The 260448-nt window shown below is 54.9% G+C and overlaps 77 protein-coding genes across 77 annotated transcripts in view; 43 read left to right on the forward strand and 34 right to left on the reverse strand.

The window, feature by feature from the left end:
- Nucleotides 1–866: 866 nt before the first annotated feature.
- On the forward strand, nt 867–3847 carry B0T26DRAFT_660237 (uncharacterized protein; the record flags this gene model as incomplete). The annotated part of the gene is made up of 3 exons (XM_060439014.1): nt 867–963; nt 1028–2077; nt 2145–3847. The coding sequence occupies 3 exons, from the start codon at nt 867–869 to the stop codon at nt 3845–3847; spliced, it is 2850 nt and encodes a 949-aa protein (XP_060289312.1).
- A 1952-nt stretch (nt 3848–5799) lies between these two features.
- Nucleotides 5800–9007, forward strand: B0T26DRAFT_659424 (trypsin-like cysteine/serine peptidase domain-containing protein; the record flags this gene model as incomplete). The annotated part of the gene is made up of 3 exons (XM_060438949.1): nt 5800–6140; nt 6191–8688; nt 8772–9007. The coding sequence occupies 3 exons, from the start codon at nt 5800–5802 to the stop codon at nt 9005–9007; spliced, it is 3075 nt and encodes a 1024-aa protein (XP_060289313.1).
- Nucleotides 9008–10297: 1290 nt separating this feature from the next.
- B0T26DRAFT_525181 (uncharacterized protein) lies at nt 10298–11290 on the reverse strand. Its single transcript, XM_060435502.1, has one exon. The coding sequence runs from the start codon at nt 11073–11075 to the stop codon at nt 10488–10490; it is 588 nt and encodes a 195-aa protein (XP_060289314.1). The 5' UTR covers nt 11076–11290; the 3' UTR covers nt 10298–10487.
- A 1010-nt stretch (nt 11291–12300) lies between these two features.
- On the reverse strand, nt 12301–13005 carry B0T26DRAFT_757650 (uncharacterized protein; the record flags this gene model as incomplete). The annotated part of the gene is made up of 1 exon (XM_060446274.1): nt 12301–13005. The coding sequence occupies one exon, from the start codon at nt 13003–13005 to the stop codon at nt 12301–12303; it is 705 nt and encodes a 234-aa protein (XP_060289315.1).
- An 844-nt stretch (nt 13006–13849) lies between these two features.
- On the reverse strand, nt 13850–17024 carry B0T26DRAFT_734146 (uncharacterized protein). Its single transcript, XM_060443182.1, has 3 exons — nt 16406–17024; nt 14442–16260; nt 13850–14367 (listed from the first exon to the last, which is right to left on the reverse strand). The coding sequence occupies exons 1-3, from the start codon at nt 16746–16748 to the stop codon at nt 14322–14324; spliced, it is 2208 nt and encodes a 735-aa protein (XP_060289316.1). The 5' UTR covers nt 16749–17024; the 3' UTR covers nt 13850–14321.
- A 448-nt stretch (nt 17025–17472) lies between these two features.
- Nucleotides 17473–19479, reverse strand: B0T26DRAFT_757652 (uncharacterized protein; the record flags this gene model as incomplete). Its single annotated transcript, XM_060446275.1, has 1 exon — nt 17473–19479. The coding sequence occupies one exon, from the start codon at nt 19477–19479 to the stop codon at nt 17473–17475; it is 2007 nt and encodes a 668-aa protein (XP_060289317.1).
- A 3524-nt stretch (nt 19480–23003) lies between these two features.
- B0T26DRAFT_681780 (uncharacterized protein) lies at nt 23004–24299 on the forward strand (the record flags this gene model as incomplete). The annotated part of the gene is made up of 1 exon (XM_060440683.1): nt 23004–24299. One exon carries the CDS (start codon nt 23004–23006, stop codon nt 24297–24299), a length of 1296 nt encoding a protein of 431 aa, XP_060289318.1.
- Nucleotides 24300–30045: 5746 nt separating this feature from the next.
- Nucleotides 30046–32324, forward strand: B0T26DRAFT_744710 (uncharacterized protein; the record flags this gene model as incomplete). The annotated part of the gene is made up of 3 exons (XM_060444449.1): nt 30046–30286; nt 30364–31979; nt 32037–32324. The coding sequence occupies 3 exons, from the start codon at nt 30046–30048 to the stop codon at nt 32322–32324; spliced, it is 2145 nt and encodes a 714-aa protein (XP_060289319.1).
- A 464-nt stretch (nt 32325–32788) lies between these two features.
- On the reverse strand, nt 32789–36671 carry B0T26DRAFT_734163 (uncharacterized protein). Its single transcript, XM_060443183.1, has 7 exons — nt 36268–36671; nt 34962–36185; nt 34472–34894; nt 34206–34354; nt 33692–34147; nt 33505–33609; nt 32789–33295 (listed from the first exon to the last, which is right to left on the reverse strand). The coding sequence occupies exons 1-7, from the start codon at nt 36424–36426 to the stop codon at nt 33109–33111; spliced, it is 2703 nt and encodes a 900-aa protein (XP_060289320.1). The 5' UTR covers nt 36427–36671; the 3' UTR covers nt 32789–33108.
- Nucleotides 36672–38250: 1579 nt separating this feature from the next.
- On the forward strand, nt 38251–39411 carry B0T26DRAFT_757656 (P-loop containing nucleoside triphosphate hydrolase protein; the record flags this gene model as incomplete). Its single annotated transcript, XM_060446276.1, has 2 exons — nt 38251–38578; nt 38813–39411. The coding sequence occupies 2 exons, from the start codon at nt 38251–38253 to the stop codon at nt 39409–39411; spliced, it is 927 nt and encodes a 308-aa protein (XP_060289321.1).
- Nucleotides 39412–40306: 895 nt separating this feature from the next.
- Nucleotides 40307–42172, reverse strand: B0T26DRAFT_757657 (extracellular mutant protein 11-domain-containing protein; the record flags this gene model as incomplete). Its single annotated transcript, XM_060446277.1, has 1 exon — nt 40307–42172. The coding sequence occupies one exon, from the start codon at nt 42170–42172 to the stop codon at nt 40307–40309; it is 1866 nt and encodes a 621-aa protein (XP_060289322.1).
- A 2346-nt stretch (nt 42173–44518) lies between these two features.
- B0T26DRAFT_659898 (P-loop containing nucleoside triphosphate hydrolase protein) lies at nt 44519–45553 on the forward strand (the record flags this gene model as incomplete). Its single annotated transcript, XM_060438987.1, has 1 exon — nt 44519–45553. The coding sequence occupies one exon, from the start codon at nt 44519–44521 to the stop codon at nt 45551–45553; it is 1035 nt and encodes a 344-aa protein (XP_060289323.1).
- Nucleotides 45554–45772: 219 nt separating this feature from the next.
- On the reverse strand, nt 45773–46561 carry B0T26DRAFT_744715 (uncharacterized protein; the record flags this gene model as incomplete). The annotated part of the gene is made up of 4 exons (XM_060444450.1): nt 45773–45958; nt 46066–46199; nt 46316–46418; nt 46559–46561. 4 exons carry the CDS (start codon nt 46559–46561, stop codon nt 45773–45775), a joined length of 426 nt encoding a protein of 141 aa, XP_060289324.1.
- A 570-nt stretch (nt 46562–47131) lies between these two features.
- B0T26DRAFT_660381 (MoaB/Mog domain-containing protein) lies at nt 47132–48528 on the forward strand (the record flags this gene model as incomplete). The annotated part of the gene is made up of 7 exons (XM_060439032.1): nt 47132–47228; nt 47354–47439; nt 47526–47620; nt 47697–47714; nt 47784–48076; nt 48135–48354; nt 48426–48528. The coding sequence occupies 7 exons, from the start codon at nt 47132–47134 to the stop codon at nt 48526–48528; spliced, it is 912 nt and encodes a 303-aa protein (XP_060289325.1).
- A 5310-nt stretch (nt 48529–53838) lies between these two features.
- B0T26DRAFT_681788 (ras small monomeric GTPase) lies at nt 53839–54779 on the forward strand (the record flags this gene model as incomplete). The annotated part of the gene is made up of 4 exons (XM_060440684.1): nt 53839–53853; nt 53973–54087; nt 54181–54456; nt 54535–54779. The coding sequence occupies 4 exons, from the start codon at nt 53839–53841 to the stop codon at nt 54777–54779; spliced, it is 651 nt and encodes a 216-aa protein (XP_060289326.1).
- A 4889-nt stretch (nt 54780–59668) lies between these two features.
- On the forward strand, nt 59669–61194 carry B0T26DRAFT_734209 (uncharacterized protein). The gene has a single exon (XM_060443184.1). It carries the CDS (start codon nt 60077–60079, stop codon nt 60713–60715), a length of 639 nt encoding a protein of 212 aa, XP_060289327.1. The 5' UTR covers nt 59669–60076; the 3' UTR covers nt 60716–61194.
- A 305-nt stretch (nt 61195–61499) lies between these two features.
- Nucleotides 61500–63599, forward strand: B0T26DRAFT_757663 (uncharacterized protein; the record flags this gene model as incomplete). The annotated part of the gene is made up of 4 exons (XM_060446278.1): nt 61500–61653; nt 61763–62979; nt 63073–63487; nt 63550–63599. The coding sequence occupies 4 exons, from the start codon at nt 61500–61502 to the stop codon at nt 63597–63599; spliced, it is 1836 nt and encodes a 611-aa protein (XP_060289328.1).
- A 950-nt stretch (nt 63600–64549) lies between these two features.
- On the reverse strand, nt 64550–67339 carry B0T26DRAFT_681791 (transport protein Avl9-domain-containing protein; the record flags this gene model as incomplete). Its single annotated transcript, XM_060440685.1, has 5 exons — nt 64550–66136; nt 66195–66407; nt 66461–66463; nt 66503–66929; nt 67092–67339. 5 exons carry the CDS (start codon nt 67337–67339, stop codon nt 64550–64552), a joined length of 2478 nt encoding a protein of 825 aa, XP_060289329.1.
- A 3009-nt stretch (nt 67340–70348) lies between these two features.
- Nucleotides 70349–72416, reverse strand: B0T26DRAFT_526325 (mitogen-activated protein kinase HOG1). The gene is made up of 9 exons (XM_060435503.1): nt 71965–72416; nt 71861–71908; nt 71658–71787; nt 71553–71596; nt 71396–71495; nt 70977–71333; nt 70841–70919; nt 70603–70786; nt 70349–70533 (listed from the first exon to the last, which is right to left on the reverse strand). Exons 1-9 carry the CDS (start codon nt 72018–72020, stop codon nt 70458–70460), a joined length of 1074 nt encoding a protein of 357 aa, XP_060289330.1. The 5' UTR covers nt 72021–72416; the 3' UTR covers nt 70349–70457.
- Nucleotides 72417–75512: 3096 nt separating this feature from the next.
- On the reverse strand, nt 75513–78800 carry B0T26DRAFT_526595 (glycosyl transferase). The gene is made up of 5 exons (XM_060435504.1): nt 78088–78800; nt 77745–78010; nt 76262–77688; nt 76128–76200; nt 75513–76073 (listed from the first exon to the last, which is right to left on the reverse strand). Exons 1-5 carry the CDS (start codon nt 78518–78520, stop codon nt 75636–75638), a joined length of 2637 nt encoding a protein of 878 aa, XP_060289331.1. The 5' UTR covers nt 78521–78800; the 3' UTR covers nt 75513–75635.
- Nucleotides 78801–80645: 1845 nt separating this feature from the next.
- B0T26DRAFT_876989 (uncharacterized protein) lies at nt 80646–82268 on the forward strand (the record flags this gene model as incomplete). The annotated part of the gene is made up of 3 exons (XM_060448120.1): nt 80646–80839; nt 80909–81437; nt 81628–82268. Exons 1-3 carry the CDS (start codon nt 80669–80671, stop codon nt 82266–82268), a joined length of 1341 nt encoding a protein of 446 aa, XP_060289332.1. The 5' UTR covers nt 80646–80668.
- Nucleotides 82269–84492: 2224 nt separating this feature from the next.
- B0T26DRAFT_526713 (guanine nucleotide-binding protein alpha-3 subunit) lies at nt 84493–86519 on the reverse strand. Its single transcript, XM_060435505.1, has 6 exons — nt 85969–86519; nt 85535–85880; nt 85344–85472; nt 85154–85283; nt 84856–85094; nt 84493–84793 (listed from the first exon to the last, which is right to left on the reverse strand). The coding sequence occupies exons 1-6, from the start codon at nt 86099–86101 to the stop codon at nt 84694–84696; spliced, it is 1077 nt and encodes a 358-aa protein (XP_060289333.1). The 5' UTR covers nt 86102–86519; the 3' UTR covers nt 84493–84693.
- A 5056-nt stretch (nt 86520–91575) lies between these two features.
- B0T26DRAFT_757669 (Cullin) lies at nt 91576–94234 on the reverse strand (the record flags this gene model as incomplete). The annotated part of the gene is made up of 6 exons (XM_060446279.1): nt 91576–91764; nt 91841–93723; nt 93794–93876; nt 93940–93956; nt 94031–94100; nt 94167–94234. The coding sequence occupies 6 exons, from the start codon at nt 94232–94234 to the stop codon at nt 91576–91578; spliced, it is 2310 nt and encodes a 769-aa protein (XP_060289334.1).
- Nucleotides 94235–95478: 1244 nt separating this feature from the next.
- On the reverse strand, nt 95479–96621 carry B0T26DRAFT_607185 (uncharacterized protein; the record flags this gene model as incomplete). The annotated part of the gene is made up of 2 exons (XM_060435835.1): nt 95479–96449; nt 96528–96621. Coding segments are annotated over 2 exons (1065 nt in total), but the record flags the coding sequence as incomplete, so codon positions are not given.
- Nucleotides 96622–98135: 1514 nt separating this feature from the next.
- Nucleotides 98136–99111, forward strand: B0T26DRAFT_757671 (mitochondrial K+-H+ exchange-related-domain-containing protein; the record flags this gene model as incomplete). The annotated part of the gene is made up of 2 exons (XM_060446280.1): nt 98136–98572; nt 98637–99111. The coding sequence occupies 2 exons, from the start codon at nt 98136–98138 to the stop codon at nt 99109–99111; spliced, it is 912 nt and encodes a 303-aa protein (XP_060289336.1).
- A 240-nt stretch (nt 99112–99351) lies between these two features.
- On the reverse strand, nt 99352–99903 carry B0T26DRAFT_757672 (uncharacterized protein; the record flags this gene model as incomplete). Its single annotated transcript, XM_060446281.1, has 2 exons — nt 99352–99551; nt 99615–99903. 2 exons carry the CDS (start codon nt 99901–99903, stop codon nt 99352–99354), a joined length of 489 nt encoding a protein of 162 aa, XP_060289337.1.
- A 1450-nt stretch (nt 99904–101353) lies between these two features.
- Nucleotides 101354–104579, forward strand: B0T26DRAFT_795155 (uncharacterized protein; the record flags this gene model as incomplete). Its single annotated transcript, XM_060446902.1, has 7 exons — nt 101354–101412; nt 101498–101882; nt 101959–102264; nt 102378–103003; nt 103084–103230; nt 103300–104275; nt 104358–104579. The coding sequence occupies 7 exons, from the start codon at nt 101354–101356 to the stop codon at nt 104577–104579; spliced, it is 2721 nt and encodes a 906-aa protein (XP_060289338.1).
- Nucleotides 104580–105664: 1085 nt separating this feature from the next.
- On the reverse strand, nt 105665–106650 carry B0T26DRAFT_660329 (uncharacterized protein; the record flags this gene model as incomplete). Its single annotated transcript, XM_060439027.1, has 2 exons — nt 105665–106342; nt 106417–106650. 2 exons carry the CDS (start codon nt 106648–106650, stop codon nt 105665–105667), a joined length of 912 nt encoding a protein of 303 aa, XP_060289339.1.
- Nucleotides 106651–109263: 2613 nt separating this feature from the next.
- On the forward strand, nt 109264–110474 carry B0T26DRAFT_660257 (uncharacterized protein; the record flags this gene model as incomplete). The annotated part of the gene is made up of 5 exons (XM_060439018.1): nt 109264–109518; nt 109591–109783; nt 109843–109999; nt 110057–110085; nt 110146–110474. The coding sequence occupies 5 exons, from the start codon at nt 109264–109266 to the stop codon at nt 110472–110474; spliced, it is 963 nt and encodes a 320-aa protein (XP_060289340.1).
- A 521-nt stretch (nt 110475–110995) lies between these two features.
- B0T26DRAFT_660195 (uncharacterized protein) lies at nt 110996–112225 on the forward strand (the record flags this gene model as incomplete). Its single annotated transcript, XM_060439012.1, has 2 exons — nt 110996–111054; nt 111154–112225. The coding sequence occupies 2 exons, from the start codon at nt 110996–110998 to the stop codon at nt 112223–112225; spliced, it is 1131 nt and encodes a 376-aa protein (XP_060289341.1).
- Nucleotides 112226–113024: 799 nt separating this feature from the next.
- B0T26DRAFT_734264 (Endoribonuclease L-PSP/chorismate mutase-like protein) lies at nt 113025–113758 on the forward strand. The gene is made up of 2 exons (XM_060443185.1): nt 113025–113285; nt 113359–113758. The coding sequence occupies exons 1-2, from the start codon at nt 113179–113181 to the stop codon at nt 113672–113674; spliced, it is 423 nt and encodes a 140-aa protein (XP_060289342.1). The 5' UTR covers nt 113025–113178; the 3' UTR covers nt 113675–113758.
- Nucleotides 113759–113804: 46 nt separating this feature from the next.
- Nucleotides 113805–116087, forward strand: B0T26DRAFT_734267 (uncharacterized protein). Its single transcript, XM_060443186.1, has 3 exons — nt 113805–113869; nt 113948–114591; nt 114660–116087. The coding sequence occupies exons 2-3, from the start codon at nt 114300–114302 to the stop codon at nt 115649–115651; spliced, it is 1284 nt and encodes a 427-aa protein (XP_060289343.1). The 5' UTR covers nt 113805–113869; nt 113948–114299; the 3' UTR covers nt 115652–116087.
- A 991-nt stretch (nt 116088–117078) lies between these two features.
- B0T26DRAFT_659767 (chaperonin 10-like protein) lies at nt 117079–118634 on the reverse strand (the record flags this gene model as incomplete). The annotated part of the gene is made up of 3 exons (XM_060438976.1): nt 117079–117910; nt 117974–118344; nt 118527–118634. 3 exons carry the CDS (start codon nt 118632–118634, stop codon nt 117079–117081), a joined length of 1311 nt encoding a protein of 436 aa, XP_060289344.1.
- Nucleotides 118635–120851: 2217 nt separating this feature from the next.
- B0T26DRAFT_527399 (uncharacterized protein) lies at nt 120852–121837 on the reverse strand. Its single transcript, XM_060435506.1, has 2 exons — nt 121547–121837; nt 120852–121405 (listed from the first exon to the last, which is right to left on the reverse strand). Exons 1-2 carry the CDS (start codon nt 121704–121706, stop codon nt 120945–120947), a joined length of 621 nt encoding a protein of 206 aa, XP_060289345.1. The 5' UTR covers nt 121707–121837; the 3' UTR covers nt 120852–120944.
- Nucleotides 121838–126208: 4371 nt separating this feature from the next.
- B0T26DRAFT_757680 (uncharacterized protein) lies at nt 126209–128260 on the reverse strand (the record flags this gene model as incomplete). Its single annotated transcript, XM_060446282.1, has 3 exons — nt 126209–127089; nt 127157–127610; nt 127682–128260. 3 exons carry the CDS (start codon nt 128258–128260, stop codon nt 126209–126211), a joined length of 1914 nt encoding a protein of 637 aa, XP_060289346.1.
- Nucleotides 128261–128798: 538 nt separating this feature from the next.
- Nucleotides 128799–132441, forward strand: B0T26DRAFT_734285 (P-loop containing nucleoside triphosphate hydrolase protein). The gene is made up of 3 exons (XM_060443187.1): nt 128799–129480; nt 129591–129651; nt 129723–132441. Exons 1-3 carry the CDS (start codon nt 129250–129252, stop codon nt 131993–131995), a joined length of 2565 nt encoding a protein of 854 aa, XP_060289347.1. The 5' UTR covers nt 128799–129249; the 3' UTR covers nt 131996–132441.
- Nucleotides 132442–132979: 538 nt separating this feature from the next.
- Nucleotides 132980–133778, reverse strand: B0T26DRAFT_660180 (uncharacterized protein; the record flags this gene model as incomplete). The annotated part of the gene is made up of 2 exons (XM_060439011.1): nt 132980–133623; nt 133688–133778. The coding sequence occupies 2 exons, from the start codon at nt 133776–133778 to the stop codon at nt 132980–132982; spliced, it is 735 nt and encodes a 244-aa protein (XP_060289348.1).
- A 516-nt stretch (nt 133779–134294) lies between these two features.
- Nucleotides 134295–135385, reverse strand: B0T26DRAFT_744736 (uncharacterized protein; the record flags this gene model as incomplete). The annotated part of the gene is made up of 3 exons (XM_060444451.1): nt 134295–134639; nt 134677–135021; nt 135359–135385. The coding sequence occupies 3 exons, from the start codon at nt 135383–135385 to the stop codon at nt 134295–134297; spliced, it is 717 nt and encodes a 238-aa protein (XP_060289349.1).
- Nucleotides 135386–137586: 2201 nt separating this feature from the next.
- B0T26DRAFT_527458 (uncharacterized protein) lies at nt 137587–138134 on the reverse strand. The gene has a single exon (XM_060435507.1). It carries the CDS (start codon nt 138040–138042, stop codon nt 137683–137685), a length of 360 nt encoding a protein of 119 aa, XP_060289350.1. The 5' UTR covers nt 138043–138134; the 3' UTR covers nt 137587–137682.
- A 93-nt stretch (nt 138135–138227) lies between these two features.
- Nucleotides 138228–141860, reverse strand: B0T26DRAFT_659309 (uncharacterized protein; the record flags this gene model as incomplete). The annotated part of the gene is made up of 2 exons (XM_060438939.1): nt 138228–138677; nt 138738–141860. The coding sequence occupies 2 exons, from the start codon at nt 141858–141860 to the stop codon at nt 138228–138230; spliced, it is 3573 nt and encodes a 1190-aa protein (XP_060289351.1).
- Nucleotides 141861–143093: 1233 nt separating this feature from the next.
- On the forward strand, nt 143094–144707 carry B0T26DRAFT_527600 (uncharacterized protein). Its single transcript, XM_060435508.1, has 3 exons — nt 143094–143668; nt 143752–143968; nt 144064–144707. The coding sequence occupies exons 1-3, from the start codon at nt 143266–143268 to the stop codon at nt 144215–144217; spliced, it is 774 nt and encodes a 257-aa protein (XP_060289352.1). The 5' UTR covers nt 143094–143265; the 3' UTR covers nt 144218–144707.
- A 443-nt stretch (nt 144708–145150) lies between these two features.
- Nucleotides 145151–146829, reverse strand: B0T26DRAFT_681813 (uncharacterized protein; the record flags this gene model as incomplete). Its single annotated transcript, XM_060440686.1, has 6 exons — nt 145151–145647; nt 145798–146014; nt 146183–146464; nt 146583–146586; nt 146651–146655; nt 146773–146829. The coding sequence occupies 6 exons, from the start codon at nt 146827–146829 to the stop codon at nt 145151–145153; spliced, it is 1062 nt and encodes a 353-aa protein (XP_060289353.1).
- Nucleotides 146830–147243: 414 nt separating this feature from the next.
- B0T26DRAFT_795177 (uncharacterized protein) lies at nt 147244–148335 on the forward strand (the record flags this gene model as incomplete). The annotated part of the gene is made up of 6 exons (XM_060446903.1): nt 147244–147319; nt 147383–147413; nt 147464–147509; nt 147580–147679; nt 147756–147808; nt 147867–148335. 6 exons carry the CDS (start codon nt 147244–147246, stop codon nt 148005–148007), a joined length of 447 nt encoding a protein of 148 aa, XP_060289354.1. The 3' UTR covers nt 148008–148335.
- A 131-nt stretch (nt 148336–148466) lies between these two features.
- On the reverse strand, nt 148467–149300 carry B0T26DRAFT_659923 (uncharacterized protein; the record flags this gene model as incomplete). Its single annotated transcript, XM_060438989.1, has 1 exon — nt 148467–149300. One exon carries the CDS (start codon nt 149298–149300, stop codon nt 148467–148469), a length of 834 nt encoding a protein of 277 aa, XP_060289355.1.
- Nucleotides 149301–150609: 1309 nt separating this feature from the next.
- B0T26DRAFT_757688 (tRNA-guanine(15) transglycosylase-like protein) lies at nt 150610–151979 on the forward strand (the record flags this gene model as incomplete). The annotated part of the gene is made up of 3 exons (XM_060446283.1): nt 150610–150660; nt 150749–150999; nt 151061–151979. The coding sequence occupies 3 exons, from the start codon at nt 150610–150612 to the stop codon at nt 151977–151979; spliced, it is 1221 nt and encodes a 406-aa protein (XP_060289356.1).
- Nucleotides 151980–152336: 357 nt separating this feature from the next.
- B0T26DRAFT_757689 (mitochondrial ribosomal protein MRP51) lies at nt 152337–153743 on the forward strand (the record flags this gene model as incomplete). Its single annotated transcript, XM_060446284.1, has 1 exon — nt 152337–153743. The coding sequence occupies one exon, from the start codon at nt 152337–152339 to the stop codon at nt 153741–153743; it is 1407 nt and encodes a 468-aa protein (XP_060289357.1).
- Nucleotides 153744–154308: 565 nt separating this feature from the next.
- B0T26DRAFT_659896 (40S ribosomal protein S17) lies at nt 154309–154926 on the forward strand (the record flags this gene model as incomplete). Its single annotated transcript, XM_060438986.1, has 3 exons — nt 154309–154455; nt 154520–154720; nt 154828–154926. The coding sequence occupies 3 exons, from the start codon at nt 154309–154311 to the stop codon at nt 154924–154926; spliced, it is 447 nt and encodes a 148-aa protein (XP_060289358.1).
- A 547-nt stretch (nt 154927–155473) lies between these two features.
- B0T26DRAFT_757691 (uncharacterized protein) lies at nt 155474–156427 on the reverse strand (the record flags this gene model as incomplete). The annotated part of the gene is made up of 1 exon (XM_060446285.1): nt 155474–156427. The coding sequence occupies one exon, from the start codon at nt 156425–156427 to the stop codon at nt 155474–155476; it is 954 nt and encodes a 317-aa protein (XP_060289359.1).
- Nucleotides 156428–157729: 1302 nt separating this feature from the next.
- B0T26DRAFT_527682 (uncharacterized protein) lies at nt 157730–161848 on the forward strand. Its single transcript, XM_060435509.1, has 2 exons — nt 157730–159750; nt 159807–161848. Exons 1-2 carry the CDS (start codon nt 157884–157886, stop codon nt 161591–161593), a joined length of 3654 nt encoding a protein of 1217 aa, XP_060289360.1. The 5' UTR covers nt 157730–157883; the 3' UTR covers nt 161594–161848.
- Nucleotides 161849–165844: 3996 nt separating this feature from the next.
- On the forward strand, nt 165845–167050 carry B0T26DRAFT_527780 (uncharacterized protein). Its single transcript, XM_060435511.1, has one exon. The coding sequence runs from the start codon at nt 166204–166206 to the stop codon at nt 166996–166998; it is 795 nt and encodes a 264-aa protein (XP_060289361.1). The 5' UTR covers nt 165845–166203; the 3' UTR covers nt 166999–167050.
- On the reverse strand, nt 167050–167617 carry B0T26DRAFT_527759 (uncharacterized protein). Its single transcript, XM_060435510.1, has one exon. It carries the CDS (start codon nt 167486–167488, stop codon nt 167102–167104), a length of 387 nt encoding a protein of 128 aa, XP_060289362.1. The 5' UTR covers nt 167489–167617; the 3' UTR covers nt 167050–167101.
- Nucleotides 167618–168816: 1199 nt separating this feature from the next.
- On the forward strand, nt 168817–169903 carry B0T26DRAFT_527794 (uncharacterized protein). Its single transcript, XM_060435512.1, has 2 exons — nt 168817–169429; nt 169559–169903. Exons 1-2 carry the CDS (start codon nt 168919–168921, stop codon nt 169867–169869), a joined length of 822 nt encoding a protein of 273 aa, XP_060289363.1. The 5' UTR covers nt 168817–168918; the 3' UTR covers nt 169870–169903.
- A 694-nt stretch (nt 169904–170597) lies between these two features.
- On the forward strand, nt 170598–172129 carry B0T26DRAFT_660312 (uncharacterized protein; the record flags this gene model as incomplete). Its single annotated transcript, XM_060439025.1, has 2 exons — nt 170598–171829; nt 171898–172129. 2 exons carry the CDS (start codon nt 170598–170600, stop codon nt 172127–172129), a joined length of 1464 nt encoding a protein of 487 aa, XP_060289364.1.
- Nucleotides 172130–174718: 2589 nt separating this feature from the next.
- B0T26DRAFT_659538 (acyl transferase domain-containing protein) lies at nt 174719–181107 on the reverse strand (the record flags this gene model as incomplete). The annotated part of the gene is made up of 2 exons (XM_060438957.1): nt 174719–175854; nt 175908–181107. 2 exons carry the CDS (start codon nt 181105–181107, stop codon nt 174719–174721), a joined length of 6336 nt encoding a protein of 2111 aa, XP_060289365.1.
- A 2456-nt stretch (nt 181108–183563) lies between these two features.
- B0T26DRAFT_757695 (uncharacterized protein) lies at nt 183564–189268 on the forward strand (the record flags this gene model as incomplete). Its single annotated transcript, XM_060446286.1, has 3 exons — nt 183564–184077; nt 184138–189095; nt 189158–189268. 3 exons carry the CDS (start codon nt 183564–183566, stop codon nt 189266–189268), a joined length of 5583 nt encoding a protein of 1860 aa, XP_060289366.1.
- A 512-nt stretch (nt 189269–189780) lies between these two features.
- On the forward strand, nt 189781–191990 carry B0T26DRAFT_877014 (uncharacterized protein). The gene is made up of 2 exons (XM_060448121.1): nt 189781–190489; nt 190622–191990. Exons 1-2 carry the CDS (start codon nt 190201–190203, stop codon nt 191788–191790), a joined length of 1458 nt encoding a protein of 485 aa, XP_060289367.1. The 5' UTR covers nt 189781–190200; the 3' UTR covers nt 191791–191990.
- A 111-nt stretch (nt 191991–192101) lies between these two features.
- B0T26DRAFT_757697 (Cupredoxin) lies at nt 192102–192541 on the forward strand (the record flags this gene model as incomplete). Its single annotated transcript, XM_060446287.1, has 2 exons — nt 192102–192182; nt 192242–192541. The coding sequence occupies 2 exons, from the start codon at nt 192102–192104 to the stop codon at nt 192539–192541; spliced, it is 381 nt and encodes a 126-aa protein (XP_060289368.1).
- An 841-nt stretch (nt 192542–193382) lies between these two features.
- On the forward strand, nt 193383–196602 carry B0T26DRAFT_659744 (uncharacterized protein; the record flags this gene model as incomplete). The annotated part of the gene is made up of 2 exons (XM_060438975.1): nt 193383–195985; nt 196062–196602. The coding sequence occupies 2 exons, from the start codon at nt 193383–193385 to the stop codon at nt 196600–196602; spliced, it is 3144 nt and encodes a 1047-aa protein (XP_060289369.1).
- Nucleotides 196603–197328: 726 nt separating this feature from the next.
- On the forward strand, nt 197329–198192 carry B0T26DRAFT_734335 (uncharacterized protein). Its single transcript, XM_060443188.1, has one exon. It carries the CDS (start codon nt 197484–197486, stop codon nt 197766–197768), a length of 285 nt encoding a protein of 94 aa, XP_060289370.1. The 5' UTR covers nt 197329–197483; the 3' UTR covers nt 197769–198192.
- A 2822-nt stretch (nt 198193–201014) lies between these two features.
- B0T26DRAFT_528008 (uncharacterized protein) lies at nt 201015–201986 on the forward strand. Its single transcript, XM_060435513.1, has 2 exons — nt 201015–201355; nt 201511–201986. Exons 1-2 carry the CDS (start codon nt 201164–201166, stop codon nt 201763–201765), a joined length of 447 nt encoding a protein of 148 aa, XP_060289371.1. The 5' UTR covers nt 201015–201163; the 3' UTR covers nt 201766–201986.
- Nucleotides 201987–202978: 992 nt separating this feature from the next.
- Nucleotides 202979–204415, reverse strand: B0T26DRAFT_757700 (uncharacterized protein; the record flags this gene model as incomplete). Its single annotated transcript, XM_060446288.1, has 4 exons — nt 202979–203476; nt 203540–203881; nt 203934–204090; nt 204171–204415. 4 exons carry the CDS (start codon nt 204413–204415, stop codon nt 202979–202981), a joined length of 1242 nt encoding a protein of 413 aa, XP_060289372.1.
- Nucleotides 204416–205339: 924 nt separating this feature from the next.
- B0T26DRAFT_681828 (uncharacterized protein) lies at nt 205340–206169 on the forward strand (the record flags this gene model as incomplete). The annotated part of the gene is made up of 3 exons (XM_060440687.1): nt 205340–205677; nt 205895–206021; nt 206068–206169. The coding sequence occupies 3 exons, from the start codon at nt 205340–205342 to the stop codon at nt 206167–206169; spliced, it is 567 nt and encodes a 188-aa protein (XP_060289373.1).
- Nucleotides 206170–209589: 3420 nt separating this feature from the next.
- B0T26DRAFT_528101 (DnaJ domain-containing protein) lies at nt 209590–210360 on the reverse strand. The gene has a single exon (XM_060435514.1). The coding sequence runs from the start codon at nt 210272–210274 to the stop codon at nt 209783–209785; it is 492 nt and encodes a 163-aa protein (XP_060289374.1). The 5' UTR covers nt 210275–210360; the 3' UTR covers nt 209590–209782.
- Nucleotides 210361–211489: 1129 nt separating this feature from the next.
- B0T26DRAFT_877020 (uncharacterized protein) lies at nt 211490–213254 on the reverse strand (the record flags this gene model as incomplete). The annotated part of the gene is made up of 3 exons (XM_060448122.1): nt 211490–212060; nt 212130–212807; nt 212849–213254. 3 exons carry the CDS (start codon nt 213252–213254, stop codon nt 211600–211602), a joined length of 1545 nt encoding a protein of 514 aa, XP_060289375.1. The 3' UTR covers nt 211490–211599.
- A 1710-nt stretch (nt 213255–214964) lies between these two features.
- On the reverse strand, nt 214965–217553 carry B0T26DRAFT_757705 (sulfate transporter family-domain-containing protein; the record flags this gene model as incomplete). The annotated part of the gene is made up of 5 exons (XM_060446289.1): nt 214965–215495; nt 215572–216428; nt 216496–217048; nt 217103–217248; nt 217307–217553. The coding sequence occupies 5 exons, from the start codon at nt 217551–217553 to the stop codon at nt 214965–214967; spliced, it is 2334 nt and encodes a 777-aa protein (XP_060289376.1).
- Nucleotides 217554–219651: 2098 nt separating this feature from the next.
- Nucleotides 219652–220855, forward strand: B0T26DRAFT_734352 (uncharacterized protein). The gene has a single exon (XM_060443189.1). It carries the CDS (start codon nt 220367–220369, stop codon nt 220619–220621), a length of 255 nt encoding a protein of 84 aa, XP_060289377.1. The 5' UTR covers nt 219652–220366; the 3' UTR covers nt 220622–220855.
- A 103-nt stretch (nt 220856–220958) lies between these two features.
- On the forward strand, nt 220959–222705 carry B0T26DRAFT_734353 (uncharacterized protein). The gene is made up of 2 exons (XM_060443190.1): nt 220959–221640; nt 221695–222705. The coding sequence occupies exons 1-2, from the start codon at nt 221374–221376 to the stop codon at nt 222625–222627; spliced, it is 1200 nt and encodes a 399-aa protein (XP_060289378.1). The 5' UTR covers nt 220959–221373; the 3' UTR covers nt 222628–222705.
- An 806-nt stretch (nt 222706–223511) lies between these two features.
- On the forward strand, nt 223512–225694 carry B0T26DRAFT_734354 (heterokaryon incompatibility protein-domain-containing protein). The gene has a single exon (XM_060443191.1). The coding sequence runs from the start codon at nt 223631–223633 to the stop codon at nt 225539–225541; it is 1911 nt and encodes a 636-aa protein (XP_060289379.1). The 5' UTR covers nt 223512–223630; the 3' UTR covers nt 225542–225694.
- Nucleotides 225695–228880: 3186 nt separating this feature from the next.
- On the forward strand, nt 228881–229147 carry B0T26DRAFT_606532 (ankyrin repeat-containing domain protein; the record flags this gene model as incomplete). Its single annotated transcript, XM_060435827.1, has 1 exon — nt 228881–229147. A coding segment is annotated over one exon (267 nt), but the record flags the coding sequence as incomplete, so codon positions are not given.
- Nucleotides 229148–230535: 1388 nt separating this feature from the next.
- On the reverse strand, nt 230536–231717 carry B0T26DRAFT_734361 (uncharacterized protein). Its single transcript, XM_060443192.1, has 2 exons — nt 231172–231717; nt 230536–231074 (listed from the first exon to the last, which is right to left on the reverse strand). The coding sequence occupies exons 1-2, from the start codon at nt 231305–231307 to the stop codon at nt 230632–230634; spliced, it is 579 nt and encodes a 192-aa protein (XP_060289381.1). The 5' UTR covers nt 231308–231717; the 3' UTR covers nt 230536–230631.
- Nucleotides 231718–233314: 1597 nt separating this feature from the next.
- Nucleotides 233315–233951, forward strand: B0T26DRAFT_757710 (uncharacterized protein; the record flags this gene model as incomplete). Its single annotated transcript, XM_060446290.1, has 2 exons — nt 233315–233582; nt 233689–233951. The coding sequence occupies 2 exons, from the start codon at nt 233315–233317 to the stop codon at nt 233949–233951; spliced, it is 531 nt and encodes a 176-aa protein (XP_060289382.1).
- A 2510-nt stretch (nt 233952–236461) lies between these two features.
- B0T26DRAFT_757712 (uncharacterized protein) lies at nt 236462–238748 on the reverse strand (the record flags this gene model as incomplete). Its single annotated transcript, XM_060446291.1, has 3 exons — nt 236462–236584; nt 236807–237109; nt 238596–238748. 3 exons carry the CDS (start codon nt 238746–238748, stop codon nt 236462–236464), a joined length of 579 nt encoding a protein of 192 aa, XP_060289383.1.
- Nucleotides 238749–240462: 1714 nt separating this feature from the next.
- Nucleotides 240463–242398, forward strand: B0T26DRAFT_734368 (kinase-like domain-containing protein). Its single transcript, XM_060443193.1, has 2 exons — nt 240463–241144; nt 241222–242398. Exons 1-2 carry the CDS (start codon nt 240634–240636, stop codon nt 242121–242123), a joined length of 1413 nt encoding a protein of 470 aa, XP_060289384.1. The 5' UTR covers nt 240463–240633; the 3' UTR covers nt 242124–242398.
- Nucleotides 242399–248956: 6558 nt separating this feature from the next.
- Nucleotides 248957–249465, forward strand: B0T26DRAFT_528263 (uncharacterized protein). Its single transcript, XM_060435515.1, has one exon. It carries the CDS (start codon nt 249233–249235, stop codon nt 249434–249436), a length of 204 nt encoding a protein of 67 aa, XP_060289385.1. The 5' UTR covers nt 248957–249232; the 3' UTR covers nt 249437–249465.
- A 2659-nt stretch (nt 249466–252124) lies between these two features.
- On the forward strand, nt 252125–253907 carry B0T26DRAFT_681840 (uncharacterized protein; the record flags this gene model as incomplete). Its single annotated transcript, XM_060440688.1, has 7 exons — nt 252125–252643; nt 252717–253154; nt 253300–253329; nt 253463–253502; nt 253572–253655; nt 253701–253777; nt 253836–253907. 7 exons carry the CDS (start codon nt 252125–252127, stop codon nt 253905–253907), a joined length of 1260 nt encoding a protein of 419 aa, XP_060289386.1.
- Nucleotides 253908–255378: 1471 nt separating this feature from the next.
- B0T26DRAFT_528303 (uncharacterized protein) lies at nt 255379–257785 on the reverse strand. The gene is made up of 2 exons (XM_060435516.1): nt 257121–257785; nt 255379–257027 (listed from the first exon to the last, which is right to left on the reverse strand). Exons 1-2 carry the CDS (start codon nt 257490–257492, stop codon nt 255729–255731), a joined length of 1671 nt encoding a protein of 556 aa, XP_060289387.1. The 5' UTR covers nt 257493–257785; the 3' UTR covers nt 255379–255728.
- A 574-nt stretch (nt 257786–258359) lies between these two features.
- The window catches only part of B0T26DRAFT_660161 (uncharacterized protein), a gene marked incomplete at both ends in the record, with an annotated part of 4736 nt that continues 2647 nt past the window's right edge, over nt 258360–260448 (forward strand). Inside the window, 3 exons of the mRNA XM_060439008.1 lie at nt 258360–258524; nt 258708–258889; nt 259077–260334. Of these exons, the coding sequence (XP_060289388.1) occupies nt 258360–258524; nt 258708–258889; nt 259077–260334 (1605 nt within the window). The remainder of the gene's footprint in view (nt 258525–258707; nt 258890–259076; nt 260335–260448) is intronic.

Here is a 260448-nt window from a genome sequence, read left to right on the forward strand (position 1 = left end):
AGGAGAGAACGGGAGACGGTGAAGCACTAATCGACTCAGACCGCCCCAGATCCTGCCTGACTGGCGGCGTTGAGTTCGTTAAGGGTGAATCCTGCCATTTTTTTCCTAATTTTTTTTTAACATTCTCCTCGTAGCACAGCGTCCGGAACCCTTCGAGCTGCCTCCGTACTCCGTAAGCTTGACCCTGCGACCCTGACCCTGCCCACATCCAGACGGGAGTTGTCCCTGCCTTTCATCCTTGCCCATGCCTGGTCACAGGCTCTGCGCGACTGTTCTCTAAACACGCGCCCGCGCCGCCCTACGCTGCGGCTAAATAATAAAATCCCGTCTCCACAATACCTACAATCAGTTCGCGAATTTTCCTTGACTTGACAAGCGAGCACTGCACTCTGCACTTCTCATAATCGTCTCACCGTGTCGTCGCTTCTTAGCTGCTACCGGTATGTGCCCCGCACTACAACCGAGACACGGTCCCTGCCTGCAGCATCCCACATGCTAACAAAAGCTTCCTCTCCAGACCGCCGAACCACAGCGCAGACCGGCGCGACTGTGGGCGATCGCTTCGATTACTTCTCGCTTACCTAGTCCTGCAACGATACACACTTGCGGTCCCGTCCTCGGTTCTACATATCGTCGTTTGCTCGTGGCTCTCGGGGCTTCCGTTCCCACCGCCCGTCGCATCTTGCGCTGCGACACCACAGCACACTCTTCAATACTAGCAGCCATTTCTAGCCACACCACTCCTTGGGCAGCAATCACGAAGGTCGTCTCGCCGTAGAGCGAGGGATGCCGGCGCTCGGCTTGCGCGCAACACCCACTTTCGTTCCCCCCGTCTCCTCTCGGAACCCTTGACTATCGAGCCCACCATGTCGAAGCTCGACTACAGTCGAGATTATTACGCCGATCTCGAGTTGCCCCCCACGGCAGATGTCAATGAGGTGAAGAGGCAGTTCAAGAAGCTTGGTATGTTTTTTCATGTAGCCTATGTTCCAATACCCGATTCCCCCCGCTAACCGTGTCCCAAAAGCATTGAAATACCACCCCGACCGAAATCTGGGCCATGAAGATGAATTCACAGATAAATTTCAGGCCATCCAATCGGCCCACGAAATTCTTTCTGATCCTGCTGCAAAGGCAAAGTTCGACGAATACCGCAGGCATAGAACTGGCAGATACCCAACCTCTTCTGTTCCCAGAAGCGCCGGCAACCCCTATCAAAATGTCTCCAAGAATATGGCTGAACAGTTTGGCTCGCCACCCAAGCGACGGCCGCCAACGCGCCCTACTCCAAGTACGAGCTCCTCGTCTCGCTACTCGACCTGGGGCCAACCACCGACTGCCAAGAAGACGGAGAATGCGACTGAGAATCTACGAGCATGGGACCGCATGAGGACTGGACCCACGAACCGAGCAAGCCAGGCCAGCGCTGCCGCCGCAGCTCCTCCTAATAGCCCCCGGCCGAATGCCAAGAACATGGATCCGCCGCCGCCTCCTCCCCGGTCTGCCGCCCAGGCCAGGCGGGAAGAAGCAAAGTTTGGCACGGGCACGAGAAAAAAGGGGTTCGTCCCAGCGTCACCTCTTGGAGATGAGCCGCCGGTCAGAAACAGCCACTACAGCACCGGCCTCCACTCGAGCGTCTTTGAAGAGGTCTCGGCGAACCTAAAGAAAGACCGGGAGGCACATTATGTTGTTGATCCCCTGATGGAACAGTTTAACGAACCTCGCCACAGTACGCCATATACGTCTCACCTCAGGGAGAAAACGAACCCTTTTGAAGGTGTCAGTATGAGTCGAGCCAAGAGCGTGAGGGACGGCTGTCACAGTGGCCACAATACAGATGGGGAAACGCCGCCTCCGCCCCCTCAGCGGCAGCGAAGCGTAAGTGTGGGAGAGTCGGACAGCTTCAAGAAGCCGTCGGCCGAAAAGAGCGCCTTTGGCACGGCCGCCGCCAGTCATCGATTTGGCTTCCCGTCTCAAGCCGGCGACAAGTACGGCCCTCGCTCCCTAGAAGCAAACTCGGCACCTCCGACCGCCACGTTTGCAAACCCAGGCAGCTCAAGCTCCGCCATCAACAGCAGTGCCAATGGCAAGTCACATCGCGCTCATCACTTTCATTTGCTAGAGACTTGGCTAACTGACTCTAGCGACAGTAGACGGAGGTGCTTCATCAAACGCGAAAATGGGCCCTAATGTGTATGCCACCCTTTTTAAAACCGGAAAATTTATTTTCAATCCCTCTCGGACCTCTTCCCTGTCGTCTAGTGCGCAGAAGACACCTCACCCAAGCGGGCGTGTGGGTGTAGATAGCAATGGGGGCAAGTGGCAAGAGATGCCTAACGGGAAGGCAAAGCTCGACGGCAAAGCCGCCCCCAGTGGAAACAGTTCGCCGTCGACTCGAGAACTCAACAGTTTCGAGAAGTCCCTTCAGGACCAGTTGGAGGGTCTCCTAAGCGTTAGGGGAACACGGCCCTCCAAGCAGCAGTCTGCACCTGGGTATGGTTGTGGAGTGAAGCCCAAGAGGAGTTGCCTTCGTGTTGGCACGCGCAGAACTAACGCCACTCATCGTGTCAGATTCTCGGTTCCCGACGACGACGACGACGAGACGTTCGGCCCGAATCTGTCCGCCCAGCAGGCTCGATTCATGCGAAATAGTACTGATAACATCAATACCCAATTCGTTCCAGATGAGACAGGAGGTGGGAGATACAAGTTTAACGCAGGTTCAGATTCATCGGGAGACGATGCATTCCTCCGTGCGAAGCAGCGCTCTAGGACAACCACTCGCGGGCGTCAGTCGCCACTCAAAAACGGAATGGCGTCATCGGCTGAATCAGTTAACAACGCTTCTCAGCAAGAGGCTGGAAAGAAGCCTGGGGGTTTTGACCCCAGTCAATGGGAGGAGAAGCTTGGCCCTCACTTATTTGCCCATCCAACGGGGGCAACAGGGGGCAAAGCGGCCTCGCCCACGCGACCTGTTCGGCCCGCCAAGAAACAACGGCCTATCCGGGCGGGGGGCGCATTTGGGACCGCGACGGTGGTGGACGATGACGAGACGAGTGGCAATTACCAAGCGCGGCCAACTGCACCGGCCATGTCGGCTGCCGACATAAGCGGGGCCCGAAGTCCCAACGCCATGGACATCGATACACCCCCTCCAGAGCCCGCAGCTTCGCAACCGACGAGTGCCCGGACAATCAACGTCGAGCCTTCCAAGCCCGAGTGGCGTGCCGGCGATGTTAATGGTGTGCGAGCCGATGCTAATCTGGGGGGCGGGCTTAACATCATGCACAAGGTGAACCCCAACGCAGCTGGATCGGAGGACAGCGAGGAGTTCAGGCGGCCGATTTTCGCAGAGTTCAGAAACGTCGAGCCATTCATGTCTAAGCCATCGGGGCTCAACTCGTTGAGCGATATGACCTCGAATCTCCCTTTTGAAAGCAAGCCGTCGGCAAAGATACCCCTGGAGAAGGCGAAGCCCAAGCCCGTGTCCTTTCCCCACCCCCCGGTGGCGCCTCGGCCGCCCCCAAGCTTCGCTATCGCAACTCCCAAGCCCAAATCGGCCATGTGGGCAAGCTATGCACGCGACTTTGAGAAGTATCTAAGGGACTGGCCTGTCTTCAACAAGAACATCGTCGATCACTTTTTCAGACGCCAACAGATGTTCGAGCAACTCAATGCCGAGGGTTACAACTGGATTGTCTCGAAGAATGACGCCAAGATGGAGGAGTATATACATTGGCTGGAGCAGGACAAGCATGTGCGGCAAAAGTGGATGGCGGCTTGCGACGCCCACGAGCTGCATGTCCGTGAGTTTCAGAAAATCCGAGAGCAGATGAAGCAGCAGTAAATCCGAGACTGCCCGACTGATTTCGCTGTTTCCGTTGCATCGCTTGTTTCCTCGCATTGATATTTCATAACCGGCGACAGAATCGGACCCAGAGAATCATTTTCATTTTTGCATCCGACATACCTGGGCATGGACATGATACCCTTGAGAAGGAGTGGAGATATACGGGCACAATGGTTTTTGGGTTTTTTCTTTTTTTTGGTCTGGAGCACATGTCAAACTTGGATTGGCTGTGGTTGGATTGTGGATAGGGTCGCGGTGTTGTCGTTTTTCGACGAACACCACGCCGAGTCCATAGAGGGAACCGGGTCGCTATTGCGACCTGGTTACTATCATGGATATGGCTGTCCATGATCATCACAGGGGGGCATCTATGTTTGTTTGTGTGGCGGGTCATGTACATACAAGGATGGGAGCATCATCATCGGCGTTTTACTTTCTCCTTCTGTTGTATTTATGTTGTCACCCCGGTTATGGGTCGTCTCAGTATCTCTACGGAGTACATACTCTAACCTTCAAGTTATCAAGAGCTTTCCCCCAGAGAGCTCGTTTCTTGAGGAAAGGGGGTAATCAAGTCACTTTGTCAACTGAATGGTAAGGAGTAACACAATGTCAATCGAGATTTCCGCGCAAAGATGGCGGGTGGGTGGGTGGGTGGGTGGGTAGGTAGCTAGCCATGCGCATGCGTGCGAAGTTACAGAATCTGCACTCAAGATGAAGAGGTCGAGACTTATATTTCCTCTTTCCTATCTCTTTTGTGAGCGGATTAATTTCATAGGCCTGCTATTACTCTCGCTACCCAAGGAACTTGCTAGCTAGTCAGTAGTGTGGTTCGCTCGCCTGTAAAAATACCCACCTCGCGACGGTTACTCGGCACTCATGTGGTTGAGGTAGCGGGCTTCGATGACGACGGCTCCGAGGCACCTGCTGCATTCGCCTGCTTTGTCGTCTTCTTTGCATTGTCGTCTTCTATCTTTTGGATCGCCTACATAAATAATATTTCCCCTCAATGCTTTATCTTTACGATACACTTGAGCTACATGGGTATATAGCCCATCGAAATGGAGGTCGTCTTTGATGATTTTCTGCCTCGTCTCGGCTGATAACCCTATCACTATGTGGTCGGGATGTGGTTTTGCATCTTTGAGCGGGCGTCCAAAGGTTGTCGAGTTAATCAGGGAAATAATTTCATACTCGGCCTTGAATTCCTCGTGAAAGAACTTCGGAAGTCCGGATATGCACATGTATTTGTATATACATACAAATGTGTCAATCGGGGCCTAAATGCTCTTATGCGGTCCCGGCCGCTAATTGCACCCCGCCAATCGGCTCCCCTTCCTTGCCTCGAACCCCAGACACCAAGAATTCCCACTCTTTTGCTGGCTTCCAACAGTTCCAAGATCCAGACCTACCTTGGGAAGGAGCCTGCATTCGACCCTGAAAGCTGAGGCTAGGTGACTCTGAACTCTGGACTGAGAAGTTCGGAACCAAGCCCACCATCCATCTGTTTCCGTCTCAAAGCGACTGACCGACTGACTGGCCGAACCTAGCAGTTCGCAGCCTCCTGTCCACTTTTGATGCGGCCAGCGCTCCTCCAGACCTGTCGGAGACTGCGCACGACGCTTCCTAGCCCGAGCTTTCTCACCACATCCTTTTGCGCCGCTTTCGCCAAACTGTCATTGGCAGGGCCGACATTTTCACGGCCAACCCGCCTCACCCGCACCACCGCCCAACGGCCCTCACATCACCTCGCAGCCTTTTCCTCATCCGCATCCGCCTTCTCGTCCTCCCCGACCACACGGCCAACTACATCCTCTGTATTAGCTCCGGATTCGACTGCAACTTCGACCACTACTTCGACTTCGACTCCCAACTCGAGCGCGAATTCGATCCCCCTCTCGACCCCCTATTCCAATTTGAGATCCAGCGATAGCGACGGTCTAGCCGCAGCCATGAACGGCCCCAGCTCAGCTACTCTTCGCTCCAAGCGGAAGGAGCCGCCACATGCCCTTGACTCGCGGCATCCCAAGCATCACCGTACCAACGGAGGAGACGTGGCGTCGAGCGGCGATAGCTCGCCCGCTCGCCAGGACGGCTTCGAAGACGACTTTGAAGACTCGAGGCTGCCGAGCGCCCTCCTCCCCACCGGCCCCGACACAGCCGAGTGGCAGGCCACCATAGAGTCTGTCGTGCGCAACGTCGTCTCGATCCGCTTTTGCCAGACGTGCTCCTTCGACACCGACCCGGCCCTGACCAGCGAGGCCACAGGCTTTGTCGTCGATGCCGAAAGAGGGTAAGCTCAGGTCCTCTTCTCAATAACCAACCCGTGTTGACGTTTTGCAGGTACATCTTGACTAACCGGCACGTTGTTGGCTCTGGCCCCTTCTGGGGATATTGCATCTTCGATAACCATGAAGAGGTCGACGCCTACCCCGTCTACCGCGACCCCGTCCACGACTTTGGCATCCTCAAGTTTGACCCCAAGGCCATCAAGTATATGCCAGTGGATGCGCTGGTGCTGCGGCCTGACCTGGCAAAGGTTGGTGTCGAGATCAGAGTCGTTGGTAACGATGCCGGAGAAAAGCTCAGCATTCTGTCCGGCGTCATAAGTAGGCTGGATCGCAATGCCCCCGAGTACGGCGAAGGATACAGCGACTTCAATACGTGCTACTATCAGGCTAGCGCAGCCGCTAGCGGAGGTAGCTCGGGCAGTCCCGTGGTGAATATCGACGGGTATGCCGTCGCGCTCCAGGCCGGCGGCAGAGCAGACGGCGCCTCGACCGACTATTTCCTTCCCTTGGACAGACCGCTACGCGCTCTCAAATGTCTGCAGGAGGGGAAGCCCATCACACGAGGTGACATCCAGTGCCAGTTCCTGCTCAAGCCGTTTGACGAGTGCCGGAGATTAGGCCTAGGCCCGGAATGGGAGGCCCAGATGAGAAAAGCCTTCCCCAAAGAAACCAATATGCTGGTTGCCGAGATCGTGCTTCCCGACGGCCCGTCGTATAAGAAGGTCGAGGAGGGCGATGTCTTGGTCAAGGTGAACGGCGAGATGCTTACCGAGTTTATCCGTCTCGACGACATCCTGGACTCCAACGTCGGCAGCACTGTTAAGCTTCTGCTGCTCCGGGGTGGCGAGGAGGTCGAGGTCGAGATTGACATTGGCGACCTGCACAAGATCACGCCTGACCGCTTCGTCTCGGTCTCGGGCGGCAGCTTCCACGACCTTTCCTATCAGCAGGCCCGCCTCTATGGCGTGGCTTGCAAGGGTGTCTATGTCTGTGAAGCCGGCGGGTCTTGGCGGTTCGACAACACAGAAAACGGCTGGTTGGTCCAGTCGATCGACCACAAGAAGACGCCCGATCTTAACACATTCATCGATGTGGTCAAGGACATACCCGACAAGGCTCGGGTGGTGGTAACGTACAAGCATCTGCGCGATCTGCACACCCTAAACACGACTATTATCTATGTCGACAGGCACTGGTCCAAGAAGATGAAGTTGGCTGTGCGAAACGATGAGACGGGTCTCTGGGATTTCTCGAATCTCTCAGATGCCCTGCCTGCGGTCCCCCCCGTTCCCAGGACCGCCTCGTTCATCCAGCTCGAGCACACATCTCACCCGGCTGTTGCCGATCTTGTACGGAGTTTCGTCCACGTCAGCTGCACCATGCCGATGAAGCTTGACGGCTTCCCCAAGAACCGCAAGTGGGGGATGGGACTTGTCATCGACGCCGACAAGGGCCTCGTGGTAATATCGAGAGCTATTGTGCCCTATGACTTCTGCGACATCTCCATCACCATCGCGGATTCCATCGTTGTCGAGGGCAAGGTAGTGTTTCTTCATCCCCTGCAAAACTATGCCATAATCCAGTACGATCCGAAACTTGTCGATGCTCCAGTGCTCAGCGCCAAGCTCAGCTCTGAGGAGATTACCCAAGGTGCCTCGACGTACTTCATCGGCTACAATAGAATCGGCCGCATCGTACATGCCGCGACCACCGTCACCGAGATCTTTGCCGTGACCATCCCCGCCAACTCTGGGGCGCCCCGGTATCGCGCCGTCAATGTCGATGCCATCACCGTCGATACAAGCCTGAGCGGGCAGTGCGGCAGCGGCGTGCTCGTTTCTCAAGATGGCACTGTCCAGGCCCTTTGGCTGACGTACCTCGGCGAGCGTTCTAATACAACGCACCGCGACGAAGAGTACCACCTTGGCCTTACCACCCCGACGCTGTTGCCCGTAGTGTCACAGATACAGCAGGGCATCGTGCCGAAGCTGAGAATGCTGTCGGTTGAGTTTCGCGCCATCCAGATGTCGCAGGCTCGGGTTATGGGCGTGTCGGAAGAGTGGATTCGCAAGGTGTCGTTGGCGAACACGGCCCATCACCAGCTCTTTATGGTAACTAAGCGCACCTTTGAGCGAGAAGAGCAAGAAGGTGGCGCCCTCCTGGAAGGGGACATTTTGCTCACCCTGAACGGCAAGATCGTCACCAAGATCTCAGATCTAGATGTCATGTACTCGAACGATGTGCTTGACGCCGTCATCGTCCGCGACTGCAACGAGTTGAACCACAAGATCCCCACTGTTGCTGCTGACGACGTTGAGACTGACCGTGCCATCTCGTTCTGCGGCGCCATCATCCACCGGCCACACCACGCCGTCCGGCAGCAGATCAGCAAGCTGTTTAGCGAGGTCTACGTCTCGGCAAGAACCCGCGGCTCGCCCTCATATCAGTACGGCCTTGCCCCTACCAACTTCATCACCCACGTGAACGGAAAGCCCACGCCAGATCTCGAGTCGTTCCTTGCCGCCGTGATCAAGATTCCTGACAATACCTGTACGCTGTTCCCCCCCCCCCCCCCCCTCCCCCTTGTCCAACCTTTGTTTCCTACTTTGCTGACCGAGGTCCTCTCAAACCAGATTTCCGACTCCGGGCTATGACGTTTGATAGCGTGCCGTGGGTGGTGACCATGAAGAAGAATGAGCATTACTTCCCGACAATGGAGTGGACCAAGGACCCGGCCGAGGAGTGTGGCTGGCGGCGCGTGACCTATGATGGCGGCAAGGTGATTGAAGGCGAGGGCACGGACGGCATCTTGCCCATTGCGGAAGAGAGCAGCGAGATGGATGTCGATGTCGGCGTCTCTAATGACTGAGTTTAGGCGTGGGAATTTCATGTGTCGTGTGTGACATAGATGATCCTTGTGTTTTGCTAGTTGTAATAATAGAATCCTGCCCCATGTGGGGAGCAAATATCCTATTGTTGGGTCTCGATAGAGTGTAGATGATTTTACAAGCAGATGAATATCTTGTTGTAGTTCAGTTTCTTGGCACGTTCCTACTTGAGACTACCCGGCACCGAAGCTACGTCAAAGCACCAGATAATTTAGGTATATTATCACGGAATCGTATCCACACCCCACGAACTGATACAATTCTGTATTAAGATAGTTCGCGGCTCGTTTTTTCTGCTATGTTTGTTGAAGCTATCAATAAAATAGGGCTGTATTAAAGGGTCTTGTGTAAGCAACCAGCATCTCCGTAGGATGCGTTCCTGGATACAATTCTGGGACACTTTCACATTGCTACCTAGTCGCCGTTTCCTTTTCGTAAACTAGCTAGGTGAGAAAGGACGCTACGAAATGCCTACTTCTGTCAAGATAGAGATCATGTACCCTAGCATGCTCCATCACGCAGGTAGCTATCCCCCATAGGAGCAAAGAACAACACACGATTTTGACTATACTCTCTATCAGAAGCTCTAAATAGACTTGCCTTTTGCTGCGCCCTGCAGGCCGACACAGACCTGTCTGCTGTCCCGAATCTCGCCCTCAGTAACCAGGGATAAATATAACCCTCAACCATTCCACGAGTTAGCTCTTCGTGCTTGCTGTTCTATCAAGGCTTTATGATAGTACTCAGGCTCTCCAAAAATAACGGCCTCGGCATCCAACACCTGGCGTTTTGGAGAAGTGCCAGAAGAGCTACTCGTCCCCCCCAAGATTTGTATGCTCAAGCAAGACGTCTTGTCGCAGGCATCGTTGCAGTACCGTTTTGCCGTTGCCGACGTCCATTCCAGTGAACCGACAAGTCTCTTTCCCTTTTCGGCAGCCCCCTTCAGGTTGTTCTCGAGGCAGGTTCGACTTGCAACCAATAGCCGCGATCTAGGAGGGATGGCAGAAAGTCTGGAGGGATGCCTCGAGGATTGCATAGGCTTGATGAGCTCGCCGAGTCCACGGCCGAAGAAGGCCAACATGCCGTCCACTCTCTCCAGCTCCCACCCGGCGCTTCATGACCCTTGAAAGGCACTTCCTTTTGGAACATGTCACTCTCCCGGGACACAAACTCAGAATACTCCCAGCCCCTAATTCCTGGGCGCATGAACCCGGGGCGCCAGCCACTTTGTCTATTCTGCACCATCGTTGCAGTTTTTATTGCCCGAAAATCCCGTAGAACATCCTCTATGACTTTGCAAAACGTTTTCGTTTTCCCATTTTCTGACCATAGTTTGATCTGGCAGTTGGTCGATTCGATACCGATCCTGCGTGCTTCTAAGCCACCATCAGCACAGGGCTCAGCAAACGGCAGTTGTGGCCAATCTCCCTCGAGTAGTTCAGGGCCACTACGTCGTCTTTCTTAAACTCGAGGATTAGAGAGATAAGATAGGGCAATGTGTAATGCGAGGCTCATCTCCGAGATGACCCATCCGGACCTGGTCTGCTCGTCGTAGACAATCGTTGATTGGACTGCTGCCTTGTCAACAAGATCAAGGTATGTCCTGCCTTGATCTAGTGATACTTGCAATGTTTTCGAGAAAACCGCCTTGATACCGATGCTCGCCTGTGCATTGAGAGAGAAGCCCGCACTGAATGTCCCTTCTCGTGTAAGCTCGATCCCTCCAGGTGCTTTCTCAAATCTCAACTCCAGGTCTTTTCTAGCCCGCAGAGTTTCGACAAGATCCTGCGTTCCCAAGAGTACCTGAGACTTGGTCCAAAACCCCAGAAATGCCCTTCGATTCGAGAGGTCCTGGAGGGACTGGTTTGGAAGGGCTCCGGTGGGGACCTGACCGTCCTCCCCGGAACGGTTACCGTCGATCTCGGTGCAGTGCCATTGTACACCGCACTCCAGTATTTGAGTTGGGTACAGAAGGATTTCGGGCCCCCCAAGTAGTGTTACACCCTCGGCAACATCTATCTTGGTGCGAATATCTGCGAGGCTGGCCATGAAATCAAAAAGTATCTCCAACCCTATGCCTTCTTCCCGTTCGGATATTGAAAAACTATACGCTAAAACAGCGCCAGGGAGGAGCTAGTGCCAGCAGGTTGCATTTGCCTTTGAGTTAGATGAGCCTCGCAGCAAGGCTTGGGAGTCAAGCTGTCTTGGTCGAATGTTAATCATCCCAGGCACAATGTCCAGAACGGCGGTCGATACTGTCAGAATGTTCTTCTTGGGAGGTTCGAATGCGGCCGTGATCCAGGCAAGCTGCTGAATGAGTCGAGCTACTTCAGCGAGAGGGCCAGAGACCGAGAAGCGCACATATCCTGGATGTCTGGTCTCTTTCTCATCATCATCGATTGAAAGAGTAGTACCTCCATAGAGCTTAACGGAACCTTCGATTCGTTAGTCTTGGTCCATAATAATCTACGGCTTAATAGCCGCCTGCGAGGAATAAATGAGGCTTCACTGAAGTAGGCTTACCTTTGAATTTCAACGGGTTTTGGATGTATTGATTGAGGAATTCGATGAGAGCCGACGACATCCATACCTTTTTCGTAAACTCTCCACACGAATTCATTTCAGCGTTGATGTGTGTCCCCGTTAAGGTGACAATGCTCTGGAGTGTCGCCCCCGGGTCCAGCTCTTCTTCACAAAACTTCATCATGCTCCAAACCACTCTGCATTTGCTCACAAACACAGCCCCGTCCTTACCAGAACCAGCGGCCTCGATTTCGGATTGGATCGTATCGATTGGCGGTGAGCCTTCAAAGTCTAGTCGCCTGTTTGTTCCAGCACGTGTGGAACGTAGGTTCCCAAACTTTGTTGACAAGTCATCTCGATCGGGTTGATCAGGAGACACGTGAGCGGAAGCTGAGCCAGTCTGGACAGCATCAAGGCCATTGTCCACTGAACTCGACAAATCTTTTTGCCACTTGCGTAGTTGTTGAAGGTTTGACACGGTGGGACTGTCGGGATCTAGAAAATGGTGGTTCTGCAATCCTTCGTGTGTGAACTTGATGGCTTGGTCGAGATCGTCGTTGTCACGGCTAAACCGTTCAAATCGCCTACTAAAGTGGGCTCCAAGATTGGTCAACAGTCCGGTTCGCTCGGGGTGGTCTCGAGGTATGTTGGCTAATATGTTCGGTATAGATCCGATAGAGGTATCAAGATCGGTTGCCAATTCTTCCTCCCGCTCAGGATGGTGTGTCAAGTCCTGGTTGTTCAAGTCAATTTAAATAGCAAGCAAGCCTGCAAACTGTATGAAAACAGCATCTCTATCGGAGTGGTCTGCGACTACAGGTGTAGCATCTCGTGCTACTATTTCTGCGCCACCTTTTGCGCCCCAGGAATATTCGATAGCTAGATCAAGATTATCTTTCAAGTGGGTGCATTCATTAAACCGCAGCCCGAGCCAGGCTCCGATGTTGTTCAGTATCATGAATCGACCGGGATGGTCCGACTGCGTCGAGTCCAGAGCTGTTGTTGCCAGGCTGACGGCGGAGTCGAGATCTTCCCTCAACGTAGGCCCTTCGAAAAAGACACCCGCAGCAGCATCTCCCCCGGTACGTGACGTGAATTCATGCTGCGCCAGGTCCGCTAACGTCTGAACAAGAATGCGAAGTTGCAGAGCGTGAGCCGCATCATCTTTTGCCGTTGCTTCGACCAAGAGTTTTAACGATCTGGCGGCTTGTTTAAGCCTTTCCGGCGAGTTGCTTCTCATGTATAGGCGGTACGTGGCGTAAATATGGATTATGGCATCATGTTCACTCTCCTCCGTTAAATCGGCAAAGGCTTCTAGCTCTTTGTTGTCTAATTCATCCACGAGACCGGCCAGGGCGCTTTCGATATGAGACTCGAGAAGATAGGTGGCCATTTCCGAGTCGGTGGCGTCTGGCTCTCTGGGTGGTAGAATCATATGTTTGGGAACGGCAGCCATCTTTGCCGTGGTTGAATAGGTAGGTAGGTAGCCAAATATAATACACGTTATAATAATTGTCGATGGGTCTCTGTTAACGTTCTGAGGATGGAATTATTTAAGACATCCTCTGAGCGGGCGCTGCGAGGCAGGCACGTCTGAAGTCGAGGAAGGCGGGGTATACAATCAAGGTACGCATTGGGCATGGATGCCTACTACTCCTAGTGGTATGTATGGGAGACTGACCCCGTGATTCTATACCGGCTTGTGGGTTTGTCCGAGAGCCTTATGGAATTCCAACCTGTTAATGACATTTCAGTACCTTACCTTCGTCAACGCCGCCATGCACGCCATGACTCTGCTGCAACTCCTGCGACGTACCGAGGCGGTCAGCTTTGTGAGTCTGTAGCGGGAGCGTATTTAGCCTGAAGACTTGAGATCCATCGTGAAGAGCAGAAGAATGTTATGTTGGCTTGCATTTGATGGCTGCCCAGTCAAAGGCTCAGCTGACCCTTGTGTATACTACGGCCGCGAGAACGGTCATTTTAACAGATATCAACAGGAGGCGAGAGAGGGATCGCTCACAAAAAGGGCAGCATCTTCATTAGCATGTTGCTACAGACTAATAGTGTTTAAAGTATACTTTTCTTCTTTTCTCATGGAAGCCGTGCCTCTGCACGGAATTTCTGTCAAGTTCATTGTTCATGATGCTGTCGACTTTGAACGCCCCTGGAGTCGAGATTCCATCGCATTATATGCCCTTACATCCGGTCAGGCCGAGAGTTTGGATAGAATCGTGTACAAAACTGGCATCCTCATTCTCTGGTGGTACGATCTTGACGAGGCTGTCAGCGAGCCAAGCCCAGTAAACATCAAGAGGTCAAGCTCATGTTTTGGCACCGGGGCATCTCCGGCGCGCGGAACGCACTGGGAGTCATGGAATTCACGCGACGAAATGCTGCCACGATACACACCAACTACAAGCAGAGCCTCGTACTTCTAGTGAAAGGGTGCCTCAGATCAAATAGCAAATTCTCGCTGTTCGTTTCCACGCGGGGATGGTGTAACAACCACACGTCACCACGAAGAAACATTCTAGGTCTATAACCTCTGCAGGACGACCTGCAAGGCTCTTTTTTTTTTTTTGGCACTTCGTGTTAATATTTGATATTTCCAACTTAATCATAAAGAGGGAGAGGGGTGACAGAAAACACCCCTCGGCCAGCCAACCTAGATACCCTACCTACCTCCCTAACTGCCCAAGCCAACAACTCTTTGGAGCCTACCTTCGCACTCCCTAGCACTCGCGATAAACACCAGCCGTCTCCATAATGCCGTCACCCCAGCATCGAATGCGACCGAATCGCTTTGGGCCCGTGCTCACTGCGAAGAAAAGTTAGCTAAGCCACAACGATGCAAGTGATATATGTGGGTCAAATCAAGAAAGAAAAACCCACTTATAGTCTATCCGGGTCAAGCTCATCAGCCGCTGGCTTTCGAGGCCCTGGACGTCCAAGTTGTGGATGCAAAAGGCAAGACGGGCGGCGACCTGGGCGCCAAGGAACATGGCCTCCTCGAAGCCGTTCTTAGTCCACTCGCTAAGGTAGGTGGGCAGCTGCGCAAGCTTGATGGTGGTGGGCGTTTGGCTGTGGAAGTGGTGGCTGGGGGCCGAACTAGCGTCGCCAGCGTTGGAGCCGGGCGCATTAGCATTAGCAGCGGCCGCGGCCGCGGCGGCGACAGCGGCAGGGCCGCCCGGGATGCCGAGGCTCGCCGTGGTTGCCGCTTGGAGCAGCGGGTTGACGCTGCTGGTAGTGGGCAGCTGATGTGGGGCGCCCGTGAAGGAGCCGGTAGGGGTCTGGGATCCGGTGCCCGACGGCGTGCCCAAGTTGGACGGCAGCTCCGAGGTAAACATGGTGGCCGAGCTGGGCGACACCAGGTGCCGCGCCTGCAATGTCTGCATGATGTTGTCCTTGAGGCCGCGGATGCGTGTGCCGTTGCCAACAAAGACAATGTTCTCCCAGCAGTACGGCCGCATGTACATGTTCTCGATCCCTTGTACGGCACGGTAGATGGCAGTGACTATGCGGTCAATCTCGGCACGTTCCGCAAAGAGAAACCGCTCGATGCCAATCTCAATGTCCCGCCGCACGCGCTTGGTCTGCTTCTCTGTGAGCTGAGCGGTTTCAGGAGCGGCCGGAGCTGGCGGTGCTTCTGCTTTTGCCTCCTCGGGCTTTACTGCCTCGCTGCCGACGCTGGCCTGCTGTTGATCTGCACTTGGCTCTGGTTTTGCGACATCGATCGCGGAGCCTTCGATGGGGGCTGTTGTTGCTGTTGCTGCTTCTGGGGCTGTCCCTGTTGTCGCCCCGGATGCGTCTCCCATGGTGACGTCCGTGGTACTATTTTCTATTCCCGCCGGAGTAGGCGCTATAGCAGGGATCGAGGCGGGCGCAGGCGCTGGTGCCGGTGCCGGTACGGGTGCCGCGACGGGAACCTCCTCTGTGACCAGCTCCTCATAATGGAACACATTCCAGGGCCGTTTGGAGTTTGGAAGCCTTGCAGTCCTTGCTGCAGCCGCCTCATTGCCTTCCCTCTCCTTTGCTTTGCGGCCGGCTTTGGCCCTTTCGGCCTTCTCTTTCTCCTTCTTGGCTAGGAATTCCCTGGTTTGACCGCTTACAACAATGTTGGCGACGTCAAGCACGCCCTCATCCTCAACATCCTTACCATCAATGTTCAAGCCGTCGTCAATGTCGGCAATGGGCGCAACGATTTTGGACCCATCGCCCGTATCAGCAGGCAGCTCCATCAACTCCGGGGTGTCAGGCGCGTATGGCAAGACTTCGCAGATGGGATTCTTCTTCAGCTGCTCGGCCATTTCGTAGTCAAACCCCTTGGCCTTGAGCAGCGACGCCAGCTTGCGCGTGAAGACCTCGCCGCCGCTAACGTCGCGCTCGGGTCCCGGGTAGCTACCGACGTCCAAGTGCGAGACCACCTGGCTTTCGTAGATGCACGTCACGTCGACCTTTTCAAATCCAACATCGACGACCGTCATGTTGGGCCACTTGAGGCCGTACTGTGTTGCAATGCCGCTGTTGATGAGGCAGAGGGCCGGGGTCCGCGTCTTCTCAAAGATGTAGCGCGCAATGGCCTCGCAGTCGGGCCGCGTCCACTGGGGGGAAGCCATCAACATGATTGGCGTGTTGTGATATGTGGTGGTGAGGATGCCGTGCACGTGGTCTAGAAATGCTAGGAAGGCATCCATGTTTGCGATGCGGCCGGCTGTTTGGACAAAAGGAGCATGGTTTTAACGGTCAGCGCCGTCTAGCGCACATGGCAACGCGAACCAAGACGCGCGCAAATGGGAGAGATTGGTATTGAAAATGAAGTATGTGGCAATTGGACAAAGCGCGCATGGCAGACTCACCTCGGATCGGATACACGGCGCCCTCGACCGAGTCTGTATCCTCAACATACTCCCACTCATCCTCGTCCTTGGCCGCCGCACCGTTGGCAGTGGCACCGGCAGTCGCAGTCGTAGTGGCATTGGAAGCGCCATTGGACACGCTGGGTGTCGACACAGCCTTCTTCCGCTTGTATGTGCGGTAGGGGCGCCAGTCGTCCGATTCGTCGTCTTTGAACATGCGCGTTGGGAAGCGATGGACGGGAGGAGTGAGCTCGCCGCAGCCGAGCTGGGCCATTGTCGTCTGACTGCCCGGGCAGATGACGAGGATCTGCTCCTCGCGCCATTTGCTTGTCTGGCCCGACATGGTGGGCTGTCTCTGGAGGGGGGGGCGGGCGCCGCTGGGTTTCCCGGTGGTGGTGCTGCGATGCGCTGCGTCGCAATCGGTTTTGGTGCGAATAACCTCCAGCTCCAATGCAAGGTGGACTGCTGCTGCTGCTGCTGCTACTAGGTGTCGCAGTTTCTCCAAGCTGCGCTGGGCGGGCTGTCATTTGTTACGCGTTTTGGCCGCTGGGGACACAAAATTTCGGGGCCTGCTTCTTGCTTACCTAAGTCAACCCCTAGCCCCCACCTGCACCTCCACACCTCCACACCTCCACCTCCACACCTCCACCTCTCCACCTCCCCACCTCTCCCCTGGTTTTGATAGACAACAACCCAGCCCAGCCGTTGATTAAAGAACGAAATAAGGGAGAAGTGGTGGAGGGACAGATGGGAGGCGGAACCCCCTCTCAATAACTCTAATAGGTGAGGTAACCATCGCAAAACACGGCGTCTAATAGGCAGAAAATATCTCCAAACAAGTATCCGTATTCTCTTTTCTACGCCAAGGTAGGTAGATCAGAAACCCATGAAAGCACCATGCACCGTTTTAATGCCCGCCAGCCCCAGATCCTGCACTTTTTTTCGGTCTTGGGTATGAGGAATCCCTCCGCAACGCCAAAAGTGATGCACCAGGCAAGCCACCCACCTAGTGAATGATTTCCATGCCAGCCAGCCTTCGAGTCTCTCCGTGCTCGTGCTGATCCGTATCATACAAACATCTTTTCCACAATAAAGTCTGCGATTTCGGCAGTGGTCGGCCACCTGGCTTCCGACAGGGCTTTACTCACCCCCAACGCCCTCGAGTTGGCTGCCACGCCCGTTTCGAGATATGCCCTGTCGGCAACTGAGAGGTCTCGCTTCTCCGTCTCTCGCCACTTGCGAACGGCTTCCTCTTCGGCCTTCCGCAACACCTCTTCAGTGTCCTCCGTCTCCCATAGGTAGCACTTGTCGCACTCGGAGCATGGCGAGTCTTTTACCGAACGTAGATGCTGGCAAAAGTGCCTATATCCCACATCTGGTCCGGGGTCATGGCCGGTAGTGTCCGAAATGTCCTTACGACACACGTAACACATGTAGTAGCCGCACGTACACGTAAGTCTGTTGCAGCCTTCCGCCTTGACTATCGACGTGTGGCACCGTGGACACACGCGCTTGATGGCCATGCTCTGGGCCTGCTCTACTTGCGTGCGCAACGACACCAATGAAGACTCGTGGCAGACGTGCACGTCCACCCACCCCTTCTCGCAGCTGAGGCACGACGCTCGCCTGCATTCTTGGTTTTTGCACACGAATCTGAGACCCCGGTGGTTGCGGCGGTGACGCCTCATAGCCTCGTGGAAGTGGGCTGCGACGTGATCTTTGAATGACCATTTGGGGCTGTGTGTGAGGATGGCGCCAAGGGCCAACGGGAGAAGAAGGGGAAGAAGACAGAAAGCCGCGCATATACAGAGGGCGGTGAAGACGAGGTTAGAGATGCTGTCTGTCCGAAAACGCACATGTGCTTCGCTTTCTGGCAGGGAGACATCATCGACCTCGGCATATGAGCAGAACGGACAACGGACAAGGGGGATGTTGCTCGACACGAGGTTGTGGTCCGCAAGGCGCTGGTCCAGCTTGTGGAGGACATCGATGCCTCCTTTCACTTCCATCATAGCCCGGCGCGTGTCGTACTGCGAGATGCACCCCTGGCACTCATCAGTGTCCACAGCCGGACACCGCAGAGTGCCCGTCTCCTTGTTGATGCTCCTCTGCCAGCCTTGACCGAATATGGCTTCTGAGATGGAGTGCTGCACACAGTTGAAGCATACCATGTGACCTTTGGCGGTGCACGAAGTGAAGCTCTCAAACGGCCCATCGGCGAAGCAGCAGGCGCACTCGTAAATGGCTTGCGCCTGGTGTGCTTCCTCGCTGTTCAACTCAAGCGCCAGGCAATGATCCTTTGCTTCTTGGTCCGCGCGGGACCGTTCTTTCAGCGGCAGGATAAGCTCGGCGAAGAGCTCTCGGTCTAGCTCGGCATTTCCCGTTGACTTGATGCACGGTAGTAGGGGGCCGTGGCCTGTCGATTTCCACAAGACAAGCGGGTGGGCTTCGGCCTTGGTGAGTGACTCTGGCTTCCGGCGGCGGAACAGAGAGGATATGGAGAAGCTCCACGACTTGGATGATACGGCGACCAGCGTCTCGTGAGCCTCGAGATACGAATGGTTCGACTCAGCAAGAACGCCGTTTATGGCCGACCGCGACAGCCCCTTGAATTCGTGGCAGGCCAGCGCCCTCGCCGCCTTTATGTACTCGGGACTTCTGAACACCTCGGTCCGCGGCAGCAGGTCCATGTCAGGTCGCGTGCTCGGTCGAGACGCTGCACCCGGTGCGCCATTTTTATCCGGAACCCTCCAGCGCCCGTTGACAAACGAAGCCCGGTTCTTCAGCAGATTGTCGGCCACCAAGGCAAGCCTAGATTCGCCGTCGAACTTGCAGAGCATTTCACGGAACACCTCGATCTGAACATCGGGAAACACGACGGCGAGAGCTTCGAGGCACGCGTTCAGCTCGCGCAGATCGGGGGCCTCTTCGCCAAGCGGCTTGAGTTGGGACTCGTCGAAAATAAACGCCGGCGAGACGACATCCGAAGTCGTTGGCGGCGTCTGAGAAGGTTGGGAGTTAGAGGCGACGTTGCCCTTGGCCTTGGACGAGCCTAGTAGGCCATAAAGGGGCATTTTCTGCTGCAGCTTGCCCAGAGGCCAGAGCCACCAAGCCGAGATGGTGGTGCTTGACTTTGCAGTATCCTACTAGTAGTCCTAGGGCCTCTGTTGGCTGGGGTTCATGGCTGCTACTAGCTAGCATTTCGTCGCGCGCGTCTCGGTTTCTCAGTAGGCTCCCTGGGTATCCATCGCCAGGAGTATGGATGCCGACGAGATTGACGTTGCGAAGTCGCCTGCCAAATGGTGCTTGCTCTGGAAGCCAGCCCAGTTTGGGTTCCAGTGTCTAGACGTCTGTCACTGGCTGGTCTCCTCCCCGCGCCAACACGCGGAAGCGGGGCCTCTAAGCCCCACTACCAAACGAAACTCTCCACCTCGCTCTGTTAGTGCAAGGGCCAAGATGACGCCTAGGCAGGAGGCCCGTTTACTTCAGTGTGCCACTGCAACGGCTTCGATGTCTCTATCGTTTCTGGCTTTCTTCTCTCTAAGATGAAAAAGAAAACGCAGTACGTACCTGGGTGAGGTGGTGGGCGCGAATTCTTCAAGAAAACGGCAGGAAGTAATAAACCGGTAACACAGGGAAATATCCTGATTGGGAATCGTGGTCCGCTTACGGAATAGGCTACTTCGTACACTACAACCAGATCGGGTCGTCGGCTGCAGGCGAGTAGGCAGCCTCGGGACATTTCGACATCGATGGTAATCCGAATGCCAGTCAAGAACTCAGTTTTCACGAGAGAGAGCCTTATTGGCGGCGATTGGGAGCGATCAGAAGCAGGCAGCTGCACGCTCATATTGAGATCTTGGGGAACGCAGCCTTTCTCTTCCGAAGTTCCGGCATTCGCCTCGAGAGAGTTTTAGCTACGTTCCACAGACAAGCACGCAGCTGTACAGAGTTCACGGACCTTTACACTAGACATAGGTATTGCAGCGTTAGATGGCTACACTAGATGTGTACCTAGGTAGTAATCTCCTTAGAAGCGAGAGTATTTGCAAAGTATAAGCGTGAAAATATGAAGATAATCTGTCGAACTCGTAAATGACAACCTGATGAAAGTATAGTACTGTATGTACTGTACCTACTGAATGTCTCAGGTTCTGTAAGCTACATACTAAGTATGAAGGATTTTGCCTACAGTGCTAAAAACCTCTCTGAGAGCTTTCTTGAATACCGTTCAACTTGGGATGGTGTGATGAAAGTGAACAAGACGAGGCCAACCGTGTGACGGGAATCCTGCTGGCGTTGGCGGCCGCTCTTGGAACTTGGAAATGCGTGGCAGGCTTCGAGAAGCACGCATGGGGGTTTCTTTTTCAGTCACACTTCTCCCGACGGGATGGTAGCCACCTAGTCGCTCTGGCCTCTTTCCTAACAGCGGTGACGACGGCTCGTGTGACAAATGGGGCGGCCGACGAATCGCGGGAATGAAAAGACTCAAAAGAGAAAGACATCGGATCGCGTTCGGCGCTGGTTGGCCGTGCTGGCCAGGGTGCGTATGCGGGACACGAAGGCTGTCACTTGTGCGACGTCCGGTCCCGCAAAGCTCTCTTGTCCATCTGCCTGGGCCTGTTGCTTGACCAAACTTTCTATCTTTATTTTTACACTGTCGGCGCTTTGACGGTGAGTCTGGCCGCAAGTCGCGGTGAGAGGGGCCCTGGTCTGGTCCTGTCTGGTTATGTAAGGTACATACATACATACAGTACAGCACAGTACTTAACGGTCCTCGGGTGTCGGGGAGAAAAGTTGTTGGGCAGTCTCCTATCAAGGTTGAGAGTGACGGACCAAGAGCCTCGCAACGGAAGACAAAGTCCGTCTTGCTTCGACGCTGATCCGCAACTCCCGTTCATCAGCACCTCATCAGGTATTCTGGTTTAGCCTGTTTGGCTGGTTGCAGAGACAACATGGGAGTTACAACATATAGCGTGTCTTTCTCTCGTCAGCATCTCCAAAGTTTGCAGCCAGATGTTTACCGCCTTTCCCCACCTGGGCTCTTATTGCCCCTCTAACATCGCTAGGTCGCACATACGGCGTCCAAACACGGTATCAACGGTCTCGAGGAGGGGTAACTACCTAACGACCTAGGTAGGAGCCTTACCACTGTAAAAACACACTCGAAAGAGCTCGATTTTGAACGTGTGACGATTAAAATAAGGTATTCTGTAGCTGTAGCTGCAGCTGCAGCTTGGACTTTGAGAAGTAGAAGGTACCTTACAGATAGTTATTACCTACGGATTGTCCGCACCTTCCGCTTCTGATGCTGGTTCCCCGTTTCCAACACACATGGAAGGCACTTCACGTGCTGGAAGCGCCATCGGGCACTAAAAGACGGCGGGGGAGGGACAACTTCCATGAGCTAGGGTCTGGATCGATCGCTCCTCCTCTTCTAGGTCCCCCGCAGCTTGCAAGACACGGACCGCCCAGGGCCTCACCGCCTACTGTGGAACATCACGCTAGGCCTTCTTTGAGCTTGCTAGCTGTACCGCTCTTCTGCCGTCCCTGTAATGCTCATCTTCGTGGCCGCTGGGAATCCACACTTCAGGGATATGGATCGTTTTCATTTTCGATATGTCCCAGACTCCAGACTCGCGTGGAGTGACCTCTTCCTTTGCGCAGTGCAGTATAGTACGTACCTATTCCCGACGCGTACCTTGCTTGTCGTGGCTTGCAGTTGGTGTTCGAGCGGCGGAGTGTTGCAGGCCTGCGTGCCGCTAGCGTGGCGGCCCCCCTGCCCGGCTGTCCCTCGGAAGGGGAAGGGGCAGTAGGGCTTGGTGACTCCTTGTTGCCGTATCACATTTCGAGATCGATATGAGGCAGGCATGAATGGATCTTAGGCTCACCGACTTCTCGTACCAAACATCCGGTGTCAAAAGCCTCTTGTCGGTTTCGATTTGCAGCAGGGCGACACGCAGCTGGGCCCCGCTCCAACCTCCTCCACTACTGTACTGTACAGCGCAGTACCTACATCCATACCTTACCTACATTCGATTCGGCATGTATGTATGAACGTACTGTGCATTCTTTGTACATACATACTCAGTAGGGGGTGTGTATTGCATCCCGGGCAGGTAGGCAGCCTAGCCATGTAGCCTAAGAGCTGAGAGGAGCCAACAGATCCCAGCTCCCATGTCCCCATGGCACACACGTCTCGCCAGTCACAAGTTGATCGGGCCTCCATTTGCTTGCACTGGCCCCAGGTGCCTGTCCATTTTTTTTATGTTGGATAACAGTACGAATATATACAATACACGCCTACATACCTTTCCTACATATCTTACCTACCTTGCTTCGTACCTTACCGACCTCCCATTACCATCGTGCATATCAAGTACATACAGTAGGCACTGTACATGTACACAAGGCAGGTAAGGTAGGTAAGGTAGCTCTCTGCTAGCCTAGCCTAGCCTGGCGGGACGGACGAACAACCATGCCATGTCCGCCTTTTCGGCCATAAGTATCTATACTCGACCGTGGCCCTCTCCCTCCTCACCCTGCTGTCTGTCCTGTCTCTCGCTCTCAAGGGGCCGGCCCCTCGTTGATGGACGTTATGGATTTCCTTCCCGTTGAGCTTCTCCGCCTCATCTTCGAATGCTGCGATGCTGCCTCCACCCGGGCCCTCCGCCTCGCATCGGCTAGGCTCGCCGACGTAGGCTACGACTACCTGCTCGGGCCTCGCTTCACCGCAGTCGAGTGGAAGGACGACATCAAGCGCCTGCACAACATCGCCGGCCACGACCGTCTCCGCGCTAGCATCAAGACCATCACCTTCAACTTCTCAAAGGTCGACGAGTACAACGCCCGCCATGCCTCCTTCTTCCAGCACTGGCTCCAGGAGCCCGAGGAGAGGAGCATCGCCCTCCAGGATGCCTGGATCAAGTACTACGAGCTCGAAAAGCAAAGCCGTAGCCTCCCCCCCTTCCACGCCCGCGCCACTGTTGTCGAGGAGTCGATCAAGCGCCTGTCCGGCCTGAGGGGGCTCGAGATCACATACACGCAGTGCCCCTACGACATCGAGATGCTCAAGGATGTCTTCCTGGTCCGCAACTGCCGGAAGAGGGACAGAGGCCAGGCCTGCAAGAATATGAACGCCATCGTGTCAGCCATCCGACATGCCCGCCTCTCGTCGCTTTCCATCGACCAGCTACCGCTCGAGATCTTCCGCCTGGCCGATGACCGCCGCCACTGGTTCGACTGCGCACGCTCCTTCGCGAGCCTCTCGAGTCTGGACCTGGTGTTGGACCCCCCAACCAACCTCCTCCCGACTGCTCGGTTCCGCGCCGTCAACGGCCTGGGCCATGTTCTCCAGTTCTCTCACAACCTCACCCACCTGTCGCTGGGGTTCCACACCTACCACGCCCCCGCCGAGAAGTTCATGATTTCGTTCCGCGAGCTCTTTGGGGAATTCACCTATGAGAAGCTCACAGATCTGAGGCTGGAAGGCATCAGATGCTCCGAGGACGATCTACGAGCCTTCTTGGTCAGGCACAGCGCCACTCTCGAGCGTCTTCGTCTCGGCGGGAGAGGCCTTGCCAAGCCATATGAGCTGAGCATCGGTGGAGTCCATCTCCACGAGGGCTCCTTCCGGTCTTTGCTGACGTCGCTACGGGGAAAGTTGCCCAAGCTGCAACGCTTCCACATGGAGGGCGACATGGAGGCGGGCGAGATCGGGACCAGCTCGCGCGAGCTGTTAAAGTTCCACCCCGTCACCGACGACAATTGGGTCGACATCGTTTCGCAACGGCGCCGCCCTCTGCGCAAGACTATAGACTGCCTTGCTCTGGAACGCTTCCTCCTGCAGGGCGGCAAATATCCACGGCTCGATGCAACCGAGCCAGACGAGTGAACTGGCCGTATGAATGCTTTGTTGCGGCTGAATTTTTGAGGGCCACCGACGCAGTCTCAACGTCGATATATCTCAACTATCCATCTATGGCGGCGACCTGCACTCACCTCCCGACTCTATCATCACACAGACCACATCATGGTCGAACGAGGGCTACTAGGTAACTTGGGGAGTTTTTTTTGCTTTTGTTTTTTTCCCTTTCTTTTTCTTTTTGCCTATTCATTTCTTTCTAGATTCTTAAAATCTTCCCGCCCGGCGCCAATCCCACATTTCCGCGAGAGCCCCTGCCAAGTGCCCACGCGCATGGAGGTGGCATTTGTAAATAGCCACAGCTCGGCACCGTCGTTTTCTGTTGGGGCCCAAAATATAGATCCGGAGTGGCTTTGATAAACAGGGACACATTAGACAGACTGCAAGCAATTGTCGGTAGACAAATATGAATTAATGTCTTTTTCTTTCCTCATTTTCCCCTCTATTGCTCGGTGCCCCTTTCGAAGTATCCTCTCATCTCTGCAGTTTGACCACCTTTCTTGCCCCTTCCCCCCCCCCAGATACCCAAAGGATTTATTTCCTCCCGAGTTCGCACACCGCAAAAGCCCTCTCAGCTGCTGGTAGTGGGCGGCCGTGGCATTCTTGTCGTAGTCGGTGCGGATATATATTACCTACCTGGGCGGACATGCAGAGGGCCGCGTAGGCAACACGTCTAGTCCGAGAAAGTCCGCGGAAACAAACATATACAGATATGGACATGTACGCACATTCCCGGGGTTTAGAGATGGAAGACAACTAAACCTCGGAAAAGGCTGGCGAGGCGCTTCATCTGATATACATGCACGCGGTATCTACATATATGAAACGCCCCGACGGTTGTTGTATCTCAGCCCAGTTGCTAAACAGACACACGGACTTACAACCAACATCCGCTTTGTCCGCGTGGTTCGTTAAGTACTTACAAATGACACATAGTCCAACATATCGCATTGTCACCTTTCTGGCCGTGTCTTGACGTCTACCCGCTTACCAACCAATGCGGCTTTTCGCAGCCAAGGACGTTTCCCGCCCGCCCGCGTGGCCCCCCACCCCCTCCTTCATCCTCCATCCTCTCCGGCGCCGTCGGGAACAACTTAAGGTGTGTCTCCTGGGCCGCTGGGCTGCCTCGTGTGTGTATGTATGACAGCGGCCGAGTCTTTTTTTTTTTTTTTTGGGAGGGGTGTGTTGGGGGCATGGCCCCGGGCCGAGCAGAACATAGCTGCTGCTGCCATCCGATCAGCACGGCACACGCACACGCACACGCACTCTAATTAAGGTGTATTTATATATATAAAGAAGCCCGGCGCCATTAGGTTCGTGTGTGTGTGTGTGTGTGTGTGTGTGTGTGACTTTGGACGGCGGTCCTTGTGAGGCGCAGGAGCCGGTTTAGTTGGTTCACCGTGAAAACGAAGCGGCTGGTGCATACAGCACTTCGCTCGTGTCTCCCTGTGAGGCTGTAGGCATGGGGGGCCAGGCGGCGACACCGCAACTGTACCAAATGCCGTGATCTGACATGCTTTGCCAACAGAAAGATTAGTGTACGTCTATGTCGGGTGAGGCCTTGGACCTTGTGGCTAGGTAGCCATGGACCCAAAACTCCCGTCCCTTGCGCCGCGTGAATATTCTTGGTTAATCTATTTTCCATATTTCTTTGCTGGCTTGCTAAGGAGTAGGCTGTTACTAGCTTGTCGGTGAAGAGATTTTGTTGTTTGCACAAAAAAAAACAAGATAGTCACATTAAAGCGAGAAGCGCTATTGTAGTCGGCTGATCCGGCTGCTGTAGGCCGCCATGTGTTCTAATCCATGAAGCCATTACTGGTATGAAATTGCCCGAAGCAGAGGCCTCAGAGCTTCCTTTCTTCACACCCATATTCTTACTATTTGCTAGTGACTATATCTCTCTCCTTCTGGGCCATGTTCTGTGTTGTTTTGTGTATATCGGCGTAAATTATATTATGCATTTTGATGTCATTGTTAAGAAGAGTGGCTTCAGTCTGTAGCGCGATAAGGGTACTACCAACGATGGAGACTCCTATGACACAATTCTCGTTAGAAAGAAAATTATAAAATATTAGAAGATAAGCTTCCAGCGAAAAGAACTCGAACGTAAAACTAAGTGAACGTCTTTTGTTGCTCGGATCTGAACTGTGCTGACGTTTACTGTTGCTGGGATGCGAACTCAGCCATCTCCATTTCAAGGCGAGATGCCGATTTTTGAGATGCCATAGGAATCTTTGCAGTATATAAAAACGGCCAGGACAAGCCTTTCATGGGTATTTTTGGAAAAGAGATAGGCCTCTGGGGTTTTAAGATCGGGATGCCGACAGCTTTTGCCTCGGCAAAAAGCTTTTGGGGCGGGCGGTAAGGGTTTGAGGCCTTTCAAATCTTGAAAAGCCCCCAGATAAGGCAACAAACATTCAGGGATTGGGTTGTAGGTGCCTAGTTTGTACGAAGTGCCTTACTTGCTACCTACACATCATCGCATCCAACTTAGACTTATATGGGCCTCCGAAATCAGCTACAAAATGCCTAAGAAAAGAGTCCAAATATTTTTGCTCCCATCGAACGATTTAGCCAGGCCACAAGTCATAGCCCAATCCAAGCTGATTTGATATATAGTGCCGACATAGTTGCAGTGATACTAAACCACTTGTATTGCAAGGGGGTAAGAGTCCCCTATTCATTTGTTTCCCCCTTTTTGGGACCTCGTTGGTGTTCAACTTGTGCGGTTCGAGACTTGCAATTACAAGTAGACCTTTTCACCGATGTCTCAACGTTGATAGGTGGGCGATCACAAAGACCCTGAAAATCACAGGATGCGTACAGAGAAGTGCAAAACTTTCGGCAAATGCGTAGATGGAAGTGTCTCAGCGTGGCCCTTTTTGCGCCGACAAAAGCAATTTGGGGTGACCCATTTGAGCGGTGGGCATGTAGGAGAAGGTGTCTAACTGAAGGCTGAGACAAAATCGGGATCACCAGCGGCAACCCAATGTGCTCACAGACTTCCGCCCCGAGTCAGTGTACCGCGAAAAAGGAGGCTAGCGATTTTGGAGCGGGCGAACGAGACAAGCAGTTTTGGAGATGCCCTGGCTGAGACGACTTGGCTGACTGATGCTGGCAATAGCGCGGAGAGAAGTATCTAGGAACTTGAAGTTAAAGCCGAGAGAATCTCGAATTACCTAGTAGCGCCCAGTATTCGTACCTGGTGTGCAGTACGCAATTGGTGAGAAGAGAGTTGCAACCTGCAGCAAATAGTCGTCGAGTCAAGACTACAGATCACCTTAGCTAGGACATTAGCTATTGCGAATTTGCGTGATGGTGGTGAGCTAGGCTGCAGGTGGTGAAGATTTTGTTTGTCGTGCATTTCCAACCGGGCAGGAACGTCTTGTTCCCCTTGGTGGTGCTTTCCTGTGTAGAATGTCTCGGTCTGATATATTGTCTTACAGCTGTATTCTCCGAACGCTGCAGCTCAAGACATCATGACAGCTTTCACCACAGAAACACAGCGGATGTATGTAGGTAGGTAAGCTGCCGCCAACGGCGACCTTGGGGACTAAACTCTGTGGCGGGAAATCAGGCCATCCAAGGTCATGTCGTCGGCAAGCTGCAAGAGGCATCACAAAGCCATTCATTCACACACAACCTGACCTAGGAGGGGAGGGGTAAGCGGGGTGTTGAGGTGAGCGAATCTGACAGATCCGGACTGGGCAACCGAAAGCGGAAGATAAGGTCGGGTGGTGGTTCCCAACCGTGCCACCAAGCTACAGCCACCACCTATCCAAGGCGAGATCTCTCGACACCCTTTTGACTAGGCGCTTGACTAGACTGCGACGTTGGAATCAACATGGTTAGCGTAATGCAATTGAATTTGGCCACCAGCGAAACCAGGCCCTGATGGTCCTGGCCTTGGGGGGTGCGACGCTCCATGCGTATATTTGGGAGCCCGGTGAGTTTACGGTCCAGTGTTCGAACCACAGCCATGTTCAGGTTTCCCCCGTGCCAAAGTTCGACATGACGACATGATCTTGGACCTCGGGAGATCGAGTTTTTTTTGGAGCGGTGGCTCTGCCGTCCAGTCGTCCAGGCCAAGCCCTGTCAGACGAAAGCCCCGCAACGCTGCTGTGGACTTGTTACCAGGATCGCCCAGCTCAAATGGTGGCCGGTGCATGAACCGAAAGGCGAGAAATCAGCGGGGCCGATTTGCGCTTTGCCGACACCCGAGCCCTTGTCCGTGAATTCTTGGGAGGGAGGCCCTTCCGAGGTCACTCTGTGATGGTTGGTCCTTGGAGGCAACAGGCCCAGCTCTGAACCCATATCAATGTTACCATATAGGGCGGGCACGGGACGCAACTTCAACGGCGATGCATGTCAGGCTTCCAGAGGCTTGGACAGATGGGCCGCTGTATTGGATGTTACTACCTTGAGAATAATCCGTCGGGGGTACGAAGTACAGGACAGGGCAGCGGGGCGTCGAGGACCGCTTCAAGTTGAAGCCCTGCCGTCGTCCTTTGTGCCTTCTGAAAGAAGGTAAGAAAGAAGCTCAAGACCAAAAGAAAGCTTAAAATTGCGCCGTACACTACGCGTCAATTCGCACATTCGGAGTGCGGCACTCTTCTATTTTGCCTCGGGTAGTTATTTTAAGGCACGACGACTGAGGCCTCTACTGCATGGCTACCTAGATACGTTTGGACCACTGGCAAGAACCCTTGGTCATCCAAACTGTCCGATGCTATTGTCACAGGTCACATGGCTGGCCTTTGCTCCGATATGTTCTGTCTGCACCATTCAGACGGGAATACGGAATAGAACTGGACACCACTCTATCACCCTCACTCCCGGCCATCTCGGCGTTTGTCGCCTCTGGGAGGAAAGAACTTTGCAGGGCTTCACGGACTGCTAGCTTCCACCTGAAAGCTCCTGCTATGTTTAGGTAGCTGCTTTGTTTTGGCCCCCTTATTGTCCGGGATTGATTGCGGCGTTCAGCTACGGCGTCTGCTGGCTTTCTTTTCTTCTTGCGCCTCTCTCTAGTCCCGCCCACGGAACACGGATTATTACCTAAATAAACGCATCGAGCGCTTTGCTGCACTCGGTCGCCACTCGCGACTGGCCATCCTCCCGCCCCTCGCCGGTGCCCTGCTTCTGGGCGCCCGGACAGGAACCCACTAGGTACGGAATAATAACTCTCGCGGGCTCCTGATCGACACCAGGCCGAGGACCAGGTTCGAACCGGTGACTGGCAACTGGTGCTCGTCTCGAAACATCCTTGCTGGCGCTGTCGTCCCAGCCGCGACGCATATTAAATGCCAATCATTCTCAATCAACTTTGCTCAGGCACCGAAAGGAGATTCCTGCACAAGGCGACCCTGAGCACACCACCCACTGCGACGCGGAAGCTGCGGGGATCCACCGCGGCCAAAGCGCCTAGCGAGCCCCCTGCACGCAGTACGCACCCTCTCCCCACTGCGCTCGGATGTTTGGCGCCCCACGTCGCTTGGCAGGTTCTTTTGTCCCCACTGAGGCTGCTGGCCGAGCCTGAGCCTAGCCAGGCCCTGGCCGCGGATCGCCGTATCTTGATTCTCATTTGATTGTTTGAAAACGCCCGCCACCGCCGCCCGCCTCCGCCTTTGCTCCCTGCCAACACACCACCGCGATCCCCCCTCCTCCCAGATCCTGGCGAGGCAGCGCCGACGACGACGTCGACGCCGACCAGACCGCCATGCAGCGCGTCTCGGCTCTGCTCCCTTCGTGGGACCGCCGCTCCCGATCGAACAGCACGTCGTCGGCCAAGGTACCTGCAGCCCTCGACAAGGTTTTTGGATGGGCCGAAAAGATTGCCCCTGTCAATCGCATCAACACGGCTGCCGCTGCACCCGCGCGGTTCGGCCGTGAGACGTACTGGCCGACGGCGCTCGACCGTGAATGCGACAAGGCAGCTAGAATTCTCAAGTCGTTCTGCTGTATGTGGTCCCAGCTTCAGGCGCGATGCACTGTGCGCCCGACTTCCTGGTCGACGGCTGGCTAACATTGGTACCAGGTGATGGATTCCTTGCCCAACAGTCGACTTCAACAGGCGCGGTAGACTCCCGCTCGAGCGCGGCCTACGTTACACAAAAGATTCCGCCACGGATAATACAAAATGCAGTCGGCCTGGCCGTCTTCTCGTGTATGCGATCGGGTCTCTGGATGTCCGGATCTGGCGGAGCCGGTCTGATCACGGCCCGCAAGGCTGACGGGACGTGGTCGCCGCCTTCGGGAATAATACTCCACACTGCTGCATTGGGCTTTGTGATTGGAGTCGATATTTACGACTGCGTCCTCGTCATCAACAGTGTCCAGACCCTGGAGTTGTTCACACGCCCAAGACTAACGCTGGGCATCAACGTCAGCCTCACAGTGGGGCCCCTCGCCCCAGTCGGGTCGCTGGATCAAGATGCCCGATGGAACGGGCTCGACGATACCGTCTTAACATATGTGAAGGCTAGGGGCAAGCATCAAGCTGTGGAACTAGGGGGTTCCTTAGTCACCGAGCGCGGCAACGAGAATGAGAGGTTCTACTGTGGCAATGTCGGTGTGCTGGATATTCTCGCTGGCAACATCCAGAAGAGCATTCCTGAAATGCGTCCACTATTTGAGGTCATCAAGGCTGCCGAGGGCCGCTCCGATTACGACACCGCCTTGATGGCCATGCTTGCACGGCAGCCGGCACCTGGCGATGCTGTGATTGAGAGCCCCAAAACGTCACCATCTTCAATCCCAAAGTCGCCGTTTGGCATTCCCGAACCCGAGGATCCGGACCCGTTTGGCGTCATCGGCCTTGAGATGGCGGGTATAGAAATCAGAGAAGCAGGAACGCACCAGCGGCCGACAAGCTCGCAATTTGAGTTTAATCCGAGCCCAACGAGTCCCGTATTTGCTAGGTTCAGCCGCCAGAGCATTGACACGTACCTTTCACGAAGCAACCGAGGCAGCTGCATGTCAGCCAAAACCGTGGCCACCGCAATGACGGACGCCGGGACCCAGACAGACGTTGGGAGCAGTCCCGAGACGAGTGTCAGCCGTGCCAATAGTGACGACGGACGGGACAACACACCAGAGAAGCTGCCGACTGTTGTGGAGCCTGAAGAGGTTGACTATACTAAAATAGACACAAGCGCGATTGAACAGTTCCGTCGTCGATCGTTTGAAGAGCCAACGATGACCGCCGTGGTTTCGGCTCCGAGGGCTAAGCCCGAGGTCGTTGACCAAGGCGTCAACACGGACAAGTCAGAAGTCGATTCCAACGCGCCGGCTGCGGATGAGCGGGACGAAGACGCTGATGATGAAGAGGAAGAAGAAGAAGACGAAGAAGAGCCCATCATCTGTGAGGTAGCCACCACGGCACAGCCCACCCGCGTTGCTATTCGGTCGCCCCAGATCACCCAGGTTATCCAGGCCAAGGGTGCCATAGTTACCATTCCCAAGAGGATACCCCCTCCCCTCCCACCGAGGAGTCCTGCGCGGACGTCAAGAGCAAGCAAGAGCGATTTTGGCGGCGACGTGGCTGCCTTGAAAAGCCCGCTCCGAGGCTCGTTCCTTTCGACCGATCTTCCGACAGAAACAGACTACACGCAACATCCTAGCGATGGAGCCGCAGATAACTCATCCGCCGAGGTATTTGCAACACCCCCATCTGTTATTGAACCGGAATCTGCCAAAGAATTGTTTGAGACGGTAGAGCCTGAGGTCCACGGTCACAGAAACAACTCTTCATTGCCTGCGGCAGAAGATATAACCGTGGAACAACGCCGGAGCACAGACAACTCGTCCCAGGAGCCGCGAACACCTTCAGCACGGGAGCTTGCTTCGTCTGCGGAAGATTCAGAGCGGGAGCCGCGGACACCCCAAATCGAGAAAGATTTTGTTGGCCTCGAGAGCGAGAAGTCCGACATGGGTAGAGTAAACGGTGTGAGCATTGTCTCGCATAATTCTGAGTCGAACTCGGTTCTAGTTGCATGAGTATGATGCCGGCATGAAAATGAACAAAAATCGGGCGGGCGATTCAGGGCCTAGAGCTTTGTGCCAGCGCCTGTGGTGTATGATTTTGGATATGGGATGGGTGTTTTTCGCTGTATTCCTAAGGATGTTTGTAATGGGATGATAACGGGAATCAGCAGCATGGTAGGCCATTTGGGATGTTCCATTTTTAGGCGTTCTTTGCACGGCTATACCCCGTGCGTTGAACGGGGTCGGAGGGACGTCTGGCGTTTTGAAAGATTAGCCGGCTCCGACGTCGAGACGCTTTCACATTTTGTTTTATTCTATCGATGTCGAACCGGCTTGGGAGGTCTGCCGTCATGACGTTCGCTGAAAATATAAGATACGACCCCCTACAAAGCCTACTACCTTAGTAATGTTGCCGGGCAGGTTAGGTAGTGATGAAAATACTTTAGCGGGCACGAGGGAGCCTGAAGCGTATAATGAATCAAAAGTTGGCAGCTGCTTTCAGAAACCTAGAAAGTACCTGCCTGTAACACGCACATGCTGTGAGTGTGCAGCTCTATCATGGAGTTCGCAACAACTAGCCTCTTAGTGTTGCATTCTCTCCGTGAAGAACGGGACGTGCAAAGCTAGGTTACTTTTGTCTTGTGTAGTAAAACCAGGTGTATGCTATATACAGTTCAGTTACAATGCAGATAAAAAAAGAAAAGATTCCCATCATTCCAAAGAGGTCAACGCTTTCCGCTTCTAGATATATATTCAAAATACGAGGGACAGGAGACAGTGAAAAAAGAAAAGATTTTTACAGCTTGCCACTGCTGCCCTGGGCCAGCTCAGCCGCAGCGCCACCAATTGCCAGCTTGCCCGTCTCCTTGACCTTGGTCTGGAAGATTACCTTGTTTTCCTCCTTCCACATCTCGGTGACGAGAGTCTGGCCGGGGTTGACGGTGCCAGCGAAGCGCACCTTGATGTTCTTGACCGGGCCGAATCTATTTATCAGAGTGTTAGTCTTGCTCTTGATTGCGATGCTCTACTTCTCTAGCTTTTGCTACTATTGCGTATTGTCACACTGGCTTCTAGTCTCGTCTAAGAGCCTGGATAAGGCGGGTGTGGACAGTGGATGAACGCGTGGTAAAAGCTGACCAACGGGTCGAGGCGGGGAAAGATGAGGCAGCGAGAAGATTGATTTGTCACGTACTTTTCATAAACGACCTTGCCGGCAATGCCGAAGAAGCACAACCCGTGCAGAATGGGCTGCTTGAAACCGCCCATCTTGGCGAAGTTAGGGTCGACGTGGAGGGGGCTGGATTTTGGTTCATGTGTCAGCGAGGGTCTTCGTATTTCTCCACTGCCACATCTGAAAGAGGAGAAAGGGGGTTGCTCACTTGTAGTCGCCGCTCAGACGGTACAGGGCCGCCTGCTCCTCGGTGGTCTTCTCCTCGACCACAACGTCAGGCATCCGGTTTGGTGGCTTGTTGGCAGCGGTGCTGGCGCCGCGGTCGGCAGGCTTCTTCTGGCCGCCAAAGCCGCCACAGCCGCGGAGGAACACTGTCATCTCGTTGTAGAAGATCTCCTCGCCCGTCTCGGCGTTGGTAGTGGTGATGCCGCTCTTGACCACGGCCGCGTTGCCCTTGTCCACCACCTCAAGCAGCTTACCCTTGGAGATAAGGCGACCGGACGTGGGGATTGGGTACTTTTTCACCTCAAGATATTGCTCCCCGTGCAACAGCATCATGGGATTGAAGTTTGGTACGAGCTCCTCTAGGCTGTAGGGAAGCTCGGCGTCGAAGGGGGGGATCACTCCAAAGGTCGGGAGGACTTGAAAGTCATCGCTGCCCTCGCTTTAAAAAAAAGTTAGCCAGTGGACACGGAAGCTCGTGAATAATATGTTAAACTTACAAAACGTATCTCAAGTCATTGCGCTTCGCCCCAATGCCGAGGTTGTAGAGCATAACGTCGCGTTCGGTGTACTTGAACTCAGTGCCTACGGCTTCCGCTTTGAGAGCCTTTTGGATGGCCTCGAGATATTGATTGCTAGATGATTCACTCTGCATCAAACGGCCAAAGCGTTAATATATCACGACATTCTAAGTCTATATGGCTATGATACATGTATAGGAGACGAGATCGTTGGTTTTAGTACACAGGACAAGGGGGGATCATACCTTTCCATCACTCCGGTTCTCCATGTTGGCCATGATCTTCTGCAGGCTGTCTTGGGTCTTCTCGGGGTGGTCGGCGCGGCTGTCAAAGGTAACAATGTCCTTCCAGTGCTTGACGACCGCCTCGGGCGTGAGCGGCACGTCGACGGGGAAGCCGTGACCACCCGTCCGCTGCCATCTTGTCTGACCAACCCAGCCGCTGCCAACCTCGTACAAGGCGCCGGTGGGGTTCTTGGGAACCTTGTCGCTGGAGAGAGCCAGGATCAAGGGCGCAATGTACTCAGGCTTGAAGGCCTGGACGAGCTCCTCGGGCAGGATTGTCTTGGTCATGGCTGTGCCGGCGTTGGGGGCAATGGTGTTAACGAAAATGTTGTACTTGAAACCCTCGAGGGCAAGAGCTCGGCTAAAGCCCAGAATGGCGCATTTCTAGGAGGTGGCATGTCAGTAATTACAATTCGTCCAATTTCGAGATTGAGTGGCCACTTCAGCTTACCGCCGCAGAGTAGTTGGCTTGACCAAAGTTGCCGTAGATGCCGCTGGTCGAGGTAGTGTTGATAACACGGCCGTACTTCTGCTTCAGGAAGTATGGCCACGCAGCCTTGGTGACCTTGTAGGTTCCGCGAGCGTGGACATTCATGACGGGGTCCCAGAGGCTGTCGTCCATGTTGTTGAAAGCCTTGTCCCTGAGGATTCCGGCGTTGTTCACGACGATATCGACACGGCCAAAGGCGTCAATGGCAGCCTTGACGACCGCGTCGCCGTCCTCGGCCGAGAACTTGGCACCGACGGCCTTGCGGCCCATCTTCTTGATCTCATTGACCACGTCGTCGGGGTTCACGAGGTCATTGACAACCACGTCGGCGCCATGCCTGGCAAAGGCCAAGCAATATGCGCGGCCAATGCCAGCACCGCCTCCGGTGACGAGGGCAACGCGGCCGGTGAAGTCGAGCTTCTCGCCCTTGTCGTTGGGGCCCATCTTCATCGAGTCCTCGAGGAGCGACAGGAAATCGTTGGGCCCGCTGGGGTACTGGGGGTTGGAGAAGTCGATGACTTGGTCCCACTTCTTGATGATGGCGCCCGGGGTGTAGCTGTCGTCGCACTTGAGGAGCTGGCCGCTGGACCGCTCCCAGCGCAACTTGGCGATGTGGCCGCCGCCGACCTCGAAGATGGAGCCGCTCTCGCTCGTGTTGTTCTTGTGGACCAATACAGCCACAAGAGGCACAACCCACTCGGGCCTCATGAGGGCGAGGAGGTCAGGGGGCATGACGGTCTCGGTCATGCGGCTGGCAGCGATGGGGGCGATGACGTTGGAGATGATGTTGTACTTGGCGCCCTCCTTGGCCAGGGTCTCGGTGAAGCCAACCATAGCGAGCTTTGCAGCCGAGTAGTTGGCTTGGCCGAAGTTGCCGAAGAGGCCGGCGGCCGAAGCCGTGTTGATGACACGGCCGTACTTTTGCTTGCGGAAGTGCGGCCAGGCGGCGCGGGCGCACTTGTAGCTACCCTGGACGTGGACCTTAAAGATGAGGTCCCAGTCTGCGTCCTTCATGTTCTTGAAGCTGACATCGCGCAGGATGCCGGCGTTGTTGATGAGGATGTCAATGCGGCCAAAGCTCTTGATGGCCGTCTCGATGATCTTGTCGCCATCCTCGACGCTGTTGTAGTTAGCAACTGCCTTGCCGCCTGCGGTCTTGATCTCGTCAACGACAACATCGGCAGCCTATTAATCCAGGGCTGTTAGTTAGCACGTTTCTTTCCCATTTTTCCATTTTTTTTTTCTGCCTGCACTATTATTTACTGACCTTGCTAGAGGCGCCCTCGCCCTTGAACGATCCGCCGAGGTCGTTGACGACGACACTGGCTCCGCGCGAGGCAAAAAAGGTGGCATAGGCCTTGCCGAGGCCACCGCCCGCGCCTGTGACGACGACGACCTGGCCGTCGTATCTCAATTGGTCTGCCATCACGATGTGCCAAATTTGAGTTTGTTGGTGCTGGGGCAGCTGTGCTGGTGTTGCGCGAAATAATGGCTTCCGCGCGGGTTACAGGCGGCGATGGGCTAAATAGGTAGCAGTTCACAGATTTGCACGCTGCACGCAGATACCTCAAAATATGGCCGGTTGATTGAGGGGGGTTCCGGGTTGGAATGCACGGCAACTGTTAATGGCGATTGAGCCGGAAAAGCGCTTCCACTTGTTCTAAATACCTGAGTCTCGGGAGGTCATCAGGGCCTTGCTGCGCCCACTGTTGCCGGGCTCTTAAGCCGAGGCACCACGCCCGGCCAATCGCCCCGTCACTTCTTGCCCCACAAGCTCTTCTGCCGAGGCGGGGCACTAAGGGGCCTAGCCTAGCCACTGTCCGTCACATGCAAACTAAATCTGGGGTCGAGGGCGGGTGTGCTTTTCCCAGCTAGATGACGAAACCGGGGTATTAAGGTAAGGTCAGCGTTGTTGGTGGCTTCTGCACTGTAAAGCCGTACCGACAGTTTATGTTGCTACATCTGCCATGAGACTGAATTTAAGGTACGGAGGGCGCCTTTAAGATTTTCTTTAATTCCTTTAGTCCCATTTTCTATTTTTGCGTGTTTGTTTACTTTGGACACTGTCGTATCGCCCGTCCTCCGGACTTGCTGTTTGGCCTAGCGTAAATACGTGCATACCGTATGTATGTATGTATACTTGTATGTACACGAACTGGGCCCCATCGGTGAGACCATGGATCAGGTTAAATATCCGGGGTACGTATTTGGCGGCCGAGCTTAAGTAGAACATGTGCTTGACCAATGTCGGCGGTCACATGAGTCGCCGGAAACCGCTCTCTCACGAAACACCGAGACTGGCCTGATCGGAGATATTCGTACACGCACGTATCCGCACCTTGAGTAACACTGAAAGCACAAGGGGGAAGGAAGCTGGGAATGGAATAACTTGAAGTCTGGAATGGGTGTCGGGAGAGTTTCCGGAAGTCTTTTGGCTGTGCGCCCCGAGCTCTGTTCTTTTCATGTAAGGTTAGGTGCGGCCTGAGGTATCCCGTATTATATCTTACCTTATTCCTTGACGGGGGAACCGTAACACAACCTTTGACAGGCGAAAAGGGGCAGCGTCAAGGCGTGAAAAATATTCCCAGCTCCCCCAACCAACGGTAATTGAGGCGACAGAGATTGCTGTCTGTCCAACAGTCTAGGCTGCTGCTGAGCTCCCGGCAGCTCCCTCGTCCCGTCGGCCGCCTGGGGCGAGAGAAATTCGCCTATTTGCTAGTTCCGTACGTCAAACGTGAAATGAATAGTGGAAAGCGGAGAGCTCCCCCACATTCCCCAACGCCAATTGCAATTGCTGCCCTTGCGGCCTAGCGCAGATAGAGGAGACCCCTCAGGTCGGCTCTGTCGTCATCGGAGGATCCTCCATTCATTCCCCCACGAAACAAAAACAAGGCTCCCACGAGGCTGCCGCAGGCGGCGGACGGTCGGCTCGACTGGCTGGAACCACGAGCCCCCACCCACCTCATATGCTTGCGTGCCCAACTGCGACTCGGACACGACTGCACGAACGACACAAGCAAACGCCCGTTTTGATTTGCCCAGAGGCTGCTTGCCACGCGAGTCCACCTGCGAAACCTAAACTCAGCTGGCGACTAGGATTCCCGCAAGCATTCCGCGGGGAAAAGGGGGAAAACCGAAAGAGTATTCAGTACTTACTTTGGTACTGCACCGATACAAGTGCCACGGAGCCGGGAAGCGAAAAAGGACGGAGAACCTACAGCCCCAGGTACAGTACCTACCTTAGTTGGGCATGGCCGCCACACCAGACGAGCCGCTGCTGTCGCGCGTTGTCGACGACAAGTCACCCATCTGCATCCCCTTCATCCTGTCGCGGCTCGAGACGTACAAGCGGCACCACCACTACCAGCCACGCCGACCCTTCATCATCGGGCTAAACGGTGTGCAGGGCGTCGGCAAGACAACCTTGGTTCGCGCGCTGGCCGAGACCCTCCAGGACCGCGAGGGTCTGTCGACGCTGGTCGTCAGTATCGATGACTTCTACCTGAGCCATGCCGACCAGCTGGCTCTGGCCGCCACGCATCCAGACAATGCGCTAGTGCAGTACAGGGGCGAGCCCGGTAGGTCGTGTTTTTATCTTACTTTCTTTCTCTTCCCCCTCCCCTATGTAGAGAGAGAGAGAAGGAGAGAGAGAGAGAAAGAGAGAGAGAAAAGAAGAGAGGAGAGAAAAGAATAATTGGCCAGCCATGAAACACGTTACCGAAATACCCAAAAAAGGTTGACTCGTTAAGGGAACCCACACTGACAAGTAGGGGGTGCCGCTTAACTCGCCACCCCACCCCCTTTCTATGCAGGCACGCACGACATGGTATTAGCAAAGTCGTTCTTTTCCGCCCTGTGCCGCGGCGAGCCCGCTAAGGTGCCCCGGTACGATAAGGCCGCCTTCTCGGGCCTGGGCGACCGGCTGCCCGAGACCGAGTGGACGGTTGTCAACACCGAGGACAGCGCGCAGCCGCCCGTGCAGGTCATCATCTTCGAGGGGTGGTGCGTTGGGTTCCGCGCGCTCGACGACGCCGCCGTCGAGGCCAAGTGGAAGAGCGGCGACACCCGCACGCTGCACTCGCACACGCTCGAGCACCTGCTGCTCGTCAACTCGGCCCTGCGCGACTACGACGCCATCACGGACCTGTTCGACGTCTTCATCCATGTCGATGCTGAGGACACACAGTACGTCTACGACTGGCGGCTCGAGCAAGAGGCACAGCTCCGCCGTGAGCGCGGTATCGGCATGCCTGACGAGCAGGTTGTCAAGTTCGTCGACGCTTACTACCCGGCGTACGAGCTCTTCTCCGACGGCGTGCGCCGCGGTATCTTCTACCCCGACCGGCCGGGTTGCCAGCTGCGCCTAGTCGTGGGCCGTGACAGGAGCGTGAAAAAGTCCATCATCATATAGACAATAACGCCGTTATGATCTGTCCAGTCATGGTGATAACAGGAGTGGGGAGAGCGGAATATTTACTTGCATTTGCAAAACTGCATGCCTACCTCACCACCTTAGCTAGCTAGCTACCCACAAGCTATCTATGGATTTGCAGGACTGTTGAACCTGCTCCGCCAAGATACGGCCGCCTCTGCCAATGCCACCAGAGAGGAGACGATGAGAGAAGAAGAAAAAGAAAAGAAAAGAAAAAGAAAGAAAGAAAACGTATCTGTATTCCATATAAATGCAAGCCGTGAGTTACCCGTTTCCGTGCCGCCTCGCATGGTCGTCATAAATAATAGGTTCGTGATTCATCAGTGTCGTTGTCATGTATACACCCCTTGTATCCCCTTTGTAATGAACCAACCCCCTTGGAAGGGTAATTTTGTTTGTTTTTTCGTCGGTTTTGTGTGTTTCGTCATCAAGTCGTGAGTAAGTTCTTGGAAGAGAGTGCCGGCCGCCGTCATTCCATCCGCCCAGCTGTCATCATATATATATGTCCGTGACGGCAATAGGGACGGAGCGAAGATAAAAAGAGAGGAAGAGAAGAAGAGAGAAAAGAAAACGCCCAATATGAAGCAGAACGAATTACTGAGCGAGAAAATAAAAGAGGCGAAAGGAAATGAGAAAATCATCTCGGATAGTCTCACACCTACACACAACGTTAATGCCATTCACACGAGGAAAAAATGCACCCACCCTCTCTAGATCAAGCACCAACACAACAAAACGCACGTGAGCAAGGCGAAAGAGGTCAACTCCCCGCGCGGTTTTACAACTGACTGGGAACAGCAATAAGACGGAAGCAGAGAGGAAGGGTCACGGAGAAGAGAAACAAAGGGGAAAAAAAAAGTTCTGGGCAACCGCCTCAAAACTCCAAATCCATGTCCTTTCCCTGCATCATGGTCTGGCCCTCCTGCTTCAGATCTTCTAGAGTGCGCCCTATGCCCTCAATCTTAACGCGGACGGCTTCCTCGCGGGCCGCAACTTCGCCCTCAAACGACTGGATCAGCTTGCGCTTGTTGCGGCGGGCCTTCTTCATATTTTGAACGACCGATGTGAACTGCTCGAGAAACCAGTCGCCGGCCTCGTCCCACTCGTCAACCGTGATGCGGGTGAAGAACTCGTGCTGGTCGAGGCTGCCCTTGCGCTTGTAGTGCTCCAACCGCTCCTCTATGGGCCCGCCCGCCGGCAGTGCCGCCTGCTGCTGCAGAGCAGCCGCCTGCGGGTCAAAGTCAAATTCCTGGCCCCTCAAGTCTGAGTAGCTCATGGCGTGTAGCTCTGCGTCGTTATAGTCTAAGCTGTGGCGCCGCTTCCTGACTGACGTCTCTTTAGCGGCGGGTTCCTTGAGCCGACGGCTCTCTGTGCGTCGCAACGATGTCTCGACGTTGAAAAGATTTGCTTGCAGCTGCTGCAGTTGCAGCTGCTGCTGATGCTGCTGCTGATGCTGCTGCTGCTGCTGGGGGACAGGTTGCTGGCGAACCGCGCGTGGCGTACGCTGCAAGGCGGCGTCTTTGATATCCTCGGGGCTGATTTCACTGCTGGTCTGAATCACGGCGGCCTGTGTATTGTTGAATGCAGGCTCGTCTAACTCGACGGCAGAAAGGTTCTCGAAGACAGTAGAACGCTTGTGGAGGAGTTCGCGGTCGCGCTCCCTCTCGAGTTGCCGGTCTCTCTCTCGCTCCTCCTCACGCTCACGCTCACGTTCGCGGTCACGGCGCACTCGCTCTTCTAGTCGGAGCTTGTCTATATGGCTCCCAGCTTCGGAATTTCTGTCCGGGGACATTCCCAGGCCCTGGCCCTCTGATCTGTCCGAGAAGGAGTCTCTCTTCAGGTCACGGGCATCCCTGTGTGGAAGCTTGGTACGTCTGAGGTTAAGTTTGCTAGGGGGGGAATCGTACAGCTGGCGCTCGTCTTGATATACGTCGTCTAAACGGACGGCCTGGTGGTTGTGGGGGATGCCGCTCGAGATGCCGGTCACCAGGGGCACAGTAGTGTGGCTGATCGGACCATTGGGTGGCGTTATGACCTTGAGCAATCCGTTCTCGCCAATGACAAACGGCAAGTTCTCATCGTGCCGACTACGTTGATTTTGATTGTGCTGCTGCTGCTGCTGCTGTTGTTGAGTCTTGGGAGGACTCGGAGGGGCGTGGGATTGGTGCGGGCGCTGGTAGGGAGCGTCACTGTAGTGGCGGCCGTGGGCGGGCTGGTGACCACGATATCTGCTGTCGGATGCAGCCCTGCTCTCGTTGTCGCCAAACATTGAGGCAACGGTCGAGTCTTCCCACGCGTTTTGGCCACGCGCAGTACCAGCAGCACCACCACTGCCGGCGCCAGCGTTGTCCGAGGCCGACGTCCTGGTCCGCTGCATCGGGTGAAAATGTTGCGCAGGGAGGCTCGAAGAAGCGGCAGGCGTACTGGTGGCGGCAAAACGGCTGCCCTTGGGCACGGGTATGGAGCGCGTGGTTACTGTTGGCGCGTCTTGAGCTTGTTGCCGGGCGGTGACAATTTCTGGTGGGGGTTGCAGCTGCTGGAGATGGGCCTGTGCCTGTGCCTGTGCCTGGGCCAGTGCCTGTGCGTGGCCTACCACTGGCGCGGGACTTGCAGGTAGGCCCACCACGCCTGCCCTGGGATTGCTGCTGCTGCTGCTGTTTCCAGGACCACTCACACTGCCATCGGACTGGCGCATGAACAAACCCCCCATCCCGCCCAGCTTCTTCTTTGCGGTCGGCATCATACTAAGTCGCATAAATTCCTGGAACGCAGAACCCGGCGCGGGCGACTTGGACAGTGGCGGGTGGCGGGCTGCCGTCGTTGGCACGTCAGGAGGCCGTTGTTTACTTGTTTACGTGTGAGCACGAGCTGCGAGGACCGCGTCTGCGTCTGCGTCTGCGTTTGGCTGTGTGGATGTTGTGGTGGCATATGGGTGTGGGTGTGGCAAGAACTCAACCGTTGTTGGTTGCGGGATGGTGACGGCGAAACTTAGGTTGACCAAACGAGCTGCGACTCGGGTTATTATCTGCTCGAGAAACCGTTGGGCTCGCGCCCTCGATTCGACGACAGTTGGGTATGGAGGTGGGAGCAAGCGATGCGGAAATGCAGAGGTGCAGCGCAGTGCAGTGGTGCAGTGCGGGCAGCCCAGCCGACCTCGAGGTATGTGGGACTAGGTGTTGACTACGGACCGTCGTCGATTGTGGAGAGCCAAAAACAGAAGGAACAAGAGGGGGGGTGTCCCCTTTGGTTTCTCGATGCTCGACGTTCTGGCCTCATCCGGGGGTGGAGGGCGGCATCGTGGTTCCAATGGCAACGGCTGCCCCCCCCCGTGCAGGGCTTCTGAGAGGACAAATGTTCTAGCTGGCCGCGCTAAATTCCGGCTCCCACACGTTGTCAGGTGAGAGCCCCAGACGGCTTTATGCAGGGTCTACAAACACTCTCGGGCAGGAGTGAACGGCGCCGGTTGAGGAGATGTCGAGTCTGGCGGGCGGGGATCGGCTCAAGCTCAACAACCTCCCGTCCCCCCGTCGTCGGCCCTTGTCGACTTGCTGCAGCTGGCATCCAGTTGACCAGTTGACCCCCCCTGTCCGCCTCAAGGTTCCTCCTTTGCTCTCTGTCGAGGGCGCCACACTTCTACACGTCGCGTTGGCCAGTTTTGTCTGGTGCATGGCCGTCGCACCTCCTGACAGGCCGCCCCGTTTTCTTCCCCAGCCTGCATCGCGAAGGGAAAATGGATTGGACGTGCATGTTTCTCTCTGGCCATTGGCCACTAAGAGCTGCTGCTGCCATCGCTTCGACGAGCCGTTGCGTCTATTCCTGCATACGACCCATGCCTACCCAACGTCCCCCGCGGCCGAATGCGCCATCCGCAGCGTAGACGCCCGATGATGAGGACACCCTCCGAGTCCGCCGTCGCAACCACGACGACGAATCATCCTGATAACATGGTTGGCCTGCCCGTCTGCGACGAGCCAATCACGGCTCGAGCGCAAAGGCCGTGGTGTCTGTCGCGACTCGTTGAGGCCGGGCAAGCTAGCTTCCAAGGGGGGTTGGGACGGGATGCCTATGTCTCCCTACCCTACGACCGCACTCGACGATCATGTATGAGAGAGACAGAGTTTCCGTCCGATCTTGGGAAGCCGCTAGGTGCATCATCTCATTGGCGCGCACCGATGCGAACGTGGTCTGCTATACCCTCCCACATCTCGCCACCCCCCTCCCCCCTGATTTGTTCTTCTTATCGGACAGCATGCCATGAGTCAGGACGATCGCCACCTTCTGACCGAGGGTCAAGAAGCAGATATCTCCAGGTCGGTCGGTGACCGGAGTGCCGCTTTGGGAATACCTTGATCATGGGAGCTCAAAGTCTGCTTAAGAACAGTTGAAAGGGGGTGCTAAGGACAAAGAGAAGCTAAGGACAGCCCTCTCGACCTACTTCTGCCACTTCTCATTGTAACACTTCCTCTCTCCAAGAGATATGGGCATGCAAGTGGTGTCCATAAATGGTGGAGGGGCAAGCTTCTACACCGAGCTAACGCCGCGACTTGCCGTGATATCGTCCGCCGGCCTGGAAACTACCGTTCAAAGTTCCATTTACCTCCTTGCAGGAGAACCATTGCAGACGATATCGGCAAGCAGAGATAATTCGGGAGATGATTTCAAGTTTGGCAGTGTTATCGGGTAATGCACCTTGGCAGCCTTCCCCCGCCGTTTGCCGTTTTCTGTTTTCCTGTTCGTTTCCTTCCACGTTCACGGTTCTAGTATTCTCTTCAAGTGTCCAAGTTCGGAGATACCGCACCAGTGACCACACCACCTTAACCGGGTTCACTTTTGGCATGGTCCAATGAGAGTAGTCTTGGCGATCTGTGGAGTTAAGTGTGGAACCATTCTAAGCGCAAACGCGCGAACCCCGCGCACCAATGCCCACCCCCCTGCGATAAGATAAACCCCTCCATCAGAAATTAACAAAGCTAAGGGAGGTGAGAAGTCGATTTCTAATCTCGCCACACCTAGGAAAAGTAACCACACACCCTTTTCGCAATCGAGTTGCAAGACCCGCGTTGGAACTTATCGCAACGTCGCAGTCATGGCCCCATCACTCGAAGCACCTGAGACCGTCGAGGATGTGCTAGCGAACCCGCTCAAGCAGAAGCCGCAGCTCGTCGCGCCCGAACCCGAGCATTGCCCCGGCCCCGACTCGGAACAAGCTGGTGTCGCCGACTCGTGCGCCGGCTGCCCCAACCAGAAGATATGTGCCTCTGCGCCCAAGGGGCCCGACCCGGATGTCCCCCTCATCACGGCACGGCTCGCTAGTGTCAAGCATAAAATCCTTGTTCTCAGCGGCAAAGGCGGCGTAGGCAAGAGCACGGTGACCTGCCAGCTTGCGCGCGCATTCGCTACCAACCCAGACATCACCGTTGGTGTCATGGACACGGATATATGCGGACCCAGCATACCCAAGATGCTCGGCGTCGAATCCGAGACCATACACATTAGCAGCGCCGGCTGGTCGCCCGCCTGGGCAATGGACAACCTGGCCGTCATGTCAATTCAATTTATGCTCCCCAACCGCGACGATGCCATCATCTGGCGTGGGCCCAAGAAGAACGGCTTGATCAAGCAGTTTCTCAAAGACGTTGAGTGGGGTGACCTAGACTTCCTCCTCGTCGACACACCGCCAGGCACGAGCGACGAGCACCTGAGCGTTAACACATTCCTAAAGGAGAGCGGGATCGAAGGCGCCGTCATTGTCACGACGCCGCAAGAGGTGTCGCTGCTAGACGTGAGGAAAGAGATAGACTTTTGCCGCAAGGCCGACATCAGGGTCCTCGGGCTCATCGAGAACATGTCCCTATTTGTTTGTCCCAAGTGCACACACGCCAGCGAAATATTCCGCGCCACCACAGGGGGAGGAAGGGCATTGGCACAGGAAATGGGCATTCCGTTCCTCGGCTCCGTGCCGCTAGACCCGAGGATAGGCATGTCGTGCGACTACGGCGAAAGCTTCTTCGACTCGTTCCCAGACAGCCCAGCCTGCAAGGCTCTCAAGAGTGTTGTCAGAACCCTTGCTGACCAAATAGGGCTCGACCCAAATGAGATTATGCCCGCCGACGAATCATGATAATAACGCCAGAATATCCCCCAAATCACCAGCACCCAAAGTTTTTGTATATAATAATAAGACATCTTAAAAGCGAAATAGAAGCATCATAGCACGTATTTGGTATCTGATCTGTCTTTCAGCTGCGCCCGAGATCTAACTCTGCCCTGATTTGCACCGTCTCGCTCACGTCTCTCGGCCACTCTGACTTTATCGCACTCGCGAAGTAAGTCGGCCCCGTCAGTCGGCTAGTAACGTGGGGACCTCTTCCAGATCCTCGGCCGATTCCAGGTCGACGATCTTGGTTACCTCGCTCGTGTTGCGCATCAGCTCCTTGGCACCCGCGTACAACATGCGCTGTGCAGCGTTGCAGTTTTGGGGCATATAGAAGAACATGACGTACGGCACCTTCTGCCGCCCATCTGACTGCGCCCCGCCATTTCTGTCAGCGCCGAACGCTGTGCAATAGTGCTGCTCTCCCTCAATACACCCCGAGGATGTTCGACCGGAGTATGTTGGCGGTTTTGGCTTACCGTGATCATCGGATAGCTGAGGAGGACGAATCGTGGTGAGTTTTCGGGCAGGTCATCGGCGATGTCTTCGAGCGTCTTGTACAGGACCTCATCTTCGTCCTGGCGGATCTCCTTCGTTTGCTTATCGATCAAATCTGCAGTTGTCAACGTAGATATTGTGTCAGCAAGATGGCATGGAGATGGCATAGCATAGCAGGCACAGAGGACCTGGTGGGAAGGCCCGAGGCAGGTCGAGAAAAAACGTACATACAAATGACGGCTTGCGGCTCGTTGATTCGTGAAGTCCCCAGCCGGAACTTGCGCAGCTTCTCTTTGGTATCGTCCGTGATCGTGTACAGCCTTGCTTCGGACGCCTTTGGGGATGAGAGGGAACCATCTAAGCGTTAGTATAGAGGTGGAGACGGGCCGGCCCGGCTCGAAAACGGGGGAAGGTAGGGAGGGATTGCTCGGGCTGCAATGTCGAGGCCAGCGGGGAAAGGAGGGGAGGGCGCACCATTGTGTCTGAAAGGCCTCTTTTCTCGTGGAAGAGAATTTATCAAGAATTCCGGGAAGAGAGAGCTAGAAGTATTTGAATTGATGGCCAGCTTTGAAGCTTCAGTTGTTGCAGAGACAAGATGCAAGCAGACGAGTTGAAGTTGTCGAGGTTCAAGGTTGTCGTTAAGCCGCCTAAGTTGCCCCGCATTCCGCCTAGCTTTGTGTGCCCCGCTTCGGCAGCCCTGTCTCGGAGCTAGGATCTGTGTACGTCAAGGGGGGCTTTCGTCTTACCTCCCACCCCTCCTCCCCTGGAGCGCAATCTGGAACACCTTATTGGTATAGAATTCCTGCAACGCCGAATTACTTGATCTCAGCCGTCTTAATTATTTTAGCCGACGACTGGCTGGTACGGGATCAGAGAAGGCCTCGTTCTAACAAACCCAGGTATCCAGACCGGAATTGAACGAGGCAGTCTTCAATGTTCTCGCGTCTCTCACAGGTATCGCGTCATCTCTCACGACCTCGGTCGAACTTAGCCCACTTGTCAGCGACCACACTGCAGCGCAAGAATCTCACAGCTCTAACATCGCCCATGGCCTCGGCAGTCACGGCAGACGAGCGCGGCTCAAGGAAGATTCATACGGCAGCATGTTTGATCATCGGGGATGAAGTCCTCGGCGGGAAGGCAGGTTCAAACGAGACAAACACCACATCCCGTTTGCATGACGGCCACGCTGACCGACTGACTGGCTATGCCTGCAAGTAGACAAAAGACGTGAGAAACAGTCCCGGCCTGGGATTGGACAGTGGGGAGCAATCTGCCCCGAGTGCCAAACTGACGACAGGCTCAAACAGACCAACTCGAATTTCATGGCAACGTGGTGCTTCTCTCTAGGTATTGTAAGTGGCACCATGACCCCCTAATCTGCGCGCACCATGAGCCCCCGGATTTTCTTACTGAGCATGGCCGGGCGTGGGCGGGACAGAATCTGAAGAGAATCGACGTCATCGAGGACGATGAAAGCGAAATCATAGAGGCCGTTCGCCGCATGAGCGACCGTTATGACTTTGTGGTTACGAGGTAATCCATGGGCCTCCCACGAGCAGAAACACTCTCATAGATGCATCTACTTACTGACTTGCAACTTGCCTCAAAGCGGCGGGATCGGGCCAACGTGAGCAAAGTTCCTCCAAGGCAGCAAGAATGTGCAAAACTAAAAGAAGTCCTCGCTCACGGCGGGCAGTCATGACGACATCACGTATCAATCCATCGCCAAGGCGTTTGGGCTACCTCTGGTCCTCCACCAGGAGGCGTTTGCGCTCATGAAGAAGTTGTCGACGACAGCTCGTGGCCAGCCCCCTTTCAACTTCGACGAAGAGTCTCCAGCCTTGCGGGCCAAGCTGAGAATGGTTGAGCTGCCAACCGACACCGGCCGGGACTTGGCGGAGCAGGCCCTCTTCCCGTGCAAGGAGCTATGGGTCCCGGTGTCAGTGGTGAATGGCAATGTCCACATTCTCCCTGGCGTTCCTCGGCTATGTATGGCCCTCAAAGACTACCAGAGGAAAACGAAGGGGGCTAACGCGACCCATCGCAGTCGAAAAGCTACTAGAAGGCCTCAAGCCATTTCTTCTCCCCCGGCTTGACAATCCAGAAGGAAACAGCACGGTCCGTGTCACCATCTCGACGCCTTTGTCCGAGAGCGCCGTCGCCGAATACTTGACCGAGCTTGCCGCGAGGGTCGGCCCCAAGGGGGTCAAGGTGGGCAGCTACCCGAGGTGGGGGAACAAGAGAAATACGGTGACCCTGGTTGGAAAGTTAGTTTCTCGTTCCTTCCTACTCTATATGTTACCTGGCACTGGCTGACTGGCTGTGGCCTTTTCCTTAGGGATAAGCAATTCCTTGAATCCATCACGCCCGAGGTGGTTCACTATGTTAAAGGCCGTCTTGTAACTGCAGAGGGTGAGAATGATGATGTACCAGGGGAATGAATCTTGTACCCAATAGTGACCGAGTTTCTGTATTTTTGTACGATGTAACAAGGTTGGCTAAATTGAGGAGAGCTTGCAGGACAGGGTTCGGGAAACTCGGTGCTTTTCCCTGCTCCAGACAGACGGCCCGAGCTGCGCGTGCTGCCTGGCCGTTTCTGTGCGTGTAAGATGGAAATATCTCTGACTGCAGCATGCAAAGCAGTTGGTTGGTGATGGGGACGCGGTCCGAAGTCCCTGACATGGAAAGCGACGAGACGAATCCGAAGCTGGCCAACAATGTACTGCAAATACGTAAGGTACTCACTCACCCCGCTCCCCAAACTTCAACGTTGATAGAAATAGGATCAAGAAATCCAGGAACTATTGATTTCTGGTTGGCGGAAGTGTAAGAGACTGCTGCTGCTGCTGCTGCTGCACAGCTGACTCGCTCTCCTTTTCCATGCCCACCGCCCCCCTCTCACCAATTGGCAGATATGGTTCAAAAAATACCTAGAAGAACACGAGCGATAATTCTTTTGATTGCTGCGCAGGAAGTTTTGTAGTGTACATCGGCTTGCTTTTGAGAGCTAACTCAGTCGGTCTAGGTGTCTGTCGGTCAAGTCCGCCGTCTACTATTAGGTTCCCATGCCCCCGGCATGAGGGAATTGGCTTGCGCATGGAAAGAAAGAAGACAAAAAAAAAGGACATGGATGCTGTCTTCTTTCACGTGTAGGCGGTGGTGGCAACCCACATGGATGGCATGGGGGGGAAGATGCGGTTCGCCTTCGACGGGCATTCCAGAGCTGTTCTAGAAGTTGGGTGATTGCCTTAGCGTCATGATAGCGCGATGCAACCGTCCCCCCCTAACGAACGTGGGAGAGCGCCTTGCAGCAGCCAACATCCATGGAATACGGAATATGGAATGTACATGTAGATACAGTACGGGTACATTGCTTTCGGGACAGTGTAGACAACACATCTAAAAGAAAGAGACCCCAAAGAGACTATCTCATCCACGGTTGGTCGTCGCAATACAGCATTTCATTTTTGGGGGTTTTTATTTTGGACTGCAGTGTCTTTTCCATACTGTGTTCTGTATGTAAATTAGGCGCACCCACGCACAGACAGACCAGGGCGATGTGAGAAGGGGAAGGGAACCCGGAAATGGCGAGAGCAAGAGCGAGCTGGGGCCCTGGTGTTCCTTGAAACACGACGCTTGGCAGCGAACATGCACTAGGTAGAGAAATAGCCGTGGGATTTATTTGATGACTAGGAAACAAGTTTCGTGTGAGTGTATTCCGGAAGTTGCGCACCCGTGGTAATACCTTGTGAAGCTGTCGTCATCGCTTCATTCAAGACACTCACAGACTCACTTTACACGTAACTCTCAGTCACTCAATCCTACGAGGTAGGGGCCGGGTCTGTGACCTCGCTGACAGCTGGCAAGGTTGCGTGTTATCAGTCTTTATCCTGGGGATTCACTATTGCTATGCAATTGCTCTAATTACAATCCTACCGTCGCAATTGAGCGCATCCGCTCCCGGAGAGATTCTGGAATTCTCTGTAACGTCCGTGTCCGACTGTCTAGCATACCACTGAGAGTGAGAGTTGAAGGTTGCACCCATCACGAAGATTCAATTTGAGAGTTGTCCCTGGTTGTCTTAGCTTGATCAACCCATGCAGCGGGCGGGAAAACGGCAACTACACCCCACCGGTCCTTATCTTCAAGGCATGTCAATCAGATGAAAGCACCGACATAACTGCGAAAGAGCGCGACAACGACAACACCTTTTATGTCAATCAACTGCAATTTCTCTCAAGCTCAGCGACCGCAACGTATTAGAAGGCCAAGGCATGTAGCATAAGGTACTAATAAGAGATTAACAGCTTTGCTGCCGTAGCCTGAGGCGTGCACACACGTGTTTTGTATGGAAGGTATTCTCAGACCCGCTTAACTCTGTACAGCACCTTGACGCCCGACTCCACGTTTCCCGTCCAGGGTCTTCTGGCGGGGACCCTCCACCCCGGGGTGACGGGGGGGTTCAAAAACGAAACGGCCTGAATCCTTAACTGGACGTCCTTTCCTTTTCCATCCGATAACGTACGCATTGTACAAAATCTTGGTCTCGAGCACGTCGGGGAGGGCTTCGGCTGTCCTTCCTGGCACGGGCTGCAATAATTGCAAATGCTAATACTGTCGGCACCCGCTCTGGCATTCCCATCTGCAAAGCCGGGGACTCGACCTGCTGTTTGAGCGGAAGAGCACGTATACCACTATAATATGGTTGATGAGCTGCAGGCCGACTACTCGGCAGAAGTACAGCGGCGGCACAGCAACACACGGGAGAGGATGAGGGGCTTGTGCGGGCTTTGGTGGTGAAAACGACTGAAAAGACACGTGCTACCAAGTCGGTGTGATGTGAAAGGGGTATGTACCTATGGTGGGCAGATCCTCCGGCCAAAGATGCGACGAACAAGGAACGAAAGGGGGCGGCGGCTTTTGGGTGGTTAGGGTCGATGCGTTGATCTACACTGCCTTTCCATTTTCTTCCCCCGTGCCTTTCCTGCCTGTTCAGGCGGCCGGTGATGACCGCGCGACTCTCTCCAATTCGCAGCTAGTGCGGTGCGGTGCCTTGTGTTGCATCGTGTTGCACGATCGAATCTAAGATGGCGGCGAATCACGGACGGGGCTTATGATGGAGCTTGGGGGTTAGGCGCCGAGAGAAGCAACGGTCCGAGACGACATGTCGACACGACCATCGTAAACGCTCTCGTGGCCGGCGCTTGATGCGGTTCATCCTTCGATCGGCGAGCAAGAGAGCTAAGGTCCGGCTGATGACGGGCTATTGAATATTCCGTACTGTGCGTGCTTGTCTACTTTTTTGTATTTTGGCAAAAAGGCCAGCAGCCGGTTTGCCCGAAACACGAATAACCTAACCCGTCCATCTCAGTCTCAGTGCGTGCGTAGCGCCGCCGCCGCTTCTCAGGTTGTCTGTGCGCCAGATTCAAGACCCGCGGAGCTGGGAAGAGACTGGTCATTCCATGAACACTACACATAAGCAAAACACGACAAAATCGGAGAATAAGAGGGTGACGAACCTGATGTGTGCCTAGTGTAATCGGTTCAAATAGCGAACTTCCCTGTAGTCTCGTGTTCACGCTGTCTCCGGCTGCTCCGCATTTCACTAGGCGGTTTGACGAGACTGTGCGGATACTGTCCAGTTACTGCCAGCCCGGAGCCTGCGGGACTTCTCACGGTTCCCTGCGGCGCAGAAAGACATCATCACACAGTGCGCCATGTTTCCGCCTCAGGCCCTCACAGTCCTCCGTTGTCCATTGACACACCAAGGACAAAGCACGGATACCAAGGCATGTATTCAGCCGTGCCGAATATAAAACCCGTGGACGAGACGTGGTCTTCCCCCGGGCAAAAACATTCTTTGGTTCGACACGTCTTTTCCAATATATGCAGTATGGGCAAGCCTACGATTGGAGATAATTGCCTACGTAGTATTCTCCACGACAGGAGGATCGTTGCTGACTGGAGAGGGTGGAGGGGGCTTTGCATCTTACCTATTGTGGATTCCGCATAAGGACATGCTCTTCTCAGCCCTATCCATCCTGCCAGGTTGGTTGTCAACCACTCAGCTCAGTTGCCTAGGCACTTCCTCCTCTGCTTGCTGATCAATATTCCAAGTATTCCATAAGCAAGACGACCAAGGACTCGATGGCTTGATGAAGTAATCTGCAAAACACCACACCCACACATCGCGTACCCTACCTGTGGGGTGCTACTACAGCTAGGCTCGGGACTCGACCACTACGGCATCCTACCGTATCCGGGCGCCCATCGGCGCGCGCAACGAGTGGGTGCACTGGGTCTTGCAGCTTGGTCCCGGAATGCACACACCCTGACGGCCGTCTAGGCTCGACCAAGCGAGGAAGCGGATGCCCACATAGTGTAACGCGTCACTAGTTCTGTTCTCTTCCTTTGTCTAGAGATTCTGGACCTGAGTCCCTGGACCCGTTTGGAGCCAGTACTACTCCGTACTGGCCAAGGCAATCAAAGACATGCGCTCGGGATCAATATGTCTGAGTATGTACATACCTAGGTATCTACCGAGTAGGCAAGGCAAGGTACGTAACTTTGAACTTGAGCAGTAGTCTGAGGAGACGCCGCACGCTAGTTTACCGGACTCCTGGCGGCCAGCGACGGGATTACGACATGTTTCCCAGGGCTTGCGCGGAAAGGATTGACGCCGTAAGGAGGCAAAGTCGGTAGCCGACAGCAAAAAAAAAAAATCAGGCCGAGATCGCCATTAGAAATACTGTGAAGTGTTGGTGGAAAACATGATGGAGTTGCCATCTCAAGGCCGAAAGAGGATTCCATCCATAGGTTCCATGACTTCAAGGCGTCACAGTGTGATCTAGCACGGTATTACCTCCAGTGAACTACGACACCCATTTCGGGCGGGCGCCTTCCCTTAACAAGCGTTCTAGACTGGACGAGGCGGCCTGAATGGGGTGGGGGGGTATCCAAGAAAGAGACAGGGGGTTGGTATCTTCGTACCGCACTAACGTTAACTCTTTCGCACTGCCATTTGCCAATCAGAAAAGGGGTGGTGGCCACCGTGGTTCCCCCCCCCCCCCTCTCTAGGGAGGAACACGGACCCCCTTTGCTCTGTGCCTTCCACCACTGCATGCACGTCTGCGGTGTTTCCTCTGCACCTCCAGACTACTCTACCTTACCTTCTGGCACGGCCTGTGTCTCTAAAGTAAAAACCACCCGCCGCAAAAGAACCCACACCAGCTCAATCTGCCCTGTTCGCGGCTTTTCTCTGTCAACGCCCCTCTCTCCCCAGGCAGCCGATTGATTGTCGGGCCCTCAGGTCGTCTGATACGCCGTCTTTTTTTCCCTCGTCGGCGCACCTTCTCCTAGTCGGCACTACTGCTCATTCAACCCGCACAGCCCCGGCGACCCAGCTACCTTACCTTGCTTGCTATTGCTACTAAGTTAGTTTTCTACGTGCTTTCTGTCCCGAGCCAGAGAAAATCGATTGCCGATCCCTAAGCAAAGCGACTTGCGACCGTCGTCTCCCGTCGTTCAGCCCGCGCCGTCCGTTTTCTTGTTTGGACCCCCCTGACGACCGTCGTCGACCCGCGCACCAGGTCACTTCTGCGGCCACTCGCTCCTTACCTACCTCTCCTGGTTCACCTTTCCCTCACCTCTTTAGCAAGCGACTTTATAACACTCGCTAGCTTGAGGTCTTCTCATCTGAAGATTGCAGTTCGAGCTTGACTGCCTTTGTTGTCGCTCCTAATTTCACAACCATGTCCTCCAACAAGGTTTGTGCAGCTCTCGATTGTCATTGTCCAGAAGGCGACACAGACGGAGCGCCTCTCCCTCCCAATGATGGTGTTTTATCTGTCGCGTGGTTCTTGCTTGCTAATCTGATCTCTTACAGTTTACGAGAGAGTACAAGCTGGTCGTGGTCGGCGGCGGTGGAGTCGGTAAATCGTGCCTTACGATCCGATTGATCCAATCCCACTTCATCGACGAGTACGATCCGACAATTGAGGGTATATAACGCCTTTACAAATTCAATACCTCTTTGTAGCCTTGGCCATGACGAGCCGCGCAACCATTAGCTAATCGTAGGGATTCTCTCACAGACTCGTACCGAAAGCAATGCATCATCGATGACGAGGTAGCACTCCTTGACGTGCTCGACACGGCAGGGCAGGAAGAGTACTCGGCGATGCGAGAGCAGTACATGCGGACAGGCGAGGGCTTTCTGCTCGTTTACTCCATCACGTCGCGGGAGAGCTTCGAGGAGATTACTACTTTCCAGCAACAAATTCTCCGCGTGAAGGACAAGGACTCGTTCCCTATGGTGGTTGTAGGGAACAAGTGCGACTTGAACGAAGAGCGGGAGGTGTCTTATAACGGTAGGCCTACTCCGGTCCTGAGCAGGAAGGCTCGCGTCGTGTGATTAGCTTGTTGCTTACATGAATTGCCTTGTTCAGAGGGATTGGCCCTCGCCAAGTCGTTCGGGTGCAAGTTCCTAGAGACGTCAGCCAAGGACGCGCTCTACGTGGAGGATGCCTTCTACAATACGGTGCGGGCGATCAGATCTTACAACCGCCAAGTACAGGGATACTCGAACACAGGAAGCGGTCTCTCTAACCGGGATGGGCCCTCCGGCAAGCTGGAGCTCGACGATAACGAAGACGAGCGAGCCGGCTGCTGCAGCAAGTGCGTCCTGATGTGAACGAAACTTTGAAGGTGGCGAGAGCCGGCTAGCTCCCGAAAAGGAGGCCGCCCGACGGTGCGGATGATCGCACTACAACCGACAACTAAAGTAGCACGGAAGGAGAGACAAGCAAAAAGGCAAACAACGAAGAGCGTGCGGGTTGTGGGGCGTGACGAATATTGACGATGAACGTGGGGAAGTTGCGCATATAAGTCGACGCGAGCGAGGCGAAGAGACATATATCCATCTTCTTTGGAGTTGAAGCCGATTTTACTTGGACACTTTGGATGGACCTGGCTACGGTGGTTGGCACCTGGCAGGGCAGCAGCAGGGGACCGAGCACGCAACGATGACGCTGCCGAGGTCGTCTTTCCTTCTGCCGCTGCTGCTTACCTGGTATGGCCACGGTACCGTGCCATTCCGGGGAAGCTTTTATTCTTCTGCCCTATCGGCAGAAGAAGACCAGGGGGCAAGGCGTTGAGTCGGTCTCGCATCCTGTCCACCGCGACACGCGCTTTTTTTTTTCTGTCTCGATACACATACCCACTCATTGCGGTTCTTTTGTCTCGTTTGGGGTTGACACTTTTTTTCTCTATATTCATTGGTTCGCTGTCAGAATTGTAATTCCCTTTTTCCCCCAATCAGTCATCAAGTTTTTTTGTCAAGGTAGTCTCGTTTGTCTCTGAATCATGTCAAACTCATCTCATGTCCTCACGGCACAGCTAAAGTAAGGTAGTCGGATCGCTTGGTACGGTGGTAGAGCTAGCGAGGTAGTGATGGAGAGTTGATGGGCATAGCAATGGTCTTCACTCTATTTCGTTTCCAAGTCATTTTGTGAATCTCTCTATGTGAGCCGAGGCGGAAAGAGAGGTCCCTTTGTTGGAAAATGAAAAGTGTGTGCGATGCTTCTTTACCCGGTTCGTTAGTCTCTTTTTACTCCTAGAATTTAGAGCCTGGCGGGTGGAAGTTAACAGGGATTGAAAGGGATGAAGTGAGTACTACGAAGTGTCCCATGAATTAAGCTAGACCAGATGAAATGCGCTCGCTGCGTGTCCGTCCGTTGGGTGGTTGCCGTCTGGGATCGACTTGGGTTTAAACTTCTGTACCTAGGCTTGGCAAAAAGAAAGGGGGTGGCTTTGATATGTGACGAAGAGGTTCCCTTTCCGCTGAGCAGCCTCATTCCTACTATTGACAGATCCGGAGCTCTTGAACGCCCCCTAAGGTACGCTCTGTCATAAACAAACAAGCTATGCACGGCCTCTGCAGCGAGGTGAGGAGGGCTTTGATTTGGATATTCGTGTGTGCGGCCAAGAGCAGCAAACACATGTGGACTGAACTGAACCGTACCTGTACCACAGTCCCAAAAAAGAAGAACCACAAACTCTGCCAGTCGCACTGCAGTCTCAGCCTCAAAAGGGGAAATCAGTCGATCAATCAATCACGTCACAACGGTGCAACACGGGACCACACACTCTCCCTCACACACAGCCGGGAGGGCCGTTGGTTTGTTGTGTGGTTGCACGGTTTGTGAATTTTCCTCTTCCTTTCGGTCGTTTATTTATCTGTCTCTCTCCCTCTCTCCCTCTCTCCCTCTCTCCCTCTCTCCCTCTCTCCCTCTCTCCCTCTCTCCCAGCATGCATGCTGCAGACACATGTAATGCACCCTCGTGTACCTCTTTTTGTGTAGCCAACTGGCTCTTCGTTGCAAGCATACAGACGGCCAGGTGGTTGGCATTGGTGTTGGTGATGGAGTCAGTCATGTGCGACGCTTCGCCCGGCTCCCAGAAGAACGGGCGAAGGAAGGAAGGAAGGCCTCAGTTCCAGTTATTGTACTTCTTGTGTTCCTTATTCGTTTTCTATCTTTTGCGGCGGCGGCGGCGGCGGTAGAGGCCGTGTGTCAGCCAAGAGCGGCGCATGTGTCAATGTTTGGGACAGATAGATAAATAGATACGTAGGCGGAGAGGGAGCGGATCATCAGCCCGGCGAGGTTGGTTGGGATGGATGGGCAGGATAGATGGAATTTGCGGCCGGCCCCCAAACTTTTTCCAAAACAGACGAAAATGGTTTGTGCAGCAGCATGCAGCCCTGGAAACCGATAATCATCTGTCTCGTGTAGAGTTGCTCTACCGTATATTTCTGATGCCAACACCTTCTTGGTTGCGCACCCCGGTGGCGAGGTCGTGTGTGTGGCTTGTCGTTATAAATCCGCGCGAGGTTCGACTCAAGATACCTAGTATATCAGACAGATGACGAGGCCCGACACGGGACCGACAACGACGACTGTCTCGTGCCGTAGCCGCAGCCTCTGAATAAGCGGCAAGGCAGTTATTTGGTCCCCATCTTGGCTTTGCCAACACCCGCTGTTCCACACAGTTAGTTGTCTTGAGACAAGGTTCTCGCCTACTTAGGCAGACGTCTTTCTTTTCAGACTGCTGCTACGAGTCTCATACATTGGGTTTCTGGCGAGGAAGCGAGGATCCGTCTCGCTCTCACTCTCTATGCGAGTGAAGTTTGCTGATAGTAGCTGGACCTCGTCTAGCAGTACGGAGTGGACATGTGCGACACATCCCGGAAGCCGGGAAAGCCTTGCCCTAACAATCAATCAATAGGAAGGCGGATTTTCCGGTAAAAGGCATGCACCCAAGTCCTGGCTGCAGTTTAAAAACAAAACAAAAAAAAACACTGGCCACATTCACCCCTGCACAGGTATTCGCTGGCCCATTTGCAGACAATAAAGGAAGACGCGGGACGGTTCCTATTTGCTGTGCCCCGATGTTAAAGGCAGGCCAAGGCTAGAGAGAGCCCGACGAGTGTGTTGTCGAACCTTGGCTTGGCGGCTCTGGCCAGCCCCGCGGTCTTTCCTGTGGGATACCTACCGAAGGTACTGTACATGATAAGACAGCCTGGAACTCGGGGTACATAGTCAAAACCGTCCCCGCTCTCTCGCTCGATCCCCTTCCCGAAAATCTGGCGTGTTCTCTTCAAAGTACGAGGTACACCGCTGGGTTGTTTGTAGCTTGCCTGTGTCAGCGTGCGCTGCTTGCATGTATATGCCGATCTTTAATTCAAGGTAAACCCGGCTGCTTCAACCCCTGAACCGTCGCCCAGCAACCGACCTCACTGGCGTCAACACCCAACATGTGCAAAACCATAAATGAACGAGCCATAGCCTTGACCGGGCTTCAGGTGGAAGAGTCCAAGGTCTCGCTGCATTCGTAATGGCATATTTTAGTTCGTATCGCCACGAGACGGCCCCAGCTGGGTCATAGCCGTGTGTGCCGCTCGCTCGACGCTCGACGGTGACCCCCCATTATCCGTAGAGCACCCCACACTCGGAACTGGGCATTGGGTCGTATGGCCTCGTAGGTTTGCGAATCGCGTTTTGGGATTGCGAGATTCGAACGAGGCAGATGTATTTTTTTTTTGTGGAGGGGGGGGGATATTGGCGTGGGGAAAGACTTGACTGGACACCAAAGTCTGTCTACCTGTTATCTCAACCTTGTCCAATGTCAGTTGCCTAGCGCCACATACGCCGGGCTTCTCTACCTATATTGTGAGCGACTTTCCGAAAGTAGCTGGATATCGCGGCATGTATACCGCATAGGAGAAACACGGTACCAGCAACTAGACGCGATAGGCCCGTTTGCCCCAGCTATTTGTTCATCAAGTTGTCATTTCGTATCGAACAAAGATGGGACTAAAAGCGCCGTGACCGCAACCAATTTTTGCAGAGATTTGCCCCGACAAAGGTTCCATGGGTAGCGCCAGGCAGTTTAGTCGGGGTTATCCCTCACAATGCCGTTGCAGCCTCGCGAGGCTCTCGATGCACCTGATCACGTTGTGCATGTTACTTGGCCATTCGCCTTCAGTTTGCACGACAAGCGGTTAGTCAAGAATACTGAGGGTAGATAAGGAGCGTTCGGAGTCTCAAGCGAGGCTCTGGGCTGCGCCGGCTGAGAAGCATGAAAGTTCGCCTGAGCCCAGAACCACGCTGGTGTTTTGTTGAAGTTTGGAGGTAAAGCTTCACCACATGCCTCTTTTCTTCCCCTCTGGTTCACTCAGCGACACAATGTCTCGTTACTACGGCTACTTCAATGAGGAGGACTCAGGCTCGGACACTCTTGATAGATCCGGCGCCTTCGTCTTACGTGAACCTCACGCTGCCGCGATCGGATGTGGCTGACCTCGGCAGTATTGCGCAAACCGTAGGCTGTATCTCAGCCGCAGTGGTCACAGAGGTCGAGTGAACGTTCGAGAACGGGAAGAAGATCATTGACTTTGATGAGAAGGCCCCAATTCTCGACATTGCCATATACTAGTTAGTTCTAGAAACCCTAAGCCTTGTACTATTCTTACCTTTTCCTCTCGAAGAGGACAGCCTGCCTAATGTTCTTGTCTGAACCTTCCATGCATTCGAGAAGACAGTTGGTGGTGCTTGATGAGAAATGATTACCTGTACCTAGGTTGCCAGGACAAAAAGAGAGATGGTCCGGTGGATTCCAAATAGTTCACTTCCACGTTCTCAGGAAACTCGTTCAAAGCGCAACTTCCCTTTCCCTTGCCCTTCCTTTCACAGAGTATCGGTAATTTTCTTCGCGTATCTCTCACCTCACTTTCTCTCTCATTGGCAGTCGAAGTAGTCATTACAGTTCACGGATCAGTTCACGGATGCCTACTCGTAGGTACCGAAGGTGGTGGCTGCAGATGGCTGTCGCTCCGTAACGGTTCCTATTTCCATAACGTTTTAGGGATGATTATCCGTATTACGGAGTACTGTTAAGCAAAATACAACAGGATGATGTGCAATACTATATTGACGTTCTGTTTATCCCATTGGAGCAAAGTGAAACAATACATAACACGTAATACCACAATTACGTTCCTTGGCACTCAACACATCACCTAACCGTTCTCCAATCAACTCAATTCAACTCAATATCAATACAACTCAAGTCGGTGAAAAGAAGCCGAAAAACACCAGCGGAGTGGATGCGTCGGTTCGACGGGCCTCGTCAGCACCGGCCCCAAGGTCACCATTGCGGTCGCACCTAAAACATGGAACAGGCCATTGCGGGTTTGCGCTGTTGGGAGAATAATAGCTTATTCAAGAGCCAGCGCCTCCCCCGTTCGCACCCTTTCCCCGTCCAAACACAGCAAGCAGCAATTTCGCGATTATATTCAATTACATCACAATAGAGTCCAAACCCACCCAAAACGCCGCATCCAAAACATCAACGCAAGCACATAGACTTGATAGCCAGCCCTGCCGCTTCCCATAAGCCACACCGGGGTTGAACACCTGTGAAACAAGACACCATGGATGAAGCTCAGTGGAGCCAAGGTTCTCCCGCCGCCGACGACGCCGCCTACGAGAAGAAGCCAGAGGCGATCGAGCAGGCCGCCGACATCCTCCTCGACGCGGCGCGCGCGCAGCTCCCACGCAGCCGGGCCTACGTGCACGCGCGTCAGCGCTTCTGGGACGCCTTCCCTGGCGGGCGGTTTGTGCGGCTCGCTACGCCTGGGGACGACCTCGAGTGCGCGCTGCACGCCGCCATTATCAGCATGGAGCACCAGGCGGCGCCGCGCAGCGGTAGTAGTCTACCGCTGCCGACGGTCGAGGAGCTGCGCGATATCTTCTTCTCGGGGCCCGTGACCGAGTACAACGAGGTGGTCGGCCTGTCCAACGTCAACGACCTGACGGCGGACCAGCTGTCGGCCGTGTTCGAGGAGTGGGGACGGGCCAACCTGCCAGCCGGCACGAGGTGCCAGCTCGGTTACGTGACCGACGACGGCGTGCCCGTCATGATGAACACCCCCGACGTCGAGACGGCCGATCCGGACCCCACCGTGTTGAGGATATGGGTGTTCAACGACGGGGCTTCGCTGCGCGGCGGCGTGGGCCACTACGAGGGCATCCGGCGACCGGCTGTTGAGGGTGCTGAGGCTCCTAGGTAGGGAGTTGATAGAGTCTTCTTTGTCCCTCAGGATAACATCAAGGTTGTGGCTGGAGATGCGCAGCTGGGCGTGCTTTTCTTGGAAGAAGGCGGACCTGAAAATATTGGGTAGGTCTTGGGGGTATGGGCTTGGATGAGGGACAGCAGAGGTGCTGTTTGGATTAGACACTCGTCTATGGCTTGTGCTACAAGAACTCATACTACAAAGTTGCTCCGGGGTCTTGGCGGATCACGGGTCGCCGCTTCCTAGGTGAGGTGGTTGGCAACTATACAAAGAATAAGAGCCACAAGCTCCTTCCACATCAAGACGGTGAAGATCCGGCCGGTTACCTTAGGTATCCTGGCCCTGCAGGTGCAAGCTGTGTAATAGAACTCGAAATGGAAGGTACTAGTAAGTACTAAGGTGGTACAGCTGTTGTCATTACTGACTTGAAAGGTTTTGAGTACCTTGGTGACCTTTCGAGTTCTCGTTCTTTCCCGTTTAGACACCGGTCATCCTAACTTTGGGTTCAAGGTTCGGCTCCCGCTCTCTCCACCCGAGTTCCTTCACCGGGCTACCTTAGGTACCTTCGGTTACCCTGGGTTTGGAGCACTTCATCTGCGCCTCTCCCGACTTCAATTCTCTGACCAACATACCTACGCATATCTTGTTTTGGGATATCCCATCTGCTTATTCTCAGCTCACCCTCGGGCACATCCTGGGGCCACCTCCGTCCCTTGAGCAGTTTTGAGATTGTCGGCAACCTCCGTTTCTCCCAAGCAAGCAGCCCCGGGGTTGATGGAACATGGCGCCCGCTGAACCGCCCCCCTGGAAGTACTCCGGGATGCGCTACTACCCATTGAGTGCCTTTGTGAAGAGGCGCCATAGCCCGCCGAAGCGGGGGCACATTGAAGAAGTCGACGAGTTCACGACGTTTGGCGACGGTACAACTGGCTACTGTGCGTCGGTTCCACCCATGAATATTAATTACCATTCAACAGTCTTCGGCTCTCGCCTAGGCCGTGTCGAGTATATGACGGCTGACTTTAGCATCTCGTTTCTTTTTAGCACACCCGCCTCACATCCAGCCCAGCAAGTTTTTTGGCCACCAAGGCAACGAATTCGACATGGCTGAGCCCGAAAGGAGCGAGCAGCAGTTGCTGGAGGGAATGGAACCGGACTCGTTTCACCGCCTGATATCCCAGAAGTTTGTAGCAGACGAAATAGCCGAGGCGGATTTTGTGACGGACTCGGACACCATGGTTCAGCTCTTCAACGTCGCCATGGACTGCCACCTTATAGACTTCAAAGCGCCCCGTCCGCTCTTCGTTCTCGCCGAGGTGATTCAGGGCAAGATATTCCTGAAGGAGGTGGTCAGATTCGGCGCCGAACCCGTGGCTGGCCAAAAAGCTATGGCTGCTTTCGCAGCTCGCGCCTTTGACCTGTGCCCCAGCCTGATCCAAACAGGCGCTTGCGTCTGGGACCACAGAAGGGTATCCAGCTTCTTGTTTGGCGGTTTGAGACGGCGATTTCCGAAATCTGGTTCCGACAAACAGCTGAAAAAACTCAGGTTCAAAATCCTCGTCCAGAACCATACCACCTACGTCACAGAGAGTTTCTGCTCCCCCTCGAGCTGCGATAGTGCCACTGGGACCAGTAATGTGGCTTATGTCATACCTGTTAGTAACCAGGAAGAAGAAGACCACGCTGATATGGCTACATGGCTGGGCCTGGAAAACAAAAGGGAGGCATTGGAATTCATGAAATCCGCGCCCAAGATGTATTTCTCAGGCGCCCATCAATTTGCCTTCCTGCGTTATGGCACCGTATCCCCTGACAACCCTGACAGAGGATGGTTCAACACGAATCCCAGGCCCGCAGCCGATAAGCATAATACCCGTTCTATGCTTACGAGGTGGAAGAACCACTGCGTTGGCCTTGGGACGGTTCCTGTCATTCTAGACGCCATCCAGCGCGAAGCTCGGCGGCGCTTCCTCGACCAATCCAGCCCCGAGTTTGGAAAGACCACAATGATGGCAATTCGGTTCCCCGAATTCATTCACGACTATGACGAGCCTTGTATCTCATTTGGAAACGTGTACCCGCTCGACTTCTTGGCCGAAGAGAAGTACGACCGGTCAACCCTGATTCAAGCGCCTAAGATTGTCTCGGAGGAGGACGTGGATAAACATCGGATCTATTTCCCCCGAAAATTTCCTCTCTACTATACTGACGAGGAAGGAAAGCTGTGCACCATGGACCCAGACGCATCTTGTGAGGGTGATGTAAGTTCAGTGAAAGACGAAGACGAACTAAGTGATTCGGTGTCAAGTATATGTTTAGAAGACTGCCTAGAAAATGGCGACACATCGGACGAGGAATTCCCCATCAGGGATGGCCCCATCAAGCCTGACCCCATCAAGCCTGGCGCATGGTTTTCAAAACGTCTACCCGCTCATCCGCCCGAGGGCTTCCAACCAGGCTTTTCCGAGGGCTACGAGACAGGCTTAGCCGAGGGCTACGAGACAGGCATCAAAGACGAGACAGCCCAAGTAGAAAAGGCAGCCCTTGGAGAGACAACCCCTGACACCGAGACTACCCCCAACACTGAGACTGCCCTCAACACCGAGAGGGCCCCTGAAGACAAGATGACCCCTAAAGCTTATACAGCCCTTGAAGACGGGAAAATCGCCGAATCCGACTCCGGCGACCATAATGTTGTCTCGGCTCAGGACCGGGACAATATCTCAAGAGGGAAAAAGAGGAAATTATTGATTGACGAGGACGTGACATGTATAGTGGCCGCCAAGGTAGCCCGATATGATGCAAGGGACAGGACACTGACGAAGAGCCAGGTCGCAAGCATTGGCAGAGAGGCATATCTCGTGGCAGAGACGGCCCTTAAGCGAAGACTTTTGAAGCCTATCGACTGTGTCTGCCGTCGCCTATGGCTAAGACGCGCGAAGGCGCATGTTCGGGATTCATATCGTGCTTGTGGTGAAGAGGCTCCCGCAGCGGTTGAGGCAATGGGGGGAGATGATGGCAGCGAGCTTGGCTAGTATGGTGTACCTGCTGCTTCAGCAGAATATCTGTATAGGTATATCTGCCAAGATTAGTCATAGCATGGTTTAATTTTGGACAGCGGCCTTATTGTTGCGATTTGGTATGCTGATGTGCAGTTGGTTTTTTGTCGGTTGTTGATTGTTTACCTGGCCCAAGCTAGCTTCTATGTTGCCCCTTTCCTTTATATGAAGCATGCGGTAGGAAGGTGGTGCAGGTTTTTTGTCGGTTGTTGATTGTTTACCTGGCCCAAGCTAGCTTCTATGTTGCCCCTTTCCTTTATATGAAGCATGCGGTAGGAAGGTGGTGCAGATAAAGCTGGCGTGTTGGTTTACAGAGATTGACTGAACCGTACTTGCTTGATTCTGCACACTACCTTTCCTATATATACATGTTGTCAACTGTACCCTGCTGTTTATTTCTTTTATTGTGCAGAAGTACCTCAGTTCCAGAGAGAACCGAGATAAGACCCCATACGTTTTCCGGACGCGACTTGTACTCAAAGTTAAACCTCCCTCTGTACTTAGGGCGCATCATACGTACACCGAGCCTCGAGTTTGAGTTTAGTCTTTGGTGGTGCGCCTCCGCCTTCCCCTCTGTCTTACTACTGCCAAAGGTAAGGTAGGTAGCTACTTTATACTCATGTATTGTGGCCATGCTTGACCTAGCCTGCATTGCTTGCGACAGCCTGATTACACGGCGCAGACGAGCATACCCCGTACTTTACTTTTACCTGTACTTGTACATATGGATAGCCTCTCTCTCTCTCTCTTCCCTTTGGCCTCAAGTGCTCTTTCACATGGTCTGCACCTCGGCCGCCTCGGCCGCAGCCGCTGCTGCAGGTGATGGAGTCGGTGGTAACGGCTCCATCTCCGTCTCGTCCGCCTCCGCCTCCGCCTCCGCGCCTTTCGCGCCCCTCTCGTGTGGGGCCCGGCTCGATGCTACGGCATTATCGCTGTTACTGCTGCTCTTCGCTCCTGGTGGGGAGGAAAATACGGTGACCGGAGGTGCTGTTCCGTTTTGCGACCCCCTCTTGTCCCCTCTCGCAGATAATATGCTGTCAATGGCAGGAGCGCTGGCGCCTCCCGAGGGCGGTCGCCTTGTTTGCGGCGACGCAGGGTACGATGACAAGCCGCTCTCGGATACGTCGTCGAGGATGGATTCGCCGCTGATGGAGCCTCGGTTCAGCGCCCGCTCTTCGGACCTACCCGTGTCGTCCGATCGCCTCGTTACGGTGGAGGATGTTGATATGTGCGGGAGACGATTGCTACCCGCCGCCACGTCCTTTTCCAAGAGCGCGTCAGATCCGCTCGCCTGGGATGCCTGTGATGCACGGTTCTTGCTTCCCTTGACCCATCCAGACGCCCAGCTCCCCCCGCTTCCGCCTCCCCCACTTCCGGCGGCGGCTGCGGCCCCGGCCCCGGATGCAACGTGGTTGTCACTGTTGCCCGAAGACCGGCCCCAGCCGGCCGCCTTGCGCTTCTCCCCGGCCCAGGCGGCCCAGCTATTCACAAATGCGCCGGCTTTTACCCCGACGGCCTGCATCGTCTGTTGGGCTTTGGCAAGGTCGACGGCAGCGGCTACTCCTCCGTTCTTGTCGGCCTGCCCACCTGAGTCGGCTTGCAGCCTAGCCTCTTCGGCGCGCTTCCTCTGTGCCTCGCGGAGCGCTTCCATGTCGGCATAGAGCTTGTTAAACATTGTGCTGGCCTTTTCGCGGCCTGCAGCCAGATTGCGCCCAAGAACTTCGCGGCCCTGGGCGAAGCGCTCGTCGAGGTGCAGGTCTTGGACCTGCTGGGCGATACGGCGCTGGACATCGTCAATGGTTAGACCGCCGGCGCAAGGGTGTTTTGGGTCTACAATATCGAAGAGGTGAGAGTCTGTGTGGCTGTCCCAGATGCGGTAGTTCTCAGTCCGCGACCACGCCTCGACAAACTCTGGAGAGAAATCGAGAGACGGGTCACCTTCAATGTGTGGCAGCAGCATCTTGGGATTATTGGCGTGCTTGAGCATGAAGTTATGGTACTTCACCGACGAGATGAGCGAGAGGAGATACTCCTCAAACTGAAGGCGGATAAACTCTTCGCTGCCGACGTAGCCCATGGTCTTTGTCCGGCCAGGGTTTGCCTCATCCCAGGTCTCGTTGACGTTTTGCGTGATAAAGTCTATCCAACGACGGTCCGAGACAGACAGCTGCAGGGCAGCCTTGAGTGATGTCGATGTGATGTTGATGGAGTCTTCGTCGAGGTTAATTAGGATATCGCTGTACCGGTCCTTTTGCTGCAGCAGAAGCGAGTTCGTGCTGCCTACGATATACGACTTGGTGCCAAAGTCTGCCAGTACATCTAATTGCTGAAGCGGTGTATATGGACCAAACAAACTTCCCTACAGGCCAGAAAGTTAGCCACAGAGTCATGGGCTACGAAGACTAATATGTACCTACCTTTCCGAATATCTGCAGTGGCAAGCCCATGTAAGACAGCAGGGAATTCCGATCGCTGGTTCTCAAGCTTGTCGGCTTGGCGAGTTTCTTTTCGTAATTGCTTAGTTCTGGGCCGGCAGAGTCTTGGAGGTTCCGAAGGAGACCGGGTATTAAAGATATTAGAGAAAACTGCATCATGCACAGGCGCTCGCACCGCGAGCCAAAGAAAAGCATCTACATATTTGGCCCCCAAGTCAGCATCAACCCAAGAAAGAGGCGAGACGTACCTGCTAGAGCAGCACGCAGACAAGACAGAGAATAAAACTCACCTTGGGTTGTAACAAGCAGGATTTGAGCAGGACGAGCGTCTGCCATTTGAACTCGCGCACGAGCTCCCTGAGGCTCATGCCCAGGTACCGGTCTCTGTCTTCGTCGTCGTTCAGCAAGCCGCGCTCTTTCTCGTCTGCCAGACTCTCTTGGAAGCGCCGCAGGATCTCCGTGTCGGTGAACTCGCGCTGGGCAAACCAGGCCCTGGTCACAACACTTAGGCGCTCCCTAAGCACGCCAAAGTACTGCGGGCTGTCGGCAATGATGACCACGGCCTTTTGGACAGTCGACCGGGTTACCTCGGCGGGCCTCACGAGCAGCTGCGAAGCGTCCATCTGTCTCGTGCACGATATCCCGAAGAGCGATGTCGCGGGCGCATCGCTCGTCGCAGGACGCAGGAGGGTGAAGTAAGAGAAGTCTTCTGTCGCCCTGGAACCAGACAGCCGCGGTCAGCACAGCACAGTGTCAACGAGCACGCTCCAAGATATGGTTTTCTCCCTCGGACTCGCCATCCTCCCGCCTTCCTGCTCTCCTTTATAGCATCCGCCGCAACCCTAGACCATTCGGGATTTCGCAAAAGAGAGTACTTACGCATGGGCACCATCACTCAGCGCCATGAACGGCAACAAGGCCCAGTCGTACTCGGCGGCCGGGTCAGAGCCCTCGTCTACGCCAAACCACTTCTCCACCTCGGGCCCGCGAGCATGGTGGAAGTCGACGACCGAGACTAGTGGGATGAAGCCGCCGGATTTGGCGCCGTTCTCGACAGCGGCGGTGTTCCTCTCGCTCGGCGGCGGCGGCGGCGTCGCGCCGTTCGTTAGGGTGTCAGGATCAGACATGGCTTCGGGATATCAAAAGAGTAACGGGGCGCAAAGACGCGGGGCGTGGGGCGGGACGAAAGCTATGCCTTGCTTGGGAGGAGGGGCAGAGGCGTCGGCGGAGCTTGCCCTCGTAACCATGAAGCTTCTTTTTCTTTCTTTTTTCCGAGCCTGTCTATTATACGGATGCTGCCATGGATATTATTACTCTCTGTCTAGCACGGGGGGATTGCGTTGCGTCGAAGCCGCGGTGGCCAATACTTTTTGCTTTGCTGTTGTGCAGTGAAAAGGGGGGGATCCCAAGGTCGAGTCGAGGGGTGGTGGGGTTGTTCCCAAAAAAAAGACAATCAAGGCTGCCTGCCTGCCTGCCCGTTTCTTTTGTTTCTCTTTCTCTCTTTCTTTCTCTCGACCCCCTTCCCTGTCTCGTTTTCCCCGAACTCGACTCTTCTCAACGTCCCGAAATTTCTCGGAATTTATATTCGCCTCGCGCCGGCCGGAGGGGGGTAGACGGGCGGTCCCTGAGCTGGGGGGGGGCAGGGCGAAGAAGAAGAAAATAAACCCTGGCGGCACAGTTGTGTAGGGCGGCTGTCGGGAGGCGCAATTGGCCAAAGAGAGAAGCACAATCACGGCCGCGACGAGTCCACACGCTGCTATTGCTTGGGGACGAGGGCCGAGGCACTGCACGCAGCACAATTCCCTCTGGGCTTCGTTGGACAGGGAGATTCTCGGGTCAACCCTCTAGGTTAAACAGTCCTCGAGATGAACCAGACCTCGACAAAGGCGGTCAGCGGGATCGGATCTCGGCGGTAGACGGGCGGGCACTGGACATTAAGTAGGCGCGCAGAGGGCAATGTAGGTAGGTAGCTAAGGTATGTAGGGATGATGCAGTGCAGCAGAACGAGGTGACGGTGTGCTAGCGAGATCTAGCTTAGTGTCGGTAGGTAGAGTGACGTGGGCGATATTGCGGTGCTTGCTACTTGCTAGGTGCAAGTGCAAGTGGGAGCTCTGCTTTGTCCCGCGTCGCACGGCAGTACGGAGTAGGTAGGTCGGTGAATCAATTCCAATTCTAGTTACAATTACAATTGAACGGCGGCAAGGCAGGTCCCAAATGGGGGACGGAACTCAAGGTTGGCCACGTCTTGAAGCCCTCCAGCTCCCCACGGACCTGGATCGAGCGGATCCTTGGTCTACTTGCCCTACCACCGGCGGCCGCCCGTCAAACAGGAATGGAACTGAGAAGACTCCCAGGTAGGGCCCGGACTCGAAATAATAATAAAACGGAGCTGGCGCCCGGTGACGGTTTGTTTCGTGGTTACTTGTCTAATAACGTATATTGTTGTTTTCTTTTCAACTCTAAAAATAATTAAATAAGAATCCTTCACACACGTGTATCTAGATACCTGTTTGTCACACCAGTCACGGGGGGAAAAAACGGAACGAACATGGAAACCGAAGCATGTCAAACCAAAAGAGGCAGGTTCCGAAAATGAATTAGATACTCAACCAAACCGTTCTAGCCGTCTCTTTTTCTTTTCGTTCTTTGTAGCCTCATCCCTTCTTTCTTTCGTGCCAATGCGTTTCGATTTGAGCAAAGCAGAAACAAGAAGCCCGCTTCGATGGCCAGACGATCCATCCACCGTCCACCACCCACTATGGCGCCCGCCCACCTCATCAGGCTACCCCACCCCACCTTCTTTTCTTAACACCCCCGCCGCCGCCCCACCATCCCTTGTCTGCAAGCAACCCCGACTCCCGAGTCTTTTCTTTTTTGAATGGGGGGGAGGCGCGCGCCGCATTTCCAATTCGTCGGTGCAAATTCAGTCACGTGCCGCCGCCGCCCGAGTCTCGGCCTTTTTGGGACCCTTTCAGATTTCATCGCTTTTCGTCCTAAAATATCGGTTAAAATCAGGTTGATATGTATCAACAGAGAAGTGAGTATATGGATCACCACTTGTGCCAATAAATACAAATGTTGGACCAACGTAAAGGTAATAAGCATGCTTCGTATTTCGAGATGGATGCAAAGGCGGCAGAAAAGAAAATCTCTTCTTGATTCCTGCGCCGAGAATGACGGGCGATTGCTGGACGAGATTCTGCCAACGTGTCGTGCATTGCATGAGCCTATATGTATGTAGTATAGAATGATGTATGTATGCACTGTACCAAGCAGAAAGCAGCAGGTCATTTTCAGCATAAAAAGAAACCGCCGGCGCCAGGGCTGCAGCTTCCCTTTGCAAAGTTACCGGATACATATAAGAGATTGCGTACATTCCCTAGCCAGGGAGAAGAGGCAAAAAAAAGAAAATAGACTGGCTAGCCAAGGAATATATATATGTAACCATGGTACCTCAGATGTCGTACAGTAACAATCAATATTTGCATAGATGACACCTCCTGACCCGGAGTTCATTTTCTTAGAACTCTGTGTATGCGACTGGCCGGCTTCTTGAAAACGAACATATGCCAAAAATAATACACCGAGAGGCGCACCAGCCTCCAACGACGATGAAGAGTGGGATAGAACACAGCCATTGACTCATCATTAGTCGAGAAGCCTCCACAGAAAAACTGATTCCGCAGTCATATTTATGCCACATGTCAATGTCTCTGGCTTTGAATTTGTTCTCATTTGTCCCTCAACTAGCCAACCTGCTGGTGCGGGCAAACCACAACTTGGTCATTTCGTGCTTGTTTCACTGTCCCAAGCCGTCTTCTCCCGCCGGCCCCTCAGACACAAGACAATGCCATCCATCGCATAACCGCCCGCCAGTCCGGGGGTGACAAATATCAATGTAGCGGAAAACACACAAAATACGCTCAAAAGTCTCGCGTCTCATCCAACGCCATGGAAAAGGGAACACCCTCATTTCGTCCACGGCCATAGGGATACGTGGTGGACCATCACAACACACACGCCCCATTCTAGTTCCGAAGAATTGCGTTGCCACTCTTGTTCATGCCTATGTTCCTGAAACAACCATTTTGACGTCCACAGTGGACGAAGAAAACCCTCTCCAAACACCGATAAGCACGACGAGATATATTGGAAACATGCCGCAAGGTTTCGTGGTATCATGAGACACACCTCCTCCCCTGATATTGTGATAGGAGAGGGGTGTCATCTTGCTCTCCCTGGTTTTCATTGTCCATTGTACTGCTCCTCCATTTGCGAGACTTGGGCGTCGAGATTGTGATAGTCGAGGATCTCCGAGTACCTTGCAACAGAGTTAGAAACAAATACTTCCGATTGCCCAAAAGGCCGATATCCCATAGAGCCAACTCACATCATAATCTTCCACGTATCCACTGGCAAATCGGCATCGTTGAAACTCCAGTCAAACTTCTCCTCTGCGGATGGCTCGTCGGTGGGATCATGGTACGGCGCTAGGTACTCGTGCGCTAGCGCTTCGGTGGCCGTTATCCGCTTCTTAGGATCGAAGACAAGCATGCGTTCGAGAAGATCGATTGCTAGCAGGAGTCAGCGCTCTCATTCTTATAACCATGAATCTTCGCTTTACGTACCCGATTCATCGGCATTCTTGAACTTGTTCTTGAGGGGTTGCCGTTCACGCTTAGGGAGCGACTTGACGAATCTCAACGTCTTTAAAAAAATGTTAGTTTCCTCATTTTCCGGTACTAAGCGAGGGCTAATACGCACATTCTCACTGGCGATGGTGTTGATCACATCGTCCGGCGGTGTTCCCAACAGTTCTGTGATGATGGAGAACTGGTTGACGTGATCCTTTCCAGGGAACAGGGGCTTGCCTTCGAGCATCTCGGCGAAAATGCAGCCTGCACTCCAAATGTCGACCTCCACATCGTACTTTTGCCAGGTGAGCATAATCTCGGGAGCACGGTAGTAGCGGGTTGAGACATATCCCGTCATTTGAGGGTCTTGGATGCGCGCCAGACCGAAGTCGCAGATCTTCAAATCGCAGTTTTCGTTTACTAGAATGTTACTCGGCTTCAAGTCTCGGTGGACTACGCCCGCAGAGTGGACGTATTTCAGGCCTCTCTAAAACAGCTGTCAGCCATGCCGTGCCCCGCGGGCCATTGCAACCACACCGAGTGACGTACCATGATCTGGTAGAGGAAGTATTGAATGAATTGTTTCTCGAGGGGTCTCGACGTCAGAAGTCTGTGAAGATCGGTTCCGAGAAGTTCGGTGACAAAGTAACTGTAGCAGTCAGATTAGCCACCGCGGTAAAAGCGGTCTAGTGGGATTAAAACATACATGTCCTCAAGGGGAGAAATGAAGATGTCGCTGAGTGAGATGACCTGCGCAAAGGCACGTTAGCCTGACTGGTTGCCATGACTGGGGGGTATTGTGATGGCCAACATTTTCGTGCTTCAGATGCTTCAGCAACTTCAGCTCTCGGTAGGTTCTCTTAGCGAGGACAGGAGTGCTGAATGGCTTCATGATTTTCTTGATGGCGACATTGTTGTTGGTGAGCTGGTCCCTTGCGGAGCTAGTCGAGGCGCGCAGTCGCTCGTCAGCGCAATGTCCTGATGGATTCCACGGGAATACGGATGAAGCCATACCAAACCAAACCAAATGCGCCCATGCCAACTGGCTGGAGATCCGAGTACCTATTACGCAAAGTCAGACCCCGACGTTTTATCTCTCCGTTGCTATATGCTCCTACCTCGAGGTGATCTCGAAAGTGGTGCCAAAGATCTGGGCGCGAACGAATTCAGCCATGATTGGTGGATTGGGTGGTTTCTACGAAATGGACTGATTGTCGAATGTCAGTCCTTGAAAACAAGAGCGCTGTAATTTGGACACGTCGACTTTGCGGTACAAGGGATGTCGGAATGACAATTGAGCGGCTGGGGATGAAGCGAGTCGACAGATGGCGGTGATGAGGGGACGAGAGGAATCGAATATCTCTTCTAGTTCCTTGGTGGGGTTGAGGAGACCAAGGGCTGGGGGTGCAGCGGTCCAGGCGCAACCGACAGCGAGGAACCTGAAGGCAGACAATGAAGTTTAGCTTGGCTCCGGCCGGGATTTGCCCTGTAGTGGAATCGCAGCAATCGGATTGTCAAGAGTGGGTTCCGCCCACCTACCCGTGGTGTTGCTTCTAAAAGCAAGCTCCCGGACGGAAGCTCCCTGGTGAGATGGGGAGAATAGTGCTGGCTCCCTTGAGAACTTGAAAGTTGGCGATTATCGTATGGTCCTTTAGCGCCACGATTTGGTAGGGAACAGGGCTGCCAAAGTTGGGTAGCTGGGTTGGCCGATCGCTGCTGCTCTGGGAAGTGACCGATACACCACAGCCCAATATCTCTTTTTCTCGGCTGGTTTCTCGCTCGGAATATCGCGGCACCAGCTGGATTGTGAAAATATCAAGGTAAGTCTCGTGCGCAAGCTGTGCGAGGCGTCGATGGACTGAACTGCTGGCGACACTTGTCGAAAGGTTACGGAAACAGGGTAGGGTCATTGCCAGCCCCCTCCCCTCTCGGATTTTTGACGGGTTACACAGGGCGACCTACCTAGGTGTTATAGCGAGTTAAGTTTTTAGTAGGGTATCTCCTTAGAGGGGTGACAGAGAGAGCCAGACACGCTAGGCGGTTGATTGTTGGAAAAGAGTCGAGAGAGAAAGAAGAAATAAAATTAAAAAGAGAATGAAGAAGCTTCCTGGCGGGTGTAGATAATAGAAATGTTGTTACGGGCGGAGGAGCTATGGTTGGCTGGGCGGAGTGAGGGTAGTAAGCCGGGCTTGGTGGTGCTTGCCTATTCTTGCAGGGCGCCTCAGTTTGGGCGGGAGAGGGGGCCACAATACGACGCGGGAGCAGAGAGAACAGGATATCAGAATCTCTCAAATTCCATGCTTTGACGCATTTTCCCGTCCCTCTCCATTCCACAAGAGGAGTGTGGGAGATCCCCAACGCTCTAGCCTGCAGCTTTTGCGGCGCTTGCTAACAAGTGCGTCTGACCTCCTGGTTCCAACCTCATGCAAGCCATCCCGTGGTGTCTACCTAACTATGGGATTCCTTCTGCACAGATGCGTATAACTCAGAAGAGCTTTGGTTTTAGTGTGCGAGCCATTTAGTCGTGTCTCTGGGGCAGATAGATCCATAGATACCGTAGGTACCTGAGGTAAGGATTCTACGCTAAAACATTGGGCGGAATTCTTGGACAGTGCTCTTATTATCGCCTGCTTGGCCACCTCGCTTTTTCTGCCTTCGAGTGCGAGCCAGCGGCGCATTCATTCCGCATTCCCTTGCAGACGCGACTGACTGCCTGCCTGTCTCCCAAACCGCTCGTCACCCGTCGCAATCTGCAATAACCATTTGCGGCCGCTACCTGCGGGTCGTGGATGGGTGGGTTTGGAAGAGAATAGCCCGCAAGAAGAAGCGCTGGCCAGAGCGGGGCTGCGTGAGTCTCGTCGGTTTGGCCAGCAGGTGAGTTGGATGTTCGACCCCTCCTCACCCAAACCGCCGATGACGTAGGTGGAAGGTGGGGTCAGCACAGGCCCTTGTCACCCTTGTTAGTCGTAGGCCAATCCCGCGGACCCTGGCGCCATCGCGATTTAGCGCGGGATCGAAGTGGGATCGAGCACTTTGGCGGTGACTGGAAGCCTGCTAGTGAACTCCCACTCCATTCCCCGAATGGTTGTTTGTGCGGGACATGGAAAGAATAATGGTCAACAAATGAACTAGCTAAGAAAAGCTTTACTAGTTATTCTATGCAGGGGATGCGCCTATATGATTCTTTATTAGAGAGTCCTCTACGACCTAACCCCTCATGCCATTTCCTAAGAAAGGCTTTCCGAGCGAATTGTACGTAACAAGGCCTTTCACATCTTAAAAACATACCGTGTAAGTCCCGCGCTAACAGAGATCGAGGGATTGGATCGGTCATGGGGCCTCTTTCCTCGTGGTTCACTACACGTGTAATACTTTACCCACGTATATAGCCTCGTTCAACGTCGGTTCAAATCCACATACTCAGGAGAACTTTCTCCGGACGAAGCACATACCTTAAATTGAATGGGGCTATGAGGCTAGGCTCGGAAGAACTTACTCGTCGGACCGTACGCTTGGCAGCCCTGTCATGCTTCAGATGGTCGGCTTCGTCCGGTCTTTGCAAATCTGCTTCCCCTTTTGAATAGCCGTACGCGCTACACCTACACCACCCTGTTCTACATAGACGTCTTTACTCCCAGTGAGCGGCTCTGGATGTCCATCTCCCGGCTAGCAAGTCCCTCGACAGGTCCACACCAGGGGAACTAACCCGACCCGTTCAGGGGATTTTCTTCTGTCTGTGTTTTCACGTAAAGACGGCTGGACCCTTTCAGTGATCATCAGGAACTTGACAGATCGGCCTCTTTGATGGGCGGGTAAAAGAATTAGGCCAGTTCAAAAGTAGCAACAATTCTCCGTCTCCATTTCAACAACATTCATACCATTTTCAACAAAACAAAATCAACCACTCACACATACCTCTCTCTCCATCTCTCTCTTCAGCCCCGAAAAAAAAAACCAAGCTGGGTTGGCGATGACTTGTTGCTGAACTTCGCACAGATAACGGCAGGTTTCGATACCGTGGTACCCTACATGAGTAGCGGGGTAGGTAGGTCCTCAGGCCAGGCCAGAGATGCAAGATGACGTCGTTTTGAATCCACCCCCTCAAAAGACGCGAGCCTTCGTGGGGCAACGAAGGAATGGGCATGTGTCGGAGTCCCCACTACAGTGGCCTTCTCACACCTATCCTTGTGCTAAGCCTGCACCAAGGGCTCTCCCGACCAAGTGCTCGTCATTTCTTTCCGTTTTTGGCACAGGCCGTCCGTGGATTAATTTTGTTTCATTATTCGTTCTGCGGTATCAGGTCGTTCTTCAGGCTTAGGCAGCTGAACGGCTTCGCTCCACGCCCGGTAACATAGCGAGAAACTACGAAAATAAAGGGATGCGTCTTCAGCTCTCTGTGGTATCCCCTAATAATTCTGTTGCCCCCACGATTTTTGATAGACGACAACTTGTTTCCTCGGGAGTCTCAGCCACTAATCGGGTACCATTATATGCAGAAAGGCAAGGTATCATTCAACGTGTACTTGCATTCATAGCAATGTGAATTTCTCAAGCTCATAGGCATAATACGCCTCAATTAGGTCGGTACCGCCTACCTACCTTGGGTACAGTAGGTATTCATAGGCAGAACCATTATCGTCTTATGCCCCTCAACTTCCTCCGATTTCTGATTCCTCTCTTCCCTTAGATGAACGAGAAATTAGTATCTACAGCAACGTGTTGATAGCACTTTAGTTCCTAGTTGCTTTCTCTGCTGCTCCTCATTGGATTTCTGTGCGGATGTCTTGCACTACAGCTCGCCCTTGCCAAGGCCGCTGTCTGACTTATCAACGGGCAGAGGCTCGATGTTCCAAATGCCCTCGGCGTACTCGTTGATGCAGCGATCCGAGCTGAAGAAGCCCATACGAGCAACGCTCGTAATGCACTTGGTAATCCAGCCCTCCTGGTCGCGGTATGCCTCGTCGATTATCGCGTGAGTCTCAATGTAGCTGTGGAAATCATCCGACACCAGGTAATAGTCGCCATGGTCACGGACTGCCGTAATCATGCCGGCAAAGTCTTGCTGGTCACCAAACGTGCCAGATTCAATGGCCTCAAACACCTTGGCCAAGTCGGGGTCAACCGTGTGAGCGCCATAGGTATGCGAATGACGAAGGTCCTCGACATCTTCTGCCAAGTTTCCAAAGAGGAAGATATTGTTCTCTCCAACCTCGCGAGTGATTTCAATCTACAGTCCGATTAGTCCACTGATATCACTTGTTTTACGAATAGATAAACCCACATTTGCGCCGTCGCAGGTTCCGATGATCAGGCCGCCGTTCAATACGAACTTCATATTGCTGGTTCCCGAGGCCCTAGTGATTGTCAGTAAGCATTCTTTCTGGGATTTTCACAACCGGCAAGTATGATACTTACTCAGTGCCAGCAGTCGAGATGTGCTCGCTGATATCCGAGGCCGGAGTGATAATTTCGGCCTTGCTCACGTTGTAGTCCTCAAGGAAGACTACCTTGAGCAAGTCACCAATGTCCTTGTCGTTGTTGACAACGAAACCAACGCTGTTGATCAAATGGATGATTTGCTTGGCCATCCAATACCCGGGAGCAGCCTTGCCGCCAAAGATAGAGACTCGCGGCAGCTGCTTCTTCCTTTCATCTGGTGTCAGGGCCTTGAGAGTAAGATACCGGTGGATAACCCCGAATATGTTCAGCTGCTGGCGCTTGTACTCGTGGATTCGCTTGACTTGGACATCGAAGAGTGCGGAAGGGTTGACAGACACTCCGGTGCTGGCTTTGATGTGCTTGGCAAGGCGAACCTTGTTTGCCAACTTGATCTCGGCCCATTCCTTACGGAAGTCCTTGTCGTTGACAGACAGCTCAATTTTGTTGAGAAGCGTCAAGTCTGTCAAAAAGTCCTCACCACCAGTCTTTGTCTTGATCAGCTCGGAAAGACGAGGGTTGGCTTGATGGAGCCATCTGCGGGGAGTGATGCCGTTTGTCACATTAGTGAACTTGTCGGGCCCAAAGATATTGACAAAGTCCTTGAAGATGGTGGTTTTGATAAGATCGGAGTGGAGCTCAGCAACACCATTGACCTTGTGGGAGCCGACAATAGCGAGGAACGCCATGCGAACCATCTTCGGCTGTGACTCCTCGATGATAGAAACTCTGCCCAGGAGGTCTCGGTCGTTGGGGAATGCCCGCTCAACCGACTGCAGGAAGAAGAGGTTGATATCGTAGATGATCTGTAGATGCCTTGGGAGGAGGTGCTGGAACAAGCCAACGGACCACTTCTCGAGAGCCTCGGGGAGCACGGTATGGTTGGTGTAACCGAAGGTGTTAACAACGATATTCCAAGCCTCGTCCCACTCGAGACCCTCTAGGTCGACAAGAATTCGTTGGAGCTCAACCACAGCCAGCGTCGGATGGGTATCGTTCAACTGGATGGCAACTTGGTCGGGGAACTCCTTCCATGCGCGCTTCGACTTCTTGAAGCGACGGACAATGTCGTAAAGAGAAGCAGCAACCCAGAAATACTGCTGCTTGAGACGCAGCTCCTTTCCTCGCTCGAGGTTGTCGTTGGGATACAGAACTGCGCTGATGGTCTCGGCTCGCTGCTGATCGGCAACCGAGCTTTCGTATTCACCGCTGTTGAACTTCTGGAAATCGAACTCGCCACTGGCAGCCTTGCTGGACCACAGTCTCAAGTTGTTGGTCGTTGGCGTCGCATAGCCGGGAACAGGCACATCGTAAGCCACAGCTTTAACGGTCTCACCACCCTCCCAATGTGCGACGGTCTTGCCCGAGCCGTCGGTCGACTTGTGGACGTTACCGTAAAATTGAATCTAATACATAGTCAGTGACCAATACCGTGTCTAGTAGTTCAAGGTGGGCAACTTACATCAACGGTCACATCATGCCTGGGAAACTCCCAGGGATTGAAGTCGAGCCAGTAGTCTGGCACCTCGACCTGGTATCCATCGATGATCTCCTGCTTGAAAATACCATAGCGATATCGCAAACCGTAACCCCAAGCCGGGTAATTCAAGCTTGCCAGACTGTCGAGGAAGCAGGCTGCGAGGCGTCCCAGACCACCGTTGCCCAGAGCAGCATCATGTTCCTGCTCAATAACATCCTCGATTCGGAAGCCAAGGTCGGCCAGACCAGCTGCAAAAAGCGACACAGTCAGCAAAACGGGGCAAGAAAAGGCAAGCCTTGATGGGTGTTTGGAGGACGGTACCAACCTTTTGCCACGTCTTTCTGGCCAATGTTCAACATGGCATTGTCGAGAGCTCTCCCCATCAAGAACTCCAAGCTCAAGTAATAGACACGCTTGCTGTCGGAGAAGGTCTGGCGTTGCTGGGTGCGGTTCCACTCCAAGACCAGGCGGTCACGGAATGCGAGACTGCAGGCAGCATACGCAGCCGACTCGTCGCAATTGAACATGCTTCGAGCCAAAGTAGTCTCGACATGGCGCACGACATCGGTCTCAAAGGCATCCTTGTCTTTGAAGCCACTGACTTGATGTTTTAACCAGGCCTCTCGCTGAGGTTCAGGGATGGACGCTGGAGGAGCTGTCAGCTCCGCCGGGGAATGAGGGGCATGTGGGGGCGTTGTGGTGTTGGGAGATTGAGGGGGCGGAGCTTGGATGACGATGACCTTGGGAGCTTCGTCCATCCCCGCCAGAAGAAGAACGAACAGTAAGCTCCCAAAGCCAATGCCAATGCGCGTGCATAATTATAATGGTGCGTTCGAATTACCTTCAACGCTCTTGATTTCCCCAGCCCCGAAACCTGTGAATGTGCGCTTGTGCTTTGGTCGAGAGATGCCTGCGGGGCTCACACCGCCCTGGATGTCGACGATGGGTGCCCCGACCGACGGCCGTCGCTCTCTGGTGGGAATTCGGTCGGTTGCCATGTTGGGCAATGGTTCAAATACTAGGAGGATTGTAGGTATGGTCTGGTTCCGGTTATTCTGCCCCGAGTGTAAGCTGGAGGAAAGCAATAAACCAAGTGCGACAAGAGAGGAGGAGGAAAAGGAGGTAAAAAGAGGTAAGACAGCTTGCCCGGTTGGCGGTGCTACTAGTAGTAAGATCCAGGCCAGCGGACTTACGTCGATCAGCTCAGCGGGGGGGAGTGCGTGGAGTGGGGTAGCTCTCGGGTCCTCGTCTTGTCCAGAGCTAGCTTCACTGGGATCGTGCCTGCTGATTTGGGCTTGCGGCGCCTCTTGGACTAGGGCGACGGGTAGTCGAGCAAGCAGGCGGCGTGCGGGAGGAGTCGAGGGATCGAGGAACCTGACGTTCAGACTGGGATTCGGGAGCGGTGGAGGAAAGAGAAAGCTTCCTGGGTTGTATGTACGAAGTGAATTCCCCAAAGCTATTCGTGTATGAAGAACTGCGAGAACTCGAGTAGGAAACCTGGAAGCAAGTCCAGGACAGAGGGACGAGTGCTAGTTCTTATTTCTTTAGACGGCAAGAGGCCAGGCCAGCTATGAACTGGGAGCCGGGACCCCAGGGGTGTTAGGAATGGAATCTTATACGTAATGGAAGGCACAGCTCCCGCGGCTGGTCAGACGGAGGCGGCCAGGCTTAGCAACATGAACTGGTATGTATGTACCGTGGTGCCCGGTCAGTTTGGATCCCACGCCGTGGGCTATGTAAGGTATGCACCACTGTCCTCTTGCCTGCACATCGACGTCGTGAGAGCTCCTCGTTCTTAAATCCCGGCCTGCTGCAAGTCTGCTGCTGGACCTCGTGATTGGCCTCGAGCTGCAGATGCATATGCAGCCGGAACGACTTTCTTTCTCACATACACGTCTCGTTTGACTTGGATACTGCAGCCCCGTTGCATCACCCGTTGAGAGATGAGGGGGAATGCCATCATTGGTACTCCCAATGGCTCCCAATGGCTCCCAATGGTCAAAAGCCAGTTCGCTGCCGGGCGGTTTGCGTCGCTTCAAACCAAACCTCCACGGAAGGCCATGGACCTTGGAAAAGGTGTCTGTGGCTGGGCGGTCACCAGTGCGGGGCGGCGGGATCAGCATCCCAAGACGAGACCCAACATCCCGTGCATGCCCTTGTCTAGTCTGATCAACGATTTGGCTTGCCAACGCCGTTACAGCATGGGACCTAGGAAGCGGCGTTGTCGAGTAGCGTAAGGTAACCCATGTTGCGGTGTCTGAGGAGCTGCTAGCTTGCGGCACATGGATGCCAGCCAGGTGCTCCGTAAAGACGGTTGAAAGAGCTCGAGAGACGTTCGTTTCGGAGAACGGTGACTCCTGAAACTTGAAAACTCCCGTCGGGGAAAGAACAACAGCTCAGCATGCCGTTAGAAAGCCGTGGCGCGCAGCGCAAGCGTCAGAGCTCCCTCCCCCCACCACCCCACCCATTGCAGCTGCCCTAGGCAATGTTGCATCAGTTGCATCATCGTTCAGAGGCTTCTGCAGGCGCACCGCGCAACCTTATTCGCCAGATCCAAGCACGTATCCTATCGCCGGTTGACACTCATATGAAAGGGAAGATAAGGTATTGGGCCACAATGCAATATCAATCCATGATCTGATATTTTGCTCTGCTGTCGGACCGATGATCGGCTAGCAGACATCCATGGCGCGCCTCCCAGCCCAGCCTGAGCGAGCCTAACCCATTACAATCCCCCAGTGAGCTTGGCTAGCCGTCACTGCCCCCTTAGTACCTTAGTGTACGGTTAGTTCAATTGATGCACAAGAGGTATCGTCTAGCCGCGTGCGGTTCTACGCTGGACATTGCTAACGGCGCTTTTCTTCTTCTCCTCCTCTCTAGCCGCCCGTGTCAGCGCTTCCGAAAGAATGGCTGCGAGTTCGCCCCGGCCCATCAGGGTCGAGTACGTCGGCACCAAATCCCTCGAGTGGGAGCCAGTACTACCATCGTCGCCCAGCAGTACCGAGCCCTCGAATACTGCAGCTTCTACCCCGGCTCCGACACCAGACCTGCCGGATTCGCAGGGCTCGGGGTCACTGGTAGATAGCTTGGAATCGTAGTCGTCGCAAGCGTCCCAGCTTCCCGAGACAGACGAAGAACTCAGGCAGCAATTGTCCCGGTACGCCCGAGATGAGCTTTCCGATATCCTATCCGAGTACGCCCCCACCGACACTGCCAAGCTGGATAAGGCGAAGCGGGCAAAGCTAACCTATTGCGTATTGGCTATATTTGACGACCCGGCATCGGAGCTTTTCACATTTGATATAGAGAATATGAAGCGTAGCCTTGAGAAGAAGGGCGACTCATCAGCCTTTATGACCTATCTCAAGTTCGTATATTCGATATATATACCCAAGATCCAGTTTATACTCGATACCTGGATGAACCAGGCGAAGAACTCGAAACGTAAGAGGTCGGACACGTCTTGGCATACTACGCCGACGGTCGAGGATCTTCCCACCGGAGACACCAGAGACAGGGCCGGCCGTTCTAACGCAGACAAGATCGCCCAGGCCAAAGTGCCAAAGTGGTACGGCGGAAGCTGTGTTCTCTCTGGCGGCACACCGGTCGACGGGGCACACATTGTAGACGTGAGGGCCTCGGGGATGAATGCCCTCCACTTCTGGGAGACGCTGGGTATGTTTTGGCCCTCTTAAGAATGTCGATAAGCTCGATATCAAAGGCCAGGAGGTACGGAACATCCTCCCCCTCAACCCGGGTGTCCATGTCTTCTGGGACCGGCACAGATTCGCGCTCCGTCCCGTCGAGCACCCGATAGACCCCGAGTATAGAATCTACTTATAGGTGGTGTGGTTCAAGGATCTAGACAAGTTTGGTGGCCTTATCAAAGGTGCCTGGGACCATTGCGGGTCCGGCACCATCGTGGACTTCCGGCGTGGGAGCGACGATAAGCTTATGTTCCCGCGCCTCGAGCATGGCGACGTCTACGAGCTATCTACGGCCGATCCAGTCAGGTGCCCACTACCCAGTATCCAATTTCTGCAGATTCGCTACGCCGTCCAGAAGATCATTGCGGGCCCGATGGCCGCCGGCGCGCTCAAGGACATCTTTAGTGGCGAGCCGCCCGAGGACGGGCCAGGCCCTGCCCGCCACGAGGAACCCTTAGCCGGCGATTGGGAGGTCCTCCTCGAAGCGGCCGTGGAAGCCGAAGTCCTGACCGGGGACGCGGCGGGGCGGTGGGCCAGATCGTTTCAGGACGCGGCCTACGATAAGGCCGAACAAGAAGCCAGGCTTCTTGCCGAGTTTCTTGCCGAGGAAGAGGAACTGGCTTCGTCAGAGCAAGAGGCGGGTGGAATGGGATGGGGTAAATATGGTCCGCCTCCTCCAGATATCGACCAGCACGATCTCCTTCTACGCGAAGACTGTACCATTCTACCCTCCCGGCCCGCTACGGGGAGACACGGGGGATATATGCCGCAAGTCGCACCCGGCGTGGGTGGTATGTAACGGCTGAGCCCCGCCAATATTTTTACGTCGTCCTGGTTCTCTCGCGAACGGTGGCCTTGAGTAAGATAGTAGATTAGCACACGTTGGAGTTAATAAATATACATATACTAGTACGACCGTGACCATTCGTCTTCTACGTGCCGGTCAAGTGCTTGATTAACTATTAAGATCGTGTGACTAGCCCGCAACTACCCTAGCTGTCGTTGCGAGTGAGAGGTAGGCCATCGTGAGTGACCTCGGAGGACGGTAGGAAAGCTCCGCGACGAGAAAACCGAGAGGGGGCGGGGGGCGCCTCTGCGATAGTTCAGTTGGGGTTGTAGCACCCACGGCAGTCATATTCATTAGGGTCGGGACCTCGGATGCGGTGGTATCATGCTCGGGTTATGTCGCAGCCGGGCAGCTTCACAGCCTCTGGAAGGTGCCTTAAATTGGGATGGATGGAAGCGCGGATATTGTTTTGTTGGCTCACTCAGCCCTCGACGGCGGCGGGCGGGTGCGGTGAGATCACATCCTGCCACCTCCATCAACTTATCACATGAACTAATTCAGCCCACAAATACTAGCACACACATACATACAATACCGACCCGGCCTGTTGCACCAGCGGTATAAGTCACATCTCCCAGCCTCCTCAAGGCATTGCCTTGTTCCCGCCAACGGGAGAGAATAAAGAGGCCGCATGGGACCTATATCGGATTTTGGATTCATTCCTTTGTCTCCCAGACCAAGACCCAGAATAGGTAACTGATCAATTCGAATACCACTACCATCGCCATATCATGCTAACAACTTTTACCTTACTCCGGGCTCACTCGAGCCATGTAACCCCGAGCCGTCTGCCACCTCCGGAGGCCGGTCCCGAATGACGGCCCCACTCCGGCCATACGCGGAACGACACAAAAGAGCACACGGCAAAAGAACAGCCCACAATGCCTTGTCAGACCTCCCGCTTTAGGGGGCTAGGCTAGGGCCCTCTTGCCCAGGCCAGCCGGCTGTCGATCTCAACAAAGACGGAGCTAAGTTTATCTTCGGTAAGGTACAGACACTTCGGGCCCATCTCGACTTCGTACTCTCTGAATGATATAACAACCGATGATGTCAAATCCCGAGCTGGCCTGTCCGGTCGACGGGAGTGAACATATAAAAATAAAAAATAAAAATTAAAAAAAATTAAAAAATTAGGGGGGTCCCCTCCCTACGTCATGTACCTTCCGTGCCGCCGAGTTGCCTTTTCCCCCATGGTGGCGCCGGTGTTTCGCGTCAGCCCACGAGTCGCCAACGTCTCACAGCCCGCCGACAAGCTACATACCCATCCTATAATACACGCGCCGCGCCGCGCACGCGTGTGGCCCATACCTCCCTCTCTCTCTCTGTGTGTGCGTGTGTGTGTGTGTGTGTGTGTGTGTGTGTGTGTGCACAAAATTCGGTGCCGTGTGCCTGCCGTAGCCGCACCGCCCATGCGGCAGCGTTGCCGGCTGACTGACTGACTGACTGACTACCTAGCCTGATATAGTTCGTCATCCCGTCTACCTCAAGGTTAAGGCAAGGTGAGATGAGGTGGATACCTCTCGTCCGAACCAAGGAACACAAGGTGAGAGGAGTAGATCCCTAATACCACGGTAATGGACAACACCAAAACAGGACAAGTACAGAACCAACTTGAATAATAATATCAAGCTTCACCACTTAGCTACCCTTGACATGGTCAGTCGGTAACCTCTTATATTTCACTTCACGTCTCGGATCGAGGCGTCACTTTTCTCTCATAGCGTGCTATATATATAAAACAAGAAAAACCCGAGCCCCAAGTTTAAAAGACGTCGTGTCTTCTTCTTGAAAGTCTGCACTACCCGAGAGTGGGGAGACGTATAGCTATTGAGATCCGATCGGCAATAAACCCCGTATCCTCGATTCCTATCAACAAAGCTGCCGCCTCCGTCCGATATCTCAACCCAACCCGGGCCATGACAAAAAAAAGTGTGCCTTGCGGAACCATTGCGTGCCGTAGCAAAAGGCCGAATCATGCTGAGCGAAGGAGCTCTTTTCAACACCGTCGCCCGTCTGTAGGCATTGCCCTTGCATAGGGACAGTAGCCTACCATTCCCCTCCCAAATATGGCTGGTTGAAATCCAAACCAGCTGGACCCGAGTCCGCCAAGACAAGGGCCGCCCGTACTATCTTAACCCCCCTCCGCCTCGTAAAGCATGGCCCAAAATTAAACATCATAAGTGCATGGGATATTGTCTTTCCCCTTAAAAAACCGGAGACTAGGCCGTGTGAAACGCCTTACTGAAAAATGTCGTGCCTCCAACGCCGTGTCATGCAAAGAGCCACCAACCCCGAGTCCTCGTTCTAGACAGTATGAAAGAGGGGCCGCACCGGGCGAGAGAGATGGTGAGTGATGTGGAGTGTTACAAAAGGGGGCTTAAAGAATACCAGAGTCCTTGAGAGCGTTGTTCAGGATCGTCTCCTTTACCGCGGCAAACACAAGACGGATGTTGGAGGTGTCGGTAGCTTGCGTCAAGCTGTACATGGTTAGCACGAATGACCGGGATGGGGTTAGAACCAAGGAACCCGCCGTGCTTACTGAGGATACAAATTGAGATGCGCCCTGTTGACCTGATTAAACCTCCAGAGTAGATACTTGGCGGCCTTGTTGACGTCGTTCCCACCAGAGTAGTCAGGGAAATAGTTCCCGAGCGGCGATCGCCCCAGTTTCTGCTTGAAGATATCCACCTTATTTAGGAAGAGGATTATACTGGTTCGCATGAACCATCGAGAGTTGACTACCGAGTCAAACAGCAGTAAACTCTCCATCATGCGGTTCTGTGAGTTAAGATTAGTAAGTGGAGTTCCTGCGGGACTGGGAAGCGTCTGCGCTTTACCTGACTACTCTCTTCGAGCAACACCTGGTCGTACTCGCTCAACGCAACACAGAAGATGATGGATGTGACGTTTTCAAAGCAGTGAATCCACTTCTTCCGTTCACTTCTTTGCCCGCCCACGTCAAACATGCTGGGGAAGGTCAGCATCCTACAGACGCTAAGGGAAACCCATCAAGAAGCTTAGACCCACTGGATGCTTAATTGGCCCATCTTGAATCTCGTCTCGTAGATGCCAGTCGTCTTTGTTCTGGCTCGTAGAACGTCCATCTCATTGGGGAGATAGTCGGGAGCTACAATCCTTACGGCCTCTTGGAAGAAGCTGTAGCGCGTGTTAGCTCTCTCGGACTGTTCGACAAGGCTGGATTGCGTGTGGCGACGAACTATTCTGCAGAGTCCATGAGGTAGAATTCGGTCTGCCTATCCATGAGCTGCTCCTTGGCGGGGTCATTCCATATCGCCTGGACGGCCACACCGACCTTGGGGTCTATTTGGGCTTGCGGTCCCGACTCGACAGTGTAATCGAGCAGGAAGTCGCAGTAGCTCTGATGTTCGTCGATAGCCGGCTCGATATCGAACTGGCGCATAGCGTTTATGACGGCCTTGGCGCACTCAATCAGATTCTTGAAAACGGTCGGCCGATAGTTGTAGAGTTCGTCATTCGAGTAGCCTTTCAGGTGAATGATCTTCATCTGCTTCACAATGGTCGACTTTCCGCTCTCGCCAGAGCCTAGGGAAACGATAACAGTCAGCTCTTCTGCAGCTCCATGGCGGCCTGGTTGGGCCCCGCACAAGCGCATGCCCATCCGTTGACTTACCGAGCAGTAGGATCTTGCATTCTCGCCGTAACCGCTTGGAATCTTCCTCTAGATCTTTGTCGATCTTCTGGCTCCTTTTTCTCTGTTCAGTTTCCACACCGTTGGTGCTCATACATGTCCCCATGGTGACCATGAATGCTCGCGGATCAAGTGGGAGAACGGACGCAAACGAAGGTCGTTTGAGCGGGGGGGCGCTAGGGGTGGGCGCCGTGAAGCTATCTGGCAAATCTGGTGCTCGCTTGTGCCTGGATTTTCCCTAGAAACCCATGGATGCGATGTCTGCGAGGAGTGGGAGGCGTGCGAATGCCGCGTGGATGCGTGTGCGAGCTGTTTGACAAGTTCCAGATGAGATCGGATCAGATCAGACCAACTAGACCAGATCAAGGTAGAGAGACAGGAGGAGCGGATTGGGCGGCCTCGTCGAGATGCTGGCTGGGTCGGCAAATGGGTCAGACGACTGTCGCCTTGTCGGGCACCGTGACCGGGTCGAGGCCAGGATGAAAGGTCTCGGCGAAGGTCTTTTAGAGCCACTACGTAAAGGTAGGTAGGCAATTGCGAAGACAACCAGGGCCGCGAGTACCTAGGTGTCACTGACGTCGGGCGAAATTGCGGGCATGCAGACCGAGTTGTGGGAAATTCGGTAGGGCCGGTGATTTGCAAAGCAGTACTCGGGGACGTCTGTTCGAGGGTCGATTGACACTAGTCGTCGAGGGAGGTTGTCAAACTGGCGGGCAGTTGAGGGTTTGGCGGTTTATCAGAATAGCGTAGGCGGCAGCTAATCAGGTAAGGTAGGGAGGTATCGTGGTGGGTAGTGGGTACGGCAAATGCCACGCACACAGCTTAATCCGCACGCTACCTGAGCTCTACAGCGGACACTACTGTTAAGCGATTTCCACCGACGACGCCTGGGTGGCTGTAGGTGGTGAGGTAGGGCAGGCAAGCGGGCGATGCTATTGGCGGCGATAGCTTATGGAGGCGGCGAGCGATGAATGGAAGCCCTTTCGCTGTCTCTATTGGCACGAGCGGGAAGTTGGTTTGGTTTGGTTTTGTTTTGCCCGGTCGGTAGGCGATGTGCACGCACGGCAATGGGTCTGGGGGACTTGGGGAGGGAGGAAAAGGATGGATGGAGACAGACAGGTTGGGCCGAGTGTGGAGAGAATTTTTGGTTCTCACCCTCGGCCGTCCGTCACTTCACACAGCACACATACATGTATGTACACACACGGCACTGCGGCATGGGTCCTTCTGAGCTGCCCGCACTCGCACCTCAGTGCCCGCAGTGCCGCCGGGGTAAGCCGCGAGAGAGGGGACCATGGACCACCTCCAGCCATTGCAAGAAAGAGCGGGCAGGGGGCCCGGGAGTTGTAGGGCCAAACTGCATGTAGGGCAGGGCAGGGCAGGGCAGTACCTTGAGGCGCGACAGACCCGCACCGAAACAAGTATTAGAGACTGGAGTCTACTGTCCTGTAACTGATCGAATGGATGCCCCTTCACGGGCATCTCCCCCATTGGCAATGATTTCCCCCTTCCGTCGTCCCCAGACTGGGCGTTGCGCATTGACCACTCGCACTTTCCCACAAAAGGCGCTACTTCGTACCTCTGGTATGGTACCGTGCCTTACCCTACCTACCGACGTTAGGTTGCCAGCCCAGTCTTTGCCCGGATAGCCTCCCCCAACAGGCTCCCCCTCCGTCGAAGCGTCCATCCAGGCCCGGGCATATCCATTTGTCGCCTTTTCAGGCTGATCGACAATGAAAGAAAGGCCTTTAAAGCTTTACCTCACGAGCTATTCAAAAGCACCTTCTTCAGGTACTGCACCTTAGGTAGCCCGTCCTGTATGTGGCCTGAGCTCGGCTATGGACTTGCGTAAGGGACCTATAGCCCGTACGGAATACATCAAGGTAAAATCTAGTGGATGCCGCTGAAGGTATATCACTCCCCGAATCGGACCTATCATTTCGAACTGGTCTCAACTGCCCGCCAAAAGGGCCCAGACCTACGATTCCTAAAAGCGACCGGCCTTATTACACGCGCAACCTCAAGCCTCCCTGTCGTAATGTACAGACATTCGTACGAACAATCGATGAATGTCCTGCTACCAATGGTAGGACCGGAGTATGCACGCCTACCTTTTCCTACGGAAGGTAAGGTAGTTAGAGGACAGACGAGATGGTTCCGGATTCAAGTTCTGCCCTGCCATCTCGACGCCAGCAAAACAGCCGAGAGGCAGCGTCGATCAGCTGCCCAGTCACCCGTCAGGCTCACCCATAGCTACCGATATTGCTGCTGCCGCTGCCGCCGCCGGCGAAGGCGTAGTGCTGAGTCCGCCCGCCCGTCGTTCTCAGCGCGCGTTGCGTGGTCTGGCTGGCCTGGCTTTCCCCGGAAATTTGCCAAGCCGACGATGGCCTCGTACCCGAACACTACCGCACCAAAGTACGAAGTACGCTAGCTTTTCAGGCGGAGTTGCTTTTGTCTTGTTTCGCACAGACATGCGTCAGTCTGTGCTCACAAGTTCACAACGTAACTGCTAGTCTGGCCAGCCCGGCAGGCAAAGAAACCTAGGCTTGAGAAGTAGTTGGCCGCCTTTTTTCCCCGCTAGGCTAGCAACCCAGGAACAGAGGATTCTTATTACGGAATCCGGAACTTGCCAGCCCAGGGTCGGGTTCATCGACGGCACGGATACTGGGCGGACGCGTACGGAATACGTACGGATTTTACGCACGTTACTCGGTGGCCTGCTACGGCCAGTCCAGCCGAAAGTCGGAAATTTTATAAAACATTTCGAGGGAAGAGAATGACACCTCATCTCAGGCCTGCCAGATTGGTGATGCCCGCTGCTCGACATCGCCCAGCCCTGGGGGGTGCCAGAGCTTCGGATTCGCTGCATCCACTCGCTCAGCAACCCCCTGCCTGTCTAGCTTGGGAACATCCACGTGCCAGAAGTCATGGGCTGCTTGGGCTTTAATTTTCTTTGCTTTTGTCCAAAGACTAGTCGGCCAAAGACAGGAAGCCAGCCAACTACGACATTACCAGTGCAGTTACGACGATGATGAACCACAACTCGGATCCGGGGGCAGTTGCATGTTCGCATGGCGTCTCAGTGTTCTCCGAGGCTCCGCAAATCTCTATGGAGATAGGAAGATCGGGGACAATGCCAAACCCCAAAAACAAAGCAAACATCCCACGTGGTCGTCCGGTCCACAGTCCCCGGAAAACCACAGGGCGCAGGCGGCGAGCGGCCGGGATAAGAACTTTCTGTGGTTGAAGGTCTCCTCCATAAGCCTGAGCCCCTAAGAGCAACAAATCTGATGTGGTGGTGGTGCATTTCCTTTCCTGGAGGCCGATGACAGGGGGTCCCCTTCCCCTTGATCCTCTCTGCCACAGAGCAAGGGCCTCGCTACTTCAGGCGCCCAATCAGGGCATTTCAGAAGCCTCGACCTCGTTGTCCCTTGTTTCGTTGTTCGCCGACTAAAAAGAAGCCGCACCCGGAGACGATCTGGAAGCCCTTTTTCAATGCACGCACGTACCCAGAAAAAGGTCTCGAACACGCTACCCTTAGACAAGGAACTGCCATAAGCACAAAGACTGGTGAGACCAGACTTGCAACACCAATCTGGAAGGTCTCCATACCTACCTAGGCACCTAAATTGCTTGACTTGCGCTTTTGCACGGAGTATGCATGTACGTGTATGTAAGTGAGTCAAGTTCCTAGCTAGGACGAGATAGGCATCTCCCAGAGCCTCATGATAACTGCCTTATCTGTGTGCTCGGCACGGCCCTTGGCAATTGCCCTCGGTTATCAGGGCTTTCCCTTCTCTTTTTGACAGATCAGCTCTTTTTTCACTCTTGCCCTGCGAGGCGCGCTCTATTTAGTCTGCGGCAGCCCGCGCAGGCATTTGCGAGGAATTTTGTTTAAAAAAAAAAAGGGGGGGGGGGGGGGGTGGTGAAGGGGGAAGGGTATTTGCATGTCGAGCTTCCTAAAACGGCACCGAGTTTTCCGAACTGCCGTTTTGCCGGACAGCACATGCATGGCAAGGCATGGCTGACGGTGACAGTGGGCGCGAACAGCCAGCACCAACGAGAACAAAAAGGGGGACCTGGGAAGTTTTCATGGATACCATCTCTCTCTTTCTCTTTCGGGGCGCAGCACAGTCTTTGCGCGCGCTCTTTCCGGTTTCTTTCCCTAGGCGGTAGGGCAAACCAATTCACGGAATTTTCATCACCTCATAACTCCTAGGGAAGATGATGACGATGGGCAGGAGAGCGCGCGTGCAACCACGCGCACAATAAACCTCGGCCTCTCACTCGTTCTTCCTACCTTACCTACCCTACTCAGTCCCAAGATCCACATCTCTTGAGTCTTGTGTAACGCGCGGGCGCGAAAAAGAGAGAGAAAACATTGGTAAGGGGGAAAAGTGAACAAACTGAATCCCCCGCCCCCAGAAAAAAAAAAGCAAGGGCTGGATGAGAAGCCTTCCGGTGTGACGTACCGGCAGTAGTTCCGGAGCCCGGAAGGCTATCCCAACGACTCCAGGGGAGTTAGCGAGTAAGTGAGAAAGCCTGCAGGCGGCAGCCTCGGGCGGCGGGCGTCGTTGGTGTTAGTGATGGCAGCCCCGACAATGTCACAAACCCAAGTAAGGTACGTAAAAGTAAGCAATTCGCCCCCTTCCTTTGGTTAGTGAAATACTAGTAGGACAGTGAGTGAGTAAAAGTCCGAGCGTATGTGGCCGCCGCCACGAGGTGATTCAAGACAAGACAAGACGCACTAACAGGATTGGAAGGGAGGAAAAAGAGGCAAAGAATTCCAAGACATGCTGGCGGGCTAGAACCGCGCCAACTAAAAAAGGGCCTTCCGTAATTTGCACTACCAAGTCCATGTCTCATTCGCTGTCCTTTTTTTGTCTCTTTTTCGCGACTTGAAGTTCCCCAAAGAAATAAAATTGCCATTGTTTATTCGGGCATTTCTTTTGTTTCAGGAGAGCAGGAGGGGCGCCCAGACACAAATCAGAGACTAAAACGTGACCATCTCGGAACCGTTGCCCTGAGAGAAGTGGTCAATGATAAAAATTTGTTCAACTCGCTGTAAGAGCAGTGGACAGAAACATGGCACAATACAAGCACTGGCTTCAAGTTGTTTGCGCCTTGTGAACACTCGTTCCGAGCGTGGATTCAATGCGCCTGCCTCCGGTGTAATGCCACTTACCTACTTAGCAATAGATGGGGTTTTGCAAACTCATTTACAGCGCAAACAAACAGCGTAAACCATATCTTTCCGTATTTCTGCCGACCGCTAGACAACGCCCTCCCTTCCGTGATTACATAATAGCCATGCCGCGAGGGAGGTTCGGCCAGGTCCAACCCAATTGCCTTCGTCGAGGTTAAAAGGGAAATGATGCCTAACGATCTAAACCACGCTGACTTTTCCCCCTACTAGCCCGGAACTATAGTTCCATACCCATATGGAAGGGTAACCAAATGCCAGTTGCAGAGAATGGCAGGAGAGCCAAATGGAGGCCGTCAAGGGCCGAATGTATTGTGTGCCTGGTTCGTTGTATTCGTACAGTTTCGTGACAATAGTTTGGGTGTGAGCACAAGTCTCAACTCATCCTATGCCAGGTACCCGAGATCGTCATCGTCGAGACGCTCCAGGTATTCCTTGTCTAGAAGAATTTCAATGCACTTCTTGATGTCGCCCACCTTGGGGACAAATCTCCCCCGTATTTGGTTAATGGTCTCGCTGACGAGCTGTTGGTGCTTCATGCGCTTGCGGGCCTTCATGATCCTCACAATAGCCGACTGGAAGGTAAGAGGTCAACATACAGTAGCACATGGGCGAGAAAAGAACAATGTTGCAGGGTATCAAATGACTTACCTGGAGGAGAAGCTTACGGTCCTCTTCAATCGTCTTGTTCGTCTCCGCCTCTTCCTGCTTGGTTTCCGATTTCATGCCGACGTTGAGATTCACGCGGAACTTCTTGTTCTTGAAGTCGTAGTTCAGCGTGAAAGTTGCCCCTGGCCCCACCTTCTCGCCGTCAGGGCTCACTGTCAAGACCTTTGCCTTGACCAAGATGCTTAAAGATGGATCAAGCGAGTCAGTGTTGAGTTGCGTGGTCGATGCAATCTCGTCGTATGTGATCTTGTCCTTGTCGTTGAAAAGAAGAAGAATCGCCATCTGGTAGATCGATACCTGGAACGTATACGGCATCTTGGCATTCTTGATGTAGTTGGCCTTGACCTCACCCTTGCACAGTTGCCACAGCCAGGTCAGTTTGCGGCCCTCGTGCTTGTTGCGATAGTAACGAGAAAACCGTTCGTAGTCGGCCATGATGTCTTCTGGCGGGTTAAAGGTAGTCCCCGGTGGTGTCAGAGGCCAGAAACCTGTTCCTAGGATAGAATACGACGAATCAAGGCCTTTAACGCCCAGGCTCTGGACGTGCTCCTTAAAGCCAGTGTTCAGATCCTTGGAGATTTGCATGTCCTGGAACATGCGCTGCAGTTTGTTGGTGTACTCAAAGCCACAGGCCTCTTTGAGCTTGCTTATCATGCTGGTCTCGGCATCGTCTGATGAGGAGTTGCTATGCACCAAGCGACGGGCTAGCATGCGCGAGTAAAACTTCTGGAACACGTCCTTGTCTTCAATGTACTTGAACACAGTCATGATCTGGGTTAGTGTGTTTTCCAGTTCGCGATCCTCAACACCAGTGCTGCTCTTGCGGAGAAGAATGTCGGTGTACTTGGCCAACAGCTCCGGAGACTTATTTGACCCGGATTTGCACACCTCGTTCCGGTTTACGAACTCTCTGCAGGCGTTATCGAGTGAGCGTGTGAACTCGGGCTCTTCCTTGAAAGCACGCTTGACAAGTCCTTGGTACTGTGTGTGGATCTCGAGGAGAGCATCCACATAGACTTTTGGCTCAAGCTTGTCAGCGTCCGATGCCACCTTGGCAACGGCAGCCAGACCAGCATTCCGCACGTGTGCTTCAAACTTTGACCTCAAGGGGTCCAAGCCGTCGGGGATACGCAACAGCAAGCTATACATGCGCGCCATATCTTCTTCTCTATCATTGTCGAGAAGGACCTGGAATTCGTCGCGGAGGATGTTAGAATGATCGGCGATCAGTACTTGATCGCAAGCCTTCTTCAAGGAGACGGCGATATCAGGGTGGAGATAGATCTTGACGCGTTCCGCTTCTTCATCCAATCGAGCCTCGGCCTTCTTCATATATTCGACGACGCTGTTCTCGGCAACGAACTGCTTGCTTTCGTTCTTGTAGAAACCCTTCGTAGCCTCGAGAAACGGTTTCTCGAAGTGGAACCTATACACGTCCAGGGTCGTCTTTGACGAATCGCCCTCGTCTAGACCCAAGGACACGAAGGACTCGACGACCTGCTTTATCTGATTGTACTCGATCGTCTCGCCGTTGCGTTGTTTCTCCACCAGCTTCAGAACCGCCTCCATGACCTTGATCGAAACCTGCGCAAAGAGAACATCGCGCCACCGAACAAGGTGCAGAGTGTAGACATCGTAGATAGATTTCTTGCCCTCGTCCATTTCCCTCTTAACCCAATGACGGTTGAGGTATCGAAATAGATGGTGGATGTACTTGGCAGCGTCGGTGTAGCGGTGCCATTCTCTAATATAGAATGCTAGTAGTGCTTCGTCGGTATGTGCCTTCGACTCAGCAACCAATCCCCTGAGGTGTTCGGTCAGATATTCCGTCAACTTCTTGTAGAGATCCTCGCCGAGTAGATGAGCTGTTCATAACATCAGCAACGAACGTGGCTGACAGGGCCGCTTGAATCGACGAATCGAATTATGACTTACCGCCCCTATGGCCACCAGAACTAATGTTTGATGACGCACTAAATCCGATAGCTTTCTGGGACGTGCAGAAGTTGTGGACAGCCCTGCATGATGGTCAGCAGCACGCAAGCAAATGTGACCATGTGGTTAAGCGCAGTCCGACTAACGTGTATATTCCCATGTACTGCGGTGACGGCGTGTCAGTGTTTCCTCAAAACCAAGTAGCAGAGCTAACGAGACGGGGGTTCGGCCACTCACAGTTCGCATATCAACGCCGTCTTGGAGATTCATCATGATCTTGGTGATGCCAGTTTGCAAGTACTCCCACCTGTCCACACGTCAGCTTGGGGGGATCCTAACCAAGGGCAAACAGCGCCGGCCAGGGGGAACATACGTGTTGTCGATATCATCACGCACGGGCTGCAGAGGCATCGGCTGCATCATCGTCGCCCCGGGCGCCATTTTGGGCTGGAGCGATGCAGTCGCGGATCTTGGCTGTATGGTGGGTCGGGGCCGGGAGTGAGGGTTTGGCGGCAACAAACGACCGTGTCGTGAGTGCGCGGATGGGGGTGGGCGGGTGGAAGTCCCGTCGTCGCAGATTCGGGCGGGTGGGCGACAGCACGCAGGGAGTAAAAGTCGCTGCGAGGCCGACTTGTGCGGGTATGTTCGTTGTTGGGAATGCGAAAAGTCAAGTGCAAAGAAAGTTGGAAATGGCGAGCAGAGCAGAGCGTGATCAGCCCGGTGTTGGTTTCGAGGTGACTAGGGAAAGGCGGGCGCTCAGGCAGCTCCAGGCTCTCCAACCATCTGGAAATGTGGGGAAGATGTAAGTGGTGGGGAGTTGCGCTGGACAGGACTGGGCCTGGGACTCAAATGGAAGTGCCAAAAGTTCTGGGCGTCTGGTTCCACGGCACTACCCAGAATACTGTGTGCCGTTGGTTTCTGTCAGTAGCCTCGGGATGCACAAAGACTGGAAATGAGCTCGGGAAGATGGCCTAATTATTCCAGGAGGAAAACGAAGTAGGCACGGCACCGTCAGCCTGTTGACTTAATGTGGTCCAGGCAGGAGCGCCAGCCAAGTTAAAGGGCCGGGCTCGATTCTGCCTGCTGGCGGTCAACCCCGCTGGCGGTTACCTGAAATTACCTGAGGTACCCGTACATATCGGGCTGTATGGACAAAGACCTAGGAAATTACGGTATGTATGGTATAGATTGTATGCATAATACGCCAACGCAGGACGCAGGTGTTAGGTAAGCTGCCTATGCCCCTTCAGCCTCCGCTCCCGTGTTTTAAGTTGTGAGCCTGCAAATGACGAGGCTGTCACCCAGTTTACTCGGCACCGTGTCCCGTTTTGGACAGATACCGTGACGGCGGTTGCTACAGGCGTGAACGTCATCTCTCTCTTGTTCTCCATTCTTCCAGTTAACTTACAACAACGCTACGGTATAATAATCATAAAGGCGCCTTAAGTTTCATCTTGGCTTTCAGAGCGCAGGAACGCAGCAAAGACAGCCTTGAAAGCAACTTGAACTCGCCAAAGACGTATCCCGCAATTTCACTTTGCAATACATTCGAAATACTGTAAGGCGCGGGTAAATGTTTCAATGCCCGGCGTGAAAGGACTATTAAAAAAAAGGGAATTAAACTAAACAAACACGCTTGCAACATATCCAGGCAGAGTCTACCTAGCACCGTCGTCCTCAGCAGGGTCGCCCCCGCCAAGTTTCTGAACAAGCCGAAAGACATTCACCGTGAATGTCAGACTCCACGAGATCAAACCCATTGTCTGGAACGCTGCGAGCGCCTGGCTGAATTTTTTAGACTCTTGATCTCTTGCGTTGTGGTAGACCAAGGCCTCAAATGCCAATGTTGTGCTTGCAGATTTGAAGATGATGAAAAAGAGGTCCATCAAAACGAGCGAGATCTTCTCCGTAGCGAGCCGCAACCCTAGAGGTTTCCCCGTGTACTCGTCCCACGTCATGTAGCCGATATACGGTATCGCCACTGTATCGACGACAATTGCCACGATCGACTGCGTCCTCTCAGACGTATTGGTGTTGCCTTCGTCGCCCTCTCTCTGGAAGATGCGCACCGATAAGGCAAGTGCCACTATGGACGTGAGGAGTACCATGAGACGGAAGGCCAGGGGGACCAAAGGATGCCTGAGAACAACTTGCCACACTCGCTTGTAGAGCGCCCTGGTCCGCGCGGCCCTAGATCGAGGCGTCTCTTCGAGCGGCGGGAGGTCGACAGGGTTGTTGAAGTACGGCTGCAGCTTATCCAGCGTCTCGGGGTCGATGATCTGGGACTCCTCGTTGGGCAAGTGGCCGTACCGAGAAGACTGCACAAAACTCCTCCACGGAGAGTTTGGCGTCGCCCGGCTGAAGCGGTGCACGATGACGGGCTCTGCAGAGCGCAGATGGTCCCATTTCCTCCCGCGCTCGGCGGCGTTTCTTCGTCTCAGAAGCCGAAGCAACTTGGCCCTCGCCCCCTTATCCCTATCGTTTCCGCCGCCTCCTTGGCCCATGTCAACGAAGCCATCCTTTGACACGCGCCGCTGCGGCGCGCTCGGAGCGTGGTTGTGTTGTGGCGGGAGCGCACGAGGAGGAGGAGGGTTCAATGCGCGGATCTGTTCCTCGGTTGGTGTCCCATATCCCACTTCGTAAGAGTCGATCCAAGCTTTGGTTCCGCCACGTTAGCATGCATGGCGCCACAAAAAGAGTCCCGGATGGGGATCACGGGGCTGTCAATGCGTACGAGGGAGGGATCGTGGGATGCGCTGCCGAGGGACACTCGCAGTCCCGGCGCTCCCGCGTGATCTTATTGATGCACGTAAGTCGGAGTGATTGGAGTGATTCGAATGCGACGGCGACGGATCTGTGCGTCTCATGGTGTGTTCGGAGTTGACTAACTCGCCGGAGCGAGATGATGGCGGGGGTTCGGCTGGCGGTACGGATACCGCGCGGCATCAAGGGCGGCGCATCCAGCCAGGGACAGGTTTTCGAGTATTGGACAAAACAGAAGGTAGTGAGATAGCGAGCGAGTGGAATTGGAACGGCGCGACGGCAATTTTGGCGCGATGCTGGAACTAACGAAGGACTGAAATAGGCGGGAAATCGAATTAGCACGCCCGAGGCAAGGCGTTGTGGTGATGTTGTGCCCTACCTAGGGATACCTACCTTCCCTCTGATATTTAAACGTGAAACTTTCTCTTGTTGGTTGGAACTTGGCGGCTGGCCTACCCAGTCGGCCTGGTCCCCATTGTTTTGTGGCGTTGAAGTTTGAAGCAGGTATCCCTGTCGGCGTCCAGTCCAGCCGCTTCCTTCCGCTGGTAGTTCCCAGTCAGTTAAACCATAAGGTTTCCCAGGTAAAATGTCCGCATGTACGGTAATTTGTCGATCTGGCATGTCCACTTGGTAATCCTTGCCCTCGCTTTGCCCCGCGTTGGAAACGTCGGATCAAGGCACGGAGCTGCCGGGTGCGGTATGACGACAATCCTCACTTGTGCATGCCTCTTACTATTAGGCGTCCGCGCTTTGCAGTGACCAATTATACAATGAGTTTCCAAGACTCGAGACTTTGTCTATGGTTCGGGCTGAGAGGAATGGGGGGTTGAACGCTTGGGTTACCCCGTACAATAGAAGGCATGGACCTTTCAACCAGGTACCTTACCTGTAAGGCAGCATTCCTCCCATAGTCAATACCGAGTCGCACTTGGGGGCTGTTCGGCAACGGAATATCCAATCAAATCTGAGGCATAGGAGAGCTCATTTGTTAATGTTAACACAACCCTATGTTGACTCTTTTACCAGATACTTGCTCCACCAGATACTTGCTCCACCAGATACTTGCTCCACCAGATACTTGCTCCCAAGAGCCTGGATGAAAGCGACAGGGGTGGCTGGAACCGGGGGTGGGCCGTTCTGCCCAAACAACCCAAGGTAGCCAGGGCACTCCACCGGCTTTTCCCAAGAGCGGCATGATTAAGGCCCCACCAGCCAGGGCCAAGTTGCGTCACTGCTGCATCGTTCAGGCCCAGAGCAGGGAGCTTAATCGCGGCATCATCACAAAATCTCTCCAATCTCTCCCTAACTTAAAGAAGTTCAACCCCACGCTCGCTCTTTGCTCAACAACATCAACACCCGAAGTGAAGGCTTTCTCACCAAGCCAACAGGACGCAAGATGGGCATTCGCAGACAGGATTAGCGTGCTCGTATTTTTTATTGCTCTTTCTCGGCGCGGTCCCGAGCGCGAGGCGCAAAGAGAGCAGCAACCTACCGACTCTTAGGAGCAAGCAGCCCAACTTCAACTACCTACCTAGGCACCTACCTAGGCACCCGACCTTATCTAGGTATTCTCGCTACCATGCGCCTCTATCTGCTCCCAATCTCGACTAGGCGCACCCTGCTATACTGCCAGAAGCTCAACGCGCCGACAACAGAGAGGCCGACCTGGGGCGATTGGATCCAGTCAAAGGCCTCCCGCACCTGGGCCGGGTGGGAGAAGAAGGAAAGGGGCTGGCAAAAGTCGGTTGTCAACTACGGCAATTATGCCTTCCGCCGCATCCCATACGAGGAATGGGGCCTGAAGTCTGTGCCGCCCCTGTCGCAGCGCCGGAGGGTCGTGGAGCGAAATGGCTCGGAAAAGATTGAGGTCGTGTACCCAAAGAGCCTGCTGGCCATGGACAAGGTGCCCGGCATCCTCGAGACGCTGGCTACCGAGAGACAATCGCTCCACAAACGGAGGTTGATCTGGTGCCTCGTTGGCATGCCCATCACCGCACCCATTGCGCTGATTCCAGTGTACGTATCCCTACTTTACATTCGGCTTTTCTCCTGAACAGCTATCTGACGTGGTGTTCCACAGGATACCCAACCTCCCCTTCTTCTACTTGGTCTATCGCGCCTGGTCACATTGGAGGGCCCTGGCTGGCGGCAAACACGTGCAGTTCCTCGTCCAGCAGAGTCTTTTGTCCCTCACCCCTTCCCCCGTCGTCGACGAGGTGTATGCCGCCCAGAAGCTTCCTCTACCCTCTACCCCACAGCCCACGACTGACGCTATCGTCAGCCGAGTCGAAAGTTTTGATCCATCCTCAGAAGAAAGACACCAACACCCAGAAGGAGAAACAATGCTTTTGTCGCAAGCCAACGGTAAGAAGATGACCCAGGCTCTGGATCTCCCCCAGCTCGAGGTCGAGCTTGAGAGGGCTATCTGGCAGGTAGAGACGGCCATCAAGAAGCAGAACGCAGCGCTCGCTCAGGCAGATTCCGGGCCGGCATCCGCAAAAGGGGCCTCGGAATCCGACACGGCGCCAAAAGAGGAGGGTAAAAAGTCGCAATAAATGTGCCGACGCGCGAATGGTGTATTATAATTGTGTTATTCAAGATTAGAGGGGCGATGGTATCGACTCAACTCTGGGAAGCAAAAGCACGGAGAAAATGGGTTTCGGTTTTTGGATGCTCTCCTCCCCGGTGAGTGAGTGAGTGAGTGACAGGCTTTACACCGCATCGTCAAACGCTGCCGGGCAGCACAGACACACAACCCAAGAAGGTTCTGCTGTGTATCCCTCGAGTTTTCTTCTTTATGGAATCGGCGGAGGCCTCTCAGCAAAGGCGTGGCGGATGGCAAGCAGACCGTGGACGATGCCAAGGACGCAGAGGAGCACGATGGCGATGAGGATGCGTCGCGTGGTTGCGCCGTTACTGTGCTGGCGGGCCGGAAATGCTGCGTCTGTGGCCAGCCTGTGCGATTCTGTGGCCATCTCGATGCCCACGTGGAAGTCTCCGTGGTTCAGCAGGTGTCTCGTTTTCCCCGTCGCCATTGATTTGCCTTCCAGCAACGTACTGTCGCTATCGGTCTCGAACTTGCTTGCAGCCCTTGTGCCGTTTTCTTTTCCGTGGTGAGCACTTTGGATGCTTGGCGGCAGGGGCTGGTCCTGGAGAACATGCTGCGAGGTCTCGGACCGCCATGCCACGGCTGCCTTTTGGCGCAGCAGTTGCTGTGTCGGGCTGGCTGGGTTCGCTAGTTTGCGCGACGTTCGGGGTTTCTTCGAACGCGACGGACACTCAGGCGTCGCGGGCTCTGGATTGAGCGGCGAGGAGATAAGGGGGTTGTATCTACTCTTTTCTGACATGGCTGTGGACGTGTGCATCTTGATAGACAACTAACTCGTAAGATTATGGCCAGGAATTGCACTAGAGTCGGTCTCCTCTCTTGGCGGGGGAACTTTATCATCATGTCGGGCCGGGAGCGAGGAGGCGCGTTGGGGGAAAATCACGACCCAAGACAAACGCGTCTGTAGCGCCTCAGGCCCAAACCTAGTGAGGAATGAAGAATCACGAGAGTCGTGTTGACATGCGGGTGTTAGGAGCTTTGAGACCGGGGGGATTGCTCACAGATGACACTGTTCAAATATCACTGAGGCTGTGCTTTAGAATTTCGTCCCCCTTGGTTCGCTACGTCTCCGTAATGTGGTGAGATTCCAAGAGACGAGCACATTCACAGAACGGCAGTTGTTTCCGAGCCCATCTCGGCACGGCCAGCGCTCTGCTAATCACGGGGACAAAGATATACCTCCCTCAACACAGACACCAGACAGCTCCGACCTCTATTTCCATGTCGGAAAATGGGCCGAGCCGAACTAGGCTGAGCCCTTAGCCCTTTTAAAGGACGGACTTGGCGTCGGTTGTTCAGATAAGTCCCCTCCCAAGATGTCGTAGCCAGGGAGGGATACAGCACCACCAAAGGATCGATCGCGCCGCACGCTTGAGACAATGATCGGCGCAGTCAAGTCGAGTTGATAGATGCTGGTGACTGCGAACTGATGCAGTGCCCCTGGGATTGTTCTGCAAGCACCCGGCTCTCGCGGTGCACCCGACGGATCTCGACGTTTTGTTTCCATAAGCAAGCTGTTGGACTCTGGGATCTCTCTCTCCCGGCCTTCAACATGCCACACACACTTTTCCCACGCCATGTGGGTTTCCGTGTTGTGAATTGGAGGACATTACTGGCAGTGTGTATCATGGTCTCGAAATTCGAGAGCCGATGCTGGTGATACGTCTGAATTGGGACGGACAGGCCAATGCTGTTCCCGACGGAACGCCAGGAGAGACTGCTGGGGTAATGATGGATCGCTGGAGAGAAAAGACGCTGCCTTGTCGAGCAAACCGAAGAGCACCATGTCGCCAGTACATGTAGCCAGTACGACCGGGCTCGCTCGGTCTTGTTTCGTCTGTTCTATAGGTACGGTCAAAGCCGAGCTGGTTTCGCTGCGTCTTTCCGTTATGGCGGAAAGCGTCCAGACTACCTGGCCATCGCTTGGCACGGCACTCTCCTTTCCTGTTCCATTTACACGATTCTGCTGTTACTTGCTCGATCTTGGCAAGGGAACTGGTTCCTAACTATTAAACTCTGGTTTAGGTCTTATATGGATCAACCATTACTTTGAGACTGAGTTGCAAAGGCGCCCCGTGATAGCCTTATTCTCCTCTTAGCTCTGTTGACTTACCGATTCGCAACAGCCCCTTGACTTTGAAGGCGCGCCCTCTTCTCTACAACAGACCCCGTGGATATCGAGTACCAACATGCGAACCATTGCTGGCGGCTTGATCAAGCTTCGTGGCCGCAACGATAGACTACCCCAGTAAGAGTCATTCTCGCGAGGTCTTGAGAGGGCGGTGCATCTGTGAAATCAGCTTGGCTCACCTCGTCTTGACAACCTCTCTCAGACAATGGTGGTTTGCCTCCACAGCCATACCGCTCATTGCAGCCACCATCGGTCCTCTGTCCAATGTTCTGTCCATTGCTGCCCTGGTGACGCCATGGCGGGTGATGCTGCCAGACGATGGGCTACCCTCGAAGAACGGCCGAGGATCAGACGACGCGGCAGTTGGCATTGCGGATCCGCACTGGCAAGTCCCAGGCTCTTTCCAAGTCTGCACCTTCACGGCAATAGCTGAGACTGTCTCTACCAGGGAAATCATCTGGAATGCCATCTCTCTCGTCTGCGGGTTCACGGGCAACATCTTCCTGCTGCTGAACTTTACGGGTCGAGTGCGGTACATCATCGCCCTGCCTTTGTCCATTCTGCTCTGGGTTCTGTCAGCCGTCATTGTAAATGCTGTTTCCTTACCCCTGAACCCCCTGACGGAGCGGCTAATGTGTTTTGTTTTCCTTCTCTCCCAACAAGCTCATCGCAATCGAAATTGCCATGAACGCCTATGTCCCTCCCGTGCCCCCGGGCAGCGCATACTCGCAAGGTTTCTGGCACTCGGTGCTGGCGTCGGCGCTCTACCTGGTTGGGAGCGGTATCCTGACCATCAACATCGTTGGGTATTTCCGCGGGCATTATCCGCAGCAGTTTCACCTCGACGACGACCAGCGGACCCTGATCCTGCAGACCATGATGTTCTTCTTCTGGCTCGCAGGCGGCTCTGGTGTCTTCTGCGCCCTCGAGGGGTTCACCTACACTGACGCGCTGTATTATGCCGACGTAGTGAGTCATCGGAATCCCTCGCAGGGTTTTTTACCCCCTGAGAGCTCCTATCCTTCTGTGAAAACCACAAACGTATGCCCGCAAAGTCCAACCGCTGACATGCAAATCTCCAGTCAGTCCTCACGATCGGGTTTGGTGACTTTGCGCCAGCAACCGACCCGGGGCGTGGGTTCTTGTTTGTCTTCCAGCTCACCGGCATCATATTCCTGGGTCTGGTGATTGCCAGCATCAGCCGGTTCGTGACCAATATCAGCGCCGACAAGATCATCAAGCAGCACCAGCGCCACGCGCGCGAGTCGACCGTCGGCCGCGCTGTCACCAGCGAGAAGGAGCTCCGCGAGCGCCTGGGCCTGCCGCCGCGCTCGACCCCGGCGCCACCCGCCGACGACGCTGCCACCACCACCACCCGGATATCCGAGTCTGGCCGCCGCCGCTCGTCGTTCGCCCAGTACGGCCGCCTCGAGATTGTTGGCCACACCGTCACCTTCTACGAAAGGAAGAAGAAGGAGGAGATGGAAATGGGCAGCGGCGGCGGCGGCGGCCTTGAAAATGATGCTGCTGCCGCCGCAAAGATTGGCCCCCCCAAGAAGAGACTCAGCCTCGACTCTCGGACGCGGGCGCGAGAGGCGGCCAAGGAGAAACGCAAGCGGCGCCGCCAGAAGCTGCTGCTGCTGCAGAAGGAGAAGGACCGGTTCGATGCGATGCGCCAGATCCAAGACGAGACGCGGCGTTGGAAGCAGTGCGCTCTCCCTCCCTTTCTACACTTCCTAGTGGGATATCAAAGGCGGACGAAAGCTGACTGTGGGATTTTGGGGCCAGATACTGGGCGCTCGGCATGGCGTTCCTAGCCTTTGGCATCCTGTGGTGCCTGGGTGCACTGGTGTTTATGCTGACCGAGGCGAGAATATCCCAGCTGCGGTATTTTGACTGTCTGTACCTCTGCTTTGTGGCTCTCTTGACCATAGGGTTGGTGGGCCCCTATTTTCCCGTCTTATGATTAGATTGTCTCCCGTACTGACCTCGCCCCGTCTGCAGCTACGGCGACTACGCGCCCAAGTCCAACATCGGCAAGCCATTTTTCATCGTGTGGTCGCTAGTCGCCGTGCCAATCGTGACGGTGCTGATCCAGGAGATGTCGCGGACCGTGGTGTCGGCCGTGAACCGCGGCACCTTCACCGTGGCAGACTGGACGGTTCTGCCCAAGCAGGGCGTGCTCAAGCACTTCCTCGACAGGCACCCCAAGCTGTACGGACTCCTGGCCCGCCTCTCGGAGCGCCGGCAGCAGCGCAAGCGCATCGCCCGCGGGTTTCAGGTCCAGGACCCTGACGAGGAGGTGCTCGGCAGCCACCGGCGCCGCCCCAGCCATAGCAACCGCTGGTGTGCGGCAAGTCCACAAGAGTTTGACCAAGTTGTAGCTGTTGCTGCCGCTCCTACCGCTGCTCTTACCGCTCCTCCCTTCCGCACAGTCATGTTTAAGCTGGACGGCGACGGCGACGATAAAGGCCCCCGAAAGACTGCCTCGGCCGAGGAGCCCGGCATTGGCTCCGCGGGCCGGCAGCAGCAAGAGAACAGCCAAGAAGACGGTGGCGACGGAGCACCGTATCCCGCAATGTCGCTTGAGGGGATCGCCGACGAACTTATCGCAGAGCCCGAGGACCCGTCGCACGACCTGGCGCGACAGCTGGCCATGGCCATCAAGTCAGTGGCGCACGACCTGCGCCTGGTGCCGCCGAAGCGGTACAGCTACGAGGACTGGGTGCACTTTACGCATTTGGTGCGGTTCAGCAGCAGCAGAATTAACAAGAACAACCGCCACGGTGAGAGTGCCGGCGCTGAGGGTGCAAATGAAAACAACAACAACAAAAATGACGACGAAGACGACGAAGGGCTCGTCGAGTGGGACTGGATCGGCGAGGACAGCCCCATGCTGGCCGATATCACCGAGGCCGAGTGGGTGCTGGACCGGCTGTGCGAGAGCCTGAACCGGTACACGCGCCGCCAGGCGCGCAAGGTGAGTGAGCCAGTCCGCTAGTCAATCAATCTATCACTGTCATGAACGAACGAATAGTCACACATAACACTCGCCTCGATAGCTACCACAGCCGCCGCACCACAAGGGCGTCGACAACCCCGCAGCTACGACGGGGCTAGGAACAGTAGAGGGCGAGACAGAAAAAGTAGGCGGCGAGGCTGAGGAAGCAGACTCGGGATCTGGGAGCAGTAGCAGTAGCAGTACTGAGCCGAGCGAAGACGAGGCGAGAGAGAGAGATGCAAACGAGAGAAGCCGCGTTCTAGAGCAACATCTAAAGAATTGAGTAAGAGGGCAAAATGGTTTCTGGTTATGTCCGAGTTGATGATTTCTCATAAAAGAAAGAAAAGAAAAGAAAAGCGTAGAAACTACGGATAGACTAAACACAATAGACCAAACAACGCGAACCCCCTTTTTCTTGTCTCCTAGGCGATGTTGGGGGGAAAAGGGGCGGACTTTACCAATACAAGCCAACCGAAGCCATTCAACACTTTCAAACTTTCATCACGAAGAGTAGCATTACCACGGGAGACAAAGCCCCCTCGTTCAAGTTCGGAAAAAAAGAGGGAAGAACAGAAACAATCGAATTCCTGTTCTGCCGAAAGAAAACGGCTAAATTTGGATATTAGATGCGCACTTGGTATATCATTCATTCGCTCGTAAGCAATAGAAAACTTTTAGAGTTTTTCCCATCCCTGTGCCTGTACCGTCAAGCATCGCCGCGCGCGCGTGTGTTGTGTGCGCGCATGTGTGTGCTGACCGTATATACTCCAGCAACTCCACCCGTCCCAAGGTCCCCGTCCCGTCTTTCCCTCTCTGGCCTGATGAAAGGAAAAGAAAAGGGGGGATAAAAAGGCTAGAGAGAAAAAGAGACCAAAAACAAAAAGAAGAAAAAGGGGCATTACGTAGCCTGCATCGCTCTCCCTCCCAGACCGTTTCTACAAACCCAAGTTCCATTTTTCTTCCCGGTATCTCCGCAGAGTCGCGCCCCGCGTTTTTGATTCTTGATCTTTCCGTTCCGTGCACAAACACAGGAAAGTCTATCGTGACGACGGTAATAATAGAGGCTGAAATAGCAAACAGATAGAAAATTCCTCCCAAAGCCCCGAAACGAGCTTGCTCTTGTCATCAAGAAGTGTAGAAAAAAGAGGTAAAAGGAACTCGTGCAGCACGTCGTTTCATCCCAGCCAGCCAGCTCTTTGGCCTCGTTTAAAAGCATCAAACGAAAAGTAGGCGGCTGGAATCCAGAGAGCCCCTCGAAATGTACAAAACGATGCATGATGCGCGCAAGCAGCCATAACGCCGCAGCGCAAGCACCAGCCAGGAAGCAGCTCGCTAGATATAGGACATATGTGGAGAAACCCGTGTTTTTCATGACACGGACTGTGGAGTCGAAGCCTCTTCAGACCTCGGAACCACATCGTCGAGGCGCTGCCTTTTATGGTTGAGATTGTCCTGATTTTCGGAAGACTCTCTGGCTTCTTTTAGTTCGACTTCGAGTTCGTCGAGGCGTCGTTTTAGCATATTCTCCCTCCGGTGGCTCTCGTCGAGTTCCTTTTGCAGTTGAGAATGCGCCTCGTTGGTCGCGTCGAGCTGCAATCGTAGTTGTGCTTCAGTCTTGCCTGGTTCTTGCGACTGCCGCAGGTTCTCCTCCTGCTCCAGCTGATGCAGGCGGCCGCGATATAGTTCTTGGATGACCTCGAGTTCGCTGACCCGGGTTTTCAGGCTCGCATTGGCAGAGAGGAGCTGCTCGTGTGTTTGGGGAAGATCTAGGCGCTCGCCATTCATGGGCGATGGAGCCCGGCCGGGAGACACAGCTGAGACGTTGAAGCTGGGCATCTGCTGTGTCTGGAATTGGTCGTCAATGCTGTGGTAGAGGGGAGCCATGTGCGGGTTGTACATGTTGGGAGTGCCTGTGCGCGAGATTGGCGAGTTTATGTCGTCGCCATGGCCATTGACGGATTTCTGCGACTGGCGTTGGACGGCTCCATTGTTCGGATTGTTTGGGTCACCGCCATTCATGTCGGTTCCCGAGAGGTTGTGGTTCTGCTATTGCGCGCGGATAGTTAGGATCTGGGCGAGCCGATGAGGCAATGCAAGGCAGTAAAAACAATAAAGCCTACCTTTTTCTGCTTTGACAGATCCGGGCGCAATGTCTTGACACGGTTGCGACTCTTTATAACGTCTGTCTTGAGGGATATGGGACGCGCTCGGCCGTGCAGCTTGAGGAAGAGGCCGCATGCGTTGCAGAGGACGGCGCCCATTTCGTCGCGTCGCCACAGTGGCGTTGTCGAGGTTGCGCAGTTCTGGCATGTCGGCTGTGGAGTTTCGCGATCGTGGTTAGCCATGGTCGCCATGTTTGGCGCGCTGCGATCGCAATCGCAGGCAACAAGGTCAAAGGGCAAGAGATTAGATGGCGACGATAAGGCCAAGATAGATGATAATGGCGGGAAGGGGATCAGATAAATGATATCGCTGTGGAGGAGCCCTGATAAGAGCCAAAGATAACGAAATTTTTATCGGACCCCAAAAGAGAGTGGGCGATTGCGATTGCGACGGGGGCGTGGAGGGGGCTTAGGTAAACGGGCCTGAAGATTTTTGTCTTCTGCAAGACAAAGAAGCCAATCAAGGACTGGCCAATCAAGGGCCGGCCAATGGGGAAGTCTGGGATGGGACCGAGAGCGAAGCTTTTCTCTGCGAAAGCCGCACCCGCCGCAGCTCGGGGCAGGAGTGGAATTGACGGCGAAAATGAAAATGGGAATGAAATGAAAATGAAGAACGGACAGGAAATCTTAAACAGAAACCAGAAACTACTAGAACTGGCGGGGGCTTTGAGAATATCATGCTGTTTTGCGTAGAACATACCAGATTGCCACCTGGGCCTGGGTGTGTGCTTGCGGGCGACGTCCCTTGGGGATACATGGCTGGTGCAATGGCAACGGGTCTAAGAATGCGTCGAGTTAGTTATAATGCACACATTAAAATCAGTGCACGCGCGTGGACTCTCTGCAGCCCGTCCATATCGACCAGTAGTCCCGGAAAGACGCAGGTTTGGGTGACCAGCCAATGTGACAGAGGGCCTTGAGGCGCCGGGGGAAAGGGCATTATTTTCCACGTGTCCGAGACATTCTGGTCATTAAGCCAACTATGCCCTTGTCCCTGCCCCCAAAATCAATGAATGGCTCTTCTCCTTCGAGTACTGACCTTTGCTGTGGAGAGTTCGTGGCTGGGTTGCTCGCGGCTACGGGTGCTATAGCAGAGAGGGGTTGAGGGACAGCCTGGGGGACCGTCGGAGGCGCCGACTGAGAAGCCATCTGAGAGACCATCTGAAGATCTGATTGGGGGCTTGGTTGAGGGTCTGCTTGGGAGACTGTCTGAGGCGCAGAGGCTTCCGTTGACGTCGAGCTAGGTCTGGAAAGGGATTCCGACTCCTCTGCCGCCGGCAGCGACAAGATCTGCTCGTTGTCCTCCATGTTCGGAACAGCCGGCAGCTCGAGGTCCGGAGGGGGCGTCAAGGCTGCCGGGTATGTCGGGGGGAGGTACGGAGACTGATCGGACGCCAGCTTAACGACAACTGTAGTAACTAGGCACGCGCCTTTAATTCGAGACACCCGCGATCCGTGTTGACTGGCAGGCCTGGCCTGGGAAATTATCGCAATCGCCAGGAGTCGAGTGCGTCTCTAGCAAGAGGAGAGATTCGAGAGTCGTTGCTGTTCCGAAGGCGTGCGTCGCGCGCGCGCATTTGAGGCCGGCCGATCGTTAGGGTACTTGGGGTTCGGCCGATGCCGCGAGCGGGCGAGATGGCTGCGATGGCTGTTTAACGAAAAGGATGCTAAACGAGCGACGCGAAAGCGCGAAGACGAAGAAAACGAAACCAGAGACAGGACTTCTTCTTAACGTAATCGCCGAGACATTGCAATAATATCAAGGGTGAAGTTATTGCGAGGGGGCAGGGAGGGCGAGAGAAAAGTAAGCATCCAGGGAGAAGAACAATCGTCCGAAGAACAAATCCCCCTTTCCTGGCTGGCTGGTGGTTGAACAAGAGTTTCTCCAGTATTGCCCCCACTGTGCACAGTACTGTGCGGCAGCTAGTTTTTAAGAACGGGGTCGGCCGTCTGCAGGTGATTACTGAGGGCGATCAGCTCCCTGGTTGGCCAGCCGCAGGCCAGAAAACCGAAACGCCCCTGTCCTCTCCAGCCTTAAAGCAACGGCAAAGCATGTATATACAAAGTACTTCGTTCCCGCCGTCCTTGAAAATTTGTTCCCAACAGGCCTTGATATTTGGGATTTCGCGCATTATTCCAAACGACGACTCTCTAATGGTTATGGATTATATGATCTTTAAAGTGTCTAAGCCTATGGGCCTTGCGGTATGTGATGAGGCAGTCGAGAAACCGGCGTTGGCTGTTACATGGCTTGGCAACTTGTCGATTGCAAGATCTCGAGATACAGAATACCTTACCCGGGAAAGCCCAGGGGGTCCGATAACGAGATGCATTACGGGTAGGCGGATGGATGCGTGTTCGTACTGTGTACCGATTACCACGTACCTCGTACGCCGCAAAATACCCCCAAAAATGTAGCAATATTTCGGCGGAATTTAAGATGGGCTCGCATCTGCTCTCGATTGTCTGGCTACTTTGGCTGCTGCAATTTTCTATTTGCTGGGCGACCAAATTGCAGTCCGAGGTCTCACGAAGCGGCCAATTCAAACTGCCGGACGGTAGCCCCAAGAAAGCCCCGCCTGCCAGCTGTCAAGTTTTCATACCGGCCCCCACTTCAAGGAACCGTACTCCAAAAATTTCCATCAACGCGCTACAAATCGAGCGGCGGTTCTTGCTTCGCTTCAAACATCAGCAAGCAGCATTGCACGAGTACGAGCACAAACGCCAGCAACACTCAACAGCCGAATTAAAAAAAAAATCTGTCGAATCAGATATCTATAAACGCCTGCGCGGCGACTTGGCAAAATGCCTTCCACACACAAAAAAGAGAAACCGTGGGATACGGACGACATCGACAAATGGAAGATCGAGCCGATGGCCAAGGAGGAATCGTCGGGGCCGTTTCTGGAGGAGTCGTCGTTCATGACCCTGTTTCCGAAATACCGCGAGCGCTACCTCCGAGACTCGTGGCCCCTGGTTACCAAATCTCTTGACAAACACGGCATCACTGCGGTGCTGGATCTTGTGGAGGGTTCCATGACGGTAAAGACGACAAGAAAGGTACCTACTCACTTGATAGCAATCCACCGCCAGCCCGTTTCATGGCATTATTTGCTAACAGATTTCGGCTAGACGTACGACCCTGCAGCCATTCTGAATGCACGAGACTTGATTAAGCTCCTGGCGCGATCAGTTCCCGCGCCGCAAGCCATAAAGATTCTCGAGGACGGAATGGCGTGTGACATCATCAAGATTCGGAGCATGGTCCGGAATAAGGAGCGCTTCGTCAAGCGCCGACAACGGATATTGGGACAGGACGGCACAAGTATGATCCCTCTCACCGGGCTGAAGCGGGACAGTTGAATGGCTGACACTCTTGAAAAGCTCTGAAAGCGCTTGAACTCCTCACCCAGACGTACATCCTAGTACACGGAAACACTGTCTCGGTTATGGGACCGTGGAAGGGGCTGAAGGAGGTCAGACGAGTGGTTGAAGATACGATGCAGAACACACATCCAATCTACCTGATCAAGGAATTGATGTGAGTAGCAGGCGAGGGCGCAAAACACAACAAACTAGGCGGCTAACAGCTAAATAGGATTAAACGAGAGTTGGCGAAAGACCCAGGTGAGAATTGCGGATTTTACTTGGATGCCGAATGGCCGGGAGACTGACAAACGTCGATAGCACTCGCCAACGAAGACTGGAGCCGGTACCTACCAAATTTCAAGAAGAGGACGCTCTCCAAGCGGCGGCAGCCTTTCAAGGTGGCGGACAAGAGCAAGAAGACATACACGCCATTCCCGCCAGCGCCCGAGAAGAGCAAGGTCGACATGCAGATCGAGAGCGGAGAGTACTTCCTCGGGAGGCAAGCCAAGCAACGCGCGGCCGAGAGAGATCGGGCCGAGAAGGCGAAAGAGAAGAAGGATGAAAAGAAGCGGGAGCGAGAGAGCGAGTTTGTGCCGCCCGAAGAGGGGGCGGTGAAGGCTAAGAAGAGAAAGGCGGCGCACGAGTGAAGCGGACGCAATCTCGGGCGCCGAAGACCCGGCCAGCTTCTATTTCTAACTACGGATTCCCGGATCCCATGACACCCCAACGGAAAGCATCTGTCATGATGAGTGGCACGCTGACCCTGCTGCTGAGAATATATGTGGCTAGGGTGAATGAAGAAAGGGGTTTGTGGTACTGGTGCCATCGGCTCGCTGGGACAAAGTTCACCCCCCTCTGAGGACACGGGAGGTTGGCTTATTAATGGGCAAGTCTTGGCAAGTAGTACGCCAGTGGGGCCGGTATTGGCATCAGCCATCAATGGCCGAGGCCCAGGGCGGTTCGCCTCCAATTGAAGTGCAGGAGGCGGCGGGAATAGCCCGGACTTGAGCATTCCGTAGCAATGGATATGGATAGTATGTATATAGGTACAAAGCCCCTTGATGCCTTCCAAACGGTACGTCATGCGCGTACAAATAGGGACTCGCCGGCGTATACGAGTAATTTGGCCATTGACCATTGATTTCGGAACGCCGCCAGACTCGCCAAGATGCCCCTTGCTCTCACCATCAAGAAGATAGAAGGGAAGCCTGGACAGGTGTACTACCCGTAAGCTGCCTTGGCAACACCCCTACATTGCAATCACTCGGGAGAAAGGTTGTGTACGCTGACGTGGTCCGCCTTCACCCCCTTTTCTGAGGAAAACAGGCTCCAGCTCAATGAGGTGCCCAAGCCCAGCCCGGGCGCCAAGCAGCTGCTGGTCAGGCTGAAGGCGGCGTCGCTCAACCACCGCGACCTCTTCATCCGCCAGCATCTGTACCCGGGCATCTCGTTCGAGCACCCGCTCATGGCCGACGGCTACGGCATCGTCGAGGCCGCCGGGCCCGGCTGCTCGTCGGACCTCGTCAACAAGGCGGTGCTGCTCACGCCCATGCGTGGCTGGGAGGCCGACGCGGCCGGCCCCGAGGTCCTCTCGGCCTACACCATCCTCGGGTCTAGCGTGCTCGACGACGCCGGCACCGCCCAGGACTACGTCGTCGTGCCCGAGGACGAGGTCGTGCGCGCTCCGGCCCACCTGACGCCCGCCGAGGCCGCCGCCCTGCCCCTCGTCGGGCTCACCGCCTGGCGCGCCTTCGCCACCAAGAGCGCCGCCGCCCGCCCCGGCACCAACATCCTCATCACGGGCATCGGCGGTGGCGTCGCCCTGCAGGCGCTGCAGTTCGCCGTGGCCACGGGCTGCAGCGTGTTCGTGACGTCGAGCGACGACGCCAAGATCGCCCGCGCCGTCGCCGACCTCGGCGCCCGTGCAGGCGTCTCGTACCGCGCCGCCGACTGGGACCGCCAGCTGGCCAAGCTGTTGCCGGCCGACCGGCCCTACCTCGACGCCGTCATCGACGGCGCGGGCGGCGACGTCGTGGCGCGCACCGTGCGCCTGCTCAAGCCCGGCGGCGTTGTTACGTGCTACGGCATGACGGCCGGCCCTAAGATGGACTGGCTCATGCAGGCCGTGCTCAAGAACGTCGAGCTGCGCGGCTGCACCATGGGCAGCAAGGCCGAGTTCCGCGCCATGGTCGACTTTGTCGGCGCTCACGGCATCCGCCCCGTCGTCTCGCGCGTCGTGCAAGGCCTGCGTGATCTGGCTGCTCTCGACGGCTTGTTCGAAGACATGAAGGCCGGCCGCCAGTTCGGGAAGCTGGTTGTTCTGATTGGCGACGACGAGGGCGGGGAGGGAACCGAGGACGGTGACGCGGCGTCGTCGTCTTCGTCGCCGAAGCTCTGAGGCTAAGGCTGCTATGGGTAAAACGCGCGCTTGCTTGGTCCGGTTGGAGTTCGGGCCATAGTGATGAGGAATTACTTTTTTATAATAATAAAGATTGTTATTTTCTCAACACGATGCTACGGGGGACTACGAGTTCTTTGAGCTTAATTTCTCGTAAGGCAACGGGCCTCACCGAGAACCCCGAACCCTCTTCAGCCTAACCGTCGCTGGAGCCATCGTAGTCTCCTTGGGAGCCATCACCCAACACTTGAATATTCCTGGGGCCGATCTGAGTCGGATCCAAGGCGCTCTCCATGTTCTCCTCGACCTCGCTCGACCCTGGTTTGCGCCAGCTTCGAGTTTATGCACCCGATCAAACGCTAGCCAGCTTCTCATTCGATCATTTGATACCGAAGGTCGACAGCCTTGTTAGCGTCGTGATTTTTCCCTTAGTCCTAGGTCCTTTTGCAGACCTGGCAGAAAAGGTACGGCCATTTGTTTACCTTCTTTTCATGGCGCCAAACAGAGCTATCAAGTGCAGACATTCTACTTGGTCAACAGGCGCCCGTTACCCTGTTGGATACCGTCTTCGAAGCAGTACGTTGGTCAGGGAGAACAATGGCACTTCATGAGACAGGAGACACTACTAGGTTATTTCTGCTCGCTTATCTTGCGTGCCTGCCTGGCCTGTGTTTAGGGGGGAGAAAAGCGATCGCCAACAAAAGGGGCAGAACTGATGCATGGCCAGGGTTAGGGCTACATAAGACAAATTTAAGCTAGCCTCAGGTAGGTACCTAGTCAGAAGAATGACTCCTTCATTCATTGGCATTATACGGCCCCCATGCACTGCGGCCTAGTGAACAGATGAGCAAGAGAGGCCATATCTTTCTGTTTTCAGCATATAAATAAATCATCAAAACGTATATACTTGACATAGGCCACCGCCTACGCAAGACGGCATACAAACCGAAGACATGGCATCACGGAAACTCATCAGCTCCGGATCGCCTTTCGAGTCCAAGATCGGTTACTCGAGGGCCGTGGTGAGCGGCGAGTTTGTGTTTGTGTCAGGGTGCACCGGGTACGTTTTATGTTCTACGATGGAATGGAAACCAGACAGGGCTAATGACGGCTGTCGTGGTTATGGCAAGAAGATACGACTACAAGACTGGCAGCATATCCGACGACGTGGTCGAGCAGGCCGAGCAGTCCATGAAGAACATTGCGCTGGCCCTGTCCGAGGCCGGAGCCTCTTTGAAGGACATTGTGAGGGTCCGGTACATCCTGCCAGACCGCGCCGACTTCGCCAGCACCTGGCCGGTGCTGCAGAAGTGGCTGCGCGACATACGCCCCGCGGCTACCATGATCCAGGCCGGGCTGATGGAAGAGATTATGAAGATTGAGATCGAGGTGACGGCGAGGAAGACGGAGCAAACGACGCCCGAGGCAGACTTGTCCAGCTGGCTGTGATTGACAGGAAATGGAGTGCGCCAGTGAGGGAGTGAAGTAGACGTTGCCTACCAATTACTATAAATTCAATTACCTTAGTCATCTCCCTTTCGTCAAGTCCATCCATCCATCCCACCATCCCAAGGATCCTTCTTCCTCCCTGGCCTGATAAGATCCAAAACCTAACCCCACTGGGCGCACAAGCCACAAAATGAGGTGGGCCAAACCCTAAATTGGAAGGAACCCTGAAGCCCGTCCCGTATCCCGCGCTAACTTGGCAGGCGCGGTATGTAGCTTGCTTGGTCTTGGTATGTACGGATAGTGCGGGGCAAGGCTGAGCTTCCCACTGCAGCCCTGCATCTGCTGCCACTGCTCAATGGCCGTCCGCTGAAGCCCGAACACTGCTTCCTCTTCACCCACCAAGCAACTTCAACCCCTCCCGACCCGGCAACGAAAGCTACGGCATAGATTCTGATTCAAGAGTTAGAGCACAGTCTGGGAATTACCGCCGTATATTCTTTCCTTTTCAATCAGAGAAACCTCCAGATTCCCCAAGCACACGACAAGGGCTTGCCTTGCCTGAGGGAGGAGCTTGTCCCGAGATCGAGACGCGCCCGGGCAGCTAGCTGCCGATCAGAATACCAAGATGCCTTACAAAGTAGTCGACGACAAAGTAGTCAACGAACTCATCTCGGCCCAGCCATCGTCAGACTCAGGCCTCCAGGTCGCTTTACACCCCCTGCCCATTCTAGAGATCTCCGACTACATCACGCGCAGCTCTCAGCGGGGCTACAGGGGCGCCATTGTCGGCGCCTTGCTCGGCCAGCAAAATGGCCGCGAGATCACTATCGAGCACAGCTTCAGCTGCAAGACGGCCAAGAATCAGGATGGGTTCTACGAGCTCGATTTCCAGTGGTTCCAGGATCGTCTCGAGCAGAGTTGGCGCCCCCCTTCGCCCGCCCACCATCACCGCGGTTTACTAATACTGATTGTACCCATTATCTAGTGAAACTCGTGCACAAGGACCGGGGTCTTGATCTCGTCGGGTGGTATTCGCTTGTAGACAAAATCGGCCCAACACCATTACATCTGCCAATCCACCAACAAATCATTAGCCAAAACGAGTCTGCCATTTTGCTCGGCATTCATGTTTTCGAGATTGGGCGCCCAGCCGCTGGGGATTCGCTGCCCCTTACAATCTACGAGAGCAACTTTGAAGCCGACGGCCAGCCTCCTAAGAGCGATCGCGATGACGGAGACAAGGAAATGAAGGATCCCGAGGTTCACCCCGCCAAGCAGGTCCTTAGGTTCCGCGAACTCCCGTACAGCACCGAGATCGGCGAGGCCGAGATGATCTCTATGCAGTTCATCCGCGACGGCGGCGCCAACGCCACAGTCAGCGACCGGGAGAAGCGCATCCTCGAACAGTTTGAGAGGAAGGTGGCCGTTGATGACGGAAAGGGGAAGCGGCGTGCTGTGACACGCGAGAACACGAAGTCGACGGCGGCAAACCCCGACGCGAACCTCACAAAAGACGAAGCCGAGTACATGTCGGCGCTGCAGGCCAAGTTCAACGCCGTCAAGATGATGAAGTCTCGGGTCGACCTCGTGGTGGCCTACTTGGAAAAGCTCCCGCCCGACTTCGTCTCGGGTAGACTGAACACCGGAGACGCCGCCCAGGTGGCGCAGTCCTCGGCTGGGAAGTATACCGCCCCTTCAAACAACATACTGCGGCAAATAAACGCCCTTGTCACAAATCTAGGGTTGGCATCGTCTGGACAGCGACTAAAAGACATGGAAAAGGAGGTCCTGAAGGAGACAAACGACGTCAAGCTAATCGCGCTCATATCCGATATCCTATCTAGCGCTGCCGAGATCCGTGAGACTGGAAAGAGATTTGCCATCGTCGAATCCGCCAAAGTCCAACGGTCGCGGCAAAGCCAAATGGAACAGAGTATGGGTATGGACTATTCCCGTGGCGCAGTAGATATGTTGTAGGTTTTTAATGAGCTGGGAGGATAGAGGGAGAACCTAGTATCTACCTATACCAGAGAACTATAGCCTCTCTCTATTTACATGGAGGTGATGAGGGAATAAACGTTGCATCTGCATGGCGCGTCAAGGCATTCTTTCAGAGGATAAATACTACCTAGCCACCTTCACACTGCCGCAGTGCTGTCGGCGCCTGCAGGAGCTCTTCTATTTGGAGAAGTTTGCACTGCGTCGTAGCCAAGTCGGGAAGCCGTGTTTGCATCAAGCAGCAGCATAGAGATAGCTATCAGGGATATGGTGCTTGGCTAGGAGTTAGTCTAACAAGTAAACGATTCTGTAGATTCGGCCAAAAACCCTCTTTGGCGAGAGTCGCTGGGCATTTAGAACGGTGAATAAGGTCTGCCTCTTCCTTTGAAGATAAAGATGTCACTACATATATGTGAAATCCTCCCAACTTGACTCGATGACACTCTAATACTGTTCTCTACCTCTCGAGCCATTCTAGATCTAAGGGTATCACTTAATTTCTTTTTTCTTTGAGATCACTTTTTTCTGTTCGTTAACTCCATCGAGGAGCGACTTCCATACGCACTTGATCAGTGCTCACTCGTGTCAATTTGATGTGTACACCAAGCAGGGTAGTAGGACATTAAGCAGTGGTGAGTCGCATAATGATCAGGCGTAGAGTTGAGTTGAGGCCTTGATACTTCCAAGCTAATGAATAGGTAGTTGCTGACGAACGAACCAACCACACACGTATCAAAGTGGATGGATGGGGGGTGGGATCGCGGTACATAAAGGCCAAAAAGAAAATCAAAAAAAAAATCTTAGTTCACAAGTAAATAGGTATCTCCACGGTACGGTCTGTCTATGTGTCCGTTCCCCGCCGCCGTCGCCTATCTCTTCTTCTCTTGGTCCGCCGCCATCCAAGTCTCCTCTGCGCCTTTCTGTCTGTTGTTGCCCTGTCTGTCTTCGTATCGGCCGTTGAAAAAGAAAGAGAAAATATAAAGACGTTGCGCGAGAAAAAGGAGTAGCTGAAGAAATACTAGTCGTAGTATCCCGCAAAATCATCCTGAAGAGGAAGAAAAGAACCACAAAAAAATAGAAATGTCTCGCACTCTACCAAAAGAAAATGGAATGAAAAAAGAGAAAAATGATACATAGGGGCGTTGAGTCATAGGTAGAAAAGAGAAGAGCACCATGGGAAAAATATGAACATGACTGAGAGAAAATTGCCGTTTCATTAACTCCTTCCCACCGACTCTTTCAACCAACCCTCGCCATAAGTCGTGTTCATCCCAAACTTCTTTGTACCCGCCCCAACCCGTCCAGTCTATATCGCCCTTGCTCCATCACCAAGAAAACACGCATACGTACCACAGCTGCAATGAAACCTTGACGGGTAGGAAAAAATAAAAATAAAAAATGGGAGATTAGGTCTCGATAACAACCTTGAGAACTAGGTTGCCGTTGTCGTCTACTGTGCGGCTAGCCAGTTCGAACGCGCCCTTGGCGGCGTGTAGGCCTTTGAACCGATGTGTGATCATATCATCCAGGCTGGGAAGAATGGACCCGGGGCCACCGCGCCGCTGGGCACAGAGGAGCCGAATACCGGTGGCATACGTGTTGGCGTAGCGGAAGATACCAAGTATGTCAATCTCGCGGAGGTGAGCTACCGACATGGGCAGGGTCTGTATTGGTGTGCCCATTCCAACCATAATGACCTTGCCGCCGGGACGGGTGGCATAGAGAGATGTATGCATGCAGATCTCCTTGCCAGTACACTCAAAGGTGACGTCAACACCATTGTCCTCATCGTCGGCAAGGAGGCTGGTGGGACCGGCGTGTGTCAGCGACAGCATGTCGGCAGCGAGCAGCTTGGCCGAGTCGAGGTGGCTCTGAAATGAGAGAGTGCTCGCTGGCGTCATGATGCCGACGTCGAACGGAGTTGACGTGCCCGAGTTGCTGCTGTTGTAAATCGACGAGCTGCTTGACGATGTGTGGAGCGGCCGCGGCACGACGTAGCCGTGAGTCGCAAACCCTCGGGAGATGGCGTAGTCGACCCGGCCCTGGTCAACATCTGCGATGGTCACGGCCGCACAGCCGGACTGCCGGGCCATGGCAGCCGTGAGGAGGCCAACGGTGCCCGCTCCAATGACCAAGGCTGTAGATCCAGGGGCTGGAGTAGCCCGATTAACAGCATGGATGGCAACCGAAAGCGGCTCGAGCAGAGCAGCTGCGTCGAACGAGATGTTTTCAGGGAGTCTAAGTAGGGAGATGTTAGTACTTGCATGAAGTGTTGTCTTCGGGGTGTCGGCGGGGACTAACTTATGGCACCAAATGGCTGGGTGATTGATGCGCTCTTGGAGCGTGCCCTGGAAATGGGGGACCGATTTGGCGCTACTCCTAAACCTCATGCGCTTACAAAGGTTGTATCTGCCTTTACGGCAGATACCACACTGGCCACAGGGTACGCCAACCTCGAGGGCCACGCGGTCACCGATGCTGAAGCCCAAGACCTGAGGCCCAACGGCGACAACGGTGCCAGAGGACTCATGGCCGAGCGACAGGGGCATGCAGGCGCAGAGGTCGCCATTGGCAAATTTCTTGTAATAGGAAACGTCAGACCCGCAGATTCCCGTGGTCTTGACCGCAATCTGCAGCTCGCCGATGCTGGGTTCCTCGATAGTTCGGCGCTCCTGAGGTTGAAGGATGTTGTCAGCAAACCTAACGACGGGTACCGAGGGGGTGGATAAAATCTCCTAGCGAGCGAGGCGGGTCCAAAAATAACGAGACCCGACCCCTTTTTTCGTGTAACCGTAAGATCTAAGATCTTGGGGGGCAGAACAGGGGGGGGTGAGAGGAGAGAGAGGGAGTTTACCAATCGCAAATCCTGTGGGCCATGCAGGACAGATGCATTAATGGTTGAAGCTTTCGAGGTGACGGGTAGATGCATTGGCGCCGTCTCACCAGTCGCGGAGGGCGCCATCTTGAGGGGATGACGACGAGGGCGTGGGATGGAGTGGGATGCACAAGTGGGATAGTATGGGGTTGGCTTGAGGGCAGGGCGAGACAAGGCAGCGGGACAGCGGGATTGGCTCAGGGGCTGGCCAGAGAGGGGCGTCCCCGTGGGGTCACGGTGCCCGGGAGCACAGCTGAGGACGTAGTCTAACGTCTTGCCTGCTCGTCAAGGCAGGTTCTGGTGTGGCTCTACCTCGACACCAATAGAGGGGGGGGAGGAGGAGGAGGGGGGACGGGCCCGGGGCGTGGTTGAGGGCGGAGTGGTGCACAATAGGCGGCGGGCAATAACCAAAGGCCTCCAACAGGCAGAGTAGGCAGTCTGGACACTGACGAGCGAGAAGGTTCTCGGAAGACTCTGAGTAGTAAAGAGATTCAAAGAGCCTGGCGGACTGGGCCAAGGGGAAAGGCCGAGCGAGAATCGGGGGAGATGTAGCAAAACTGGCAAAAGCCACGAGCTCAAGGACAGGTGCCGGGAAGGACCCCCACACTTAAATATGATATTGACGGTTTGACCGCCATGACATGAATCACTGACGTGCTGCTGTGTGCCAATCCGAGATGGACGTGGTCCAGGGTTCGAGAAGCTAGGAGGGAACGGAGGCTCGAGGGAACGGCAAGGCACAGGGGCGGACGTGAAGGCGGTTCTGGCTTGGAGCCAAAGCATTACGCCGTCCAAGCTTCACCAGTTAGATATCGACTAGTTATCTCGCTGGGGGAGGAAGAGGCTCAGAGAAGCCCCATAATCTCGGGAGAACTACATGCAAGCAGGTTAGCGACCAGACAACCAGGACGCTCCTTCGGCAGGATAACCCAGTATCCATGTCCATTGACGTTGGACGGCATGGCAGGGTAGGGGAGCTGTCAACCCCAGAGCCAGGGCGAGAGCCAGACCTAGAGCCATAGTTAGAGGAGCCAAAGCCAGGGGATCCAAGGCCAGAGCCAGAGCAGAGTCAGAGTCAGAGTCAGAGCCAGAACCAGAGCCAGAACCAGATCCAGAGCTTCAGCCGGAGCCGAAGTCGAGCTGCAGGTGCTCATAAGACTCCACCAGCGCCACATGTTGCGCCCGGAGCAGCACATCACTCGAGACCTAGAAGCACGAAGCCCGTCTTCTGCAGACCGTCTAGGTACGGCAATATTTTGTTAAGTCTCCAAGGTCAAGGGGCAGCCATTGGCAACCCACAACTAAGCCCGACTTACGGGACCGGCGGGATACGTACCGCGGCCCCTGTCCTTGGTCAAGCTAGGGACTCCATGCGCGTAGCTGTCCCGGCCTTACCTTGGGGTGCAAGGCGGCATGGTTGCACTTTAGACCTAGTAGGTAGATATATACATAGCCTACCCTAGGTACCGTACTGGGGCAGCACTGTACCAGAGACGGGGGTGTGTGAGTGGTGATGGGCGCCAGCGAAGCCCATTTCAGGAGCAAAAGCGGGAGCTCTGGGGGCGAGGGTCTTTCCTGTCTGGGGCAGTCTGAGCCGTCCGGGTGGAGCGCTGGCGCTGGCGAGCAAGTTCAAACTCTGGCCGCACGAATTGTGTGCTTTCCGAGCGAGACGAGCTGCGGGTGCCGGGGCCGCGATGCAGGCGGTATCGAGGTTTGCTTCCATGCAGCAGCCATGCAGATACTTGTGTACTTGACCGCTAGGACGGTATAATCCAGTTCGGGCGGCGCGGGAGGGTGGGGTTCGAGAGAGATGCTAGCACTGGGACGACGACGTATGCCGCCCAATGTTTCGTGCATACAGCCATCAACTCGCCGTCCACCGTTCAGGCCGTCGAGGCAACCAAACCGCCTTGGCGCGAGCAGGCGGTAGAGACAGGTACGGTACCTCGTAGGAAGGTACACAGCTAAGTCGAGCTACACTCTGCGACATCATGTAAGTGATGGCGAACATGTAACCCCAGAGACCGGCAGCCGCCCACCCGGGCGATGGATGGCGGGGCATGAGCATGGGCATGAGCATGGGCATGGGAATGGGAATGGGGGGACTAGTATGGAGGTATGGAAAGGTTGGAGATTGGAGAAGGACCAAAGGAGCTTTGGGGCAGAGAAGCATCGTGTCGCGAGTAGTGAGACGGAGGCAAAGAATACACATCCATCCAATGCTAATAAGGTAGGCAGTTTGGTAGTGGTCCAGGCAATATCAGACGGAACCAACCTACCAGCCTAGTCCCGATGTTCCAGCCCTTAGCGAGGCTGCGCAACTCCCGGCTGCTAGTGAAAGCTCCCGGGGATATGATGTTATATCATATATGCAGTGGCGTCGTCCCGTTTTTTCTTCTATCTCTCTCTCTCGTCGCCTCTCCGCTCGAAGCCCTTGCTCCTTTTCCCTCTCTCTTTCTCTCCATACCCCAGGGCATTCCTCGTTTCGCGTTTCGACGGTGCGTAAGAAGAGGGTGTGCAATTCCTATGCTGAGTGCGGAACTGGCTCACCACTCCCATCACGATCACGGAGCATTCGTATCGACATCGCCGCGAGTGAGGCGTCGGTGGAGGGGAGGGGCGGGTTGTCAAGATACTGGACCAGAGAGGTGCAGGGGTTCCAGAGGCCAGTGTGAGTGGGCCTGAGATGTTCGCGCATCTGGGCTGCGAATTGCGTCGATGACGAGGCCTGTCGGTACCCCCCATGTACTGTATTGTACAGTAGGTGCTTACTGCTATGTAGTACGTAGATGGAAGACGGGAGTTGGAACCCAAGACAGCGGCAGAAGAAAAAAGAGCGGCCTGGAATCTAGAAAAAACTAAATGATCCGGACACAGGGCAGCTCAGTCGAAGAAGGAGCAACCAAACAGTGAAATCGGATGCCTTGACTACGACAGAGCGTGCCTTCCCAAGACGGATTTGAACTCGAGTCTGAAGTTAGGTAAGGGAAGGTACATACCGTATCTAAGGTACCTTAGGCATTGGATTCGGAAGTTTCCAAGAGGCAGACCCGCTTGGAAGAAGAAAAGAAAACACACGTACGAAGTACACACAACCTGAAGAGAAACTCGGCAAAAGAAGTACCTACGCCATCCCCACGTTGCTCGGCTCACTTCCATTTTATGTCTCACTTTTGCCTGCCGTTAGCGGTTGAAGCCACCATTGCGCCTCTTTTCGGCAGCTGTAAACCTCAACTCTATCTCGACTTCATTTCCAACAAAAAACACCTCACTGCATCCATCTTCCACAGAAAAACCAGAACTCGCCGGCGAAAAGGAGAGCGACTGCAATGGCAGCGGATGTTGCAAGTACCACAACGCACCATCTCGGGTAACCACCTACCTAGCTAAGGTAGGTAGGTGCCTTAGGTATGTGGTGATGTATGTATGTACGGATATGCACTTACGGCCAGAAGACACCAACAAACAGCCCAGGCTGCCAACTCGACCGCCGATTGCGCAGAGCGAGCGAGGGAGCGAGCGAGAGAGCCGCTGGCTGGACTATTCGCCCGCCTCGCACTCAACTCACGCACACCGGGCCATGCCATTCCTTCTCCAGGAAGCCACTACTGATACACCCGGAACGACGAGTAGGGCCAGCCAGCAGGGGCACCAGCAGGAGCACCAGCAGGAGCACCAGAGCAGCACCAGCAGGAGCACCAGAGCAGCACCAGCAGCTTGCAGCTGAAGTTGCACTACCTTAACATCGATCCCCCATCTAAGCTATCTCCTTCCTGCCTGTCGCAATGTCTGCGGATGTGTCTCCGCACAGTGGACCTGCCGAGTGCTACCCCAACCTGCCTACCTTTCGAGGTCGAGTATTGCCAAATTTTTGGCTCCCTCCGCCTTAAGACGGCCATCGCTGGCGCCATCATGGAGACATACAATCTGGAGTCATACCATTCATGGATGACATGGCTCAACTCGGACACGACAGCTCGCCAGCCGTGGTGAGAGGGGGGGGGGGAAGAAGAGACTATCCCTCGCTGCCCCGCCCCCTATGTACATTACAGTACATACATACATTGGATGCGACTGATCTCCATCCTGTGGAAGGGTCTCCAACTCCCACCCCACATATAGCAGTAGGTGACCCCAATCCTACATCAGTCCAAGGTTGAGCTCCTCAAACGGCCCGGTAGCGGTCTGGCCGAGATGGTTCTTGCAGGCTCTGTCCTAATTCGGACACATGCCCTGCGAGGATCACTCCAGCCAGCCCGACTCAACAATCGCGAATGACGAATCGTTACCGAGCACGGACCGGATCCCAGCGCCCACTATGGCTCTCAGGAACCACGGCCTAGCTCCCTGTCAAGCTGGGGGTCAAATGAATCCCATATGCACCTCCCATTTTGCCGGCCCTATGGCGAAACATGTGCACATGGCAAGACAGGGGCAGGGGCCTGCCGTCGCCGCCCACACTGGTTCCCTTCTACCTCCATCTGCCACATGAAACGGGCACAAGAGCTGCTGATCCAATTCGGACAGACGGCCAGCCACGCTGGGACGGGCCTGGATAGATATCGCTTGGGCAGCCGCAATTGCCACGCCCGCCCGCGTCATACCCGTTGGAAACCAGAGAGAGAGAGGGCCAGTGCCGCGCTGCGTCGGTTTGTTCTACGCTCTTTCCTCCAGTCCCTGCTGTCTTCTCCCACCCACTCAGGGCCCATGGAATGTGTGGGAGGTGTGGAAGCCTTTCAAAGGGGGCTCCCAGAGCCCTGCGGCCAGCCCAAGAGGCCAGCCCGTTTGGGATCCGCTGCCATCCAGCCGATCCAGGAGACGAAGAAGCCAGAGATTTGTCGAGACGGCTTATCAAGACTTTGAAAGCAGTTGCGGCAGTAGGGGAATCTGCCGGCGATCGATGGCGTCTTTGATCGACTCACCCTGACCACGCCGAGCCGAGCGCTGATAACGTCCTGCCTTATCAGCGGTCAATGGTTTACTTTTTCAACAGAACCGCCCGGAGCTACGCTCGGGACTTGCTTCCTGCCTTTCCACATATTTTTGGACGGGACACGAGCGACGGCCCCCCCAACCATACATGGACCAATCGCCACTTCTTTTCAGGGGTGCAAGCCGTGTTTGGGGAAATTTGGGGTCGGGCCAGTCGGCTGGCGGCTCACTTTCGAAAGGGAGAATGGAAGAAACAGACTGGCTGATGATTCCGAAGCCCGGCCCCGCGATTCACCGCAAAACGACGAGAGGGATGGGTCATGTGGAGCCACTAGGGTTCTCGGACCAGACAACGAACGAGCTCAGTGAAACTCGCCGGCCGAGGTGGCCGTCGAAAGGAAAACGAAGAAAAACAACCTCGCAACATGCGCGCTCGGCCTGTGCAAGCGGATGGCACAGCTTCATGCCGTCCTTCTGTTATCCACAAAGCAGCATTGCCCAGCGGTGTGCCACGTCGCACATTCTCCAATCCTGGCTAGAGGGTGTCTCGATGAGGAAATCCGGACTCTGCCATGGCGCAGACGGCATCCTCTATTATCGCCGACGCTCAAGAAACCGTGTTATCGGGACGCCGGCCGGCTGGTGTTTTCCAGCTAGCTCCCCTTTACCGGCTCTTGCAAACAGGCTTGCTTTTTTTTCCCCTTCTCTCCTGGGTTTGTCCCAAAACACGCACGCGTGCCGGGAGGTATTGTCGACTTTGCATTAGCTACTGTCGATCTATCCCTGGCTATTGGCGCCAAAACTGGGCGTGGCTAATCATCACTGTTGAGACTCGCCAGACTATCTGATGGCGGCAATGATATGAGGCGTCTTCGGGTATCGGGTTATACTCGGCCGTGCACTTCGTCTCTTCTCCCGGCACTTGGCTGGTTTCTAGGCATTCAATTCCGAGTTAGAAACCGGTGAAGCGCTAGCCTCCGGCCTGCAACTATGAATAAAGGTAAATATACGATCTCCTCCTACTTTTGGTTTACAGCCGTATACATCCTGTTCTCACGAGGGGCGGTTCTCCGGGGATGGCATTCCGGCAAGAACTCTGCAAGGCAGATGTCCATCTACGCCGCTTGGAGACCATACAAGATTCGTCACGGGTAACGTCACAACCCTTGCTTCTCGCAGCTCTGCATCGGATGGCGCAAGGGACTCCCCGGAGACACTGACGTAAGGCTGCGGCGGAGACAGTCCTTCCTGCAGGCATGCCTTACTCATTCGTTTCAGGGTTATCCTTCGTTTTTGATGTTTATTCCCCACCGCAGTCTCTAGATCAGCAGCAGCAGAAGCCGGCAAACAAGTCATCGCCGCAGCCAGGCAGTCAGAAACCCCGGCCATAACATCATGGTGAGCTGCACGCCATACTACCGGCTTCTACTTTCCGAACCGCCAAAGGGGTCCCGAGGGCGGGGGTAATCCTCCCCAGAACTTGGTGGCGTCCGGCACATGCTTAGTGACTGGTCTCGTAGGACCTCCTACAGCAAACGACAAATCATCTACCTCACCTCCGTCGTCTGCCTGAGAACCATCAACCGAACAACATCGGAGCGGTGAGCGTGCAGAGTTGCAGCAGCTTCCAGATATTTGATAAGCCAGAGCACCCAAACCAAGGCTTGTATTGTGAGTTGCGTTCGAGAACGAACAGGTGTGCTACAACACAGCGTGCAGTTTGATGGAGAAGAAAGCAAGACCGCCCAGATACCTATACTTGGTGAAAAGGGGTTGCCACACCGGCATCGGCGTTCCGAAGTTCGGCATCATTCGGAGAAAAGCCAGCGTAGATACTTTATGTATAGCTAGGTAAGTAGGTAAGGTACTTACGTCTACCCTATGTATATTAAAGTCACCGCTACATCACTCGTAGCTCCTTTGATCCCCCTGCCCCACAAGCTGGGGACCGCGCCCCCGGATGTCAAGCCGGGAAGTTGGGGGGAGGCCTGTTTGCCCCCCATCCGAGGGATGGCCATGCGCCGGGTGCGTCCAGGTCTAGGCCTGGGCGCTTGGGTGCTCATGTGGGAGGGACGGAAGTCTCCAGCACGATCTGCTCGAGCGCGCGACCTTGGCCAAGCATTACCCGTTGAAAAACGGCAAGCGGCAGAGGCTAAGGTTAGGAGGAAAAGGTGTGGGTACACAAACGGAATGGGAGCGTGAAAAACAAGAAACATCCCGCATTTTTAGCCTCGGGCGAAACCTCTCTACTTTTTTACTATTATTTTGACGGGCATGGGTTGGGATGGATGGGTGTATGGTAGGAGTCATAAAGCAAGGTAAAGCTTCCTTGCACCGGATTCAATATTCTGGGTCTGAGGGCTATACAGAGTAGCAGCCAGCCAGCCAACCAGCAGAGCAAGGGTGAGGCTGTGCTATGAGAGAGGGGAGGAGCAGTCAAAGGAAGAGAGGAGTAGCAGAGGCTATGACCATTCCGAATAAACAAGGCCCACGGAACACCACCTTTGTGCATACGCTGTTTTGGCCTGGCGTGGCTTTTCTTCCCCCTTGTACAACTCATCTCCCCGTTCGCACGCTATCAATTACAAAAGGCCCAGACAGAAAACGTCTCCGCCCCTATCTTGCTTGTTTTTATTCGTTATTTTTTGGGTGGGCTTCTTTTCTCACCTGCCGGATTAGAAAGGTGGGATCGAGCCCTTTGATTCGTATTGCCATGCCATGTTATAATTCTAGAAGGTGCTGGTGGCCAACCGACTGGCCGCGTTCCTGGCGTCGATGCGGTCCTCGTCATCTTCCTCGGCAAGGCCGGGCAGACCCCCAGCGCGTGCACCACTGGTGGCCCTCGCGCGCCCGCTCTGGTCGCCCTCCTCTGCCTCAGCTCCCTCGTCGTCCGCCAGGCCGGCGAGGCTGCCCGATATACTGCGGTTGACCGTGTCGGTGCGGCGGGGGACGCCGCTCCAGGCGTCTCCCTTGGGGCCCTGCGACGCGGCGAGGCTGGTGCGGCGCGTGGGCGGGTGGCTCTCGCGGCCGAGACGGCTCAGGCCGCCGCTGGCGTCGATGGAGCGGATGTCGGGGCGGACGCTCTCGAGCAGGGCCAGGGTGCGGCGCTCGGCATCGATCTCGCGCAGCACGTACTCGCGGATGGTCAGGCGGAGGTCGGCGGCAGTGCGGGCGAACCACTTACGGCGCTCGTAAACGAGGTTCTGCGTGACGCGCGTCGTCTTTTGGAAGAGGGCGCTCTCGTTGTGGCGCGCCTCGTCCAGGCTCGCAATCGCCTCGTCCACCTTCTCGCGGCGCACGTTGGAGCTGGCCTTGAGGCGGTCGGCGGCATTGAGCTTGCTCCGCGTATTCTCCTGGGCCTGAAGGAACTCGCGGATAAGAATTTGCCGGTTTGTCAGGGTTTCCTTGACAATGAAGGCGTCCTGCGAGTGGTACTGGAACGGATCCCCAATAGTCGTCGCCTCGGCCGTGGCCTGGGCGGCATGGCAGTCACCAACCGTTTGAACCACCTTGCCGAGCTTGCGGTAGGCATTGGCGAGGCCCTGGTGCAGCTCTTGCACATTCATGCTCCCGAGCTTGACGCCAAATTCGGACTCGGCGAGGCCCAGCCCTGTCATTGGGGTCACAAGGTTAGCTCTCTAGTAACTTGCATCACTCGGGAAAAGAGAAAGATTTACCTCTCCGCGATTTGACGAGCTTGTCTACCTTGTGCCCGGCATCCATGGCACCCAGGTAGAAAAGCTTGACGATGGGGCGCGCTTGGGCGAGCTCGGGTGTGTCATCGGGAGGCGGGGCAAACTGCTTGAGGATCTTCCGGCGCACGCCGGTGGCAGGCTGCTTTTTTTTTACCATGGGACTGTAGCCAAAGTCGCTTTCGACGAACAGCACCATTTCATCGTCCCTCATAAGAACTTCGTTGCCGCAGACATAGTTGAACCAGCGTTGCAGCAAGGCTTTGACCCTGGCCTCGTCCTCGTCGGTACCTGCGCCGGCCGACGTCAGCGCCGGCGGTACGGCGGGGACCAGGGCCTCGGGGTTTGCCGAGATGAGGTGCTCGGCCAACTTGATAAATTCTGAGTGTAGACGGCGGACATCGCGATATTGGGTCGTCCGGAAGCTTGGCAGGTTTGTCTACATTGTAGTTAGCCAATAAAAAGTACAAATCGGATTTTAATCACAGGCCTGAACATTCGAGGACGTACGTGAACATCGAATCTCAGGATTGGATCCTTGCGCCCGGTACGTTCAAGCCCAGTAATCTTAGCCTGCAGCTTGTACTGCGGTTGCGTCGGTCTCCGGACCTGCTGCTGTTGTTGTTGTTGTTGTTGCTGCTGCTGCTGCGGTTGATGGTTCTGCCGCTGGTCTCGTGATTGGGGCTCGTAGTCCCCAGCGGGCTTCCCGACCTGTTCCGGCGGTCCTTGAGGTAGCGGCGCCTGCTGCCTTGTTGAAAAGACCTGAGGTCGGGAACTCTGGTGGGCAGGCAGGGCAGAATCGTCGGACATTGTGGACGCGGTAAAGGGGTCGGCGCCGGAGATGGTGCTAGCCGTGTCTGGGCGGCGGCTCTCGCTGTCACCTACACCAAACCCGCCGTCGTCGTGCTCGGAGTGGAGGTGGCCGCCCGAGGTCTGGGACGGGTAGCGAAACGGGGAGGCGGGGGGGTCGGCGGCGGCGATACTGGCGGCGAAGTTTGTGCGATTATGCTGGGGAGATGCGCTGGGTGATCCCCATGGCGACGCCTCGGCAGCGTGCTCTGCATCGTGTATGGATGTGCTGTAGTCCATGGCCGTCTGTCGATGTTGATTGATAAAAAAAGGCCTGTGATTGGCAAGGGGGTCGGGGTCGTCTCGAGACTCGAAGGGGGGCCGAGGGGGCCGAGAATTGCAACAAATGCGCAAGAGAGCGGGAATTTGCTACTGCGCGATCCTTTGCTGCTACGTAGTGCCTGTATTCAGTAAAATCGATATGAATTCTCGACCGGCGTTTGGCTGATTGAGGCTTAAAGTCTTTGGCAAGCAAAGACGCTGACGGGGCGGGCGTTGCGCGGCTTGCACACCTGGGGAGGTTCAGGCCGTCGGGCGGTCGGGGTGGTGAGGAGGGCGGGCTCCGCATCCAGCCGCTGTCCGTCACCTCCTGGATGGCTCAAGCCGCTCAACAGCCCAGGTGCCAGGCTGCCAGGCTGCCAGGGTCGCCGCCTCGCCCCACACCAGCCCAGTGGAGAGCACCTGAATGTAGGCGGCAGGCACTGTGCCCTGGAAGGTAGCTGCCGCACGGGCCACCTCAAAACCGTTAAGGTGTGAACCTTCAACTCCACTACAGAAACCGGGTTCACCCTCATTCTGTTCTCACCCACCTCACCCTCACCTTGACCTCGTCCTTTCTTTCCACATCCGGGCAACACAAAAGTGCTCCGATCCCTGCTGTGCCTTTCGTCTTGAAGCCTGAATCCCTAATTAATCCTCCTTCACTTAGCTCCACTGAAAGGGCATGCCTGCTGGTGTCATCGCACAGCTTGGAAACTGCAGGGTGTAAATCCGATGTGCGGTGCCAATTAATTGGATTCCCCTCACCTCACCTCGCCTCGCCTCGCCTCGCCTTAAATCCTTCTGTGATTGGCCAGCATTTCGAGGCTACCTTACCTACGGATATTGGCCCCCATCCCGTCCCTCGTCCACCAAATTCAGACCAAAGGTTTCCGTTTCACAGTTGCGTCACCGAAGGAATTAGGAAAGAGCACAGAAGACCAGAATCGATCACAGAAATCTGGTTGGCCATGCTCGCGGCCGTCTTAGTTCGCGGGAGCCGCCACGGCAAGAGGCTGCTGGTCTCGCCCGCGCTGAACCTTAAATGGCCGGCAAATGCAAATACGCAGTTTGGGCTGAGGTCCAGACAGGGCATCAACCTCATCGCCAGCAGACTCGTCCATGGCGATGCGACCGGCCACAACCACGAGCCCAAGACGGAGGGCATCCGCAACATTGGCATCATTGCCCACGTTGATGCGGTGCGTTCGTCGCTTAAAGCTGCTGCTGCTGCCGCTGCCACAGACTGCCAGTTCGCAGCACCCAAAGCCGGTTGCCTTACATTCCCTTCTTGATCTCTAACAGCCTGCAGGGAAAAACGACGACCACAGAGCGCATGCTGTTCCAAAGCGGACGCACACGACATCTCGGGAGTATGTTGCTTTCCGACCCAGTCTGGGATCCTTGGCCTGCCGCCCGCTGACCGCTGACCGTTCCGTCTAAGATGTCGATCATGGTGATACTGTCACTGATTTTCTCCCCCTCGAGAGAGAGCGTGGCATCACCATCCAGTCGGCAGCAATCACTTTCAACTGGCCGCCCTCGCACATGTGCCCGCCCGGCTTGGAGCCCAAGACCATTAACCTCATTGACACGCCGGGACATCAAGACTTCCGCTACGAAGTTGACCGTTGTCTTCCCATCCTCGACGGCGCCGTGTGCATCCTTGATTCCGTCAAGGGCGTTGAGGCCCATACGGAGCGCGTCTGGCAGTCAGCACAACTGTCCAAGATCCCGAGGCTCATCTTCATCAACAAGCTTGACCGCGATGGTGCATCCTTTAAGAGATCGGTGCATGAGATAGCCTCGAGACTCGCCACCTGGCCGCTGTTGTGCCAAATCCCCTGGTGGAACAAGGATGAGTTTATTGGCGTCATTGACGTCGTCCACGAGCTAGGCCTCAGATTTTCGAGTACCGGTCACATGAGCGTCACCAGCAAGGAAACCATTGCCCGCGAAAATTCTGCACTCGCTTCCGAGATTGAAATTGCTCGTATCCGCCTCATTGAGACACTATCTGAGCACGACGACGCGCTCATGGACGAGTTCATGGAGCATGAGAAAGATGTGCCTGCCGGCTCCATCAAGAGGGCCATCCGCCGCTTGATCATGGATGGCGAGGCCAAATTCAGCCCTGTGTTTGCTGGCGCCAGTCTGCGCAACATTGGCGTCCAGCCGCTGCTCGATGCAGTTGTCGACTATCTCCCAAGCCCAGTGGACCGTCCGGAGCTGCAGATCATAGATGGCACCAAGGCATTCCCCTTCTCTCAGATTCTTGAGCGGGAGATCAAGAAAAAGAAACACAGCCACCACCAATCGCCCATCGTGGCCATAGCTCATGTCTTTAAAGTCGTGGATGATCCGCGCCGCGGCATGATGAGTTTTGCCCGCGTCTACCACGGCGCCCTTAGTCGCAGCAATCAGATGTGGAATAGCCACATCCACGGCTTTGAAAAGCCAATGAGCCTCTTAAATGTGTCGGCAAACGACTACAACGAGCTGCAGCACTTGTCTACTGGCCAGATTGGCGCTATGACGGGCCTGAAGTCGGCTCGAACAGGAGACACTCTCATCACGTTCCCGGGCCACCACAGCAATGCACCCGAGTCGTTGAGAAATATCCGCATCAAGGCCCTAGAAACCCCGCCGGCCGTGGCCTTCATTGCCATTGAGCCCTACACAAAAACAGCGAGCGAGAAAATCCAGGACGCACTGAAAAAGCTCTCGCGCGAAGATCCAAGCATTCGCTGGACCAAGGGCGAGAAGTCGGAGCAGCTCGTCCTCTCTGGCATGGGCCTCCTTCATCTTGAGATTGCGCAGCACCGGCTCCGGACCCATTACAAGATAGAAAAGGAATCGGCAATGTGGGGCGACATTGAGGTGGAATACTCCGAATCCCTCCTCGCACCAGTCGGCCCCCATCGGGCCCTCTATGACCGGCCTCTTCGTGACAAACCTGGCAAGGCTGCCTGCACCGTCACACTCGAGCCAGTCGAGGCGCGCCACCAGCACGAATCGCTCCTCGAGTCGTGCATCGTACGCGATACCAACATTTTCCACATTGTCATTCCTCTTCCAGCGAACACGGCCATGAAAGGCTTTGCCTTCGACCCGGAAACTGTGCGCCAGCAGCTGCTCAACGGCGCAATTGCCGGATTGGCCAGAGGACCTCGGCGGAATGCTCCCGTGGGCAGGTGCCACGTCCACATCGAGTTCAATCCTGAGACAGACTTTTTCGGAGCCGCGTCGACGGGCGGACACATCACTAACGCGGCCATACACGCAGTACGAGACGCTCTCAAGGAGGCGTTTGCGAAGGGCCAGGTCGGCATCTCAGAGCCCTTCTCCAACGTGCACATCAACTGCCCCGAGGAAGCAAGCAACTCAATTCAGCACGACCTGGTCTCGGGGCGGGGCGGCCAAGTGCTCGAGGTCCGCCGACCCGACTACGACTTGTCTAGCGAGAGCGGAATCGACCTCTCCAAGGTCTACGTGCCCCCAGGCCCCTACGACTCGGTGCAGTCGCTCCGCGGGCCCAAGAAGGCCGGTGTCCGCATGTTGGACATCATCGGCAAGGCACCGCTCAAGGAGATGATGAAGTACGACAGCCAGCTCCGAAGCATGACGAGCGGTCGCCACTCGCTGCAGCTGGATCCTGGCGGCTTCGAGCTTGTGACTGGCCCTCGGGAGAGAGCTCTGGAAGAGGCAAGGCTATAGGCTAGTCGAAGTCGAAGTCGGGGGCCCTCCTTTGTCATCACAATGGTCCGAATAGCCGTGTTCCTGTGCCTAGTTATGATTTTCGAGAATCTGTTCACCTGATACGGAGAGTGTCACCTTGAGCAAGTACTTGCGAGTACACGCGCGCGGACTGCAGGCGAACCGGAACAGACGCTGTCCAACTAGTACTAGCCTGCCGGGCCAACTCGGATATGAGTTATGAGTCTACTGCTGTCGCCCCTCACCGAAGGTCAACGGGCTTTCATATATGATGTATCACATTCTGTATTCTACGTTTTGTTGGACGGACGGCCGACTATGAAGGGACGAAGGGTAGACTGCGGCCGGGCCTAGCGAAGGGCACGAGCACGAGCACGAGCACGAGCACGAGCACAAGCACAAGCACAAGCACAAGCACAAGCACGAGCACAAGCACGAGCACGAGCCGTTGCTGAGAGTGGCTAGCTAACGCACGCTTTGACCATGTTTTACACGTACGGTCCCGCGTGTGTCTGTCGCCAAGCCGCCGGCTACTTTGTATGTAAAAAAAGCGTATTGTATATGGCTGAGGTAGTACAAATTAGTTAGTGTCTGGGTATTCAAATGTCTTGTCCTATCCTATCATGTCCTGTCCTGCCGTATCCCGCTCCGGTGCCGTGACCCCCACTTCCCAACAACCATTCATGGAAATAGACGGATGGACGGACGGCACGGGCGAATATGCATCGATTCCTTTCCTTTTTTTTTTTGGAGTTGTCTTTTTGGAGGCGTGCATAGTGCGGCACTTATTACATGCGTACCAAAGCGAGTCTCATCTGCCATCTTCCCGTCCCCCCGCTCCACCACTCCGGAACAGAATCGGGATTCAGAGCCGTGCTGTGAGGCGGTAGAAGCGGTAGAAGCACTTGGCAAAAGGACTCACTACGAAAAATGGATACCAAGGAGGCGGGAACACCGGCGCACGGGCAATCAAATGGCGTCGGATCATTGTGTTCTATTTTCAGGGCGACCTTTGATCTCGCCGCTGCCGAGAATCAGACCATCTAGAGGTTGATCGAGGGGGCCCACAGGTACTGAACCCTCAGATGGAGAGGATAGGAACTGCTCAGACATGGCCAAGCCGTAGAGCAATATAGGCGATTCCTGCATCCCCAGCGAGAGCGACTTGGAGCTGTGCCGGTTGAGAAAGTAATCGTAGAAGCCCTTGCCGTGGCCGAGCCGCCTGACGGTGCCGTTGTCGGGGTCTATGTCGAAGGCGACGCCGGGCATGAGGATGAGGTCAAGGAGCGCTCTGCCCGAGTGCTGGGCGTCGGGTCCGCCGCAAATCCTTTGCCTCTGGTGGACGGTGGCTGGGTCGATGCTCGGGATGCCCCAGCGGTCCGGCTTCAGAGACTCGTAGTCGCCGAGGTCGCTGAGGCGGACCATGTCCATGACCCGCGGCGGCAGGTCGGGCGATGCCAGCAGGTTTTTGTGGAGGTACGGAACAAAAACTTCCTTGCCCGAGGCGAGAGCATGCCTGACGATGGCGTCCGTCTGTATCTCGCCGCCGGGCATGGAAAGAAACACACTAACCCGCTTAGCGTCTACATACGGCTTAAAGGTCTTGAGAGCGTTGGAAACGACGGAGCCTGTGGCCACGATTTAGTCTGTCTGCAAGTACTAGCAGCGCGGAAGCGCAAATCGGCGCCGTACTCTGGGACAAGGCAGACTCGCGCGAGACGGCAGCGAGCTTGAGCTTCGTGGCAGAGCGGAGCTGCTGCTTTGCGGCGTAGAGAGACGCCATCGCGAAGCCTTCCTCCTCCATTTTCTAGTCTCCGGCACGCTGACAATTTGTTGATTATATGCGGATGGCTGGTGCGAATATCACGGGGCACGGGTACGCGTTAAAGAGTTCAGGATGGGTGGCCGGGGTCCGAATTGAAATCTGGGTGGATCTATAGATACTCCGTATCAAGTTAGGTAGGTATCGTACGGGGAAAGAGGGGTAGCGCAAGGTGGGGGGGGTGCGGTGAGTGGGGGTCGTTCGTCCCGGAGAAAGTCATTAGGACAAGGCACAGTGCACATAACCACTGTGCCGCTGGGCCTTTGGCAATCCTTTTGGAGCCTGTAGGATAGATGAAAGCTGCCCACTATTCCCTAGGGTCCTCCAAACGTCGGTAGATACTTACAAGGCACTTTGGGCTAATAGCTGCATATTTGCGGTTGAAAAGCAAAAACTACCGACTTCTTTGCCGCAGCGCTGCCACAGTCTCTAACTCTCCTACTATGTGCAAGCGCAAGCCCCTTCCGCCCGGGCCTATCACCCGTCTGATATGCTCAGCCGCGTCCCCACCACCAAATTACTGCTACCAGGCGTATCTGCGCTAGACTCTGAGACGGCTGCGCCGTGATTTCTATCTCCCAAGCGCTCGTTTGCCAAGTGCTCGGCGGTGGTGGCCTCGAGGAACGAGTCGAGGGCCAGGCGGGCCTGCTGCCAGGCGCCGCGGATGATGGTGTTGTTGGCCTCGCGGGTGTCGTCCTCATCGGCGCGGATCCAGATGCCAATGACGCACTTCTCAGCGGACCCGCCGCCGCCGTCAGAGCTGCCGGAGCTGCCAGAGCTGTCGTTGTTCTCGAGCCGAAAAATGAGCAGCTCGCCGACCGCCTCGCAGTCGCTGACACGCATGAGAATCGACAACCACGTTGTCCATGCCGCGCCGATTGAGCACGAACATGGACACCAGCGGTAGCCCCTGCCCGTTGGACGCCACGAACGGGTTCTGCTCACACACAAACATTGTTCTCTCGACGCCGTGCTTGTCCCAGCCCTGTGTCGCTTCCGAGAAGACGTACACCACCGCGTTGGCCGCGATATACAGGATCCCGCGTATGCCGGGCAGGTAGCGTCCCAACACGCTCATGTTGAGGCCCGTGTTGGAGCGCGTCGGGACGTGGAGGGTGCGGGGCTGCTCGCGCGCCTCCATGTGGTGTGCCGCATCGGATTCGTAGTCGGACGCCAGAATCTGGTGGGGGCCGCTGTTGCTGTGCTAGTTCCGGTGCCGCGGCTTGCGCGGCGTGGATTTGCTCATTGGGGAATTGTTGTGTGGAGAGGAAGGCAGGCCGCCGCGAGCTGCACAGCGGCGATGGCCTGAGCTCGTCGTTGGAAAGGGGAAAGCTGGGGCCGGCATGATACACGGCCGGCTGCCTGCCTGCCTGCCTGAGTATGTAGGTAGGCAGGTACTTGCTTGCCGAGTATATAGATACATGTATGCGTGAACGCGTAAGCCAAAAGTATGGTGTCTTGTCTGGTATTGTCTTGGCGAGGGATCGACGGGGCGCCCTGTAGCTGGCTGTGTTAGTATATACTTTTTATCGTATCTCTACTGGAAACCTAGCGAGACACCACTTCATTCTTCGTCATCTCCGCCGAGGGATTTCCATCTTAAATTTATCACAGTAGTAATATCGCTTATACCCATCCCATACACAATGTAACGGGTTCAGTCATCTGCTGGTCGCTGATTTTCTTAATAATAAGCGGTAGCCTCAAGATTTTTCAAGTTGCTACACCAACCTCGCGTGGTGTCCGTAGATATCTATTAGGCCAAATCGCCGGTCTGGCTTCTCTGACTTTGTCTAGTTCTTTCACCAACCGACTACAAATGTATCTAATATGCTTGGAGAGTTCTACGGGACTCTTCACGTCGAGTTTGTTGGTAAAGGTTCTGAAAAGAAGCCCAGGGGTGGGAGACGCCAAGATGGAATGCGTTAGGGGGTTGGCTTGTTGAACGGGTGGTTCGTTCCATCCGTCGTCACCTAGCCTAGTCTCGGCCCGTTGAGGGGGAAGTTCAACTCGAGAAGACCCTGTCTGATGAGTTGAATGAGAGCGCCGAGAGCCATGTTGGGTTGGCGAATGGATGCCTTGCCAATATAGTCCATCCAGTCTTCCACGACGGGCTGAAGCTTTGCTTTGTACGCTGTTGTTGTTTGAGACTCGTTGTCATCCCTGACGACCTCATAACAAGGCATGGTCCGCTCTCGCCGAGTCTAGCCGTTGTTGACATCGCTACGGAATTGCTTGACGCCCTTGTAGCCGTAGAGAAGCACGGTGAATGGCAGTATTGCCTGCACCCCAAAATTGTATCTAATCCTCTTCGTGGACAAGACAGGAACCAAGACCCTCCACTGGTGTTCTGTGAGCGCATCAGCACTCGATATATTCTATAGACGGGGTGGCTCATGATGGATGATGATGACGAGGAGTTTAGGGGCCTTGCGTACGATCCATCTGGCCAAGTCTCTGGAGCCCCTTTCCCGTCCGGCCTCGAGGAATTGTCTCAGGACAGCCTCCTAGAGAGGAGCTCGTCTATAATGGGTGCTGGGAAATACATCTTTCCTGGTTCCGGGAAGGTGCTTTTGGCTTTTCCCTCAGATAAGGCATCGGAAAGGAGGGAGGTCTCGTCGTGATCAGGGACTCCAAGGTCGCCGAGCCGAAGAGATCTCGGAGCCTGGGTAGCATGGCGGCTGCTAAGTTAATGGCTAGGTAGCTAACTTGAGAATCTACGACGGGTTTCAGCATAAAGGTTCCTAAGGGACTTAATTACCTACCTTCTCACTGGCCCAATATCTATCTGGGGAAAGTCAAGATACCTTACCTTAGGTTATTAAACCAAATATTCATGTGCGACATAGAATGGACTCCCTCTCTACCTAGGTCGCTCATCCCCTCGTCAGTGTCCGAGCTTTTTGGCCATCAATCAACCTAGAGATGTTGCCATTGATGTCGACTTGCGGACGGGCTGCCGGGCCCGGGACATGGCGAGTGGGCGTTTACGAAATCAGAGGAACGAAATGGTTAGTGGGAAGGCTCAGGCAAATCATGGAAGGCTCTCGCTAGGCTCTCGCTAGATCAGCTCGCTCCTGCCCCAAAGACACTCTTGGGGATCTGCGACCAATAGCATTCACTGAGGTAAGGCACCTTAGCTTTGAAGGAAGGTGCCCTGAACGTCTCCATTCCCATTTCCCCGCCTTCCTCGGTTCTTTCTTTCCCCTCTACGTCGAAGTAGGTCGAAAAAGCAACGTTTCAACCTCTGAATATACTAATCGATGAACCCGCTGGCAGCCGACCCCTAATCTAGTAGAACTACTAGAACTACAGAGCCACCGCCAAGCGGGATCGGGACTCAAGGACTAATTGCCTGCAAAACCCAGTGCCGAGCAACTGCGGGCCAACCTTGATGGTGATACCGGCCAACTCCAGTTCCAGCTCCAACCCTCCCTCAACCTCATCGGATGACAACCTCGGCATCATTCCCCCGGTTCACGGCCCCTCACCCTCCCAGCCGACCTCACAGAGGGTGGTGACCTTCGACATCGCTGAGATCCCAGGGCAATTAGTTATCTGAAGAAAATAGTATTGCTGAGTCCGAAACCTTCATCGACGCCTTACCTATCAATACATCCAAACCAACAACACTTGTCCCCAAACATTCAACCTACACACTCTCTTTCCTTTGACAAAAGTGGCCCGCGGGCCTTCCTGGCCGAACCTTACTGGCCGTGCCTACAGCTTGTTCCCGCCGACGATAATCCTCGGGTACGCATTGAAAGAGAACAAGGAACAGGTAAAAGATAACAAGATAACGGGTATTGACACCATATAACAATAAGTACACCTCTGTCTACAAAGTCGCACGATAGGTAAACGATCAAAAATGAACCCTTACCCACTCCCCCGGATCTAACCTGGTGTATTTAGTATCCGCGCAAACAAAAGACATGAAGCAAGGAGCTGGTAACAAGAATAATAACAACAACCCAATCCAGAAGCAGGCCTCTTTATTAGTAACACACGAAAAACAAATCACTCCCAAGAAATAGGGAAAAAAGGGGGTTATACAATGAACTGTACAGTGCTGTACTGGACCGTGGTATCGGTATCCAACACCGCGTGGGACCGTGGAACCGTAAACCCGACTGTACGGTACCCAAACAGACGCCCAAGGGCAGCGGAGCCGAATCCTAAATAAAGCAAAAGTAAAACAAAAACAAGACCGCTTTCCACCCATAACCCAAACAGAATTATCCACAAAGGGAGAGAAAAAAATAAACTCGCCATCCTAATCACTTTGCCTCAGACTATCTAGGTACTCGATCCACTCCTCTCCTAACTCCACGACAAAAAGAGAAAAAAAAGAGTTTCCGGCTACGCGGAAACAATGTACACGCAATACTTAAGTAAGCATATTTACTTTTACGGTGCCTCGGGAACCTCCCAGACGGAATCATGAGGCCGTGACACGGGCGGCGGGGCAGCAGCCTCGGCGGGCGTCGCAGTACGTGAAACAGCAAACGGGATGGCCGAGGTGGCGGTAAAGACAGGGAGGTCGGCACGGCGCATGGCGGTGTTCGGGGTGGAGGAGATGTTGGGCGGCAACCACTGGAGGGGCTGCTGGGATGGCGGGAAGGCTGCCGAAGGAGGGGTTGGGCCTTCGGGCTGATAGGCGATAAAGACGTCATTGCTAGGCGGTGGAGCGTCCCGGGTGGGGCTCCGGGTAGGATTCCAGATGGGAGTCCGAGCAGGGCTCGCCGGAATCGGAGAGCTAGCTGGGAGCGGAATGCGCTGGGGGGCAAACGCCGGCGGAAGCGTATGCGTCTGGGTCGGACCTGGAGTCAGAGGACCAACGTCCAACTCAGTAGGCTTCTGTTCGGCAAAGTAAGAGTGCCCCGGGGACAGAGACGACGGCGCCTGGTTCTCATAAACATAAGCTGCAGGCGGGGTCGACGTTGGGGTGTTTATTACAGTCTCCGACGGCGACGAGGGGAAAGCAGGTTGATACTCGGCCTTAGAGAGAGACGTGTTTTCCTCGAAAGGGGTCGGAACTGTCACTGTGCCGGCTTGCATGGATTTCTCTTTTGCAATCCGCTCACGCTCTCTGGCCTCTCGCTGAGCCTTTGTGACCAAGGTGATCTTGACCTTCTTCATATCATTTGCCAACTGGTCCATTGGGTCGCCAGCCTGGTTGGTCGAGAGAGGACTGGAAGCGCCGTTCGTAGGTGTGGTGGTGCTAGGAATTGCTTTGGCTACAATTGTGGCTCCCGTATTGACCGCACCAGGGAGTTTCTTCGGGACTCTTGGGGCACGGGGAGCGGTTTCTTTCTTTGCCGGGGCGCGCGTTTTCTTCACAGGGAGAGTGGTCCTGACACTTATTGACGACTCGGGCCTGACGCTTCGCGCAGTGTCTGGCCTCGAAATGTTACGGATGGCTGCATGCCCGGGACCTGGCAACACAGACTCCACGCTCTCAGACACGATGGTCGACGCCGCACTAAGCCGCCGGCCAGACTGTCGTGGCTGCTGTCTAGGGGCAACAGGGGTTGTTCCACGTGACACTGCTTTCTCGATGGACAGAACCGATGGCCCCGCTACTGTCTTCCGTCTGCCCTTGCCGTCTTCCTCGGCGTCCTCTTCGTCTACTGGTAGCGGTGGCTTCGTTTTGCGCTCTCTTAGACTCATCCTTGTGGGGGCTCGCTCGGCCTGGGAAGCGTGAGCAGTGCTGCCAGGGGGTGCACCCTGCGACTGGGCCAGGAGAGACTGGCGGTCACGCCGGGCTCGGGTGGCCTCGGCATTCAAGTCTTCGTGCGTGCAGCTGTCCGTCTGGCGCCTACTCGGAATAAGGAGCTTGCTCAACTCGTGCGCCGCAACAGTCCAGGGAACCTCTGGAGGAGGGGGCGACGGAGGTCGAGATACGGGCAACAGGCCACCTCCGGGCGATAGACCAGACGCGCGGCGGACCCTAGATGACACGGCTTTGGCACTCGAAGATTGTGTCGGCGATGAGTAGGTGGGCGGCGTGCCGGTCCGGGGCTTCTTTGGCAGCTCCTCCAGTTGGGGAGACACGGTGCTCTCGAGTTGGGCGAGCTCGGCGGCAGACCACCACGAAGGTTCGTACCGGCGGGAGCCACGCTCGCTCGCAGTCGAGTCTTTGCGCCCGCGGCCGCGCACCGAGCCGATCCTCTGGCCCATCTCGTACCCGAGGCCGTTGAAGTCCTGTTCCTTGGACGATGGCCCGTCTCCCGCTAGGCCTGAGAGGTGGCTCAAGACGCCCGAGCAGAGGGCGCGGTCGCTGTAGCCACCCTCGAGGACGCTGACAATGCGGCCCTCGACGCTCGTGCCCTCCTCGGCCGCGATCCGGACTACGTCACGAGTCAGGCGCGCATAGAACTCGGTGGGCACATTTACGTTATGTCGCTGCATCCCCGCGCTCTCCCACTCGCTCGCATCAAAGCCTGCCGAGAAGAAGATGGCGGCCTTCGAGTTCAGACCAGCAGCGCGGAGGCGCTCGGTCTGGCCCTTGAGGTAGTCACGCGTCTTGTCGAGCAAGACGGCATACTTGGACTCGTACAGTGCCCAAAACTCAGCCTCTGTCTTCCAGGGCTGCAGGTGGGCATTCCAGATGCTCTGGCCGTGCGCATTGTCGATGCAGATACTCGCGTTCCTAACCTTGTCCTCGTCGCCCATCTCGCACGGATACGAATTAATGTCATGCAGACTAAAATACCCAATCGATGTCTTCTTCCACCAGGCGGCGTTCTTGGCCAGGCCGACGCTCCGCGCGTTGTGCTGCCAGGCAATCGACTGCGAGCCGTCGCCGTGGTGCAGGTCGAAGTCGATAATGGCGGCGTGGGTCAGCCCGTGGCTCAGGATGCCGTGCATGATGCCGACATGGACATTGTTGATCCAGCAGAAGCCCGACGGGTACGACGCAGAGCAGTGGTGGCCGGGTGGCCGAATCGCGACAAATGCTCGCCTCGGCCCCTGGGGCCTGAAGACGGCGTCGACGGCATCGCAGACGCCTCCGAGCGCACCCTCGAGGGCATTCAACGACTCGGAACACAGGTAGAGGTCGCCCTCGTGGAACTTGTGGGGGGCCTCGGCGTTGGGGCCCCGGTCCATGTCGGGGCGCTGGAGCTCTTTCCCACTTGCAGCCAGCTTCGCCTCGGCCGAGTCGCACATGTTCTTCAGCTCTTCCATCCACTTGACCCCGTGGACGTTGGTGACGGTTTGCGACGACAGAGACAGCCGCCGCGTCGTCTTGTGAATCTGGAAGGGCACCGAGGGCAGAGAGGCGGGACTGAAGCCGGGGCCGATGGGGAACGCGCCGTCCTGGTGGCGTTCGCCGAGACGCACATAAGCTGCCGACACGCCCAGTGCACACGCCTTGATCCTCTCGGGCCGCTCGACTATGGTGCTCAGGGCGCCACGCGATGTGCGGGGGCGCGAGAATCGGTGGCCGTAGCAGGCGTCGTGAAGAATTACGACGGTCTCGGCGAGCTTCGGGTCATCGCCGTGGTGGGCTTGGAGCTCGGCCTGGAAGTGGGCGCTCGCGACGGACTCGGCCGTGGGGAGGGGCTTCTCTAGGGGGGCCTCGGGAGACATGCTTCGAAGGGGCGACCTGGCTGGGGTAGGCGACAAGAGGTTGGCAGAGCTGGAGCGACGAGGGGGCGCAACGCCGTTGACAGAATGGAGAGAGTTCATTGATGCCTTCCTTAGTAACGTAGGTGTGGCCGAGCGTGATGCGGGACGTGACGAGGAGCGGGAGGGTGTCCCGTTGAAGGCGGAGGATGAGTTTAGGGGGCTACGCATGGCACTTCCGGGTCGCGACGAGCTGGGGGATCGATTCACAGCTGCCTTAAGAGGGCTGCGAGCTGTTGACCTAGGTGTCCGGGGCGGCCGCGCTGGGGATGAGGTTGAGATGGACAGCTGTTTCAGAGACTGCGAGAGTCCATTGTCGGCTGTGCCCGGCGGCTTGGTGTGCTGCTGCTGAGCAATTGAAGCCGAAACTCTGTCGGGCGGGGAGGGCGATAGGGAGAAGGGGGGCGCCATGGTGGCAATGGAATCTGGAACGTGGTCTCAGACCCAGAGACTATGCTAGGCAGAAAGAGAGACGACAGCTTCGTTTCGAAGAGAGACGGACGCGCCGCATGCGATGAAAAGCAAAGGCAAGCCGGAACGCAGCAGTGGGCCTCCTTCAGGACGAGGGCAGGTGCCTTCCTGGGTTGCAAGGTAAGGTAGGTATACTTTCGGTTACGACGACAACATGTGTAAGAGCGGATGGAAGCTAGGTCGGGATTGAATCCGGTGCGTGCTATTGTAATCTGCACCTTAGCAAAGGTGTCCGGCTAACGGCGTCGCGCGGCTCGCAGCGGAATGTCGCTGGCATGAAGTCCCCATACACTGGATGTCCAGATTGGGGGGCGCCATCTGCAACTTTTTTTGGCGCCTCTTGTCCCGTCCTGGGCTTGCTTGGCTTGGCACTGGCGCAACAAGCAAATGTCGCGTCACGCGTCGGAACGTCATACCCTGCACTGCGCTGCACGCCCAACTGGGCGGCTAATCACGTGACAACGCCCCCCAGCCAAACCCCGCCTTGAGCCTGGCAACAGCAACAAAAAAAAGGCTGAGACCTGCAGAAAAAGGTCGATACACATCTCAAAAATAAGAGAAAATAAAGAATACCCCTTCCGCTTTTCTGCTACACCGCTGTGAGTCTCTAAAATCTTTCAAAGAATGTTGCTGGGTGTAATCATTACAGCAATGCGTACCTCCGGGTGCTCAACTTTAAAGACGATTGAGTCTACGAGGCCGTGCAACTTTCTCCACACTTATTGGGCTGGGTTGCCAAGCTTTCAACTATTGCAGAATGCGGGGTTTCCTTCAGCTCAGCTCAAGCTTCCCCACTTATTTTTGATACTGTTTTGGGGGAAGCTCAGCCTTTTCTGCTGTTGAGTGGCAGCGGCCAACCGTGAGTCCTTCCATATCATACGAACATTGGTAACCAACAGAAGAGGGACTTGCTGGAGATGATTTGGTTCATTCGAATTGTGGAAATCAATCTGAAGGGATTCAGCCATGGGCCCATGAACTGGACATGGACAAATCCTCATGGAGTACTGAATACCGAGTCCAGCCAGAGTATGCCTCGCCCATCCATCCCGCCAAGCCAATGGGACTAATCACCATTCTGGAAATGGTGGGTAGCACGCAAGTGGCTGCGCGTCTCCTGTCGAACCAAAAGCTCTCGCTTGGCGTATCGCCAGGCAGACCAACAGAGAGGCCGGGGTTGCAGCCTTGCCTGGCAGTCCATAGCCAGATATTCTCTATGAATATCCGTATGAATAAATAAAAAGTCACTCACGGAAGCCCACCGACAACAGCGTAACCTGAACCTGGCCTGGCCCCATCCAACCACGCGGCTTTTGATGCGACAGGGTGAAAGAATTATCGAAAGATGGGACGAAGACAACGTCTCATTCTCTCTGTGCTGGTCGGGGCGCACTGCGCCGCCGCCTTGTTTGAAGGCTTTGTCGATGTCAAAGTCATCGAAACGATAGTAAGGGCGGCAGCAGCAGCACCGGCACCGGCACCGGCACCGGCAGAAACGGCCACGGCACTATCAACGTCGATAGCGACAGCGTCCCTCGGTGACGATGAACTAGGCCGACAGGCCTGTAGCACGGCCTTTGGGGTTGTCGACAAGTGCAGCTCCGAGGGCTTTCTCGCGGCGACTGCCGACCAGGCCAGTGCTGCCAACTGCTTCTGCTGCTATTCGAGCACTTTCCTTAGCAACCAGTACCGCCGGTGCGCTTCGTCTATTTTCTACTCGGCGCCTGGCGAGTCTGAGGCATATACAAGTACGTTCGTTGCCGTGATGTCGATCTAACCTGTATTACGGCGCCGCAGGACAAACAAACACTGGAAACTTACATCCAAATAGCTGCTGCTGTTTTATACTCCATCTGCTCAGACGTAGGCAGAGGGATTTGCTCTGCGCCGACACTCCCCACCGCTCCCCCCATCGTCATCACGCAGTCATCGAGAGCACGAGGAACGCCTTCCGCGTGTTTGGCCATCCTCGACATCGTGTTCTCTTGCGGCAGCGCCATCCCGAACCCTCAGACGGCCGACTCGGAACAGCTAGCCTCGTGTTTCTGGTATGTTTTCCTCGTCCCCTTTTTGTGCCTTCTTGTACCCACCTGTGCTGTCGCGGTAAGCAAAGCCGAGAACTGACCGTGGATCCGCCAAAAAGCTACACACATGGCACCTACACCACAGCGCTGGAGACCTTGGCCTCCTCGTGCGCCCCGTGGGCTTCAAGCCAAGGCGGCCCGGGTGACTACAGCTGTACGAGGCGCCACCCTTTCCCTTCAGCGATTGCTGAACTAGCAGCTTCCTATCGCTAACACACGTCTAGTCATACTCGTCCTCGAGTCGTTCTGCGAGCGCTACCCGCCGCAGACGTCCAATCTCTTGCCGACTTCGGGCTTCAGCAGCGGCACCCTTCCCACAGCCACCAGCACCGACGTCGGCGACTGGAACACCCTTATCTCCGGAAGCAGCTCGGCCTCCTCGACGCCGCCGGCGAACTCCTCGTCAACGTCTTCTTCGTCAGCCTTCAGGGTCACGGCGTTCACCACCACTATCACCTCGGGTCTCGCTCCGCCGGGCGCGGCGCCTGCGAGCCTGATCGTGTGGCTCGCTAACGCGGCGGCGTTTGTCTTGTCTTTTTTCTTCCTCGTCTAGAAGGCAGGGGAACTTGAAACGGGCTGGAGAGTTGATGAATGGCTCTCTTTCTCTCTTTCTCTTTTTCGCTCACTACCTTGGAAGGAATATAGATGGAACAACTTGGGGTGGGGAATCCACCTAAGTTGACATTCTGTTGCTCCCTGACTTGTTTACTTCCCCCCAAGTTTGGCTCCTGACTTGGACCGTGTGCAGAGTTCCATACCGTGGAATATCTGGTTAGAAATGACTCCGCACCGCGCGCCTAGCCAAGGGTGGAGTTCAGCTCCTGTTATTTCGCAGCCAGGAGGTTGCAGACTTGGACCGCTACCGTTGGTGCCGTCTTAATACAGTTATCGAGAAGTACTCCCGTAATGCAGTGCCGTTGTCGGCGTTGGTGAGGCGGCGGAGGGACTAGGTACCGTACGCTAGCAGCAGGTAGGTTATCAGCATGTAGCTCCAGTGGTAAGAGTCCGTAGAGATATAGACGGCGCCCCTACTCCAGCTCTCCTAATTAAATCTTTCAAGAACCGTTCTTATTTCATTCTCCAGAGCTACTAGAAGAAATTATAAATATCCCCATAAAATGAGGAATGCCGCTTCCAAACTCTCCTTCAAGATCCTAGATGATCTAGCAAGCTTATAAGGTGTCCCTCAGCAATGCGTTTCAGCGCCGCTCTCGTGTCCTCATCCTGGTTCATCCTCAATAAATCCTCATTGGCCAGTCTCCAGGGCAGAAGGGAGCCCAAGACCTCGTCCGCATCGGCAAGCTTGTCAATGCCGGGAATTGTGCTCGGGCGCTTGACGTCTAGCTTCTGCAGCGCTTCCTCCCACACTTGCGCAAGCTCCCAATCAACCGCCAACCCGCCATCGTGGGAATCTGTCCGAGTCGGAAGAGGCGAGGGAAACTGGCCACTGAGTTTAGCATTGCGCAGTAATTCAGCCTCTTGTCCCTGTAGGGTATTATCGTCTAACCAGCCACAAAGCTGGCCACCATTGGTAGCAAAGGAGCGGAAGAACTCGTATGCCGGGTGCTGAATACTAGAGAAGTCATAGTCGAGGAGCGCCGTGATACGGCCCGTCGCGGGGTCGTAGAGAAGATTATCAGGGGCTAATTAACTATCATTCCTCAGGTTAATTAGATCAAGAAAACATTTTTACGTCAAGTGAGTATGGGGGAGAAGTTGCTAAAGTCGGCGTGTACGATGGCTCGATCTTGTTTCGACGAAAAGTCGGATTGTGCCGGGAGCTCACGCTCAACGCGTCGATTCGCCCTCTGATGCCCTTTGCTCGCCAACCCTGAAGGTTGGGTTCGTGTCGGTCTTGGCGAGCGCCGCTTTCAGGCGATCCCGGTAGGACTCTTCCAGAGAAGACCAAGGTCCCGCACCGACACTGACCATTGGAGCGCTGACAATGGCACCGCTGTCATCAAACGTGACTCCTCCCCAGCCCTTGATGCTCTCGGGAAGCGGGTAATCCTGTAGCCCTTGAACCAGTGCCGCCATCTACGCCAGGATTCCCTTCTTTTCATCCAGGGACATGGCTCCGTCGAACGGCTCGGCAGCCGGAACGCCAGGCATCAGCTCCTGCAAGATCCAGCCCGCGCGCTCACCATCAGCCGCACCTCAGCCGAAGACGCGGTGTACAACGTGGGGCTCAATATGACGCAGGGCGGCCGAGGCTAGGGTGAGCATGCTAACTTCATTCTGCACCCGGGTCTCTTGGTGCATTCCATGGGCCTCGGAGTTGCTCAGACGGGGGATGAACTCCTTTGCACCGATCGGGATAGGGACGCAGCCCGGCTGTCTGAATTTGCACGAGGAACCGACAACGCCTGAGGGGAGCGCGAGACGGTAGACAAAGTTGTTGCACTTGAATGGGTGGTTCGGGTCGTACTGGATCGGAGTGATTTCGGTCCGCTCGAAGTCCTAGCATCGCCCGAGAATTAGAATCATGGCTTGGCTGGGCTGGCGTGTAGATGGAATTTGGAGAAATGGTGGGGCGAGCCAACCCAACTTGGGGGCAAGCCTGAGGAGTACTTCGTACCTGGCTAGAGACATTGAAAAGATCTCCGAGCAACTTTCGGATGTAGTCGAGGCGGGCCTAGTACTTACCCTGGCTGTGAGAATCGGTAGCTATGATAAGCGTTTGTTGGTCGATAGATTTGAGTTTGACTTTCTCTCGATGTTTTGGATGGTGAAAGGGAGGGGAAGAGGCGGTCAGAGGCCGAACGAACGCGAGGAACGCCTCGTGGCCGTCCGCTCGGAAACGTCGTGTTCAACCGCATTCCCATGATGCCTACTCATCACTCGACCATGTCCCCCACCGAATTCAAGGACGACAGTGAGGCTGAAGAGGGCTCTCTCCATTCGAGAGAGAACGGAGAGCTCGACTCGGCATCTCTTCAAGGCCCCTCCTCCCTGAAAGCCAACGTGGTCCCCTGAGCCTGCTATTAGCGACAAGGGCACAGCTAACATTGTTTGCACTAGGGGTAATCCTAGGCGTAGTCTTATCTCTTGCTCTTATTTCTCGAATCACCCAGCGGAAAATCGAAACCAAGACATGCCAGCAATGCGCTTTTTGTGTCTCAGTATTGTAAGTTCAGTCACATTGGGCGTGTGCTATTAGACCCGACAGTTCCAGACAGCAGACGTATCAAGCACCGCTTTTGAACGAAGCTGATACGGCGCACTGGCCACTGTCTTCAATGGGTCTTTTATGCGAGAAACAGTCTACCGTCTCGCCTGGAGTAGACGCAGCGTGGAAGGGACTGGGAATTGAGTGTACGTCATAAATTGTTAGGTAGGCCTTAGTCAGCTCACTAACATAGGAGAATAAATAGACAGGGTTTCTATTATTCCGGAAGCGGAACGAATCGTAAGTGATCTCACAAAGCGTCACGTGTAGCGAGTAAAAAAGTACGGTAGAGGGTTCTTTGTGAACGTGGAGGGATTGCACCACTTACATTGTCTGGTACGTAAACCCCTCGCTTCAGTGACATGATCACAACTGTTATGCTAATACATAGTGCTATGCTATGTAGAATATTGTTCGCAAAGCACTTTATTTCAACTACGATTATTACAGGGCCATTCGCGACAACACGCCCAACGATGAAGATGACATTATCAGGTTCCACGTAAGTAAGTTGATGCTCCCCGGGGTGTGGTTTTTATCATCACAGCAACTAAGGCTTGGCACTACCAGCGCATTGCTTAGATACTGTCCGGCAGGTGCTCATGTGCAATGTGGACATGGGTGTGCTAGGGCAGGTATGGACACGGCCACTAGGTTCGAAGGATCGTGAGGCCTTTCTGGACTTCCACACAGCACAAATGCAAAAACTGCGAGGCGGTTCTGGAGCGGGGGAAGGCGCATCAGGCGCCACCTAACGAGGAACTTCCTCCTGGCTATGTTGCCTACCGAATGACGGCGATGTGCTCCCATTTATCCCCTGATCTCCAAGTATAGGATGAATTCTACGCTAGGGCTGCCTGTGTCAAGCAAAACCGTTGAGTGCTCGGCGCTGAGCAGGGTCTTGGCACCGAGCGCGGGAATGAGACGTTCCCATTTGCTGGCCATTTACAACTATGTGTGCGGTGCGAATTGGAGGCTGACACAAATAGCACTGGACACTTCCTTCATCGAAACCATCTGTATTTCATAAATGCTACAGAGGCCCGTTTAATCTTGGATTAAAATGCAAGGCGTCACACATACGTTATCGGGCCCATAACTAGTGTACAATCCTCCCGCCGTCGCTTTTAAAGAAGAGCCAGCAATTAGATACACGTCTCCGTGGTGACTAACACTGTCGCAGCTCGCTGTTCAAAAAGGGGGGATGGTAAATAAACAACGAACACGCACACGCATGTGTGTCCTTCCAACAAGAGTCACCCGTCAAGTCAGCCAGCAAGCAAGCACACGAGTTTAAACACTAACTAGAGAGCGCGGCGTGTCATGCCAGGACAGCTGTCCTCGCACAGCCTTGGCCTTGGGGACCAGCTCGAGCGCAACCATCCAGGGGTGGCCGTGGCCGGCACCGCCGATCTCGGTACTGCTGCTGGTGCTGCTACTGGCCCTGGTGCTGCAGCTCTGGTACGACCCGAACCCGAACGGCCCCAGCTCAAAGTTGAACGAGTCTTTGACCGTATCCATCAGCCGCACAATCTCCTGCGGGTCTCCCCGCGGATCCACAAACTCGATCTCGATCTGGCTGTTGCTGTTGCTGTTGTTGTTGTTGTTGTTGTTGTTGTTGTCGTCGTCGCCGCCGTTCTCGTCATCGCCAGGGCTAGATAGAACGAGGAACGCCTCGCGCAGGCTCGGAAACGTCCGCAGTAAGCAGAACTTGTTGTACGTCTCCCAGGGCCGGCGGATCTCGGGCTTCACGTGGTCGATGGCGAGGCGGCGCACGTGCTCGACCGTGCCGCCGGGCACGTAGCGGCCAAAGTCCCGAGCCGTGTCGTCGTAGCCCATGACTCCGCACCGCGGGAGGTAGAGGATGTCCAGCGCCGGGAGGAAGTAGATGTTGGCCGCGTGGGCCCGGGTGCCAAAGGCCTTGACGTAGAGCCGCAGGCCCTCGTGCCGCGACTCGTGGCAGACGCGCAGGATGACCGGCGGCCGCGCCGTGGTCAGGCACCGGTCGTGTTCTTGCGAGTAGCGAACCTCGACGGCCCGCGCGTGGCAGCTCTGTCTCCAGATCTGGAGCCGGAGCTCGGCTGGTAGGGACGGGAATAGATGGAATATTTGGGCCTCGGACGGCATGCTGGCAACAGGGAGACTGATGGGGTGGGATGATGGCATGCTGGGCACGATACTGGATCTGGAAGGGATCAAGGAGCGGTCCAGCCAGGGCAGGCAGGTTTTGATGTCAAGACAGGAAGAATACACGTTGCAGTGCCATGACGGGCACTGACATGTGCTACTAGCAGGACGGCGAGGCTGGGTGACTGAAGAAAAAGAGGAGGAGAAGGAGGAGTCCTCCCGTGGGGCGAGATGAAAAAGGCACTGAAGCCTAGACTGAACTGGGAGAGCCATATGTAGCTACCGTTCATATTGTGGAACTCGGAGGCAGGGGCCGGAAGCTTTAGGCCAGTACATTGTCGAGGGCATTCATTCCTTCGTCTGCCTGACGTAGGGTGGTATATTACCTACATCCATGGTTGCCCTATTGGCAGCGGCGTTATGACCCCATGAAAGCCAAGCCAGCCTGCTTGGTACCTTACCCGACCCGGGCAGGTAAGGTACCACCTACCTACCTACCTACCTACCTTGGGCCCGGGAGGTGTTCAAGTTGCTGTCGCACTCGAGGCTGCTAGAAGTAGGTTGGGCCGGTGTAGCCTTCCCCATGTTTGGGCAAAATGGAAACGTGGGCTGACTGTGCCCGAGCGGGACCAGAATAGAAATACACAACTTATTATTGACGCTGCAGCCCTGTGATACCCAGCCAGTGGCATCATCAAGAGCTGGTCCCCCGCCGTTATTCGATCCTTCACTGGCCAGTGGTATTGAGAGGTGTGTGTGTGGTGTGGGGCGGGCGGGCGGGCCTTTGACGCTTGACGAAAACCAAGCAGCGCCGTGGTGGTGCCTGGGTAGAGACTTCCATACAAACTGGCCACCACAGGGTGGTGTGATTGAGACTGGTGGCATGGTGATCATGGATGTTCTGGGCCGTCCAAGGTACAGTACTAGTGTACTTCGTGATTTACACATAGGGATTAGGAGGTAGGGTTAGGGTTAGACCCTGGTGCGGGCTGGTGGAAATGTGAAACAGTAGTGGATTTATCTAGCAGCGGATCCCACGAGGTCTCAGCTCTCAGCGGGGATTGTTGCAGGGATCCTCAACCCCACCAAAGTGCCTGCCATTCAATCCTGTCCAATCGCCTGGGCTGACAGATTGAAGCGGGCAGCCCTTTTTCTCCTGCACATGCAGGCGAATGTCAACTCAACCGATAGTTCAAGACAACCTAAGACCGAGATCCTTGGCAGCAAAGAGGGCCCTGAACGTGTGCCTGCCAACAAGAACTTGTCCGCTAGGCGGAGAATGCGGGCGGCAAGAAGGATGGCCTCAACCATGTCAGCATCATCTGCTGCGCTCACCTTTGAGCTGGTGGCCAAATGCTCTGTGGGTCACCACTGCTTCCCGCCGTCTGGCAATGGCAACCAAGGTACTTTATCTGGGGAAGACATGTAGCTGACAAGCGATTTGCTAGACGACGAGGGCTCGCGCCTCGATCCTGACGCTGCCCCACGGCCCTGTCAACCTCCCCGTCTTCATGCCCGTGGCCACGCAGGCGTCTCTGAAGGGAATCACGCCGCAACAACTCGAGAACACGGGATGTCGCCTCTGCCTCAACAACACATACCACCTCGGCCTCAAGCCCGGACAGGAGGTCATGGACGCCGTGGGGGGTGCCCACAAGCTGCAGGGCTGGGACCACAACATCCTGACAGACAGTGGCGGGTATGCGCCTCGTTACCCCTGAGACAGCATTGTCGGTCTTCCATTCGCTGACCCAGACAAGCTTCCAGATGGTCTCGTTGCTCAAGCTCGCCACCATCACGGAGGAAGGCGTGCGCTTCCTGTCGCCGCATGACGGCACGCCCATGCTGCTGACTCCCGAGCACTCCATCAGCCTCCAAAACTCGATCGGCTCCGACATCATCATGCAGCTCGACGATGTCCTGGTAACCACCTCCCCCGACATAGTGCGCATGCGCGAGGCAATGGAGCGCAGCGTGCGGTGGCTCGACCGCTGCATTGCTGCTCACAAGCACCCCGACCGCCAGAACCTTTTCTGCATCATCCAGGGAGGCCTGGACCTGGACATGCGCCGCGAGTGCTGCCGCGAGATGGTGGCCCGTGACACGCCCGGCATTGCCATCGGGGGGCTGAGCGGTGGAGAGGCCAAGGATGACTTCTGCCGCGTAGTAGCCGCCTGCACCGAGCAGTTGCCCGACCTCAAGCCCCGGTACGTCATGGGCATTGGCTACCCCGAGGACCTGGTCGTGAGCGTGGCCCTGGGCGCCGACATGTTTGACTGCGTCTGGCCCACGCGCACGGCGCGATTCGGCAACGCCATTACCAAGAATGGCGTGCTCAACCTGAAGCGCGAGATGTATGCGACCGACTTCGGTCCGCTCGAGGACGACTGCGGGTGTCCCTGCTGTAGACGCGTCGAGCAGGAAGGTGCTATGGGCATCACGAGGGCGTTTGTGCATCACAATGCTGCCAAGGAGACGGTCGCAGCACACCTGCTGACCATACATAACGTATGGTACCAGTTAAATCTGATGAGGGAGGCCAGGGATGCCATCATTGCCGACAGGTATCCGGCGTTTGTGAGAGAGTTCTTTAGTAGATTATACCCAGATGGACATGGCTTCCCCTCGTGGGTAGTCGACGCATTGCGAGGTGTAGGCATTGACCTGTTAGAAACCTGAGCTCGTCTGCATCATTCCATTTGCGTCATTCTCTGTGGGCCTATACACCTACTCTGTGTGTTGCAATGGGTAATGGCAAAAGTAAAAGGGAAAGGGGGTGAAGCTCTTTAGAGGTTCAGTACTGGTAAACAAATGGCTCCAGGGTTGGGGTTAAGGAGGGTGGCTTGGCATTACGAAAAGTGGCCAATGAAAGAAGGCTTGCAAGCTGTGCAACGCCCAAGCCCGGCCAAGGTTCCCCGAATTTATTTTCGGAGGACTCTTTCTCAATCGCCGACCGACCCTCTCCGGACTCGCAATTCGACCTGCACTCTGCAGCCCAGGACTCGGACTCGGACTCGGCCGTAGCGTACCATCACAATGTCTGCGGCGGCTAGGAGCGTGTCCCCGGGGGGCGCTCTCCTCCGCAGCTCGCGCATGTTCAGCCTGCCGGCGCCGATTCCCGATCCGCCTTCAACCTCCGCGCTAGGGGACAAATACTACAACGAAACGGCCACGCGCGCCTTCCCAACCCACCAGGTTATCACGACGCTGAACTCGTCACGCCAGCGGGGAGAATGGGGACTCAAGCGTCCTCTTCCGCTCAAGCCAACAACCAGGACCACGTACGCCATGATGCGCGTCAAGCACGTCGACACTCCGGAGCAGATCACCGACTACGACCAGGGTACCGATCACGGCCTCATGCTGCGCAAGTTCCAGGAATTGAATATGGCCATCACAATGCCTCTTAGCCGATCGACCAGGGAGCTCGACGGGAAATTCATTCGGAAGCCCATCTTCAACGACGCTGACGACTTTACGGCCACGGTCCCGGCGAGAAGGGTCGCCGAGGTTGATACGCGCTGGAAGTTCACTGGGCCTTGGCTGGCCGGTATGTCGCCAGGCGAATTCCAAAAGTGGGTGGTCAAGAGCGTGAGGCCTAGACGGGCAGAGTTCCAGAAATTCCTCAAGGAGCAGCTCGCTCTCGACATGTCGGAACCCCTGCGCAACAAGGCTTTCGAAGACGGAGAGGAGATGCCTGGGCCAGTAACTGCTTCCACTATCACAGATGACCAGCTGACCGAGTACCTGCGGAGACTTCGGCATGACAAGCAGGAGCTCTACCACATGGTTGGCACGTTCCTAGACCTTGCCCCGCTCAAGGCCCCTTCTATCATGGAACTCGCGGCTGCGGGAGAGGACACCTCCAAGGTCCACCTGCGCGACTCCAACAGCCCCTATGCAGAGATGGGCCCGCCTGTCACTCACCCGTCGGCTGGTCTCTCGTACCTTCGTACCGCATACTACATGAACAACCATCCCATCTACGGTCCGCAGAAATTCCACACCCCCGTGGAGTCACGGGTCATCAGACCACGCCGGACAGGGCTGGGTCTAGACGCAAAGCTCGGTGTCGCTGGATTCATTGCCCAGCCACCCATTGGCGACACCCTTTCCAACAACGCCAAAAAGAAGGCCGAGGCACTGGATAGGCTGGACCCGACCCTTGCCGGTGGTGCCAAGCTTTGGATCGAACCCGTGAGGGCGACCGTCGACGCAACCGGACGTGTTGTCATGGATGTCGTGGATGTTGACCTCGAGTCTCTGGTTGTGGCAAAAGAGTTGCTTGGAGAGCTCCATGTATTTGGAAAGCCGAAGAAACGCGAGCCGGTAAAGCGTGTAACTGCAGCGCAGGATATCAGGAACCGTTTCCGACAGAGGGTGGCACCCATGCCGACAATGTCGAGCCCGGAGCAATACGGGACGCCGGCCCCAGCACGTTGATGGGGGGTTTGTCGCGGTGGCACTTGAAACGGTAGATGATGTAAAGGGATGTATATTATAGCTCATTGTCCTTCATTCTCCCAGGACATATGGTAATGCGGGTTCCTTTTGTAACATCTCCTGTAAATAGCATGCAATTATTCCGTAAACCCTCGCAAAACAAAGAAGACGGAACCCAAAATGCCAGCCATAAAATGTGGAATGTATATCAATATGGAAACCCTAAGAGGGGTGGTGATGGTGTCGTGTATACCGTATCTGAAACAAGGTACCTTGGTATATTTGTACCTCTGGAAAGGAATGAACAGGCAAGGTACCTACACTATGTACCTATCACGTGCAATTAATACAGCGACGCCACAGTTTCGCAGCACCGCCAACCACATACCGCCCCACAGAAATGGCGCCACACTTTACCCTTGCAGTTGCCCTAATCTTAGACTCAACCCCCACAATTGAATCTACACCAAAAAAAAGGCCCTTCCGCAGCTGGCACTTTTGCATCAATCAACGACACTCCAAGCTCTCACCTCCTCACCAGCGTCGAGTACAGCCAGCCGTCAAAATGGGCCGCGTCCGCACAAAGACAGTCAAGAAGTCCGCCAAGGTCATCATTGAGCGGTACTACCCCAAGCTCACCCTCGACTTCGAGACCAACAAGCGGATCTGCGACGAGGTGGCCATCATCGCCTCCAAGCGTCTGCGTAACAAGGTCCGTCTATTTTTGTCCGGAAGTATTTCCCTAGCCTGTTGCTGACAGCTCTTCCCATAACCAGATTGCCGGCTATGCTACGCATCTGATGAAGCGCATTCAGCGCGGCCCCGTCCGCGGTATCTCCTTTAAGCTCCAGGAGGAGGAGCGTGAGCGCAAGGATCAGTACGTGCCCGAGGTCTCTGCCCTCGACTTCACCCAGCACTCGGAGAGCGGCCAGCTCGATGTCGACACCGAGACCAAGGACCTGCTCAAGCACCTCGGCGTAAGTTTAACTCCCAAAATGCCGCTCCGGCTAGCAAGAGCCTGCTCGGGGCTGTGGCCCCCGGGGTACCGGAAGCTGGGGTTGCTAACAAGTCCGATGACGAACAGTTCGACTCCATCCCCGTCAACGTTGTCCCCGTTACCCAGACACAGGCTATCGAGCGTGGTAACCGGCAATTCGGCAACCGCCCTCCTCGTCGCGAATAAGAGTCGAATTCTTGATGGGTGGACGAGACACGGAAAGTAACAAAAATCATACTGGGCAAGGGGACCTTGTGGGATATCATTGCTTTGGGCAAGGGGTCTTTTCTACATGGCTTGCACGGATGCACGGATGCACGGCGTCTATCTGGAAGGTAGTGAGTGCACGATAGATCACACAAAAGATCTGTTGCCCACACAAGGTGTCGCTGATTCTTCCGGAATATCCCGGGGGATGACGCTTGATTGCCAATTTTCCTCTTCCCTGCAGCTCGCCTGAAAAACGGCAGCCCAGGAGAGACCCGTCTGTCCGGTTCTACTTTAGGTCTCATCGTGAGTGACATGTTTGGCGGGTTGCCTCTGGCGGTGTGGCCCACAGCTGCCATCAACGTAACGCGTGACTTGGCTGGCTTCTTTGGCCATGGGACTTGTTGTGCTTTGCGCACGCTTCTACGATGGGTATCATTCTAAGTTCCCCAGTTCCTGTGTGAAAATGAATATGCAACCTTCAAACGCCTATCCTCCGGTTTTTTTTAAAGCCCCTAGACACCTGTCAAAGACGGATTGTTGCCGGGATGTCGTCATCGTCACTTTCCTCGTCAACCTTGTTAGTGCCAAACTTGATCCTGTGGCCCTCAATCCTAAGATGCGTATCTCGGTCTTCAGCCACTAGTTGCTCATGATCCGGAGGCTGAGCAGGGCTAACTGTGATCTTTTCCCGGATCGTGAGGTTGAACATGGTGCCTGGTCTGGGCGGTCGTCCGGCGTCACCTCGCTCGACGGAAAGGGCAGCAGCGGCTCTCGCGGCCTGTCTCCCGCTGCTGGCCTCGGCTTGAGCCAGCTCTTGGTCGTTGGCACTGGCTAGCGATGTCGGCTCCTTCTCTCCATTCTTCTCCTCCCGTAGCTCGATCTTGGCGATGGTCTGGCCGTTCTTCCTCAGGTACGTCGGGTTGTCGAGCTGCACCTTGATGGATAGCGCGCGCGCTGCGCAATCGTCCGAGCACCACTTGTTCAGGTCGTCAACGCGCGCGATGCCCGACGCCATGATCTTGAACTCCCCGATGTAAGCGCGCTTCGGCCGCGGACACAACGCATACCCGCACTTGCCCAGGCAGTTGCGCTCCTCGATCAGGTCCGCGTACTCGCTCGGCAGGAAGCCCTCGACCGCCGCCACGAACTCGCCAGCGTCTGATGCTGATGGTCGTGTCGCCGACGCTGATGCGTCGACCGGGAACTGGCTCAGCCGCTCGAATGTCTCCACCAGCACCGCCGGCCGAATCTCCTCGTCGCGCAGCTGCTGCAGCCACCGCGCCTGCTCGTGGATCACGGCCAGATGCTCGCGCGACACTCGCGCGGCGTTGTTGTTGTCGGTGTTGTTCTCGTCGTCGTCGGTGCTGCCCAGATGCGGCGGGGCAGAGCTTTGAGCGCGGGGTTTGGGGATGCCCTTGGGTGGCTTGGGCGTCTGTTGCCGTTGGCAAATTGCGTTCTGGGACGCAGAGCCCGACATGTTGTATGTTCGATTTTGAATAGGAAAAGGGTCTTCGGGACGAGAGCAGGTAGGTAGCACTGCCCGCCGAAGTTTGCTGGCGTGCGTTTCTGACGAGCAGAATAGCTGTTTGCGGATGCAAGACACGAAAGACCTGAGAAACTACGGTCCTCGAGCCCTACAGCGGGAGGCGCTGTAGCTCATTGGTGCACGGCAGGCCGTTCTTTCCCACACAGTGCAGTGCATACATGCTGGCCCCACACCACACCGCCTGCGGGGAGATTTTGGGGATGAAGAGGAGGCGTAAACATCGATGAGTGACCTACGATACACAGCCGTGGACGTAATTATCTGACCTCTACAGAGTACTAGTCTTCCAAAGGCCCTACCGACCTTAGGTAAGGCACAGAACAGTGCTGTACAGTACAGTACTAAGTACTCGTTCAGTCCAACTTCTCGCAGGACACAGGAAAAGACGGGCGGCACAGCGACGGGAAGCCTTCCGTTGCCCATGGAAGCCAAGCCACCCAGCTACCTTATTTCGAAGTAGTCAACGGAAGGCACTGTACCTAAGGTATGTCGTTTGGAACTGGTGCACACCATCAACTTCCTTGCATGTGCCTTGACGTTGACGCCGCCGCCGGGTGAATTTGTTTCTAGGCTCGCCGGGTTTCAGCATTGCCTGCCTAGGCGCAGTTAGGTTGACGGACGTGGTGGCAGGGCCGACGACTCGTTTATGCGCTGACGTCGTCAATCGTCACAAGGGGACACGACACGACACGACACCCGGCCTGATGTTTGTACCTCGAAAAGGTAGAATGCCCGCCGACTGAGGTGATGGGAGACGCGACGTTCTGACTTGGCACCTAGAGCCGTGCACTAATTCCATCGCACTACGCACAGCAATTCTATTAGCATCACCACCTAATTCCCTACTGCGTACCTTCTGCATCGACTACGTACGCTACAACATTAACGGGTGCAACAGGCCGCCACTGGCCCAAAAATACCAGAGACGGACGGTGCGCTGAAAGCGACGGCCCTGAACGGTACATACGGTACGGCGGCCCCATCGAACATCTCGCTTGACCGCGGGCCGATCTCCAACCACCTAAACTGTTTGAGAACTTGGGACACAACCCTCGAATACCCACCCCCTCGTCGTCCATTTTCCCCAACTTGGGCCTGAACTCGGACCTCGACGAGTGCGAAAACCCACACCGCTTCCCTCGCTCGCAACGAAGCTCTACCTTACCTGGCTTAAGGCTCGACAGGCTCAACCACGGCCATCGACGTCAACCACGCACGCACCATCCGTTGAGCATTCCGTGCCGCCTGCAAGAACCGAGGCTGCCTTGGGCCGCCTTGCCTTGCCTTGCCTTGCCTGGCCCGGCACATCCTGCCCCGCTCTAAGCTGTCTCTGTAATCACCACTCTCCGACCTTGGCTCGCTCGGTTCTTGCCGCGTCATCGCCATCATGTTCAAGGTCAAGGCGCTCTACGAGTATACCTCGCCGCACGAGGACGACCTCGCCTTTCCGGCCGGGCAGATTATAACTGTCACGGAAGAGGAGGACGCCGAGTGGTATGCTGGCGAATATGTCGACGACGCCGGCACCAAGCACGAGGGCATCTTCCCTCGCAACTTTGTCGAGAAGTACGAGCCTACTGCTCCGCCGCGGCCTGTGAGAACTCGCACCAGGAACAACCAGGATACTGCTGCAACTGCCGAAGCTGGAGCTGCATCGGCCGCCGCCGCTCTGCCACCGCCGTCGCCCGCGCTCCCCCCGCCCGTACAAGAGGACAAGCCGGAGCCTCAAGCCAAGCCTGTGCCTGCGCCCGTGATAGCTCCGCCGCCTACCCAGACAGCTTCCTCTGCCCCGCCTACACCCGCAGCAGTTCCGGAAGCTCCGGCGCCCAAATTCGCCCCCGCCCCCGCCCCTGCCCCAGCTCCAGCTCCCCCGCAAGCTCCAGCTGCTGCTCCGGTGCCACCAGCTCCTCAGCCTGCCGACTCGCCCTCGCTCCGCTCGGCAGCCCCTCCAAAGCCACCCGTCGCTTCCGCATCCAAGCCGAGCGCAGGGCCTCCGCCTCCCGTGGCCGAGAAGCCGATGGTAGGCTCGTTCAGGGATCGCATCGCCGCTTTCAACAAGCCTGCAGCACCCCCTGTCGCTCCCTTCAAGCCCGGCAGCTTTGGCTCAAACAGCTCCGCCTTCGTCAAGAAGCCCTTCGTCCCGCCTCCACCTAGCAGAAATGCTTACGTGCCGCCCCCGCAGCAGGCCCCCACGGCTAGGGTCTACCGTCGCGATGAGGACCCTGAAGTGAAGGAGCAAGAGGCCGAAACCCTCGAGAATGCCGGCAGAGCTGGGCTCGTCCCTGGTGCGTCGGCCGAAGGAGAGGGCGAGGATGACCAGCCAAAGCCCCTGAGTCTGAAGGAACGGCTAGCCCTGCTGCAGAAGCAACAGCTCGAGACGGCTACGCGCCACGCTGATGCTGTCGCCAAAAAGGACAAGCCAAAGCGGCCTCCTAAGAAGCGCATGGATAGCCAGGATGTTACGGAAGAGGGCGAGCCTGCTGCCCCGCACCAGCCGCCTCTGGAACGACGAGATACAGAGGAAGTGGCCGGCAAGAGGTCTTTGGATGAGTCGTCGGCACACCCGCCTCGCCTGCCGCACCCACCGCGCCGCAAGTCGTCCAAGGGCATTGAGCCACGCGATGGCAACGAGGCCGACATGTCCGGAGCCGGTGACACAACCGAGGACCAAGAGGAGCTGACTGAAAGGGAAGACAGCGACGAGCGACCCAAGCATGTCGCCTCGGCGGCTAAGCAAGATGACGAGGATCTTGCCGAGGAGGAAGACGTAGACGAAGAGGATGAAGAGGACGACGTCGACCCTGAGGTGCGGCGCAAGGAGGAGCTGCGGGCCAGAATGGCTAAAATGTCTGGCGGCATGGGCCTGCCCGGCATGCCCGGCATTTCTATGTTTGGTGCGCCCATGTCTGCGCCGAAGAGGAAGAAAACGGCAGACAAGCGGGCCGACGAGCCTGAAGAACCCGTTTCGCCAACAACCCGAGCGCCTCCCGTGCCGGCTATGATGATGGCACTCCCCGGCATGTCACGGCCGTCGCAAGAACCCAAACATATTGAGTCAGATGGCGAAGAGGAAGAAGACGAGCAAGAAACTCGCGTAGCGACGCCTCACCAAGAGACAGCGCCTTCATGTAGGTCTGCTGAATCTCGTCTATCAAGCATAGCTGACACGGTCAAAGTTCCGTCGAGAGAGCTCGCGCCGGCTCCTCCACTTCCTCTCGCCGGGAGACCAGCCCCGCCGCCTGTTCCCGCGGAATGTGAGTATTATACCCGCCACAATTCCATGTGGGATAAAGTTATTAATGTCGTGAAGCGCGCCCGCCGCCGCCACTTCCACCTGCGGCAGCGATCAAGTCGCCCAGCGAAGGTTCAGTGTCGGACGACGAGCTCTCTGAACGACCACATGACGAGTCAGATACTCCGAGAGGCGAAATAGCACAGGCCACCCGGGCTCCACCCCCGCCGCCTCCTACTCTCACCTCGCCTGTGCTCCCGCCGTTACCCCCGATCTCGCCCCGGCCAGCACAGGCGAAGCGCCGGTCGTACATCGAAGAGGCTTCACCGACATCTCCTTCGGCTCCGGCCCCGCCACCGCCGAACAGACGAAATAGTAGACAGCCTCCCCCGATTCCGGGGTTTTCCCCGGCTCCGCCGCCCGTTCAGACCAGACCGCCTCCCCCACCGCCGGGGCCGGCGCCGCCCCTCAGCCGGACTTCCACGGCCGATCATCGGACAGGGGCCCGCGCAAACGACGAGGATGGCGACGAGGAAGAGATCACGGAGTACGAAGGAGACTACGATACGGATATTGCCTCGTCGGTGCCTCACAAGGACGCGCTCAAAGCTCATCAAAGAGAGTCGAGCTTTGAGGACGCAGCACCACGGTCCCCCAACGTAGAGGTGCCCCCTATCCCTTCAGCAATGGCACCCAGAGCAGGCCCACCGCCAATTCCGAGCCAGCCTGCTCCGAATAGCCGCAAGTCTACGGACATGCCTCGCGTCGCTCCGCCACCACCTCCGCCGCCAAAAGAGACGCCCCAGTTTGCCGAAGAGGACGAATATGATCCCTACAGCTACGTATCGCCAACGCAGAATACACCTGCCGTGCCCTCTTACACGCTGCCACAGCCCCCTCCCCACATGCGGAGCCCAGAGCAGATGTTCCCTGCCGAAGTACCGTCCTTTGCGTCGTCTCCTAACTCGAGGGCTCCCCCTCCTGGTCCGCCACCGGGCCGAGCCCCTCCGCGGCAGTCTCTGGACGTCCAGCGCCCGAGTGTGGGTCGCCGGTCCGTAGATGCTTCGCGGCCGTCGATCGAGTCGGGCTTTGTGGCCAACGAGATTGATCTGGCGGGCCAATCCGGCTGGTGGCTGCAGCCCAACAATTTGCCTCCACAGCTGCAGGGCCGCAAGGACATCTTCTTCGAATCCGAAGAGTCGAGCGCTGCCAACCCCCGCCGCGGAGGCAAGACCACGGTCACGCGAGACATATATGTGCTATTCCAAGACTACTCGCAGACTATCATCACGGCCCGGTTCGACCCGCAAGACGCCTCGGATGTGCAGCTTGAGCAGCGTCACGAGCCGCCGCCGCGTGCCCTGCGCCAAGACCAACTCGAGCAGAGCTACGAACGCTTCGGTCGAGCGATCGGCGAAGCTGTGGTTGGCAAGAAGGACACGGTAGTGGGCGACGGCACGCCGCAAGCGCTCGTTTACGAGCTGCTGCGGCCGTTCAACGACGCGCTGCTACCCGTGGGCTCGCGGGCGTACGGGGCGCTCGTTTACAGCAACCTGGCCAATGCCAGCACGACGCAGAACGACGAGATCCGGCCGGGCGACATCATGAGCATCCGCAACGCAAAGTTCCAGGGCAAGCACGGGGCTATGCACGCAAAGTACAGCATGGAGGTGGGCAAGCCGGACCACGTCGCCGTCGTGGGCGAGTGGGACGGCACCAAGAAGAAGGTGCGCGCCTGGGAGCAGGGTCGCGAGAGCAAAAAGGTTAAGCTGGAGTCGTTCAAGCTTGATGACCTGCGCAGCGGCGAGGTCAAGATCTGGCGCGTCATGCCCAAGAGCTGGATCGGCTGGGAGGGCAAGAACTAGAAGGCCGAGTCTGCACTGCTGGGCGTCGAACTGAGGAGGTTTTCTGTTGGAGGGGATGACGGAGAATATAGGGAGGCGAGCGGTCCGGCTGCCTTGGCCGTGTTGGTGAGGGTCGTGGTGAGAGCTGGGCGGTGAAACATGTTTCGTTGGCACATCATTTTTCTTTGCGAAATCATCATTTGCTTGTTTGTCTTTCTTCTTTTAGCTTTCAGCTCTCAAGATTCAACTTTGACTGTTGTGGTCCTCATGTGGGGTTATTTGTTAGGTGTGGTTGTGGGTGGTAGTGGTAGTTTAGTGTCAGGTGATAGTGAGTGAGTGCGTGAGAAGTGTGGATAGGGAACTGAGCAGGAGAGGAGAGGTGCCTGCGTAGTCAGTTTAGTGCTGGCGGTGTCAACTTACAAGCCTCCTTTTCTTCCCATTTTTCATTTGTTAATTCTATCTTTCTTCCATCCCATTGTTGCTTAATCTGATTGTGTGAAGTGAGGGCTATGCTGTGGTGAATTGCGAAGATGGCATTAAATAGTTTCGCCCCTCTTTCTGTTTGTTTACTTTTGTTTAATACATGTCTATTTCTGTTTCATCTTGGTTGGCTACCTTGGGGACTTTCCCAGTCTCTTTCTTGCCTTGTTAGATATTCTATTTTATTTATTACCAAACTGCAAGCCAACAGAGGACTTTTTTTTTTTTTTTTTTTTTCGCAGTTGAACTACTGTTGTATTTATGATAGTTGTGCCTTCACCTTCAACGTCTTTCTCGTTCAAATTAGGAACGGTCAAGTCTTCCTCGAAACCCACAGCCCTAGACTCGTGGTGTTTTCAGTCTTCGTATTGCCCAAAGATGAAATAATGTGACAGTCATCTGATGACTATATTCAGCCATACAACATCCGCCCAGTGCCAAAAGAGAAGAACAAGTATCAAGGAGGTCCCTATCCGTATTCCGTCGCAGAAACAAGTCTGTCAATTTCACCGCTGGCCTGGGATGGAGCGAGAAGGCAAGCAACTTCCCAGTCCGCAATAAAATGTTATGCGATATGCTTTTATCTGTTCATTCTAGTGTGTGCTTAGTGACGGTGGCGGGTATAAGGCATTTCACATTTGTGATAGATCTAGATATAGAAGCCCTTCCTTGAGCAGACGAAATATAATGTTTCATGTAATAACTTTTAGCGATTGACAGCTAGCTGTAGACCGACGAGTCGTCGAACCGCTCCCAGCGGAGATGCAGCACCCACTAAAGTCGGTCTCTTGAGAGAGTCTCGACGAGGCACGAGCTGAGAATTGTTGACAACTTCATGCTTTCTCAATTGGGAACGCCCAAAAGAATGAGACTAATTCCCGGACTTTACGTCTCATTTGGGCACGACGGTGCGACCGTAATATATTAGACTATACTAAGCCGCACATAGCCTCGCTGCTGGTGAGACCAGCACAGCCACGGCCGCGGGCTGGACTGAAAGGGAAAAAAATAAGATGCCAGTCATCATCGCACTAATTTGCACTTGAGAAACCGTTTTCGGTATGTATTGAATCGGTCAATGGCAATGGACATAAATTCTGCAATCAATAACTAATACATACCCACCTTAGCTCATGCATCGGCTTGCCTAGCACCGCGACTAACACTAGCTTACTCGGTTGATCAGATATTCGGTGTCTACACATTTGCAAGACAGGCAAGCCAAGTCTGACCGCGTGTGTAACACACACACATTCGCTCACACATACGCCCACGCACGCGTAATCGGTCGGCTAAGGCTCCCGTCAATACATTGGGGCGCTGGACGGCAATATGGGAAGGCAACATGACTGCGTTCGGGCACTTCAATCATCCACCATGTGTGCATATGTGTGTCTGCATGTGTAACCACAATTGAAGCCGGCAAAGTGCCGCTTGCCCACGCGCAAAAAATCGCAGCTGTTGCGGTAAACCTGCGGCATCGGCCATTTGCCCGACTGCCTCCCGCGCCCGGCTGGCTCCGGGCGGTGGCGATTGGGTGGACGGCCGGAGGTACATGTACAGAAATTTCTAAAGAAGAAAATAAACCCCTCAAAAGGACCCCCCAAAAAAAAAGAAATGCGGCGATCTGCCGTCTGCCGTTGGACGGTCCGTCGATCGCCAGGATGAGCGGGCGAGAACCCCTGTTCTTAAATTCCCTCGTTTTGTCATCCCTCTTGCGCGTCTCAAATAATAATAATAATACGCTGTAGGCACAAGCTATCCTGCGCCGTCTGTGCGCTGACAATGGGGGCGCGGGAAAACGGGGACCCTTTCCGCACCCGTGATGCTTACCGCAGGTACGGGGTGCATAATAGTATGGGGGGAAGGGGTGCTGCGGTTTAGTCAGAAGTTTGGTACCCGAGACTAACAGCGCCGTGCGGAGGGAGAGGAAGGGCCATTGCTGACGGGGATGGAGTGTGCATGATGATGATGATATTGTCGTTATTCACCGGAGGCTGACTGGCTTCTTGGACCAACAAATGCTGTGCAACGCGTCCAGGAAAACCCTCGTGACCTTGGAAACAACCGGCGATCCCCTTGCCGAGCCGACGTCCGTCAAGCCGGCAATCCGTCCGGGTATGGGCCATCTCGCTGGCGGCCTTGACCAACCATCAATAAAACCCCACGAGCACCTTGAGCAACATCCCGAGCTGTATCCCCCCGTTTCTCCCGGCCAGTGACGTTGGGCGGCCATGGATCATCCGGTGCCATGATGTTCTGGACTCCGCTCTGTCGCCTCCATAGTCAGTCCACTGTTAATCCAGCCAACCGGCTGGCCTTTCCACTTCACCAGATTCAGGAATGCGACTTTCGGGTTCCAGGCCCAGACTAATGGTTCTTTTGCAGATCAGCCAGGAAGAAGCCCACCTCGGAATTGATCAACAGTCTGCGATTCGGGGCAGCTACGTCCCTCGCCGAATAGTTGACGGCCATGTCAGCCCCCTCACGCCTCACTGGCCGGAAATGGGGCACAAGTAGCGTAGCAGAAAAGAGTTTTTACTTCTCGGCATGGCTATTTGTCTGTTAACAAACCAATGGCATGGCGTAAGAAGCAGCGCCATGCAGCATATCGAATTCTCGGTTGACACATGGTATATCTAACGGAAGTGCCTCTCAGAGACGAAAACAACCTCGGCGTCCGAATTCTTGAAGCTAGGCTAGGCAAGACAGGGCCCGACAGCATCCGACAGGAGACAGCCAGGTGGTCTTAATGTCATGCATAGGCTACACTCGCCTCGTCAACTGAATTGACGCCGTTGGAGAGCCCTGGCCGGGACTGGGTAGTAACACATCCGGCAAATGAGATGTCGCCAGCTGGTGGCATTGACTGCAGCTTGCGGCGTGGGGACCACATGGTATCACAGGAAGTCATCCTGGTGCCCGAAAACACCCATAAGCGCGGTCATGAAGCCCCCGCTAGAGTGCATTGGCGACGAGAACCTCATGTCCAATGGCACCCGTCCCTAGCGCGCTTGGTGCTATATATTTCACCTGGAAAGATATCATCAAGGTCTGGCAAGGTCAAGACGGTTGGCAAGGTCAAGAAGGTGTGAGGGATCCCATGCAGTCCCGCAGTCATGTGTGGATGAAAGAACCAATGTAAGCTCGACCACGGATAAAGAGGGAGAACGAAGGGGTGGTGGACTTGCAGGACGATAGATAAGGAAACCACTTTCAGACCGAGTTGTCGAGATGGAGAGCCTATCGCCGTCGAATCTCATTCCGTAGCCGCCCGCGCGAATGCCAGCTTCCGAGCATGAGTAGGTATGCGGACGGGAGAGGTGGTCGGCAAAGGGACGAAAGATATGCGGCGATTTCCGCGGGCACCCCAAGAGTCGCAAACCCTCTTTAAACAGCCGACGCTTTCCCCCGAGGTTGCTCTGGATGGCATTCAGTTGCCAAACTAGTCAAAAGTCGCATATCGGAGGGTGGGAGCAGGTGGATTACCCAAAGAGGAATATCCGGGGCGCTACTATTGGCCAGCGGAATGGTTGCACCGGTTGCGTCACCAAAGGCCAAACGGTCTCTCGCCCGTGTAAGTGAATCTGCACTCACCCACCGTGACAGCCCCGGCTCCAGTCTACTGCATATGGCCTGTGTCTTGGACCTGGACAGACAGAGGACGTAACCGAGAGCCCGAGACGACGGCTTGGCTGCGCCCTGTACGGTTCAATCTCACGAAAACCAGGTTTGAAGGTTTCAGAATCCCAGGTTACGCTGACAGCGCCAGCCCATTCTCGAGTAGAATGGAAGACGTGAATAGCTCCGTGGGTATTCCGTCATAATGCATGCCTTGCGGAAAGGGGGTGATGGGATCCATCAACGCCGTGACTGCTGGAATCACCCGAATATTGGTGCGACAGCTGCGGAGCATGACGGGTCGAGGGCCGTAAACGCTGCAAAATTCAAGTGCATACGACCTATCCACGGCACGGCAGATCGGACAATGCTGGGCAGGCAGACGAGCCGTGGGTGCATCTAAAGATCAGAATATCATGCTGATCCCCATCTCAAGACAAAGGTATGTAGGTACACAACCTTCGTTGTGAATTGCTAGCGCAAAGGGCGGCCCAAGAAGCGCAGAACTCGCAAAGTAGCTCTCCCAGCTTATGATAGCATATCAAATTGCCCCAGGGGATCCAGGCTTGACGTATTCTGTCGCCTGGTTTTTGGGTAAATGGAACGTGGATTCGCCTGCTGAACAAGGAGGGTTGTCGTCTGAGACATTTGGCCGCGCCTGGGACGAGATTGGATCTGGTTGCCTTCTGTGCACCCCGGATTTGGAGACAGCAAGAAAGCCCCTAGGCATGTGGTTCGCATTTTCGCCAGCCAGCGATATCGGGCCTCAAGGCATTCCTCCAAATCATGTCAACTTCACCTCGACGAGCAGAGGCGTCATCCAACCATCGAAGGGAGAAATCCAGACAGCCCTGGCAAATGGGAGAGGGTCTTCAAGAAATGCAAGCACACGTGCCGGAGAGCCTTGGGGTGGAGTTGGGCCGAAGCCACCAGCGAATGGCGGCTTGACACAACTCAGGGCTGCCACGGTCCGTCCAATACAGATGGGCCTGCATAGGCTCGACAAGCAACACAGCAAAGACTCAATCTGCTCCCTGGATAGCGCCTGGCTCAAGCCCGGATCAAAACGGCCTTCCACTTCCAGGGCCGAGCTTCGTGCGCTGTTCAATTGGGATTTGACGAGGATGACTTGGCTCGCCAGGTTGAGGTTGGGCGCCAGGACAGATTACCGGGAAGCTTCGCTCACGACTCTGGGAAAATTGATGATCCGGGGCGCCCACAAGCACACGGCAGTTGAGTTGACGCTTTTGATCGCTTCCGTCTCTCCCACCAATATTTGGCGAAGCATATTCTTGACAGGAAAGCCTCCCATTCAACAAAGATGAGGAGGAGTGGCGGCCGTGCAATAGGCGGCCAGCCCTTGGGCAACCTGACCCACTCAAGCTGCAAGTCTTCAAGTGCTGGATGGGGGTGGTGGCTGCTGTGGCTTCATGCCGCACCTCCCAATGCCGTCGTGTAGGATTGGCGAAGGTTTCTTTTTTCCCCATTCGCAACTTGTTCCCACGATGAATGGACGCAGCGCCTGTCTACCCCACGATTTGCTCGCGACCAATGGCTTCGCTCGGCGTGGGCAGCCTCAGTTCGCAAGTGCTGGTGGCTAAAACGTCCGGGCTCAACAAGCTCGACAGGTTGCGGGTGCAGTTGGGCACCTGGACATGGACTAAGACAGCGCTTTAGGCACCTCGTGTCGCTAAAAGGAGTGCCACGTACGCCTGTCAGGTTTGCTCTGGTTGCTAACGTCCTGCATCTCGTTTCATTGGGACTGTGGGCCAACACCAACCTAGGCAGCGCCAGCGATAGCGCCAGCACCACCATGGGCTGGGAATACCTCGACTTCCTTTGGGTCTGCTGTCTGCTCGGTCATGGGGGCAGCAGCCAGCGTGAACGGCCCGCCTGCCCAGGCTAGCCCCGGCGGACGGGGATTACGCAGTGAACTCTCTCCATGTCTGCAATATGAGCCGGGAGTATGGAGAACGCTGGCGCAACGTCAGTCAGTTCAATCGTGGTGGGTGTCCTGTCGATAGTTTATCGGCAAGCCGTTGAAAACTCAATGTAGGTCACTGCTCTGGTTACCTATGCAGTGGGTGACCTGTGACTGTTTGCAGTGTTTATCTTAGGTGAGTGAGTTAAGAATAGGCACGGAAAAGGACGTCGAGTTGGCGCCGACTGAAACGAGTCATCATCATTGCGGACATGGCTGGGCCGGCAGTCGGCTTGACACTGGGGGGCCATGACCAAATTCCTTGACGGCCATGTCGACGGCCATGACATCGGGGTGGATTTCTCACGGCAGCCGAGTTGGAACATGGCATGGCCAAGTGAGGGTTAATCACCGTCAGCCCACCAAACAATTACGTCGATACGCTGTGAGACGATCAGAACGGAACTGCCCGCTGTGCTGTGTGTCATTCTCTTCAGCCGCGGCAGGATTGACGGATCTTACGGTTCGCATTGCGCACATTCGCAACCTCGGACCACTTCTGAGCCCGCCAGCCGCAACAACGTCAACACGAACAATGCATGTCTTTAGGTAGGTAGACTAGGCTTCCACGCTTCTATTCCGAACTTCCATGCCTTTCGACCTGGGCTTTAAAAGGGCTCATCTCGTCGGCTCGGCATGCCATGATGGAGACACGAGAGACTTGGTCCGTTTTCGAACTTGTAATGTATGTATGTGCATCATACATCCACACTGTGCCGGAGTTGCTGTTTTCCATTGCGGTAGCCCGTGTTTGGTGGAGAGACGAGGACTGTGCAGAAAATGTCTCGACCTTCTGCAATGAGACTTTGGCGTCTTGGAAAAGCCAGAAGAGGCAACTGCAAGCCAGAAGAAAATTTCTTCTTGCAGAGTTTAGGTTCACCGATTCCCGAAAAGGCTGCGAAGAGGTCGTGGTGGCATGCCAGTGGGATGGCGCCTTCCCTCTCTCGATGGTTCAGTCTGTCAGTTGTGGCAAGTGGCTGTTTCTAGCGTTTTCAAACAGGCCACAGGTGGTGGTTGAGCGTGGGATGCTGGAAAGCCTAGTTAAGGAGTACCTAAGGAGTGGGCACATCCGCCACGGGTCTCCCTACACCCACTTCCCCGATGTCCTCGCTGGCCAGCAGAGGTATCTTTAACGGGGCCCCCACTCGTTCTGGGCGAGGGCAGAGGCATGTGAGACCTCCAGGCGGGCCGTGACTACAATGACAACGGCGTCAGCACTCTTCTTCACTGTTCTTCACTGCATTTCTCTGCAGAGTCTGAACGGATGCATGACCAGCCCCACGCTGATGAGCGACTTTGGTCGAGGCTGTGGGAGTCGGGGGGTGTCGGACAGGCCAGTCAGATCGGAATGCCGTCTGGAGTGGCCGATTTTTGCAGCCAGTGGTTTGCGGTTGCTGTCTCGGGAACCACCTGCGATCGAAAAGGGTCCAGTCACCCACCGCTGCACTGGTGGGACGCTGTGCGTCTTGGAGCGTGGGCGTCGACTTTGAATGGCTGTCGCAGCCCCCTCGGTTGCCCCACCTCGGCAGACTTGGAAGCAAGGCCCCACTCACCTCCCACCAGTCCAGTACTTCACCCACGCACCAACCACCACGGCCGCAGCAGTCGGTCGGCCAGCCCACGGCCGCGGGCGAAGAAGCTTTTCGATGGCTCTCGCAAACCTGTCAAAGTGTGGGCTTCTCCGAACATGACCGTGGCGGCGGGAGGGCAAATGCATGCAGGCATGTGTCTGTACTTGCCCTGCACCAGACAAATGACGGTAATGCGCGTCCAGAGTACGTACCCGTCCACCTCATGTTACCTCTTCAGGTTTGACTTCCTGAGCTCCCGGTACCGCGCCTTCCCACCCACCTCGACGCAATGTTAAAGTAGTAGTATTTATGGTTGTAAGTGAGGTTGGATAGATTGTGTTAGACTTTACTACTACTGGTCTTGGGACTGCCCGTTTTCTTCTCGTCAAGTCCCGCGTTCCGTGTTTCCACGCTCGACGTTTCATCCAACGTGCACGAAGCGAGAAGCCGTCGTTTTGGCAGACGGTTTTATTCGATTCCATTCATACCTACCTAGGTTACCTGGGCTCTCTCATTTGTGCTTGTCTCTGGTCCTCTTGGCCCATCGCCTCTCGGCCGGCCATCAACGCTCCACCTGGCCTGCATATCCCGTCGTTGCTGCTGCCCTGCCCTGCCCTCTGCTTTCCCTTGCTCCCTCCATATGACCTGTCTCCTCCTCGCCAACCATAGACAGCACTTCCTGACAACAACTCGCCTCCGCCGCAGAACACTCTAACGCTCTAGGCGCTCGTTGAACCTTTGACGGCTGTTCTTGCTTGCTTGTCCGCCCTTGCCATCGCCCTGCCGCTGCATCCATCCCACCTGTTCTCCCACGCACGCACTTACACGCGAGCACTGGCACTTACACACGGGCAGACACGCACAACGCATGTCCCCGTCCCCGTCCACACCCGACGCTCGGCTCTAGTGTACACTACACACATACACATTACGCTAGACTACTATACACTCCACCACCTCAACCTCCCTGGTCACGGTCGACGGACGGCACCAGACAGACGCCAGCGAACTCCCCGCGTTTAATGCCCGACCCCAACCTGATCGCTGCTGCCCTCGTCGACGCGGCCGTCTCCTGCACTGCAGCCCCAGCACCCACCAGCAGCTCCCGGAGTGCTTCCCAGTCGCCAATCTCGTAACGGCGCCTAGCTCGACTGCCGCCCAACCCACCACCACCACCACCACCACTATCCTCGTCAAGCTTGATCACCTCCCTGCCTCCCGTCTTGGGTCTGCCGCCTGCTTGATATAAGAGCATCGCCGGCCCCCATCCCTCGTCGAGCCGGCCCCTCCTCCCCGCACAACAGCTCAGACCAACACTCCCCCTCCCACGCTTGCTCCCGAGCAACCTCGTCCCCCCCTCTACAAATCCACCATGCCTCCACTATCACCTATAAGACAGCACGAAAGCTCGAGTCAGACCTCCTCCAGCCGTGACTCCCGCAGCCGGAGGAGTAATGACTCGTACGGGTCCCAATCCACTGCCCCCACCTCGCTCTATACCTCCCCTCGCCCCTCCGATCTCAAGACATCACGCTCGTCCAATGGCAGCCATGGCTACTCCGAGGCCCCGGCGGTCCACCAAGCCAATGCTCCCCGTGAAGACGCCAGCCCCGAGACCTCACTCTACCCGCGCTCCTCGGTCGACTCGTATGCCTCGACGACAGCCTCCTCAGAGGGCGTGGACGCTATGGATGTGGATGAGACCCCGATGGATTACGAGTACAACAGCATCCCGCCTCTTCCAGTCTACCGTCGCGAAATGGTCGAGCCTAACGTGCGGGCATCGACTCCACAGGACTTTGCCAAACTCTTCCCCTCGCTTAACCGCCTGACGATTCGGCACGACGAGTTCACGCCCGATGGCAACATGAACCTGCGGATCGACACGGTGGTGACGGGCCGGAGAAGGACGGCGATCCAGCTCTTCCACTTGCGCATGTACGACCTGGCCAAGCGCGAGTTCTCTCTGCGGCGGTATTGCCGCGACTCGGGTCGCGAAGTCTGCAACTCCAAGCGCAAGTACATTGAGCCCGCCGCGGCAAAGCCACTGGACGATGAACGGCCGACGCTGAAGCGGTCCATGTCGACGGCGATCAAGACGCTCAGTAGTGCGCGGCCGGCATTGCGCCGAGCAAAGTCCAGCTTTAGCCCGGCCATTAATCGACCCGGCACCGGGTACTCAACTAGCGACGGCGACGATGAGGTGTTTGGCGACAGGAGTAACCTGTCGAGTGTATCGCTGGATAGCCGCGGGGCCAAGCCCAAGGTCCAACGGCCGCTGCCGACCAACACGATCAAACTCGAATTCAGCAACTACGCTCGCGTGGACGTACATCGCCGCGGCAGCAAGAACAACAAGCGCTACGAGTTTGCGTGGTGGGGCCACCGATACAGCTGGAAGCGCTCGTTTGACAAGCAGCTGGGCTTGGTATCGTTTCACCTTGTGCGAGACGGAAATGCGGGCGCACCAGTCGCGCACATTGTCCCCGAGACGAGATCCCCAAGCCAGGTCCTTGCAGATGAGAACGCTGGCGGATGGGTCCCGCCCCATTTCATGTGGATCGCAGATGAAGCGATCGTAGGCGCCGTTACGGACGTTGCCGAGTAAGTGGATATGATTTCCTGGTTTGTTTCTTCAACGCGGGGAAAACTGACAATCGTTTTGTTTTCAGTGTAATTATGGCGACAGGCCTCATGGCCCTCGTTGACGACTGCATCAAGGAGAGGTGGCAGACCAAGAAGAAGGTGCACCGAATTCCGGTGCCCCTGACTTCGAAGACGGTCAACCTCGGGCATGTTGGCCCACGATCCTTCATGCAGCACGTGTTTGGACGGCGGCACTCGAATGACTATTCGGCCCCGCCAAGTCCGCTCCGGTTCGCGAATCCCGTAGCTGCCTGCTAGGCCACCGAACCCCGACTACAGACTCTTCCGAATTTTACCACGATTGAACACCCCGCACCCGAATAATCTACTCGGGTCATCAGATGGGACGGAGCCCAGTACATTCTGGGTTGGACATTGAAACACTGGTTGCTCAGTCGGGAACCACGCCTGCGATGCTGCCCGACAAGGACGTATCTGTTCTACCCCATTGGGTATTTCGAGGTCTTTGTGGGGTATGCGCCGCCTTGATTCTTGCTTCAGATTAGTTTGATGAGGGTGGTTCCTGATTCGACCTCGAGTGCTTGCTCACTGGTCTTTCCCGTCTGTCTCGGTTGATATCTCTCTCATATTTCTGTCTCTTCACTATCTCGCTGTCGCAAATGTCGCGAAATACAAGCGCACGCCACCGGCTTTCTCGTTTCATTTGTTTGTCTACCAAAAAGCATCATTAGTTTTATCTCTCTCTCTCTCTCTCTGTCTCTGTCTCTCACTCTTCTTTTCTTGTTGTCGTCTTCGTCAACCCGTCCATGTCGACGGTCGGCGTTGCAACTACAGTCTCATTTGGTAAAAAGCAAAGGCCAGCATGGCGTAAACCTGGATCGGGGATCGGAAGGGATTAAAGGGCATATTGCATTGCAGGTGGTGTCACGACGGGGTTTTTCTTTTATACTTCCTCGATTTATTCCTTATCTCTTTCTTGTCAAACGCAAATCGGTGGGGCATTGGGACCAGGGTATATTAACTTGAACATTGTGGGAACGGGCAAATATTGGTTCAGGATCGATGGGTGAATGTGAATGAATGGATGGATGGGGTGTTTGTTGAAATGTCTTATGATCTCTCTCCACTAGGTTATGGGCATTGTTCCGCGTCACGGTGGTTGTCGGCTGTATATGATCATGTAGTTGCACATACGCTACGTCTTTCAGAAAGACTAAACAAAGAAACTAATTTCCACTTGGAATTTCTTCTCGTCTGCTAGTGTTTTGACTTTCACTGTATATTAGCATTGTGCTTCATTGCCTTAGTAGTTCCCGGAGCCGTAGCCGAGTTTGTTGTAAGTTGTTGAGACTTTGGTTGTGCTGTACTACCTACGCAAGGTACCAACACTTGTGTGAGCACAAGAATGCTCGTGAGTGTCTGTGTGTGTGTCTATGTTCGTACCTTGGTGGCTTGACTTGATATCGCCCCGATCTTGTTATCAAGTCCCGATTTGAGGTAATAAATAACCCGAGGAGGTGAGGTGAGGTGAGCATGTATCGCGTACTTTTACTACGACGTTTGGTATGTTATGTCTTTTTTCTGTTCCTAACTCCTGGATTTGCGGCTCTCTGTCGTGTATGAAGCACTGCTAGGTTTGTGTGTTTGTTATCTTTTTTGTGTTTTCTCTTTGACTACCTGGGTTACCTACGAAACGGCGTGCATCCGGGTGACTTCGGCCCCGCCGATTCTGTAGCGTGTTGTGCTATGTTAAACGGCCCTAGGCTAGGCTGTGTTCGCCCTTCCCTGCGTTCCTGTCATACTACATACATACATATCCCGTCGTATCGTATCGTAACTAGATAACTCTGTCAAGCTAAGGCGGGCGGGCACGGCAGGTGTGTGTGCTAGCGGCGGAGTATATAGTCCGTGAAAACAGGTATGCTGTCCGCATACACACAAAAGAGAGAAAGAGAGAGAGAGAGAGAGAGATTGGTGGACGGGCAGACCTTGCAAGGCATGAGTGATGCAGGCTTGGGATCAAATCCCTACGCACGCCCACCCGCCGACATCGCTGGGATCGGATCGACGGCTCTGGCGGGCTATGTCATTTCGATGCCGTGCTATACCAGAAAGCTTGTTTGTAGTCTGTAAGCCAGACCTGTGCCTGGTCAGCTGGCTTTGGGTGGTAAATAAGTACAGAATATGCCATCTGACTATATGGATTATTGGATAGCAACAAGTTAAGGGGTGAGTGCACGGCGCAAGATGTAAGACGGATGTTTGTGATAAAACTTCGGGGAGGACTGGTAGAGAGATTGGTTCACTTGGATGAGAGATGAGAAGCTAGGAGAGAGGCATTGCTCCGTCACCCTTTAATCACAAATTACTCCGTAGATGGCGAAAAATGAAAACTAGCCCCTGATGTCTTTGTGGTTGAGTCTTCGGTTGTGTCTAGAAACAACAGGGTTACCTCATAGTAGTAATCCTCGTTAGCATATATTATTTTTCTTCGTCCATATTGATGGCGGCTTTAGGTCTCGTTAAGCAGTGGTTGTTTCCCCCTTTGGTTCGCGTTCACTCCCCGTTACATCCAGGTTTGAAGCAGATTAGAATCTCGATTAAGCAGAGTTAAGTCTCTCCTTCATCTAGATTTGCTCCTCCTTTGTTATACATCTTGACTAACTGTTGTGAGCATCTTAACTCGTCTCGTAATCCAGGGCAGGCGGAAAATTTTCAAGTGCCACGATATTATAAGACCAGAAGTGGCTCTATTCTCTAAGGACATGGGACGCTCCAGAAGCCTAATATAAACACAAAAACAGATTACTCATAACATGGCCAACGCCCACCTACGGATGACAGTTCTACAACAAGCCGACCACACCCTCAAGCAAGGCGATCCCTTCAAGCCTCTGCCTCCACTCCATTAGCACCGTTCTCTTGGTGAACATTAACTCCATTGGAAACGGCAGCGGGGACTCCACCGGCGCCATCCTCTTGGTATTTATCCCAGTTGGCGAGCACGTGGCCAATTTTGGGCGAGTTTGTCAGGCGGTACACATCCTCAAAGTACTCCTTGGTAAGCGCAAACGGCCTCGCCGTCACGTTGGGAATGTATTTGCCGACGAGCTTGGCTGGGTCAATCGTCGTCTTGTTGATCTTCTTGAGCAGGAAACTCCTGAAGGGCTTGACGCCAGACCGTAGGAAGGTTGAGTGGAAAGGCACGTCGATACCCTTGAGCGGGATCGTCGCGAATCCGCGCTGCAGATCCAGAGGCTTGGGCTTGGACTCTGTGTCCTTAGCAGAACCCCTGATGATATCTACGAGCTTCTCCTTGACCATCTCAGGTTGGTATTCCTTCCTCATCTGCTCAATGTCGATCTTCATGGCCTTGAGGTAGTTGGTAACTCCCGTCAGAGTGTCGAGAGCCCGCAGATCACCGGCGCAGACGTATTGCATGTTGGTAATATTGTAGTTGACAATCTCGAGCAGCCAGCCCGTGGTCTCGGCAATATTGCTGACCACGAACCGCAACGCCTCCTCGTTAAACGTCTTGCTGATGCGGCTGGGGTTGACAGCGCACATGCTGTAGTTTGACCGACCAGATGCGTCACGCTCCACGGCAACTTGCATGGTAAGGCCGCGGTAGAAGACGACTGATACCAGCGACTCAATAGGCATGACATCAGCTAGCGCAGCCAACGCCGAGTATTCGCCAAGTGAATGACCAGCAAATGTGCTGTCCCGCGGCACCAGACCCTTGGCCCGGATGTCCTCGAAGCTGGCCTTCTCCATCAGGGTAAGGGCGGGCTGAGTGAACTGGGTGGCCGAAAGAAGACCGGTGGGGGAGCGGTACGTGTACGACGCCGTCCTCTCGTCGATGTCCTTGAAGATGCGCTCAGACTTGATCGATCCGTCAGCGGCCACCGTCTCGAAAGTCATGGCCATGTAGTTCTGCCGGATGGCTTTGCCGCGAGGACCACCAAAGTGAATCGTGAGTTCCTTCGGGTTGTTCTTCACAATATTGGTAATCGCAAAGCCTGAAACTGGTTAGCAAAGAGCACGATGCAAAGACCCGAAGAGTGACGCTTACCATACGTATCCATCAGATACTTGTCGGCCCGGTCCCACACGTCCTTGGCCACGGCGCTGCTGGCATAGAGATCCATGCCCATACCCTGCTCCTGAGAACCTTGACCAGTGAAGACATAAGCTGTGACTGGCTGCTCAATCTCGGCCTCGCCGAGAAGCACCTTCTCCTCCGTCTCCTTGTTGCTAGCTTCAACCTTGATGATTTTGCGGCCAGCAACCATACCAACGTGCTGGAGCTTGACGTGAATATCGTCGTTGGGAAGCACCATGCCGGTGAGAGAGGCGTGGAAGCTCCGAACGCGGCCAATCTTGTTCTCGGCGGCCCACGTCTCGACTAGGCTGCGCACGGCGGCGCTCGAGTACATGCCGTGTGTGATGGTTCCTGGCAGGTTGGCGTAGCTCGAGAAGACGCGAGATACGTGGATCGGGTTGTAGTCACCGGAAACGCGGGCATATGTCTCGTTGGAGGCAGGTGCGCGGAGCAGAAGGGGAGTCCTACCGCTGAGAGGGATGGGGTTCTCAAAGTTGATGGGCTGCTCAATGGAAGAGCCGTGACGCTGGAGGTAGTCGGTAACCGGGTTGCCATGCGACTCGCCGGCCTCGTAATCCACCGTGGCGACTTGGATAATCTCCTTGGTAGGGAGCTCGAGGAGTACTTGACCCCTTGTCTCAACGTGACTAAAGACGGTCTTGTTCTTGAAACGGACAAGACTCTGCAGGCGGAAGGTCAAGGTTTGTCCGAGCAGCTCAATCTCGGGGTTCGGAAGGTCGTCGAGGACGAACCACTGCTTGGAGCGGAGAACGGCAACATCCTTGGTGCTGGCAAGATGGACCTGCATGGGCGTCTCGGTCTTGCGCTGGAAGGTGTTCTCAAAGTCGGTGTAGGCCCCGCGGTACAGGAATTGCGACGTGACCTCCATGACAGCTTCGCCGTCGCGGGTGATGGTTCCGCACACCTCAACCATCTTTCCAGATTCTTGGTTGATTACGGCGTTGACCTGAGCAGTCGTCGAAACCTCGTCGCCCCTCTTTAGGGGCTCAGCGCCGGGCATCATGCGGAACTGGTTTGACAAGTGGACGAGCTTCAGGAGATCGCCGTCAATCGTCCGCGGGAATATGGGCTTCGTGATGGCCTTCCAGCCGACAACGATAGCAAAGTCCATGGGGGCATGCATGATCTTCTCCGGCCTGTCAACGAAGGCTTCACCTGTGTTGCCGACAGCGTGGACGAATTCATTGATCGCTTCCCCTGTAATGGTGGCCTTGCCGCCATCAAACATGCCAGTCACGGCCGCATCGAGGTTGAGTGGCTCGTCGCCGAACCAAGCCTTCCAGTAAAACTCCTTGATGTGATCGTTGCGGCCCTCCATGATCTCGTGAATGGGCGCGTACCCCGTATCGGGACGGTACGTGAAACGCAGCGGAAGCGCCACGGGCTTGCCAAGAGCTGTAGTTTCCTTGATCATTTTGACGGCAATCTCGTTCTTCTTGACCAGCTTGGCCTCAATCACAGTAACATAGCGATTGGGGCGGGGCTGCTCCTTGACAGTGATGACTGTCTTGGCAGGGTCGTTTGGATGCTGAATCTCGACAAACAAGCCACGAGTCGGCGCGAAAATGTTCTTCATTGGGTTCGTCTGATATTTCTGGCCCTGAACAATGACATCGGACTGCAGCAGCGCATAACGCCAGTTGCGCTTGGGGCCGGCCAGGAGCGAAATCCACGAATCCAGCGACGGGAGCTGGGCCGAGGGGGAGGACGAGAGACGATACGTGTTCTTGTTCACATCCATGGAGATGGTAAGACCCTCGACATCGAGCGGGATCTCCGTCTCAATGAGCTTGCCGCCAAAGTATTCAACGGTGGGGATACTCGAGGCCTGACCATTATAGAGATCCTTGGTCAGGGCCGCAATATGACCATTGTGGATACCGTCGAGGATGTCCTTGATGGGCTCGTCAACCTTGGTTGCGTGCTTGGCGGCCATGGGTCCCTGGAGAATGCAGGTTCGGCCGACATCTTTGCCAATGACGGCGCCGAGATCCTCCGACTGCCATAGAGAATCCTTCTTGAAGAAGAACTCAAAGTTTTCATCCAGCGCAGGGACGAACGTGACAGGCTTCTGTCCACGGCGTTGGCAGAGAAGTAAGAAGTGTTGCACATCTTGGGCGTTGATGAGCTGTGTCTCGACGTCCGGGTAATGGGCAAGAATGCGCTCAACAGCGGAGAAAGGCTCGTCGAGGTCGGCGTAGCTCTGCAGACTAGACGGCTGGCCTGGGGTGGAAGCGAATCGTTCTTCGACGCGGTGGATGAAATCACCCGTGAGCTTGGCAAAAGAGGGATCAATCCAACGAGACTCATCATTGACATAGAGGAGGGCCACCATCCGTCGAACGACTTCACCGTAAGTCATGTCCTCGAGATCAACAGCCTTGCCGTCCTTGTTCTGGCCAAACCAGACTTTCTGGAAGTCTTCGTTGAGCTTTTTGATGATATGGACCCTATTCTTCTTCAGCTCTGGAACCCGCTTCTCCTTGGGCAGGCTGAAGATCTTCTGGTCCATCTCGGCCCAGAACAAGACGCCGCGAGTCGCCAGCTTATGGATTGGCTCCCCCATCTCTGACCTGACAGTGACCACACCGCCTGCGGCCCCCTTGTAGGTTTTCTCCCACTGGCTGTCATCGAGGCCAGGGGCGTCGACAATTGCCTGCTTGGCGGCCTTGCTGGTATGAGCCTCCTTGGCAACCATCATGCGGCTGCCGAACATGCAGCCATCATAGGGCATGGGGGGGTAGCCGTACTTGGTCGACCACGCACCCGTCAAGTAGGGGTATGTGTCATCCGCACCGCCGAAGCCACTACCAGCCACGAGAATGATGTTCTCGTGCCGGCGAATGCGGCCGTATAGGGCCAAGATGGGGGAGTGGAAATCCTCGTACGAATGGTGACCACCTCCTCTGCCGCCGGTCCACTGAAGAATGACAGGGAACGACGGGTTAGCCTTGGCAATGTTAATGACAGCCTGGATTGCATCGCTAGAGCCGGGCTTGAAAGAGATGTGTTTCAAGCCGAGAGTCTCGATGTATTCCTGAGCGACCTCAATCGAGGGTACACCTGCACCAATGGTGAGGCCTTCGATGGGTACGCCGTCGGATCGGAGCCTCCCAAGAAGAGGAATCTGCCAGGCCATGGCACGGGGGTTGACATAGATCAGGTTGACGCTGATGCCACGGCCAGCAGGGATTGCCTTCTCAATCTTTGAGATGGCCTCCGTCATGGTCTTTGCACTGTAGTAGCCGCCACCAGCAAGTTCAATCTCATATCCGGCGTTCATTGTCGCAGCTACAAAGTCCCAGGGCACAGTCGAAGGCGTCATGCCGGCAACGAGAAGTGGCGGCAGCCCAAGAAGTCTGCTCATCTTGGTGTCGACATAGGTGTGACCGCTTGATGTCTTCACGAGTCTCGGACCATATTCTTTGACCCAGTCAACAGCGTATTTCACAGCGTGCTCCTCGTCACGGTCGAACAGCTCCGACTTGTAGCCAACCTCGGCAACGGTACCGTTGACGGTGCCGGCGAGGATGACGCGGACTCCAGTGCCATCCTTGTTCCGGCTGGTCAGCACTCCAAGTCCAGAGATGCCACCCGGACCAAAGTCCAAGACGTGCGTTGCCCCGAGGAAGATAGTAGCCTTCTCCCAATGCACCGGCTCGCTCGTGATGAGGCGGACCAGGGTAGGGATGATGTTTCCAGTGACCTGCTTACGGAGATCCTTGCCAGTGTTGGTGTCAAAGACGGGAATGCCGAGACTCTGCGCATCGATAGCAATATCTTTGAGATCCTCGTCGATCAGAGCCGTTGCCTTCTCCAGGTATTTGCTGTGAAAGGGCGCCGTGATGGGCAAGAAGCGGTTGACAAACCGGACCTTCCTCTCCGTGAACGGGATTCGGGTCTGGTCGATGCCAGTGGCGGCCTTCACTTTTCTCAGCTGGGCATTGAGACCGTACAAGGAACTTGGAGGACCAGTGACAACCAGGTTCCGCGGGCTGTTGATAAGGGAGATAGAAATGTGCTGGTCTTCTGGGAGATACTGATTTGTCTGGTCAATGTGCTTCTGCACTTCGGCCTGGGGCAGATCCCGAATACTGAGCATGGGCGTGGGTGTGCCCTCTCCGTTGTCAACCGAATCCCGGAGCATCGTCGGTGTCATCGACGTTCTGGGGAAGGTCTGCTGGCTGCGGGCTCCAATCCAAAAGAGGATGGTTAGCGCCGACTTGGCGATCTCCTCGAACGACTCCCACGAATCTGAAGCTGCCGTTGCGGCAGCAAGCACAATGCCTTGGGAATGGCCTGTTGTCCCGCTGATCCTATCGCGCAAGATGCCAGGGTGCAGACCGAGGACCTTGCAGGTGACCTGGTAGTGCGCCAGCTGCACAAGACCAATTAAAGGGAAACTGACCGGCGCCGAGATTAGGTAGTCGACATCTGGGGTAGCATCTGGGCCCTGAAGCCAGGACATGATGTCTAGACCTTTTGAGTAGAGCTTCTCGGCGCTTGGATGGCTGGCGAGGGTCTGGAGCAGCTCCGCCGAGGACCCGATAAGCTCGCCAATAAAAGACGGATACGTGTTGTACAGCTCCCGCAACTCCTCAAAGTATTCCTCAATGTTGCCCTGCCCGCCAAATATGTTGTAGAGCTTGGCAGTGCCGTCATCGGCGGCCCGGAAGAGAGCCGACTGATGCGTCTTCATGGCCCGGTTGGAGGCGGACCGGGCAGCAAAGTAGCTCCGGGCCACCTCGAGCTTCTTCGCGTCAATGCCGGGCAGCGTTGCTACCAGAGCATGCACATCATTGCCTCTGAGGAACGCCCTCTCAAACTCGTTAAGAATGATCTTGAGCACCTCCTCGTAGGAGCCCTGGCCGTCATCCTCGCCCTCGGATACCTCGTTGGCGATGTAGCCCATATATCTCGCCACAAGCTCGGCGATAGACGAGGGCTCGTCATCTTGTGCTAGCTCGTCGGTGGGAGCTGGCAAGCTCGCAATGAAGCGCTCCTTCAACCGCGAGGCATGGAAATGGAGGCTGGTTGGTATCAAGAAGGATGTCTCGAGTGAGCCATGCGAAAGCGTAAGTGGTCGAAGGGAAGCAGAGGACCTGGGCGTAACGACGCCCGTCTGGGGGCCGGTGCCGGCGCCGTACATAGTAGAAATGGGTATCTGAAAAGAGAGATGGCGGATGCTGCTCGCTACCTTGTCAGTGTCTATTCACAGAAAAAATCTAACATAAACGATATTGCAGCACCATCAAGGAAGCTGAAGCTGGAGCGGGAGTGGGAGCTCTTACTGGGCGCAAGCGCAACAACTCGAATAACTCAGTAAAGAGCGTGTATCCCTCGGGTCTGGATGGGCGCAGCCAATTGGTGCAAACAGATACTCAGTCTGGCACGCCGGCTTGGTTGGAGGTGTTGGGATGAAGGAATGAGCAAGGCGAGGCAGAAGTCGACGAGAACTGGGGCGCGCGCGTGTTCTCGGGGGCGGCACAAGCAGGTGTAGTTGGAAAACGGACTGGGAGAGAAATGGGATAAGATAACAGAGTTTGGATTCTCCGTCTTCTCTGTTACCAAGGTAGGGAGTGCGGGCAAGCTGTCTGCGCCTTGAAGCCCTGGCGTAACTAGTGTTGGTCCCGGGGAATGGGAGGCGTGTTATGGCCCAACGTAAAATTAACAGGCTCCCCTAACGCATCGCCAGATGGATGTCCTCTGATTGCTCGCTCGCCAAAAAAAAAAATTAGATCTTGTTGGGGAAGGCATGATACCCCCCCTGTCAACAGAAACTGCCCGGTACGTAGTGACTTTCATTCACTCTGCTGCGCCCGCCTAATGCACCGTACCTTGCTATCTGTTCCGTCCTTCCGACCAACCCGGCCAGGTGAATCCACTGCGGCAACCCCCACCGTTCTAACACTGACAGACTCCGTCCTTGGGTCCTTGCAGCATGTACCGCTACTACTGTGTACAGAGCAGTCCCGTCGTCTCGTCTAATTTTCGCCGCAAAGACAGTGTCATTGATAAGTAATCAGGCCCGCGGCGCGCGCCATCGGACAAGCAGACATCGCTGGAGTCTCGCAAAGCCGCAACTTTATACCACGGCCCGACAAGCGTCAGCACAGCTTCCATGTTTCCATGTGGATTGTGGAACCCATTGGAATCTTGGCCACAGAAATCTACAGCGGGCATCTCGTTCAAGGCACGAGCACTCAAGGCACGAGCAAACCCAAGAAGGAATATTCACCCTTCATTCCAGGGGCATACGAGTGCCCAGCTTCCCGCTATTGTATTTGCAGTAACTGTACGAAGTATTCGCACTCAGTGCGGAGTTATAATCTGCTCCATGATCTGCGGCCGGAACCCACTGCCATTGACTCGCTCTTGAGCTAAGCTACGGAGTAGAAAGGAGCCGCTCTGTATTCAACAACAACAACGGAGGCGGCGTATATATGTCATATTTTAACGGACATATACGGCTTGGTGAAGAAAGGGATCCCCCAAGGCAATGATGCCTAACCAGAGGCGAGGAGGCAAACTGCTTCCACATCCAGCGAAAAGAGGCAGGCCCATGCCAGCCCCCAAGGCAATGCCATAATCCTTCTCCTTTCCTCCGGTGCATTTGACGTGCAAAAAGTATTGACGACGAGACTGGCAAGCGAGATCCATTGATGCTACACAAGATTACGTGTTCCGGCCTAGAACTAGCGGCAACATGATCGGAGTGCGGCCCAGACAAATACTGTTGGTACTAGGATGACGCCATGCAAGTAGAATCCCGCCGTCTCGTGTCTTGCAGGAAGCCCCTCACCTGAAGGCGGCGTGCAGAGGCGCTTTCAAAGAGCTGCGTCTGAACCTCTGAAGGTTACCCTGTGCATGGCATGGTCGGGCAGACGGGTGTTTGGAGGCCGTGAAACTGTGTCTGCTGAGGTATCTGGACTTGTCGCGGATAGGATGGGGCCCACCAACTCGATCTTCAATGGGTCTTGTGGGGTAGTAGTGGACATCACGCTAGTCCTAGCTGGGTTAGCCCTGAGGTTTGGTTGAGAGGCCCGCACGTAACCTGCAGCCCCGGCATGGGACGCGCTTGTCACGACAGGGACCCCAAGGTCAAATTTCATTCAACAGTTGCGGCGGGAGGGCGCGGAGCTGTCGATTTTTTGCCGTTGCCCCCCAGGTGAGACTCCAGACTCGCGATTAATCACTATCCCGTCCTGCTTCCATTCCAGTGCGCCTCTCTATCAGTTTACCTATGCATCTCGTCTTGGTCCTTACCTTAGTCCCCCTCCGCCGCTAAACGAAACGCAGAAGCTTTACGGCTCCCTCGGTTCTCGTTGGTGTTGGTGTTGCTTCGCCCTAGCCATCCGTGTCTGTCCGCCTTTAATCAAATTGGACCATTCGGCTGTCTCTTCCTTTAGATACCCGACCAGCCAACTCTAATTCGCCTCTATTACACTTGCGGCCATTCCACGCAATATTGGCGCGCATTGGCAACCCACATGACAGTCTGCCAGAACTAGAAGATACCCGAGAACGCTCTCTTGAACCCCCTCAACTGCCTGCTCACAGGGCTTCACTCTTGAGCCGCGCCGTCCGGTTTTGGAGACCGCTAAGATGCGTCCCGAAATCGAGCAAGAGCTCGCCCATACGCTCCTCGTCGAGCTTCTTGCCTATCAATTCGCCTCGCCCGTGCGGTGGATCGAGACGCAAGATGTCTTTCTCGCCGAGAAGACGGCTGAGCGGATCGTCGAGATTGGCCCCGCAGACACACTCGGCGTCATGGCCAAGAGGACATTGGCTGCAAAATACGAAGCATACGACGCTGCCAAGTCGGTCCAGAGGCAAATCCTCTGCTATAACAAGGACGCGAAGGAGATCTACTACGATGTCGATCCGGTAGAAGATGAGGCTGAGCCGGTTGCCGCCGAGGCCAGTGCTCTTGCTGCTGCTGGTATCGCTGCTGCTCCAGTTGCTGCCGCGGCTCCTGCACCAAGTGCCGGGCCTGCTGCCCAGGTTCCAGACGCTCCTCTTTTGGCTGTCGATATTGTGAGGACCCTCGTTGCACAGAAGCTGAAGAAGCCACTTGGTGATATTCCATTGAGCAAAGCAATCAAGGACCTTGTTGGAGGTAAGTTGTTTGTACCCCAGATCGTGCTCTATACAATTTGCTGACAAAGTTCGCGCAAAGGTAAATCAACTCTGCAGAACGAAATCCTGGGAGACTTGGGCAAAGAGTTCGGGTCCACACCTGAGAAGCCCGAAGACACACCACTCGATGAACTGGGTGCCTCAATGCAGGCGACTTTCGACGGGAACCTAGGCAAAACCACCCAAGGCCTTATCGCCCGTCTTATTTCATCCAAGATGCCCGGCGGGTTCAACATCACAACAGCGCGGAAATACCTCGAGTCCCGGTGGGGATTGGCCTCGGGCCGCCAAGATGGCGCCCTCTTGCTAGCCATCACTATGGAGCCAGCAGGGCGCCTAGGCTCCGAAGCGGAAGCCAAGGCTTATCTTGACGACGTCTCGCAAAAGTATGCTGCAAACGCTGGCATTAGCTTATCGACCGCGGCCGCTGCTGGCCCTGCCGGTGGAGCTGGCGGCGGTATGATGATGGACCCTGCTGCCATTGAGGCCCTCACGAGCGACCAGAGGGCGCTTTTCAAGCAGCAACTGGAGATTATCGCGAGATATCTCAAGCTGGACATTCGCGCCGGCGACAAGGCTTTCCAAGCGTCGCAGGAGTCCACCAAAGTACTTCAGACGCAGTTAGACCTATGGACGACTGAGCACGGCGATTTCTACGCCTCTGGGATTGAGCCCGTCTTCAGCTCTCTCAAGGCCCGTGTTTACGACTCGTCTTGGAACTGGGTCCGTCAGGATGCCTTGAGCATGTACTTTGATATCATTTTTGGCCGTCTCCAAGCTGTCGATCGCGAGATCGTGAGCCAGTGTATCCGGATCATGAACCGGTCCAACCCTACCTTACTCGAGTTTATGCAGTACCATATCGATAACTGCCCGACTGAGCGCGGAGAGACATACAAGCTCGCCAAGGAGCTGGGTGTGCAGCTGATCGAGAACTGCAAGGACGTGCTTGCGGCCGATCCCGTTTTCAAGGATGTCGCCATCCCTACCGGTCCCCGTACCACTATTGATGCCCGCGGCAACATGAAGTACGAGGAGCTGCCCCGCGCGAGCTGCCGTAAGCTGGAGCACTATGTCCAGCAGATGGCTGAAGGTGGCAAGATCTCGGAATACGGCAACCGTACCAAGGTTCAGAACGACCTGTCCAAGATCTACAAGCTTATCAAGCAGCAGCACAAGCTTCCCAAGACGTCTCAGCTTGAGATCAAGACGCTCTACGGCGACATCATCCGGTCGTTGGCCATGAACGAGAGCCAGATCATCCCTAAGGACAACGGCAAGCCCAATGCCGTTCCCAAGAAAGCCTCCAAGCCCAAGGGAAAGACGGAGACGATTCCGTTCCTGCATCTCCGCAAAAAGACTCAGCATGGCTGGGACTACAGCAAGAGACTGACCAGTCTTTATCTGGACTGCCTTGAACAAGCAGCCAAGGATGGTGTTACCTTCGCTGGCAAATATGTGCTGATGACGGGTGCCGGCGCCGGATCCATCGGTGCCGATGTCCTCCAGGGTCTCATAAGTGGCGGTGCCAAGGTCATTGTTACCACCAGCCGTTTCTCACGTGAGGTCACTGAGTACTATCAGTCCATGTATGCCCGGTTCGGCTCACGTGGCTCCCAGCTCGTGGTTGTTCCCTTCAACCAGGGCAGCGTGCAAGATGTCAACGCCTTGGTCGACTACATTTACGATTCCAAAGCCGGCCTGGGCTGGGATCTTGATTATATTGTTCCTTTCGCTGCCATTTCGGAGCAAGGCCGCCAGATTGACGGCATCGACTCCAAGTCTGAGTTGGCGCATCGCATCATGTTGACCAACCTCATCCGTCTTTTGGGCAACGTGAAGGCCCAAAAGGCCGCCCACGGCTTCGAGACCCGCCCTGCTCAGGTCATCCTCCCCCTTTCACCCAACCACGGTACCTTTGGTAGCGACGGTCTGTACTCGGAGTCCAAGCTCGGACTGGAGACGCTCTTCAACCGGTGGTATGCCGAGGACTGGGCCAACTACCTTACAATCTGCGGTGCCATCATTGGCTGGACACGTGGTACTGGGCTCATGTCTGGGAACAACATCGTCGCCGAGGCAGTCGAGAACTTTGGGGTCCGCACCTTCTCCCAGCAGGAGATGGCCTTCAATCTGCTCGGCCTCATGTCTCCGACTATTGTGGATCTTTGCCAGAATGAGCCCGTGTTTGCGGACTTGAACGGTGGTCTCCAATTCATCACCAACCTCAATGAGACCATGACCAACCAGCGCAAGACCCTCATGGAGACTAGCGAGATTCGCAGAGCCGTCACCAAGGAGACTTCGGCGGAGAACAAGATCATCAACGGCGAGGACTCGGAAATGCTCTATAAGAAGAAGGTCATCGAGCCGCGTGCGAACATCAAGTTCGAGTTCCCCAGCCTTCCAGACTGGAAGGCAGACATCGCCCCGCTGAACGACAAGCTCAAAGGGATGGTCGATCTCGAGAAGATTGTTGTAGTGACAGGCTTTGCCGAGGTCGGCCCCTGGGGCAACTCGCGGACGCGCTGGGAGATGGAGGCTCACGGCGAGTTCTCGCTCGAGGGCTGCATCGAGATGGCCTGGATCATGGGTCTCATCAAGAATCACAACGGGCCAATCAAGGGCCAACCGTACTCTGGATGGGTCGACGTTAAGACGGGCGAGCCTGTTGATGACAAGGACATCAAGCCAAAGTACGAGAAGTTTATTCTGGAGCATTCCGGTATCCGCCTTATCGAACCCGAGCTGTTTGGAGGATACGACCCCAACAAGAAGCAGCTGCTTCACGAGGTTGTTATTCAGGAAGATCTCGACCCCTTTGAGTCATCCAAGGACACGGCAGAGGAGTTCAAGCGCGAACACGGCGACAAGGTGGAAATCTTCGAGATCCCCGAGACTGGCCAGTACACTGTGCGCATGAAGAAGGGCGCATCCATGTGGATCCCCAAGGCGCTGAGATTTGACCGCCTTGTTGCGGGCCAGGTTCCCACTGGCTGGAATGCCAAGAATTATGGTGTCCCCGACGATATTATTTCCCAGGTCGACCCGGTAGCCCTGTTTGTTCTCGTCTCGACAGTCGAGGCTCTTCTCTCGGCCGGTATCACAGATCCCTACGAGTTCTACAAGTATGTCCATGTCTCCGAGGTGGGCAACTGCGTGGGCTCCGGCATGGGCGGCGCAGCTGCTCTCCGGGGAATGCACCGCGATAGATTCCTCGACAAGCCTCTCCAGAACGACATTCTCCAAGAGTCCTTCATCAACACCATGTCGGCTTGGGTGAACATGTTGCTCATCTCATCGTCTGGCCCAATCAAGACGCCAGTTGGTGCCTGCGCTACCGCTGTGGAGTCTGTCGATATTGGCTACGAGACCATCATGGATGGCAAGGCTCGCATCTGCTTCGTCGGCGGCTTCGACGACTTTGGCGAGGAGGGCTCGTATGAGTTCGCCAACATGAAGGCCACCAGTAACGCCGTCGACGAGTTCGCCCACGGGCGCACTCCCAAGGAGATGTCTAGACCGACCACCACCACCCGAAACGGATTTATGGAGTCCCAGGGGTGTGGTGTGCAGGTCATTATGACTGCCAAGCTTGCTCTCGACATGGGCGTCCCCATCTATGGTATTCTTGCCCTGACGACGACTGCTTCGGACAAGATTGGGCGGTCTGTTCCAGCGCCCGGCCAAGGTGTGCTCACCACGGCACGCGAGCACCCCGGCAAGTTCCCTTCGCCTTTGCTCGACATCAACTATAGAAGGCGACAGATTGAGCGTCGTACGAAGCAGATCGAGGACGACAAGGAAGCTGAGCTCCAGTACCTTGCGGCCGAGGTCGAGGCGCTCAAGGCCGAGGGCCGCTCGCAGACGGAGGTGGCCGAGTACATCGCGGACCGTGCCAGGCACGTCGAGAAGGAGGCAGAGCGGCAAGTCAAGGAGGTGCTCCGCAGCTTTGGCAACAACTTTTGGAAGGGTGACGCGAGCATTGCTCCTCTGCGCGGTGCGCTGGCCACGTGGGGTCTCACGATTGACGATCTCGGGGTTGCGTCGTTCCACGGAACGTCGACAAAGGCCAACGACAAGAACGAGTCGTCTGTGATTTGCCAACAGCTCGAGCATCTGGGCCGTAAGAAGGGCAATACCATTTTGGGTATCTTCCAGAAGTACCTCACAGGCCACCCCAAGGGCGCTGCCGGTGCGTGGATGATGAACGGCTGCCTGCAAGTGCTCAACACTGGCCTTGTGCCTGGCAACCGCAATGCCGACAATATCGACGAGGTCATGGAGCAGTACGAATATATTGTCTACCCGAGCCGGACGCTGCAGACGGATGGCATCAAGGCCTTCTCGGTCACGTCGTTTGGTTTCGGACAGAAGGGCGCGCAGGCCATCGGCGTGCACCCCAACTACCTGTACGCGACGCTGGACGAGCAGACGTTCAACAAGTACCGGGTCAAAGTGGAGGCGCGGCAGAAGAAGGCGTACCGCTACACACACAACGGCATGATCAACAACACGCTGTTCGTTGCCAAGGATCACTCGCCGTACACGGACGAGCAGCTCAGCTCGGTCCTACTAAACCCGGATGCGCGCGTGACCGAGGACAAGAAGAGCGGGGAGCTCAAGTTTCCGACCGACTTCATGAAGCTGTCGGAGAAGACTTCTACTGGCGCGCAGAACAATGAGACGCTTGCGACTGTAATGGGGCGGGAAGCGCGCAGGCTGGAGACGATGACGACCAGGGTGGGCTTTGACGTGGAGGAAATTTCGTCGGTCAATTCCGACAACGATACGTTCCTGGAGCGCAACTTTACAGAGGGCGAGATGAAGTACTGCCTGGCGTCGGGGACAGGGCGGTCGCCGCAAAAGGCGTTTGCCGGTCGTTGGACGGCAAAGGAGGCCGTGTTTAAGTCGTTGGGCGTGGCGAGCAAGGGTGCTGGCGCTGCGGTGAAGGACATTGAGATTCTGTCGGACAAGAACGGGCAGCCGATTGTCAAGGTACGTCAAGTGTGCGAATGAATGATGCGGGGTTTTGGACGACTTGTGCTAACTGAACACAGCTGCATGGAAGCGCCTTGGGGGCAGCAAAGAAGGCTGGCGTCAAGGGTGTGAGCGTGTCGATCTCGTACACGGACACGCACGCTGCTGCCATTGCGACGGCGCAACTCTGAAGTGATGATTGTCTTATTTTTATTATTTTTAACTAGTGTGGTATAGCAGTGTTTTAGTAATTTGTTGTCTCGCTTTTAGGGCGGCGTGCATATGACATGTATTGTACAGGATGATTTTAGAGAATAGCGAGAGCGACTGTTGGCTCCCGGTTGACTCTGGTGCTCGCGTTAGAAGACTAGACTAGGGATATATAGGGCAAGATTTAGATCATGCTACGGAGACTGGAGCGAATTGAGAAGTGTGAGAAGATGCAAGGTCAACGTGTTTGTGTGTGTGTGTGTGTGTGTCTCTCTCTCATACCTGGCGTCTGAGACAAGAAAGGGGGCGCGTCGGAGAGAGGAGGCGGCCGTGACGGCGGCGTCGCCTTATCGCCGTATCTCTTATCGATCCGGACGGGCAGCCAATTAACGGACAAGACGTGGGTCTGGGCCGGGGGCCGGCGCTGGCCGAGGGAGGATCGATCCGCCCTCTTCTCGGCGCCAGACGCCCGCAGCGACGCCAGGCCAGCTGGCTGGATAAATAAGGTACCGAGTCCAGCCTCGGCGAGTGGGTTCTGTGAAACAGTTCTCTCCTATTACGGATTATTACGTTACCAATCACTATTCGGTGACATTTGTACTAGTAACGAAGCGCATTGGCCTTCTCTTCTACTGTGTATCCATCTGTACGTATTGTACCTGAGGGGGCTGTTCGCCGAATACCTTGCCCCCTTATCTTGCTTGTTCTTGCCTTTTCCTCGCAACTTCGCAACAAGAGGTACCTTGGCCACGACTGAGCAGAAGACGGAGATCCAATTCCCGTGAAGTGCAGTGCAGTGCATCAGCAGCCCATCTCCGTCAGGCGGCCAGTAAGTCAGTCAATTCAGCTGCATGTCGAGCCAGCAACAAACGCCGCCGCAACAACAGAGCCCAACAAGATCCCCGCCCCCGCAATGGCAACTTCGGCCCCCACCGCCGTGGCCGTGACCGTGGCCGTGACTGCCGCCGGCAAGAACCAGCTCTTCCTCGGCTCCTTTGTCGACAGCGCCAAGCTCGACGAGCTGCGCTACCTCCACGACGCTGCCGTCGCCGTCGACGCCGCTGGCACTATTGTTGCTGTCGAGCAGCCGTGCGACGAGCAAAAGGCCAGGCTGACGGTCCTGCCCCGCCTCGGCTGGGCTGCCGACGCGGTCGAGGTGCATGTGGCGAAGCCGGGCCAGTTCTTCTTTCCTGGGTTCATAGGTGTGTGTTTTTTGTTTTGTTCTTTTGTGATGCATGTCAGGGTGGGGGTGAGGGGCGAGTGGTGATGGCTTCACAAGAGTGGATCCCAACATGAACATGTAGGACAGGGCGGGACGAAGCTAACAAAAACAGACACGCACCTTCACGCGTCGCAGTATCCCAACGTGGGCATCTTTGGCAAGTCGACGCTGCTAGACTGGCTCAACACGTACACGTTCCCGCTCGAGGCGTCGCTGGCGGACCCGTCCAAGGCGCGCCAGGTGTACAGCCGCGTGATCCGCAAGACGCTGTCGCACGGCACCACGTGTGCGGCCTACTACGCCACCGTCGACGTAGCGTCGACGAACCTGCTGGCCGACCTGTGCGTAGCGGCCGGCCAGCGCGCGCTCGTCGGCCGCGTGTGCATGGACCAGCTGTCGCCGGCCTACTACCGCGACGAGAGCCCCGAGGCCGCACTCGCCGCCACACGCGCCAGCATCGCCCACATCTCGGCCATCGACCCAGAGCTGGCCCTTGTGCGGCCCGTACTCACGCCGCGGTTCGCGCCGTCGTGCTCGGCGCCGCTGATGCGTGGGCTCGGCGCGCTGGCCGCCGAGATGCCGCACCTGCCCATCCAGACGCACATCAGCGAGAACACCAACGAGATCGCCCTAGTGCGCGAGCTGTTCCCGCCCGCCAGCACCGGCGCGCTCGACGACAGCTACGCGGCCGTGTACGACGCCTTCGGCCTGCTGACGGACCGCACCATCCTGGCCCACGGCGTGCACCTGTCCGAGGCCGAGGCCGACCTAATCGCGGCCCGCCGCGCAAAGGTCTCGCACTGCCCCTGTAGCAACAGCGCCATCACTAGTGGCGCCGCCCGCGTGCGCTGGCTGCTCGACAAGCACATCTCGTGCGGCCTCGGCACCGACATGAGCGGCGGCTACAGCCCCAGCGTGCTCGAGGCCGCCCGCCTCGCCGCCCTCGTCAGCCGCCACGTCGCCATGGGCGGCGACGAGAAGGCCAAGCTGAGCGTCGAGGAGGTCCTGTTCCTGGCCACGCGCGGCGGCGCCGACGTCGTCGGGCTCGCCGATGTCGTTGGCGCTTTTGCCGTCGGCATGCACTGGGACGCCCAGCTCGTGGGCCTCGGCGACGTCAACGCCGACGGCGAGGTCGAAGGCGACCGAGACGAGGACAACAACGTCGACGTCTTTGGCTGGGAGACGTGGCCCGAACGCGTCGCCAAGTGGGTATACAATGGCGACGACCGCAACACGAAGCGCGTGTGGGTCAAGGGCCGCCTGGTGCACGAGCGCAAGTGAGCTGTCTGTCTGTCTGTCTGTTTTTTTGCTTCATGTGTTGTTGGCGCCGGGGGGAAGAGGGGAGGGGGGAAAGGGCGTTTCCAGGCTTGAACTCGAAATGTTAAGATGGCAGATGGAGCGGGTGTGTCATGCGGTCTCGTCTAACTATCAGACTAGGAGTAGGGAGAATGACTATGAAAATGAAACGTGTGAATGATTTCCAGATATTGACATATTTACTTTGTTGCTGCTGCTATAATTAGAGAACATAAACTAGTGGACGCGACACCGGTGGACAGAAGAGAGGGCAAGGGGCCCGCGAGAACTCGGCCATGTCGAGAGGCTGCTGGGGCAGCTTCAACATCGGCAGCGATGTCACCTACACATGGCCCAACACGGGCGTCACCCGCCGAGTCAGCGCTGTCCTCCCCCTCCCTAGGCCACAAGACACGCACACTGACAGGCGCGGCAGTACAGCTTCGACGTGCAGCACACGGTACTGGCGCCCGACAGCGCCAGCAAGGCCATGATGACGGTCAACAAGCAGTATCCCGGGCCAGCGATCGAAGCCAACTGGGGCGACGACGCCGAGGTGCGCGTGTGCAACCGGCTGACGAGCAACGGCACGGGCATCCACTTCCAGGGGCCGCGGCAGCTCAACATCAACTACGCCGACGGCACTGTGTCGCAGACCCAGTGCGCGCTGGCGCCGGGAGACTGCCACACATACCGCTGGAAGGCGACGCAGCATGGCACGTCCAGCAGGAAATAGGCCGACAGCGCAAGCATCAGCGAGCTCGTCGCTGCTTGGGGACGCCTGAACTACGTGCGCTAGGTCATTTCGCTGTTTGCGGCGGCCGCCAGTGGCTATGCGACGTTTTGTTTTTGAATGTTTTGTTTTGATTTGCGTAACATCGAGCACGGCTGTGATGAGATCAATCCGTTAGGGGAGGGTTGGATGAACACTCAAGTCAATTGTTAATTATTTGTTGAGAAAGACAAGCGACGGGTTGGCATCTTGCGTGCTTGCTGAAGTACCTAATTAGTTGGTTTGACTCACATCGAGTTAGGGTAATTCGGGCTCTTGGATATGGAGCTGACCGGAAAGAGAGGGCTTGTAGATGATTGATTTGCCACTTGTATAAGAAAAAAGAAAAATACCCCCAGAGAGAGGCATTTCTTGATGAAAGACTACGCGTTGAGGTGTAGGTTGACAATTAGGGCAAACTCGATCGAGTGTCTTGTATTCAAAAGGGAAAGTTTAGAGATTCAATAAATGATCAAAAAGAGAAAGAACCACGCGGCGTTCAAAGTCAAGTACAAGTAAGTCAACAGATGGACAGTTGAAATCAGCAACCCTAACCCGTGAATGGCGGGGCAGTTCTGCCCCCACAACAAATGGGTAGTGCACGGGCTAGAACGCCTGTGGTGTTAATTGAGACGCGCTTCATAAGCAACCCACTCTGGAAAACGCGTCTCGACTCCCATGTAGCCGCCAGACTTGGAGTCTAAACCTCAGCATCCACCCTTCAAACCGCCAACTCGCATCCCTTTCTTGCGCCATGCACCCGTACTAACTAAACACACACCGAAGACGCCCAATTTACGTCGAAATGCTGGCACCGTCGTCCCCTGCCGCCTTCCCGTCGAGCTCGCCGCCAGCCCAAATCAAGCGTCCGAGGCCCGCCGATTCCCTCAAAGCCCCCAAACCACGAAAGTTACGTGTCTTTGGCGGCTTCGTGGACGACGACGACGACGACGACGACGATGATGATGATGATGATGACGGGAATGACGCTATTAGGCTACCATCTCCGAAGAGGAGGATGTTGGACTACAACACATGCGAATCTCGGGCTCAAACTGTCGAAACAACAGACACCCAGAAAGACCCCCAGGAGGATCCCGCCGACACTCTCCCGGCTGCACAAGAAGTGATCTCAACACCCCCAGATAGCCAGTTGGACGAGGACCTAGACGAAGAAACCGAGCGCTATGAGCGGCTATTCAACTCCCAAGCCGCACCCTCCCTGGCCCTACGGCTAGACGACGGCCACACTGATACCACTACATGCTGGCTCTCCTTGTGCTCGGGTAAATCGATTCCAATCCGGGAGCGAAAGGCCGCCCCTGTCGAGTCGTACGTGTCCATGGTGGCGGCAAGATCTAGGACCAAGGAGGGACGCGCAAAAAAGAGCTATTTTGGTATCGACATCCACGAATTGATGGACACGGCGAATAAGCAGATTGCCGACGCGCGCAAGGAGACAGCTACCACACCCGTCACACTACCAGCCAACCCCGACAAGCCCATCCGATCCGTCGAAGAGCGCCCTACAAATGGCAAAAAGTCCAAGCGGTCCATGATGTGGACCGAGAAATACCGAGCACGAACGTTTATGGACCTTGTCGGAGACGACCTGACCAACCGCCAAGTTCTCCGCTGGCTGAAGCGCTGGGACCCCATCGTGTTCCCCCACGCCACCAAGAACAGGTCGGCAGCTGCGCGCCGGAATGCCCAGCAGCAGCAGCAGCCCGAGGAGGAGAAGCCGCACCGGAAGATCCTCATGCTCACCGGCCCACCAGGCCTGGGCAAGACGACGCTCGCCCACGTCTGTGCGAAACAGGCCGGCTACGAAGTCATGGAGATCAATGCAAGCGACGACCGTAGCAAGGACGTCGTTAAAGGGCGCATCAGGACAAGTCTCGGGACTGAGACGGTGAAGACGGTCGAGAACAGGAAAGTGGAGCCCGGGAAGCAAGCAAAGGTCGCCCGTCCTGTCTGTGTCGTTGTCGACGAAGTCGACGGTGCTGTTGCCGGCTCTGGAGCGGTAGGAGAAGGCGGGTTTGTTAAGGCGCTGATCGATCTTGTTTTGCTCGACCAAAAGAACAACTCGGGTGCTGCCGGGCCTGCAGGCATGGGACGGAAGAAGAAGAAAGGCGACGACTTCAGACAGATGAGGCCTCTGATCCTTATCTGCAACGACGTTTACCACCCGTCGCTGCGTCCACTGCGACAGTCTGGCCACGCAGAAATCATCCATGTCGGGAAGCCGTCAGTCGAGGCAGTCGTCACCCGACTCAAGGCCGTCTTCGAGAAGGAGGGCATTCCCTGCGAGAAAGATGCCGCGCGCAAGCTGTGCGAGGCTACTTGGGGAATGTCCAGCGGGATCGACGCCAAGCGGGGCGCCGAGGGCAACGCCGAAGGAGATCTCCGAGGCGTCATGGTCGTCGGAGAATGGGTGGCCGGGCGACTGAAGGCCGCGTCCAAGGATGTTACCCCACACCTCACTCGCCTCTGGGTCGACAAGAACGTCATACAGGATCTCGCTCAAGGTGGTGGCGGCGCCAGGGGTCTCGGCCGCGGTAACGTCAAGGATATTGTCAGTCGCGTCTTTCTAGAAGGCGCTGGCTTCCCCAAACAGGCAGCGCCGGCCGTGGTGCAGCCCAAGAACACCCGTCACGAGCAGCCGCAAGCCCAGCTCGGCTTCTCGGAGCATCAGAAGAAATACGCCATGGGCCGCCTGACCGAGATGATTGATACGAGTGGCGATGTCGACCGCATCATGACTGACATTTTCTCCGAGTACCCCAATCGCGAGTTCTACGATGACTCCTTTCTCTCCAAACCCGACGCGGCCTACGAGTGGATGTACTTTCACGACAGCTGCGCATCTCGCATATTTTCCAGCCAAGAGTGGGAGCTTGCTCCTTACGTCAGCCAGCCCATCCTCGCTTGCCACCATCTCTTCGCCTCCTCGCGCCGACATCAGCCCCAGTCGGGCTACGAAAAGAAGTGGGGAGACACTGCCGACGACGACGGCGGCGCCGCTCGCCCTCTACCCTTTTCGGGCCCTCGCGCGTCGTTTGCAGTCTACGAGGCAGAGAAGTCCAACCGCGCGGCGCTCCAGGGGATTTTGGCGCAGCTCCCGCCGACCCTGTCGCGGAATTTCCGCAGCCCCGAGGACCTTGCGACCGACTTTTTGCCGTATCTTGTGCGTCTCATCTCGCCCGATGTCAAGCCAGTCGTTGTGGGCGGCAGCGACAAGTTCAGCTCCATCGCCAGTGTCCGGCGGGAGAGCGAGAAGGCCATGGTCCGGCGCGCCGCCCAGACCCTCGCCGAAATCGGCATCACGCTTCAGAAGGGCAAGATCGAGGTGGACATGGCCACAGCCGGCCCAATAAACCATACGCAGTGGGTGTATCGGATGGAACCGTAAGTAGCGGGCCCTCTACCAGGATAGACATAGTCAGCTGCCCCATATCCTTTTGATGCTGACTTTCACCCACAGAGATCTTGACACCCTGGCCATCTTCGAGACGGCTGGAGCCTACGTGCTCGGCTCGCAGGCGCCCACCCGCTACGCCGTGCGCCAGGTGCTCGACCAGGAGCTACACAAGACGCTCGTGCTGCGCGAAAACGCCTCGCGCCAGGCGCGGTTCCAGTCGGGCGCCGCGGCCGGCGGTGCCCACGAGGAATACGTGTTCAACGACAAGGAGGACGGCAAGGGGCCGAGGACGGGCACTCTGAAGCAGCTGCAGAAGGACGCCGCCGCCGCCGCAGCGGCTGCCGGCTCCGCCGCCACCGGGCCGTTGTCGAACATCAAGAGGGATTTCTTCGGCCGCGTCATCGCCCAGAAAGAGCAGATCCCCGCGCATCTGCGCCCCGGGCCCCTCGGCGAGACCGACGCCAATGCCAGGGCCCGCAGGGAGCAGACGGCCGCCGACGGCGGCGCCGGAGGCGGCAGCAAGGTCTGGGTCACGTACCACGAGGGTCTGAACAACGCAGTCAGGAAACCGATCTCGTTGGCCGAGTTTCTGCGCGGGTTTTGAAGCGGCGATTCTTTTGGCGGGCTGTGTTTCTAAATAGGCAAGATGGGTAATTACATATATAGCTAGCATTTGCGTTTTATTATATTTTTCACTTTCCTTGGTGGTGGGAGTTTGTGAGCACATTGTGAATAGAGTCAGTCAGTTGCTGCGCAGGATACTTTTTTGGGGTGACGAGAGCGAGTGTAATTGAGATAGTCTGTAGACAGTGAATGGATGAATGAATTGATCTTGGCATGTTGCCTTCGTGACAAGCCTGTTGGTAGTTGACGCTCCTTTCCTTTTTATTTCGATTTATTTCGGGTTGTTTTGTCTTGTATTGTTCCGTTCTTGTCTTGGGGTTGCATCGCGCAACCCATTTTTGAGAGCCCCGTGTTTGGCGTGGTGATGCAAGTAGTGGACAGTACAAAATAATTGCCCAGTAAATTAACCGAGCCTTTGTAAATAATTACCCAAGCGTATCATAATTCTGGAATGCAAAGTATTTGTGCTGCTTGCGCTGGCGATTGCATGGATTGCAGTGGTGTTGTATTGAGGACGAAGTGCCAAATCCTGATGAGAAAGCCAGGGTGTGTTCAAGACTAAGTTTGCGGACCAGAGGCTCCAAAAACAAGACACTCAAGCGGTCGCGTGGCGTAATGTCAGTATTCTCCAGCTGTTTCGGCGAGATATCTCCACAAACTCAAAATCGTAAGTTTGCTAACAAACCCTCACCCAACAGGGTAGCGTGTGGTCCTCCTAAAAAAGGGTCCAGACTGAGGTTGTGGGTTCGAGTCCCATCGCGATCGAATTTTTTTATTTTTATTTTTGCCCTGGGGGCCTTGATTTCTTGTTGCTGCTTGTCTGGCTTTATTATTTTGTGGAAAAGAACTTGAACCTCTGCCATGCGCCGCTGGTTTCCATTTCTGGGACATGTGCTGGCATTTAATTCGACGACCATCAGTACGCGGACGGCACTTGACCTCCGGCTGCCGGGTCCTATTCCCGGCCTTTGGCGATCGGCAGACCGTGGCGGCGCGCTACGACATGGCGGCTTCGCTTCGCCGCCGAAACCGGTAGAGTTGTTGCAGTGCAGCCAAGGCGACCGATCTCCATGCAGCTCGCGATCCGTCTCACAGACAGACAGACGATGGGATGGATTTAGGAGTGAATGCCTGCGGATGAAATAGCCCAGGGTCAGACTTTGGCCAATGCCCCGTCAGCATCTTAGGCGACTGGAAGCGGCGCAAGAAGGTGGCCGCATCTGCACCGGCCTAAGACGGTGGTCAGGAGGAGGCCCGGGACGGTGGGTGGATGGCTCTTTGCGACTTGTCCTAATTAGGGGGCCACAACGTGCACATGTACGGATCAAGCAGGCAAACCGTTGATCCCAAAAGGGCATTTTCACCTTCTAGATAGGTTGTCGTGCGAACCTTTGAACCCCGCCATGGCATTGTGAACCAGGCCATCTGAAGGTCTCGACCAAAGTGTGTGCCATAACAGATGGCAGAGGCTGGTTGGTTAAGAACCAGCGAACGGGGCATGCAGGAGAAAACATCTGGTGCGCTTTATGTGCCCTGGGCGAAAACTTTGATCTTGCATGGCGGTGGTAAGGCTCGTGAGCCGGCCGATATGACTCTGCCGGTGCCGTTCAATTGTTTTGACTTTTTGCTGTACCGAGGCAAATGCTCGTGTCAAACCTTAATGTGTGCGTGGTGATGGGTATGAGCCATTTCACTTTTGTGATAAATCTAACTGTCGAAATAATACGCAATCTACAAGAGTCACACCAACGAACTCTCTCGACACATCTGAATCTCCATGTATACAGTAGTTATGAACCGAACGGATGGCGTGGAACTAGCCACGTCTGGCTGGGTAGTGGATATCGATTGGTGTTGCGTGCTACTGAATAATTACAACGCCGGAGGAAACCGCGACGGCATAACCGAACGACACTCTCATCTCGCCTCTCTTTTCACCGAATACAAATTAACCCCCTCCGTGCTACCTCCATACCGTCCTTAATATTATTTACGAGTCGCTGCTGTGCGATGTTAGATGCAGCATGTCTTGAGGCATGTCATATCGCCGCCGAGGCAGGAATGGAATGTATGGACAGGCGCCGAGCAGCGATGGAGTCAATCCCTCTCCCTCCCGCTCAGTAGCTGCGGGGCACAAGCCCACCAGTGGGCATCGAGTTGTCGCTGCCGCCGCGGCGCTGTACTGCTGCTGCTTGGCACCTTCGATCCTCCGCCCATCCAATTTCCACCCCGAGGATGGAACAATTGCGGTGAAGGACCCGACGGAATAACCTTAATACAGATGCGACGCTCATCAGTGGAGATGTGACCGCGGCACTCGCTGGCATATAACCATCGTTGCTCTTTGCTAATTATAAACGTGCTGCGCTGTCGATAATGATAGTACAGACGATATCCCGTGCTATAACCTCGGCAGAACAAACAAAGGGCGCAAAAAAAGAATAGCTCCAGCCATGCTATTATACCTAGTCGATGGCAGTGAAGCAAATGTGGCTAGCATCGGTTAAGCAATTTGACTTAACGGCCAGCTAGCTTAGCTTCAAGTTGCGGCCGGAGCAGTCTAAGCCACCTCCACTGTGCTGGATTGAACTGCGGGGAGCCTGCTCTTCCGGCCTCAAGTGACGGGACGGGTGTCTCTCGGCTCGAGAGTCTCGAGTCTCGACGGAAGACGGAAGATGCCGTTTTGCTCAATTAAACGCGACGCTCCAGGGATTCCTTTTGTTCTTGCACCTGATTTCACGCGACTTGTCCCAGGACCGCGCCGTCGTCGGCATTCCGTAGAGCTTAGCTGAAATTCTTTTTTTAATATTGCCCCTCGCGCCGGATGCCCACCCCCTTTTCCGTTGGCTTGAGGGCGGCTGCTTCCGTGCTTTCGCACATTTGAGCAATTGGTTCTCGGCCGCGGGCGGATCTGGGTGGGCGTTCGTGGCGCTCAGTAATCTTGATAAGAAAGCTGCTCCGATATCTTGCTTCGCCAGAGTTGTTTCGAGATCGCACGCCACTTGCTTCAACAGACTCAATGCGGACTGATAGGGCTCAATCATCTTGCACGTTGGGGCAGTGAACGATGAAATGCGCGGCTGTCAATGTCTTGGGGCCTCGAGAGAGCCTTGGCTGGACCGAAAGACGTGCATATCGTCGCATGGGATTGGGGGGAAGACAGGCTCGACGCGGGCGCAGGAGGGTGGGGCCAGATCGAACGAGGCCCGACAAGCAAGCTTCCAGCCGCATGGTGGCGCGGGGCTGCGCTTGTTCGAGACCCTTTTTCTTTGGATGTAGTCTCCTATTTTCAATGCCGAGCACGAAGGTCGAGACCTCGATCGGTTTCAGTGCAATCCCACACTAGAGCCCAGGGCGGTTACAGGCTCCGTTACTACGTAGTAAGTATATTCTCTACGATGGTCTCCATGTTGGAGCTCAGTTGTTAGTGTACACGAGTGTGCGGGCTCACCGCTGAGCTGCTCGCGAGAGCGTCGTACTGGCAAATCTCGAAAAATGCGGACGGGCCAGAGACTCGCAAAGAAAACCTGAATGCAGTGGCGTCGTATCCACCAGAGCCTCATCTAAGGCGCTTTGCTGATGCGTCATCTGCCAAAACTGAAGCGAAGGGAGATACGCACCTTTGCACTACTGCGCCCAAGATAACGACTGCACTAGCTGGGGAAGAAGCGTTTGACGAAACTCGCCCGTTCTAACGGAGAAAATCACCTAAATCCTCCCGCGCTCCTTGTGCAAGTCCCGCGATACGGATGCTCCGTGAAGACCCAAGGCTGCTCCGTTTTTGCCGTGTTTCTGATGTGTGTGAGCCAAAAAGCCACAGCAGTGACCACCAAATTAATATCATGATATAAGTCGCGTCAGAGAGAAATCGAGCACAAACGGAGAGCTTCGCCAAGCATGCCCCAAGTCGCTTCCCGTTAGCTTGTCTGCCGACTGTCATGCAGCTAGGGTCGTGGCTTAGACGGGCTGGCCAATAAGGGCGGGGTTTGACTGTCTGATCCAGGCAGTGCCTGCCAGCGGAAGCGGGGCGCTTTGAATTTATCGATTCCCGCACTGGTGACATGTTTTCAGCCCTCGGGGGCAAGGGGGCATGTGGTGTTCTTGGCCCTCTCAGCTTTGGCAGAGGTTGCGGGGCCCGGCCACGCGCAAGGGTTGGACACCCCCGGGGCCCGGCGAATGGCAGCTTTCCAATAGTTGGGCGCCCAGACCGCAAGCGCTGTTTCTCGCAGGGAGAAGCGGCATGCGAAAATGGTAAACGGAGGGAGAGGAAAAGGCCAAGCCTTGTGGTGAGGCTCTGAGCAATCAGGAGTCGTGGGCGCGCAGATCGGGCGTCGACGGTGAAATGAGGAGAAAGAGACGAATACTAAAAGGACGAGCGCCTCTGCCCACCCCCCATCGTTTTGAAGCCCTTACCTGCTCTTGTCATTGTGTCTTCGTCTATACCTTTTTTTCTTCTTCGTCTTTTGTTGTCACCAGCAAGCTGTCCCGCCCTCGTCAACGCACACAACTACGACGACAATATTGCATAGCAGATTTCCAGAATGGGTATCCACGGATTAGTCTCGGTCGGTGTGCCGGCCGGCCAGCCCGTCTGGCTCCTCTACATCAAGGGCGCCATCCTCGTCCTCTCGGTCGTCATCCTCGGCCTGGCAGCTTGGTCAATCTCTATTTTCGGAGGCTATAACGGCGTTCTTGTCTATGGCACCGGCGCTGGCGGTCTCGTCATCTTTGTGGTATGTTGTCGATCTTGACCCCCTAGATTCACTTCGTTTTCCTCGCGTGGCCGGCCCCACGGATGAGTGTGTGTGTGGGCCCGTGTGGGAGGGCGAGGCTCGAGCTGCCAATCGTCTCGTTTGTACTGTTTAACTGATCCCAATCTGGCTCGCAGGTTATCAAGACTTGGATCGTCTACGGTGGCGCGCTCGCTCTCGAGATCTGGGCGCCCCAATACTTCTATCGCATTGCCGCTTTCGTCCTCTACATCCTCTCCATCATCTTTTGGCTCTCGGCCTGGGCCTGGTCCGCCAGCCTTGCAGGCCTCTGGCTCGGTTACAACACTCTCGGCGGCGTTCTCCCCAAGGAGTACAAGGACGAGGGCTCCGCCCTTGGAGCGTGCGCTGGCCTCGGCGCCCTAGTTTGGTAAGCTCTGCGAAGATCATTTCTGGGCGGGGGTGCATTGGAACCAAAGGAACCGCAGTCCAAGGCTTGGTCCGCCCAATGAGCGCGGCCGGGAACTCGCGTCCTGAAACCCCGCACTCTCTGCACCCCAATTATAGCTGAGACGTGGGAGGGTGTGGAGATCACCTGAACAACTTGTCCATCCATGGGGAGCACGTTAAAATGAAGGCCAATTAGCTAACCCCACCGTCGCGTTCAGGGTCCTCGTTATTGTCCACTTCGTCTTCTTCACCCTCGCCGCCATCCGCGACGACAACCACGTTGCTGCTGTAGCTGGCCCTGGCCAGGCTGAGCTCGGTGCCGTCAAGGCCGAGGGCTACCAGCAGCCCCCGTACCAGCAGCAGCCTGCCGCCTATGCTGCCCCCCAGCAGCAGCCCTACGGAGCTCCTCAGCAGCAGCCGTATCCTTCGCAATAAGCGACGGCATGAAATGTGACAGTCGACGCAGCGGCAGGCAACTTGATTGACGATTCATTTTGCTCGCTCTGCTCTCCCCCGACCCCTTCTTGAAATGGTTCCATTTTCTGGATATACATAATAATTTTGGTGCGCCTTGTTTTTTTTTGGAAAGGTTTGCTTGGTGTTTCTGGTGGTTTTGGGTTATTAATGTGGCCCGTCATGAGGATTCTTTCTCGGTTCTGCTGTCCCATCGTGCGAGACCTCGTCACATGTTCAATACCCACAAAAGATGTTCTTTAATTGCAAATAAATCCGATATTCCCGACAAAGTCTTCTCACATGATCTCACGACAGTGCCGGTCGCATTTACATATCGCGTCCGTGTTTATCTCAGCCACCGACTTCCATTTCACATTAGTTTTGTCCTCGCATTGGCCTCTCGCGACCTTGGTCATGGATGTATCTCGCATACATGTCCCAGCCTTTTGCAGTCACATTTACCCTTCATGTTGACAACGGCGAGGCTCCAACATTCGCTGTCTCAAGAACATTCGCTGTCTCAAGACAGTCTTTTGCACAATACACGTACAATTCGCACAATTCACATTCACAAGTCCGACTTGCAGCCTCGCCCCTCCACGTCTAACCTGGGGTAAATTCACCTCGCACACTCGAACATACTCAACAAGCCAAGTCGAAATGGTGAAATTTTTAGAACGCACACCACGGCAGCCAACTGGTAATTATATTGAGGGGAAATGTCAACTTGAAAATATCACTTTAACACTCACTCAGTGCTTCCGTCCGAGCCCAGTTTTCATCTTTCAGTGCCTCCAGATAAATCTTGATCCTCACCTTCTCCCCGTTAAAAATGCCAAAATCGTTGAGCTTGGACAGTTCCGCTTCATACAGCTGGGCGTCCGACAGGCTCTCAATAGCCTCGCCTCGCTTCCTCAGCGCGTACTGGGCGCTGCTAAGGAAGAAGCGGGCACGAATGAGACTGTAGAAGCGCTGCCACTCGTCGTTCTGCACGGCATCGGCCCGGTCCACAAACGCCCTCGCCTCGGTCTCGGCCTCGCCCAGACGCCCTCTGAGAATCAAGATCTCGACACGGAGACTGGCGACATCTAGCATCCGCCGGTCCCACGGCCCGAAGAGCGCGTCTATGCGGGACAGGCCGCGAAGAATAGACGGCCTCGACGAGTTGGTCTTGGTTGGCGCTGCGAACGTCCTGCAGCACTCGGCGATGTGGGTTTTGAGCCGCGCAGCCACGCCGCCCTAGCCCTCGTTGTTCAGGTCGTCGATTCTCTGCACGAAGTTCGGTATGACGTCGTTCTCGACCTGTATGAACGCCGCCTTGCAGTAGTTGAACGCCACGCCAAAGTCGCTGCGCCGCGCCGCGTCGCTGCCGTTGTTGAGGTTGGCGCGGAACTGCTCCAGCGTTATCGACTCGGACGTCTGCGACCACGAGCTACGGATCAACAGGTCGTGTCCGTTTGGACGCCACGACTTAGCCTCAAACATGCCCCTGATCAGGGTGTCGACGTCGACAAGAATCTTCTCCGGGACTCGCCACTGCTGGATCACGGGGAGAGATCCAGGAAGCGACGGCGGCAGCGTGATACACACGACATCTCTTGTGGCAACCAAGGCCCGGGACTCATCTGGGAGAGCTGTCTGCTGCTGGTGGGGGTGTAACAGGCCTGCCCGTTTCGCGTTTCGCGTGTCGCGCGACCTTGTCTAGGTCGACAGCCCGTCCGCGCAGCACGACGGCCGACTGTTTGCCTTGGGCTTCGCGGCGGGCCTTGGTCTGAATGATCTGCAGCGCGTCGCCTCTTTTCAAATCCTTACTATATCCCCACTTGCCAAGCTTCGTCTTCAGGGGCTTCGGTCTTTTGGTTTGATTGCATGCCACCTTCGGTCAGACAACGATGCTTTGATTTTAATGCGTGCTTTGCCAAGCAAAACTCACTTCACGTCGAGATCGAAATCTCGCTTCAGAGTCTCTCTGACTTCAGCTAAGGTTTTATTCTCAGAGATATAGAGGCGATATATCTCGTTATGACAGGTGTCGAGTGTGGCGGGCCTGGGTCCGAGCAAAGGGTCTGTGGCAGTGGGCTGTCTGGTGAAGGCGGAAGGCTCAAGAGGTGACGGTTCGGCCACGGGATTTTCTGGAGAGTCGGTATCGACTGCATCTTCGAGCTGGTGCGAATCCATGGTGTTCCAAGAGCGCTATTATTCTGCCGTGACGTGGGCCACAGTGGAACTAGACGAATATCTCAAGAGTCAACGTGACCTTCCACTGGTATCGGCACCAGTCCAGCTGCTAAGCAAAGTGAAGAGGGCGGGTGGGCTAAATACATATCACCGCGAGGTCAGTAGCGCGCTTCTCAGCCTGCTGGGTGCCTGGCGCCAAAGACCACCGCGGCGTTTACCGGCTCGCAGCGATGTAGGCGCCGGGCGTAGGCCTGATCTAAGCCACACTGGCATGCGTAAGGCTTCGGCTGACAACGCTGCGACTGGCTAACGACAAAAGTCCCTTGGTACGTACCACGACTAGCCAATCACAAGAGTTCGGGGTGTATCTCATTGTCAACCCGATATATTAATCATCGCAGCAGTGTCGTTGGAAGTGAGTCGACACGAGAAACTGTAATTAGACGGCTCCAGCCAGAGCACTATAAACGGGTGTTTACTGTGTCGCGTGATTGATCATCTGTAATTCAGTTGCCGCAGCCGTTGAGTGTGGCCGTGGGCATCTTGTCCAGAGACGTGGAGGGTCTTGAGAGGTTTGCAACTTCAGTTCATGCTTTCTGCATAAAGTCGGCCCATCTCCTCACCTCCATGTTCATTTCCTGGCCTTCTCTTTTCTTCTTTTCTTTCTTCAACAAAGGCAAGCTTTGGGCAAGTCACTCAGGCCCCCGACTAACCTGTTCTCTATTCCCTCAACATCCCCAGCAACCCCCGGTATCCTCGGCATACCGCCCAGCACCCAACACCCAGGTCTTGATTCTCTCATTGCACCAACTCACCACACAACCCCTCCTTGACACACACTAAAGTACCCCGAGACTTTGCTTGACTCACCAAGTGCCCATCCTTCTCAGTGAAAAATCTTACTAACCTGTTATTCAAGCCAAGATGGTGCGCCACGGCGGCGCCATCTTCGGGGCCGAGACCGGCGCCGTGGGCGCGGCCAAGGTGCTGCATGCCCCGCTGGGGCTCGAGAAGCTTAAGACGGCCGGCGAGTCCTCCGTCAAGGGCGCGCGCCAGGCCGTCCGCAGCGAGATCTACAAGCAGGAGCTCGTCGACCGTGGCTACCCCGCGGCTCTGGGACTGCCCGCCCCGCCGAGCGACGTCGAGCAGCTCAAGCGCGTCCTCAAGTCGTATGGTGGCTCGGGCGCCCGCGGGCTCGGCAAAGGGCTCTTTGATCGGGTCTCGGAAGAGGTTCGAGACCCGGGCGTGCCGCGGGACCCCGTGTGAGCCTGCCCATGAACAAGCGTAAGCATGATTGGGATTTGGCTGCTTCCACCTCTTACCATTTGGGAATACCTTCATCCGCAGTCTATTGACCGACTGAATCAATGGCTGGTAGTACGATGTGAAATTCTCCCCGCGATCTTGAGAAAGATACTCTCATCGCCTATCGCACCAACTTTGGATCGAACTAGCTTATTATCACTCTCGTAATTCTAGCTGGGTAACCGCGGGCAGCGTGAACCTCGCGCCCCTTCTTGCTGTGAGGATCACCCAGGGCGGCTTGAACTGCGCGCCCCTTCTTGAGGTTTGGGTATCCCGCGGCAGCTTGGGCCGCTTGATATGGGTCAGTCCCAGCTTGCCCACCGAAAGCCCTCCGCCACGTGAACCAGGACGCATTCTGGATGTCGAGGCCCGAGAGGGTGCAAACGCTGTTCCACACCACATCTGCAGCGATGGAAGAGGATATAGATGAGCTGCTGAAAAGGGCGTGAGATCCGTGAAATGAAAAGAAAACTAAATTTTTGATGTGATGAGTTGCCAAGTCGCGTAAAATAAGAAATTCATGTCGCAATTTTTTCGAAGTGAGACCCCTGCGGCTGACTATTTCGACAATATATAATGAGTCCTTGGTAAATAGTTCGGAGAAAACTTCGCCGGTGTGTTTGCTAATAATAAGAGAAACTGGAGCTTGGAGTAAAAGACGGTAGTTGAAGTCTAGAAATAGCTGGCGGATTTTCGGCCGATACTGCCCAAACGTGTCCTCTTAGGCCACACTTTTCTTGGAGTGGACTATCTCATGCCGCATAGGGATAAAATCAGTGGTCCTCACTGCCTACGGGGCGCTAATTTTGGTCAGTTGTACTATAAGAGATGGGTTTGACTGGTCCATGACGTGCCCGTAATCTTTATCGGTGCAGAAAGTAGGATAATGCCACAGGATATGGCAAATGGCCTTCATCGGTCCCGACGGCTTGACGATGTGTTTGATGGGAAATGACTGGCCTATGATGTCTTGTACCTGCGCGACAAGCTGGTTCTAAAGTATATCAATCGCCGGGTCGTGGGTATCCCACGTATCGTCCGTAAGTGTTTTGAAACGACTGATATCGACAAGGGCATCGTCGTATGCTCGGTCCTCAACTGCCGCTTCAGTTGAAGGTGAAAGTCGTGGATTTCCCTTGCTAAGTGTCCCGGGGTCGAAAACATCGACAGAAGGCTATCAACCCAGTGGATGTCGCTGTGGTTGTCCATGAAGGATGAATCAAACCCCATTTTCGCGAGACTGTCATTCAGCTCGGCTTCGTTCATAGCCGGTGTCCGGAGCGTCTTCGTAGGCCTGGGAAGATTGGCTGGTTCCGATTCTGAATCTAGCCCGTCACCTAGTGCGAACTCAAAGTCGGAGGGATCGCCTTCCAGCTTGGGGTCGGACTGTGGATTGGAGCCGGCAGCCTCTGCCGCATTGCCATCTAGATCTTATATCAGTATACCCTGTACTAGTAACTAAATATTACCAGAGGGAGGAAGTGGAATAGAACACAGGGGCTGGTTGCTCCATGTGGACCAACTCGGTCAGGTAGTGAGGAGCTAGCTACTTCGTCCAAGTTGACCAATTCTCTAACTACGGCTGCTAATTGCCTCGGGTGGATCGCTAGCAAAGCCTGGAGACTATTTACAGTCCTGTCCTCGTCCTCCTGTCCTCGCTATCTATTTATGCCCCTTGAAGTTTGCCAACGAAGCAGCCTTGCGTAAGCTCCGTCCCATAGCCCTCTAAGTCGAAGTCCGGTGCTTTTTGGCCTTGGTATCCTTGCCGGTCGGTGGCGCTTCTGGTCTCGTCTGTGTAAACGAGATCGAGTATGTCGCTTAGTCTGAGGCTCGTAATGTCGTGATCCCGGTGCCAAACCAAACCGTTCTCCAGAATTGTTTGATATATGGTAATAGCATTGACATCTGTGGACCATACTCCCAATAATGAATTGTTTCGGGCCAGGTTGGTTGAACGTTGCGATGGATCGGCGTAAACTGCCTCCACTAAGACTCTGGACTTCCGCCTCCAGTTTGAGCCCGAGCTATATCTGTCCATTCCTGCTCTCGTCCCCGGGGTATGATGTAGCTTGCCTCGCCTGGTGCTGATGGTAATGCTGGTTGGAATTTGAATAGCAATACCCCAACATGCTCGTGGTCGCCGCACTTCCATGGTTTCTTGAGCTTGCTTTGCACTGTTGGACCCGGAACCGGCTGCAAAACATCACTCTTGAACACAGCCCAGAGGAAGCATCGTAGAGGGCTAAACCCCGTCCAAAGGATTGGGAGGGATATATGACGCGGGGCGACTTGGTTTGCCGCAACGGATCCGTAGAGCATCCCGTGTCTGATCTCGTCAGTTCCCTGAAAAGCAAACCCAACAGATGCATCCGTGCCGTGGTAGACGGGAAGGGCTCGGGACGAAAAGTGTGTCGGATCGGCGTTTCTTTCGTACATGTTGGCAAGCTGTTCTATTGCCCTGGTTGTTGGGTTCCTATTCCAAGCTTCGAGAATTGTCGACCCCTCAAGTTGTACTTGGGTAATCGGGCATGGCTCGGTATTGGCGGATGGCTGTCATGTGGTGGATCCGAGCACTATTGTTGATGATCCTTCAGCAGAAGGATGTCTCTCTTCATTCCTAGGTTGGTCAGCGTGTTGCTGCTCGCTGGCTCGGGTATTTGGGTCTGTTTGCTCTGGGTGGAATGGGACTACCTGGGCAGCGGCCTCTTCATCCCAATAGGCAATGCCATCAATGACGTCGAGCATTGCCTCCCTTGCTGGGCGCAACCCAATAAACTTGTCGGCCAAACCGTGGATGCCGACCGACTTATCAAAGGCCTGAGCTTGGGAGCGAATGAGCTCAGACGCGTCGCTTGAAAGAATTTGCTGCATTGAGAAAAGGAAATCATCAATGCATCTCGGCGGCAAGCTCAGGTTCGGGTTTGCTGAAACATCCATCGGAATATTCCACTTGATGACGTCCGCGATCGCGAAGCCGCTGCCCCGGTCGACCTTGTACTGGATATGGTCTGCAATGGACTGGGTCAAAAACGGTGCTGTATAGGAAGCAGCGACCGTATGTCTTCTAGAGAAAAAGGTTTCGTCCATTGTCCAGCAGATGCGACTGCGCGCTGGCGGGGTGGGTAGGTTTGCAATAAAGTTGAAGAAAATATTGAGCCGGGCATGTGCTGGAAGAGAAAGGAGAGAGCTGAGGGGTGGGCCTTGAAATCACGTGCCTGAGCATGTGACCTAATCGGCCGTAATTTTGGACCACTGAGCCTCTTGGTCCATATGGAGCAAAGCCTGGTGGTGGAGAGAACTAGACAAGTGGAAATTGGTAGTCGAGGATAGGAAGTTGGAACAGAAGAAAGAGGATTAATGGATGCAGGATGTTATTTTTATGATACCAGACCGTTCGGCAAAAATATTATCCGGTTCAGGTAGGTAGCTAACTGCATCGGTTCCTGCTGTCTCGGGAAATGTTCAAAACCAACGCAAAGTTTCAAGACCGGTCAATTGCCCTCTCTGGTGGAGCGACGCCACCACTCAACGATTACCCACCCCTCAAACCCCTACCACCCCTCGAACCCCTACCGCCCCTACCTCCTCAGGTTTGACGTCTCTTCGGGCTTGGCGAGTCATCGTCATCGCCACTGTCACCACCTGTCATAGGGTCCTCTTCAGACTCCTGTCCTGACTCCGCGGTCTCTTGGCGCTTCCGCTTGCCCGTGGAGGCTTCTTCTCCTGCGCTCGCCGCAGGACGTCCGTTCTGCGCATCCGCCTGGCCATGGGTTTGCTGCTGATTGTTCTCTGACGTACTGGGTTGTGTTCTTTCTGACGATGGAGGACTGTAGCTTTTAGGAGTATAACTTATGTCTGGCCCGTGATCAAATTTGACAGGGGGTTGAAGGGTCTTGAATTGTCTGTCTAAAAAAGGTCTCGAGATACAAGAAAAGAAAGCCCCTGTTTATACTCAAAAAATAAACAAAGGAAATCTCGTGATGCTAGGAAGTGAGCGTCATAGAGGGCCTTTTAAGGTTTAACTTGGTTATGGCTTGGATGTGGCTCAGGCTCGGATGTGGCTCAAATCTTAGGTGACACCATGTTATACAGAGCCCGTAGGTCATTATCAATCAGAACGCTATAAGCTTGCCCCAATTGCTGAAAGGCCTTAGTGGACCCGATGGGCTTGTCCGGGTGGCAGATCAATGAGAGTCTCTTGTATGCTTTGGCGATATCAGCAAAGCTAGCCGTCGGTAGCACTTCGAGTAACTTGTAGAAGGGTAGGTGATCGGAGTCCGGGGCGGCGCGCTCTGGCACCCTTGTCTTCTGCTTTTTCTTGCGCTTGTTCTTATCCTGTCGTGGCTCCTGCTGTGGCTCTTCTGTACTACGCGTTAATAACGATAATAAAACGGCCCCGGGGACGGGCTCCTTGGTCCATGTGGACCAAGGAGGGCACCATGAGGACGCAATACAATCCTTCCTGCGTACCCGATCCGTGCGTACCATGATTTTCGTCCCCGCTAGACCGAGCGCCAGATTCATCATGCTTCTTCTCATCTTCGTCTCCCTCATCAGGTTGGTAGGGGGTCTCGAAGCTCACGGCCATTTTCCAGGCCTGAGGCATCGCCGTCGGGTGGTTTTCAGACAGCGTTTTCTGGAACACGAGGTCGCAAATCTGGTGTAGGTCCACGCACTCAGCCATGGCCATTTCCTCCAGGCGTTGAATATCCTCCCAGACACGGGCCTAAGTAATATTGGAAGGGTTGATTACCTTGTTGACCTCTGCATATGTTGTCGCCGAAGACTCCCAAAGCATAACCAGAGGCCGGAAGGCAGTGGAAAGCGCGTGGAGAGAAAGGTCCAAGTTATCGTAACCTTCGTCCTTCATCCCTTCACGCATCACCTGGAACACGAGAGACGCGACCATGGAGTATGCCTTGGTATATCGTGGAACCCAGGCGGCCCTAAAGTCCATTATCGTCGTGAGTTCCCCTGCGTGTTTGACACAGGTGTATTTCGAGTCGAGCGTTCCCTAAATCTCTTGAGCAAGCTCAAAACACACAATGTCGCGCGCTTCCCCCCGTAACTTGAGAGATAATTGGCTTTGTGCATTGAATTGAGCCTGCTTCAGGTGAAAGTTCCTCTCTTGCAACTCGTGATAAGAGCCAGACAACTTCAAAATTGTTCAGTCTACCGGCTGCTTAGTCCCCACGCGATGGATACGCTTCATAGCCTGCAGTAGCAATGAGAGAGTGAATGTGAACATCATAGCGACGCCGGTCTTGCAACACTTCTGTAGGTTCATGCCCGTGATGTTGTTGGAAAGTCCCAAGAACATGGCATGAATGACCAACTCGTCGTTTGTAAAGTCGGCCACCATACTTGCCCGCTGGTCATCCGAGAGTTCGGATGTAAACGGGAGCACATTCAGACCCAGAAATCGCAGAAGACCAACTGCCATTCTGGAGAAACACAAGTTAGCACAATGTCATAGTAATCATGGGGCGGCTTGCTCCACGTGGACCAAACAACTTGTTCTATATGGGCCAAGCGGTTAGCGAGGGGAAAGATAGACTTACGACTGCGCAAAGGGAGAGTCAATTAGCACCAGGACGCGGCCGTTGCCATTGGTGTTGTTCTTGACGATGCGGTGAATGCCCTCCAATAGGATTGGTGATAAAATGCACGCTTGCGAAACCCATGTGGACGGGGTCGTCAACCGGGGTGTACCCCGGAGGAGCGCATAAAACATATTGCCAGAAAACACCTCCGAATTTGTCGAGGCGGGCTAGCTTTCTAATGTCCTCGGAGCCAAGACGAGTCTTGGCCACGGGGGCGGTTTTCGCACTCCCAAGGGTTTCTGGTGACGCAGGGCGAGGCTGGTTCGTCCCAGGAATTCAGTGCAGCTTTTTGACCTCGTCGTCGGATAACTTTACCAGAGGATCACAGTCAAAGACGGTTTTGTCAAATAGTAGGCGATAATTCCGCATGTCGAAGGAGATCAAGGTTAGGATCCGATGCAAAGCCATTGCAATAGAGCCCTCTCTCCCTTCCCGGAGGTTCAACGCCTCTTTGATATCCCGTAGTAGCTTGCGCCGGCTGGTTCGCTGCTCTTTGGTCTGCGCTGACTTGGATTTGTCGTTCTGGTCTGTAGAGTCCAGTATTGTGTACATGAACTTTACAGCAGCGCTGGCGAGATGTTGCATGGTCCGAAGGTTTTCGTTTTTGGGCTGAAACGAGAATTTGACAGTCCGGACACGGAATTCAGGGAGCGAAGCACGGGGGTAGATGTCCCGGTCGCCGGCGCGTAGTCGTGTCTTCATTCGCCGTAGTGAAATGAAAGACGAGAGGAAAGTGGCTGCCGTGGTCGTCTTCTTTTTCCAACGGATTGTCGCGCGGTAACCGCGCAGCAGACACTACCACTGACGGCGCGCAAGATTCTTATTGGCCCACTGGTGTAGCTGGTCGATAAACGATGTATCTTCCATCTGCTGCAGAGTAACGTAGGCTTTTCCAACGACCTCTTCCGATGACTTCACACCCTTTATCACTGCAGAACACTCAACCCCTGGGGCGGCGTCGAAGTATCGGTCCAAACCGGACCGGGCAGCAAAGAGGCTGGCGTAAGCAAGGATATCGTGGGTACCGTTGAACTGGGGGTTAACTGTGGCTAGAAGCATTTCGTGGGCCGGTACGAGGCGTGCCCCGATGTAAAAGATCGAGTCGAGGTTTCGGATCGTATGGGCCTCGTCAAAGGTGACACGGCCCATCTCAGGCCACTTGCCCGCCTTCAGGAGATCGACTGGAAACCACCCTGAGCCGACACTGTACACACGGTAGCACTTCCTTGGTATCTGGTCTCGGTTCTGGGCGTACCACTGCAGGATTTCGCCGCCAGTGCGGAGTTCCAAGCTTTCGAAGTAGAGGCGTAGCATTTGCCTGCCCTTCTTCTCGAATGAGAGCACATGGCGTCGGTCCTGGTCTGACCCACTACCGGTTTCAACATCATCAGCATCCGCGCTGGCCGGGTCGAAAACACCTTCGTGGGTGTTGATTCCGCGGTGCATATCTCCCATGATAGCGGTAATAGCCTTATTGACCGAGACTTCGGGACTTTTGGCGAGTTCTTTTGAGGGGTCGACGGACCGGCGGTGGCCGAGTCTGCGCCAGCGGTACCGGTACTCCGGCCATATGCCTTCAGGAAGGCCTCAACCTCATCCAGTGATCGACTGAGCTCAGGTACGTCTTTGTCGGAGGTGCTCTTGTCCTTATCCACAACATGAAGCTCCTCAGAATCGCTCATCTGATCTTCTTCGAGTTCGCCTCTAGAGCTGCCCTCTTCGGCTCCAAAATATCCCTGCTTTGGAGGAGTGAACCCGTGGGCCTGTCCGTAACTGTGCATCAAGACTTTGCGGGTATGATGCCAGTCGATTGTGGACCTCTGGGCCTTGGCACGCTTAGCAAGACCTGCATCCGTTCTGACCTTGCTATCTCCCAACTTAAACACAACTTTAGACTCTAGAAGGCGTTTGGCAAAGAGCTCGTAGCCCATGACTATCGTATACCCCTAAACCAACCTGCCAATGGCACCTGGGCGCCTCTTTTCTCTCCTACCCTTGTTGGTAAACAAGAACCGGGCGAGCCGAAAGACCGCATAATGAACATTGCAGTCATGGACAAATATAAATCTTGGTCGACAGGGGAACTGAGGCTGGTAGATTATACTATTGGGCGTAGAGTCCCCGCCTCTTAGGGTTGTGTATGGGTCATTGTCACGACAATAGGGATTAGTGAGCGAAAGAAGGACCTAGAAGCTGCCACTTGATTCTTCGCCACCAGATTTTGCCACTATTCATAACTATAAAAGAGAGACTTTTGGCCCTCCCAAAGGAAACAAAAAGTCAGACCTTTTCAGACAATTCAAGCCTTACCTTCCTGCATCAAATGCCCTATTTTCCACTGCCCTGAATGCGCGTGACAGTCATATTATCGAGACCGCCACTTAATGTTTATATGTTTGTTTTTCTATTGACGGAATAGTTCTAGCTGAACGAAATTGAGTGCACAGGTGGTGTTTGAGTATATGGAAAAATAAGTTTGTCTCTATGAAAAGACGGAGACTACGTAGCATATGGTGGAACTTGGGGTTCAATTAAGTCTCAGTTAATTATCAGAGGATGTGTTTGGACCTTCGAGGGGCAAATCTCAGAGATTTCGGCTCATATTGTCACATATGTCACATTGGTGGGCGGATCAGCTTTATGCGTGGAAACTTGTGCTGGAGTAATGCGGCATAACAAATGCCCTAGGTTACGGTGTTGCCGCCATGGAAGACATGCGACAAAAACCAGAAAAAAAATGAATAACGTCAAGCAATTAGCTTAATGCTGCTATGAGTTATTGCACCCTAGATCAACGTCAAGGCACAAAAGCAACGGGACTAAACACATCAGCGATTAATGTACCGTCATGAAAGCTGTGCGCGAGACTGAGAGAGAGCACGCCCTGTCTCGACGGAGCTGTGGAACAAGTCCGAAGCCCTCTCGCGCAAAGTAATTAAAGCTAAACGTGGAACAAGTTAATAAGTAAGTTGGTAGGTAGCAGGACCATACTTGCCCGCTGATTGATTACGGACTCACAGGAGGTGTTCGAATCAGCATGCAGACTTTGAAGCTGGGCACTGAGGTAGGTAGGTAGGGGGTAAAGACGCGGTCGGCCCATTTCTGCGTATGTCCGACCCCCACATTCCACATTCCACTTCCACACCACACCACCCACGGGTCCGGTCTGCCTGCTAGGATATTTCGGCTGACTCCGTCTGAGCTTGGGGCCGAGCTGTGATTGGCTTGATCGACAGCTTGGATGCCGTTTACGGAAGGTCGGTCTGGCCGGTCTGCAGCTAACAGGTCTAAGCCGAAACGAGGCTGGCTGCTCACACTTTGCGCTCGTCGTCGTCCCCCATCTCTCACGTCTCACTTTTGTTATAGAGAAACCAGAGCATCAACTCAACCACTGACTTTAACCGGAACCACTGAGCTACGCTGCCCCCATGTCACATCGTGTCGCTACAGCAAGTCAGACATGGCTTGGTTCACAAAACATGTCCTTGTAGACCGAACCGGAGTATTTTATTTAACTAACGCTGAGTGGTATCCTTATTGCACCAGAAAATCAGAGTCGTAAACGCCACAGAGAGAAGGACAAAGACAGAGGTATATTAAAGAGCAACATGGACTTTGCTACGCCGAACTGAGACAAAAACCTAGTTGGAATCGGAGAACTTGCCCTCCAGATTATGGAGGGTACTCTTCAGGGCCGTCTCGACATCAATGTGGAAGAAGGGCCTGTTGATGCCATACAGGGGAACCAACCGGCCGCCAGCCGACTTCTCAGAAACCACAGCGGTAATCTCGCCCGCCTCAATGTCTTTGGGCTTGGGTGTCACATTGACGACGCTGTCGCCAGGGCCAGCATCTGCGACGGCGATCAGAGGACCAGAGCCCGATTTGCCCGACTTCTCGGAATATTCCGTGTCCAAGCCGAATCCAGATCCCACAAGGGCCCGTTTAGACCACTTGTTGCTGACCGAGGCAAAGTGCCATTCGACCTTGTCGGGTTTGGCGTACCGATTGAATTGGTTGCGAATATCGACGAGTGCCTGTATAGATGTGACATCGAGATGGTTGACACCGGTGAAGTCGAGAATGACGGCGCGGAGTGTTGGGCGGCTGGAAATCTCGTCGTGGTTAGGGTCAGCGCCGCGACGCGGGCCGGGATCATTCCATGGACGGTCCTGTCACACAGAATTAGCATGGACGAACAAAGAACAACAACGGAATGCACGCCGCCAGACAAGGTCAGCCACTTACGCCTAGCTTGGTGTACTTGCTAAACTCGGTCTTGCGGGTTTGCTTGTAGATGCTAACCGTCAAGTTGTCAAGATGACGCGCACAGTTGAGATAGCTAAGGCCCTCGCCGAAGCGGTAGATGAAGACACCGGGATATGGAGACTTGATCTCAACCTCGGGATTTGATAGGTCGGTCCTGTCGAGGGGGACGAAGCCAGGATGTGACTTCGCGCCATCAACCTCATCTCGAGTGACGCTCGTGGCCCCACGAACCGTGTCTCGGGGGGTCGAGGAGACATTCACCTTTCCAAGGAACCTTCCCGGGCTCTTGGCCGCTCGGAAGAGGTATAAGGCCATAGATACGGATACCGTAGTATAGATACCATTATCGATCGTCGTGAAGACGGAGACGAGTACACCAGCAAAGAAGATGACAACCTCGATGGGGGAGGCCAGCCAGAACTTGTAGACCTCCTTTGGAGGTGTGATGAGATCGCCGACAGCGTGGATGATGATGGCAGCTAAGGCAGCCTGGGGGATGTAGAAGAAGACGGAAGTCAGCGCATACAGGGCAAGGAGGACGACAACGGCGGTAAAGATGCCAGCTAACGGCGTCCGCACTCCAGCCTTGGCCTTGATGGCTGTACGCGAGAACGATCCCGTGGCCGGGTATCCCCCGAGGAAGGGCCCAAAGATGTTAGAGAAGCCGATGGCCACGAGCTCCTGAGACGGGTTGATGATGTAATTATTGACCCGACCGAACGACTTTGAAATGGCAATGTGCTCAATGAGAAGGACGATGATGGTGGTGGGAATGTTTGGTGCGAGAGCGTTCAGCATGTAGGTATCAAAACGAGGAGCGCCAGTATGTTGGAAGCCTGTAAAGTTTGTCAGTTAATTACCGAACCTTGGGCAAGCGGTGCGGGCGCGCGCAGAGTCGCTTACCGCTTGGGACAGTTCCCAAGATCCTGAACTTGGCATTGGCAGAGTTCGAAATACCCCTGTTGACTCCCCAGGCAACGAGGATGTAGAGAATGACGACGAATGCCATGCGGAGCGTCGAGATGAAGAACCAAGTTCTGGCCCAGCTTGGCTGCCTCTTGCCCATGAAGCTACAGAACCAGCGGATGAAGTAGAGTGCAAACAAGGCCGTCAGGCCCATGGCAGCATCCAGCTTGGACCTTGGCAGACTCTTGAGCGTGTTGATGATAACCAGGTACGTCGGGTCACGCGTGTTGACATATGTAGAGGTAATACCCAGCAGGTTGGGCACCTGGCCTGCGGCAATGTTGAGGGCGGACCCAGTCATGAAGGAGGCAATGGCGGTCAGGGAGATCAATTCGACGATGTAGCCCAATCTGAAAATACCCAGGGCGAACAAGATAAGACCAGAGACCAGAGCTAGACTTCGCGCGATGTCCGGGCCCTGTAGATCGGGGTAGGCTGCCTTGGTGGAGATGACAATGCCTCCCACGATTTGAGACATGACGGCAACGGTCTGAGGGGCCGTGTCAGCTTGACCCTGGGCGCGTTGGCGACTAGAAAAACTTACACCAATGGTGATGTCCTTGGACGTTGCAAACGCCCAGTACAACAAGAAGCCGACAAAGGACGTGTAAAGGCCATACTCGGGAGGCAGCTGGGCCAGTTGGGCGTATGCCATACCCTGGGGCACGACAACGAAGCCGACCGTGACACCTGCGCGGAGGGACCGTCAGCAATAACACAAACATGCACATGCGACTTGGAAACTCACCGGCGATAAAATCACCTAGGAGCCATGTAAAGTTGTAGTGGAAAATCCAGCCGACGAAGGGAAAGAGCTCATAGAGGTAGGCCTTGACACGAGGGCCTGTGGGGAGGAGCCAGAACAGCCAGGCCCTCACGGAGGGTTCATGCTCGACGTAGGACCCATCTTCGTAGTACGACGAGTCGTCGAGGCGCAGCTCGGGGTCGATTCCGAAGAATCGCTTGACGCGGTCAGCCAGCGGACTTGGAGCCATGTTTGCTGGGGACGTGTTTGAGGGCGGAGCTTAGGAGGAACGTGGGTCGGCAGAGGTAGGACATTCTCCGCACGCAGGCTTTATATATACATGTATGTCCACGGTCCACTGCAGCAACGGACCCTGCCAACGGGGGCCAGCTGGGTAGCGAGAGCTATTTCCAAGACGGTGCACTGGCAGCGAAGGCGTGCTCGTCAGGACCGGCCTCATCTTTGTCTGCTGCAGCGAGAAAGTGCAGCTAGTCAAGCCACCCAGGCATGGAGCTGGCGGCCAACTGGAGGTGGTGGCAAACCAGGGAGGGGGCTTTCCCAGACCCCAGACCGATAACAAGCTCAAGCTAGGTTGGGGGTGCTACCTCTTCCTTTCCCTCGCGTGCCCAGCTTCGCGGGATTACTGCTCTGCTGCTGATCCTCCCAGCCATCTGGTCGGGTGCGATGACACACAAGAATGCAGAGAGAACCCACCAAGCTGTGTACGGGTGCGGCGAGGGGCTGAGATTCGGCTTGTTCAAGCTGGCTGGCGAGCTGGGGATCGGGTTCGAAGTGCGGGATGCAGGTTGCGGGTTGCGCGCCAGGTTCCAGCACTGCACTGCTCCACTGCATGTAAGAGCCCGCACCTTCTTCGCCCATGCCGATATCCATGCCATGTCCACTTCCCATGCCCCTGCTGATGTCGGGCATGCAATGTTACCTCCCTTGTGCGGGCCAGAAGCCCTATCCGGGGGGCAAATGTGACGGCAGCGGCGAAAGGCGGGTTTTATTGTGCCCGTTCGTTTGCGTATGGGTACACAGGTATCCAAACATACAGTAGAAGACTACTGCCGCGGGTTGATCTTGTTAGCGGGCTGCATTCTACGCAGCTACAACAATGGCGTTGTGGATGGTCTTGGAGCTAGCGGGAGGAACCTCGAGGAGGGGTAAACGAACGGGCTAGTCCATGGAGAGCTTCGACCGTCAAGAGTCTGCGAGTTTGCGTTCCGTTTCGTGCAGCAACTTCCAAAGTTCCAAGATTGTCATTTTGCTGACAGCCCTCAAAGTAGGCAGGGATCTGGACGCAATTCGTCAGAGATAAGTGGTTGCGTTGACGAGCTTTCGCATCATCCTGCCTGCCACAAAGGCAGCCGGCCGGCCATGGACATGGATGGCCCTTTGCGATCCCTGATACCCGTCCAATCTGGGTTCCAACTCCAGTCGTCCTTGATTCGTTGGCGTCGCTGTGCATGCGCCAGATGAGGTTTAGCGCCGCGTCGTGAGGTACCAATCAAGGGTAGACAGCAAAGCACCGGGACCTTTTCCGTCCCTTTGGAAGGCTTCGAAACATGCATTGAGCTCTAACTTCTGTCGACATCGACTTCGATCTCGAAAGGGACAAAAGAACGTTCGATGTCTGGGCAGACGTCAACGACTCATCAGCCGCGATGCGATCGATCTCTGGGCGTCCCGACATGCCCTGCTGCCACGGCGGACCAAGGCCTCGCGGAAGCTTGTTTGTCGACAGAGGCGGCTTAAGTCAGTTGAAGAGGTCGGTCAATTGGACGACTGGGAAACGGGCACAACGCCACCACTCTCGTGCGCGTCGCTTCTCTCTTGGCTGCTCCAAGCAGTTGCTGGGCATTCTCTGGGCGGTTTCTGGGCAAATCCTGGGCAGAAGAGAGCTTACAGAAAGAGCAATCCAGTGAGTGTGTCACCTGCCTGCCATGCCAAGTTCCACTGCTGGCTGAGTCCGACAAGTCGCTCTTCCCTTTTTGACCTTTGGGAGTGTGAGCGACTTGTTAACGGCCGAGGCAGGCGCCATACGCACCCAGTGCAGCCCAGTAATTTTCAACAAGCTTTTTGCCAGACGTCTTTCATTGCCCATTAATTTTTAGTAAGGCACTTCGTACCTGCTCTCCCTCCGCAGATCTTTGGAACAGACAAGTCAATGGATTGCTTTCACGGTTTTTGATGCTGTCCAAGACTCGAAGCCGTTGCCCGTCTCCCCATTTCCCCAAATGGACGTTTCCCCAAATGTGAGTGGGGCCGCAACGGATCCCATGTCGCTCTGGCCCACTCGGCGCGTATAAAAGGCTCGCCCCGCCCGCTCGCTCGATCACGCAATATCCAGGGACGTCTCGCGCCATCAACTACCCCCCAATTCTCACTCAGCATGTGGCCCCCCAGCAGCTCCTTCGAGCTTCCAGTCTCCCCACCCTCTCACTGCCGCGGAATCTCTCTGGCCCACTAAGGATGATCGAAAATCTAACGGAAGCTATGTCGAAGCGGTGAACCCCGTTTCGGCAACGGATCCTCGTTCGAGGCGCTGACGCTCGCTAATGACTTTTCGCTAGAAAATCACAAACTGGCGTGTCTTTGATCACGTTCAGCCTCACCCGTCACCATTCACCATCTCAACCCCGCGATGTTGCAAAGACCACGGTTTCTCCCCCCAAGGAATGTGCAGGGCTCTGACAAAGGCCCAGACTCTTAGCACGTCGATCTCGACGGCTGGGTGCCGATCGTTTGATTGTTGCCGGCTCTCAGGATGACATGCCGTCTGATGTCAGTGTCAATGATGGCCGTGCGGCGGCACAGAAAGAGATGCCTTTGGACTTCGATCTTGACGTGACATGCCTTGAAACGAACGAGACAAATCGAGCCACAGGCCTCTACATTATTGCGATGGTCAAGAAGCAAATGAGATCTTGGGGCCGGCCTGTTGATAATTAACTTAGGTAACCTTTCCCCCTTGGAGCGCCTTTTTTCATCCACCACATCATCGTCCAAGCGGCTCAGCCCAAATACAAGAGAAATCTCCACCTGCAGATAAGCGAGCCCATGCGCCCGCCGTTCATAACTGTCAGCTCCGTGCTGCTGGTACAGCTGAACGGGCTGGAAATCTCGCCTGCGTCCCCGGACTGCTGGCCTGCTGAGCTTCGTAGGGAGTCGGGGACCTCAGCTACATGTGAACCTAGGAGATTGTGGGGTACTTCCCAGCGCTCTGGAATTGTCTTTCTCCGGCATCATGACTTCCGTGAATTTGCAGGGTTGGATCCTTCGTCAATATCACTGCGGACTTTTTCATGTAGGTGACAATGCATGTCCCAAGCCACTTGGTGCATAATTTCTTCTTAAAATGCAGGCGTGACCACATCTGTCGCCTATTTGCCGAGCTCACAATTACAACGACTGAGGCAAACCACTAGCGGCTCCGACTAGGGTGCTTTGAGCAATGGTGCAATCACGCCTTTTGACGCGATCTGAGTCCAACAATCGTTTTAGACCCCCGAGAGAGTCGGCGACCTTTGACGGACCACCCTATCACAGCCGCCGACTTCACCTCTTTTTACGTTGTAGTTACGTGAGGAGCTTTGCACCCCCACCTTGGCTTGTTGGGGCACGGCTGTTGCTTTCTTTTTCTCGCTCTCGTGCTTTCGGAATTCAGTAAGGCTCCTCCTGGGCATGAATCGAAACGAGAGGGAGAGACTATCTTGCTGTAGGTAGGCGCCGCACACCCGCAACCCGGAAAGCCCTTGGGCCTGAGCCGGACCGGAAGCGGGGGCCTGGAGAGCCTAGACTCTTGTCCCTTTTGTTTTTGCGCTGATGATGATCTGCCAAACTCCGAGAATGGTGTGCTTCTGCTTCGAGGTGACCGTCGGCCGCGTGATGAAGCCCAAGTTCGCCGAGCTGTCAAAGAGTGCAAGACGTCGCCTCTCGCATGTCTGATTGACGCCGTAGTCTCTCTCCGTGACTCTGTCCATACTTCTCGATTTTTAAAAACCTGTTTGCCAGACAGCAGAGGTCGGACCTCTCGCAGCCGCAGGGCTGTGTTGGCAATCTCAACGATGCATCCTGTGGCTGCTGCTAACCGATTCACAAGTAGCAGTAGCAGCGCTGCTAGAGGAGATCTCGCGTTCCCCGAGAGATACTTGGACAGCCCGACAGGCTCCCCCGAGCCCGACAGCACGATTCACCTCCCTAACGACGTTACCGGCCACGCGCAACCCGTCGCGCCGAGCTTTGATATGCTGGACTCTGGACATGGAATTTCCAGCTTCTGGTCGCAGAGCTGGCTGGAGCAAGGGCAGCCAGTGCTCCATCAGCATTCCCTCGTGAGTGATCCAGAAAGACGTCTAGCCCGGTTGCTGGAGCCTAATGCCGTATAGCACAATGCAGGGACAACCTCTCTACATCCGGTAACCAACTGCGCCGTCTTTCTCGACACCCCGATACTGCCCGACCAGGTCGACTGGGACATGCTCCAGGCGGCAGCTGATCAGGCCGGGGATCTGTCTTGGGCGGCTACACATTCAGAGGTCATCAAGATCGAGGACGACTCCGACTCGATACCGAGCCTCAACGATAGCCTCGAAAGCATCTGGTACCGACAATCATCATGGCCGCCGGCCCAAAAGCTCAGGAGGCAGAGCATGCCGAAAGTGGCGAAACCGTCTAGGCTGTCGACTGCGGGAAATACCCAGCACGCCGCCGCCGCTACCGCACACACAAATAGGCGTTCCCAAACTTCAGGACTAAATCATTACCAAGTCCAAGCCCAAGTTTCCCAGCAATCGCCCTTGTCTCCTCAGTCTTCGGAAAGTAGCCAAGCCGTCGCCGCCTCAGCAACAGCCGACACCGCATTTTTTTCTGACGATCCCTCGACGAAGCTCCTCTGCAAACGTATCGCCCACAAGCTGTCTGAGAAGAGCCGGCGGAACCGGCTAACAGTGGCGATACGTGAGATCCAGAAGCTCATGCCGCAAGACCCGAGCAGCACCACGTCACACCCACGGCCGCTGCTGCCCGGCGAAGTGTCAAAGTCCACCTTCATGGATGCTGGAGGTGGTGGGGCCTCAGCCAGCAAGGTGGACGTGGTCGAGTTGGCGGTTGGCTACATCAGGAGACTGAAGAAGGAAAACGAGGATGCCACAAGACGGGCCGAAGAGGCAGAGGAACAGCTGCGAGTTTGTCGGGAGGCCTTGGCCAGGGCGGGGGACACGGTCACACACCAAGACCACCAGGAGTCGCCGGCAGTGGAGATGGAACCCGAAGGGGGCCCAGATGCAAGTGCATGTACGAGTACGAAGGCAGGTCAATGACTTGCGAAGTCGTGAATGAGTGTATGCGCGCATAATATCCAGACAGTGGTTTGGTTCGGACGTCTTGTTCAGTCAGCGTCAACGCCATCATCCTGCCGAGCCGGGATTGGCGTCGAGATGCAATGTCGATGACGGAACGATATCGCATGACTTGATTACAATAACTATTAATGATCCATCGAATTGCCCCCACAAATACCTCCAAGTGAGCCCACTGTCGATGGGCTGCCCTCACTTTTGCATCTAAACTGTCCCATTGTCGACCCCCCCGGTTAATGTACTCTGGACGAACCCCAGCCATCGAGATTCAAGAACCAGATCAGTCATCAAGACGGGAAGTCCGAATAAAGGAGAAGTCTCAATAAACCATCACATTCACGAGCCTTGACTCAGTTAACTAGGCCTTTGACTGAACCACTCAATGTAACTCGATCTCAAGTCTCAACCCTCTCCGCGTCAAAAAAGCCGTCTCTGCGTCTTTTACGCAGAAAGCCTCACCACAGCCACGCGCCTCATGTCTCAATTGCGTGACTGTGGCTTGACTGCTCAGGGGGCTCTCAGTTAATAGCCGCACCCCCGGGGCTGTTCGAGAGCGCATGTCGCGCTCTTATTTTACTGAATAATTGAATACCAACTGCTAAAATTTACTGAAAGGGACGTCGTGTTGCATTCAATTTCATTCAAATAAACCTTGAATTGGTAACCTTGACTAGATATTCCTTAGTCTGTGTGGTTTGTATTTCCCTTCTCTTTTCAAATATTATCCACAGCTGAGTCTAGCTGGGTGGGTCCACATCTGGCGATCCGCGGATTGGGCTGCTGGGCCTGGCCTCAACTCCTGAAATGGCAGGAAGGATTCAAGACCGCCTTCCCCGCACGCCGCAAAAGTGCAGGTTTTGGCCGGAAAGCTGGCCTGGTGCCTAGAGTTCCAATTAAAATTGAAATGTTGGACCTCTTCAAATTCCGATCCTTTTAATTAGACTCAACGACTCCAACTATCGCCATGGTTCGCGTCGCCAATACCGCGTGGCGCGTGTTTGGGCGGTTTGCCGACAACACGAAGATCCTGAGCGTGAACGCGGCGGTATACTCCCCTCTCGCGTCTGAAAACAGCGAGTTTCGGCTCCTTCATCTGGGCCCGGGACCGCCAGACTCGCCCGTCAAGGCCTCCTTGACCACCCACCCCCTCCTGGACGGCAGCGCACCTGTATACGACGCGCTGTCCTATGTCTGGGGCGAGCCGCGGTTCACGTCCGTCATACACATCAACGGTTCGGCCTTCTTCGTCACAAAGCACTTGGCCAAATGCCTCAGTGCCCTGCGACTGCCGGACCAGGAGCGCCTGATCTGGATCGATGCCATATGCATCAACCAGAATGACATCCCCGAACGGCAGCAGCAGGTTGCCCTCATGGGCCACATCTACAAGAATGCGGACAAGGTGCGCGTGTGGATGGATAGTGATGTCGATCTATCTAGTCCGGCCGTCCAGGGGCTCGTGAACTTTCCTTACGAGAATACCACTGTCGGCGACCTCGGCAACGACCCCGAATTCTGGCTGCCTCTCAAGGGCTTCTTCACCGATCCATATTGGAACCGTCTGTGGGTCCAGCAGGAGCTTTTCTTCGCCCGGACCCACGTCTTTGTTGTTCCAAACCTGGAGATTGATGGACGCTGCGTCGACAGCTTCCTAGCATTGCTCATGGACATTGCCAACCGTGATCTTCAGTACAAGAGCGGCTGGGCAAAGCTGCACCTTGACTTTGACGTCTTCTCCCAAGTAAAGATGCTGGGCTTTCTCCGCACTCGGCCTCGCGTCCCCCTGATTCAAAACCTGGTCACAGGCTTGATCTTGGAAGTCACCAATCCCCGCGACCGAGTCTATGGTATGTTGTCGCTATCTAACGACGGTGACGACCTCCTCCGCAACGGGTTGACCATCGACTATAAAAAAAGCGTCGGCGCCGTGTATATGGACACGACCCTCGCGCACATCAAGACATCGGGAAACCTGGATTTCCTCCAGCATGCCTCACGGCCTCCCGCATCCGACTCCTCGCCTTCCACGGCCACAGACCCTGACAGGCCGTCCTGGGTTCCCAACTGGGACACTATGACCGGCCGCTATATAACCTCCCACCCAGGAACTCGTGCAGACTGCCGCATTCCGATCCTCCGCAATCAAAAACTACCGCCTCCACCCGGAGTCCTCAAGGTCCATGGACTGCGCGTCGCTGCGATTGCCCAAGTCTACCACGAGTCAAGCAGCTGGAGGGTCGACCATCTCGGCACGACAGTGAAGAACCTCGATGACTTTTGTCAAAAGGCACTTGAAACAATAGAGACAGACTCCACCACAAAGGATGATTTGTTTCGTCTCGTTATCCAGGGCCTTATTGCCGCCCGAGCGAGTGAGCTTCTACCCAAGTTTCTAAAAAGCGAGGCCGAAGTGCTCAAGGCCCTACACGACATTGCCGATGGCTGCTCCGAGTTTGCCGCGCTCGGGCCGGACTTTTGTCGCGGCAGGTTTGACCCCGGCGATGTCATGGACCCCGTGCTAAAGCACGTGGCCCACCGCATAGCGGACGCGAGCCGGCTCGACGGCATGGCCTTCACCACAGCCGGCCAGTTCGTCACGACGATCAAGGACTCGGTCGCCGTTGGGGACCACGTCTGGATCCTCCTGGGATCTGAACTGCCTATGGTCCTGCGACGCACTAGCCAGGGTCACGCCTCTGAGGATGTGATGGAAGAGTGGGAAGTAGCTTGCCCATGCTTTAATCCCGAGCTCAAGCGCGGTGAGCCACTGGCCACCATTTGTGGCGAGGATTCCAATGTCGTGGGTGTCCAGGGGATGCCAAAGGATAAGCATATCCTTGTGTATCGAGCCGTGAGTGAAATCTGGCTTTGCTAAGGCGAGTGGGGACATGGAGCCTCGCCTGGGTTTGAGGGCATAGAAACGACCGGATTCTGGAACCTAGGTGACTCAGTTCTTGGATTGCAAGTATTTGAGGCAGGGCTGTCTTGCTGATAGGTGCGCACTATTAAGTTAAAGAGAGCGTCTTCTGGCACCGTCAATTTCGTTCCTTGCACCGTAATCCACCATACATAACCCTAACCCTGCCCACACCTCCCGCCCACCAATACATCCAGGATTCTGCCGGGCAGTAATTTACCACTTTTTACCACAACGTAAGCCGGCCCTTACTTTTCCACTATAACCGACCTTACGCAACCACCAAAAAACATCGTCGGCAGCATATTCAATCGATGCATCGGTATAGCTTCATTTCTTCATTGTTTACTTCGTCGCGTAGTGCTAACTAGCGATAGAAATGCCCGCCCTCGAAGACCTGAGCGATTTTGATCGCGATTTTAACGATCTAAGCGATCCGGAGGATGCCGTCGATGCCGTCGATGAAGCTGCGCCGCAACCACTGTCAAACCCGCCTCCCGGGTACAAGCTTTTCACTACGAAGTACGACACTCTCAACGATCTAATCGATAATTTGAATGAATGGGCCGCTTCTGCGTTATTCAGGACTTCAAAGGCACGATGTAACAACCACGTCAAAGACTTTGGTCCAACAAGAGTGGAATTCTGTTGCGACCGGGGCGAAGTCCGGGCGGCCCGGGGCACAACGAACAAGTCCACCACCGATCGCAGAGACTGCCCTTGGCAGGGCATAGCCAAAGCCCTTGTTGCCAACGGCCGTAAATGGACCTTTGAGCTTCGCCCTGAGCATACTATTCATGAGAATCATCCTCCTCTGCACAGGAACCCGGGGTGGTCGGGGCAACACGGCATCGCGGGCTTCAACACGCCCTGCAGCCTCTGCAGTTACTGCAGGGCGTGTTGAAAAGCCCACACGCAGTGGAAGGGTCCCTCGCCCGACTGCCCGGGCATTGGAAAGTATGGATCAGTAATGCAGTCAGCTGCATCGGTTGTGAGTAGTATATACAGGCCTGCAGTTTTTTATTGCATTTTTGGCCCTGTTATGTAAGCGAATACAACGAAGTCAGCTTCGCTTTTTACTGCAGATTTGAACGATTTGAGCGAATCTACGGTCCTGAGCTGGAATTACCACATTCGGAAGTGTGTTGACATTGGCGACGGCGGCGACGTGCAATTGCGATGCAACTGCGTTGCCAGCGCTTGGAGCGGGGCAGCCAGCGAATGTGGTAATTTTGGCTGTAAAATGTGGTATTTTCATGGGCGGTGAGCTGTAAAGCTTGGCGGCCTATGTACCTACGGTGCAAGGAACGGATTTGACGGTGCCAGAAGACGCTCTCAAGTGAAAACCCCAAAGTCCAAATCCGGAACCAATTGCTGGAGGACACAAAATGCCGGGCCCACGCTCTTCAGGCAGGCTACCTTGGCACGCCTCAATACGCATGACCTGGCACGGAAGCCACCTAACGCGAGGTATTGAAGCGTTCCGACCGGGCATTGTCGGCGCTCTTGAGACGGGTATTAGGATGATAAACGTTGTCAGGATAGTCAGATTAATGCGGTATAGCACTAGAGCTTTTGGGCTTTTCAGTCTTGAGACGAGTGTCAGGTAGCACCTAGCGACTCAACGTATAAGGGCTCACGTTGTTGAAGTACGAGGCCGACTCTTCCAGAGGGAGGTGCTCAGTGCTCACTCACTGGCTGCACAGTGTTCTTTCTGGGCCCCTCCCCCGCATCCTCATCGGATTGAGCGTTGTGGAGGCGGTGCTAACCACGTCACTGTCTCACACTCTTATCTGAATCGGAACGGCATTTTATGTGAGGCTGCGGCGGCAGGCGCTGCGCTAGGCTCCCCCCAGCTTGCAGGCAACCAAGGCAAAACCAAAGTCTCCGGGAGGGAGACTGGTACCTAATTATGAGCGTCTTTTGCTTATCGCTCCACCTCACGGCTCACGATAGCACTCTACACAGTCTCGACCCCAGGTCAACACAATGGATCCTCTCACCATAATAAGTAGCACCATTGCTCTGGCACAGCTGGCCGACAGACTAATCCAGGCCAGCTCCAGTATCCGTCGCTATCGCGGCGCACCAAGCGAGATTCACGCCCTGTCGGCTGAGATTGTCCGCCTTCGGTCCCTTCTTGATATTGTATCCGAGGCCATAACCGCTTTCCCACCATCAGCCATACGCGAGCGAGCAATTCTAGACAGCCTCGGCGACTGTCGTGACACGCTGGACAAGGTTGAGGGTGCTTTGTTTGCATGTCGTGTCGACGATGACACTACTAAAGCTGCGAATCTCGGAGCCCGAGCTCGACTCAAGTGGCTCCTCAAGAAGCGCGATGTCGAAGCGTTGAGACAAAAGCTCCGGGACGAGATTGCATCCCTGACCTTGATTCTCACTCTACCTAGAGAGTTGACAGTGGAATGCATCCCGGCACCTCCGATCTCGATTGAAACCGGGATTGTCTGCCAACAGGTGCATGCCCAGAGTGATAACGCAGCTAAGCCCGGCCCCTTCCGGTCAAGTTTAAGATGCCACTGCCAAGTCCGGACGACCAGGCGCTTTCACATTGCCCGGGGCGCCCTCGGGGCCGTGATCATAACATGCACCCGCTCCGGCGGCGACAGAGCTCTAGCTTGCCATATCGATGTGTGCCAAAAAGACACGACGAGCTGGTCCGTCACATACTACGGCCCGCGCTGGCTCTTAGGTGGCGGCGGTCTGGCGCTTCTCTTGGGATATGCGCCGCGCATCCACACGGCCCTCTCCTTCCCCCGGATCACGCGGCCGGACTCCGAATTCATGATGGCCATCCGCGACGGCAAGCTCGAGAAAATACAGAGCCTCCTGTCTCAGAACCGCGGATCGGCCATGGACATTGTGGCGCCGTATGGCCTAACGACGATCGACCTTGCCATCGCGTACGGCCAAACCGAAGCCGCCCAGCTCCTTCTCGACCAAGGCGCTCAGCAACTCCCTTCCACAGCCTGGGACCCCCGCGACGTCGTTGAGTACTTTACCACCTGCTCCTGCATCGATTCGCTCATGCTCCCCAGCGCCATCGTCTATGACTACGTACAGCTCTCCACCGTCAGCCAACCACGCTACTATGACCCCATCATCCAGCTCGAAATGCCTAATTTCAATCCCCTACACAAAGCCGTCCTCGGTCTCTCGCCAGTGTCAGTTGCCGACGTTCTCGCCGCTCGCAGCCTGAGGCCCATCTCACCCTATGACGAGGACGAAAACGACATCAACGCCGTTGACTCATGCCGCCGCACTGCCCTCGCGTGGGCCCTACACATGGCCAGGCCAGCCGACGTCGTACGCACACTGCTCTCACACGGCGCGGATCCTAACGTGCCTGACTACTACGGAAAGACGCCATTGCACATTGCCGCCGGGCGCGGTGACACGGCCAGCATGGCGTCTCTGCTGGCCTTTGGTGCGTGGCTCGAAGCCCGTGACCGCTTCGGTGCTTCACCGCTACACAACGCCTGCAAGGGCGCCGACCCGCCCGCCATTAACCTGCTGCTCGATGCGGGAGCCGATATGTCCGCGCGCAACGCCTACGGCGAGAACGTAGTCATGCACGCCAGCCACGGCATCGACCCAGCGCGCAGGCGCTCCAACCTCGAGACGCTGCTGGCTAGGAGGGGAACAAGAGCTGAGGGGCGGCCAGGCTCAGAGCTGGACCTGGATGGAACTGACGAGTGGGGGTATAACGCGCTGCTCGATGCCGTGGTGCTCAATGCGGGCGAGACGATTCCGCTGCTCGTCGCCGCGGACCCCGGAGCCGGCGCCCGCCGCATGCCCGACGGCAAGACACTATGGCATCTCGCGGCACGGGCGTCAGATCTCAGAACCCTCGAGGTGCTGGCGCAGCATGTCGACCCCGGCGGCATTATCGACGCCTCCGCTCGCGACGCCGCCGGCTGCACGCCGCTCGACTATGTGCGCCGCCGGAGAGACGCTGCGGGGCTGCTGGAGCCGTTTTGCTCGCTTGTGTCGATGAGGGCGCGGGCTGTCGGGGGCTCCGGATTCGGAGAGAGGGGTGGGGCCGGGGGAGATGGAGGAAGCGATGGCGGCCATGAGAGTGAGGGGGACGTGTTCTACGATGCCGTCGAGTATGTCGAACATGTCGTTCTGGTGTGAGAGTTCAGGATGCTCAGGCGCAACGCAAACTGTCCCAAGGGGGATGCTGGCTGCCTCCGTGTCCATGATTGTTTTGAAATTCGGGTGTCTAATTATATAGGAATGTGAAAAGATGTTGTTCAAACTGCCTGACGAGAAATCAGCTCGAATGAAAGACACTGAACAAAGTAACAATTCATCCGGGGGACGGTCAGATAAGATGGTAGGTGGGTGGGTGCCCTTGCCAGTATGAATAATCCACAAGTTATGTAGGTAATCGCCAATATTCTTAACATGCCAAATCTTAAGTAGGCGATCGCGCTTAAATATAGTCGGTCTTTGTTGGTTGAGTGGTATTTGAATTTCAATTTGCGGAGAGCGAGCAAAGTAACCATCAAGGAAAGTCATGTCAGTCCCTGTCCTGTACAGTGGTCTGAAATCTGTGGAGAAACAGGAATCAGACGAAAGAGGTTATTATTGTAGCCAATGGTGGCTCTTCTTGTTAAGATGTGGGTCCTCGTGCTATGTTATGAAGCTTATTACGTCTGTTCATTTCACTCGGTATTTGTTGGAATCACTAGGTACCGGTACTGGAAACAACAGGGCGTGCTGCACGCCGAAAGCTGGTGGTTCAAGTGATGGTCATTGTTGTCTGTGTGTTTAGTAGAAGACAGAAGGTGGAAGTGGCCTGCGGCCACTTATATGCAAATCCAGGGCTCCTGCGCCACCACCGCCACCTCTGGCTGACTAGCGCGTTGTTCCAACAGTATTCTTAACACGGTCACACAGTTGAGGACAGGGGAAAAATTACAAGTAGCAGGGATTTATGATATTGAAAGACTGACAGAGTAAACTGCTTTCAGACATAGGTTTGTTCGGCCTACCCAATTTGAAGCCTTCCAGTGGCAGCATCACGCTTCCTGCCCCCTTTGACCGCTATTCGCATCCTGACGTGCTTCATTATTTTCCGAGCTGTTGGATCTCGAAGGACTAGACCCCGAGCTACTGGGTGCACCATTGCCACCACGCACTATGGGCCGGTTGACAATGATGGAGACGGGCCAGGTGGAGAAGCTCGTGTACACCGTGTAGCCAAACTGATCCAGAACGCCCAACATCTTCAGCACGGCCTCGTCTTCCTTCTCTTCATGCACCACCATCCCGGAGCCGGGGTAGAAGCCGCGGACGCCGTGTTGGAACCGGTGGGGGCCGACGCGGGCCAGGACGGCAGCACGCAGATCCTGTGGGAAGTCGCCGACGATTACCAGCTCGCGCGGGCAGTGCATCGATAGGCTGAACCACTCGCATAGGACGGGGTGCTCCTCGAAGCGGGCAAAGATCCAGTTTTGCCCGTCTGTGTAGTTATTAGTTATTGATCACGTCTTGTTATCCAGGCAGTCCGCAGTGTCTAAAACAAGAGGAATTACAAAAAGGAAGGAAGAAAAACTCACCGACACGCTGAAAATCCAACTCAGCCGCCACGATGGGCGAGTGCGTCGGCCGCGCTAGTATGTGTTGGAAGATCCAGCCGCGGTCGTACAACGCACGCACGATTTGAAACTGCAGACGGATAAAGTCGCGCGTCATGGTGTCGAAGAGCGACGGGCGATATAGCACGCCATTTCCGCCCCTGGCCCTGACGCTGACCGAGCGGCTGCGGCTGTCCTCTGGCGGGGTGCCGCTCGTCGGTGTATTTTCTACGCCTGTTGGCCAGTTGTTGTTGATCACCAGGCCTAGCACGTCAAGGTCCGGCTGCGGGAAGTTGACAAGATTGAAGGTGATTTTGCCCCTGCGGATGGCTGTCGAGATGCTCGCGCGGTTGGGGGAGGGTGGGGATCGAGGGCGGACTGGCGGCTCGACTGCGAGAGCTACAGGAGCTGCAGATGCGGTGGGAACCGTGGGGGCAGCGGGGGCTGGGTAAGATGTGGGAGACGCGTAATCTGTGTGAGCTGTGGGTTCCGTGGGTGCCGCGGGGGCTGTGGCAGCTGCTTGGGCTGTGGGAGCTGCTTGGGTTGTGGGAGACGTGTAAGTTGCGTAAGCTGTGGTTGCTGTGGCAGCTGTCGGTGCCGTTGGAGCCTGAGGCGCCGTCTTTTCTCTTGACCCTTGGGTAAAAGACTGCTTGGAGATGCTTTGTTGTGGAATTTGAGGCTGAGTAGGTTCATTGTAGAGAGTCTGCAGCGGCATTTTTGAGGCGGTTCTAATTAGGTGGGCCGATAAAGGTGGAATGTTGGTGAATGGGAGCTTGACTAGAAACTCGACTCCCAGATTCTTTTGTTTTTTGGAGGGGCGAGCAGTGGAAATGCAATCGGCGTTAGTTAGCATTAGCGTGCACCTAAGCGAGGCAGTTGCGAGCTATGATTCCATGTCTACCTGTTTGGGAAAGTGCAGCTGTAGATGGCTCGATGTCGGGGCCCATCCCCCCATGCACGGTAAGTTCTTCCCGCCGTTGATGAATGAGGCAGGAACAAGAGGGAGCAGCACAGAAGCGTGGCTTCCATCTTGCTGTTTGAGATGCAGACAATAACCTCGGAACAGGCGATGGGGCGAAGATCTCAACTGTACCAGCATTACAATGAGTTTGTCCCCGCGACCGTCATATCCGTCCCAGTCCACAGCTTCCCTTCTCTTGTGGGGAACAGTATCCCCCTCAATGTCGTTATCAGATTCACTAATCCCCTAAACTCGGGCGTGAACTCGGCGGTGATGCGATCAAAGTTGCCCGCCTCTACGTCGCCCGTCTTGCGCCTCGCTTAGTCAACTGGCCAGCCGTGATGCAATTGAGAGAGAATGCTTCCTAGCGGCAGCTAGAGCTGGTTATCTTGCGGAACCGTTACCAACCACACTAATTGGCCAACTCGCAAGACCCCAGCAAAGGCGTATGAGCTCACAATACAACACTAACCAAGAAGCTTGCCATGGCTGTTGCAACCATGACGAGGTTCCAGAAAGGCTGGCGCCACCAAATTTCCATCCAGGTGCGTGTGTCGGTCATTGATGCAGTCGCATGTATCATTGGAAGCGTGGGGTGGTAATTACCTTATTAGCCATAGCGGCCCACGAACCTTGTAGCCGCTCTCTCCTTGAAGGTGCGTGATTGTGATTAGGAAGCTGACCAGTAATTATGGAAAAAGCTTCCAGCACCTTGTTAGCTCAATATAACGGTGTACATGAAGGTGAAAGTGACAGGCATACGATATCAGGATAGGTGGGTTGCAGAGAAATAGGTGAGTGTGCCAGGCATTCGGCAAAAACAGACAAAACTGCTAACTTGGCAAATGGGGTCCAGGAGAGAGTAAGGTTGTAGTCGCTGTTGCACGGAAAGTGAGCTTTGCTGATTGCGCGACAGTAACATCACGTTGGTTATTGATAAGGCAACAGCATGTCGACTATCCTGACCGCCGGTTCTGGCCCAATGCGGTCGATGCAACCTCGCAGTATCGAAAAATTGGTATTGCTGTTACACGAGCCAGACGGACGAGATGGGTTGCTATTTGGTTCCGTTCTAAGCAGCCCAAGAAACCTAATCAAAGAGCTGTTTACCGCCATGCCTGCCGCCGTGCCTGCCGCCGTGCCTGCCGCATTGTCTACCTTACTATGTACCGTGTGAGACGGCTTGTTGGGGGCCGCGGGGGGCAGCTTACGGCCGTGTGGAACGTGACGACCATCCCCACAAACTTGGCCGCGGCCAACGGCACGGGCGGCCGGTGGTCGGGCGCCGGCATCTGGGGCAGCCAGCCGCCCGTCGACGCCCGGCGCAAGCAGGTCATCTTCGCCACGGGCAATATTTACTCGATCCCGCTCGTCTACGTGCCGTGCTCTCAGTCCGACGACCCCAGCTGCCTGCCGTCGTATATCAGCAGGAGTCCGTGTTCGCGCTCGACATGTACACGGGCTGTGCCAACTGGGTGCGCCGGCTCAATAAACTCGACGCGTGGTCGCTGGCGTGCGGCGCGCTCGGCTCGCCGCAGAACTTCACCCTCTGTCCGCCGGCACGCAGTCGACTAACAACAGCCTGTGGGGCGCCGCGTCGGCCCGAAACGGCTCGTTGCTGTGGCAGACGCCCGCGCCCGGCGCCAACTACTCGGTCAGCATGCCCACCGTCGTCGGCGACGTCATCGTTGTTGGCGTCACGGGCACCGCCGGCTTCTCGCCGCCTGGCCCCAGCGCCCTAGTCGCCCTCGACAAGGCCACCAGCTGCGTCGTCTTCGAGTACCCCATTCCCGGCGCCTAGCAGGGCGGCGTCGCTATCCAGGACAGCTACCTGTTTCTCGGCACCGGGTATAAGGGCGGCACGGGCGGCGCTTTTTACGTGTTCAAGGTGCGGTGAGAGAGGGCAAGGGCACTGTAGTTACTTTCAGGGGTGCTGTACGAAAATGGTAGACTCTTACAAAATTAGGGGTGATTTACCTCGTCGGTTGTGTCAAATAAAATTACCCACCTATTCATTTTGTAATCCCGTATCTTTCTTTGCCTTTTGTAACGAGCTTTCCAATTTACCTAACTTGAGTGAAGGTACTGACAGAGCTACAAGACCCATGAGAGAAAACATATGCAATTATGCCTGAAAAAGTAATATGGCGTCCTGATTAGAGCTGTGACGAAATGTGCCATCTGGCAAGAAAATGTATAGGTAGTTGAGGGAATTTGTAGCATGCCTTAATTAGAGCTTATAATAATACCCGGCTAACTACCTACCTCTATAGTCACCCCCGACAACATTTTTGGCCAAATCCGTATTAGGCTTGAAACCTGAGCAGGAGCTGAGGCGCGCTGAGCATCACCCTGAGCTGAGCTGAGTCACAGGGATGTCCCGGCTATAATTGCTATGCCCAAACTGATCCCAGTTTTGGGACACCAGTCCATGACTTCCGTTTTTTTCTTACGGTTGCAATCGGCTACCGTCATGAAACCATGTAGAGCACCGTTTATATTCAAAATGAGAATTACCATCCCCCACCCCCCACCCGATCACCCCTTTTACACCAAAACACTATATCTTTGAACAACGACTACGTAGTCAATTATGAAGCTATTCACAAGCCAATGACGGATTTGGTTAGCTGCATGCATATATTTTAAGCTTAATATGGATTTGTCAGCCCATGGGCCCTACAAATCTCTTTGGCGCCTCGCAAATGAACCGTAATTTAACTTCCTTGTGTTCTCTTGTCCCTACCTATGAGTGTGTATTATATTGTACTGCCACAATGCCTACCTACACCGAAGACGACATGGCGAATGTCTACCTAGATGTAACGGATAACAAGCTTTCTATTCGTCAGGCTGCTCAAAAGCACGGCGTACCGTACACAACACTGAACAACCGGCTCAACGGCATCCCGGCCAAAGAAGAGAGCGTTCAAACACCCCCTAGGCTTACAGAGCCTCAAGAAAAGCGGCTCGTGGAGTGGATCATCAAGCAAGAGAGCCTCGGCTATGCGCCTTCCTATTCACAGGTTTCTAGCATGGCTGAAAGGCTCTGCAAATCAGTAGGCGATGTAGAGCCTATTGGAAAGAACTAGATTACTGGCTTTAAAGCCCGTAATCCCGCTATTCAAAGCAAAGTAGGCAAAAGAATGGAAGCATCTCGCTTCAACGGCTTTACTCCTAAGGCTGTCAACTGGTATTTTGACATCAGGGAGAAAGAATACGGCTGGATCAGTCCTCGGCTTACCTTCAATGTCGATAAGGCCGGTATTATGGCGGGCTTTGGTAAGAAAACAACGCCTATTGTCTCTTCCTATGTTAATGCTATATAGGGCTTGATTCATTGGTCCTAGGGACCTCAGAGACGAAGAAAACCTTCCTAAAAAGCGACCAAGGCCGCGGCTGGTCCACTATGATTGAATGCATCGGTGCTACGGGTACTCTACTTAATCCGGGCATTGTTTTTAAAGGAAAAGACCTTCAGACCTCTTGGTTTGAGCAGGAGATGGAGAAAATTGCGCCCTGGCGCTTCGTTACCACTGAAAAGGGGTGGTCTGACAACCAAATAGCGATCAGGTGGCTTGAGGACATATTTCTTCCACAAACTGACGCCCTACTGGAATACCCCTTTGAAGCCCGGCTTATTATTCTCGATGGCCACGGTAGCCACACAACTGTAAGAGACAAGTCCCGTACCCTCTTTGGCCCAGTTATCTCATAGTATATATATAGGATGAGTTTATGACGATGTGCTTCCTGAACAACGTATATCTATGCTTTCTTCCGGCCCACAGCTCTCACGGCATACAGCCGCTTGACAACGGACCGTTCAATGCGGCCAAGGCTTACTATAGACGTGAGCTGGCTAAATTGGCGAGTCTAACTGACTCAGCACCAGTGGACAAGATCAACTTTATTCGCTGCTATAAAGTTGCTAGGGAGGAAGCATTCACGGAAAAGACCATCAAATCATCATTCCGAACGACTGGTAACTGGCCTACTAGTAGGCAGAAAGCCCTGAGGCACCCAGAAATACAGCAAGACAAAGAAAAGACCCCCGATCCCCCGGTACTTACCGGGACCCCTAACACCCCGACTACAGGGCGTCAGGTCAAGGATTTGGGCAAAGGAAGCAGTCCAGGTACAAGATGGAAATTTGAGAAAGCGGCTCGGGCCGTTGAAAAGCTTCAAATGGAGCTTATTATCAAGCAGACTCGCATAGAGGTGCTTGAGGCTGAGCTGGAAAGGCTGAAGCCGAAAAAACGACGCAAAATTCCCAATCCAAATAAGCGATTTATGGATTTGGGTACTATTTTACAAGGCGGTGAGCTTCCCGCAGAGCCCCAAATTGAGGCTGAAGCAGAGCCGCAACCCGAAGAGATTGAAGATGAAGAGGATGACGAAGATGAAGAAGATGAAGAGGTTTTGCCGGTAAGACTGACCCGATCTGGCCGTGTAACGCAAATTCCGGCTAGCTATTATAATTAAGCATGTAATTAGCTACATTTTGATATATTTGGTATACGGATAGCTTCAAAATTAACTGCATAGTCGTTGTTCAAAGATATAGTGTTTTGGTGTAAAAGGGGTGATCGGGTGGGGGGTGGGGGATGGTATTTTTTTTGTCCTGGAGTGGCTCGTGTCAATTGTCCATCGCACCATCTGTTGTACGCCTTTAGTGAAGTCGAGGTAGAGAGTGAGTAGGATCAATATCTCATTATCGCGAGACTGCTGGCTTGTCTGTTGGTGCTGCCACTGCTGCAATACGGAAACGATGGCAATGTAGGTGCCGCCAACCCAGTCGGGGTAGCTATGTTCATGGGGCTCGGTTTGCTGCAAGAAAGTCTCAGTGGTTGTTTCCCACGGCACACAGTTTTCGTAGCGGTTCTGGCGGAACTGAAGTTTCGGCTTCGGGTGGACCTGGTCCCAAAGAAACTTCCGGAGGTTTTCGTCGTGTAGGTCCTGTATTAACCCAGTGTCAGCGCTGCGCTCCTTCTAATATTCCCGGTGATTTAAATAGCCTGCCTTCCGGGAAAGTCCTTGCCGGAGGACGATCTCTTCCCTTCTGCCTGGGTCGGCTGGCTTGTTTGCCGTCATGACTTAGGTCGCTGTGTCAGCTGGGCAGAAGTAGCTAAGGAGAGACCGTTCTGTTCGATTATTTCAAGTTTGCTGTACCGCGGCAAATGCTTGTTTGCGGTACGGGGGTTGAACTTGATCGCGAAAAATGAAAAAAGTCAACACCCGGCGGAAACACGCTCAAGTCCCACATGAAAGGTTCTCAGATTCGGCCACAGCTAGCGAATCACATGCCGACCGCTCGCTCTACTCCACACCCTTTGCGGCCTGGAGTCGTCAAGGGTCGGCACAACAATGCATTTAATACCCGATAACACCTACACTAGGAAGACTCAAGCCGCATCCTAGTATCAAACTTAATCGGCCAGCACGTTTGCGATAAAAGCTAACAATAGAAGTCCTTTTTTCAAAGATTATAAAAGTCTCGTTGTAAAGTTATAAAGAAGGAATTGCTGAAAGACTGTCTTGTCTCAGCTCTTACTGATTAATATCGACATATTTTAGCTCTTATCTTTCAGGAACTACTTCCCCGGTCGTCTCCACAGTGAGTGTTACCTAGGCAGGCCCATAACTTGAAGAATGTCTTCCATGTCTTAAAGCATAACCAGATGCACAATACACTAAATCTATCCAAGAATACATCAAGGCCCCCAGAGCCATGACAGTCCCAGCCAACCAGCAGCGCCAGCGCTGAAAGCAAACACCAAAGTCCACTTCTATGTCCGCAGAAAGAACACAGTTCCCGACCGCATTGCCCCAGACGGTATGCTCACCACATTCCAGGCCTGTAATCAATTGCTCCGTGGAACTTGTTACACGGCATGGCGATTCCACCCGAGATGGACGAATAACTATAACAGGCAAGGTTGTTTAACAGTTTAGTTGCCGTGACTGGAACCCGGCGGCGAGTTCTTCGTAGACCCGGTTGGACTCATTTCTTCTGCTCACCAAAGGGCTTGGTGTTATCGTATCCAGCCCTCCGAGCATCTTTGGGAAGCGGGTTATCTGATACTGCTGTATGTTGATAGTTGGGATAACTTTTGAGCTCGAGAGCTCCGTCCAAGGCGGAAAGGTCTTTGAGGGTTTTGACATGGTCAATATCAATTGTGATATTGGTAGTCTTGTGATGTAGGCTTAGATTGAGGTGGGCGCTTCGTTTGTAACCCGGGTCAAGGGCTCCAAAATACGTTGACTTGAACCCGACAGTCAAATGCCAGATATCATCAATCCATTCCTTCTGTTTAGTCACGGGATTGGTTCTGGAGGTGCCGGCGTGTGGAGGGCCCCTGAAAGTCTCGAGATATTAGTATCCCTAATTTTCCTTGCCTTGAGAAGTCGCAGGCCACACTATCTTGACGCACCTAATTTCGACCTCATCATAGCCAACCCTCAGTGCCTCGGCTTTAGCAATTCTCTCCATGTCGGCAACCATGTTGCCGCCAGCATCAGGTCTGGCAGGCTTGCTTCCCTTCCATGTCAGCCTGATATCGCTTAATGTGAGAGTTAGAGGATCCTTTGGTGCCATTTTGGTAATCAACAATGAAAAAGGGATACAGCAACAGAATTGGAAGCGGAAATGGAGAAAGACTGAGAATATCGACGGATCGACGGATTATAAAAGTTGGCTTGGTCGGCTAGCGACTGGGATGATCTGATGATGCAATGAACTGATGAAGAAAGCTGGGTGGATGTGTGTCGACAAAGAGTTCATTTCTGGACAAGACCTGTGAACCACGACCTATTTACCAGCGGATCACTACGCCATGAATGACCGGTGACCCTCTGACACTCTTGGATGGTGTTGGATTCGGCACACACTAGGTCAACAGGGCCAACCGGGGAATCCACCAAGTTTGGCACAGCCATGGTGATGGCACCAACCGCGGCCATGAACACGCCATGCTCAGGTCACTTGTGTTTCTGTCTCTCGGGTCTGAGACAGAACGCCTGAGCTTCGCACATTGGGCAATTCCGTGTAGACTTGGTCAGAAAAGAGGATACCATAGAGAGAGCTGGCAGACACGAAACTGGCACAGTCATGGCAACTACGGCAGCCGGCGAGGCACGTTGAGGCAAGTCCTGTTTCTCTTTCAACTTAACACCCAACGCGTGCCGGCCGGACCCGACGATTCAGTTCCTAAAATAGCCGCAGGTGGCGCAGGGGACATACCAAAGGGGCCGCGTCATTGCGTTTCTGCAAGACTCGGTTGGACATTGGAGTGACCGAGGGTGGAAAACAGGCTATGGGGTTCGTGATTCGTAAGTCACAAAATACACGGCCAACTGAGGCAACGCCGGCCGGCAGACGAGAGGGATGCACGGCGTAGTAATGGATTGTTGCGTTCGGTGCCGGTCGACCGAGAAATATCTGCCGCAGCGATGCGGCGATATACGGCAAGTGCGGCTGTAAGGCTAGTGCTACCCATAAGGCTGTTGGGGCATCATTGGCCTTGTGTACCAAGGCTGGGGCAAAAAGAAAGGGTCACCCTCTCCAGTGCTAGATTCAAGACGCCACATTCCATAATTGCTTGAGCTTCATTCGCCAGCTGCCTGGTTAACAAACCAATGCTTCACAGTACGAGAAGACAAATTTTAAGGCCCTGGCCGGCACCTGGCAAGCTGTACGTACTGTGGGAGTTCAAAACTGGGCTACTGTGGAGGGTGACCTTTTCCTTTGCCCCAGCCTTCGTACTATGAACCAAGAAGAACGCAATGAAGGAACGAGCGGAGCTCCGTACACACCACCCAAATGCGAGCGCCGCATTGGGCATGTCCTAAATTTAGCTACGATAAAGGTGTTGTTAGCTGATTCTCACCTCGTTCTTTTGCAATGCGCGGCGCGTGATGGAGGCGCGAGTGGATTCGTTGGCTGTTCAGGGGGGCGCTATTGCATTTTGGATTCCTCATTTGGCCCCCATCACTGTTTCAGCCCGGTTGCGCAGACCAGCTCTGCTACTCCTGAGCTTCCGAAGGAGGGTCGGGAAGACCGGAGTAATCCATTTTAGATGTAATTAATGATTCCAATAAATCCTTTCTGTAATTAACAGTAACGATAGTCTTGTTCTCATCAAGTTCTGAGGCAGAAGTGACAGGAATGCTGAAATCCCAAAGGATCGAGGCGCGTCGCAAGAGACACGACACAGTTGAACAGGAACTCAAGACCAAAGTCACGTGCCTGCGACCTGCTTTTGGCCTTGCGCTTTGCCATTTGGTTGCACACGTCAGGTCAGTGACGGTCCCCTCACTGGCCTGGCCCGGGCGCGGCCCGAGCATAAGATGCCGAAGCCCCTACCTCCCTCACCTCACAATTGTCAATTGGAATTTCAACCTCCAACCTCGCCCATCCGCTCGCGGAACCTGAATTAGCTCACAGCCTCCACATACTTTACCTAATCGACTTCACCAGCAACATGGCCACCGAAAAATACGGCGTGTTAGATATCGCGGATGATGTTGAAAACGTGGAACAGTACATTTCAGGAGGGCTCCATCCCGTCCATCTTGGGGACAAATTCGACAACGACCGCTACGAGGTCATCCACAAGCTTGGCCGGGGTGGCTTCTCAACTGTTTGGCTTGCCCAAGACTTACAAGATGGCCACTATGTTGCTCTCAAGATAGTTTGTTCTTCGTGGACGGAATCATACGGCCAGCTTGATGGCAAGATCGACAAACTACTGAACCCTCACCCCGACTCGTCACACCCATCTCCCGCCCGCCACTTTATTGTCGAGTTGCGTCGCTTCTACGTAACGAGCAAGAACGGCATCCACCTGTGCCAGGTGCTCCCCGTCATTGGGCCCAGCATGCACGATCTGAGCCAGCCCCCGTGGCGATTACGTCCGGCTGCCTGCAGGAAGCTGGCACGCGATGCCGCTGGTCTGTTGGCTTCCATGCACAGGAAGAATATTTGCCATGGAGGTAAGTGACCCAAGTCTCGGTCTAGGAAGCAACCCTGGCCGCTGAGCTGGACTGGCTTTAACTTTTGATCCCGGCAGACTTCACGCCTTCCAATATAGGGCTCGACATTTCGCCTGAGTTCCACAAACTGTCCAAACATGACTTTTTCAAGCTCGTCGGCCCCCCAGAAAAAGAAAAGGTTCTTCCACTTTCAGAAAAGGAAAAGACTGGCCCTGGCGAGCACGCGCCGAAGTACGTCGTCAAGTCTGTGGAACTGGCACGGCTCGGAGACCGTTACCTGTCCTGGAATCTCCGAGTCATGGACTTTGACCAGGTCTTCGGCGCCATATCGCCCGCCACGCCGAGCTCTGGCATCGCAACCCCGCAGCAATACGTCGCCCCAGAAGCCTTGATCGACAGAAAGCCGGGCCCGGGATCCGACGTATGGGCTCTGGGATGCACACTTTTTCGCATGCGGTCGGCCATATCCCTATTCTCCGACTCCGAGAGAATGCAGTCGTGGGAAAACCACCTTAGCGATATATTTGACTTCACCATTGGCAACCCGCCTGCCGCGTGGAATGATGTCATTTTCCCCGACGACGAACACCCAGTTCACGGGAAGGTGCAGAAATACGGTTGTGATCCCATAGACAGGAACTACGACCTTAGAGCCAAGGTCTTTGGCATCTGGGATCTGACGCCGTCACGGGCCAGCACCCCGGCGCCGTCCCGGTCCAACTCGTCGTCTCTAGCCGGCGGTGCGACACGCCCGGGAACTCCTTCCGCACCTCTCGAGACACCGTCCAATCTCATTCTAAAGTCACCCAGGAGCGTGAAGAACTGGTTCAACGTGACAGCCGAGGAAGGCTTCCCGCACATCTCGGCCCAGGAGGCCGAGTTGTTCTATGACCTGCTCAAGAAGATCTTCGAGTACGATACAAGGAAACGTATCACGGCCGAAGGCATTCTCGCGCACCCGTGGCTGAATATGCAATAACGTGAAAGTCTTGCTGGCGAGACTGGGGCTGAATTGACGGTGCCAGCCTCGGGCGGCAACCAAAATGCACTCTCATTTACCGACACTGTCTGGTATATTTTTTTGACATATCAGTGATGCACTCGTTAGTTTGTTTAGCTCCCAAGGCTGTCCATATTCCCTTTGTATCAAAGTGATCAATAGCACTCACTTTCTAGATGCAATATCCATAAATTTATTGCCAATGTGATCACTTCGCCACATCAATTGTGCCAGGCGCGAGTCGGCTATTTCGCGCATCGAGAAACGCCACAGGGGGTCTAGAACCTCTAGGCATTCTGGGCATCCGGCCGTCTCGCCAGTTACAAAGCCGGACGTGAACGCCAACACGTATCAGATGCGACCGATGCGGTCTAGCGCCGCTTACGCAAAGCAACAACTACATGCGGATTCAGCTACCCAGCCGAAACTGACCGCTCGCAGCGAAAGGGAAAAAAAGAGCGAAGCGTGTCTGTCCTGCCTGGCCGGTCACGGCGGGCGCACCAGACAATTCCCGAAAGGAAAACGGCTTGGAACGGTCGCGTCGATCGCCACATAATCTACCCATCGAGCGGAGACTGGCCGCCACATTGCTTCTCCTAACCCGCCGCTCGCCCCCGGCCTCGTCACCGTGGACTCGGCCCGAGACCGCTCCACTCCACAATCCACAATCCACAATCCACTCCCGGACTCACATCGCTTTCCTTTTATTTTATTTTTTTCGTTTCTTCGTAATACCAAAAACCAGACGGTATAGCGAGCCGCATCGCCCTCTCGGCGCAAAGCTAGGGCCGGGCCACGTCGTGCACCGCCTGCCGCCAGGTCAAGGTTGGTCCCCGATTCCCTCCCCCGCCCCCCCAAAAAAACAAGACAAAGATGCATCGTCTGTCGTCGCCAGACTGGCGCAATCAACCGCGCATTCGAGCTAATTGACGCGCTTTGTGGCGGCAAGCTCCGATACGATACGAGGGATACGTTCCTAGCGCCGTGCTCGCGCTACGTCGTTAAGAAGTCCGCATGTCGTATGGACTCGTACTTTAGGCGAACCCTAGTCTGGAGGTAAGTCCAGCACACGTAACTAAATCACATTTCGTCTAGCTGACGATACGGTACGCCGGGATACAGGCGCTTAGAAGGGGTGACTAAGAAGCTAAGCAAGTACCAAGATTATAAAGTACGCTAAGGCTAAGGCCTGGAGGACGACGGTCTAGGGCGCAGCCTCGAAGTCAGAGCTCCTTTAGAGCCTAGAAAAGTAGGCACGTTGCAGGAGCCACACCCCTATCCAGCCCCCTAAGCTCCCTACACTTATAGGCCCTAGAGGGCCGCTCAGCACTGTCACGAAGGAGAGGATTCGACTGGCATAACACGCAGTATAACCGTAACCTGTATTGTGGAATCTAAAGCTAAGGAAGGAAAAGGAAGGTGTTGCGGGGAGCGGGCAAGGCGCGGGGTTCTAGGTATGGTGCGGACCACGTGATAGGTACGCACAGACCACACTCCAGCACTACGTCATTGACACCACCACGGCACCCGCCGTGACAAGCACACATATAGAGAAGTGTTACGAATCCCTGCGTAAATGCGTGAAGGTGGGGCACTCCCTGTTTGGTGTGGACTAATCAGAGGTGTCCCAGGTATTACAAACCACTCGACTGTTAGGGTCGTCTGTCTGTAAGTGTGACGAACCTGGTTCGTACTGGACCGGCTGCAGAAGGCAGGCGCCTCAGGCAAGACTGGGGGCCCCGCTTGTCGAAGACCAATCAGACGGTGCCCGGTACCAAGAGGGCTCTTGGCACCAGGCAAACGGAAGGACGGCCAATCAGGGGTGGCCCGGTGCCAAGAAGGGTCTTGGCACCAAAGGGTCTTAGCACCAGGCAAATGGCCCGGCACGCTAGCAGTGCCCGGCGCCAGGCAGCTCCTTCTTGTCGGGCAAGTAAGAGCTGCGCTCTTACTGGCCCGCCATAATTAAATAAATACGATGACCGTATCCACGGTCTTAGATAGTTCTTGCTTGGGTCTTCAAGCAAGCAATACACATTCACTGCACTCATATACTTTGAGTGGCATTCCAATTTGACTGTATTACCCGTGCGATAGGAGCTTGCCCTTTGTTCTATCTTCATAATTACCAACCCCAGCATCCTGTGGAGCCCGTGCTCCCTTACAGACAGACGACCCTAACAGTCGAGTGGTTTGTAATAACCCGCTCTGTACGACGGCAAGGGGGTAAGAAAACCCCAGGGATTATCGTCTATGCGGCCTGCAAAAAACTGTACCAAGAGGTTCAATTCGAGGAGATACGATGGCCGATCGCGAGCGTTAGGGCTACAGAGGCCTACCGCGGTGGAACAAACCGCGAGTACAATATATTACAAACCACTCGACTGTTAGGGTCGTCTGTCTGTAAGGGAGCACGGGCTCCACAGGATGCTGGGGTTGGTAATTATGAAGATAGAACAAAGGGCAAGCTCCTATCGCACGGGTAATACAGTCAAATCGGAATGCCACTCAAAGTATATGAGTGCAGTGAATGTGTATTGCTTGCTTGAAGACCCAAGCAAGAACTATCTAAGACCGTGGATACGGTCATCGTATTTATCTAAGTAGCACGGACCAATCAGAATCCTTTCTTTGAACGCTCAGCGTCCTCCCCCGCGCTCAGCACGACTGAGCACTTAATTACCTACTGAGCGCCCTGCTCAGGGTGCTCAGTCAAGGGAAGAGCAACTGAGGTACTGAGCGCCTCCTGATTGGCTGCTCCTGGCCCAGAAGGTGGGTCCAACCCCACTCCCTGCCGGCCAACCACACGAGAGCCCGTGACGCATCCTGCACAGAAGAGCCAGGATCGTAACATAAAAGCTTGTGGCTAGTCTAGATTCGAACTGGGGCTATAGGCCTCCGAAGCTTCCTATTTGAACGATGAGTACTAAGGGTTACAATTCCCTACTGTGAGTGTGGAGAAGGACGAGAGACTGCCGAACACCTGGTGATGTGGTGCTTTGCCCCACCTTTGGCTTGAACGTAGAGGAGAGCGGAGGCCCGAATACGGCGGGACTTTTATTTTGTTCTACAGAATACTAGTCCTTTAGCTGCACGGCTAAAGGGGAGGATCCTGAGCTGGTTGATGGACTCGGGAAGACTGGCGATGTATAGCCTGGCTAGAAAGCTTGAGCTGGAAATGACCGTCTAGTGCCCGGTCGGTCGAGGGCTAGGAGGCCTTCCCTGTAGTATTTTTAGGATCGGTGGCTGATTTAGCTCCTTGATTGCCGGTATGAGTTCTTCATCCGGCCCGTGAGGGCACGGTTTTCCTGTAGATTTACTAGGTTGAAGGTTCGTGTCCTGCCCAAGTTTAATTGCCTTGTAATGACTAAATATCGGACACTCTACGAGACCCTTCATGACGACGCTGCGCTTTAGCGAACGAGCAAAATTGACACGAGCTGGACTTTTGGGCTAGACCAATTTGTCATGGTCTCCCAGGACACGGACAAAGGCGTTCAGGTCGCCATTAATTCGGATGCTAATGCATCCCTTCCATTTGCAGTCATTTGCAGTGAGTCTCTCCACTTCAGCTTCCTGGGCGAGATCCTAACTGTTACTTTCAGCGGCCAGCAGTTCCAAATCGTCGGCTGGGGAAGAGGGATATTCGGGGAAGGAGAAACAAATTGGAATCTGGAGAATCCGATGAGAGATACGGTAACTATTCCAGGGTATACCCACGTTGTGATTCGCATCCCTGGCGACAATCCCGGTGTGTGGGCTCTGCATTGCCACATATTGTGGCACGCGGAGGGTAAGAACCCTTCCCTCTGTCAACAACACTTTGCTAACCCATCCTTCAGAGGGTATGTTTGTTCAGATTGCGCAGCGACTGGACGAGCTCGACAAGCAGCTCAAAGCTCTAGACAGTTCCGATGGTCGCCCATTCAGGAGAAGGTTTTGCACCGTGGGTCGGCGATCCGGAGATGCACAATAAACAAATTTCCTTCCTGCTCGGGAACAAGGGCTAGCGAATAGCTATGTGTAGAAATTCCTCATGCTGATGTCTCGCCTTTTGGCCCACAGCTCTGTGCGACCAGTTCATAGCAAATCAGCAGTAATTACAGCAGCAATCTGAATCCTACGGCGAGTCCCACCTTCGATATTTTGTTATGCTGACTAATGACACGTTGCCAGAGTGGCGGCCAGAAGCGGCAGCACAGTGATCTGGGTCAAGAAGCTCGAACCACGGTACAGCTGTCAGAAAGACCATACTACATTCGGCATGGTCTAGAGGGCCCGCGCAGGTCCCCAAGCGGTTGCCAAAAAAACCAGCACACCAGACCCCGCACAGTACTTCCACTGCCATAGAAATTCCTACCTACAAGCAAGTCACCACAGGGCCTTCGACCACCCAGTCATCTAACCCTAGCCGGCTAACACATCTTCCATCCGCACTACCATAGAATCCACCATCTTATTGATGCTCTCCTGACTTGCACGCTCCCAGCCTTCCAAAATCAGTGCCTTCAATTCAGCTCCTATAGTATAGTGTGCACGTACGAATTGTTTTACTGCACGCGAACAGTTTTCTATGGGCGAAAGGTCTGGTGAGCCAGGCGTATTAAAATAGTGCTTAAGCTGGTGTTCTTCCTTCCACTGCCTTACAATATTAGGCTTCTTTCCTCCACCATGGCCAGAATCCCCATCTTCTTCCAGAACAAAAGAATCCCCACGTGCCAGCCAAGGACCTACCACTTCTTCCAAGATATCGCGATATACAGCTAAGGACATCTTTCCGTTGGTGTTGGTAGGAACACTATAGAAGTGAAGTGGTGACTTGAAGTTCCAGCCAAAAGCAGCCCAAACATAGTATCGTTCAATACCTTTAGAAGGTTCTTCAGCATGATGGATACAGTCAGGGCAGTAACGCTCTCCAGGCTTCCGTATAATCTGGACCTTACCTTCAGGGCATATATCAAAGTGAGATTCATCTGACCATCTTATATCGCGCCAGTTCTCAGGCAAAGGGCGATAGGAAAGTGAAAGCTTGGCTGCTTCTATCCTTCGCTTGGCATGCGCTGGCGAGACAAAACCCTTCTCGCAAGCAATACACTTCCGGTAGTCTAGTGTACCCATTGCCCTCTCGATCGTGCGTGTAGAAACTGGCGTCAAGATGCCGGCGGGTTTGGCAAGGCCTTGCCAGCTTAGTGCCCGGGCTTGGAAACCGTATTGCCAGATAATGCTTTCCATTGCTAGCAAATTGGCTGGCGTAAGGACCGGCTTCCGACCCCTGGATTCCACCTCTGGGTGCCGCCGTTCGCGCGCGTTGTGCAGGATCTGCCAGCCTGACCGGCGGGTTACACCAAAAGAGCTGAAAACATCATTCTTATAGTGTGGAATCTTATGGCCTTCCAGAAAGCGAATGGCGCCAAGAACTTGTGCCTTGATAGGCGTAGTAATGTGCGTATCACCAAGAGCCATGGAAATGGTGGAAGTGGTAGAAGTGGTGGAAATGGTAGAACTGGCGGTTTGGTGCGTGGTGTGATGGAAAAGTGTAGAATTGTTAGGGGGCTTGTTAGTGCAGTGGGTCACGTGGCAGGCTTTGGTGTGTGGATCTACGATACGCTGATGCACAACCTAAGCCTAGCGTTGTCAGCTGCAGGCGATTCGTGGGAAGCACTGTCCGCAAAGGGGCAAGTCAACCAAACCCCGCTCCGATTGCCTCCAGCTTACCCGATTGTGCAACCCGAAAGTCTACAGTTTTGTTGCCTTTTAATGTTAGCTTAGTACTAATAAGTGGATTTGTCAAGGGTGCCTGGCAGATTGTGGAGCCTTCTAGAAGAGGTACCCTCCAGTATAAATTACTACTACAACTACCTCGTTGGAAAGTGCTCCATTATCCACACGCCTTTTACTTATCCACACCCTACACGAACTATAGAGAACCAGCCGCCCACCCCACCACCAGCAATCGACCAAGCTGTACTACCTACTGTACCGGCCACACCAAAGACTCCTACGAAAAGTACTACCATTGAGGAGAGGATTGCGTGCAAGACTCTTTACTTCCATGCACGCTGGTCATATATACGTATTGCAGAGGCTCTTGACCTTAGTGTACGGCAGGTCCAATATGGTATCTTGGCCGGCCGGAATACACCAACCTACCATAAGAGGGGTCGCCGTGGTATACTAGCTACACCACAGAAACAGCTTATCCAGACTTTCTTAGAGGAAGGCACACCCTCTCGCCGGGGAAAACCACCTAGCCGGCTAGCAGACCATATCCTAGGCTTAGCTGGCTATTCGAACCAGGCCATTCGGTATGCCCTGGGGGCTCTTGGCTGTGTAATTACACAACAACCATCGATAATTATCCTGCAACCTACCCATAAATCTAATCGGCTAACTTGGTGTCTACAACGTCGGCACCTCTCCGAGGATGATTGGGAGTCATGGATCTGGAGCGACGAAACCTGGGTCAACGGAAGCTCTGGTCGTAAGAAGTCTCTGATTCTACTACCTGGCGAGAAACCAACAGAAATCCCACAACCTAAAGTTCGCCGTAAAGGGTGGATGTTCTGGGGATGTTTCGCCGGATCTCAGAAAGGCCCTTTTATTGTGTGGGATAAAGAGCTCAAGGATAAGTCTAAAAACCTATCCAAGGCTAAGGGGCATATTAACTCGGCAATGTCACGGTCGCCACAGGGCTCATGTGACAGAATTGATTCTATTGGCTGCATTGTGCTTAGGGTGTGGCCTGTGCGCACTGAGCACCACTACCTATTTCTCCGCGCCCTGCGCGGACCTGGCGATAGATTCCTTTCTCTTCTTTAGCTTTAAATCCACATTCGTTACTGCCTTCAACCATTGACATCCCTACTGCGTAAGGCGGGCCGTCACAGGCAAAATACTAAGAATATGTGCTTCCATTACTTCTTGACTTCTATAAGAAGATTCCTAGCTCGACAATTCAACAAGATAATGCCCCAGCGCATACATCGAAGTCTTCCAAGGCTTGGATCCAGGAGCATTTTCCTACCGGCGTTGTGGTCGATTTTCCACCTCGGAGCCCCGACCTTAATCCTGTTGAGAATGTCTGGCCGTGGATGAAGCGGTGGATTGAAGATAATAGGCCCCGTGCTACTGGTAAGGCATTGATCGAAGCTATAAAGGAAGCTTGGGCTGCTGTACCGACCGAGATGCTACGGAACTGTGCCAGATCTATGAAGCAGAGAGTGGAAGCGGTGATTGCGGCTGGTGGAGATTTTATTGGAAACTACACTCCGGGCGTGTATTTAGCGAAGTACTGAAATAACATTATTATGCACCACAACTGTAGGGTGTCGGCGCCTGCCTAATTATATTTAGAGACCTGAATGTAACGCTAATAATCCCATGCCTCTTTCGGCTTGTGCCTCCTTCGCCTCATTCGGCTCCTTCGGCTCTTTCCGCTCATACGTCCTCCGGCTCGTACCTCCTCCGTTGGCTGTGCCAAGCCCGCGAGCCTTTGGCACTGTCGGCTTCCCCTTTCTAGTTCTTCCTCCGCCATCCATTACCAACTTAACTGTGAAGGCTAAAATTCACGCTTTGCCACGTCCAATAACGCACACCCCACCTCACCACGTTTCTTGCACCAACTCGAGAATGGCAGAGAGCAGCAAGGACCGCGCCGGCGGCAACCAGAGCGATAATGCCAACGGGCCCCGACCGCCCGGAAACGCAGTCGATGTTCGAGCTCTGCTTGAAATAGTAGCCGAGAGGCACAGAAACTCTCCACGTATGTCGGCGGGCGAGAGAATCTCAAGATGCCCTTCAGGCTGACAAATGGAAGCCCATCCGGTGGTGCACAGCGGTGTTCCGGCAAATGTTGCCATGCGAGCACTGTTAGACGTGGAGGGGGAAGGTTGGCGAGAAGAACTTCGCGACCCCAACACCACCGAAGAAGAGCGCGCTGCAATAGAGGAGACGCTGAGGTACTATCTCCCGGCCCCTGTTCACGAAGCTTACGCAAAGATCACTCGGGCTAATAATGCGGGAAACCTGCAGTGGCATCGAGTCACAACGGCGCTGGCTCGATTTTGTACAATCTATTGTTGACCCCCCCAAGTAAGTCTGCCTCTCGGTCCAGCCAAGATTTCCCCTTGCAGCCCTCCGGGCCCAGCCCGCGAGACAAGAAGGCCGAAGTATTTGACAGCTTACACCTCTAGCAGCCAGCAAACCGTGGACCATCCTCGACGCGAGACCGGCCCTGCGTCGAGAACAGGAAAGGGTCCTTCCCAGCCCTAATCCTGCCCTATACCGGAAGCCCGTGCACCCTAACCTGAAGTTGAGGTGCTGCCCTGAGTGGAGGCGGTTTGGTCTTCCGCGGTCTCCATTTCCATCAAGTAGGCCTTGACCACGTCGCCGGAGGTCGTTTGGGGTTTACCGAGTATGCCTGCGTCGGTATAATTAGTATTCACGGTCTAGACGCGGACCTTGAGTTTCTGTAGACGGTGAGGGAAGAAGTGGCTTCGACCGGCGGGGGACGACCCGCGTAAGGCTGCTTTGTTTTGGGGCGGGGTTTGCAATGTACTTACCGTTGACTGTCGAAGAAGTTGTTGTTGTATTTGTCCTTAATTTCTTGAGCATGGCTGACACGTCCACCTGAACGCCTGACATTTTATTGCACTGAGTAGATTAGGCCCCTTGTCGAAGAGATCTAGGCGGAAAGGAATATTTTCGATTATCAGCAGGAAACAAAGTTACGAGCGATCGAGTGCTGGGTGGGTTCCTCTGAACGTTACTTGGTCTGGTGGTAAAAACCAGATGACAAGGAGAGCCGAAGGCTTTTATAATCAAATCATTGCCGGAATGAAACGCCAAGCAGTGCTCTTAGTCGGCGAGAAGCAGTGGAAACACCATCTGCAGCCCAAGCGGCAAGAGGATCAAGAAGGCGCACCCTGAAACTGTGGCGGTAGATTTTTACGACCAACAAAGGTTTCTACCACCCACAAGGCGTTGCATTGCCCCTGGAATTCCGGATCGGCCCCCAAAGTCCGGCTGGGCCGCCAAAATCCGGCTGGGCCCCCTAGTTTCGAGTTTTCTTTGCGCCGCTTGGGAGCACCCCGCCGCCGCCCCGTGCTAACCAGCCAAGGCCTAAACCGTCCCGTCCCGGTCGGATAACACCAACTCCACCTCCCCCGGGGTATTGAATCCCAACTGGCAAGGGAATTTCCAGTGTTTTACTTGCCGTTAATACTAGCTTAGGCTACCACAGTAACGATGCCTCCTCTCCCTCAAACAGGGCAGCAACCCTTTGGAGCAAACCGCCACTGGGCTCAGCAGCCAAGGCCCTACGGCCGCGCCGTCCTAGTCGGAGATGGGGGCTTGGAAGGTGGATTTTCATTGTTTCATTTGCCGCGAACACCAGCTCAAGCTACCACAGCAACGACGCCTCCTCTCCCTCAAACAGGCCGACAACCCTTTGGAACAAACCGTTACCGGGCTCAGCAGCCATGGCCCTACGGCCGCGCCGCCCTGGTCGGAGATGGGGGCTTACAAAATGGATTTCCATTGTTTCATTCGCCGCCAACACCAGCTCAAGCTACCACAGCAACGACGTCTCCTCTCCCTCAAACAGGCCGACAACCCTTTAGAACAAACCGTTACCGGTCTCAGCAGCCACGGCCCAACGGCCGTGCCGCCCTGGCGATGTCTCATGGATGCGAGCCTGGATCCCCGGCCCTTCGGCCCCCGCCAACACAAGCTCCAGCAACCACAGCCACGACGACGTCCAACGAGCACGACAACGGCCCCTTTCAACACATCTTATCCCTACCTGGTGGGAGCCATCTACCTACCTATATAAAGGTCATTCCTGAATGGTTTAGATACTGTCCTAGTCCAGCTTCTAGCATCATCACCCAGCTACCTCTGGTTCGTTACAAGGCGCTCGCGCTTACTCGGCTTTGATTATTTTTCTTCGTTACTATTATCTGCTCTGATTGCCGACCTCCACCATGTCTAACACGGCGCCACCTACCCCTCTTGATCTCGCTCAACATGAGTGGAAAAAAATCTTCGATGGCGGTCCCTACACTGGAATGTTGATGCTACAATACATCATCCAAGCGACTGGAAAGTCGATTGGTGACTTCTTACTTGACCCCAAGAATTCTATCAAGACCATTACGGATAGTCATATTAGTCACTTCAACTTTCAGCAACTAGCGGCTACCTGGAACGTCGACGCGGGTCGCTGTACGTCGTTTGCGGTGAAGGCAATTACCGAGCTGAAAAGCCACAAGGACGCAACGGGCGCCCCGATATTCAACTTTGAAATCTACGACCTCACCCGGCATCGAGTTGCGAGATGCAGAAAAACTGGTGTCGTTATCGATTCCAGCTCCTCCATCCGTAATGGGGCGTTCGTACTGGCCGAAGGAGCGTGGGGGAGGTTTCCAGAGACAAATGCAAGCTGGAAGTTCAAGAGCGACGAGTCCAAGTTTGAGAGGGAGGGAAAAGAGCACGGTCAAATCGTGAGTGACTACATCATAGCCTCATAGCCAGCGTGTCCTGAGTTTACTAACCCAAATTTTCCTTCTACTACAGAAAAAGTCGTCATCCCCCATCTCGCCCACAAAGGCTATGGTCATCTGCCTGAAGGAGGTCGAAGAGTCCGCGTATAAGTCAGTACCCACTTTGTTCCGGTCCGTCAACGCGCAGAACAAGCCCGAATTCCATGGCATCATTGTGTGGTGCCCGAGGGACCACGCCATCGAGTTAGGAGCCAGTATCAGTGACTTGAGGGACGGGAGGAAATTGGTTATCCAGTTTCCGAAGTACATAACTGTCAAGGGCAAAACGGGCCTGGATCCGAAGATGGCGGGCACCGCGGAGAGTCTGGAGCAGTGCCTTGAGTACTTAGTGGAGTTTATCCGCCAATATGGCGGGCCCCACGGCATGAATCAGTGGGAAAGTACCGGCGTCGATGAATTCAACACGGCCCTGATTCAGGCTGCCGTCGAACTCTGGGGCTTTCCCAAGCCGGTGCGTCGCCAACCCTAGCCGAGCTATCCGGGGTCTGGATGACAAAGTCTTTCGAGGGCAGCTTGGAGCCGCTAGCAGCATAGGAAAGGAAGGGTAGAAGGTTCCAAACAGTAGCAGGCTACTAAAGGCACAATTCTTATGATAGACTGAGAAGGCGTTGGAGTGGGCTCCTTTAGTAAGGCAGGTTGAATTTTTTGGTCGGAGGATATTAAGCAGGTGCTACTTGCATACTATGGCTGGGCCAATCAGTATAGCTAGGGAGCTGCAATACTCGCATTCATTCTTAAATAACCTCGACTCCTGACGAGATTATATCGCTCGAGAAGGATGCACCCCCGAACCCTTACTGTTTGTTTATTCCCTAGAGTTATTCCATATGTCTTGCGTCATCCGAAACTAAGATATCCTACTTGGCAGGTAGATTGCCCAAGGTTCTGTTCCCTATTTGTTTGATATACGGTAGTTTGCTGACGGTGGTCCATCGCAAGCTTCCGGCACCTGGTACGTTGGACTCAACGAACTGGCAAGAACGTTGCTCGCGGGCAGATGCTGAGCAACTCGTCATCATAATCGCGGACGGACTATCTCGGATCGGGCGTGAACCAGTTCCTGCCCGCGCAGATGTAAGTGGGCGTCACGTTCTTCGTCGGCTCCGTCTCGCTGTGGTTCCTACGCAGCTAGAACATCTCCGAGATTGAGAAGAAGACCGACGAGCAGCGACCCTACGCGGTCGGCGGAGCGACTGTGGGCTGAGCCACTGTGGGCGTTGCGGCCGTGATAGGCGTGACATTGACGTTTTTGGCTGACGCCTAGGAAGATGTTTATGCCTCAGCGAGTGTGACAATGCGTTAAGACGCTCGGGTTCGAGGGCTGTATCACATAATAGCCTTAAACTAAGGAATTTTATTCCAAAGAGGCTTCCTTTTAGGATCTAGTGAATAGGGCGGGAGAAGATAGGGCTGGTGACAGCTGACCAAGAACGCGTAGGCAGAAAAGAAAGGCGGCGACATGAAGAGATGACTGGGCATGGGCTTCGTTCAATACCTAACTGAGAAAAACTGGATAAGGAAAGCGTACTTTCTTTCAAGAAAATTCTCTGATTGGCTGAGTGCCTCTTGGCGCAATTCAAGGGGAGATGGGGGTTGACCCGGGACTTATGGGGAAGTTCGAACCACCGATGGACGCGCTCGGCCGTGTTTGACGAGTCAAAATGGGATGGCCTTGTCTTCCAGTACCACATGCGCGTCTTCGGAAACATACCATGGTCGAGGCCACCGGGAGGTGGCTTCATGAGATTATCAGGCGCGCTAAAGGCCGACAAAGACCGCCACCGTGTTAGCATAATAGAAAGGAGCCACTATTACAAACCACTCGATCTGTAGCGTTCCGGGTGATCTGTGAGCAGATCACTTAGACATCTATAGATTACGATTAGGGGACTCTGATTAGTTATTCATACTCTATATAGGTAGAGCTGAGGACGATCCTAGGGAACGTTCCTTAGCTATTAATATAGTTATAGAGTTTATTAAATATTACTCGTTCATTCAGTGTTAGACTCTCGTAATCTATATACTATTATTTGCTTCTCGCTGTTCTTCTCCCTCTTCTTGTTGCTCCTGCTTCGATTCCACCCCCACTTGTTGCTCCTGCTTCGATTCCACCCCCACTTGTTGCTCCTGCTTCGATTCCACCCCCACTTGAAGTTCTTTCAGCTCGATTGTAATGCTCTCCGCTTCGACTTTCAGGGCCTTCATGTCGACTTTTGGGGATTCCAAGCCTTGTACCCTTGCCTTCAAGACGGGCATGATGGTGTCCAGGATGTCATTCCACGGCTCAAGGCTGACTAGCATGGACTTCAAGTTCTTTCGTATGGGGCCAGAAGCATCCAGGTCTGCTGCAGCCTCGCACACCTTCAGCAGATTTTCTGCGGTGCTCTGATCCATGATCGATGAGGTGCCGAGCAAAGCATGGGCGAGAGGACACGGTGATGCCGAGCTTGTGGTGTTGGGCTTGGGCGCAGAGAGGTGATAAACTAGTTTGATGAGAATGTGGAATCGGTGTGAAAGGAAAGCTTTTGAGGAAAGTAGCCCATTGGGAAATGACCAAGAATTTACAGGCGGCGGCGTGAGCGCTTTAGACTTTTCACAGAGCAACCCTTGGACTGGACCACTTCCATCTTCCATGGGTCGGGTACCATGTCGTAATTAGCTTTGAATCTCGCGACCATTCTACCTCTGACATAAATGCTTCATCATGCCTTTATCATGACAACTCAAACCATAACAAGGCTTAACCGAGGATCCTGAGCAATCTCAACAGCTACCCGCCCAAGCTTTGGGTATGGACGTAAAGCAAGACGGTGCGTAGAAGATTCATCTTCAGTTTATGGCCCCCGAGTCACGTCCGTGCTTCAGGCACCGACTGGAAATCAAACCTTGCCAAGTCAAAAAGGTCGAGATTCAGTTCTGTGACTCACATAAGGGGTTACCAAGTTCCATTGTCCAACTCCCCGAGTAATTGGTCACATGTGGGCTATGTACAAAGAATACAGCTACAAATTCCGGCCCTTTTTTACAATTCGTACCTCTTCCACACCTCCAGGAGCGGCTCAAGTATGGCGTCCCTGAAGCAGGAAAAGAACAGCTTGTCCTCGGACAACAGCCCCCTGACATTACCATCTTTGTCGAAAAACCGGCGCCCGATGCACACCTTGACCACGTTCTCGTACTCGCGCGTCGCCTCGCTGCGGATCTTGCCGTTTTGGAGCAGCGTCTTGGCCGTGTAGATGTTGGCGAGGTGTTCCTCGACCGAGCCGTCGGGACCGTACTCCCTCTTCATCTCCTCGATCGACCTGCCCATGGCCAGCTCGATCAGGGCCAGGCCCAGCTTGGTCAGCACGGGCTCGTCGTCGAGGACCTCAGACATGGCGGGAACCGCCGCGAGGGTTGCGGCCGTCGACTCGTTGTCTGTGTCGTAGCTGGAAGAGTACATGTCTTGGAGGATGAACATGACAGGGAATTTGACCGCTGCCGCTGCCGCTCCCGCTCCCGCTGCCGTGCTCGCCCTGTTGCTGTTTCTGTGCTCGACAGCGGTGCCGGCGGCTTGGGTGACACAAACGTCGTTCCAGCTCCATGACTCGCTGATCCAAGGCGTCGAGCAGAGCTGCCCGATGGCCAAGCTGAGGCGAAGCGCCAGCCCGAGTCTATCCCTAGTCGAAAAGCCGTTGCTGGGTTCCCTCAGCTCGGCAAAGTACCTGATCGTCGGTTGCTGCTTCTGATTGGAGCCGCTCGGGTCGAGCTTGGTCACCTTCATTCGGTACATCTGGCTGTCGCTGGCCGTTTCGAGCAGAACTTGGCGGACGTCGGATTCTGCTGTCGCTTGCTTGACTAGGGCGCAGAGATTCCGGATGGAAGATGCGTCGATGCCGTTCTCGGGAATGGTCTCTAGAAGTATTGTCGCCGAGACGTCGTCTTCCGACCTCTCGGGAAGGCCCGGTGGGAAGGCCAAACAAAAAGCCCAGTCGTCTGTTGTGTGGACGGCAAGCCCGCCGCCAGACGAGGGCTGGACGCAGGGTGCGCAATAGCAGCCAAGGCCGATGACATGTGGGTTTGGACATGCACAAGTGTACCTCTCTTTGATAGCGTCGAAAAACTCGCGGGCCTTGAGGGTACTGGCTTCTGTCTGCAGGGCCTCGCTGGCGGCACTCTGGTCCCGGAATTGCTGATGGGGGGTGCTGAAGGGCCTGTCGTCAAGGAGTTCGCGGAGGTCATTGTTGAGGTGCCTGACTTGCTTCACTGTCTCCCTTATGCTCGGCCTTCCTGCACCAGCAACTGTCCTTTTTAGAGCCGCCTTAAAGCGATCAAATCCCTCCTATTGTCACAGGGAGTTAGCTACCGTCCCTCAATCGGGTCGTTGCTTTCCCGCAAGTAGGTATTGGTTGATTGACACGATCGAGATTCTTACATTGCTACGACACAAGGTCGTGAGCTCGAGCTTTACGTGGTCTAGCAGCTTCTTCATCTGGGTCAGGTAGTCGATGGTGAGATCGAATTTCTCTTGACCGAGACGGGTGAGGAGCTTTTGCTGTAGGTTGGAGTCCTCCCAGAGATTTTGGTCAATGGGGCCGTGAGTCGGGGCAAGGCGATGCATTTCTTGTGGTGAGACGGCAGAGGCTAGAAGGCCCCTGACAGTGGCGTCGTAGATGGCCGATGTGACGTCGACGGTTCTGTCGAGCTCTCTTGAGTCGGTGCCCTTCATTTGCCTATACTTCTTGGCCAGTTCCGCGATGACTGGGTACAGGCCCAGGATAACACCGAGGATCTCCAAGCCCGACATTATCACCGACACGATACGACTAATAGGTAATCGGGGGATGTGCGCGTGTTACAGAGTAGTCTGGCGGACTGGACTGGTTGGTCGCCAAGGGTCTGGCCCAAGTCTGTGCAATGCAAGTAGCAAAAAGCAGTCGAAGAAGCAAGAAGTGAGTGTTACAAGTGGGACGGGAAGAGCCGTGGGAGCGACTTTTGGTCAAATGCGGGGCCCTGGGGGGTGTGATGCGGCCTGGTTCGACATGAAGACGAGGCTCTCTGCAAAATGCACTTCCAGCTTTTAGGAGAACGTCCAGGTAGTCTGTTGTACCAGTACATGGCCAGGCTCTCGTCGCTTCGAGGTTGGGTCGGCGTCCAGTAGCATTGCTGGCTTGCCGTGTTGGTGCATACGACCGCCTTCTGTCTTTGGAAGGCTGCATGTTGCAAGATTGCAGGTTGCAAGACAGCAGGTGCAGTGGTGCACACGAAGGGGTGGTGGGAGGTGGAAAGTGGGGTCGTGGGGGGTGGGCGACAACGGAGAGGGATGGCTGTGTTCAATGTGTGCATGCACGCAATTAATTAGCAGCCAGTCATTACACACACGATGCTTCGCCTCGTTCCCAATCCGCCCCGGCCCCCCCGTGCGGGGTCAAGTCGAGGCCAAGGCAGGGCATCTTGGCCAGGAATACCTTCCATACCTATGAACGGTGACGGGCCGAGTCTGCCTTGTTCCGACAATCTGCAACTTTTGATGATGTGACCAGTGGGACTCACCTACGAGGTCAAAGTTACGCCCTTTTATCACGTAGCTCATCCTTACCTTACCAAAGTCGGGTTGGTAAACTTATACCGTCGGGTGCAGACCGCGCCAATCGCCCACCTCAGGGCGGCAGCCATGGAGAAGACATCCAGGGACAGGCTCGGCAAATCCAAAACTTTCCTTGCCAGAGAAGACGTGCGGGCCAAGGCACCCCTGGCCGCTCAGTTTGAGGACTGCACGCAGGCCATCAGACAGCTCCACACGGCGCTGAATGCGGAGCTGTGGGCGTCGAAAGAGGAAGTCGCGCCTGAGCCTGAGCCTGAGCCGGAGGAGCAAGGGCCCGAGCATGAGCCAGAGCAGAGGAAGGAGCTACAGGCAGAGACTCGGACTCAGACTGGCAGCGACAAATCGCCAGACGGGCCCACAGCAACCAGGACTAGACCCAAACAAGAACTAACACGGCAAGAATCCACAGTCGAAGAGGTCTCGCTCGAGCAACAAGAAGCCGAGGCCAAGAAGAAAGCTTTGCGCACTCTCGTGGACCGGTGTCTCGCGAGACTGATAGCATGGGGCCACGACACAGGTGCCGTCTCTCGCCTTCTCGACCATTCTCTACGGAGAGCCTCGAAGCCGCGGAGTAGCGCCTTGACGCTGTTGAAGGAATTGTGGGAGCTGGTTGTGAATGGTGATTACGCCCATTAATTATTCCCCTCCAATAAGTCAAGTACTTTCCTTCGCTTCGTGTTTGTGGTCTAACGGGTGGTCGACAGCAACCGAGTCCCTGCCCACGACTTTTGAAGGCTTCGGCGAGCGACCCTCTGGTGACAACGTCCAACAGCCACCCCCGCCAAGTTCGATACCGGCCTCTGAACGACGCGAGGCGCAGGAATTAAGGGACATCCTTGGTCTGGGAAGCCAAGACTCAGACTTGAACCCCGAAAAGTTCCTCGCAGAAGCCGAGGAGATAATAAACGATTTGTTCGATCTCCAGCCCACACTCCTCGACCCCTTTGACGATGATGATCTCACCCCAATCCCAGACGCCCACCAGACTGAGGCCTTCGACCGGCAGTACGCTCAGAAAGCATTCCCAGCGGCTGCCCCGTCCCTGGTCGACCGGCTTCTGGCCGCTAACAGGCGACGACGGCAGAATATCCAGAGCCTGAAGGAAGCATCCAAGGCGAGTCTCGAGGATGAAGCAGAATCTTCAGAAGCTGCAGTCGCCAGCCAAGTACCCCATCAGGGGCAATCTGACCAGAAACCTCGCCATGGCCTTGCCTTGAGCCGCATCCGGGGCTATCGCAGGACGTCCGCGCCGTCGGGATCGGAAGCCGGTGCCTCCAGAACGGCGCCGTCGACTATTGGAAAGGAGACCTTTTGGTCTAATGACATAATCCACGAAAAGGAGTCATTGACGTCGGCCGCATCTACTGGCGGTGTTCAAGCCGTTGAGCTCCAGCTTGAACCCCCCGGCCTGCCTGTCGACACCAAAGTAAAGGACAGCATCCCGTTCCAATGCCAGTACTGCCGCATCGAGGTTCCACTAGAGCTCGACAAGGACACCATGACCCAGGAGGACTGGATCGCTCACTTTTACATGGACCTGCAGCCCTACACTTGTACTTTTGAAGAGTGCAGCCGGGCCCACAAACTTTTCGGCATCAAGCAAGATTGGTTTCAACACGAACTGGATTACCATCGGACCAGACAGGCCTGGTACTGTGCCAAAGCTGAATGCAGGACCGAGTTCGAGACGTGGGCCCTCTTCCAGCAGCATCTGAAGTCAGAGCACCCAGACATTAGAACAGACGGTCCCGATCTCAGAGCTCTCGCTCAGGCGTGGCAGAGGCTGTCGCTGCAGCCTCAGACATCAGCCCAGCGTCAATGTCCTCTATGTGGGGTCCCATACAAAGACGATGCCCCTGCCGAATGGAGGGACCACATTGCCCACCACCTTGAGCAGTTTGCCCTGCTGGCCATAGGCGAGGACGAAGCTAGCCCGACATCCGAAGACGAACTTATTGATCGCAATGACTTTGTCGAAACCTATGTTGATGACCAGAATGAAAGATACGCCGCACCAAGCGTCCCCAACCAGGCGCCTGTGACGGTCATCCAGCGCAGCGTCCTGCTAGCCGAGAGCAATGACATTCTGGAAAACGCGGACGAGAGTTCCGGAGATCTCGGCGACAATAGTGGGGGGGAAAGGCGAGTTGATAGACGA

Source organism: Lasiosphaeria miniovina (genome assembly GCF_030549165.1).
Source record: "Lasiosphaeria miniovina strain SMH2392-1A chromosome Unknown B0T26scaffold_9, whole genome shotgun sequence".
NCBI classification, from domain to species: Eukaryota; Fungi; Ascomycota; class Sordariomycetes; order Sordariales; family Lasiosphaeriaceae; genus Lasiosphaeria; species Lasiosphaeria miniovina.

Bases quoted from the DNA above. Each gene is read 5' to 3' on its own strand.
- B0T26DRAFT_528303 (XM_060435516.1), bottom strand. From the start codon at position 257,492: ATGTCGGGCTTGGAGATCCTCGGTGTTATCCTGGGCCTGTACCCAGTC. The intron at 257,028-257,120 runs GTAAGAATCTCG...CTGTGACAATAG, and splicing joins CGACCTTGTGTCGTAGCAAT to GAGGGATTTGATCGCTTTAA.
- B0T26DRAFT_527399 (XM_060435506.1), bottom strand. From the start codon at position 121,706: ATGGAAGTGAGCCGAGCAACGTGGGGATGGCGTAGGTACTTCTTTTGC. The intron at 121,406-121,546 runs GTATGTACCTTC...CGGATCATTTAG, and splicing joins CCTAAGGTACCTTAGATACG to TTTTTTCTAGATTCCAGGCC.
- B0T26DRAFT_734353 (XM_060443190.1), top strand. From the start codon at position 221,374: ATGCATCCTGTGGCTGCTGCTAACCGATTCACAAGTAGCAGTAGCAGC. The intron at 221,641-221,694 runs GTGAGTGATCCA...AATGCCGTATAG, and splicing joins TGCTCCATCAGCATTCCCTC to CACAATGCAGGGACAACCTC.
- B0T26DRAFT_528263 (XM_060435515.1), top strand. From the start codon at position 249,233: ATGAAGCGGTGGATTGAAGATAATAGGCCCCGTGCTACTGGTAAGGCA.
- B0T26DRAFT_877014 (XM_060448121.1), top strand. From the start codon at position 190,201: ATGGCAACTTCGGCCCCCACCGCCGTGGCCGTGACCGTGGCCGTGACT. The intron at 190,490-190,621 runs GTGTGTGTTTTT...TAACAAAAACAG, and splicing joins CTTCTTTCCTGGGTTCATAG to ACACGCACCTTCACGCGTCG.
- B0T26DRAFT_527600 (XM_060435508.1), top strand. From the start codon at position 143,266: ATGGGACGAAGACAACGTCTCATTCTCTCTGTGCTGGTCGGGGCGCAC. The intron at 143,669-143,751 runs GTACGTTCGTTG...ACATCCAAATAG, and splicing joins CGAGTCTGAGGCATATACAA to CTGCTGCTGTTTTATACTCC. The intron at 143,969-144,063 runs GTATGTTTTCCT...TCCGCCAAAAAG, and splicing joins CAGCTAGCCTCGTGTTTCTG to CTACACACATGGCACCTACA.
- B0T26DRAFT_526595 (XM_060435504.1), bottom strand. From the start codon at position 78,520: ATGGACGAAGCTCCCAAGGTCATCGTCATCCAAGCTCCGCCCCCTCAA. The intron at 78,011-78,087 runs GTTGGTACCGTC...CGCTTTTTGCAG, and splicing joins CCAGAAAGACGTGGCAAAAG to CTGGTCTGGCCGACCTTGGC. The intron at 76,201-76,261 runs GTAAGTATCATA...GACAATCACTAG, and splicing joins ATCTCGACTGCTGGCACTGA to GGCCTCGGGAACCAGCAATA.
- B0T26DRAFT_527458 (XM_060435507.1), bottom strand. From the start codon at position 138,042: ATGGGTGGAAAGCGGTCTTGTTTTTGTTTTACTTTTGCTTTATTTAGG.
- B0T26DRAFT_527780 (XM_060435511.1), top strand. From the start codon at position 166,204: ATGATAGCATATCAAATTGCCCCAGGGGATCCAGGCTTGACGTATTCT.
- B0T26DRAFT_734146 (XM_060443182.1), bottom strand. From the start codon at position 16,748: ATGTCGGGCCAGACAAGCAAATGGCGCGAGGAGCAGATCCTCGTCATC. The intron at 16,261-16,405 runs GTGAGTCTGCCA...TTGTCCAAACAG, and splicing joins CGCCGTGTATCCGATCCGAG to CCGGCCGCATCGCAAACATG. The intron at 14,368-14,441 runs GTGGGTTTTTCT...TTTTCTTCGCAG, and splicing joins TTGACCCGGATAGACTATAA to TGAGCACGGGCCCAAAGCGA.
- B0T26DRAFT_527759 (XM_060435510.1), bottom strand. From the start codon at position 167,488: ATGGTGGTGCTGGCGCTATCGCTGGCGCTGCCTAGGTTGGTGTTGGCC.
- B0T26DRAFT_527794 (XM_060435512.1), top strand. From the start codon at position 168,919: ATGCATGACCAGCCCCACGCTGATGAGCGACTTTGGTCGAGGCTGTGG. The intron at 169,430-169,558 runs GTACGTACCCGT...GAGGTTGGATAG, and splicing joins GACGGTAATGCGCGTCCAGA to ATTGTGTTAGACTTTACTAC.
- B0T26DRAFT_734267 (XM_060443186.1), top strand. From the start codon at position 114,300: ATGCCTTACAAAGTAGTCGACGACAAAGTAGTCAACGAACTCATCTCG. The intron at 114,592-114,659 runs GTTGGCGCCCCC...CCCATTATCTAG, and splicing joins CCAGGATCGTCTCGAGCAGA to TGAAACTCGTGCACAAGGAC.
- B0T26DRAFT_734368 (XM_060443193.1), top strand. From the start codon at position 240,634: ATGGCCACCGAAAAATACGGCGTGTTAGATATCGCGGATGATGTTGAA. The intron at 241,145-241,221 runs GTAAGTGACCCA...TGATCCCGGCAG, and splicing joins GAAGAATATTTGCCATGGAG to ACTTCACGCCTTCCAATATA.
- B0T26DRAFT_526325 (XM_060435503.1), bottom strand. From the start codon at position 72,020: ATGGCTGAATTCGTTCGCGCCCAGATCTTTGGCACCACTTTCGAGATC. The intron at 71,788-71,860 runs GTATGGCTTCAT...CGCCTCGACTAG, and splicing joins GGCGCATTTGGTTTGGTTTG to CTCCGCAAGGGACCAGCTCA. The intron at 70,920-70,976 runs GTGCGTATTAGC...ATTTTTTTAAAG, and splicing joins ACACCATCGCCAGTGAGAAT to ACGTTGAGATTCGTCAAGTC.
- B0T26DRAFT_734163 (XM_060443183.1), bottom strand. From the start codon at position 36,426: ATGGCAGACCAATTGAGATACGACGGCCAGGTCGTCGTCGTCACAGGC. The intron at 34,895-34,961 runs GTAAGCTGAAGT...GCCACCTCCTAG, and splicing joins AAGCCAACTACTCTGCGGCG to AAATGCGCCATTCTGGGCTT. The intron at 33,610-33,691 runs GTGAGCAACCCC...ACCAAAATCCAG, and splicing joins CGTCTGAGCGGCGACTACAA to CCCCCTCCACGTCGACCCTA.
- B0T26DRAFT_525181 (XM_060435502.1), bottom strand. From the start codon at position 11,075: ATGGCCAGCCTCGCAGATATTCGCACCAAGATAGATGTTGCCGAGGGT.
- B0T26DRAFT_734209 (XM_060443184.1), top strand. From the start codon at position 60,077: ATGGATGAAGCTCAGTGGAGCCAAGGTTCTCCCGCCGCCGACGACGCC.
- B0T26DRAFT_734285 (XM_060443187.1), top strand. From the start codon at position 129,250: ATGCTCGCGGCCGTCTTAGTTCGCGGGAGCCGCCACGGCAAGAGGCTG. The intron at 129,481-129,590 runs GTGCGTTCGTCG...AACAGCCTGCAG, and splicing joins TCATTGCCCACGTTGATGCG to GGAAAAACGACGACCACAGA. The intron at 129,652-129,722 runs GTATGTTGCTTT...GTTCCGTCTAAG, and splicing joins ACGCACACGACATCTCGGGA to ATGTCGATCATGGTGATACT.
- B0T26DRAFT_734335 (XM_060443188.1), top strand. From the start codon at position 197,484: ATGCGCCGCTGGTTTCCATTTCTGGGACATGTGCTGGCATTTAATTCG.
- B0T26DRAFT_527682 (XM_060435509.1), top strand. From the start codon at position 157,884: ATGTTCAAGGTCAAGGCGCTCTACGAGTATACCTCGCCGCACGAGGAC. The intron at 159,751-159,806 runs GTGAGTATTATA...AATGTCGTGAAG, and splicing joins GCCGCCTGTTCCCGCGGAAT to CGCGCCCGCCGCCGCCACTT.
- B0T26DRAFT_526713 (XM_060435505.1), bottom strand. From the start codon at position 86,101: ATGGTCACCATGGGGACATGTATGAGCACCAACGGTGTGGAAACTGAA. The intron at 85,473-85,534 runs GTTCGTCGCCAC...CACGCGCTACAG, and splicing joins CTCATGGACTCTGCAGAATA to CTTCTTCCAAGAGGCCGTAA. The intron at 85,095-85,153 runs GTAAAGCGCAGA...CTTAACTCACAG, and splicing joins TGCTCGAAGAGAGTAGTCAG to AACCGCATGATGGAGAGTTT.
- B0T26DRAFT_528008 (XM_060435513.1), top strand. From the start codon at position 201,164: ATGGGTATCCACGGATTAGTCTCGGTCGGTGTGCCGGCCGGCCAGCCC. The intron at 201,356-201,510 runs GTATGTTGTCGA...TCTGGCTCGCAG, and splicing joins GCGGTCTCGTCATCTTTGTG to GTTATCAAGACTTGGATCGT.
- B0T26DRAFT_734354 (XM_060443191.1), top strand. From the start codon at position 223,631: ATGGTTCGCGTCGCCAATACCGCGTGGCGCGTGTTTGGGCGGTTTGCC.
- B0T26DRAFT_734352 (XM_060443189.1), top strand. From the start codon at position 220,367: ATGCGCCCGCCGTTCATAACTGTCAGCTCCGTGCTGCTGGTACAGCTG.
- B0T26DRAFT_528101 (XM_060435514.1), bottom strand. From the start codon at position 210,274: ATGAGGGAGACGAAGATGAGAAGAAGCATGATGAATCTGGCGCTCGGT.
- B0T26DRAFT_734361 (XM_060443192.1), bottom strand. From the start codon at position 231,307: ATGACGCGCGACTTTATCCGTCTGCAGTTTCAAATCGTGCGTGCGTTG. The intron at 231,075-231,171 runs GTGAGTTTTTCT...ATAACTACACAG, and splicing joins GTTGGATTTTCAGCGTGTCG to ACGGGCAAAACTGGATCTTT.
- B0T26DRAFT_734264 (XM_060443185.1), top strand. From the start codon at position 113,179: ATGGCATCACGGAAACTCATCAGCTCCGGATCGCCTTTCGAGTCCAAG. The intron at 113,286-113,358 runs GTACGTTTTATG...TATGGCAAGAAG, and splicing joins TTTGTGTCAGGGTGCACCGG to ATACGACTACAAGACTGGCA.